Source organism: Callospermophilus lateralis, unplaced genomic scaffold (genome assembly GCF_048772815.1).
Source record: "Callospermophilus lateralis isolate mCalLat2 unplaced genomic scaffold, mCalLat2.hap1 Scaffold_83, whole genome shotgun sequence".
NCBI classification, from domain to species: Eukaryota; Metazoa; Chordata; class Mammalia; order Rodentia; family Sciuridae; genus Callospermophilus; species Callospermophilus lateralis.
The window spans coordinates 3,827,041-4,088,822 of record NW_027516368.1 but is presented as its reverse complement, the minus strand read 5'-3'; the positions used below and the strand labels follow the sequence as shown (position 1 = coordinate 4,088,822).

Here is a 261,782-nt window from a genome sequence, read left to right as displayed (position 1 = left end):
AATTTCCTAGCCTACCTGCTCAGTCCTATAGATTTTGTATGTCCCAGTTCAGCTTCAGTAGGCATAGTAATTTGACAACCTCTTCGTTTCAAATCCAAATTTCTAGAAAATATATTGGTTGACTCATTGGACTAGGAGTTTTTTCCTTGTGCAATAAATAGAAGCCAGTAAGTACAGACTAGTTGTAAATAATCATGGCTGTTGGGAATCTAGTGTTACCACATGCATGAAAGAAAGGGGAACTGAGCCAGGGGGTAGGCACTACATGGACCAATGGAGAAGTGGATAGTACATGGAGGAAATCTCTACATGTGCTGCTTTTTTGCTAGTGTTCAGAAGGAAAAGTGGGAAAGAATTCTTTGCTTTAACTTGGATGTGCAAAAACTATTTCTGTGAATCCCTATCTTTCTTTTTCAAATCTTCCAATCAACCAACCAATCTTTCTGTCAACCAGCCAACTGTGCTCTTGGATTTAACATATTGTGATAGAGACTTTGAAAGCTACCATGAAGATAATGAAGGAAATGATATACTTGGTCTTTTTTCTTTCTTTTTTCATTGCCTATTCATTATCATGGATGGAGAGGTATGAGCCTTCACTCTTCCCACAGTGAATTCTTTTTAACAAAATCTGGCACTCTGGAATCAGTAATAGATTTTTCTACATGTTATTGTTAGAAATCTTTTCTTCATAATAGATTCAACTTTACAAAACACCAAGCTACAGTTGAGTAAGATGCCCTACACTGTCTAATTAAGTTGTGAATCTCTAAGATACTTGGATAATTATATTCAAGTCTGGACTTTTGAAACCTACCTACCTTGGAGGTTTCAACCTCCATTAATAATTGACTGGATTCATTTGTTTACAAGATAACAGAGAACCCAGCTCAGACTAGCTACAACAATAAGAGGAGCTCATCAGTTTATTTAACCAAGAAGTTCCATGATAGGTTAAGACTTCAGGCATAGATTGATCTAGTGGTTTACCAATGTCACTAGGGTGCTTTTTGCTTTTCTCCATCTTATCTTCCATTTAAAGGTTGGAATTCTTCATGACTTCAAAAGGCTGGTGGTAAAACAGAAGCTCCATTTTTTTTCTGTTTCAGCAGATTGGAGAATGTATTCTTTTGGCAGCTTCCACAGAAAAGATAAGATACTTTTTTCCCCAGAATTCCTCCAAAAGGCCATTCACACTGGCTGGGAGAAGGATGTATTGACATAAACCAGTCAAGGCTTATTTCAATAAGTGTTGATTAATAATCCTTGATAATAATCCTACCCTTGGATTCTTGGGATAGTTCAATTCCAGCCAGACCTTTTGACTTAGAAATTTGGGTTCCTGTTAAAAAGGAACAAGGTTGAGAACTTATTCAGGGGAGGCAGCCAATAACTATTCTCCAAAAATGTTTATAATTTAAGATATACTCCTTTTATGTTATTTCTTAAATTTCAATGCAGTATATATTTTTTACCAGTTTTTGGTGAGTGTACCTTGAGTTAGAGGAAAAATCATCCTCCCACTTATTACAGGCTGGCTTAGAAATAAGAAGATGAGCTCTAACTCTTTCTGTTGAAGTCATTCTTCAGAAAAAATGAGATTCATTTTGACGTGTGGAAGAAGTGCCTTTATGGTTAATAAAATACTATAGAGAACTATTTTCATAGTTTGAAAGGAGTCATGCTGAGATATCTTTATTAGAGACTTAAAATAGTTCCAGTCTCACTACCAAGCCCTGTTCCCATCATCCAGATACTAATTATTTAGGCATTGGTAAGTGTCAGTCTCATCTCCTTGTCTCTCAATAGCTAAATTTATGGCAGTGCTTGAATCACTTGATATACTATATAGGAGGGATGTTTCCAAGAAGAAATATAGATCAGGCAAAGAATGGGATAGGGGACAAATCAATTTGGATAAAATATGGAGCCTATTTAAACAATGTGCTTTGTGGACTTCCTTGGTTCCCTTTGGACGAATAAAGCAAATTTGAACATCTGGAAGACTGAGGTTGACTGTCAGAGGAAAACACTGATATGTCAAGATAATTGTTCCCTTTATGTTACTTCTCCCCTAGTGACCTCAGTGTGTACCAGGATCTGATGTGTTAGCCCATTTATCTAGTAGCTTTTTAGATCTTCAATGTCAAATGTGGTTCTTTTTTTTTTTGGCAGGGTACCAGGGATTGGTCTCAGGAGCACTCAACCACAGAGCCATATCCCAAACCCTTTTTGTATTTTATTTAGAGACAGGGTCTCACTGAGTTGCTTACCACCACACTTATGCTGTGATTGGCTTTTAACTTGATTTTTCCCTGCCTCAGCCTCCTGAGCCACTGGGATTACCAGTGTGTGCCACTGCGCCAGGCCCCAGTGTTCAGTGTTTGACTTAAGTCCAGGGAAAGTCTAGTATCAGTCCCGATGAGCTTGAATATTGATATCATTTTAAAAAACTATTGATTGTTATTAATTTAGTAAACTAATGAGGTTAATACCATCACCTGGTCCCAATGTATCCCCTATAGCTTCATTTCCTTTTTCTCATATGAAAGCCCCCCCAAAAAATTTAAAATAAAACAGGCCAATAATTAACACAAGTCACTCTTTAGATTGTGTGATCTTTAAGCATTTTGCTACCAAGGCACTCCTTGCCTGCAGTTCCTAAAACTCTCCAATTTCTTATTAATTCAGAATATGTAGAGTTTGTTGAAATCTGCTCCTGTTTTATTTTCTTTTCTACATTTTCTGTTTTTTTCATGTATTATAATTAAATGTACCAGTATAATAAAGAAAAGAAAGGATTTTAAAGAATTGCATTTCAATTTGTAAAAAGGCACAACCTTAAACTCTCTCATCCTACTTTATATTAAATCTTATTTTGAAAGTATTTTAAGATCCTACAGATAGAATGCAGACTGCACACCCAGGAAGGTGAAGGTTGCCTTGTTACGAATGCACAGGGGAAGGTTTTTTACTCCCTATCTTTGACCAGAACTCTTTTCTTTTGGTTTCTGTCAATACTCTAGATTTATTTCTCCTTGCTTCTTGCACAGAGAGTCTCAACTTTGTGTGGGGATGACCAATGAGCACCCTCTGCAACCCTACAGCTCAGGAGCCCACTCTGAACAGCTGTTTGCCCAAGTTCCAGGTCTCTCATCTCAGAAGACTGTTTCCCAGGAACTTTGCTTTTCTGTTCTTGGCCTCTGGGGAATCCTTCTTTCCCTCCCAGTCAAGTGAAGCACTTAAATAGACAATTTTATGTTTCTAATCCAGCTTTTTTAACTAGTTTTGTTCAGCAGTTTTATTTATCTGGTGTCTGCCCTGCTACAGGAAAGCCCTGAATTGCTTTCTAAAATGGTCTTTTCAAAGACTTGTTTACAAATAATCTGACTCATGGATTCCATAAGGTTATATATTCAACAATAGTTTCAAAATCTGTCTTAAGTCTTTTTATTATAACAAAAACAACAACAACAACAAAAAAGAAAGAGCTTGGGGATGTGGATAAGTGGTAGAGATATTGCTTGGCATGTGTGAGGCCCTGGATTTGATACTCAGCACTGGGGAAAATAAACAAACAAACAAACATACAACACTTCCTATGCAAGTAAATTGAATTTTCTCTAAAGAGAAACTCTCACATTAGTCTACTTTCAAAGTAATTTCAGAAGATTTGCTAACATGGGCACAAATCAGTTATGACAAGTCATTTTTGAAAAGCACGGCACAGCTAATGTTCCTAAAAAGAAGGAGTTGAAAACTTTAGTTGGTTTTCATGTCAGAATTTCTAGACTAGTATTTGTTGAAAATTCTTCAAACTCTTCTTTCAGATTTTTTTTTTTTGACTTTTCATGGGCTTGAAAACATCTAAGGAAGCTGGCTGGTCCTTATAAATATATAGCCAAGAGAAGGATGGATATGACTCTCTGAAATGGATGTAACTCCTGAACATGAATTATATTGTTGATGTTAAGACAAAGAGTTCATGGCTTGATGTACAAAAAGGACATCCCAACATATTGTTTTCCTCCCAAGTTAGCACTTGACTTGTTGATGAGTCACATATGAGGTTCGAAGGAGAAGATGCACAAGTAATCACTGGTTTTGTAAGCATGCAAGTTCCAAGCCCATAGGCCACCATGCATGATTAGACCTGTTGTTATTTACACTTACACGGCCAGAACTGTATCACTGTTTAAAAGTTGCCAAATGAGAGTAGCTTGTTTTCCTCTCCAGCACCTGTATCGAATGACCAGCTTTCAAGTGGACTTCCCTGAGCCTTTTCAGTATCTGATCATGCGAGTCCAAAACACTTTAGTCCAACTACTAAGAAGGATACTCACTGTAACACTGTTTTTCTGACCAAAAATGGACAATAAGATGACCCTGGTGGGCAAAGAACAGGACTCAGTGAAGATGTACTGCCTGCTGGTGCATGACACTTTTCTAGGTTTTACGGGCCATGTGGAGGAATCAGCCCAAACACCTTGAAATAGCACTCAATTCATAGTTTACTTCAGGACACATGTGGCTTAGGGAGAACTTCTTTCCTCTGAAAGTGTTTCTTCAAACGAGATGAGAGTCGAAAAGAAGGTATTGAGAACACTAAGTAAAATGGCTGTGCTTTGTGGAATTGGCAGGATTCATCAATACATGTAACAATGTTTGTCACTGCCTTTGGACCTAACACGTATCAGTGTAGATGAACAGAGGCACAGTAAGAAAGATAGCTGGCATAAAACACCAAGGGGATGGAGCTAAGCTGTCTTACTAGGTTTACTTTTTTCACTCTGGTGGCACTTTCTGTTGTCTGTATGAACAGAGTTTCCAAGTACTTTCCCACTTAGCCGGCCTCTCTGTTATTCATACAGTTGAACTACCAGGGAGAGATGGATCAGTTTACCACCTGTGAGGCCTTTTATTCCACATTTTCTGCCCATTGCATGCTTTTGTTTTTTTTCAGCTCTTCCTACAAGCCCCCCTAATCCTGATCTCTCCTTAGGCCTTATGATTTCTTTAAGTGTCCCCTTTCATGGAGTCATGTGTACAGATAGTATACCTGGTTCTATTGAACTCTACTTAATTCTTTCTCACCTCTGTGCTCCTTTTACCAAGTCACTCCTCAACACTTACTGTAACCCTTTGAATTGTTTGTCCATTGTCCTTTAAAACACTCTTTAAAAATTGAACCATTTCGCATGCAGATACAGTCTTCTTGATCTGCTATTAATCCCCCACTACTGACATTGTAAGTTATTGAAATGTACACTTGCAGACCGTTTTCAGATTTTTGATTTCTGTATATCTATCTGTCTATCTATTTACAAACATAACATGGTATTCTGAAAGTATCGTTCTGCTTTTGGAGCTCTACTTTGTGTTTTTCAGAAGCAGGCCTATTACACAGAGATGAATCCATGTTACCTAGATTGAGTTCAAACCGGTATGTGCACTGTGATTCCCATTATATTGTTCTACCTACTAATGGACAGTTAAGTTATATCCAGACCTCACCCCCTCCCCCACTAAGTAAAACCCCTGTGGAGAGACATGTAGATGCCTTTATGAACATATTGATAATTTTTCATGGCAGTGTTTTCCAAAAACCAGTTAGTAAAATCAATTTATTCCTTCGCAGCCTGAAATTACCTTCATGCCAGTTTACTTATATAAGAACCGCAGTATATCAGCAACTATTCTACAATAGTAGTTCACAGAAGTCATTCTAGATACCAATCAGTGCGGGATCCTCCATGTATTTTACACAGCCCATGGCAGGGGACATCTGTCCACTCGTTTAGAGCAACTGATGTTTTATGCTGGCAATTTAGGTTTATTTAAAGGACTGATTTGAAAACAGGTGAGACAGACTGATTAGATTTATTATGTAGGTTGGCTTTGTTTTTCTAGGTCTGAATTTTTCACATTTCAATTAATTGTAGGTCAAGTATCAGGCAGATTCTTCACTGGGCTTCAAATGTGATAAAGCTGCTTCTTATTTTAAGAAGGCTGTTGCAATCCTGCATTTATTTTACTCCTCAGTGCATGTTTTACACACAAGCACACACACACACACACACACACACACACAAACACATAATTAGAGCACATTTAACACTCAAATAAAGCTTTAACTACTAAATCATAACTAGGGTATTTTTTTAATAAGTATTGTGTATTGGTCTCTACTGGGGAAACATTGTTCAATGTGAGTTTTCTGGTTTGTTGTAGGGCAGTGAATGTTCACTTGTTGGCAATGATATAGAAATGGGGATTAAGAGTTTTAAAGTTTTTATAGTAGGTAGGCAGAGTCAGAGTATGGAATCTAAGAATAAGAAATTGGGGAATTTCCTCTTTGTTTCTTCATTTCAATCTCCTAATAATTCATATATATTTTCCTAAAGTCTCCCAGAAAACAAGGACTAAGTCAATCCACATATCAGTGAACCATAGCAGAATGCAATTCTGAATTTCATATAAGCAGTCATAAAATCAAAAAGACAGGTGCTGGGGATTTGACTGAGCACTAGAGTGCTGGCTTTGCACTTTCAAAGGTCTTGAGTTGGATCCCCAACACCATAGGTGAAAGGAATGAATGAACCAATGCATGAGTGTATGATGAATGAATTAAAGGTATAAGGAGGAGGAGGAAGAGGAGGAGGAGGAGGAGAAATAGAAGAAGATGATGAGTCATTTGACAGAAGGGAAAAAGGGGAGCGGAGTGAGTTTAAAGTGTGGTTTCCAATTCCCAAACGTTAAATTACAGCAGATGGGATAGAGAGAGAAGATGGGAGGGCAGGAGAGGGAGGATAGTAGAGGATAGAAAAGGTAGCAGAATACAATAGTTACTAATATGGCATTTTGTAAAAATGTGGATGTGTAAACAGTGTGATTGTGCAACCTGTATATGGGGTAAAAATGGGAGTTCATAGCTCACTTGAATCTAATGTAGGAAATATGATATCTCAAGAGCTATGTAATGTTTTAAGCAACCAGTATAAAAAAGAGGTCTTCATTTTTCTTTGTAGTTGAGATCTCCTGTTTCCGTGACATGTTTAGTTGTGTTCTCTCCTTTAGTCCTCCCATGCTCTAGTTATTCTGATATGGAAAAACTAGCTGATATGCCCAACCAGTCTGTAAATCAGGGACAATTTGTCATTAAGCCTAAAGTCACTTCACATTTGCTACAGTCATACTAAATACACTTCTTTGTTGGGAGTTTAAAATATATTTCCTTCAGCTAGATTACAAGTACCTAGAACTCCCATTCTTGTTTATGTAATAGTAACTTCATCAGATTAAATGCTGTACTCTGGAATAAAATAAAATAGGAATAATTTACTCATAAGATTCCTACGTCAACCATCTTTATTTACAAAATACTATCTTAAGAATTATAGTTTCATTGAGCTTCAATTGGAGCCAAAGTATAGTCAATTACTGAAGTAAAAGCAGTTACTTAAAAACTAAAAATGGGCTTGGAGAAGATCTATCCTTCATCTTCAGCAAGCATTCACTCAGAGACTCCATGTGATTTTCTGTGTCCCTTAGAACTTGTTCTCCAGCTACTTTAGAGTCCTCTAATGTGATTTTTGCTTTATATTGGACACCTCCTTGTTCCCTCTGTGCTTCAGCTTCTCCTTGTATTGTTGGTCTCTGCATTTGCGGAAGTTGGGATCCTTCATTCAAAACCTCTTTGATTGCCAGCTTCATTTCCTCCTCATTCACTTGAAAGAGTCTCCAGTTTGTTTTAGCTTCAGCTATTTGTGATCTGAGGGATTCAGATTCACCTTGGAGGGACTGTATCCTTCTTGATAGATGCGCCATCGTTTCATCCTGTGGACCATGTTTAGCCTTCTGTGCTTTGAGCTCTTCTTCTAGAAAGAGCATTTCAACGCCATGGCTGGATTCGGACCTATGCAGCTTTTCGTAGGTTGCCTCCAGATGTTGTGCTTCCCTTGAACCCTTCTCAAACCTGCAGTAATTTAAAGATGAGTCTAAGCCTTCATGTTCTCTTTCAACAAGGCTAACTTTTTCAAGAAGTCCACATTTTTTTTCAATAAGTCCAGCAAGATTTAGAGCCAGCTTTTTTTCTCTTCCCACGGAAAGCCTGCTACTAACCGACTGAAAACTTCTCCAGAAAAGTGAGAGAACAGCAAAAAATCCAAGAGCTGTACACATCACCAACTCCCAAGGAAAGCCATAAGGAAGATGGCCTGGCTTCATGTCTTCGGACAATGCTGCCAAAACCCTGGGTGCTTCTTCCAGAACCACCCACTAGTATGACTGAGAGGCAGTCCTAGGCTCCTCCATCACGCCAAGACGGCTTTGGCTCTTGCCACCACAACCACAGCCTGCCCAGGCAGGCCAACACAGGCTATGGACACTCAGGTGTTTGGTCAGGAACTCCAACCTGCACCAGGCAACGGAGCAGACCACTGTGATCCCCTTCAGGGGCTGAGCGTATGGCGGGTGGTGGGCGTATGGCGGTGGGAGCCATGATCAAGGGCTCCCAGGAGCCTTGTTGTGCTCAAGTGCCCATCAGGGGTGTCTTGTCCCCTTCCCTACCCAGTGCATCTTCGAGTGCCACAGGTTTAGGTCCCTCCCACTCCAGCCAGAGAGATTTCCTCTCCATGCCACCCACCCCTTGATTTGGTTTAGGCCAGGCCAAGGCGGGGCTTAGTAGGAAGATTCCATCCAGTCATAATAACATTCAGTTTGATGTCACTCAAATTCTAAAGCTGTCTAAACTGTTCAAACAGCTTTTATGGCCTATATTGGTCTTTGTGTCCCTTGCCTTTTGTTTTAGTGACTCAGTCCATTCCCTGCCCTTGTGCTCTCCCTATTTCCTTCCTTCCTTGCTTCCTTCCTTATTTCCTGCTTTTTCCCCTTTTCTTCTTCCTTCTTTTCTACCTCCCTCCATCCCTCCAACTTTGCCTCCCTCCCTTCCAACTTTCTCTCTCCCTTCCCTCCCTTTTCTTTTCTTGCAAGTGTTTGGGGTGAAAGTTCATGGCAGGCCAGCCCCAAGCTAGGCAAGGTCACTGCCACTGAGCTACAACATCCCCAGTCCTGCTGCCACTTCCTATGCAAGTAATTTGAATTTTCTCTAAAGAGAAACTCTCACATTAGTCTACTTTCAAATAATTTCACAAGAGTTGCTCACATGGGCACAAAACAGTTATGACAAGTCATTTTTGAAAAGCACGGCACAGCTAATGTTCCTAAAAAGAAGTAGTTGAAAAATTTAGTTGGTTTTCATGTCAGCATTTCTAGACTAGTATTTGTTGAAAATTCTTCAAACTCTTCTTTCAGATTTTTTTTTTGGGCTTTTCATGGGCTTGAAAACATCTAAGGATGCTGGCTGGTCCTTATAAATATATAGCCAAGAGAAGGATGGATATGACTCTCTGAAATGGATGTAACTCCTGAACGTGAGTTATATTGTTGATGTTAAGACAAAGAGTTCATGGCTTGATGTACAAAAAGGAAATCCCAAAATATTGTTTTCCTCCCAAGTTAACACTTGACTTGTTGATGAGTCACATATGAGGTTCGATGGAGAAGATGCACAAGTAATCACTGGTTTTGTAAGCATGCAAGTTCCAAGACCATAGGCCACCATGCATGATTCGACCTGTTGTTATTTACATTTACACGGCCAGAGCTGTATCACTGTTTAAAAGTTGCCAAATGAGAGTAGCTTGTTTTCCTCTCCAGCACCGGTATCGAATGACCAGCTTTCAAGTGTTCTTCCCTGAGCCTTTTCAGTGTCTGAACATGCGAGTCCAAAACACTATAGTCCTACTACTAAGAAGGATACTCACTGTAACACTGTTTTTCTGACCATTAAATGGACAATAAGATGACCCTGGTGTGCAAAGAACAGGACTCAGTGAAGATGTACTGCCTGCTGGTGCATGAAACTTTTCTAGGTTTTACGGGCCATGTGGAGGAATCAGCCCAAACACCTTGAAATAGCACTCAATTCATAGTTTACTTAAAGACACATGTGGCTTAGGGATTACTCCTTTCCTCTGAAAGTGTTTCTTCAAACGAGGTGAGAGTCGAAAAGAAGGTATTGAGAACACTAAGTAAAATGGCTGTGCTTTGTGGAATTGGCAGGATTCATCAATACATGTAACAATGTTTGTCACTGCCTTTGGACCTAACACGTATCAGTGTAGATGAACAGAGGCACAGTAAGAAAGATAGCTGGCATAAAACACCAAGAGTATGGGGCTAAGCTGCCTTACTAGGTTTACTTTTTTCACTCTGGTGGCACTTTCTGTTGTCTGTATGAACAGAGTTTCCAAGTACTTTCCCACTTAGCCGGCCTCTCTGTTATTCATACAGTTGAACTACCAGGGAGAGATGGATCAGTTTACCACCTGTGAGGCCGTTTATTCCACATTTTCTGCCCATTGCATGCTTTTGTTTTTTTCAGCTCTTCCTACAAGCCCCCCTAATCCTGATCTCTCCTTAGGCCTTATGATTTCTTTAAGTGTCCCCTTTCATGGAGTCATGTGTACAGATATTATACCTGGTTCTATTGAACTCTACTTAATTCTTTCTCACCTCTGTGCTCCTTTTACCAAGTCACTCCTCAACACTTACTGTAACCCTTTGAATTTTTTGTCCATTGTCCTTTAAAACACTCTTTAAAAATTGAACCATTTCGCATGCAGATACAGTCTTCTTGATCTGCTATTAATCCCCCACTACTGACATTGTAAGTTATTGAAATGTACACTTGCAGACCGTTTTCAGATTTTTGATTTCTGTATATCTATCTGTCTATCTATTTACAAACATAACATGGTATTCTGAAAGTATCGTTCTGCTTTTGGAGCTCTACTTTGTGTTTTTCAGAAGCAGGCCTATTACACAGAGATGAATCCATGTTACCTAGATTGAGTTCAAACCGGTATGTGCACTGTGATTCCCATTATATTGTTCTACCTACTAATGGACAGTTAAGTTATATCCAGACCTCACCCCCTCCCCCATTAAGTAAAACCCCTGTGGAGAGACATGTAGATGCCTTTATGAACATATTGATAATTTTTCATGGCAGTGTTTTCCAAAAACCAGTTAGTAAAATCAATGTTTTCCTTTGCAGCCTGAAATTACCTTCATGCCAGTTTACTGGTATAAGAACCGCAGTATATCAGCAACTATTCTCCAATAGTAGTTCAGGCAGAAGTCATTCTAGATACCAATCAGTGCGGGATCCTCCATGTATTTTACACAGCCCATGGCAGGGGACATCCGTCCACTCGTTTAGAGCAACTGATGTTTTATGCTGGCAATTTAGGTTTATTTAAAGGACTGATTTGAAAACAGGTGAGACAGACTGATTAGATTTATTATGTAGGTTGGCTTTGTTTTTCTAGGCCTGAATTTTTCACATTTCAATTAATTGTAGGTCAAGTATCAGGCAGATTCTTCACTGGGCTTCAAATGTGATAAAGCTGCTTCTTATTTTTAAGAAGGCTGTTGCAATCCTGTATTTATTTTACTCCTCAGTGCATGTTTTACACACAAGCACACACACACACACACACACACAAACACATAATTAGAGCACATTTAACACTCAAATAAAGCTTTAACTACTAAATCATAACTAGGGTATTTTTTTAATAAGTATTGTGTCTTGGTCTCTACTGGGGAAACATTGTTCAATGTGAGTTTTCTGGTTTGTTGTAGGGCAGTGAATGTTCACTTGTTGGCAATGATATAGAAATGGGGATTAAGAGTTTAAAAGTTTTTATAGTAGGTAGGCAGAGTCAGAGTATGGAATCTAAGAATAAGAAATTGGGGAATTTCCTCTTTGTTTCTTCATTTCAATCTCCTAATAATTCATATATATTTTCCTAAAGTCTCCCAGAAAACAAGGACTAAGTCAATCCACATATCAGTGAACCATAGCAGAATGCAATTCTGAATTTCATATAAGCAGTCATAAAATCAAAAAGACAGGTGCTGGGGTTTTGACTGAGCACTAGAGTGCTGGCTTTGCACTTTCAAAGGTCTTGAGTTGGATCCCCAACACCATAGGTGAAAGGAATGAATGAACCAATGCATGAGTGTATGATGAATGAATTAAAGGTATAAGGAGGAGGAGGAAGAGGAGGAGGAGGAGGAGAAATAGAAGAAGATGATGAGTAATTTGGCAGAAGGGAAAAAGGGGAGCAGAGTGAGTTTAAAGTGTGGTTTCCAATTCCCATATGTTAAATTACAGCAGATGGTATAGAGAGAGAAGATGGGAGGGCAGGAGAGGGGGGATAGAAGAGGATAAAAAAGGTAGCAGAATACAAAAGTTACTAATATGGCATTTTGTAAAAATGTGGATGTGTAAACAGTGTGATTGTGCAACCTGTATATGGGGTAAAAATGGGAGTTCATAGCTCACTTGAATCTAATGTAGGAAATATGATATCTCAAGAGCTATGTAATGTTTTAAGCAACCAATATAAAAAAGAGATCTTCATTTTTCTTTGTAGTTGAGATCTCCTGTTTCCGTGACATGTTTAGTTGTGTTCTCTCCTTTAGTCCTCCCATGCTCTAGTTATTCTGATATGGAAAAACTAGGTGATATGCCCAACCAGTCTGTAAATCAGGGACAATTTGTCATTAAGCCTAAAGTCACTTCACATTTGCTACAGTCATACTAAATACACTTCTTTGTTGGGAGTTTAAAATATATTTCCTTCAGCTAGATTACAAGTACCTAGAACTCCCATTCTTGTTTATGTAATAGTAACTTCATCAGATTAAATGCTGTACTCTGGAATAAAATAAAATAGGAATAATTTACTCATAAGATTCCTACGTCAACCATCTTTATTTACAAAATACTATCTTAAGAATTATAGTTTCATTGAGCTTCAATTGGAGCCAAAGTATAGTCAATTACTGAAGTAAAAGCAGTTACTTAAAAACTAAAAATGGGCTTGGAGAAGATCTATCCTTCATCTTCAGCAAGCATTCACTCAGAGACTCCATGTGATTTTCTGTGTCCCTTAGAACTTGTTCTCCAGCTACTTTAGAGTCCTCTAATGTGATTTTTGCTTTATATTGGACACCTCCTTGTTCCCTCCGTGCTTCAGCTTCTCCTTGTATTGTTGGTCTCTGCGTTTGCGGAAGTTGGGATCCTTCATTCAAAACCTCTTTGATTGCCAGCTTCAGTTCCTCCTCATTCACTTGAAAGAGTCTCCAGTTTGTTTTAGCTTCAGCTATTTGTGATCTGAGGGATTCAGATTCACCTTGGAGGGACTGTATCCTTCTTGATAGATGCGCCATCGTTTCATCCTGTTGACCATGTTTAGCCTTCTGTGCTTTGAGCTCTTCTTCTAGAAAGAGCATTTCAACGCCATGGCTGGATTCGGACCTATGCAGCTTTTCGTAGGTTGCCTCCAGATGTTGTGCTTCCCTTGAACCCTTCTCGAACCTGCAGTAATTTAAAGATGAGTCTAAGCCTTCATGTTCTCTTTCAACAAGGCTAACTTTTTCAAGAAGTCCACATTTTTTTTCAATAAGTCCAGCAAGATTTAGAGCCAGCATTTTTTCTCTTCCCACGGAAAGCCTGCTACTAACCGACTGAAAACTTCTCCAGAAAAGTGAGAGAACAGCAAAAAATCCAAGAGCTGTACACATCACCAACTCCCAAGGAAAGCCATAAGGAAGATGGCCTGGCTTCATGTCTTCGGACAATGCTGCCACAACCCTGGGTGCTTCTTCCAGAACCACCCACTAGTATGGCTGAGAGGCAGCCCTAGGCTCCTCCATCACGCCACGACGGCTTTGGCTCTTGCCACCACAACCACAGCCTGCCCAGGCAGGCCAACACAGGCTATGGACACTCAGGTGTTTGGTCAGGAACTCCAACCTGCACCAGGCAACGGAGCAGACCACTGTGATCCCCTTCAGGGGCTGAGCGTATGGCGGGTGGTGGGCGTATGGCGGTGGGAGCCATGATCAAGGGCTCCCAGGAGCCTTATTGTGCTCAAGTGCCCTTCAGGGGTGTCTTGTCCCCTTCCCTACCCAGTGCATCTTCGAGTGCCACAGGTTTAGGTCCCTCCCACTCCAGCCAGAGAGATTTCCTCTCCATGCCACCCACCCCTTGATTTGGTTTAGGCCAGGCCAAGGCGGGGCTTAGTAGGAAGATTCCATCCAGTCATAATAACATTCAGTTTGATGTCACTCAAATTCTAAAGCTGTCTAAACTGTTCAAACAGCTTTTATGGCCTATATTGGTCTTTGTGTCCCTTGCCTTTTGTTTTAGTGACTCAGTCCATTCCCTGCCCTTGAGCTCTCCCTATTTCCTTCAATCCTTGCTTCCTTCCTTATTTCCTGGTTTTTCCCCTTTTCTTCTTCCTTCTTTTCTACCTCCCTCCATCCCTCCAACTTTGCCTCCCTCCCTTCCAACTTTCTCTCTCCCTTCCCTCCCTTTTCTTTTCTTGCAAGTGTTTGGGGTGAAAGTTCATGGCAGGCCAGCCCCAAGCTAGGCAAGGTCACTGCCACTGAGCTACAACATCCCCAGACCTGCTGCCACTTCCTATGCAAGTAATTTGAATTTTCTCTAAAGAGAAACTCTCACATTAGTCTACTTTCAAATAATTTCACAAGAGTTGCTCACATGGGCACAAAACAGTTATGACAAGTCATTTTTGAAAAGCACGGCACAGCTAATGTTCCTAAAAAGAACTAGTTGAAAAATTTAGTTGGTTTTCATGTCAGAATTTCTAGACTAGTATTTGTTGAAAATTCTTCAAACTCTTCTTTCAGATTTTTTTTTTTGGCTTTTCATGGGCTTGAAAACATCTAAGGATGCTGGCTGGTCCTTATAAATATATAGCCAAGAGAAGGATGGATATGACTCTCTGAAATGGATGTAACTCCTGAACGTGAATTGTATTGTTGATGTTAAGACAATGAGTTCATGGCTTGATGTACAAAAAGGAAATCCCAAAATATTGTTTTCCTCCCAAGTTAACACTTGACTTGTTGACGAGTCACATATGAGGTTCGAAGGAGAAGATGCACAAGTAATCACTGGTTTTGTAAGCATGCAAGTTCCAAGCCCATAGGCCACCATGCATGATTCGACCTGTTGTTATTTACACTTACACGGCCAGAGCTGTATCACTGTTTAAAAGTTGCTAAATGAGAGTAGCTTGTTTTCCTCTCCAGCACCTGTATCGAATGACCAGCTTTCAAGTGGACTTCACTGAGCCTTTTCAGTATCTGAACATGCGAGTCCAAAACACTTTAGTCCTACTACTAAGAAGGATACTCACTGTAACACTGTTTTTCTGACCATTAAATGGACAATAAGATGACCCTGGTGTGCAAAGAACAGGACTCAGTGAAGATGTACTGCCTGCTGGTGCATGAAACTTTTCTAGGTTTTACGGGCCATGTGGAGGAATCAGCCCAAACACCTTGAAATAGCACTCAATTCATAGTTTACTTAAGGACACATGTGGCTTAGGGATTACTCCTTTCCTCTGAAAGTGTTTCTTCAAACGAGGTGAGAGTCGAAAAGAAGGTATTGAGAACACTAAGTAAAATGGCTGTGCTTTGTGGAATTGGCAGGATTCATCAATACATGTAACAATGTTTGTCACTGCCTTTGGACCTAACACGTATCAGTGTAGATGAACAGAGGCACAGTAAGAAAGATAGCTGGCATAAAACACCAAGAGTATGGGGCTAAGCTGCCTTACTAGGTTTACTTTTTTCACTCTGGTGGCACTTTCTGTTGTCTGTATGAACAGAGTTTCCAAGTACTTTCCCACTTAGCCGGCCTCTCTGTTATTCATACAGTTGAACTACCAGGGAGAGATGGATCAGTTTACCACCTGTGAGGCCTTTTATTCCACATTTTCTGCCCATTGCATGCTTTTGTTTTTTTCAGCTCTTCCTACAAGCCCCCCTAATCCTGATCTCTCCTTAGGCCTTATGATTTCTTTAAGTGTCCCCTTTCATGGAGTCATGTGTACAGATATTATACCTGGTTCTATTGAACTCTACTTAATTCTTTCTCACCTCTGTGCTCCTTTTACCAAGTCACTCCTCAACACTTACTGTAACCCTTTGAATTGTTTGTCCATTGTCCTTTAAAACACTCTTTAAAAATTGAACCATTTCGCATGCAGATACAGTCTTCTTGATCTGCTATTAATCCCCCACTACTGACATTGTAAGTTATTGAAATGTACACTTGCAGACCGTTTTCAGATTTTTGATTTCTGTATATCTATCTGTCTATCTATTTACAAACATAACATGGTATTCTGAAAGTATCGTTCTGCTTTTGGAGCTCTACTTTGTGTTTTTCAGAAGCAGGCCTATTACACAGAGATGAATCCATGTTACCTAGATTGAGTTCAAACCGGTATGTGCACTGTGATTCCCATTATATTGTTCTACCTACTAATGGACAGTTAAGTTATATCCAGACCTCACCCCCTCCCCCATTAAGTAAAACCCCTGTGGAGAGACATGTAGATGCCTTTATGAACATATTGATAATTTTTCATGGCAGTGTTTTCCAAAAACCAGTTAGTAAAATCAATGTATTCCTTTGCAGCCTGAAATTACCTTCATGCCAGTTTACTGGTATAAGAACCGCAGTATATCAGCAACTATTCTCCAATAGTAGTTCAGGCAGAAGTCATTCTAGATACCAATCAGTGCGGGATCCTCCATGTATTTTACACAGCCCATGGCAGGGGACATCCGTCCACTCGTTTAGAGCAACTGATGTTTTATGCTGGCAATTTAGGTTTATTTAAAGGACTGATTTGAAAACAGGTGAGACAGACTAATTAGATTTACTATGTAGGTTGGCTTTGTTTTTCTAGGCCTGAATTTTTCACATTTCAATTAATTGTAGGTCAAGTATCAGGCAGATTCTTCACTGGGCTTCAAATGTGATAAAGCTGCTTCTTATTTTTAAGAAGGCTGTTGCAATCCTGTATTTATTTTACTCGTCAGTGCATGTTTTACACACAAGCACACACACACACACACACACACACAAACACATAATTAGAGCACATTTAACACTCAAATAAAGCTTTAACTACTAAATCATAACTAGGGTATTTTTTTAATAAGTATTGTGTCTTGGTCTCTACTGGGGAAACATTGTTCAATGTGAGTTTTCTGGTTTGTTGTAGGGCAGTGTATGTTCACTTGTTGGCAATGATATAGAAATGGGGATTAAGAGTTTAAAAGTTTTTATAGTAGGTAGGCAGAGTCAGAGTATGGAATCTAAGAATAAGAAATTGGGGAATTTCCTCTTTGTTTCTTCATTTCAATCTCCTAATAATTCATATATATTTTCCTAAAGTCTCCCAGAAAACAAGGACTAAGTCAATCCACATATCAGTGAACCATAGCAGAATGCAATTCTGAATTTCATATAAGCAGTCATAAAATCAAAAAGACAGGTGCTGGGGTTTTGACTGAGCACTAGAGTGCTGGCTTTGCACTTTCAAAGGTCTTGAGTTGGATCCCCAACACCATAGGTGAAAGGAATGAATGAACCAATGCATGAGTGTATGATGAATGAATTAAAGGTATAAGGAGGAGGAGGAAGAGGAGGAGGAGGAGGAGAAATAGAAGAAGATGATGAGTAATTTGGCAGAAGGGAAAAAGGGGAGCAGAGTGAGTTTAAAGTGTGGTTTCCAATTCCCATATGTTAAATTACAGCAGATGGTCTAGAGAGAGAAGATGGGAGGGCAGGAGAGGGGGGATAGAAGAGGATAAAAAAGGTAGCAGAATACAAAAGTTACTAATATGGCATTTTGTAAAAATGTGGATGTGTAAACAGTGTGATTGTGCAACCTGTATATGGGGTAAAAATGGGAGTTCATAGCTCACTTGAATCTAATGTAGGAAATATGATATCTCAAGAGCTATGTAATGTTTTAAGCAACCAATATAAAAAAGAGATCTTCATTTTTCTTTGTAGTTGAGATCTCCTGTTTCCGTGACATGTTTAGTTGTGTTCTCTCCTTTAGTCCTCCCATGCTCTAGTTATTCTGATATGGAAAAACTAGGTGATATGCCCAACCAGTCTGTAAATCAGGGACAATTTGTCATTAAGCCTAAAGTCACTTCACATTTGCTACAGTCATACTAAATACACTTCTTTGTTGGGAGTTTAAAATATATTTCCTTCAGCTAGATTACAAGTACCTAGAACTCCCATTCTTGTTTATGTAATAGTAACTTCATCAGATTAAATGCTGTACTCTGGAATAAAATAAAATAGGAATAATTTACTCATAAGATTCCTACGTCAACCATCTTTATTTACAAAATACTATCTTAAGAATTATAGTTTCATTGAGCTTCAATTGGAGCCAAAGTATAGTCAATTACTGAAGTAAAAGCAGTTACTTAAAAACTAAAAATGGGCTTGGAGAAGATCTATCCTTCATCTTCAGCAAGCATTCACTCAGAGACTCCATGTGATTTTCTGTGTCCCTTAGAACTTGTTCTCCAGCTACTTTAGAGTCCTCTAATGTGATTTTTGCTTTATATTGGACACCTCCTTGTTCCCTCCGTGCTTCAGCTTCTCCTTGTATTGTTGGTCTCTGCGTTTGCGGAAGTTGGGATCCTTCATTCAAAACCTCTTTGATTGCCAGCTTCAGTTCCTCCTCATTCACTTGAAAGAGTCTCCAGTTTGTTTTAGCTTCAGCTATTTGTGATCTGAGGGATTCAGATTCACCTTGGAGGGACTGTATCCTTCTTGATAGATGCGCCATCGTTTCATCCTGTTGACCATGTTTAGCCTTCTGTGCTTTGAGCTCTTCTTCTAGAAAGAGCATTTCAACGCCATGGCTGGATTCGGACCTATGCAGCTTTTCGTAGGTTGCCTCCAGATGTTGTGCTTCCCTTGAACCCTTCTCAAACCTGCAGTAATTTAAAGATGAGTCTAAGCCTTCATGTTCTCTTTCAACAAGGCTAACTTTTTCAAGAAGTCCACATTTTTTTTCAATAAGTCCAGCAAGATTTAGAGCCAGCATTTTTTCTCTTCCCACGGAAAGCCTGCTACTAACCGACTGAAAACTTCTCCAGAAAAGTGAGAGAACAGCAAAAAATCCAAGAGCTGTACACATCACCAACTCCCAAGGAAAGCCATAAGGAAGATGGCCTGGCTTCATGTCTTCGGACAATGCTGCCACAACCCTGGGTGCTTCTTCCAGAACCACCCACTAGTATGGCTGAGAGGCAGCCCTAGGCTCCTCCATCACGCCACGACGGCTTTGGCTCTTGCCACCACAACCACAGCCTGCCCAGGCAGGCCAACACAGGCTATGGACACTCAGGTGTTTGGTCAGGAACTCCAACCTGCACCAGGCAACGGAGCAGACCACTGTGATCCCCTTCAGGGGCTGAGCGTATGGCGGGTGGTGGGCGTATGGCGGTGGGAGCCATGATCAAGGGCTCCCAGGAGCCTTATTGTGCTCAAGTGCCCTTCAGGGGTGTCTTGTCCCCTTCCCTACCCAGTGCATCTTCGAGTGCCACAGGTTTAGGTCCCTCCCACTCCAGCCAGAGAGATTTCCTCTCCATGCCACCCACCCCTTGATTTGGTTTAGGCCAGGCCAAGGCGGGGCTTAGTAGGAAGATTCCATCCAGTCATAATAACATTCAGTTTGATGTCACTCAAATTCTAAAGCTGTCTAAACTGTTCAAACAGCTTTTATGGCCTATATTGGTCTTTGTGTCCCTTGCCTTTTGTTTTAGTGACTCAGTCCATTCCCTGCCCTTGAGCTCTCCCTATTTCCTTCCTTCCTTGCTTCCTTCCTTATTTCCTGGTTTTTCCCCTTTTCTTCTTCCTTCTTTTCTACCTCCCTCCATCCCTCCAACTTTGCCTCCCTCCCTTCCAACTTTCTCTCTCCCTTCCCTCCCTTTTCTTTTCTTGCAAGTGTTTGGGGTGAAAGTTCATGGCAGGCCAGCCCCAAGCTAGGCAAGGTCACTGCCACTGAGCTACAACATCCCCAGACCTGCTGCCACTTCCTATGCAAGTAATTTGAATTTTCTCTAAAGAGAAACTCTCACATTAGTCTACTTTCAAATAATTTCACAAGAGTTGCTCACATGGGCACAAAACAGTTATGACAAGTCATTTTTGAAAAGCACGGCACAGCTAATGTTCCTAAAAAGAAGTAGTTGAAAAATTTAGTTGGTTTTCATGTCAGCATTTCTAGACTAGTATTTGTTGAAAATTCTTCAAACTCTTCTTTCAGATTTTTTTTTTGGGCTTTTCATGGGCTTGAAAACATCTAAGGATGCTGGCTGGTCCTTATAAATATATAGCCAAGAGAAGGATGGATATGACTCTCTGAAATGGATGTAACTCCTGAACGTGAATTGTATTGTTGATGTTAAGACAATGAGTTCATGGCTTGATGTACAAAAAGGAAATCCCAAAATATTGTTTTCCTCCCAAGTTAACACTTGACTTGTTGACGAGTCACATATGAGGTTCGAAGGAGAAGATGCACAAGTAATCACTGGTTTTGTAAGCATGCAAGTTCCAAGCCCATAGGCCACCATGCATGATTCGACCTGTTGTTATTTACACTTACACGGCCAGAGCTGTATCACTGTTTAAAAGTTGCCAAATGAGAGTAGCTTGTTTTCCTCTCCAGCACCTGTATCGAATGACCAGCTTTCAAGTGGACTTCACTGAGCCTTTTCAGTATCTGAACATGCGAGTCCAAAACACTTTAGTCCTACTACTAAGAAGGATACTCACTGTAACACTGTTTTTCTGACCATTAAATGGACAATAAGATGACCCTGGTGTGCAAAGAACAGGACTCAGTGAAGATGTACTGCCTGCTGGTGCATGAAACTTTTCTAGGTTTTACGGGCCATGTGGAGGAATCAGCCCAAACACCTTGAAATAGCACTCAATTCATAGTTTACTTAAGGACACATGTGGCTTAGGGAGAACTCCTTTCCTCTGAAAGTGTTTCTTCAAACGAGATGAGAGTCGAAAAGAAGGTATTGAGAACACTAAGTAAAATGGCTGTGCTTTGTGGAATTGGCAGGATTCATCAATACATGTAACAATGTTTGTCACTGCCTTTGGACCTAACACGTATCAGTGTAGATGAACAGAGGCACAGTAAGAAAGATAGCTGGCATAAAACACCAAGAGTATGGGGCTAAGCTGCCTTACTAGGTTTACTTTTTTCACTCTGATGGCACTTTCTGTTGTCTGTATGAACAGAGTTTCCAAGTACTTTCCCACTTAGCCGGCCTCTCTGTTATTCATACAGTTGAACTACCAGGGAGAGATGGATCAGTTTACCACCTGTGAGGCCTTTTATTCCACATTTTCTGCCCATTGCATGCTTTTGTTTTTTTCAGCTCTTCCTACAAGCCCCCCTAATCCTGATCTCTCCTTAGGCCTTATGATTTCTTTAAGTGTCCCCTTTCATGGAGTCATGTGTACAGATATTATACCTGGTTCTATTGAACTCTACTTAATTCTTTCTCACCTCTGTGCTCCTTTTACCAAGTCACTCCTCAACACTTACTGTAACCCTTTGAATTGTTTGTCCATTGTCCTTTAAAACACTCTTTAAAAATTGAACCATTTCACATGCAGATACAGTCTTCTTGATCTGCTATTAATCCCCCACTACTGACATTGTAAGTTATTGAAATGTACACTTGCAGACCGTTTTCAGATTTTTGATTTCTGTATATCTATCTGTCTATCTATTTACAAACATAACATGGTATTCTGAAAGTATCGTTCTGCTTTTGGAGCTCTACTTTGTGTTTTTCAGAAGCAGGCCTATTACACAGAGATGAATCCATGTTACCTAGATTGAGTTCAAACCGGTATGTGCACTGTGATTCCCATTATATTGTTCTACCTACTAATGGACAGTTAAGTTATATCCAGACCTCACCCCCTCCCCCATTAAGTAAAACCCCTGTGGAGAGACATGTAGATGCCTTTATGAACATATTGATAATTTTTCTTGGCAGTGTTTTCCAAAAACCAGTTAGTAAAATCAATGTATTCCTTTGCAGCCTGAAATTACCTTCATGCCAGTTTACTGGTATAAGAACCGCAGTATATCAGCAACTATTCTCCAATAGTAGTTCAGGCAGAAGTCATTCTAGATACCAATCAGTGCGGGATCCTCCATGTATTTTACACAGCCCATGGCAGGGGACATCCGTCCACTCGTTTAGAGCAACTGATGTTTTATGCTGGCAATTTAGGTTTATTTAAAGGACTCATTTGAAAACAGGTGAGACAGACTGATTAGATTTACTATGTAGGTTGGCTTTGTTTTTCTAGGCCTGAATTTTTCACATTTCAATTAATTGTAGGTCAAGTATCAGGCAGATTCTTCACTGGGCTTCAAATGTGATAAAGCTGCTTCTTATTTTTAAGAAGGCTGTTGCAATCCTGTATTTATTTTACTCCTCAGTGCATGTTTTACACACAAGCACACACACACACACACACACACACACAAACACATAATTAGAGCACATTTAACACTCAAATAAAGCTTTAACTACTAAATCATAACTAGGGTATTTTTTTAATAAGTATTGTGTCTTGGTCTCTACTGGGGAAACATTGTTCAATGTGAGTTTTCTGGTTTGTTGTAGGGCAGTGAATGTTCACTTGTTGGCAATGATATAGAAATGGGGATTAAGAGTTTAAAAGTTTTTATAGTAGGTAGGCAGAGTCAGAGTATGGAATCTAAGAATAAGAAATTGGGGAATTTCCTCTTTGTTTCTTCATTTCAATCTCCTAATAATTCATATATATTTTCCTAAAGTCTCCCAGAAAACAAGGACTAAGTCAATCCACATATCAGTGAACCATAGCAGAATGCAATTCTGAATTTCATATAAGCAGTCATAAAATCAAAAAGACAGGTGCTGGGGTTTTGACTGAGCACTAGAGTGCTGGCTTTGCACTTTCAAAGGTCTTGAGTTGGATCCCCAACACCATAGGTGAAAGGAATGAATGAACCAATGCATGAGTGTATGATGAATGAATTAAAGGTATAAGGAGGAGGAGGAAGAGGAGGAGGAGGAGGAGAAATAGAAGAAGATGATGAGTAATTTGGCAGAAGGGAAAAAGGGGAGCAGAGTGAGTTTAAAGTGTGGTTTCCAATTCCCATATGTTAAATTACAGCAGATGGTCTAGAGAGAGAAGATGGGAGGGCAGGAGAGGGGGGATAGAAGAGGATAAAAAAGGTAGCAGAATACAAAAGTTACTAATATGGCATTTTGTAAAAATGTGGATGTGTAAACAGTGTGATTGTGCAACCTGTATATGGGGTAAAAATGGGAGTTCATAGCTCACTTGAATCTAATGTAGGAAATATGATATCTCAAGAGCTATGTAATGTTTTAAGCAACCAATATAAAAAAGAGATCTTCATTTTTCTTTGTAGTTGAGATCTCCTGTTTCCGTGACATGTTTAGTTGTGTTCTCTCCTTTAGTCCTCCCATGCTCTAGTTATTCTGATATGGAAAAACTAGGTGATATGCCCAACCAGTCTGTAAATCAGGGACAATTTGTCATTAAGCCTAAAGTCACTTCACATTTGCTACAGTCATACTAAATACACTTCTTTGTTGGGAGTTTAAAATATATTTCCTTCAGCTAGATTACAAGTACCTAGAACTCCCATTCTTGTTTATGTAATAGTAACTTCATCAGATTAAATGCTGTACTCTGGAATAAAATAAAATAGGAATAATTTACTCATAAGATTCCTACATCAACCATCTTTATTTACAAAATACTATCTTAAGAATTATAGTTTCATTGAGCTTCAATTGGAGCCAAAGTATAGTCAATTACTGAAGTAAAAGCAGTTACTTAAAAACTAAAAATGGGCTTGGAGAAGATCTATCCTTCATCTTCAGCAAGCATTCACTCAGAGACTCCATGTGATTTTCTGTGTCCCTTAGAACTTGTTCTCCAGCTACTTTAGAGTCCTCTAATGTGATTTTTGCTTTATATTGGACACCTCCTTGTTCCCTCTGTGCTTCAGCTTCTCCTTGTATTGTTGGTCTCTGCGTTTGCGGAAGTTGAGATCCTTCATTCAAAACCTCTTTGATTGCCAGCTTCAGTTCCTCCTCATTCACTTGAAAGAGTCTCCAGGTTGTTTTAGCTTCAGCTATTTGTGATCTGAGGGATTCAGATTCACCTTGGAGGGACTGTATCCTTCTTGATAGATGCGCCATCGTTTCATCCTGTGGACCATGTTTAGCCTTCTGTGCTTTGAGCTCTTCTTCTAGAAAGAGCATTTCAACGCCATGGCTGGATTCGGACCTATGCAGCTTTTCGTAGGTTGCCTCCAGATGTTGTGCTTCCCTTGAACCCTTCTCAAACCTGCAGTAATTTAAAGATGAGTCTAAGCCTTCATGTTCTCTTTCAACAAGGCTAACTTTTTCAAGAAGTCCACATTTTTTTTCAATAAGTCCAGCAAGATTTAGAGCCAGCATTTTTTCTCTTCCCACGGAAAGCCTGCTACTAACCGACTGAAAACTTCTCCAGAAAAGTGAGAGAACAGCAAAAAATCCAAGAGCTGTACACATCACCAACTCCCAAGGAAAGCCATAAGGAAGATGGCCTGGCTTCATGTCTTCGGACAATGCTGCCAAAACCCTGGGTGCTTCTTCCAGAACCACCCACTAGTATGACTGAGAGGCAGTCCTAGGCTCCTCCATCACGCCAAGACGGCTTTGGCTCTTGCCACCACAACCACAGCCTGCCCAGGCAGGCCAACACAGGCTATGGACACTCAGGTGTTTGGTCAGGAACTCCAACCTGCACCAGGCAACGGAGCAGACCACTGTGATCCCCTTCAGGGGCTGAGCGTATGGCGGGTGGTGGGCGTATGGCGGTGGGAGCCATGATCAAGGGCTCCCAGGAGCCTTGTTTGCTCAAGTGCCCATCAGGGGAGTCTTGTCCCCTTCCCTACCCAGTGCATCCTCGAGTGCCACAGGTTTAGGTCCCTCCCACTCCAGCCAGAGAGATTTCCTCTCCATGCCACCCACCCCTTGATTTGGTTTAGGCCAGGCCAAGGCGGGGCTTAGTAGGAAGATTCCATCCAGTCATAATAACATTCAGTTTGTTGTCACTCAAATTCTAAAGCTGTCTAAACTGTTCAAACAGCTTTTATGGCCTATATTGGTCTTTGTGTCCCTTGCCTTTTGTTTTAGTGACTCAGTCCATTCCCTGCCCTTGTGCTCTCCCTATTTCCTTCCTTCCTTGCTTCCTTCCTTATTTCCTGGTTTTTCCCCTTTTCTTCCTTCTTTTCTACCTCCCTCCATCCCTCCAACTTTGCCGCCCTCCCTTCCAACTTTCTCTCTCCCTTCCCTCCCTTTTCTTTTCTTGCAAGTGTTTGGGGTGAAAGTTCATGGCAGGCCAGCCCCAAGCTAGGCAAGGTCACTGCCACTGAGCTACAACATCCCCAGACCTGCTGCCACTTTCTATGCAAGTAATTTGAATTTTCTCTAAAGAGAAACTCTCACATTAGTCTACTTTCAAATAATTTCACAAGAGTTGCTCACATGGGCACAAATCAGTTATGACAAGTCATTTTTGAAAAGCACGGCACAGCTAATTTTCCTAAAAAGAAGGAGTTGGAAAATTTAGTTGGTTTTCATGTCAGCATTTCTAGACTAGTATTTGTTGAAAATTCTTCAAACTCTTCTTTCAGATTTTTTTTTTTTGGACTTTTCATGGGCTTCAAAACATCTAAGGAAGCTGGCTGGTCCTTATAAATATATAGCCAAGAGAAGGATGCATATGACTCTCTGGAATGGATGTAACTCCTGAACGTGAATTATATTGTTGATGTTAAGACAATGAGTTCATGGCTTGATGTACAAAAAGGACATCCCAACATATTGTTTTCCTCCCAAGTTAACACTTGACTTGTTGATGAGTCACATATGAGGTTCGAAGGAGAAGATGCACAAGTAATCACTGGTTTTGTAAGCATGCAAATTCCAAGCCCATAGGCCACCATGCATGATTCGACCTGTTGTTATTTACACTTACACGGCCAGAGCTGTATCACTGTTTAAAAGTTGCCAAATGAGAGTAGCTTGTTTTCCTCTCCAGCACCTGTATCGAATGACCAGCTTTCAAGTGGACTTCCCTGAGCCTTTTCAGTATCTGAACATGCGAGTCGAAAACACTTTAGTCCTACTACTAAGAAGGATACTCACTGTAACACTGTTTTTCTGACCATTAAGTGGACAATAAGATGACCCTGGTGTGCAAAGAACAGGACTCAGTGAAGATGTACTGCCTGCTGGTGCATGACACTTTTCTAGGTTTTACGGGCCATGTGGAGGAATCAGCCCAAACACCTTGAAATAGCACTCAATTCATAGTTTACTTAAGGACACATGTGGCTTAGGGAGAACTCCTTTCCTCTGAAAGTGTTTCTTCAAACGAGATGAGAGTCGAAAAGAAGGTATTGAGAACACTAAGTAAAATGGCTGTGCTTTGTGGAATTGGCAGGATTCATCAATACATGTAACAATGTTTGTCACTGCCTTTGGACCTAACATGTATCAGTGTAGATGAACAGAGGCACAGTAAGAAAGATAGCTGGCATAAAACACCAAGAGTATGGGGCTAAGCTGCCTTACTAGGTTTACTTTTTTCACTCTGATGGCACTTTCTGTTGTCTGTATGAACAGAGTTTCCAAGTACTTTCCCACTTAGCCGGCCTCTCTGTTATTCATACAGTTGAACTACCAGGGAGAGATGGATCAGTTTACCACCTGTGAGGCCTTTTATTCCACATTTTCTGCCCATTGCATGCTTTTGTTTTTTTCAGCTCTTCCTACAAGCCCCCCTAATCCTGATCTCTCCTTAGGCCTTATGATTTGTTTAAGTGTCCCCTTTCATGGAGTCATGTGTACAGATATTATACCTGGTTCTATTGAACTCTACTTAATTCTTTCTCACCTCTGTGCTCCTTTTACCAAGTCACTCCTCAACACTTACTGTAACCCTTTGAATTGTTTGTCCATTGTCCTTTAAAACACTCTTTAAAAATTGAACCATTTCGCATGCAGATACAGTCTTCTTGATCTGCTATTAATCCCCCACTACTGACATTGTAAGTTATTGAAATGTACACTTGCAGACCGTTTTCAGATTTTTGATTTCTGTATATCTATCTGTCTATCTATTTACAAACATAACATGGTATTCTGAAAGTATCGTTCTGCTTTTGGAGCTCTACTTTGTGTTTTTCAGAAGCAGGCCTATTACACAGAGATGAATCCATGTTACCTAGATTGAGTTCAAACCGGTATGTGCACTGTGATTCCCATTATATTGTTCTACCTACTAATGGACAGTTAAGTTATATCCAGACCTCACCCCCTCCCCCATTAAGTAAAACCCCTGTGGAGAGACATGTAGATGCCTTTATGAACATATTGATAATTTTTCATGGCAGTGTTTTCCAAAAACCAGTTAGTAAAATCAATGTATTCCTTTGCAGCCTGAAATTACCTTCATGCCAGTTTACTGGTATAAGAACCGCAGTATATCAGCAACTATTCTCCAATAGTAGTTCAGGCAGAAGTCATTCTAGATACCAATCAGTGCGGGATCCTCCATGTATTTTACACAGCCCATGGCAGGGGACATCCGTCCACTCGTTTAGAGCAACTGATGTTTTATGCTGGCAATTTAGGTTTATTTAAAGGACTGATTTGAAAACAGGTGAGACAGACTAATTAGATTTACTATGTAGGTTGGCTTTGTTTTTCTAGGCCTGAATTTTTCACATTTCAATTAATTGTAGGTCAAGTATCAGGCAGATTCTTCACTGGGCTTCAAATGTGATAAAGCTGCTTCTTATTTTTAAGAAGGCTGTTGCAATCCTGTATTTATTTTACTCCTCAGTGCATGTTTTACACACAAGCACACACACACACACACACACACAAACACATAATTAGAGCACATTTAACACTCAAATAAAGCTTTAACTACTAAATCATAACTAGGGTATTTTTTTAATAAGTATTGTGTCTTGGTCTCTACTGGGGAAACATTGTTCAATGTGAGTTTTCTGGTTTGTTGTAGGGCAGTGAATGTTCACTTGTTGGCAATGATATAGAAATGGGGATTAAGAGTTTAAAAGTTTTTATAGTAGGTAGGCAGAGTCAGAGTATGGAATCTAAGAATAAGAAATTGGGGAATTTCCTCTTTGTTTCTTCATTTCAATCTCCTAATAATTCATATATATTTTCCTAAAGTCTCCCAGAAAACAAGGACTAAGTCAATCCACATATCAGTGAACCATAGCAGAATGCAATTCTGAATTTCATATAAGCAGTCATAAAATCAAAAAGACAGGTGCTGGGGTTTTGACTGAGCACTAGAGTGCTGGCTTTGCACTTTCAAAGTTCTTGAGTTGGATCCCCAACACCATAGGTGAAAGGAATGAATGAACCAATGCATGAGTGTATGATGAATGAATTAAAGGTATAAGGAGGAGGAGGAAGAGGAGGAGGAGGAGGAGAAATAGAAGAAGATGATGAGTAATTTGGCAGAAGGGAAAAAGGGGAGCAGAGTGAGTTTAAAGTGTGGTTTCCAATTCCCATATGTTAAATTACAGCAGATGGTCTAGAGAGAGAAGATGGGAGGGCAGGAGAGGGGGGATAGAAGAGGATAAAAAAGGTAGCAGAATACAAAAGTTACTAATATGGCATTTTGTAAAAATGTGGATGTGTAAACAGTGTGATTGTGCAACCTGTATATGGGGTAAAAATGGGAGTTCATAGCTCACTTGAATCTAATGTAGGAAATATGATATCTCAAGAGCTATGTAATGTTTTAAGCAACCAATATAAAAAAGAGATCTTCATTTTTCTTTGTAGTTGAGATCTCCTGTTTCCGTGACATGTTTAGTTGTGTTCTCTCCTTTAGTCCTCCCATGCTCTAGTTATTCTGATATGGAAAAACTAGGTGATATGCCCAACCAGTCTGTAAATCAGGGACAATTTGTCATTAAGCCTAAAGTCACTTCACATTTGCTACAGTCATACTAAATACACTTCTTTGTTGGGAGTTTAAAATATATTTCCTTCAGCTAGATTACAAGTACCTAGAACTCCCATTCTTGTTTATGTAATAGTAACTTCATCAGATTAAATGCTGTACTCTGGAATAAAATAAAATAGGAATAATTTACTCATAAGATTCCTACATCAACCATCTTTATTTACAAAATACTATCTTAAGAATTATAGTTTCATTGAGCTTCAATTGGAGCCAAAGTATAGTCAATTACTGAAGTAAAAGCAGTTACTTAAAAACTAAAAATGGGCTTGGAGAAGATCTATCCTTCATCTTCAGCAAGCATTCACTCAGAGACTCCATGTGATTTTCTGTGTCCCTTAGAACTTGTTCTCCAGCTACTTTAGAGTCCTCTAATGTGATTTTTGCTTTATATTGGACACCTCCTTGTTCCCTCTGTGCTTCAGCTTCTCCTTGTATTGTTGGTCTCTGCGTTTGTGGAAGTTGGGATCCTTCTTTCAAAACCTCTTTGATTGCCAGCTTCAGTTCCTCCTCATTCACTTGAAAGAGTCTCCAGTTTGTTTTAGCTTCAGCTATTTGTGATCTGAGGGATTCAGATTCACCTTGGAGGGACTGTATCCTTCTTGATAGATGCGCCATCGTTTCATCCTGTGGACCATGTTTAGCCTTCTGTGCTTTGAGCTCTTCTTCTAGAAAGAGCATTTCAACGCCATGGCTGGATTCGGACCTATGCAGCTTTTCGTAGGTTGCCTCCAGATGTTGTGCTTCCCTTGAACCCTTCTCAAACCTGCAGTAATTTAAAGATGAGTCTAAGCCTTCATGTTCTCTTTCAACAAGGCTAACTTTTTCAAGAAGTCCACATTTTTTTTCAATAAGTCCAGCAAGATTTAGAGCCAGCTTTTTTTCTCTTCCCACGGAAAGCCTGCTACTAACCGACTGAAAACTTCTCCAGAAAAGTGAGAGAACAGCAAAAAATCCAAGAGCTGTACACATCACCAACTCCCAAGGAAAGCCATAAGGAAGATGGCCTGGCTTCATGTCTTCGGACAATGCTGCCACAACCCTGGGTGCTTCTTCCAGAACCACCCACTAGTATGACTGAGAGGCAGTCCTAGGCTCCTCCATCACGCCAAGACGGCTTTGGCTCTTGCCACCACAACCACAGCCTGCCCAGGCAGGCCAACACAGGCTATGGACACTCAGGTGTTTGGTCAGGAACTCCAACCTGCACCAGGCAACGGAGCAGACCACTGTGATCCCCTTCAGGGGCTGAGCGTATGGCGGGTGGTGGGCGTATGGCGGTGGGAGCCATGATCAAGGGCTCCCAGGAGCCTTGTTGTGCTCAAGTGCCCATCAGGGGAGTCTTGTCCCCTTCCCTACCCAGTGCATCCTCGAGTGCCACAGGTTTAGGTCCCTCCCACTCCAGCCAGAGAGATTTCCTCTCCATGCCACCCACCCCTTGATTTGGTTTAGGCCAGGCCAAGGCGGGGCTTAGTAGGAGGATTCCATCCAGTCATAATAACATTCAGTTTGATGTCACTCAAATTCTAAAGCTGTCTAAACTGTTCAAACAGCTTTTATGGCCTATATTGGTCTTTGTGTCCCTTGCCTTTTGTTTTAGTGACTCAGTCCATTCCCTGCCCTTGTGCTCTCCCTATTTCCTTCCTTCCTTGCTTCCTTCCTTATTTCCTGGTTTTTCCCCTTTTCTTCCTTCTTTTCTACCTCCCTCCATCCCTCCAACTTTGCCGCCCTCCCTTCCAACTTTCTCTCTCCCTTCCCTCCCTTTTCTTTTCTTGCAAGTGTTTGGGGTGAAAGTTCATGGCAGGCCAGCCCCAAGCTAGGCAAGGTCACTGCCACTGAGCTACAACATCCCCAGACCTACTGCCACTTCCTATGCAAGTAATTTGAATTTTCTCTAAAGAGAAACTCTCACATTAGTCTACTTTCAAATAATTTCACAAGAGTTGCTCACATGGGCACAAATCAGTTATGACAAGCCATTTTTGAAAAGCACGGCACAGCTAATTTTCCTAAAAAGAAGGAGTTGAAAAATTTAGTTGGTTTTCATGTCAGCATTTCTAGACTAGTATTTGTTGAAAATTCTTCAAACTCTTCTTTCAGATTTTTTTTTTGGACTTTTCAGGGGCTTGAAAACATCTAAGGAAGATGGCTGGTCCTTATAAATATATAGCCAAGAGAAGCATGCATATGACTCTCTGGAATGGATGTAACTCCTGAACGTGAATTATATTGTTGATGTTAAGACAATGAGTTCATGGCTTGATGTACAAAAAGGACATCCCAACATATTGTTTTCCTCCCAAGTTAACACTTGACTTGTTGATGAGTCACATATGAGGTTCGAAGGAGAAGATGCACAAGTAATCACTGGTTTTGTAAGCATGCAAATTCCAAGCCCATAGGCCACCATGCATGATTCGACCTGTTGTTATTTACACTTACACGGCCAGAGCTGTATCACTGTTTAAAAGTTGCCAAATGAGAGTAGCTTGTTTTCCTCTCCAGCACCTGTATCGAATGACCAGCTTTCAAGTGGACTTCCCTGAGCCTTTTCAGTATCTGAACATGCGAGTCCAAAACACTTTAGTCCTACTACTAAGAAGGATACTCACTGTAACACTGTTTTTCTGACCATTAAGTGGACAATAAGATGACCCTGGTGTGCAAAGAACAGGACTCAGTGAAGATGTACTGCCTGCTGGTGCATGACACTTTTCTAGGTTTTACGGGCCATGTGGAGGAATCAGCCCAAACACCTTGAAATAGCACTCAATTCATAGTTTACTTAAGGACACATGTGGCTTAGGGAGAACTCCTTTCCTCTGAAAGTGTTTCTTCAAACGAGATGAGAGTCGAAAAGAAGGTATTGAGAACACTAAGTAAAATGGCTGTGCTTTGTGGAATTGGCAGGATTCATCAATACATGTAACAATGTTTGTCACTGCCTTTGGACCTAACACGTATCAGTGTAGATGAACAGAGGCACAGTAAGAAAGATAGCTGGCATAAAACACCAAGAGTATGGGGCTAAGCTGCCTTACTAGGTTTACTTTTTTCACTCTGATGGCACTTTCTGTTGTCTGTATGAACAGAGTTTCCAAGTACTTTCCCATTTAGCCGGCCTCTCTGTTATTCATACAGTTGAACTACCAGGGAGAGATGGATCAGTTTACCACCTGTGAGGCCTTTTATTCCACATTTTCTGCCCATTGCATGCTTTTGTTTTTTTCAGCTCTTCCTACAAGCCCCCCTAATCCTGATCTCTCCTTAGGCCTTATGATTTCTTTAAGTGTCCCCTTTCATGGAGTCATGTGTACAGATATTATACCTGGTTCTATTGAACTCTACTTAATTCTTTCTCACCTCTGTGCTCCTTTTACCAAGTCACTCCTCAACACTTACTGTAACCCTTTGAATTGTTTGTCCATTGTCCTTTAAAACACTCTTTAAAAATTGAACCATTTCGCATGCAGATACAGTCTTCTTGATCTGCTATTAATCCCCCACTACTGACATTGTAAGTTATTGAAATGTACACTTGCAGACCGTTTTCAGATTTTTGATTTCTGTATATCTATCTGTCTATCTATTTACAAACATAACATGGTATTCTGAAAGTATCGTTCTGCTTTTGGAGCTCTACTTTGTGTTTTTCAGAAGCAGGCCTATTACACAGAGATGAATCCATGTTACCTAGATTGAGTTCAAACCGGTATGTGCACTATGATTCCCATTATATTGTTCTACCTACTAATGGACAGTTAAGTTATATCCAGACCTCACCCCCTCCCCCATTAAGTAAAACCCCTGTGGAGAGACATGTAGATGCCTTTATGAACATATTGATAATTTTTCATGGCAGTGTTTTCCAAAAACCAGTTAGTAAAATCAATGTATTCCTTTGCAGCCTGAAATTACCTTCATGCCAGTTTACTGGTATAAGAACCGCAGTATATCAGCAACTATTCTCCAATAGTAGTTCAGGCAGAAGTCATTCTAGATACCAATCAGTGCGGGATCCTCCATGTATTTTACACAGCCCATGGCAGGGGACATCCGTCCACTCGTTTAGAACAACTGATGTTTTATGCTGGCAATTTAGGTTTATTTAAAGGACTGATTTGAAAACAGGTGAGACAGACTGATTAGATTTATTATGTAGGTTGGCTTTGTTTTTCTAGGCCTGAATTTTTCAAATTTCAATTAATTGTAGGTCAAGTATCAGGCAGATTCTTCACTGGGCTTCAAATGTGATAAAGCTGCTTCTTATTTTTAAGAAGGCTGTTGCAATCCTGTATTTATTTTACTCCTCAGTGCATGTTTTACACACAAGCACACACACACACACACACACACAAACACATAATTAGAGCACATTTAACACTCAAATAAAGCTTTAACTACTAAATCATAACTAGGGTATTTTTTTAATAAGTATTGTGTCTTGGTCTCTACTGGGGAAACATTGTTCAATGTGAGTTTTCTGGTTTGTTGTAGGGCAGTGAATGTTCACTTGTTGGCAATGATATAGAAATGGGGATTAAGAGTTTAAAAGTTTTTATAGTAGGTAGGCAGAGTCAGAGTATGGAATCTAAGAATAAGAAATTGGGGAATTTCCTCTTTGTTTCTTCATTTCAATCTCCTAATAATTCATATATATTTTCCTAAAGTCTCCCAGAAAACAAGGACTAAGTCAATCCACATATCAGTGAACCATAGCAGAATGCAATTCTGAATTTCATATAAGCAGTCATAAAATCAAAAAGACAGGTGCTGGGGTTTTGACTGAGCACTAGAGTGCTGGCTTTGCACTTTCAAAGGTCTTGAGTTGGATCCCCAACACCATAGGTGAAAGGAATGAATGAACCAATGCATGAGTGTATGATGAATGAATTAAAGGTATAAGGAGGAGGAGGAAGAGGAGGAGGAGGAGGAGAAATAGAAGAAGATGATGAGTAATTTGGCAGAAGGGAAAAAGGGGAGCAGAGTGAGTTTAAAGTGTGGTTTCCAATTCCCATATGTTAAATTACAGCAGATGGTCTAGAGAGAGAAGATGGGAGGGCAGGAGAGGGGGGATAGAAGAGGATAAAAAAGGTAGCAGAATACAAAAGTTACTAATATGGCATTTTGTAAAAATGTGGATGTGTAAACAGTGTGATTGTGCAACCTGTATATGGGGTAAAAATGGGAGTTCATAGCTCACTTGAATCTAATGTAGGAAATATGATATCTCAAGAGCTATGTAATGTTTTAAGCAACCAATATAAAAAAGAGATCTTCATTTTTCTTTGTAGTTGAGATCTCCTGTTTCCGTGACATGTTTAGTTGTGTTCTCTCCTTTAGTCCTCCCATGCTCTAGTTATTCTGATATGGAAAAACTAGGTGATATGCCCAACCAGTCTGTAAATCAGGGACAATTTGTCATTAAGCCTAAAGTCACTTCACATTTGCTACAGTCATACTAAATACACTTCTTTGTTGGGAGTTTAAAATATATTTCCTTCAGCTAGATTACAAGTACCTAGAACTCCCATTCTTGTTTATGTAATAGTAACTTCATCAGATTAAATGCTGTACTCTGGAATAAAATAAAATAGGAATAATTTACTCATAAGATTCCTACGTCAACCATCTTTATTTACAAAATACTATCTTAAGAATTATAGTTTCATTGAGCTTCAATTGGAGCCAAAGTATAGTCAATTACTGAAGTAAAAGCAGTTACTTAAAAACTAAAAATGGGCTTGGAGAAGATCTATCCTTCATCTTCAGCAAGCATTCACTCAGAGACTCCATGTGATTTTCTGTGTCCCTTAGAACTTGTTCTCCAGCTACTTTAGAGTCCTCTAATGTGATTTTTGCTTTATATTGGACACCTCCTTGTTCCCTCTGTGCTTCAGCTTCTCCTTGTATTGTTGGTCTCTGCGTTTGTGGAAGTTGGGATCCTTCTTTCAAAACCTCTTTGATTGCCAGCTTCAGTTCCTCCTCATTCACTTGAAAGAGTCTCCAGTTTGTTTTAGCTTCAGCTATTTGTGATCTGAGGGATTCAGATTCACCTTGGAGGGACTGTATCCTTCTTGATAGATGCGCCATCGTTTCATCCTGTGGACCATGTTTAGCCTTCTGTGCTTTGAGCTCTTCTTCTAGAAAGAGCATTTCAACGCCATGGCTGGATTCGGACCTATGCAGCTTTTCGTAGGTTGCCTCCAGATGTTGTGCTTCCCTTGAACCCTTCTCAAACCTGCAGTAATTTAAAGATGAGTCTAAGCCTTCATGTTCTCTTTCAACAAGGCTAACTTTTTCAAGAAGTCCACATTTTTTTTCAATAAGTCCAGCAAGATTTAGAGCCAGCTTTTTTTCTCTTCCCACGGAAAGCCTGCTACTAACCGACTGAAAACTTCTCCAGAAAAGTGAGAGAACAGCAAAAAATCCAAGAGCTGTACACATCACCAACTCCCAAGGAAAGCCATAAGGAAGATGGCCTGGCTTCATGTCTTCGGACAATGCTGCCAAAACCCTGGGTGCTTCTTCCAGAACCACCCACTAGTATGACTGAGAGGCAGTCCTAGGCTCCTCCATCACGCCAAGACGGCTTTGGCTCTTGCCACCACAACCACAGCCTGCCCAGGCAGGCCAACACAGGCTATGGACACTCAGGTGTTTGGTCAGGAACTCCAACCTGCACCAGGCAACGGAGCAGACCACTGTGATCCCCTTCAGGGGCTGAGCGTATGGCGGGTGGTGGGCGTATGGCGGTGGGAGCCATGATCAAGGGCTCCCAGGAGCCTTGTTGTGCTCAAGTGCCCATCAGGGGAGTCTTGTCCCCTTCCCTACCCAGTGCATCCTCGAGTGCCACAGGTTTAGGTCCCTCCCACTCCAGCCAGAGAGATTTCCTCTCCATGCCACCCACCCCTTGATTTGGTTTAGGCCAGGCCAAGGCGGGGCTTAGTAGGAGGATTCCATCCAGTCATAATAACATTCAGTTTGATGTCACTCAAATTCTAAAGCTGTCTAAACTGTTCAAACAGCTTTTATGGCCTATATTGGTCTTTGTGTCCCTTGCCTTTTGTTTTAGTGACTCAGTCCATTCCCTGCCCTTGTGCTCTCCCTATTTCCTTCCTTCCTTGCTTCCTTCCTTATTTCCTGGTTTTTCCCCTTTTCTTCCTTCTTTTCTACCTCCCTCCATCCCTCCAACTTTGCCGCCCTCCCTTCCAACTTTCTCTCTCCCTTCCCTCCCTTTTCTTTTCTTGCAAGTGTTTGGGGTGAAAGTTCATGGCAGGCCAGCCCCAAGCTAGGCAAGGTCACTGCCACTGAGCTACAACATCCCCAGACCTGCTGCCACTTCCTATGCAAGTAATTTGAATTTTCTCTAAAGAGAAACTCTCACATTAGTCTACTTTCAAATAATTTCACAAGAGTTGCTCACATGGGCACAAATCAGTTATGACAAGTCATTTTTGAAAAGCACGGCACAGCTAATTTTCCTAAAAAGAAGGAGTTGAAAAATTTAGTTGGTTTTCATGTCAGCATTTCTAGACTAGTATTTGTTGAAAATTCTTCAAACTCTTCTTTCAGATTTTTTTTTTTTTTTGGACTTTTCATGGGCTTCAAAACATCTAAGGAAGCTGGCTGGTCCTTATAAATATATAGCCAAGAGAAGGATGCATATGACTCTCTGGAATGGATGTAACTCCTGAACGTGAATTATATTGTTGATGTTAAGACAATGAGTTCATGGCTTGATGTACAAAAAGGACATCCCAACATATTGTTTTCCTCCCACGTTAACACTTGACTTGTTGATGAGTCACATATGAGGTTCGAAGGAGAAGATGCACAAGTAATCACTGGTTTTGTAAGCATGCAAATTCCAAGCCCATAGGCCACCATGCATGATTCGACCTGTTGTTATTTACACTTACACGGCCAGAGCTGTATCACTGTTTAAAAGTTGCCAAATGAGAGTAGCTTGTTTTCCTCTCCAGCACCTGTATCGAATGACCAGCTTTCAAGTGGACTTCCCTGAGCCTTTTCAGTATCTGAACATGCGAGTCGAAAACACTTTAGTCCTACTACTAAGAAGGATACTCACTGTAACACTGTTTTTCTGACCATTAAGTGGACAATAAGATGACCCTGGTGTGCCAAGAACAGGACTCAGTGAAGATGTACTGCCTGCTGGTGCATGACACTTTTCTAGGTTTTACGGGCCATGTGGAGGAATCAGCCCAAACACCTTGAAATAGCACTCAATTCATAGTTTACTTAAGGACACATGTGGCTTAGGGAGAACTCCTTTCCTCTGAAAGTGTTTCTTCAAACGAGATGAGAGTCGAAAAGAAGGTATTGAGAACACTAAGTAAAATGGCTGTGCTTTGTGGAATTGGCAGGATTCATCAATACATGTAACAATGTTTGTCACTGCCTTTGGACCTAACACGTATCAGTGTAGATGAACAGAGGCACAGTAAGAAAGATAGCTGGCATAAAACACCAAGAGTATGGGGCTAAGCTGCCTTACTAGGTTTACTTTTTTCACTCTGATGGCACTTTCTGTTGTCTGTATAAACAGAGTTTCCAAGTACTTTCCCACTTAGCCGGCCTCTCTGTTATTCATACAGTTGAACTACCAGGGAGAGATGGATCAGTTTACCACCTGTGAGGCCTTTTATTCCACATTTTCTGCCCATTGCATGCTTTTGTTTTTTTCAGCTCTTCCTACAAGCCCCCCTAATCCTGATCTCTCCTTAGGCCTTATGATTTCTTTAAGTGTCCCCTTTCATGGAGTCATGTGTACAGATATTATACCTGGTTCTATTGAACTCTACTTAATTCTTTCTCACCTCTGTGCTCCTTTTACCAAGTCACTCCTCAACACTTACTGTAACCCTTTGAATTGTTTGTCCATTGTCCTTTAAAACACTCTTTAAAAATTGAACCATTTCGCATGCAGATACAGTCTTCTTGATCTGCTATTAATCCCCCACTACTGACATTGTAAGTTATTGAAATGTACACTTGCAGACCATTTTCAGATTTTTGATTTCTGTATATCTATCTGTCTATCTATTTACAAACATAACATGGTATTCTGAAAGTATCGTTCTGCTTTTGGAGCTCTACTTTGTGTTTTTCAGAAGCAGGCCTATTACACAGAGATGAATCCATGTTACCTAGATTGAGTTCAAACCGGTATGTGCACTGTGATTCCCATTATATTGTTCTACCTACTAATGGACAGTTAAGTTATATCCAGACCTCACCCCCTCCCCCATTAAGTAAAACCCCTGTGGAGAGACATGTAGATGCCTTTATGAACATATTGATAATTTTTCATGGCAGTGTTTTCCAAAAACCAGTTAGTAAAATCAATGTATTCCTTTGCAGCCTGAAATTACCTTCATGCCAGTTTACTGGTATAAGAACCGCAGTATATCAGCAACTATTCTCCAATAGTAGTTCAGGCAGAAGTCATTCTAGATACCAATCAGTGCGGGATCCTCCATGTATTTTACACAGCCCATGGCAGGGGACATCCGTCCACTCGTTTAGAGCAACTGATGTTTTATGCTGGCAATTTAGGTTTATTTAAAGGACTGATTTGAAAACAGGTGAGACAGACTGATTAGATTTATTATGTAGGTTGGCTTTGTTTTTCTAGGCCTGAATTTTTCAAATTTCAATTAATTGTAGGTCAAGTATCAGGCAGATTCTTCACTGGGCTTCAAATGTGATAAAGCTGCTTCTTATTTTTAAGAAGGCTGTTGCAATCCTGTATTTATTTTACTCCTCAGTGCATGTTTTACACACAAGCACACACACACACACACACACACAAACACATAATTAGAGCACATTTAACACTCAAATAAAGCTTTAACTACTAAATCATAACTAGGGTATTTTTTTAATAAGTATTGTGTCTTGGTCTCTACTGGGGAAACATTGTTCAATGTGAGTTTTCTGGTTTGTTGTAGGGCAGTGAATGTTCACTTGTTGGCAATGATATAGAAATGGGGATTAAGAGTTTAAAAGTTTTTATAGTAGGTAGGCAGAGTCAGAGTATGGAATCTAAGAATAAGAAATTGGGGAATTTCCTCTTTGTTTCTTCATTTCAATCTCCTAATAATTCATATATATTTTCCTAAAGTCTCCCAGAAAACAAGGACTAAGTCAATCCACATATCAGTGAACCATAGCAGAATGCAATTCTGAATTTCATATAAGCAGTCATAAAATCAAAAAGACAGGTGCTGGGGTTTTGACTGAGCACTAGAGTGCTGGCTTTGCACTTTCAAAGGTCTTGAGTTGGATCCCCAACACCATAGGTGAAAGGAATGAATGAACCAATGCATGAGTGTATGATGAATGAATTAAAGGTATAAGGAGGAGGAGGAAGAGGAGGAGGAGGAGGAGAAATAGAAGAAGATGATGAGTAATTTGGCAGAAGGGAAAAAGGGGAGCAGAGTGAGTTTAAAGTGTGGTTTCCAATTCCCATATGTTAAATTACAGCAGATGGTCTAGAGAGAGAAGATGGGAGGGCAGGAGAGGGGGGATAGAAGAGGATAAAAAAGGTAGCAGAATACAAAAGTTACTAATATGGCATTTTGTAAAAATGTGGATGTGTAAACAGTGTGATTGTGCAACCTGTATATGGGGTAAAAATGGGAGTTCATAGCTCACTTGAATCTAATGTAGGAAATATGATATCTCAAGAGCTATGTAATGTTTTAAGCAACCAATATAAAAAAGAGATCTTCATTTTTCTTTGTAGTTGAGATCTCCTGTTTCCGTGACATGTTTAGTTGTGTTCTCTCCTTTAGTCCTCCCATGCTCTAGTTATTCTGATATGGAAAAACTAGGTGATATGCCCAACCAGTCTGTAAATCAGGGACAATTTGTCATTAAGCCTAAAGTCACTTCACATTTGCTACAGTCATACTAAATACACTTCTTTGTTGGGAGTTTAAAATATATTTCCTTCAGCTAGATTACAAGTACCTAGAACTCCCATTCTTGTTTATGTAATAGTAACTTCATCAGATTAAATGCTGTACTCTGGAATAAAATAAAATAGGAATGATTTACTCATAAGATTCCTACGTCAACCATCTTTATTTACAAAATACTATCTTAAGAATTATAGTTTCATTGAGCTTCAATTGGAGCCAAAGTATAGTCAATTACTGAAGTAAAAGCAGTTACTTAAAAACTAAAAATGGGCTTGGAGAAGATCTATCCTTCATCTTCAGCAAGCATTCACTCAGAGACTCCATGTGATTTTCTGTGTCCCTTAGAACTTGTTCTCCAGCTACTTTAGAGTCCTCTAATGTGATTTTTGCTTTATATTGGACACCTCCTTGTTCCCTCTGTGCTTCAGCTTCTCCTTGTATTGTTGGTCTCTGCGTTTGTGGAAGTTGGGATCCTTCATTCAAAACCTCTTTGATTGCCAGCTTCAGTTCCTCCTCATTCACTTGAAAGAGTCTCCAGTTTGTTTTAGCTTCAGCTATTTGTGATCTGAGGGATTCAGATTCACCTTGGAGGGACTGTATCCTTCTTGATAGATGCGCCATCGTTTCATCCTGTGGACCATGTTTAGCCTTCTGTGCTTTGAGCTCTTCTTCTAGAAAGAGCATTTCAACGCCATGGCTGGATTCGGACCTATGCAGCTTTTCGTAGGTTGCCTCCAGATGTTGTGCTTCCCTTGAACCCTTCTCAAACCTGCAGTAATTTAAAGATGAGTCTAAGCCTTCATGTTCTCTTTCAACAAGGCTAACTTTTTCAAGAAGTCCACATTTTTTTTCAATAAGTCCAGCAAGATTTAGAGCCAGCTTTTTTTCTCTTCCCACGGAAAGCCTGCTACTAACCGACTGAAAACTTCTCCAGAAAAGTGAGAGAACAGCAAAAAATCCAAGAGCTGTACACATCACCAACTCCCAAGGAAAGCCATAAGGAAGATGGCCTGGCTTCATGTCTTCGGACAATGCTGCCAAAACCCTGGGTGCTTCTTACAGAACCACCCACTAGTATGACTGAGAGGCAGTCCTAGGCTCCTCCATCACGCCAAGATGGCTTTGGCTCTTGCCACCACAACCACAGCCTGCCCAGGCAGGCCAACACAGGCTATGGACACTCAGGTGTTTGGTCAGGAACTCCAACCTGCACCAGGCAACGGAGCAGACGACTGTGATCCCCTTCAGGGGCTGAGCGTATGGCGGGTGGTGGGCGTATGGCGGTGGGAGCCATGATCAAGGGCTCCCAGGAGCCTTGTTGTGCTCAAGTGCCCATCAGGGGAGTCTTGTCCCCTTCCCTACCCAGTGCATCCTCGAGTGCCACAGGTTTAGGTCCCTCCCACTCCAGCCAGAGAGATTTCCTCTCCATGCCACCCACCCCTTGATTTGGTTTAGGCCAGGCCAAGGCGGGGCTTAGTAGGAGGATTCCATCCAGTCATAATAACATTCAGTTTGATGTCACTCAAATTCTAAAGCTGTCTAAACTGTTCAAACAGCTTTTATGGCCTATATTGGTCTTTGTGTCCCTTGCCTTTTGTTTTAGTGACTCAGTCCATTCCCTGCCCTTGTGCTCTCCCTATTTCCTTCCTTCCTTGCTTCCTTCCTTATTTCCTGGTTTTTCCCCTTTTCTTCCTTCTTTTCTACCTCCCTCCATCCCTCCAACTTTGCCGCCCTCCCTTCCAACTTTCTCTCTCCCTTCCCTCCCTTTTCTTTTCTTGCAAGTGTTTGGGGTGAAAGTTCATGGCAGGCCAGCCCCAAGCTAGGCAAGGTCACTGCCACTGAGCTACAACATCCCCAGACCTGCTGCCACTTCCTATGCAAGTAATTTGAATTTTCTCTAAAGAGAAACTCTCACATTAGTCTACTTTCAAATAATTTCACAAGAGTTGCTCACATGGGCACAAATCAGTTATGACAAGTCATTTTTGAAAAGCACGGCACAGCTAATTTTCCTAAAAAGAAGGAGTTGAAAAATTTAGTTGGTTTTCATGTCAGCATTTCTAGACTAGTATTTGTTGAAAATTCTTCAAACTCTTCTTTCAGATTTTTTTTTTTTTGGACTTTTCATGGGCTTCAAAACATCTAAGGAAGCTGGCTGGTCCTTATAAATATATAGCCAAGAGAAGGATGCATATGACTCTCTGGAATGGATGTAACTCCTGAACGTGAATTATATTGTTGATGTTAAGACAATGAGTTCATGGCTTGATGTACAAAAAGGACATCCCAACATATTGTTTTCCTCCCAAGTTAACACTTGACTTGTTGATGAGTCACATATGAGGTTCGAAGGAGAAGATGCACAAGTAATCACTGGTTTTGTAAGCATGCAAATTCCAAGCCCATAGGCCACCATGCATGATTCGACCTGTTGTTATTTACACTTACACGGCCAGAGCTGTATCACTGTTTAAAAGTTGCCAAATGAGAGTAGCTTGTTTTCCTCTCCAGCACCTGTATCGAATGACCAGCTTTCAAGTGGACTTCCCTGAGCCTTTTCAGTATCTGAACATGCGAGTCCAAAACACTTTAGTCCTACTACTAAGAAGGATACTCACTGTAACACTGTTTTTCTGACCATTAAGTGGACAATAAGATGACCCTGGTGTGCAAAGAACAGGACTCAGTGAAGATGTACTGCCTGCTGGTGCATGACACTTTTCTAGGTTTTACGGGCCATGTGGAGGAATCAGCCCAAACACCTTGAAATAGCACTCAATTCATAGTTTACTTAAGGACACATGTGGCTTAGGGAGAACTCCTTTCCTCTGAAAGTGTTTCTTCAAACGAGATGAGAGTCGAAAAGAAGGTATTGAGAACACTAAGTAAAATGGCTGTGCTTTGTGGAATTGGCAGGATTCATCAATACATGTAACAATGTTTGTCACTGCCTTTGGACCTAACACGTATCAGTGTAGATGAACAGAGGCACAGTAAGAAAGATAGCTGGCATAAAACACCAAGAGTATGGGGCTAAGCTGCCTTACTAGGTTTACTTTTTTCACTCTGATGGCACTTTCTGTTGTCTGTATAAACAGAGTTTCCAAGTACTTTCCCACTTAGCCGGCCTCTCTGTTATTCATACAGTTGAACTACCAGGGAGAGATGGATCAGTTTACCACCTGTGAGGCCTTTTATTCCACATTTTCTGCCCATTGCATGCTTTTGTTTTTTTCAGCTCTTCCTACAAGCCCCCCTAATCCTGATCTCTCCTTAGGCCTTATGATTTCTTTAAGTGTCCCCTTTCATGGAGTCATGTGTACAGATATTATACCTGGTTCTATTGAACTCTACTTAATTCTTTCTCACCTCTGTGCTCCTTTTACCAAGTCACTCCTCAACACTTACTGTAACCCTTTGAATTGTTTGTCCATTGTCCTTTAAAACACTCTTTAAAAATTGAACCATTTCGCATGCAGATACAGTCTTCTTGATCTGCTATTAATCCCCCACTACTGACATTGTAAGTTATTGAAATGTACACTTGCAGACCGTTTTCAGATTTTTGATTTCTGTATATCTATCTGTCTATCTATTTACAAACATAACATGGTATTCTGAAAGTATCGTTCTGCTTTTGGAGCTCTACTTTGTGTTTTTCAGAAGCAGGCCTATTACACAGAGATGAATCCATGTTACCTAGATTGAGTTCAAACCGGTATGTGCACTGTGATTCCCATTATATTGTTCTACCTACTAATGGACAGTTAAGTTATATCCAGACCTCACCCCCTCCCCCATTAAGTAAAACCCCTGTGGAGAGACATGTAGATGCCTTTATGAACATATTGATAATTTTTCATGGCAGTGTTTTCCAAAAACCAGTTAGTAAAATCAATGTATTCCTTTGCAGCCTGAAATTACCTTCATGCCAGTTTACTGGTATAAGAACCGCAGTATATCAGCAACTATTCTCCAATAGTAGTTCAGGCAGAAGTCATTCTAGATACCAATCAGTGCGGGATCCTCCATGTATTTTACACAGCCCATGGCAGGGGACATCCGTCCACTCGTTTAGAGCAACTGATGTTTTATGCTGGCAATTTAGGTTTATTTAAAGGACTGATTTGAAAACAGGTGAGACAGACTGATTAGATTTATTATGTAGGTTGGCTTTGTTTTTCTAGGCCTGAATTTTTCAAATTTCAATTAATTGTAGGTCAAGTATCAGGCAGATTCTTCACTGGGCTTCAAATGTGATAAAGCTGCTTCTTATTTTTAAGAAGGCTGTTGCAATCCTGTATTTATTTTACTCCTCAGTGCATGTTTTACACACAAGCACACACACACACACACACACAAACACATAATTAGAGCACATTTAACACTCAAATAAAGCTTTAACTACTAAATCATAACTAGGGTATTTTTTTAATAAGTATTGTGTCTTGGTCTCTACTGGGGAAACATTGTTCAATGTGAGTTTTCTGGTTTGTTGTAGGGCAGTGAATGTTCACTTGTTGGCAATGATATAGAAATGGGGATTAAGAGTTTAAAAGTTTTTATAGTAGGTAGGCAGAGTCAGAGTATGGAATCTAAGAATAAGAAATTGGGGAATTTCCTCTTTGTTTCTTCATTTCAATCTCCTAATAATTCATATATATTTTCCTAAAGTCTCCCAGAAAACAAGGACTAAGTCAATCCACATATCAGTGAACCATAGCAGAATGCAATTCTGAATTTCATATAAGCAGTCATAAAATCAAAAAGACAGGTGCTGGGGTTTTGACTGAGCACTAGAGTGCTGGCTTTGCACTTTCAAAGGTCTTGAGTTGGATCCCCAACACCATAGGTGAAAGGAATGAATGAACCAATGCATGAGTGTATGATGAATGAATTAAAGGTATAAGGAGGAGGAGGAAGAGGAGGAGGAGGAAGAGGAGGAGGAGGAGGAGAAATAGAAGAAGATGATGAGTAATTTGGCAGAAGGGAAAAAGGGGAGCAGAGTGAGTTTAAAGTGTGGTTTCCAATTCCCATATGTTAAATTACAGCAGATGGTCTAGAGAGAGAAGATGGGAGGGCAGGAGAGGGGGGATAGAAGAGGATAAAAAAGGTAGCAGAATACAAAAGTTACTAATATGGCATTTTGTAAAAATGTGGATGTGTAAACAGTGTGATTGTGCAACCTGTATATGGGGTAAAAATGGGAGTTCATAGCTCACTTGAATCTAATGTAGGAAATATGATATCTCAAGAGCTATGTAATGTTTTAAGCAACCAATATAAAAAAGAGATCTTCATTTTTCTTTGTAGTTGAGATCTCCTGTTTCCGTGACATGTTTAGTTGTGTTCTCTCCTTTAGTCCTCCCATGCTCTAGTTATTCTGATATGGAAAAACTAGGTGATATGCCCAACCAGTCTGTAAATCAGGGACAATTTGTCATTAAGCCTAAAGTCACTTCACATTTGCTACAGTCATACTAAATACACTTCTTTGTTGGGAGTTTAAAATATATTTCCTTCAGCTAGATTACAAGTACCTAGAACTCCCATTCTTGTTTATGTAATAGTAACTTCATCAGATTAAATGCTGTACTCTGGAATAAAATAAAATAGGAATAATTTACTCATAAGATTCCTACATCAACCATCTTTATTTACAAAATACTATCTTAAGAATTATAGTTTCATTGAGCTTCAATTGGAGCCAAAGTATAGTCAATTACTGAAGTAAAAGCAGTTACTTAAAAACTAAAAATGGGCTTGGAGAAGATCTATCCTTCATCTTCAGCAAGCATTCACTCAGAGACTCCATGTGATTTTCTGTGTCCCTTAGAACTTGTTCTCCAGCTACTTTAGAGTCCTCTAATGTGATTTTTGCTTTATATTGGACACCTCCTTGTTCCCTCTGTGCTTCAGCTTCTCCTTGTATTGTTGGTCTCTGCGTTTGTGGAAGTTGGGATCCTTCTTTCAAAACCTCTTTGATTGCCAGCTTCAGTTCCTCCTCATTCACTTGAAAGAGTCTCCAGTTTGTTTTAGCTTCAGCTATTTGTGATCTGAGGGATTCAGATTCACCTTGGAGGGACTGTATCCTTCTTGATAGATGCGCCATCGTTTCATCCTGTGGACCATGTTTAGCCTTCTGTGCTTTGAGCTCTTCTTCTAGAAAGAGCATTTCAACGCCATGGCTGGATTCGGACCTATGCAGCTTTTCGTAGGTTGCCTCCAGATGTTGTGCTTCCCTTGAACCCTTCTCAAACCTGCAGTAATTTAAAGATGAGTCTAAGCCTTCATGTTCTCTTTCAACAAGGCTAACTTTTTCAAGAAGTCCACATTTTTTTTCAATAAGTCCAGCAAGATTTAGAGCCAGCTTTTTTTCTCTTCCCACGGAAAGCCTGCTACTAACCGACTGAAAACTTCTCCAGAAAAGTGAGAGAACAGCAAAAAATCCAAGAGCTGTACACATCACCAACTCCCAAGGAAAGCCATAAGGAAGATGGCCTGGCTTCATGTCTTCGGACAATGCTGCCACAACCCTGGGTGCTTCTTCCAGAACCACCCACTAGTATGACTGAGAGGCAGTCCTAGGCTCCTCCATCACGCCAAGACGGCTTTGGCTCTTGCCACCACAACCACAGCCTGCCCAGGCAGGCCAACACAGGCTATGGACACTCAGGTGTTTGGTCAGGAACTCCAACCTGCACCAGGCAACGGAGCAGACCACTGTGATCCCCTTCAGGGGCTGAGCGTATGGCGGGTGGTGGGCGTATGGCGGTGGGAGCCATGATCAAGGGCTCCCAGGAGCCTTGTTGTGCTCAAGTGCCCATCAGGGGAGTCTTGTCCCCTTCCCTACCCAGTGCATCCTCGAGTGCCACAGGTTTAGGTCCCTCCCACTCCAGCCAGAGAGATTTCCTCTCCATGCCACCCACCCCTTGATTTGGTTTAGGCCAGGCCAAGGCGGGGCTTAGTAGGAGGATTCCATCCAGTCATAATAACATTCAGTTTGATGTCACTCAAATTCTAAAGCTGTCTAAACTGTTCAAACAGCTTTTATGGCCTATATTGGTCTTTGTGTCCCTTGCCTTTTGTTTTAGTGACTCAGTCCATTCCCTGCCCTTGTGCTCTCCCTATTTCCTTCCTTCCTTGCTTCCTTCCTTATTTCCTGGTTTTTCCCCTTTTCTTCCTTCTTTTCTACCTCCCTCCATCCCTCCAACTTTGCCGCCCTACCTTCCAACTTTCTCTCTCCCTTCCCTCCCTTTTCTTTTCTTGCAAGAGTTTGGGGTGAAAGTTCATGGCAGGCCAGCCCCAAGCTAGGCAAGGTCACTGCCACTGAGCTACAACATCCCCAGACCTGCTGCCACTTCCTATGCAAGTAATTTGAATTTTCTCTAAAGAGAAACTCTCACATTAGTCTACTTTCAAATAATTTCACAAGAGTTGCTCACATGGGCACAAATCAGTTATGACAAGTCATTTTTGAAAAGCACGGCACAGCTAATTTTCCTAAAAAGAAGGAGTTGAAAAATTTAGTTGGTTTTCATGTCAGCATTTCTAGACTAGTATTTGTTGAAAATTCTTCAAACTCTTCTTTCAGATTTTTTTTTTTTTGGACTTTTCATGGGCTTCAAAACATCTAAGGAAGCTGGCTGGTCCTTATAAATATATAGCCAAGAGAAGGATGCATATGACTCTCTGGAATGGATGTAACTCCTGAACGTGAATTATATTGTTGATGTTAAGACAATGAGTTCATGGCTTGATGTACAAAAAGGACATCCCAACATATTGTTTTCCTCCCAAGTTAACACTTGACTTGTTGATGAGTCACATATGAGGTTCGAAGGAGAAGATGCACAAGTAATCACTGGTTTTGTAAGCATGCAAATTCCAAGCCCATAGGCCACCATGCATGATTCGACCTGTTGTTATTTACACTTACACGGCCAGAGCTGTATCACTGTTTAAAAGTTGCCAAATGAGAGTAGCTTGTTTTCCTCTCCAGCACCTGTATCGAATGACCAGCTTTCAAGTGGACTTCCCTGAGCCTTTTCAGTATCTGAACATGCGAGTCCAAAACACTTTAGTCCTACTACTAAGAAGGATACTCACTGTAACACTGTTTTTCTGACCATTAAGTGGACAATAAGATGACCCTGGTGTGCAAAGAACAGGACTCAGTGAAGATGTACTGCCTGCTGGTGCATGACACTTTTCTAGGTTTTACGGGCCATGTGGAGGAATCAGCCCAAACACCTTGAAATAGCACTCAATTCATAGTTTACTTAAGGACACATGTGGCTTAGGGAGAACTCCTTTCCTCTGAAAGTGTTTCTTCAAACGAGATGAGAGTCGAAAAGAAGGTATTGAGAACACTAAGTAAAATGGCTGTGCTTTGTGGAATTGGCAGGATTCATCAATACATGTAACAATGTTTGTCACTGCCTTTGGACCTAACACGTATCAGTGTAGATGAACAGAGGCACAGTAAGAAAGATAGCTGGCATAAAACACCAAGAGTATGGGGCTAAGCTGCCTTACTAGGTTTACTTTTTTCACTCTGATGGCACTTTCTGTTGTCTGTATGAACAGAGTTTCCAAGTACTTTCCCACTTAGCCGGCCTCTCTGTTATTCATACAGTTGAACTACCAGGGAGAGATGGATCAGTTTACCACCTGTGAGGCCTTTTATTCCACATTTTCTGCCCATTGCATGCTTTTGTTTTTTTCAGCTCTTCCTACAAGCCCCCCTAATCCTGATCTCTCCTTAGGCCTTATGATTTCTTTAAGTGTCCCCTTTCATGGAGTCATGTGTACAGATATTATACCTGGTTCTATTGAACTCTACTTAATTCTTTCTCACCTCTGTGCTCCTTTTACCAAGTCACTCCTCAACACTTACTGTAACCCTTTGAATTGTTTGTCCATTGTCCTTTAAAACACTCTTTAAAAATTGAACCATTTCGCATGCAGATACAGTCTTCTTGATCTGCTATTAATCCCCCACTACTGACATTGTAAGTTATTGAAATGTACACTTGCAGACCGTTTTCAGATTTTTGATTTCTGTATATCTATCTGTCTATCTATTTACAAACATAACATGGTATTCTGAAAGTATCGTTCTGCTTTTGGAGCTCTACTTTGTGTTTTTCAGAAGCAGGCCTATTACACAGAGATGAATCCATGTTACCTAGATTGAGTTCAAACCGGTATGTGCACTGTGATTCCCATTATATTGTTCTACCTACTAATGGACAGTTAAGTTATATCCAGACCTCACCCCCTCCCCCATTAAGTAAAACCCCTGTGGAGAGACATGTAGATGCCTTTATGAACATATTGATAATTTTTCATGGCAGTGTTTTCCAAATCCAGTTAGTAAAATCAATGTATTCCTTTGCAGCCTGAAATTACCTTCATGCCAGTTTACTGGTATAAGAACCGCAGTATATCAGCAACTATTCTCCAATAGTAGTTCAGGCAGAAGTCATTCTAGATACCAATCAGTGCGGGATCCTCCATGTATTTTACACAGCCCATGGCAGGGGACATCCGTCCACTCGTTTAGAGCAACTGATGTTTTATGCTGGCAATTTAGGTTTATTTAAAGGACTCATTTGAAAACAGGTGAGACAGACTGATTAGATTTACTATGTAGGTTGGCTTTGTTTTTCTAGGCCTGAATTTTTCACATTTCAATTAATTGTAGGTCAAGTATCAGGCAGATTCTTCACTGGGCTTCAAATGTGATAAAGCTGCTTCTTATTTTTAAGAAGGCTGTTGCAATCCTGTATTTATTTTACTCCTCAGTGCATGTTTTACACACAAGCACACACACAAACACATAATTAGAGCACATTTAACACTCAAATAAAGCTTTAACTACTAAATCATAACTAGGGTATTTTTTTAATAAGTATTGTGTCTTGGTCTCTACTGGGGAAACATTGTTCAATGTGAGTTTTCTGGTTTGTTGTAGGGCAGTGAATGTTCACTTGTTGGCAATGATATAGAAATGGGGATTAAGAGTTTAAAAGTTTTTATAGTAGGTAGGCAGAGTCAGAGTATGGAATCTAAGAATAAGAAATTGGGGAATTTCCTCTTTGTTTCTTCATTTCAATCTCCTAATAATTCATATATATTTTCCTAAAGTCTCCCAGAAAACAAGGACTAAGTCAATCCACATATCAGTGAACCATAGCAGAATGCAATTCTGAATTTCATATAAGCAGTCATAAAATCAAAAAGACAGGTGCTGGGGTTTTGACTGAGCACTAGAGTGCTGGCTTTGCACTTTCAAAGGTCTTGAGTTGGATCCCCAACACCATAGGTGAAAGGAATGAATGAACCAATGCATGAGTGTATGATGAATGAATTAAAGGTATAAGGAGGAGGAGGAAGAGGAGGAGGAGGAGGAGAAATAGAAGAAGATGATGAGTAATTTGGCAGAAGGGAAAAAGGGGAGCAGAGTGAGTTTAAAGTGTGGTTTCCAATTCCCATATGTTAAATTACAGCAGATGGTCTAGAGAGAGAAGATGGGAGGGCAGGAGAGGGGGGATAGAAGAGGATAAAAAAGGTAGCAGAATACAAAAGTTACTAATATGGCATTTTGTAAAAATGTGGATGTGTAAACAGTGTGATTGTGCAACCTGTATATGGGGTAAAAATGGGAGTTCATAGCTCACTTGAATCTAATGTAGGAAATATGATATCTCAAGAGCTATGTAATGTTTTAAGCAACCAATATAAAAAAGAGATCTTCATTTTTCTTTGTAGTTGAGATCTCCTGTTTCCGTGACATGTTTAGTTGTGTTCTCTCCTTTAGTCCTCCCATGCTCTAGTTATTCTGATATGGAAAAATTAGGTGATATGCCCAACCAGTCTGTAAATCAGGGACAATTTGTCATTAAGCCTAAAGTCACTTCACATTTGCTACAGTCATACTAAATACACTTCTTTGTTGGGAGTTTAAAATATATTTCCTTCAGCTAGATTACAAGTACCTAGAACTCCCATTCTTGTTTATGTAATAGTAACTTCATCAGATTAAATGCTGTACTCTGGAATAAAATAAAATAGGAATAATTTACTCATAAGATTCCTACGTCAACCATCTTTATTTACAAAATACTATCTTAAGAATTATAGTTTCATTGAGCTTCAATTGGAGCCAAAGTATAGTCAATTACTGAAGTAAAAGCAGTTACTTAAAAACTAAAAATGGGCTTGGAGAAGATCTATCCTTCATCTTCAGCAAGCATTCACTCAGAGACTCCATGTGATTTTCTGTGTCCCTTAGAACTTGTTCTCCAGCTACTTTAGAGTCCTCTAATGTGATTTTTGCTTTATATTGGACACCTCCTTGTTCCCTCTGTGCTTCAGCTTCTCCTTGTATTGTTGGTCTCTGCGTTTGTGGAAGTTGGGATCCTTCATTCAAAACCTCTTTGATTGCCAGCTTCAGTTCCTCCTCATTCACTTGAAAGAGTCTCCAGTTTGTTTTAGCTTCAGCTATTTGTGATCTGAGGGATTCAGATTCACCTTGGAGGGACTGTATCCTTCTTGATAGATGCGCCATCGTTTCATCCTGTGGACCATGTTTAGCCTTCTGTGCTTTGAGCTCTTCTTCTAGAAAGAGCATTTCAACGCCATGGCTGGATTCGGACCTATGCAGCTTTTCGTAGGTTGCCTCCAGATGTTGTGCTTCCCTTGAACCCTTCTCAAACCTGCAGTAATTTAAAGATGAGTCTAAGCCTTCATGTTCTCTTTCAACAAGGCTAACTTTTTCAAGAAGTCCACATTTTTTTTCAATAAGTCCAGCAAGATTTAGAGCCTGCTTTTTTTCTCTTCCCACGGAAAGCCTGCTACTAACCGACTGAAAACTTCTCCAGAAAAGTGAGAGAACAGCAAAAAATCCAAGAGCTGTACACATCACCAACTCCCAAGGAAAGCCATAAGGAAGATGGCCTGGCTTCATGTCTTCGGACAATGCTGCCAAAACCCTGGGTGCTTCTTCCAGAACCACCCACTAGTATGACTGAGAGGCAGTCCTAGGCTCCTCCATCACGCCAAGACGGCTTTGGCTCTTGCCACCACAACCACAGCCTGCCCAGGCAGGCCAACACAGGCTATGGACACTCAGGTGTTTGGTCAGGAACTCCAACCTGCACCAGGCAACGGAGCAGACCACTGTGATCCCCTTCAGGGGCTGAGCGTATGGCGGGTGGTGGGCGTATGGCGGTGGGAGCCATGATCAAGGGCTCCCAGGAGCCTTGTTGTGCTCAAGTGCCCATCAGGGGAGTCTTGTCCCCTTCCCTACCCAGTGCATCCTCGAGTGCCACAGGTTTAGGTCCCTCCCACTCCAGCCAGAGAGATTTCCTCTCCATGCCACCCACCCCTTGATTTGGTTTAGGCCAGGCCAAGGCGGGGCTTAGTAGGAGGATTCCATCCAGTCATAATAACATTCAGTTTGTTGTCACTCAAATTCTAAAGCTGTCTAAACTGTTCAAACAGCTTTTATGGCCTATATTGGTCTTTGTGTCCCTTGCCTTTTGTTTTAGTGACTCAGTCCATTCCCTGCCCTTGTGCTCTCCCTATTTCCTTCCTTCCTTGCTTCCTTCCTTATTTCCTGGTTTTTCCCCTTTTCTTCCTTCTTTTCTACCTCCCTCCATCCCTCCAACTTTGCCGCCCTCCCTTCCAACTTTCTCTCTCCCTTCCCTCCCTTTTCTTTTCTTGCAAGTGTTTGGGGTGAAAGTTCATGGCAGGCCAGCCCCAAGCTAGGCAAGGTCACTGCCACTGAGCTACAACATCCCCAGACCTGCTGCCACTTCCTATGCAAGTAATTTGAATTTTCTCTAAAGAGAAACTCTCACATTAGTCTACTTTCAAATAATTTCACAAGAGTTGCTCACATGGGCACAAATCAGTTATGACAAGTCATTTTTGAAAAGCACGGCACAGCTAATTTTCCTAAAAAGAAGGAGTTGAAAAATTTAGTTGGTTTTCATGTCAGCATTTCTAGACTAGTATTTGTTGAAAATTCTTCAAACTCTTCTTTCAGATTTTTTTTTTTTTTTGGACTTTTCATGGGCTTCAAAACATCTAAGGAAGCTGGCTGGTCCTTATAAATATATAGCCAAGAGAAGGATGCATATGACTCTCTGGAATGGATGTAACTCCTGAACGTGAATTATATTGTTGATGTTAAGACAATGAGTTCATGGCTTGATGTACAAAAAGGACATCCCAACATATTGTTTTCCTCCCAAGTTAACACTTGACTTGTTGATGAGTCACATATGAGGTTCGAAGGAGAAGATGCACAAGTAATCACTGGTTTTGTAAGCATGCAAATTCCAAGCCCATAGGCCACCATGCATGATTCGACCTGTTGTTATTTACACTTACACGGCCAGAGCTGTATCACTGTTTAAAAGTTGCCAAATGAGAGTAGCTTGTTTTCCTCTCCAGCACCTGTATCGAATGACCAGCTTTCAAGTGGACTTCCCTGAGCCTTTTCAGTATCTGAACATGCGAGTCCAAAACACTTTAGTCCTACTACTAAGAAGGATACTCACTGTAACACTGTTTTTCTGACCATTAAGTGGACAATAAGATGACCCTGGTGTGCAAAGAACAGGACTCAGTGAAGATGTACTGCCTGCTGGTGCATGACACTTTTCTAGGTTTTACGGGCCATGTGGAGGAATCAGCCCAAACACCTTGAAATAGCACTCAATTCATAGTTTACTTAAGGACACATGTGGCTTAGGGAGAACTCCTTTCCTCTGAAAGTGTTTCTTCAAACGAGATGAGAGTCGAAAAGAAGGTATTGAGAACACTAAGTAAAATGGCTGTGCTTTGTGGAATTGGCAGGATTCATCAATACATGTAACAATGTTTGTCACTGCCTTTGGACCTAACACGTATCAGTGTAGATGAACAGAGGCACAGTAAGAAAGATAGCTGGCATAAAACACCAAGAGTATGGGGCTAAGCTGCCTTACTAGGTTTACTTTTTTCACTCTGATGGCACTTTCTGTTGTCTGTATGAACAGAGTTTCCAAGTACTTTCCCACTTAGCCGGCCTCTCTGTTATTCATACAGTTGAACTACCAGGGAGAGATGGATCAGTTTACCACCTGTGAGGCCTTTTATTCCACATTTTCTGCCCATTGCATGCTTTTGTTTTTTTCAGCTCTTCCTACAAGCCCCCCTAATCCTGATCTCTCCTTAGGCCTTATGATTTCTTTAAGTGTCCCCTTTCATGGAGTCATGTGTACAGATATTATACCTGGTTCTATTGAACTCTACTTAATTCTTTCTCACCTCTGTGCTCCTTTTACCAAGTCACTCCTCAACACTTACTGTAACCCTTTGAATTGTTTGTCCATTGTCCTTTAAAACACTCTTTAAAAATTGAACCATTTCGCATGCAGATACAGTCTTCTTGATCTGCTATTAATCCCCCACTACTGACATTGTAAGTTATTGAAATGTACACTTGCAGACCGTTTTCAGATTTTTGATTTCTGTATATCTATCTGTCTATCTATTTACAAACATAACATGGTATTCTGAAAGTATCGTTCTGCTTTTGGAGCTCTACTTTGTGTTTTTCAGAAGCAGGCCTATTACACAGAGATGAATCCATGTTACCTAGATTGAGTTCAAACCGGTATGTGCACTGTGATTCCCATTATATTGTTCTACCTACTAATGGACAGTTAAGTTATATCCAGACCTCACCCCCTCCCCCATTAAGTAAAACCCCTGTGGAGAGACATGTAGATGCCTTTATGAACATATTGATAATTTTTCATGGCAGTGTTTTCCAAAAACCAGTTAGTAAAATCAATGTATTCCTTTGCAGCCTGAAATTACCTTCATGCCAGTTTACTGGTATAAGAACCGCAGTATATCAGCAACTATTCTCCAATAGTAGTTCAGGCAGAAGTCATTCTAGATACCAATCAGTGCGGGATCCTCCATGTATTTTACACAGCCCATGGCAGGGGACATCCGTCCACTCGTTTAGAGCAACTGATGTTTTATGCTGGCAATTTAGGTTTATTTAAAGGACTGATTTGAAAACAGGTGAGACAGACTGATTAGATTTATTATGTAGGTTGGCTTTGTTTTTCTAGGCCTGAATTTTTCAAATTTCAATTAATTGTAGGTCAAGTATCAGGCAGATTCTTCACTGGGCTTCAAATGTGATAAAGCTGCTTCTTATTTTTAAGAAGGCTGTTGCAATCCTGTATTTATTTTACTCCTCAGTGCATGTTTTACACACAAGCACACACACACACACACACAAACACATAATTAGAGCACATTTAACACTCAAATAAAGCTTTAATTACTAAATCATAACTAGGGTATTTTTTTAATAAGTATTGTGTCTTGGTCTCTACTGGGGAAACATTGTTCAATGTGAGTTTTCTGGTTTGTTGTAGGGCAGTGAATGTTCACTTGTTGGCAATGATATAGAAATGGGGATTAAGAGTTTAAAAGTTTTTATAGTAGGTAGGCAGAGTCAGAGTATGGAATCTAAGAATAAGAAATTGGGGAATTTCCTCTTTGTTTCTTCATTTCAATCTCCTAATAATTCATATATATTTTCCTAAAGTCTCCCAGAAAACAAGGACTAAGTCAATCCACATATCAGTGAACCATAGCAGAATGCAATTCTGAATTTCATATAAGCAGTCATAAAATCAAAAAGACAGGTGCTGGGGTTTTGACTGAGCACTAGAGTGCTGGCTTTGCACTTTCAAAGGTCTTGAGTTGGATCCCCAACACCAGAGGTGAAAGGAATGAATGAACCAATGCATGAGTGTATGATGAATGAATTAAAGGTATAAGGAGGAGGAGGAAGAGGAGGAGGAGGAGGAGAAATAGAAGAAGATGATGAGTAATTTGACAGAAGGGAAAAAGGGGAGCAGAGTGAGTTTAAAGTGCGGTTTCCAATTCCCAAATGTTAAATTACAGCAGATGGGATAGAGAGAGAAGATGGGAGGGCAGGAGAGGGGGGATAGAAGAGGATAGAAAAGGTAGCAGAATACAACAGTTACTAATATGGCATTTTGTAAAAATGTGGATGTGTAAACAGTGTGATTGTGCAACCTGTATATGGGGTAAAAATGGGAGTTCATAGCTCACTTGAATCTAATATAGGAAATATGATATCTCAAGAGCTATGTAATGTTTTAAGCAACCAATATAAAAAGGAGATCTTCATTTTTCTTTGTAGTTGAGATCTCATGTTTCCGTGACATGTTTAGTTGTGTTCTCTCCTTTAGTCCTCCCATGCTCTAGTTATTCTGATATGGAAAAACTAGCTGATATGCCCAACCAGTCTGTAAATCAGGGACAATTTGTCATTAAGCCTAAAGTCACTTCACATTTGCTACAGTCATACTAAATACACTTCTTTGTTGGGAGTTTAAAATATATTTCCTTCAGCTAGATTACAAGTACCTAGAACTCCCATTCTTGTTTATGTAATAGTAACTTCATCAGATTAAATGCTGTACTCTGGAATAAAATAAAATAGGAATGATTTACTCATAAGATTCCTACGTCAACCATCTTTATTTACAAAATACTATCTTAAGAATTATAGTTTCATTGAGCTTCAATTGGAGCCAAAGTATAGTCAATTACTGAAGTAAAAGCAGTTACTTAAAAACTAAAAATGGGCTTGGAGAAGATCTATCCTTCATCTTCAGCAAGCATTCACTCAGAGACTCCATGTGATTTTCTGTGTCCCTTAGAACTTGTTCTCCAGCTACTTTAGAGTCCTCTAATGTGATTTTTGCTTTATATTGGACACCTCCTTGTTCCCTCTGTGCTTCAGCTTCTCCTTGTATTGTTGGTCTCTGCGTTTGTGGAAGTTGGGATCCTTCATTCAAAACCTCTTTGATTGCCAGCTTCAGTTCCTCCTCATTCACTTGAAAGAGTCTCCAGTTTGTTTTAGCTTCAGCTATTTGTGATCTGAGGGATTCAGATTCACCTTGGAGGGACTGTATCCTTCTTGATAGATGCGCCATCGTTTCATCCTGTGGACCATGTTTAGCCTTCTGTGCTTTGAGCTCTTCTTCTAGAAAGAGCATTTCAAAGCCATGGCTGGATTCGGACCTATGCAGCTTTTCGTAGGTTGCCTCCAGATGTTGTGCTTCCCTTGAACCCTTCTCAAACCTGCAGTAATTTAAAGATGAGTCTAAGCCTTCATGTTCTCTTTCAACAAGGCTAACTTTTTCAAGAAGTCCACATTTTTTTTCAATAAGTCCAGCAAGATTTAGAGCCAGCTTTTTTTCTCTTCCCACGGAAAGCCTGCTACTAACCGACTGAAAACTTCTCCAGAAAAGTGAGAGAACAGCAAAAAATCCAAGAGCTGTACACATCACCAACTCCCAAGGAAAGCCATAAGGAAGATGGCCTGGCTTCATGTCTTCGGACAATGCTGCCACACCCCTGGGTGCTTCTTCCAGAACCACCCACTAGTATGGCTGAGAGGCAGCCCTAGGCTCCTCCATCACGCCAAGACGGCTTTGGCTCTTGCCACCACAACCACAGCCTGCCCAGGCAGGCCAACACAGGCTATGGACACTCAGGTGTTTGGTCAGGAACTCCAACCTGCACCAGGCAACGGAGCAGACCACTGTGATCCCCTTCAGGGGCTGAGCGTATGGCGGGTGGTGGGCGTATGGCGGTGGGAGCCATGATCAAGGGCTCCCAGGAGCCTTGTTGTGCTCAAGTGCCCATCAGGGGAGTCTTGTCCCCTTCCCTACCCAGTGCATCCTCGAGTGCCACAGGTTTAGGTCCCTCCCACTCCAGCCAGAGAGATTTCCTCTCCATGCCACCCACCCCTTGATTTGGTTTAGGCCAGGCCAAGGCGGGGCTTAGTAGGAGGATTCCATCCAGTCATAATAACATTCAGTTTGATGTCACTCAAATTCTAAAGCTGTCTAAACTGTTCAAACAGCTTTTATGGCCTATATTGGTCTTTGTGTCCCTTGCCTTTTGTTTTAGTGACTCAGTCCATTCCCTGCCCTTGTGCTCTCCCTATTTCCTTCCTTCCTTGCTTCCTTCCTTATTTCCTGGTTTTTCCCCTTTTCTTCCTTCTTTTCTACCTCCCTCTATCCCTCCAACTTTGCCGCCCTCCCTTCCAACTTTCTCTCTCCCTTCCCTCCCTTTTCTTTTCTTGCAAGTATTTGGGGTGAAAGTTCATGGCAGGCCAGCCCCATGCTAGGCTAGGTCACTGCCACTGAGCTACAACATCCCCAGACCTGCTGCCACTTCCTATGCAAGTAATTTGAATTTTCTCTAAAGAGAAACTCTCACATTAGTCTACTTTCAAATAATTTCACAAGAGTTGCTCACATGGGCACAAAACAGTTATGACAAGTCATTTTTGAAAAGCACGGCACAGCTAATGTTCCTAAAAAGAACTAGTTGAAAAATTTAGTTGGTTTTCATGTCAGCATTTCTAGACTAGTATTTGTTGAAAATTCTTCAAACTCTTCTTTCAGATTTTTTTTTTTTGGGCTTTTCATGGGCTTGAAAACATCTAAGGATGCTGGCTGGTCCTTATAAATATATAGCCAAGAGAAGGATGGATATGACTCTCTGAAATGGATGTAACTCCTGAACGTGAATTATATTGTTGATGTTAAGACAAAGAGTTCATGGCTTGATGTACAAAAAGGAAATCCCAAAATATTGTTTTCCTCCCAAGTTAACACTTGACTTGTTGATGAGTCACATATGAGGTTCGAAGGAGAAGATGCACAAGTAATCACTGGTTTTGTAAGCATGCAAGTTCCAAGCCCATAGGCCACCATGCATGATTCGACCTGTTGTTATTTACACTTACACGGCCAGAGCTGTATCACTGTTTAAAAGTTGCCAAATGAGAGTAGCTTGTTTTCCTCTCCAGCACCTGTATAGAATGACCAGCTTTCAAGTGGACTTCCCTGAGCCTTTTCAGTATCTGAACATGCGAGTCCAAAACACTTTAGTCCTACTACTAAAAAGGATACTCACTGTAACACTGTTTTTCTGACCATTAAATGGACAATAAGATGACCCTGGTGTGCAAAGAACAGGACTCAGTGAAGATGTACTGCCTGCTGGTGCATGAAGCTTTTCTAGGTTTTATGGGCCATGTGGAGGAATCAGCCCAAACACCTTGAAATAGCACTCAATTCATAGTTTACTTAAGGACACATGTGGCTTAGGGATTACTCCTTTCCTCTGAAAGTGTTTCTTCAAACGAGGTGAGAGTCGAAAAGAAGGTATTGAGAACACTAAGTAAAATGGCTGTGCTTTGTGGAATTGGCAGGATTCATCAATACATGTAACAATGTTTGTCACTGCCTTTGGACCTAACACGTATCAGTGTAGATGAACAGAGGCACAGTAAGAAAGATAGCTGGCATAAAACACCAAGAGTATGGGGCTAAGCTGCCTTACTAGGTTTACTTTTTTCACTCTGGTGGCACTTTCTGTTGTCTGTATGAACAGAGTTTCCAAGTACTTTCCCACTTAGCCGGCCTCTCTGTTATTCATACAGTTGAACTACCAGGGAGAGATGGATCAGTTTACCAACTGTGAGGCCTTTTATTCCACATTTTCTGCCCATTGCATGCTTTTGTTTTTTTCAGCTCTTCCTACAAGCCCCCCTAATCCTGATCTCTCCTTAGGCCTTATGATTTCTTTAAGTGTCCCCTTTCATGGAGTCATGTGTACAGATATTATACCTGGTTCTATTGAACTCTACTTAATTCTTTCTCACCTCTGTGCTCCTTTTACCAAGTCACTCCTCAACACTTACTGTAACCCTTTGAATTGTTTGTCCATTGTCCTTTAAAACACTCTTTAAAAATTGAACCATTTCGCATGCAGATACAGTCTTCTTGATCTGCTATTAATCCCCCACTACTGACATTGTAAGTTATTGAAATGTACACTTGCAGACCGTTTTCAGATTTTTGATTTCTGTATATCTATCTGTCTATCTATTTACAAACATAACATGGTATTCTGAAAGTATCGTTCTGCTTTTGGAGCTCTACTTTGTGTTTTTCAGAAGCAGGCCTATTACACAGAGATGAATCCATGTTACCTAGAATGAGTTCAAACCGGTATGTGCACTGTGATTCCCATTATATTGTTCTACCTACTAATGGACAGTTAAGTTATATCCAGACCTCACCCCCTCCCCCATTAAGTAAAACCCCTGTGGAGAGACATGTAGATGCCTTTATGAACATATTGATAATTTTTCATGGCAGTGTTTTCCAAAAACCAGTTAGTAAAATCAATGTATTCCTTTGCAGCCTGAAATTACCTTCATGCCAGTTTACTGGTATAAGAACCGCAGTATATCAGCAACTATTCTCCAATAGTAGTTCAGGCAGAAGTCATTCTAGATACCAATCAGTGCGGGATCCTCCATGTATTTTACACAGCCCATGGCAGGGGACATCCGTCCACTCGTTTAGAGCAACTGATGTTTTATGCTGGCAATTTAGGTTTATTTAAAGGACTGATTTGAAAACAGGTGAGACAGACTGATTAGATTTATTATGTAGGTTGGCTTTGTTTTTCTAGGCCTGAATTTTTCACATTTCAATTAATTGTAGGTCAAGTATCAGGCAGATTCTTCACTGGGCTTCAAATGTGATAAAGCTGCTTCTTATTTTTAAGAAGGCTGTTGCAATCCTGTATTTATTTTACTCCTCAGTGCATGTTTTACACACAAGCACACACACACACACACACAAACACATAATGGGAGCACATTTAACACTCAAATAAAGCTTTAACTACTAAATCATAACTAGGGTATTTTTTTAATAAGTATTGTGTCTTGGTCTCTACTGGGGAAACATTGTTCAATGTGAGTTTTCTGGTTTGTTGTAGGGCAGTGAATGTTCACTTGTTGGCAATGATATAGAAATGGGGATTAAGAGTTTAAAAGTTTTTATAGTAGGTAGGCAGAGTCAGAGTATGGAATCTAAGAATAAGAAATTGGGGAATTTCCTCTTTGTTTCTTCATTTCAATCTCCTAATAATTCATATATATTTTCCTAAAGTCTCCCAGAAAACAAGGACTAAGTCAATCCACATATCAGTGAACCATAGCAGAATGCAATTCTGAATTTCATATAAGCAGTCATAAAATCAAAAAGACAGGTGCTGGGGTTTTGACTGAGCACTAGAGTGCTGGCTTTGCACTTTCAAAGTTCTTGAGTTGGATCCCCAACACCATAGGTGAAAGGAATGAATGAACCAATGCATGAGTGTATGATGAATGAATTAAAGGTATAAGGAGGAGGAGGAAGAGGAGGAGGAGGAGGAGAAATAGAAGAAGATGATGAGTAATTTGGCAGAAGGGAAAAAGGGGAGCAGAGTGAGTTTAAAGTGTGGTTTCCAATTCCCATATGTTAAATTACAGCAGATGGTCTAGAGAGAGAAGATGGGAGGGCAGGAGAGGGGGGATAGAAGAGGATAAAAAAGGTAGCAGAATACAAAAGTTACTAATATGGCATTTTGTAAAAATGTGGATGTGTAAACAGTGTGATTGTGCAACCTGTATATGGGGTAAAAATGGGAGTTCATAGCTCACTTGAATCTAATGTAGGAAATATGATATCTCAAGAGCTATGTAATGTTTTAAGCAACCAATATAAAAAAGAGATCTTCATTTTTCTTTGTAGTTGAGATCTCCTGTTTCCGTGACATGTTTAGTTGTGTTCTCTCCTTTAGTCCTCCCATGCTCTAGTTATTCTGATATGGAAAAACTAGGTGATATGCCCAACCAGTCTGTAAATCAGGGACAATTTGTCATTAAGCCTAAAGTCACTTCACATTTGCTACAGTCATACTAAATACACTTCTTTGTTGGGAGTTTAAAATATATTTCCTTCAGCTAGATTACAAGTACCTAGAACTCCCATTCTTGTTTATGTAATAGTAACTTCATCAGATTAAATGCTGTACTCTGGAATAAAATAAAATAGGAATAATTTACTCATAAGATTCCTACATCAACCATCTTTATTTACAAAATACTATCTTAAGAATTATAGTTTCATTGAGCTTCAATTGGAGCCAAAGTATAGTCAATTACTGAAGTAAAAGCAGTTACTTAAAAACTAAAAATGGGCTTGGAGAAGATCTATCCTTCATCTTCAGCAAGCATTCACTCAGAGACTCCATGTGATTTTCTGTGTCCCTTAGAACTTGTTCTCCAGCTACTTTAGAGTCCTCTAATGTGATTTTTGCTTTATATTGGACACCTCCTTGTTCCCTCTGTGCTTCAGCTTCTCCTTGTATTGTTGGTCTCTGCGTTTGTGGAAGTTGGGATCCTTCTTTCAAAACCTCTTTGATTGCCAGCTTCAGTTCCTCCTCATTCACTTGAAAGAGTCTCCAGTTTGTTTTAGCTTCAGCTATTTGTGATCTGAGGGATTCAGATTCACCTTGGAGGGACTGTATCCTTCTTGATAGATGCGCCATCGTTTCATCCTGTGGACCATGTTTAGCCTTCTGTGCTTTGAGCTCTTCTTCTAGAAAGAGCATTTCAACGCCATGGCTGGATTCGGACCTATGCAGCTTTTCGTAGGTTGCCTCCAGATGTTGTGCTTCCCTTGAACCCTTCTCAAACCTGCAGTAATTTAAAGATGAGTCTAAGCCTTCATGTTCTCTTTCAACAAGGTTAACTTTTTCAAGAAGTCCACATTTTTTTTCAATAAGTCCAGCAAGATTTAGAGCCAGCTTTTTTTCTCTTCCCACGGAAAGCCTGCTACTAACCGACTGAAAACTTCTCCAGAAAAGTGAGAGAACAGCAAAAAATCCAAGAGCTGTACACATCACCAACTCCCAAGGAAAGCCATAAGGAAGATGGCCTGGCTTCATGTCTTCGGACAATGCTGCCACACCCCTGGGTGCTTCTTCCAGAACCACCCACTAGTATGGCTGAGAGGCAGCCCTAGGCTCCTCCATCACGCCAAGACGGCTTTGGCTCTTGCCACCACAACCACAGCCTGCCCAGGCAGGCCAACACAGGCTATGGACACTCAGGTGTTTGGTCAGGAACTCCAACCTGCACCAGGCAACGGAGCAGACCACTGTGATCCCCTTCAGGGGCTGAGCGTATGGCGGGTGGTGGGCGTATGGCGGTGGGAGCCATGATCAAGGGCTCCCAGGAGCCTTGTTGTGCTCAAGTGCCCATCAGGGGAGTCTTGTCCCCTTCCCTACCCAGTGCATCCTCGAGTGCCACAGGTTTAGGTCCCTCCCACTCCAGCCAGAGAGATTTCCTCTCCATGCCACCCACCCCTTGATTTGGTTTAGGCCAGGCCAAGGCGGGGCTTAGTAGGAGGATTCCATCCAGTCATAATAACATTCAGTTTGATGTCACTCAAATTCTAAAGCTGTCTAAACTGTTCAAACAGCTTTTATGGCCTATATTGGTCTTTGTGTCCCTTGCCTTTTGTTTTAGTGACTCAGTCCATTCCCTGCCCTTGTGCTCTCCCTATTTCCTTCCTTCCTTGCTTCCTTCCTTATTTCCTGGTTTTTCCCCTTTTCTTCCTTCTTTTCTACCTCCCTCCATCCCTCCAACTTTGCCGCCCTCCCTTCCAACTTTCTCTCTCCCTTCCCTCCCTTTTCTTTTCTTGCAAGTGTTTGGGGTGAAAGTTCATGGCAGGCCAGCCCCAAGCTAGGCAAGGTCACTGCCACTAAGCTACAACATCCCCAGACCTGCTGCCACTTCCTATGCAAGTAATTTGAATTTTCTCTAAAGAGAAACTCTCACATTAGTCTACTTTCAAATAATTTCACAAGAGTTGCTCACATGGGCACAAATCAGTTATGACAAGCCATTTTTGAAAAGCACGGCACAGCTAATTTTCCTAAAAAGAAGGAGTTGAAAAATTTAGTTGGTTTTCATGTCAGCATTTCTAGACTAGTATTTGTTGAAAATTCTTCAAACTCTTCTTTCAGATTTTTTTTTTGGACTTTTCAGGGGCTTGAAAACATCTAAGGAAGATGGCTGGTCCTTATAAATATATAGCCAAGAGAAGCATGCATATGACTCTCTGGAATGGATGTAACTCCTGAACGTGAATTATATTGTTGATGTTAAGACAATGAGTTCATGGCTTGATGTACAAAAAGGACATCCCAACATATTGTTTTCCTCCCAAGTTAACACTTGACTTGTTGATGAGTCACATATGAGGTTCGAAGGAGAAGATGCACAAGTAATCACTGGTTTTGTAAGCATGCAAGTTCCAAGCCCATAGGCCACCATGCATGATTAGACCTGTTGTTATTTACACTTACACGGCCAGAGCTGTATCACTGTTTAAAAGTTGCCAAATGAGAGTAGCTTGTTTTCCTCTCCAGCACCTGTATCGAATGACCAGCTTTCAAGTGGACTTCCCTGAGCCTTTTCAGTATCTGAACATGCGAGTCCAAAACACTTTAGTCCTACTACTAAGAAGGATACTCACTGTAACACTGTTTTTCTGACCATTAAATGGACAATAAGATGACCCTGGTGTGCAAAGAACAGGACTCAGTGAAGATGTACTGCCTGCTGGTGCATGACACTTTTCTAGGTTTTACGGGCCATGTGGAGGAATCAGCCCAAACACCTTGAAATAGCACTCAATTCATAGTTTACTTAAGGACACATGTGGCTTAGGGAGAACTCCTTTCCTCTGAAAGTGTTTCTTCAAAGGAGATGAGAGGCGAAAAGAAGGTATTGAGAACACTAAGTAAAATGGCTGTGCTTTGTGGAATTGGCAGGATTCATCAATACATGTAACAATGTTTGTCACTGCCTTTGGACCTAACACGTATCAGTGTAGATGAACAGAGGCACAGTAAGAAAGATAGCTGGCATAAAACTCCAAGAGTATGGGGCTAAGCTGCCTTACTAGGTTTACTTTTTTCACTCTGGTGGCACTTTCTGTTGTCTGTATGAACAGAGTTTCCAAGTACTTTCCCACTTAGCCGGCCTCTCTGTTATTCATACAGTTGAACTACCAGGGAGAGATGGATCAGTTTACCACCTGTGAGGCCTTTTATTCCACATTTTCTGCCCATTGCATGCTTTTGTTTTTTTCAGCTCTTCCTACAAGCCCCCCTAATCCTGATCTCTCCTTAGGCCTTATGATTTCTTTAAGTGTCCCCTTTCATGGAGTCATGTGTACAGATATTATACCTGGTTCTATTGAACTCTACTTAATTCTTTCTCACCTCTGTGCTCCTTTTACCAAGTCACTCCTCAACACTTACTGTAACCCTTTGAATTGTTTGTCCATTGTCCTTTAAAACACTCTTTAAAAATTGAACCATTTCGCATGCAGATACAGTCTTCTTGATCTGCTATTAATCCCCCACTACTGACATTGTAAGTTATTGAAATGTACACTTGCAGACCGTTTTCAGATTTTTGATTTCTGTATATCTATCTGTCTATCTATTTAGAAACATAACATGGTATTCTGAAAGTATCGTTCTGCTTTTGGAGCTCTACTTTGTGTTTTTCAGAAGCAGGCCTATTACACAGAGATGAATCCATGTTACCTAGATTGAGTTCAAACCGGTATGTGCACTGTGATTCCCATTATATTGTTCTACCTACTAATGGACAGTTAAGTTATATCCAGACCTCACCCCCTCCCCCATTAAGTAAAACCCCTGTGGAGAGACATGTAGATGCCTTTATGAACATATTGATAACTTTTCATGGCAGTGTTTTCCAAAAACCAGTTAGTAAAATCAATGTATTCCTTTGCAGCCTGAAATTACCTTCATGCCAGTTTACTGGTATAAGAACCGCAGTATATCAGCAACTATTCTCCAATAGTAGTTCAGGCAGAAGTCATTCTAGATACCAATCAGTGCGGGATCCTCCATGTATTTTACACAGCCCATGGCAGGGGACATCCGTCCACTCGTTTAGAGCAACTGATGTTTTATGCTGGCAATTTAGGTTTATTTAAAGGACTGATTTGAAAACAGGTGAGACAGACTGATTAGATTTATTATGTAGGTTGGCTTTGTTTTTCTAGGCCTGAATTTTTCACATTTCAATTAATTGTAGGTCAAGTATCAGGCAGATTCTTCACTGGGCTTCAAATGTGATAAAGCTGCTTCTTATTTTTAAGAAGGCTGTTGCAATCCTGCATTTATTTTACTTCTCAGTGCATGTTTTACACACAAGCACACACACACACACACACACACACACACACACAAACACATAATTAGAGCACATTTAACACTCAAATAAAGCTTTAACTACTAAGTCATAACTAGGGTATTTTTTTAATAAGTATTGTGTCTTGGTCTCTACTGGGGAAACATTGTTCAATGTGAGTTTTCTGGTTTGTTGTAGGGCAGTGAATGTTCACTTGTTGGCAATGATATAGAAATGGGGATTAAGAGTTTAAAAGTTTTTATAGTAGGTAGGCAGAGTCAGAGTATGGAATCTAAGAATAAGAAATTGGGGAATTTCCTCTTTGTTTCTTCATTTCAATCTCCTAATAATTCATATATATTTTCCTAAAGTCTCCCAGAAAACAAGGACTAAGTCAATCCACATATCAGTGAACCATAGCAGAATGCAATTCTGAATTTCATATAAGCAGTCATAAAATCAAAAAGACAGGTGCTGGGGTTTTGAATGAGCACTAGAGTGCTGGCTTTGCACTTTCAAAGGTCTTGAGTTGGATCCCCAACACCAGAGGTGAAAGGAATGAATGAACCAATGCATGAGTGTATGATGAATGAATTAAAGGTATAAGGAGGAGGAGGAAGAGGAGGAGGAGGAGGAGAAATAGAAGAAGATGATGAGTAATTTGACAGAAGGGAAAAAGGGGAGCAGAGTGAGTTTAAAGTGCGGTTTCCAATTCCCAAATGTTAAATTACAGCAGATGGGATAGAGAGAGAAGATGGGAGGGCAGGAGAGGGGGGATAGAAGAGGATAGAAAAGGTAGCAGAATACAACAGTTACTAATATGGCATTTTGTAAAAATGTGGATGTGTAAACAGTGTGATTGTGCAACCTGTATATGGGGTAAAAATGGGAGTTCATAGCTCACTTGAATCTAATATAGGAAATATGATATCTCAAGAGCTATGTAATGTTTTAAGCAACCAATATAAAAAGGAGATCTTCATTTTTCTTTGTAGTTGAGATCTCCTGTTTCCGTGACATGTTTAGTTGTGTTCTCTCCTTTAGTCCTCCCATGCTCTAGTTATTCTGATATGGAAAAACTAGCTGATATGCCCAACCAGTCTGTAAATCAGGGACAATTTGTCATTAAGCCTAAAGTCACTTCACATTTGCTACAGTCATACTAAATACACTTCTTTGTTGGGAGTTTAAAATATATTTCCTTCAGCTAGATTACAAGTACCTAGAACTCCCATTCTTGTTTATGTAATAGTAACTTCATCAGATTAAATGCTGTACTCTGGAATAAAATAAAATAGGAATAATTTACTCATAAGATTCCTACGTCAACCATCTTTATTTACAAAATACTATCTTAAGAATTATAGTTTCATTGAGCTTCAATTGGAGCCAAAGTATAGTCAATTACTGAAGTAAAAGCAGTTACTTAAAAACTAAAAATGAGAGATAAATCAAATTACATTTGAAGAGAGAGCAACAGCATGAGGTTTTTTGTTTGGTTCTGGATGTTGAGTAACAGGCTTATTTGCAGGTGGAAGGAACCCTTCATGGAACTCACTTGTACTTTCAGAATGCGGGTGTAGAGGGCTGAATTCCAGCTCTTGGGGGAAGATTGTGAGGAAAATCCCCTCCCTGCATAGACATTCCGCATTGGAAATGGAGTGGGTGGTGGGCCAGGTGGAAAATAATCTCCAGGTTCCCATACAAGTTTCCTGCGAGAGGTGGAGGAAAAAAAAGGTCCTCTTCTCATGAACTGACTCCTTGGGTCAACTGGAAACAAGGCACCTCTGACTGGAGGGAAAGGTGCCAACACAGAGCCAGAGCCAGTTGCTTGGTTTTCAGCATGGAGAGGTGAATCAAGCACATCAGAGTCCCTGAGATCGACTATGGTCTCCTTTCTACTGGATTGCCTTTGTAAGGACATAGGTCCATCCCATTTATCCAAAGGAGGCATATTAGGAATTCTGTGTTCTGCTGGTCCCGATGGTCTACCACAATTTGAATAAAACCTATCTTGCCTTTGTAGAGGAAGACGTGGATCAGAAGAATATGGTTGGCCTGGCAGAGGGATCATCAGCCTGCTGGCCTGTTCCCCTGGAGGAGAGAGGGGCCCAGTCTGAGAAGGTGCTCTCTGAAAATCAGTGAACTTATGACAGCTTGATTCTCTTCCTTTACTGCTAGTCTCATGGTCCAGAGGATTCTCCAGCGCCCCTTGACCCTCTTCCTCCTCCCACTGGAGTGAAAGGTGAGAGTGTGAGTGGACCTGCATGGTATGGGCATGCACACCTGGAATCCAAGTACTCCAGAGGCTGAAGCAAGAAGACTTAAAGTTCAAGGCCAGTCTGGATCTTAGTGAGAACTTAAGTAACTAAATTAGAGCATGTCTAAAAATTTTAAAATAGAATTAAAAGAACTGGGGAAAGGCTCAGTGCCAAACTGCCTCTAGGTTCAATATTAAAAACAACAACAATAGCAAGAACAACAACACAATAACACTTCTTTGTTTCAGGATGGAAAGTAAACATGTTCAGTAAGGCTAATTAATATTCCTTTGCAAGTCTCAAAACCATACTCCATAAATTAGATTCATTTGGCAAGCTGATTACTCAACAGTTGGCTTGTAGAACATTGAATTTTGTTGAGATGATTTGATATCACTTGACCATTCACTGAATTTGTATTTGGTCCACCTACTCGTTAGCTGCTTGCCTCATTCTCCCACCTCACAGTATTTAGTTCTCTTAACCATAATAATGCTAAGAAAAAATAGCTAATATTTATTAGTAGAGACTTTCTTCCACCTCTAACCTCTTCAGGGATACATAAAAACCAGTAGTCTTTAGGACAAAATGGAGTAGATACTTCAATTATCAACAAAATTAATCATCATTACTTAATGTTTTTTTTTTTCTTTATTTATTTTTTAGTACTTGTACTTGATCCAAAGGTCACTTTGCCACTAAGCTTCATTCCTAATAATTTTATTTTATTTTTTTATTCTGAAACAGGGTCCCCCTAAACTGCTGTGACTGGCCTAGAGATAGAAACTCTGTTATAGTCTCACATGTCTTTGAAATTCTAGGTAAAATTTGAAGATTTTAGTCAGAAAATTCACCCCTGGTATCCCCTTTGCCCCACAAAGTCTCCACACTTACTATCCTTCCTCTTTTTTCATTAGTTAATCAGTGTCCTGAGGACATTCCTGGTCACAATCCCTGAATGCAGAATCTCACAGGATCAATGCAAAATAGTGAAAATTGTCCCTATTAAATCCCTATGATTGATTTTCGTGTGAGGTGAACTACACTGTACCAACCCGAGAGGCCCCGGCTACATTTACTTTCTTTGCTGTTGTACTTCTGGGACCATGCATTACCCCTGGCACTAAACAGACCCTCAGAAATAATTCTTCCAGTGGGGCAATGATTACTGTGGCACACTTAAACTAAATAACTGGTAATTATTGAAGCAGGACATTAAAATTTGTTTGTCATGGCAGGTGAGAAGGGTAGCAAGCAAATCCCCCTCTGCAATCTTTGACATTGTGCATCAGGTAGGGTACATTTTTATAGCAAAAAACACAATCTACCAGTAAGTTAAAACCACAGTAATGTAGGAGTGGGTCAGAATCACCCAGTTCAGGGTAGAGTACACATGCAAGAAACATGGTGACAAAATGGAAAACATCTTACATTGTACAAAAGAAACATTTTTCAAAGGCTATGTGTTGCTGACCTAGCTGTGCTAAGCAGAATGGCAGAAACAGGGTCTTCTCATGGGAGAAGTATTTTTATATAAAATGGAGTCTCAGGGTAAAATTAAGGTTGTTTGGTCAAGGCAAATTTAGTTTGGCTCATAACATCTCCCAATTCTCTAGAAATAATGAAACTTTGATTTCTCTTGAATTAGGTAAGCATTTCTCATGGCCATGTATATGCATTAATGTGACTGGTGAAATGTGGTTTTCCTACCAGCTTGGGCCTTACCACATAGTCCTAGCAAGATAAAAACTATGATGACCCTTTTTTTTTTCAGTCTTATCTTTAGTGGGTGGCTGGGATCCCTGAGGAGTTTCCATTTTTTTTTAGGACACATATTTGCTTTTGACTCAGGTGTGAAGAATAAGGTCCCTCCAGATGAGTGTCAGTTCTTCTTTTTAGAAATTTAATCATAGTCTCTGGGCTGTAATGGGTCTTGGAAGTCAGCAGTCTCAAAGGACTGGTTGTGTCAAAGAAATGAATGAGGTTTAAATAGAATGTGTTGAAGATACTTAGCAACTTAGCCTTAAAGTAGAAGCAGTTTATCCTGGTGAGGGTGGATTTAGGGTTCTGGGTGCATTATCTTTTTAATCCACCACCGGTGATCTTCCAATTTCTGGATCCAGCTGGCTTCCATTTCTCTGATCCAACTGAATCTGATAGTAAACCTGTTTTATCTGGTCTCTTGGATAGTGCTACCAATATTTGAGCCAGGCAACTACACTGACTCTCTTTAATTGTTTTTTCATTCCCCACCCCCTCTAATTTTAGAGATGCCTACTAGTGTAAGAAAAAGGGAATTGAAATGACAAGGCTGGGCAAGCACTTTGGAAATTTAAATATACCTGTTGGGATTTTTAACTCTTCGTACAATTCTTTTTGGTGTGGACAGACAGCAATTTTAAACATTTTTTTTTAATTTTCAAAACACATATAGACATGCAAACACATGGTGTACATACCTTCACAAAACCAACCAACAAAAAATGGCTTTGTAGCTTTTTCAAAACATTTTACATTGAGAGCTAACCCTTGTTAATTGGTCTCTGAACAAAACAATGTGTAAAAAGAAACCTCTATTGTTGGATAAAATAAGATTGATCAGAAAAACACATTATCCTCTGCAGGTCAGATCAAAATTTTAAGGTCAAAAATAAATGTATAATGATAGAATCCTTCTTAGCCTCTGGCCTGATATATTCCTCAAATGTAAAAAGCATTCAATAAGAGAATTGAGGGCTTCTGGGCACTCAGAGAAAGAAGGATTTTGATTTTTTTAATTGTAAGGGAATATAAACAAAGGCTGTGTCCACGCCCCTTTATGAAAGGATTTCCCAAAGAAGCAGCAAGGGAACATGCTTCCATCAGTCTAACGGGTAAACTTTTGAAAGAGACTTTTCTCCTTTAAAATTGTATCCTGTTTGGCCTTCTATGGTGGCGTTTTCCTTGGAGTCTGTGGGACTTATTAGAGAATTAAGGACAGAGTATTCTGCTCTGGTATCCTCTAGAATGTTGACACATTGGCCCCATATCTTGGCTATTACCATATATTCTTGGGGGCTGAGAGGTATCTCTGTGTCTTGATCTGGTTCTAAACCGGTTTTTCTGGTCTCTTGGATAGTAGTACCAATAGTTTAGCCTGGCACTTTGCAGCTTTATCAGCTGGGCTGCTATGGTTCTAAAACCCTTCTGGGCCACCTCCAATAGTTGGGATGTATTTATGGTGCACATTTTACTAAAGCAACACGAGAGAACTACAAAGAGAGAGGGAGGGAGCCATAAAATCATTTTGACTATTTCTGGGTCTCAGCAAAGGAGAAGTTAAATAGACTTTTAAAAAATCTCTATTTTCACATTAGTTCTTTACTGAGCCTTTTTGCAGCCATGTATATTCCAGTGCAAGCCTTAGTGAGGTACCTAGGACTTTTTAACCATTTCCCCACCACCCAGTGGTTGGTAATCAGGCCAGGTTAGGATTTGGGTATCTCATGACAAAGCTAAATTAAACAATAGGTAGAAATAAAAGCAAGGTGAAAGTCACCAATTTGACAGGGTGTTGAGCATGACTCAATCAGGTGATGGTGGTTTATTGGGTCCCTGATGAGTCCAATCTGCCAAAATGAAAAGAAAGGAATTGCTGGGGTGAACAGTCAAAGGACATTGTCAGTAACAGAGACATAAATGAGAAATCAAGAGACAGACATGGACAAGACACTCTCTCCTCCAATACCCGGGGATCAGACCATCCCGAAGGTCTGTTTACTGGCTCAATGTGTTAAACATCCTGTCAAAAAGTGCTAAGGTTCAAGGACTGAGCCACACCAGATACTCTTTCACAGGTGGGCTTGAATCCATGAACACAGGGTGTCCAGACCATGCAACCCAGAGAGCTCCCACAACTTCAGAGGAATGTCAACCCACTCTGTGAAACAAGGATTAAGAATCCCTCATGCCACAGAGCCACATTCCTGAAATCTGGCTGAAGCCTCCAAATATTGTGGCATATTGGAAATAAATGACTGGGTCAGTCTTGAAGCAGGATATAAAACTTTATTCACCATGGCAGGGGAAGAAGGGCAGCAAGCAATCTTTGACCATTTGCAGAAAGTAGGGTACATTTTAATAGATAAAAACTGCAAGCAACCAGTAACTCAAACCCATACCAACATAAAAACTTGGTCAAAGTGACCTAGCTAAAGGAGCAGTACATGCTCCCCCAAATACATGGGGACTAAAAGAAGAACATATTCCATTGTATAAGAATTAAAGAAAAAAAAAACACCTTTTCAGCTGCTATGCATTGCTTAACCGTGTGTGCTAAGAAGGATGGAAGAGGTGAGTTTTCTTTTGTGAGAGCTATTTTTTTACATGAAATGGACTCTCACTGTAAAATAGAGTTTGTCTGCTCAAGGCACACATTGTTTAACCCATAACATGATGATATCTTAACTCCATTACAATCATAGAGATCTTTCTCAATCATTCATTTTACCTGCTTCCAACTTCACCTCCATGCAATATACACCAGACATTTTCAATTCCATAATGGAAAATAAACAAATGAAAAAGCCTTCACTAACTTGTCTTGGCTGAAGGATCACAACATGTTGATACCCTTCAGGATCAGGACCCTTCCTGTTTTCCAGCCTCATTTTCCTCCACTCACTTGAACAATCATTTATGCATGCCAAATAAAAAATTGAAAAATAAATAAATTAAACCAACTGTTCCTGATTCTCTGGATGTACAATGGTTGATGTATATTTTAAAAAATTTGTTCATATTGCCCTTTCTCCATTATGTTTCTGAAAAATAAAGTGTGGAAGAAGGGGCTGGCTGCATCTTGGCACATGCCCATTCTACTCTATAGCCATTATATTAGAATACCCCTGTGGATACTCTTCATCTGGGAACCCTGTGATACATTGAGAATATGTTTTGAGGGATGAGAGCAAAGTTTAAAATTATTTTCTCCCAGAAGATTACTAGGTCAGCCATGTTGGGTGAATGCCTGTAATACCTGCAACTCAGTAAGCTGAGGCAGAAGGGTCACAAGTTCTAGACCATCATGGATAACTTAGTGACACTCCGTGTCAAGATAAAAAGTACTGGTTTAGAAATGTAGGTCAACAACAGAGACCTTGCCTACCAAGTACAATGCCCTAAGTTTAATCCCCAGAATCATTAAAAAGAGAAGAAAGTAAAAACGAAAGAAAAGAAAAAAAGAACAAATTCTCAAATAAAATTTAATAAACACATGAGAAAAAGCTATATAAACACGGACACTTTTAGCAGAAACATTGGCATTTAAAAGGGAAACAGATCTTCACTGAGCAATATGCAACAGGAAGAAATACCTGCAAACTTGTTTTCTGAGGTCAGAATTACACAGATTTCAGAGCCCAAGATAGTACACGAAAAATATAAACAAACAAATTCTCACAAATGTTGTGAAAAAAAATTACCAAATTCTAACAAACTGAATTCAATAACACATTTAACAAATGATAGGACTAAGAATATAACTATTGGAGAGATTATTTATCTAATGCTCACAAGGTTCTGGGTGTGATTCTCAATAACACACACACATACACACAAATGAAAAACAAATAAAACCTTTCCACACCATGATCAAATGGGATTTATTCCTGAAATGTAAGGATAATTTAATATGTGGAAAATCAATGCAATCTACTACATTCATGAAAGGAAGTACAGAAACCACATGATTATTTCAGCTGATGCAGGGCAAAATGTACTTGACAAAGTTGAACACACATTTATGATAAAAACAATTAATAAACCAAGAGTAGAAGGTATCAGTCTCAGCATCATAAAAACTACATAAGAAAAGCCCACAGCTGACACCAAACTTTACAGAAAAGACTGGAAGCCTCTCCTCTAAGATCAGGAAAGAAGCAAGGATGCCCAATCTTGCCACTTCTATTCAACAGAGTCCTAGAAACTCTATGAGCAAGTAGGCCACAAAAAGAAATAACAGACCTCCAAATTAGAAAGAAGAGGTAAAATTATCTGTTCATGGATGACAGAAAAAAACTGCCTAAAGGTTCCACACAAAACTTTCAGAACTAATTTAAAAATTCATCCAATTGTAGGATAAAAATAACTTGTGTTCCTACATGCTACCAATGAACAGTCCAAAAAAATTAAAGAAACAAATTGCATTAGACAAGCAACAACAAGAATGAAATAGAGACTGGGGTTGTGGCTCAGTGGTAGAGTGCTTGCCTAGGATGTGTAAGACCACGGATTTGACCATCAGGACCATATAAAAATAAATATACTAAAGGTATTGTGTACAGCCACAACTAAAATATTGAAAAAGAATAAAATATGAGACAAACTTACCAGAAAGGCAAAAGACTCAATTTTTCAAAGCTTCAGAGCATCAATGAAAGAAATGGAATGAAAATAAATAAGTAAAAGGTTTTGTGGAAAGCCACATTGAGTGACCACACCTTCCAGTCCTGATGCACCATAGAGATGTGAAAGATCACTGTAGTCTGGCACAGTGGCACCATAACTTGTGACTGGGTCTTTTCCCCTACTCAGAGAGCAAGGAGGTCCTCTTTGTGGGGTGTGCCCCTAGGTGGGAGCTACACTCACCTGTTCCCTTGTAGTCTTGCCCCTTCTGGTCTTTTTGAATAGAACTTTCAAAGAACAAGTGTCCCCTCAAAAAACGCTCACTTCTGAATATGTTCCCAATCCCTTGTCAGCCACTTGTGGCTTTCTCATGCTCTCCATTTTAGAGAGCCTGAGGCCAGAAGCCAGGGAAGCCTCCCTGAAGCTTGTGTAAAGGTAAATTGTGTCTGTGTTTTATTTTGTGTCCCTGCAAATTCACAAAAGTGGTCCTAGATCAGCTGCCCTGGATGGTCAGGGGCAGCAAGGTATCTTATGTTCAGGGGCTGAAAGACTTCATATTGATAATATTTCCATATAACCTATGCTGTTGTAAAGATTCAATGCAGTCCTTAGCAAAATCTCAATGGCATTTTATATATATATATATATATATATATATATATATATATATATATATATATATATGAAAAAACAACTTAAATTTACATGGAATCTCAAGAGATTCTGAATTGCCCAAGAAATCTAAAAATGGAAAAACTGAGAGATCTCACAAATTCTAACTTCAACACTTCACAATTCTACAGTAAAAAACTCTGGTACTAGCATGAAGAGCAACAGTTTCATTGGTCATGAAGACCAATGAAACACAACAGTGAGACAGAAAGAAACTGATGGGTATATGGAAACATGGTCTTCCACAATGGTGTCCAACTCCACTATGGGAAAAGGACAGGATCTTCAAAATATAGTATAAATAAAATTGATGTTCATATGCAAAGTATGAAGTGAGATTCTTATTTTACACCATATGTATAAAATAACACGAAATACAAGAAAGATTTAAATGAAGGCCTGAAGCTGCAAAAATTCTAAAGGAAATGGTAGCTTAATGACAGGAAGTGTATTCATGGCCTCTTGGATTCACATTAAAAGCACAGGCAAGAAAATCAAAAGAAGACAAATATGGCCACATGAAACATGTAAAAGTAAGGCTAAGGATGTAGCCCAGTGGTTAGTATGTGCTTAGCATGTATAAGAGCCTGGGTTTAAGCTCCAGAAAATACAAACACACACACACACACACACAAACTACTGATTCTATTTCTTTAGTTGAATTGTGATTTGTACATATATTGCTCCCCCTTTTAGGCCAAAGATTTTGGGTTTGACACAGGATAGTTACACAACATCAGGTGGAAGTGTCACTTCGCTATTGTTCTTATTTGAAGAACATCAGAAGATTTGTATGTGTGCCAGATTGACATACCTGTCACTCCTTTGGTTTAAAATAATGAGGTTGTTCTAAAACCTCTTCTGAGAAATAATTTCAGTTTCCTATATTATTACAAAGTAAACAATGTGTAATTTTTATAAAACTTCTAAGTTTTAGATATTTAAGATGACAGAGAATATTAGACAATATATTGGGGGATGGCTAATGCAATCTAGGAGCTAAACACAATTAGCTACATTAATTAGCCCTTCTGAGTGTGTTACAGGTGTCTGTGTTTGGTCCATGTGTGTTAGTACCTGGAGAAAAAACAAAGAGTGAACTAAAAGAGACAACATTTTGAGTAAAGAAATGATACTCTCTCTGGACTCATAGAATTTTAACCAGATGACAAAATAGCAAGAGAACCATGACCTCTAATATCCCAACAAATGAGACCATTAAAAGTAAGGGAAAAATGAGGACCTAAACTTGGTGCCTCATTCAGGGAGCAGAAATTAACCTAATCAGGTGAAAACACATCTGAAGCAAAAAGATGCTCAACTTATATCCAGGAACATCTTGGTATTATATTTGCTGTATCTTACATTTTCTTTGGTGTCATAAATGATAATGTTTATTTTAGTGGCCTACATCCTGTTTCTTCTACATAATGCTAGTGTGTTTTACTGATGATTTTATTTTTTGATATCTACTAGGAAGGGGAATTTGTATAAATCTGCCATAAGCTTAAAAAGTGTTATAGAAATTTAAGCCCAAACTATTTAGAAAGTCTTTTCTACTCTTCCAGACAAAGAAGCAGAAGATTATTTCTTGTACTTAAGAGACTGCCATAGTTTGGACTTGAGAGTCCCCTAAAGCCTGAGATGTTTTAGGATTTGTCCCCAGCATGGTGCTTTTGGGAAATGATGAATATTCAGAGTTAGAGCCTAGAGGAAAGTTGTTGGGTCATTGGGGGTGTGGTCTCAAAGGCAAGTGATTTTTGGTTTTATTTCATTCATTTATTTATATGAAGTACTGAGATTCCAACCAGTGACTCTTGCACACAGGCTAGGCAAGTGCTACCACAGATCCACAATCCAGGACAAAGGTGAGCGGGTTTTTTTCAAAACATGCTCTCACCATGAAGTGCAGCCTTTCTCCAGGCTGAAAAGCAGTGTGCCAAATTGACTGTGGAGTAAAATCTCCAAAACGGAGAGCCAATCTTTATAACTTGATTATCTCAGGTATTTGCTATACTGACAGAAAGCTGACAGACACAAGAATGAAAACTAATAATCCTGATTGAATAGTTGAACCATGATCTCTCTTATGAGGACAAAATATTCTTTACATATCTTTATTGGACCAGCCTGGCAAGGCTATGTCTTTTTAGAATAGTTGACTTCAGATTCAATTTAGTCTTGTGACTTTCATCAACCAATGAAACATATGTAGATTGTAATGTGTGTAATAATGAGAAAGATTTATCATCTATTAGGCATATTTCTTTTCTTTTTTAATTTAAATACAATTTTATTTTATTTATGAATCTAATGTAATGTTTGGAGTTATTTAAACCATGGCACTATTTAGACAAAGATGACCAATCAAGAAAACTTGTGTTGTATTTTAAAACCATATCATACAATTGAGTCTTTGAAAATATTTATTGAATTTCCAGAAATACACTTATTATAATTGCATCTGAGAATCCTTTTTTCAATTGAAATATACTTTCTGTATAACTTAGAGGAAAACACATTTCCTTATTGAAATGTTTCAAGAGGCTTGTTCTCTTCTCAGGCTCAAAAATGAAGAGTAAATCCTAGGGTCCACACCACATCCAGAATCATGGGAAGGCATTTGCTCTGGTGCTTGCATCATGTGCAGAAATGGATTTAGGGATTGTAAAATAAAACATGTGGGAAGCTGTTGGTTTTCCCTAGGCTCCAAAATAGAATAAACAGACCAAATCAACATGAAGTTCCATCCCAGTAGCTGAGCGATATGGATCTCAAATAGTTCTTAAGGCCATATGCTGCAGGCTGGATTGCCAGCCTGTGGTACCACTGGGAGGTAGTAGAAACATCAGAAGGCAACTTCAGGTAGAAACACTTTGGAGGGAATTAGGTCATTGGGATCAGGTACTTGAAGAGGATGTTGGGATTTTGATCTTTCTTCTCTGGTCTCTTTTCCTTCCTAGAGCCCATGATGTGGGAAGTTTTGTTACATCACATGCTCTCCACCATGATGTTCAGCTTTACCACAGGGCCAAAAAGATGAGACCAAGGGATCATAGACTGAAACCTCAAAAACTCCTTTGAAGTTGCTTAACTCAGGTATTTTGTCACAGCAATGGGAAGCTAACATTTAGTTTGGTTCATGTGGAAACTTTTAAATCACTTTAGCTGTAAACAAATTCTCTCTGTACATCACTTCTCTTTTCTGTCAATGCTGCATAATTATACTCTTGCCCACATTTCTTTGTATTTGTTCTGATTTTGAAGGCTAGCTGATTTACAAGTCATTCTTTTTAGTTTCTCAAATAAACTTATTTTGAATTAATCTCATCTAAGACATCTTCCAGCTTATTCAGGCATCAATTTATGGAAAGGGCCATGTCACAAGGAATTTTACTTCATGAAGTAGAGGAGGGCAGGGACTCACAATCCACTAGTCAACAATAATGAACTAGAGTGCTCTTGCACACACACCAAGGGAGGAGTGGCAGCCCCTGATCATTAGGGAGGCTTCACTAAACCCAAGGCAAAGACATTGTGCAGCACCAAAGATAGTACATGATCTAGTAGGGTTCATCCCAGGGATGCAAGGTTGATTCAACATATGGAAAACAATAAATGTAATTCATCACATCAACAGATCCAGAGATTAAATAAAACATATGATCATCTCAATAGATTCAGAGAAAGCATTTGGTAAAATACAGCATTCTTTCATGTTCAAAACACTAGAAAAATAGGGATATCAGGAACATACCTCAACATTGTAAAGGCTATCTATGCTAAGCCGCAGGCTAATATCATTCTAAATGTAGAAAAATTGTAAGTATTCCCTCTAAAAACTGGAACAATACAGGGATGTCCTGTTTCATCACATCAATTTAATATAGTTTTTGAACTCTAGCCACAGCAATCAGATAAACAAAAGAAATTAAAGGGATACAGATGGGAAAAGAAGAACTCAAAGTATCACTATTTGCAGACAATATGACTCTATTCCTAGAAGACCCAAAACATTCCACCAGAAATCTTCTAGAACAAACAAATAAATTCAGTAAAGTAGCTGGATATAAAATCAACACCTATATCAAAGGCATTTCTGTACATCGGTGACAAATACTCAGAAAGAGAAACTAGGAAAACCACCCCATTTACAATAGCCTCCAAGAAAATAAAATGTTTGGGAATAAACTTAATGAAAGAGGTGAAAGACCTACAGTAAAAAACTACAGCATGCTAAAATAAATAATTAGGTAAATAAATAGGTAGATAGATAGATAAAAATAACAAAAATCAAGAAGACTTTAGAAGATGGAAAAGATGCACCTTGTTCTTGGATAAGCAGAATTAATATTGTCAAAGTGACTGTACTACCAAAAGCACTATACAGATTCAATGCAATCCCAATCAAAATCCCAATGATATTTCTCATAGAAATAGAAAGGGCAATTGTAAAATTTATCAGGAAAAAAAAAGGAGACCCAGAATAGCCAAAGTAATTCTTAGCAAGAAGAGTGAAGCCAGTGGCTTTACTTTTCAAGACCTTAATCTATACTAAAGAGCAATTTTAACAAAAACAGCATGTTATTGGCAGCAATACAGACCTGTACACCATGGTACAGAATACAGGAAACAGAGACTTTCTCAGGTAACTACAGTTATCTAGTATTAGACAAAGGTGGCAATAAATGTACATTGGAGAAAAGATAGCCTCTTCAACAAATGGTCTTGGAAAAGTGGAAATCCACATGTAGCAAAATGAAATTAAACCTCTATCTCTCACCATGCACAAAAATCTACTCAAAGTGGATCAAGGACCTAGGAATTAAGCCTGAGACCTTGCACCCAAATCTCCATCATGCCGGATTAGGCCCCAACTTCATTAATTAGACTTCTATAGTGCAACAATTAAAACCAAGAATCAATAAATGGGATGGAATCAAACTCAAATGTGCTCCCTTATAAGTGGATGCTGACCCATAATGGGGGTGGGGGATGAGAAGAATGGAAGAACTTTGATTAGGCAAAATGGAGGGAGGGAAGGGGAAGAGGCTTGGGGGCAGGAAAAATGATAAAATGAGAAGCAGATCATTACCATAGGTACATGTATGACTGCACATATGGTGCAATGCTACTTAGTGTATGACAAGGGAAATGAAAAATTGTGTTCCATTTCTGTGCGGTAAATCAAAATGCATTCTTCTATCATATATACCTAATTGGAATAAGTAATTAAATAAATAATTAAAACTTCAAAGAACCCCATTTACCAAAAATAAATAAATAAAATAAAATAAACCAGAATTTACATGCAGCAACTGCAAACTGATGGGAATACCTGTGAAATTTTATATGGAAATTTGTTTTGAACACACCTTATGTGACCCAAACAATGACACACTTTGAAGACTGAACCCTTTATTCACCTGAAAATTCTACATATAACCGCTTGGGATCCTCTTACACAGGGGAGATCTTGGAATGGTCCCTGCCACCTTGAGCACACAAAGACCTTTCAGTAGAGGTCTGGGGTGACCAGGAAATAGCAGAGTGCCCTTGTCAGGAACCTGATGTATCAGGTCTGCCTGGTCTCATGGCTTCCTTATCCCTGTGAACCTTCTTTCCCTGGTACAGCTGGATGGAGCCCCTCAGAGACATCAGGCAGTGTAAGAATCTTTTGTTTGTTACCAGACACAAACTCCTGACTCCTGTCCTGTGTGGAGTGTCCACTGCCCTGCTAGGGATTCAGTCCCCAACTCCAGCCAGAAACCCTACTTGGCCTTTGCCTGGCAGTGGGGAAATCCCACCTGAAAGTTGTCAAGGTATATCCCATTGCACCTCACTAGGTTGAAGCCCAATTTCTCCTCCAGAAGCAGAACAGTGCCAGCTTCTACCAATTAAGGCTTCCTCCCTGATTTAGTAGGAGGTCACCAGAGAGTGCCTGGCATCCAAAACAACAAACAAACAAACAACACAGTACAGGACTTGACAGGCAAGAAATGCAACCTGGTACTGGGCACTTCAGCATCTCAGTTTTCAGCCTCAAGAGGTGGCAGGGAACCAGGGGTCACCAAGTTAATCCCCACTGCAAGTGGATGACTTTGCAGAGGCCATGAAACCCAGCTCTCCACCCCAGCCTCTCACTGGCCAGAAACGTTTTCCAGGTTGGACACTGAAGGCAGAGTCCAGAGAGGTCCCCCTGTGAGCTTGCAGATGCCTTTTGACAAAACTCTACCTGGACTCACAGAGATCTGCTGATGGAAACCAGGCCTTTGCTTATCACTGCCCCCAACACATAAACCCCACCCTGGCAGACACTGGCCTGCAAAACCCACCTGTGCAATAGAACATACACATTACTGACATAACAGGAAAATAGTGTATGACGAGGGAAATGAAAATTTGTGTTTCATTTCTGTACAGTAAATCAAAATGCATTCTGCTGTCGTATATACCTAATTGGAATAAATAAATAAATAAATTTAAAAAAACTACAAAGAACCCCATTTACCAAAAATAAATAAATAAAATTAAATAAACCAAAATTTACATGGAGTAACTGCAAATTGATGGGAATACCTGTGAAATTTTACACTTGCTCTATCCTTGAAAGTTCCCAGGCATTTTTGAACAAATCTATGGCAGTACATTTGATACATTTCATAAATATATTATTGAAAAAATTTCAACTTCCCAAAAATGACTCAAGGAGAAACACTGGGATTTATTGACAAATATAGAATCAGTCATAAAAAAAAAATCTTCCTCTAAAGGACAGGTCAGACTCAGTTACTAAAAAATGCAAACATTTTATAAAGGTATACATGTAAATCTGCATGAGATTTTAGAGAATAGCAAGAGAGATGACATACCTAATTCATACTAAAGTTATATTATGACCCAACCTCTTGAAGATAGTTTTTGCAAAAACCTGAATATGAGGAAATTTCTGAAAATAGCTGCAAAAATTATAATTGAAGTATTAGGGACCTTATTGTAGAAAAACATAAATACGATACATGTATGATGCCCTATAGGCTTTCTTTGAGAACAACCTAGGCAGATCACTATATGACTGGGTTATAATCTTGCAATCAATGAAAACAGCATTTGAAAGTTCAAAAACTACAGAAAGAAAAGGCATAAATAAATTCAGTTAATGACTAGGGTTGAGGTTCAGTGGGAGAGTGCTTGCCTAACATGGAAGAGGCACTGTGTTTGATTCTCAGAACTGCATATAAATCACTAAAATAAAGGTCCATTGACAACTAAAAAACATTTAAAATAAATAAATAAATAAGTTAGCTAGTTATTTAAACAAAAACCCAGTTGAATTTTATCCTAATATTGGAGAAAAAATCCTTTTGTCCAAGTCTAAATGCAACTTTCAAAAATTTAGGGCAGGGGCTGGGGTTGTGGCTCAGAGGTAGAGTGCTCACATACCATAAGTGAGAAACTGGGTTCTATCCTCAGCAACACATACAAATAAAATAAAAACATTACATCCAATTATAACTACAAAAATAAATATTTAAAAATATTTAGGGCATATAAATCTAGTCCATTTTTTGTGTTTTTTTTTTACTGGGTGAATGCATTGTGTAAATTCAAGAATAATTAATATCATTTAAGTATTCTTTCATTTTCAGAATTATCATATTATAAAGCTAATTTTGAAAATTGATATTCCACTGTACAGTAAATCCTAGAAGATTCTCAAAATAACAGCACTAGTCTGTCGTTTTTAACTGTGCTGTGCTGATACCTTAGATATTAAACATCCCTTAAAGCTACAAGTGGTAAAGTTTTAGTTCCCACTGTGATGCTGCTGGGACATATTGGGTCATTTAAGAGGTGAATCTTATGGGGAGAATTTTGGGTCATTGGAGGCAGATCTTCAAGGGGATTATGGGACCCTGGCCCCTCCCTCTTTCTCCCTATGTGTTCCTGGTCGTATACAGTTTTACTCTACCCTGATGAATTGTCTCCCTTCAGGCCCAACTGACCATGAACTGAAACCTCCAAAACCATGAACCAAGCCTGGCCTGGTCAACCACACCCATAATCCCAGCAACTCACAAGGCTGAGGCAGGAATACCACAAGTTCAAGGTCAGCCTTAGCAACTTAGTGAGAACATGTCTCAAAGAATAAAAATACCTAGGAAAGTAGCTCAGTGCCAAAAATCGCTGGATTTAATCCCCAGAAAACTTTTCTTTAAAAAGTCGAAATATGGCTTGTCAGAGGTATTAATTATAGTGGTGGAGAGCTAACACAGCTGGCTGGATTACTTTATATTAAACTTCTTATCTGGGTGTTCTGTGTTCTGTAAGAAATGATCATCATTTTCCTATGGAAACATCGAGTAGCAGAGTTGATATACATCTGCAACTTCAATAAACATTCCACGTGACTACCTACAGTGATTGTGTAAATAACAAATTTCCCCTGTTGGAGAGTTGCTATTTCCCCACCTGTTCGCAATCTCAGTATAAGAAGGAAGATATTTTCAAAATGAGATTTTTATGTTACACAACTTGGAAATTCATATAAAATATGCTTTATTGTGTAATTTAATAAATATAGTATTTTGAACTTGCAAAATCTAATAAATATGAGACTCATGACAAACATAGCATATCAGATTATTCACAATGGTTATGATGGGGTGGGCAAAGTACAATAAACACAAGTACAAGCTTTTTCTAAAAGTCCTAGTGTTACTAAATGATCATAACCAGTATACACCGTTTTGTAATTAAATATTGTTAAAATAAAATGGGAAGTGCTACCAAAGAGAACTCTAGCCTTGGCCTGCTTCCACAAAAAACACCCCAGGAGTCAACTGGAAATACAAAAGTTGCAGTTCCTCTCTTCCATTGGCACTGTGTGCATTGTGCCCCCTAGTGGTTTGAGAGATATAGCCTGCAGAGCTGTTTTTGCAGGAGCTGTGGAAGAAACAGGAAACTCTCTGGAATACTTTAAATTGTTTTGAGTCTTAAAGACCAAAATTATGAGAATGGTTCTAAGTGGGAGGTTCCCAGGTACCCCAAACTTTGAAGATTTGTCTCAAAAACTCAGATCGGCAATATCTAAATGCTCACCTGGGCATGCTCAGATATCATTGACCCACATGCCAGGTGACTGTCAAAATACAATGGAATCCCAACAAGGACTCTTATCCAAGTGAAGAAGCCTTTAGGGGTTCTTGAGATTTCAGTAGTTGGAGCTGCAGCTTCAGTGGAAGCACTGCCTTTGGTGGGGAAAACTCAGGTAGTGCTGTGCCTTTTAGGTGGATGGTGGTGTCTATTTAAATAGTAGAGAAAGATGCTTCCAAGAATATGAATTGGAAATGGAATGACACTGTAATAGGCATATGCCTGCCACAGTATAGTAGGAAGGCATATTCCTGCCACATATGCCTGAGTATACTCACTATGAGCCCTAAGTGGAATAGCTTACTGCTGGGGAAGATTTTTAAAGGCAAAATTAAAAAGAAGAACAAAAGAAACTTCAAAACAATATGTCTTGGCAACAATGGTTAATCACAAGGATTATGGGAGTTCAAAGCTAATTAGACAGTTGATGGACAGACCTCCTTGCAGAAGTCTGTTCCTAGAAGGCTGCATTCTGGCAGAATGTTGTGAACTTTTGTCAGGCAATCCTGGATGAGATGCCTGTCTTCATAATGTCCTAGCTTGTCTATTTGCTGTGCTTTGTTGTTGTTGTTGTTGTTGTTGTTAGATTTGTCATAGAAACAAATCATTGATATCAATGATGCTGAAAACTTTTTGAGAGTCCAGGCTGTCCTGCAAAGCTATTCTGTGTCCTGAAGATACTGTGATGGTCCGTGGATGAGAACAGCAGCCTGAAGAACCCTCCATACACTGGCACCTTAAAGGATATTACCTCCAAGTGGAAAAAAAAATATTTGAGGCAGGGCTATGCAAGAAGTGTCTACTAAAAGCACATGTTCGTTTAGATTTGGCAAGTGCTCTCTTTGTGTCTGTTTCTGTCAAGGGCCTACATAAGTCCAACCTTCTCCAGAGTACTAGAAGATGCACAGTAATGGATTGACTACTGGTGGGTACTGCTGCCCCACCAGAAGACACTGACAGATCAGTAAGCTGTGTGTGTGTGTGTGTGTGTGTGTGTGTGTGTGTGTGTTCACTGAACTGGTATTGGGGTTGTAAAAAGGATTCAGGTTTTGTTTTGTTTTCTTTTAAGTTTTTTTTTACCTGTGGTGGTTGTTGTTTTTTTCAGAGTTCCTGAACTCAACATGTTTCTATGAAGATTTGAGATAGTCCTTTGCCCTGAGCCAGTATGGATGATTACAGAAAAATTATGACTATAGCTATCTAAATTTTAATGGTATGTTCTCCAATTATAATTTTGGCCCAGTCAAAGCCCTCTTCAGACCACTCATCTCGAAGATTCTGGTTTGGGGATCTGGGCTGCTCTTTATCACCTTGCTTTCCATCTTGCCCTAAAGGCGCTGGCACAGAACTGGCCTCCATTTGTGGAGAAGATACACTACATCTGAGCAATTAAATCCTCTCCATTTGTTTGACAACCTGCATCTTGTTCTTGTAGAAGGGAGGGTACCTGCTGCCCTAAGTCCTCATGCTGCTGGTAGATTAGTAATTGGTCCTGAATTATCAGCTTCTCTTGGTAGTTTTGGGACTGTTGCCACTGTAAAATAGAATATCTCTAGTCATTCATCTGGTGTCCTTCAGAGAGACCATAGAGCTCCTGGTCCTGCTGCTGCTGTGTCATTCCCTGCACACTATCAACAAAGGGCAAAGGCAAAAGCCTACTCTGCTGGCTATCTTCTGTTGTGAATGTGGCCTTAGAGATGGCTGTGCTGATGCTAGAAGAAGGTCCACTTTCTGTGGCCCCTTGACCCAGAGAAGCACAACTTGGTTCCTTTCTCATGCTTGGGAATACCCAGTCACATGAGCCATCCACTTCACTAGGACCTCCCCATGTCTTCATAGCAAGGTAGCCAGGTCTGTATAGTGGAGCCTGCTGGGGGTGAGAGAGCTGTGCAGTGGTGCTGTTGTCAAATTGCCTCTGGGCATCCAGGTGGTGGAAAACCTGATGACATTGGACAAGGGACTCCTGTTGTTTCCTGGCATCAAATAATCTCTTTTTCTCTCTAGCTGGTAGTCTGGAACTTTTGTTTTGATACCAATTCTAAAAAGAAAGACAAATTATTTTCAATCAAATATTTTATAGGTAACCTTAGTTTCAGTAATACCATTGATTTGCTTCTTGATCTGCAGTAGACACAAAAAAGAAAATCCTTCCTGGACTCTCCATATATTGGAGGTTGTGAATGGTGCCCAATTCCAAATTCCAAACTGACCCCATAGTGTGTAGCATCCCTTCTGTTCTTTCCAGAGAAGCAGCTCACCTGCCTTTTGCCAGGTCGCCATCATTTCGAATCATGTCTAAAATTTTTTGCATCCAGGTTGTACCTGAAAAACATCAGAAATATTCTCTAATTGTTAGGAAACTGGCTTTTCATCTGAAATAAATGTATATTCTGGAGAAAGGCAGTAACATGAGAATACTTTGAGATTAGATTAATGCTGCAGAGACAGAAAGGGAGCTTTTCTCCCTTCCCTGAGATAGGAGGTGGTCACAGAATCGCCTGTCGTATGATCTAGAGCACCTATTCCAAACTTTTTATGAAAAATTTTAATCATACAGAAAACTTGGTAAAATAATATAAAAAAAAACATACAAATACTTCAAGTTTTAAAAACATTTTGCTCTGTTGGCTTTGCCTATTTCTATCATCTTTATAATCTGTCTCAAATCAATCACTTACCTATCTAATCTAATCTAATCTATCATCCGTCATCGGACAAACTGATCTGCTTCAGAGTAAGCCTCTGATAATGCTTCATGTCTAAGGACACAACATGCATCTCTCAAAATGACATTCTTCTACCAGTTTCCTACATGTTTCTCATCGCATCTATTTTACAATGATTCCTTAACATCATAAAGAACTCTGTCTACATTAAATTCTTTCCAGTTACCTCCTAATACCATTTATAGCTTTTTTTCCAATTAAATTTCATGGACTACCTTAGTTTTGTCTCTCAGTCTCTAATCAACCTCTCATTTCTTCATGATGTAGATTTTTAATCAGTTAGCTAGCTATCTTGTAGTTAGCCCTTTATAATACAGAACTGTCTGATCATTTTCTCATAATATGTTTAACCTATTCCTCACTTCCCTTGGTCTTCTGTAAACTGGAATTTAAGTCTTCATTTGGTTAAGTTAAAACATTTTTTGGCAAGAAGACAGGAGATGCTTTATACTTTCTTTCATTATGCCAAGAGGTACCTTATGTCAAATTTGCTCACTCTTAGGATACTACTTTTGATCATTCCGTTAAGTATGTGGCCACCAGATATTGCTTGTAAAAAGACATATTTTCATTTGCTATTAGAAATTAAATAGTATAGTGACATTTTGGTACCACATGACTAGCCAGATTTCCTCTGATTTTATCTAATCATTGTAGGATGCATTGATGATCCTGCCTGAAATAATTTCCATTATGGGTTTCAAATTGTTAATATTCTAATCTCATCATCTCTTCTTCTTTTTTTTCCTTATTTATTTATTTATTTTATATTTAATTGATTTTATTTTTTTAAGTACATGACAGTGGAATGCATTACAATTCTTATTACAAATATAGAACACATTTTTTCATATCTTTGTATATATAGTATGTTCATGCCAATTCATTACTTTATACATATACTTTGTTTATTTTTTTTGCATTACAATTCTTGTTACACAAATATACTACAATTTTTCATATCTCTGTTTGTATATAAAGTAGGTTGACACCCAATTTGTGTCTTCATACATGTAGTTTGAATAATGATCTCATCATTTCATCTGTGAAGTAGATCTTATATAAAGAAAAATGAGCCAATACTGTAACTACAGGGGATTTAATTCCATGAGACTAACAATTATAAACCAGGTAAAATGACAATATCTATCATAACAATAATTATTATCAGAGATAAAGATAAATATTTTTATCCATTTCAATTATTTAAACAATCCCAAATATGTATGTTCCGAATAACAGAAGTTCCAAATACATAAGACAAAAATTATAAAAAATAAAGAAGTGGAGAAATCCACAATATTAATTAAATTTTTCAACAACTTTCACTCAGTAATTGATAGGACCAGTAGATCAAAAATCAGTAAGGACAAAAAAGATCTTAACAATTTGTCAACCAATGTGAATTAATAACAGTTTCAGAGAACTATACCCACTATCACCAAAATCTGCATTGTTTTCAGTGTACATGAAATATTTTGGGGGGTACCAGGGATTGAACTCAGGGGCACTTTACCACTGAGACACATCCCCAGCCCTTTTTTGTATTTCATTTAGAGACAGGGTTTCACTGAGTTGCTTAGTGCCTTGCTTTTGCTGAGGCTGGCTTTGAACTCACAATCTACCTCCCCAGCTGCTGGTATTACAGGCATGTGCCACTGAACCCAGTTAAACATTTGCAAAAACAAAGATGATAAGATAGATTCTAAAACGAATCCTCAAATAAATATAAAATGATTGAAATTATACAAAACATGTTTTTTGGCCTTGCAGTTGCAGTGTTGAGTTACCTACTTTTTGATATTTGCCTCTCTTCATTTTTAAGCCAATAATCTGCATCAAACCTTTATTATGCTTCATATCTTTCTGAATTTTTGATCTATTCCATCTCTCTGACTTTCTCTTCTGTTTGTAAGAGCTCCAGTAATTTCATTAGGCCCACTCAGCTAGTCCAAGATAATCACCCTACCTCAAGGTAAGCCAATCAGTAACTTTTATTATAGCTGTGCAAACTTTGGCTCTTGAACTTAGTGACTGAGTTCCTTGACATGACTTCCTTAAATTCCCTGTTACTACACCAACTTCAGAAAATGTCTTAATACTGAAGACTTGGGCAAATGTTGCCCAATATTGCCAAACAGTGGTTTTTATTTTATTTCTTTCAGTTTCCTAGTTGATTGTGATTGGAGTACAAATCCAATCCAATCCCTCATCATATTCTACTAATTAGGGACATTATTCTTTTGAATATTCAAGATTCTTCTGATGTGATCCCATTAATTTTGAGTATTTATTTGCTTTCTAATATACACAGTGTCCTAGATTTGCCCTGTATAGTCTCTCTCCAGGACAGGGAGTCACACTGGGGACTGGGATTATAATTCCCCAAAGAGCCCTGACACTTTTTGGTAAATTACAGTGTTAGAAACCAAGATCAAGGCACTAGTTTCTCTTCATTTCAAGGTGGAAAGTAATTTTTTTCCCTCTGCAAATATGGTATGTGCAATGTGTCCTCCTAATGGAAGCAGGACAAAGTGTCAGTTTTTCTTTGACACATGCCAGGCTCATTAAAACCTATACATTTCAGGATATGTGATGTGTTTCAATAAATTGTATTTGTACACATTGGTACTCAAAGTATCCCATCTTTAGCAGTAGGAATCTGTTAAGTTGGCTCTGAGTGCTTTAGTCCTGATCTGAATTGTTAACAGCTTCCTTGTTGTGTGTTATGACAAGAGGTTTTAGGATCTTTTTCACTTTGAAATCTGTCACACCTCCAAATTGCCCTAGCTTCTTTTTGTGGAGAATGAATACGAATATGGAGCCTCGTCTGTGTAACAGTCATTCTAATTGAACATGGCCTGGTCATTGGTTTCCAGACCTTTTCACTGGTCATGTTAAGAATATGCAGATTTTTGAGGAGAGAATACTTAATGAGTTCACATATGAGATTTCCATTTTAAATTTAGATCTCCAGGGGCTGGGGATGTTGCTCAAGTGGTATCACGTTTGCCTAAAACGTGTGAGGCACTGGGTTCAATTCTCAGCACCACGTAAAAATTAAAAAAAAAAAATAAATATATTGTGTCTACCTAAAACTAATAAATATATAAATAAATATTTTAAAAATAAATAAATAAATTTAGGTCTCCAGGCTTTCACTTAATCACTTAAACTTTTATTTGTATTATCTTACCTTCATGCCAAAAGCCCTGAATCTGGAAAACTTTATTTAAAAATCAGTGTAATTTTGCTTAAAGACAGTCATGAAAATCCTAGATAAGATTCATGTAGTAATGGTTTAATATCTGAAAAACCTTTCAAAATAATTAATGCTAATTATAAATTAAATAAATCTATATGATGAAAATTAATATCCTCACTTAATATCTCTTTATTAGCATGACAGTACCAAAAACAATAATAGCAAAACTTATCAAAAACTACATAATAATTAGTATTTAAGAACTTGCTGATAAATTCCAAGTTATAATAGCCCATAAATCTACTGAGAGTGGGATTTTATAAATGTTATGTTTTCGTCTATCACCAGATAACATACATTTTTGTTAAATATTTGAATGGCACTGGGCCTCTGCCACTTGAAGATTATAGTTTTTGTTTACAGCCAGCCAGATCTGGATTAAAATATCAGGTTGACTTCATTTAGCTCTTCATCTGTAAGCTTACTTCTCCCATTTCCTTTTGAATCTTTTTTAGTCTCATCTCTCTTCATGCAAGCAGATGCTCATCTGTTATTGCATGCTCTCTACCTTTTTATTAAAACTCTTAGCTTATTAATCATAGTTTTTTTTTTAATTTCTAGTCTGATAACACCAAACTTTTGTATATCTGAGTCTTGTTCAGTTTTTTAGCATGCATGTAATTTTTTTGAAATATGTGTTGATGTTTTAAGCATGAAGAACTGAATAGGCTTGTATTATTAAGTGTTATCTTTATCTGGCTAGACGGTAGACTGTGTTTCTAGATTGCTGTGCCTCTGAGTATCAACGTCTACAATTTTCTGTAGTGTTTTTATTTATGTCTTCCTTTTTGTCTTTGAGTTTCCCTATAAATGTCTCTAAAAACACATTTTGAATTAGCATACAACGTGGGACAAAAGGAGAGACATAAAAAATAATTCACAGACATTATATTGAGAGCATGGAAGTCAACAGGAAACTTTTGAAATATCATATGCAAAGTGATTGAGAGAAAATATCAAGAAACCAGAGAAATTGAAGATACAACAAAAAATGTGTAGAGCCTGCTGTCTTCTTGCAATTGCAAATATTTTTTCTAGCTCCTCCTTTTACTGAGGATGTAAATCTCTTGAGAGTGCTGGCAAAATGTAGGGGTTTTAGTTACCACCCCTAGATTACTTAGCATAAGGTCTCTTCTTTTGTGTCCATGTAGTCAACAAAACCCAAATCTTCATCTTTGCTAATTAAAAGAAGTCTGCAGGAGGTTGTTGGGAAATATACTAATAAATGCTTCTTTATTAATATATTAAATAAGGAGATTTAGTGGCAGATCTATGAAATCTGATTCACATTGACCCTAACAGAACCTGACTTTTAACTGTCTCCCCAGGATCTGCGTTAAAACTGGAGAAGCACCTCTGTACATGACCCAGACAAGCAGCAACTTTGAGTCCCCACCTATCCCCCATACCCATCCACCTCCAAGGCAGGGTCAGAAGCAGCCAAAAACATCTTAGATTTCAATTCTTTCTTTGTTACCAATAATAAGGGATTTCCATTTCTTTTTCCTATTGAGCTTAGCCATTCATTTAAAGAGATACTTATTAGATATTTCCAGAATTTCTGGGTGTTGCAGTGGAAACTTGTGTAGATCACTTAGATTGCCAAATAAGGGAAGCCAGAGCTCCACCTTTCTTTTTCTTGAGGATTTATTTCCTATCATTTTCTACCTACTTACTGAGCATCTATACTTTGCCAGTACTGTGTTAAAGTCTGAGAATAAACTGTATCAGTTCCTTTAGAACTAGAAAAGGAAAGGGTTGCTGCAAGAATGGAACAATAAAGAAGGAAGTGGAAGCCGAAGATCTGCTCTTACTGTGTATGTTACCCTTTCTCAAGGTAAGAGGATAAAGGTACTGGAGAATTCTTAAAAAAAAAAAAAAGTGTCATACTGCCACCTAGGGGCCTTTTGGGGAAAGAGCGAAGGCCACAAACTGCAATGCATGAAGAGAGTGTGAGGCTGGCAAATTTGACTTTGCGTTTCTCTACTTTAACCCAACAAGTTAGTGATCAGGACATCATATGCCAACAATATTTGCTCTGTCAAAGTAGCTTAAGGAGACAGGACACTCCAAACCCTGACCCTTGAAAACTGGTTAAAATATATGCACCAGCATTCTACCAGTGCTCCCACAGCTCTGGAGTAAGTCAAGTTGGCTTAGAACCAAAAATATTTAGACAGAATGCTTCTCCTTGGGAGAGGAGTAAAAGCAGTACTGCTCTTAAGTACTGTATTAATAGCAAGACTGCTGTTAAGTACAATCTTTGGTCAGAAATAAAGATTAAAGAATGTGTTTGATCTCTCCTTGGTGTCAAAAAACTTCATGTCATTCAATGAAAATAATTAAAACAAGAACTATCTTAGAAAAGGGTCTTAATTCTACTGCTTTGGGTGCTCGAGATGGAACACAGAGCTTTATGAATGTTAAGCATGAGCACTAACACTGAGCTACACTCAATCCTGATTGTAATTCTGGAAATTTCTAAGACAAAGGTTCTTCATTTTTTTTGTATGCCATGGAACCCATTTTTAGTGTAGAGTCTAAGTTTACTTTATCAAATTAATATTTTAAATGCATAATGTAAAACATATGAAATCTCCAAGAAAGGTTAACTGAAATATAATTATTAAAGTATTACAAAAACAAATGTGAACCTAATACTCTTAAATGCTTCTTTATTAGTATATTAAATAAGAAGATTTAGTGGCAGATCTATGAAAACTACCATAATTTAGAAGCAGTCATGAACCTACATGGTATTTTATAACTGTCACAGGAGAAGATGCGTGCATGCTTTCTTTGGGAGACTAAGTAAAGAAGTAATTTTTTCCTGTCCATTCTTATACATTGCACTGAGTTTTATTCTTGGTCCTCTAAGACGAATAAGGAGTATAAATTTTTTTAAAAGAGAGCACTAAAATTATATATATATATATATATATATATATATATATATATATATATACACACACACACACACACACATACACATACATATATATATATCAAAAGAGTATATATATGTATACATATGTATACATACACATATATGTATATATCATGTCAGAAATAAATGTTGAGAGGCAATTAAAGCCAATTTGAGGGCACATCTACTGCAGGTGGCAATTCTTGAGCTAGTAAAAGGGAGCAGGAGCTACCAGGTCTCAAAAGGGGAGGAAGTCCTAATTAACCTTTTCTTTCTGTGTCTCAATTCCCAGTTAGCAGTTTTAAGATGTCCAGTGCTCTGGTATCCACTGGTACATTAAGAGAGCTCCAGAATTGCAGCTGAGGCAGTGGCCCTTGATGGAAACTCTGCATTATCCTGATAACTGAAAATCTGGAGTGTGCCACCAATTTCATTGGAGATATGCTGTTGGGATGATTGTGGCACATAGGGATTTTCTGACACAGAGAAGTTGTTTCCTTCGTGACCCCAGGAACTTACCTCTTTCCTGTATCAACTATGTATGTGAGCAGCTGTCAACTCATTAGGCAAAAAGAAAAAAGAAGAAAAAACTGGCTAGAAAATTTGATGAATCGGTGTGTCAAGTAGACAGCTGTGGCTTATATTTACTTTACTGTAAGTACTTGGTTCTATTAAAAGGACTCCAATAAAATATTTTAAAGAAAAGTAATGGTAGCGAACCTTTCAAGCAAATGTGAGTACAAGATTAGGGTAGTACAGGGGACATGACAAAACTGTTTTGGAAGGCCTTTGATGCAGGGGCCAGCAGGACAAGCTGACAGGCAAGGGGCATTCCTGGATGATAGGAAGGTGTCTTGCTCTGCGGAGAGTGACTGGGAGTCCTAGGCCTAAAGGGGAAGCTATTGGAGTTGCAGTGAAAGTTCCTTAGGAATCAGCAATAAATAAATAAATAAATAAATAAATAAATAAATAAATAAATAAATAAATAAAAGGCTTAAGGAAAGAGAGAGGAGTTGCTAGAGGAGAGAGATGGATGAATGGTGGAGATCAGCAGCAAGAGGTGAGGATTAACTTTATTTCCCTCTAGGAATAGAAGGATGCCAACATGCCTAAGCCACCTCTTCAGATTGAGGTGAGGACTTGGTGAGGTCCAGGTGGAGATGCATCTACCGGTACGCACGACCTGTAGGTACAGGACCCAAATGGATCTGGGACATCCTGTGTTTAGAAGGTGTCATAATAATCACCATGCTTCATACTTTGCATTTATGCCTTATTCCGTTTGGACTTCAAAAGAGTAATTAGCATTAGTTCATTGATTTAAAAATAAACTTAGTTTCAGAGTAAGTGACCGATCAAAGTTGGGATTTAGAATTAGATACTGGTTTCGGAGGTTTACATATTGCCATCTGGGGGAGATCTTGTAATTCCAAGCTTGCCTCTGGCCCTTTTCCTGATATGGGTCAGATCTACCCGTCCCCAGGCCCAAACTCGGCCTAGAATAGAGCTCACCCACACTCTGGTGCTGTCCCTGAGGTGCTCAGAGGCTCAGAGAATGGTAAGGCAGGATGGGCAAACCCAGCGGATCCAGCCTTGATTTCCAAGGTAGAGGTCTTATGCAAGAGCAAAACTATGCTGAAAGAGCTTGCCTCACCATGTTGTTTCCTGGTACTTGTCCAGAGTTACTCTGAGGATGCCACACTTCTTGGCCTGTCTCAAACCAGAACAAAGGATCTGCACTCAAGGTTGACACCCAGGAAGATTTAATACAAAACAGAAACAAAGGTTTGTTATTTGTTTTAATAAGTGCAAAGCATGTGACATTGGATTTGCTCTTAAATTCTGAAAGACCTATTCAGAACAATTACACTGAAAATATAATATGCAGGTCTGATTGTCGGGCATTTTCCCTATCTGGTCTTTCTTTGGGGAATTTTCTGCAGAGGGAACATGGTGATGCATGGTTGCCTCATGGGAGGTAGGAAGACCTCCAGAAGTTTCTGCTGAAAGCTCACTCTCTACTGTTGTCCCAACTACTCTGATGCTAACTATGACTTTGTAATTGAATTGTAGCACTAAGCAATGGAAATTTCTTCAGTGGTAAGTGGGAAAAGAGAGGCACAGAAATATGGCATAATCTAAATTATATGTAGAATCCAAAGTTGAACTTTGAATCAGAGAAAAGAATGATGGTTACTAGGGCAAGGAAGGTCTGAGAGACAGTTTCCAAAAGATACAGAATTTCAGAAAGGCAAGAGGAAAGCTTTGGAGACCTTTTTATAATTAATGATATATTTTATCTTGGAATCACCAAATGGGTAGATTTTAAGTGTTCTCACAACAAAAATCATACGTATGTGTGGTAATATGTTAATTTGTTTGATTTGGCCATTCCAAAGTGTATGCATATTTCAAGACATGTTGGAAACCATATAGATTATATAATTTATCAATTTTTTAAAAAAAATGAAAATTTCTTAAAATACCTAATTGTTGATGTTAACAACATAATTGCTATCATTGAATAAAGGGTTAATCTGTGATAAACTGTTTGCAGAAGTTTTTATTTTAATTCCTACAATAAGTGCAAAATGTAGGTACCTCTTTACAGATAACAAATCTAAGAGTTAAAGGGCCTACATCATTCACCAATAAGTCACAAAGCTGAGATTTGAACCTTGGCCTCTCTTCCTCAGATTAAGCTCCAAACCGCTACACAGGTTCCCCTGTAAAGAGGAAAGGACTCTTTCTTGCAGGCTGAAACTCTAGCCTGTTGCCATAGCAAAATGGAATTGTAAAGCACAAACGTTCCTTAAACATCTCTTTTCACTATTTCAGCACATTAAGTAAAAAGAGGGTCAAGTTTCTTCTTCACAACTCTTTTCTCAGTGGTGAGAACCAAACATCTTCTGAAGGTGTATGAAACATTCGGTATATGAAATATTTAGAGGAAGCCTTACCTGAGTCTACTCTATGCAAAATAAATGTTCTATTTTTCTTGATCTCCCTTGTCTGAAGAGCACAAACATTAAGGTATTTTATATGATTAATAAGTATTGAATGGCTCCATTCTTTCTTACCTCCCATGGTGGACAGGCCATAGAATGAGACTTCCGAAATCTGGCAAACCTTACCTGGTAGATCAGGAACCAGACAGAGGTAGCTGCACCCTGACTTCAAACAAAACCAGTTGATGAAAACCCACAGCTAAGACCTGGGGACAATGAGCAAGCCAGAATCCAGCAGGTGAAGATGTTCCTGATTGTCCAGAGCTTTTAAATCCAAGTTTATCAAGTTGGCTTACAGCCTTGAAGTACGTGTCTCCCAGAAGGAGGATTTGCACCACCTGGATTTGTTCTGCCTCCATCAATACTGATGCTCTTCCCCAGTTTCAAATGTAGTTTCAGCACTACTCTCTGTGGTAAGCAAAATGTTGAGCGATATTTTCTCCCTCTTCTGCAAAAGCCAGGTGGGTTGTGAATGAGCAAGTGAATCTGGACTAATAAAAGCCAAAATCCTTTCCTTAGTGGGGTGGCGACCTCTGAAGGGGGATTTCACACATCTACCCAAGAGCTTGCAAGTCCAGCTCCCAGGATGGAACATTGCACAATTATTCCAGCCTGTTCCCTTTGATTCCTGTGGAATATGCATCCTATTGTTTCTTCCCAAAACTCATTGTTAGAATTATTTGAAAGTCCATTTTGAATTGGAGAAACTCCATTTTAGGAGTCACAAAGCCTGTGGCTAAACCACAAATGCTCATGTATCAATGTGCATGTGACATGCATTTGTGAGAGAGCATGTGCATGCATATTTACAGGCAAAAAAATATTAGAGACAGTGGGACACATGACAAAAATCTGTGCTTGTCAATAAGCATGAGGAGGGGAGAACATAGTCTTTAGAACTTTTGGCCTTGCACTTCTCAGCTGGTTCTTAACACAATTTTCAATTACTTAGCTTGTTCAGTTAATGATTTTACTCTTCTTTTTATACACAGTACTACTTCATATCCTATATTTTAAAAAATTATGCAGAATTCATTATAAAAGTTCTGTGATTGCATCCTTCAGTCTTCCATAATACAAGACCCTCAGGTACCATTTCCAACTGACAATTTGAATTATACTTTGGGACAAAGTCATGTTTTTATCTTTTTCTAAAATCCCATTCCTAATTAATAAGCAGTAGAACATAGCCCATCAGAGCCTGTCCTCTGAAGTCAAGTGGCTTGGTTCACAACCACTCCTTCATGTACTGGCTAAAACCTTGGGAGGAGTCTTCATTTTTTTGGGGGGGTTGGTCTTTTCTGAAGTGCAATATTAATAACAATCATATTCCTCTTGCATTTTTGGCTATTGTTAGGTTTAAACTATTCTTTGGCAAGTTGGTTGTAAGGATTCAGTGACTTAGTATGCATACAACACTTTGAACAGGGCCCAGAGCAAATTAAGCAATGTATATGCTTGTTAATGTCACCTGTACTTTGGGTTGCTGGGTGGATGGCCTTGGCTAAATCAGCTGTGTGAGAAACTGACAGAAGGAGGATGACCAAGATGTTCTCCTAATACGTGCACTTTTATTTACAAGATCTTTCCAGTTCTGGCCACATAGGTAGCCATTCCTCCTAAAAGTCTTTTCACAAGATGAGCATATCAAAACAGGGAAAATGTGAGTGTAAAATGAGATGCAGTTAATGACATCACCTACCAAGGAAAAGAACTACTTGGGCTAATAGAACAGCCCTGGTCTGCTATGACGTATGGTCACTCTGTCATGACAGAACTGATGCCCAGAGGAATTTTGATAATTGCTTCTGAAAGTGTTCTTGGACAGAGCTTCTTTGGCTCCAAGGATATCTGAAATTGTCACAAACGGGATCTCCACATGCACCAATGTTGTGTTGTGTGGCTTCCTACTTCAGAGAGGACCGCTTAGTCCACCTGCTTCTCTTTGTCCCTCCTGCAATTTCCTTTTACTACTCATAGTTGGTAATTGCACTCAATGTTTGTGTGCACCCTTTTGTTTTGTTTTATTCAATTTTAGCACTTTTCTACTCGAAATTTCAAAAGGCTTAGAGTAGTCTCTGAGATTCTCCACATTTTTAACACTTCTCATTTGTGACCCATTTTATCTTTATGTCCATGTAATTAAGAGCCTGTAGCACTCTACCTTGTCTTGGAAAAATGGTTATTTACTCAATGCATCCAGATCCTGAATTTCAGGCCTTCTTTGTCTTGCTTCTGAACCTCAAGGTTCATCTAGAGTTTTTATATGTGATGTTTGCTGTTAGATTTTTATTTAGACCCATTATTAGGTAAACTTAAACCAAATTAGAACTGAAAACCAATGTAAATTTTTAAAAACTGTAGAGCATAACATAGGAAAATGTCTTTATTACCATAAAACATGGAAAAATTTATTAAACAAAATGTAAATTCCATGTGTAATAAAGGAAGTTTTATATGTTCTATAATAAATAGTTCTGATAATTTAAAAAGTGTTTTTGTGACATACATGGTTCATTCCTTGTGACATACAATTTTTTTTATAAACAAAACAAGAAAAAATTAGTAAAATTTGTGAATAATCAGTTCACAGAAAGAGAAAATCTGATTTCAAAATAACATAAGGGGAAATGTCCAGCTTAATTTAATAATCAAAGATCTGGAATTTTTAAATTATTAATATTATTTTAATTGGAAAAATCAGAATGTTCATATAATTTTGAGTATTTATGAGGTTCTGGGGATATTTCTGTAATAGAGAATAAGATGGGATGTTCTGTTTGTTCTCAAGTTAGTTTTAACATGGATATTTTCTTGGAATTTGCCAAATTTGCATACATTTTCAAGTAAATGGATATAACTTCCTTCATCTTATAATGTTCTTGAATTTTGTTTTACTCTTGGTAGGAGCTGCATGAGACTCTATTCCATTCCTGATGTTTTTATTTAATCAAACAATCCTATAAAATCTTTCTCAACTTCACTGATAATGCCAAGGAATCAGATTCTGAGGAAAATAGGGACTTCAACCATGTCAGTGATATGTCATCTATTTTAATATTTATTTACTTTCAAAGGGTTTTAAGCAATTTGATAAAAATTATGTTCTGGTCTTGGTCATGTTAATATTATATCAACTTCTGAACTTGGTTTTCAAAAATTTTCCTAATCTTGTTGGAATAATCTGTGACAGTGAATAGATTTTCATGTCTAGTAAATCATATTTTTGCCTTCTTTAATATTTGATTCCACTTTAATTTGTTGAAATATTACTTTGCTTTCAGAATTCCCTTTTCGATTGCATAGATATCTTACATGCAAACTCTGCTTCTCAATCTTGGTCCTTGGTGAGCTGAGTGGCACATTTGGAAACTCTAGTGTGGGTGGCCTTTCTAGTCCACAGGGGAGGCCCAGGTTACTGCCTTACCCCTCTTCTATCAACAGGGCAGTGTTTGGCATGACTCCAAGCTATAATCCACCTGGTGGGCCTTCCAGACATTATCCTTAGCACTCTCTGGATCTGGACTTCTGGGATCACTGGCTGTCTTCTGTAGAACACTCATGAGGTTGTGAGTCAGAAAACTCTATTTGGAGTTGCTATGACTTCTGAGGGCACAGATCCATGTTCAGTGTTTCCTTAAGTCCTCGGTGCTTGAGAAGTGATATTTGACTCATCAGACCATAATCACCCATCTAGGATCCTCAGAATTGCTGTGCTCTGCACATCCTGTTTTAAGGAAATCCAATTAAAATATGTTCTAGGGACATGGAAAACTTTCAATAGTCAGTCTGTTAAGAGGTAGCCTTAGTTAACTCTATTATCTCAGGATTTTCCTAGCCATCCTATTGACTTTACAAATGCTGACCTAGCTGTTTACTTATTACAGAGAAAAGGAAAAGATTATGCAAATGTTACAATACACGTTAAGCTCTATTTTTATCTTGTATTTTGCTATTATAATGTTGAGTCTCTGTCAAGGTCTCTTAGGTAAGGAGAATCAATGATTTAGTTAATGATTTGCAAAAGGGCTTAAATTATAATGAACTGTAGAAAACAGGAATTTAATCTTCTCCAGAAGATAGTGGAAATAGGGCCTTAAAAGCTTGACTGTATTAGTTGGCTTTTGAGAACTACTAATTTACAGCATATATAAAACAACTTTACTTTTGAACACTTGTTTATTCTTCACATTTATGTCATACTTTGGAGAATAACTTACAAAGTCTAAGTTTGTTGAGACCTTTGTTTATGGATTTGGCAATTTGAGATTTACTTGCAGTTTGTTAAGTACACTTAATGATTATAGGTTTCAGAAATCTATAAATGATTAGGAAATAGTCCATTTCAAATAGACTTTCCTGGTATTTCCAAAGGTATAATGTCATATGCAAGATTTTCATTGCTAAGTGTATTTTCTGACAACATTACATGCAAGACTGTCTCTGGTGAGGACAATGTTACCTGATGTATTATTCAGTCATTATAAGTTCACTGAAGGACAACAGAACAGTTACATAGCTTCAAACTTTTCTTAGTTGAACATCAATAATATTTTATATGCTAATCATGTCAAGTAATAAATATAGTTAACTATTTTTTGTCAAATACACAGCAGAACATTTTTTTCCATATCAGTGACTTTCTTGTATGTAATGAGAAACATTTTATAGTTCAATTGAGTTTTAAGAAAAATATCTATATCTGTAGTGATTCCCCCCATGGAATACATTTATGGGAAAAAAATATACAGTATATATTTTGGAAATCAATGATATGCCTCAAATGAGTGTATTATTTGACATGCTTTTATTTTTAACAGCTTTATTGAGATATAATTTTCATACAAATCACCCATTTAAATTGTACAATCCAGTGTCTTTTAGTATATATTCATAGTTATGCAATCCTCGTCATAATCAATTTTAAACATTTTATTGATCAAAGAGAGAAACTCCATAAACATCAGCACAATTCCCCCTTTCTCTAAACTCCTGACATTCTTGAGACAGTGAGGTATTTGACATTCTGTTATTGTTTTCCACAATGTCAGCTTCAAATACACTTCTTATTCATGCCCTCTACTAATCATTATTTTTAATTAACTGGAAACTGATTTAAAACATTCAAAAGTAGATATAACGTTGGAATTATTATTTTTATCTTTTTAACTTTTCAATAAGCTTAAGGACATGGCAACTTTTGTATAAACTGTGGGGAAAGAAAATGTAGAGATCCAGTGTCACAAGGAAGAGCATGTATTCTGGGTGACAATCACATTTACCTATTCATGATATTCAAAGCCACCTTTTACTTTCTAACTTCTAAATTAAAAAATTAAAACCTTATTAAATGTAAGAATATTTATAATTTTAATTATTTTTAAAAATTTGGGTTGAGTTCACAGAACATAAAGTTAACCACTCTAAGGTGTACAGTTTGTTGGCATTTAGTATATTCTATTGTGGTGCATCACCCTTCATCCAATTCTGAAGCATTTTTATCACCCCCTCCCCCCCAAAAAATACCATGATCGTAAAGCTGCCACTTCCTGTTCCCTCCAACTAGCAGCTCTGGGGTAACCACTCATTTTCTTTATCCCTCTATGGAATTTAATTTTCTTCATACTTTGTATAAATGAAAACATAAAATATATGTATGACCTTTTGAGTTGTCAATAAATCATTGCTTTTTAGCCTAAAAAGTATTTCTTTGTATGCACATACCACATTTTGTTTATTCACTAATCCATTAGCAGAAATGTGAGTTGTTTACATATTTTGGCTATTAGGAATTGCATTGTTATGAACATTTCTGTATAAATACTTATTTGAGAACCTGTATTATTTTGGGTGGTGGTGGTGGTGGGTAGGTACCAGGGGCACTTAAGCACTGAACCCCATCCCCAGCCCTTTTTATATATTTTACTGAGAGACAGGGTCTTGCTGAGTTGTTTAGGGCCTTAAGTAATTTGTGAGGTTGCTTAATATTTAAGTCTTTTTCCTGCCCTTTTCCTCGTCCTCTCCTGGGGCTCCTATTGTGTCCATTTTAGTATGGTTGATGTATCTCACAAGTCTCTTTGGTTCTGTTAGTTTTTTTCATTCTTTTCTCTTTCCACTTCTTGGTCTGGCTACTTTTAATTCATTTATCTTCTATTTCTCTGATTTTTTCATTGTCCTTATCCATTGTTGAAACTCTCAGATAAAAATTTTAATTTAGTGATTGAACTTTTTAGTGTAAAAATTTCTATTTGTATCCTGTAAATTGTTTTCTTTATAGATGTTTCTATTAATTGGTCTCTGTGTTATTCTTATTTCCTTTAGTTCTTTTTCTCCATAAGCCAGTTTATTTAAGTCTTTGCCTAAACAGTGTCCAATATTTATAATCATTGTTCTGATATTTACTCAATCATTTTAATGCAGTGATTCAGATTACATTTAATTTCAATTTCTATAAGGATGAAAAAATAAAATTAAAACAATGCATTTGTTTCACAGATTGGTTTGTCATAAAATCCTCTAAACGTTTGTTTGTTCAGAAATAATCACATACCATCTTTTCTATTTCTTAATTTCTTTCTCTGATCATACATTATGCTCTATTCCCCAATGAGAAAGTAATTGCCTTACTTCAAAGAAAACTCCCTCAATCTCAAATTTCACCTCCTCCACAGAGCATTTCAGAAACAACTGGATGTCCAAATATATATGTGATCTTACTTATAAAACAAAATTATCTAACACAAATTTTTATACAAGCTTACATGTTCAAGAAATTCTGGGAGGGATTAAAAGTGTGATTGGTTGGGGTTTTCAGTGTGTTTATTAATTTTTCCCTGTGGTGGCTTGTTCTGCTCCAAAACTTATCAAAATATTTGCTATTTATTTCTTTAACTTTGAAAGAAGAGTAAAACTATTTAAAAACTCTAAAAAACAACAACAAAGGATGTTGCGTAGAATGTTCAATGCTTGTGTCTCTTCTGAGGCAGATTTTAATCTATTTTATGAATGGCCATACTTTCTCATTCTTTTGCAGGCTTTGTAATTTTTTGTTTTAAAAATGGATTTTTGTGAGCACTCTGAGAAGGAGAAGGAGATTCTTCCCCTTATCAAGGTTTGCTTTGTTCCTTTCCAGGTGTTTTAGTTTTGGTTAGTGAATTTCTAAGCTGTTTTTTTTAAGACATTATTTCTTGGGTATGATCTCTGAAGTCTGTTCTGGTAGCTAGCAGTCAGCCAGTGATTTGGCCAAGCTCTGTTGATCAGGTAAAGCCAGAAAGAAATTAAGGAGGAAAGTTCTCTTAGCATTTGCTTAGTCAGGTTATTTTCGAGTTTGCCTTTGGCTTTGCTTCTTGTTTGTAACAAGACTGAAGGTCAATCAGTGGGGAACATTGGCATCTTCTCTGATGTCTTCCAAGCACCCATCTTACCCTGGGAGTGCGCGTGGCCCTCTAAGCTCCCTGGAATACATTCCCTAATTGCCCCCTGAAATTTCTCTTCCCAGATTTTCCTCCCCGAATCTCAGTATGTCTATCGTTTGTCTCAGCTGTAACCCTGCCCTCTACACAGTGGCAGGTTGTTCACTTGAATTGCAGTGTTTTCGAGAAATGCAGTATGTGGCTACTTTTCTGTCCTATGAAGGATCTGAATTAGGTGAAACGACATCAGCCTCAAAGGAGGCAAACAATCATTTAAGAATCAGATCTGTTCTGCTGCTTCTGGAACTGGGTGTCTGGGTCCCAAACTGGAATGTGGGCTGCCATCTTCAAGACCACTGTCACAGGCATTTCCCCAATGAATCTTTTACACCCTAAACCCATTTTGGTGCCAGCTTCTTAGAGGACTGGAAATCATAAAGTGGTACCAGAGTCTGTCTGATAAAACAATTGGAAAGATAGGGTGTGAGGACTATCCCATGCTCCACCTGGAGAGTAAAGAGCATCTCAAGTGCAATGCAGGGCAGAGATAATACCTAATCAAGCTAGTAGCTAGGGTGACTCTCACTTGTTCTGGTTTGGTTGGAGTCTCCCTGTTTTAAAATTTTAAGACCCACTTCTTGGGAAAAACCTCAGTTCTGGACAAACACATGGTTGTTAACCATATTGGTGATCATATTGCAAAATATTTCACATATGTTGACCTGGAAAAATGTATTGGTCATGGAAGAGGAGGGGAACTCCTTTGGTGTGATGATTCAGTTGTTAAAAGGTATGGAGGGACTAACTTACAAGATACAGAGAAGTCAGCTGATGACTTCTGTGATGTGCTCATGCAGCCTCTGATATCAGGAGCTGATCTCACACCCATGGTGAGGCCTCAGATTGTTAGAAGACTGGCTGGTGCTCACAAGGTGACTCTTGTTTTCTCATTGCATATAAACCATCTCCCAGAATGACATCATCAGACATGGTCACTTTGAGACAGTGATAAAGTGAGAAAAAGTAAATAAAACCTTAGCTGCTATGCAACTCATAAAAGGCCAACTGTTTATCTCTCCTGTCTAATAGAAGCAACTATTGCTTTTTTACTAACCATAGTTTTATCTTTGCTATAGACTACAGGGGCCCTTATCTTTTGCAGTGGAAGAATAGACACAGAGAGGGGTCAGACCTAGGATCTAATAAAGTTGAAAGAGCTCCAGAGACATGTAATCCAGCTAAGGCCTGCTTGTTGTGCCCAAGTCAGAGCATTTGTTAGGAACACCTGGGATCCTGAACTATGTGAGGGGACATCTCAGTGGATCCTCCTGAGGAGTTTGATTCTGTAGAACTAAAGCTTTAAAGTTAATTCTGAACTCAGAACTGTTGGATGTTGAGGTGGCCTACTCTTCTAAGAGCCATCCCTTTGCCCGTGTTGTAAGGCACAGCAAGGTTCTTGTTCCCATCAAGCAACATGTACTACCGAAGAGCCACTCTAACAAGGAGGCTAGCCGTGCTAAAAACTTGGTTTAAATCCCAGTGTAAGTCTAATCTGAAAAGAAAAAAGATCACTCTCCAAAGTAATCACAAGAATTTGACAGCAAGCACTGGATTGGATTTTGAGGGCACTTGACCAAGGAAGAAATAATATAAGACTTTAAAAAAAGAATTCATTGAGTGGGCAATTTTTTTTGGAGAAGGTATTTTAATTCTGCTATGCTTTAGATTTGAGGGTGGTTTGTCCCTGAAAGTTTCATGCATTTGAAGCTTGCTCCCCAGTGATATTAAAATATTGTGGGGCCTTTAAAAGATGAGGTCTAGTTGGAGGTCATTATTAGCACAGCCCCACTCTCTGGCTTCCTGTCTTTTGTCTTTTCTACATGGTCTCTCTCACATGTGCTTGTGCTATGATGGCATGCATCAAGAGGTCCTCACCAGACCTAAACTGATTCCAATGCCATGTCCTTGAACCTCCAAAACTGTTGGCTAAATATTTTTTAAAATCAAGTACTCAGCTGTTATGGTTTGGATCTTAAATGTTGCCTCAAAACTCATTGGTTGAAAGCGTGGATGCCAGCCTATCTCATGAGAGGTGGTACAAATGCTAGGAAGTGTAGCCTAGTGGAAGGAAGGCAGGTCTTTTGGGTGAGCCCTTGAAGTGGATATTGGGATTCCAGCCCCTCCTTTCTTTCTTTGCTTCTAGGAAACCATGAGATGAGCAGTTTCCTCTGCCACGTACTCCCCACCATGATGTACTGTCTCGCCACAGGCCAAAGGCAACAGGGCCAAAAAGCCGTGGATGGAAACCCCTCAAACCAAGAGCCAAAATAAATATTTCCTAATAAGCTGAACATCTGTTTTGTCCTAGCAATGTAAAGCTGACTAACACCCTAACCTCAGCTTTTTCAGTATGTTATCAGAAATATACAAACATGATATCTGTCAAGAACCCAAGGGACAGTATAAATTCACTGCTAGAATGGATTCAGATGGCTGATGGCTAGACACCAATTGCCCATACTGAGTGAACTGCCTGAGGTTCTCTGGCAGATGAAACAGGAAAAAAATAAAGAAAGTAGGTATGTAGAATTGTGATATTAGGGGAGGCCAGAATACCACCAGAAGATATCCTGTTTACCAAGGCAGTCAGGAATTCATGGGGAAAGGGGCACTAGCACCACTGAGGAGTGGGAGGAGAGACCCCAGAGGTGAACTTGACATTGCATTCCACACTGACCAGCAAGGTTGGTGCTGTATTGACAGAAGCTTGATCTCCAAGGAGTTATGGAAATATTTTAAAAGACAATAGCTTCTCTAGAAGCAAAAACAATAGGTGCCTAAGAGAAATGCTATTAACATCTACATCCAGAAGGAAAAATTGGGAAGGAGGGGACTAAGAGGATTCCCACATAAACAGGTCATGAACCCATGCTCAATACTCATACCAGAGGAAGTATTTATCTCCAGAAAATAGTAACTGAAGGAAGAAGCATTTGGGTTTCTAGGAGGAAGGACCTTTCTAACCCTGAAATATTCTGGAATATACTATACATACCTAGTTTTTCAAAGAGAACAGAGGGCCATTTCCTTGATTGACTCTACACTGGGGAAAAGAAAATACCCAAAACAGAAGTCAGTAAACTAAAACCTGTGGGCCAAACTGAGCTGGTCACACGTTTTTATACATAAAACTTTATTGGAACACTGCCACATCATTCACTTACTTCCATCTTGTAAGTGGAAGATGGAATTTACATATGTATGAATTCACATGCAACTAGATCTGTTTATGGAACATCTGCATGTATAACATATAAATATGAAAATATACAAATTTGCCAAGTTCATAGTTATAATTGCCAAGTTCATAGTTATAATTAAGAATTTAGGATTTGTAAAGCTTAAAGTATTTACAATCTATCTGGTTGCAATAGCACCGGCCTGTAATCCCAGCGACTTGGGAAGCTGAGCCAGCAGAATTGCAAGTTTGAGGCCAACTTCAGCACCTTAGCAAGACCCTGACACAGAATTAAAAGCAAAAAGGACTGGGGATGTAGCTCAGTGCTAAAGTGCCTATGGGTCCAATTCTCAATTCCAGTACATATGTGGGTTAAAGTTCTGACCTCCAAACCTAGACATCTGAGGACTATTGACAGGTCTAAAGTGACATTAATATCTTTAAAGACTCAAAACATCAAGAAATGAGAGTTTAAGAAGTTATGTAATAACTGGAGTTCTGGCTAAATTCCAGCAAATTTTTCAGATTCACTACTCCTTAATGGAGCTGATGCCCTTCTCCCCATAAATTTCTGATGGTCTTGGTAAACAGGGTATCCTCTGGTGAGTCTTCTAGTCTCACATAATATTATAATTCCACATGCCTACATTCCTCAGGCTCTTTATTTCCTCCTCTATCATCCACCAGAGCACCTCATGCTGTTCACTCAATAGCTATCTTCAGCTATCTAAAGATCATTCTAGCTGTGAGTTTGACCTGTCCCTATAGATCCTTGATAAGTATTATGCTTGCCATTTCCATTAATATAATGAAACACCCGAGACTCATTCCCTGAATGCAAAGTTGAATCGATATACTTAGCCATTGGAATAGTCCCCATATTGGGCTGTTGGACCATGAAGTAAGAAATCTATAAGGAAGCTTCTGAAACTGCCCTCCAACATCTGGATAGGAATCACCAACAATATTGTATGTTTGCCAGAGTAGGTCTAGAGCAGAATGACAAAGATTAGTGATACTTTCCAAGATCTTAAGCTTACTGTGGGATGTGTGATGTTGGTGCATACCATGTTTTCTTACATGTCTTCAGTGTGATCTCTTTACAAGCAGAATGGATCTTTTGTGTGTGGGCGGGAACTCTAGACCAAAAGCCCAACAAGTACTCAGCTTCATGGAAATGGTTGCACTGGATAAACTGTTGTTGGAGTAGATTAACACTTTCTTGGACACATGGTGTACAATGCTGAATTGGAGAATGTATATATTTTTAGTAGAATAGACATATTATTTGCATTCTCGTGGGAAGAACCATATTCAAGAACAGTTTCCCACAGGATTATGTTGGTTTATCTTGCCTTTAGCACGTAATTGCTCAAAGACATCCAGTCTATCTGTAAATAGTGCTGACATCATGCTGATCCATTCTCCTGAGACATCATGTTGAAGAGACAGGGTAAGAAAGTGGCCATGGAGTGTTGGGAAGACACATGAACTGCAGAGGGTAAGTAAAGGAGATAAGACCTAGGAGATTCAGAGATCTACATCTTCAACGAGGTTTTTAGGCATCCACATGTCAGGAGAATGGTAGAATGTTCCCTACATAGTCAAAGGCACATTATTGGTGCATCCTGCCTCTCTTACCACAGTGAAGGATTTTGAGCACTTGGATGACACAGTCTGCTCTTGAGGGCTTGGAACATAGCCATCTGGAAGTTTGTCTTGGGGCAAGGAAAGGTTCTATAATAGGTCGATGCTGTAAGGGACACTGTCCTATCACTTGGTCTTTAAAATTTGGACCCCTATGGTGCTGTATCAGCCATGGGAACAGTTGCAGAGGAAGAATCCCAACACAAGTTTTGGCATTTGCAATGGGACCTCACCGTTGGCAGTGGGGAATTAACCTCCTTGGAAAATAGTTCCGTTCATGCAAATGTGCTCTGTAATGATGGAGCACCTGGACATAAGGCATACGTGATCACATGTATGAGATTGAACACTGTGAGTCAGGTCTACCACATTCAAACATAACAATAAGATGTGTCCTTTATATGTTGAAAATGGAATACTCAACGTGGGGCTGTGCAAAGTCAGAGTGAACTATTTAAAAAGCGTCAGGGTCTAAGTAAGATGGACCTCTGCTCATCACTGGAAAGTGACAGCACTTGGGTTGTGTTTGACAAAGAGGAATCTGTCTCTCCTTGTGCTTGCCATGAGATGATGGCTCTCTAGAACTAGCACTAAAAGGACTTCTCAGGCCTTTTCAGCTCCTATAAGTGTTAGTAAAGAGAGCAGGCCTAATGGGTCTGGGCATAAGTGGCTAAGGTATCTGTATCACATATGGAGTGCCTCCACAGGTGATATTGACATTTATTTGTATATATTACATATTTGAATTTATTTATTCATTTGGTTTCGAATATTTATAGATTTATAAGTCTATGTTTTTATAAGGTAACTATATGTATTCTTTAAAAACATGTATTTGCATTTGCATTTGTGTATGTCTGTATTCATTAAAGAAATTGTATTAATGACTTTTCTTTTAATTTTCATGGTAAGGCTCCCCAGACCATCACAGAGATTCTAAGATTTGTATATTTTCATATTTATATGTTATACATGTAGATGTCCCATAAACAGATCTAGTTGCATGTGAATTCATACATATGTAAATATCTATTAAGCAAGGCTATTTTTCATGAGGAGGCCCACAGGTTTCAGCCTCGCATAGATGAACTAAAAGGTCAGAAATTCTCCCAGGACTGTTACTCCTGGGTCCTGCCATGCTGCCTCGCTTTGCCCTTTGTGCAGAAGCAGTTCAAAGGCTCATCATATCCCACAGCTGGACAAGACCGTTCTCTGTGGACAAGCAGAAATCCTAAGTTAGCTGTATTATTCATCCATCTACCTGAGAAGTCAAGTCCAACAGGCCTCTGACATGGTAGCAGCCTGTCACATGTTCTCTAGGTGAGAAGAGCTTGTCACGTGGCCTCAGTTCTGACGTGTTCCTCCCAAAATGGAAAAGCCTCAGGCACCTCATTCCTCAGGTGCCTTCAGTCAAGGTGATCCTCAGTCCTACCACCTGCTGGAGATGATCTAGATCTAGCTAGGGGAAGCCAGAACCAGATATATAAGGAATGTGGGAAATTTGCCTGGCCCTCAGATGTACCCACTTAAGCCCAGTGCAATCCCACCCTGGCAGTACTGCCCCACACCAGGTGCCATTCTACCTCAGGCATATCTGCCCTGCTTTCATGGCAATGTGAGGGCTGAGGATGAGCTGAGATTCCCACCAGGGAAGAGTCCCTGCTTAACTCACTCTTACACATAAACCACACTGTGTGACACTTTGGGCGTACAAAAGATGGGTTTTCAAAAGCTTTAGGAAGAGAGGCCATTTGCCCTTACAGAGTGATACATTTGATTGGGTCAGGTTAAAAGAAACCACCCATGAACTTGCCATAAGTCCAGGGCCACCTGGACTGGCAGTGGAGAGAATCAGTGTTGGATTAAGGCACCTATTGCTACCAGTAAAGGACAAAGGGTCAAAGGGTCTCTGGCATGAATGCATGAGGGGTATATATCAAATAGGATGTTTTCTGAATACATGTTAATCTTTTTATACAGATTGTATATTAATATTAAATTATTGATAAATTTCAGACATTATAAATGCATCTTAAAACTGATATAGATTCATAGAGTAGCTATACATATTTATTAAAATATTTACAAATGAATATATTCATATAAAAGCCTATTAATGCCTTTTCTTATTTCTCTCAGGATCTGGGTACTTCAACATAATAAGCTATTTTTGCTGAGGAAGCCAAAGAGTTCTCAGCCTAGCATTAATGACCTAAGGCAGGTAGAATTCTCACAGGTTTGGTGGTGGCCCAGGGTTCCTTGTCTGGCCTTGGGTGTGAGGCTCTAACTAGGTCTTCAGCTCTGCTGCAGAATTGGCATCACTATTTTGACATCCCATGCCCCCAGCAAGACTTCAAATTAGATCTATTCTTCAACCTTTTGTCTTTGGATGCAAACCTCCACTCAGCTTCTGATGTCTTAACCGTGGTATGTCAAATGCTTTGGTAGTTAGAAGGAATTGGAAATTTTCAGAGCTCTGAAAAGCTCTTTGCAAAAAGTTAGAAATCACAGGCACTGGGCTCCGCTCCGTATCTGTGTCTGATCAAGGCAATGGTCAGGTCAGTCAACCAGGGGGAGTCTCTTGATCCAGAAAGGGGAAGCCAGACCTGACTAGATCAGGAGTGTGTAACATTTAACATCTAAACAGTGCAGTCCAACCTGGGCGACACTCTCCTTCCAGCCATGAGATGTCTCACCTCATGCATATTCACAATGCCTCCATGGCAACCTGAGGGTTCTGTTAGCTGAAATTCTTCCCAGAGGGAGCATTATTCCTCCATTTACTTTCTTTGGCATGGCTGCTATATGATCCTCTTTGGGGTATTTAAAGAATTTTTTTTTTAATCCTCATGGACAGTTTTGGGAAGAGAGGCTACCTCTATGCAGAATGATGTTCCTTTGGCTGGATGTGGTTTAAGGAAAACTGCTCAGATACTTGCTATCAATGGAGGGCCTCCTGGAATTGTCAGTAAAGGAACTACAATTGCTTTGGTTTTGGTTCTCCATTGTTCTCAGTAGAGGAAGAGGAGGCTCAATTGGCCCTGGCAGTAATGGATGAGTGTGCATGTTTCAGATAATACGTGTTTATTTAGGTAACAATGATATTATTCATCCAATATATCTTCATATTTAATTATGAATTTTTGTTTCTGGGTACCTATTAATGTACTTAGAAATAGATATGTTTTATATGGCAGGTACATTAATAGATACGTATTTGTGTATATACTTTTCATATAAAAAGCCATGCTAATGGATTTTTGTACTTGCTCTATTGAAGCATCCCAGACTCTGATACATACATAGGTATGTAAATTAAGTTCGAATTTTACATATGCAAATATGTTTATACTTATATTTATAATTAATTATGTTCCCTCAACAGATATATTAACATTTGTGTGAAGATATAAGTATCAAAGTATATTTGCTGAGTAGTTCCTAAAGGTTTCAGCTTAGTATTGAGGTCTAAGAGATAGCTGGAATTCTCTCAGGGTTGGTAGCCTAAAGTCCCAGGTTAGGCCTTAGGCCTGGGGTTCTTTCTAGCTTTTCGCCTCCTGCATGGGCATTTCATATCCCAACCCCAACCTACAGCTGGGTTGGGCCTTTCTCCCCCAACAAGAGACAAGAAAGAACCTCAAAGTAGCTGCATGTATGAGGATACATCTTCCTTTGTGTACAGGTTCTACATTCTGTGTGATCTGGTAACACTGGTGTTGCCCATGTCTGTTGGCTTGAAGGTCTTGTCAACCAGTTTAATCTCTGAGTGCTCTTCCCAGATCTGGGAGGGCCTCAGGTAACTGGATCCCTAGCTTTCCCCAATCAAGGTAATTGTCAGAACTTCCAACCAGCTGGAAGTCCCTAGCTCCAACTAGAACCTGACAAAGAAGAATAGATTGGGAATTATATAGCCATTGGCATCTGGAACAATCTTCCTGCCTTGAGCAGTCCTCAAATATACACAGTGCAATCTTACTCTGTCACTCGTGTCCCTCCAGCCAGGTGCTATCATATCTCAGGCATATTCACAATACGATCAGGGCTATCTGACTGCTCCAGTACCTGAGAGTTACCTGTGGAGAGTTACCCCTTTACCACTTGCATCAGCACCACAGTCTATGAGTCTTCTTTGGCATTCCAAGAGTGGCTTTTATCCTGATGGCCAGTTTGTGGAGAGTGATGTCATTTTGACCAGATGTGCCTAAAGGGAACTTCCCAGGTGCTTCCCTCAGCCAAGGGTCACATACAAGCCAGTGAATGAACTTCAGGGTTTTGGGCCACCATTTTAGAAGAGAAAAAAAAGAATCAGTGGATCTTGACAAGAATGTATGGGAGTGCATAAATCAAATACTGCATCTCTTTAGGTTTGGGTTTGGATGATATATATGTATATATTTATGTATTGATGTGTTTATGTTTGGATATTTAAAAATGTGCTTGTGACTTGATATAACTATAAGGATTTCTTAATAAGATGCATTTGGGGGCTGGGGATGTGGCTCAAGCTGTAGCGCGCTGGCCTGGCATGCGTGTGGCTGGGGTTCGATCCTCAGCACCACATACAAACAAACATGTTGTGTCCACCGAAAACTAAAAAATAAATATTAAAATTCTCTCTCTCTCTTTAAAAAAAATGAAGCTAGGGATGGAGGTATATTTCAGATTGAGGAAAGGATAAATATCACCTTTTAAGAAAAATAAAATAAAAATAACATGCATTTGTAAAGATGTACTTTTTCCTTATGCAAAACTCTCTAAAATTTTTGTTGGTATATTACATTATTATACAGAATAGATTCATCAAACCACATTCATATATGCACATAACATAATATGAAAATAGTTTATTGGCTTTTCTTGTGCTTCATTTAGTGAAGCACATGACTCAGAGATATACATGTAAAGGAATAAAATTCAATTTTTTATGTATGTACATATTTATATGGTTGTGTGTATGTTTAATAATGTTCCATCTATAGATTTATATTGATGCCTGGGTATAGATAAATAATTATTAAACAGGTTTCTTTAATTTGATGCAGTCCCACTTACTGATTCTTGGTTTTATTTCTCATGCTTTATGGGTCTTTTTAAGGATGTTGGCACCTGTGCCAATATATTAGTGTTGAGCATGTTTTCTTCTAGAAGTTGAAAAGTTTCTGGTGTAATTCCTAGGTATTTAATTCACTTTGACTTGACCTCTGTGCAGGGTGAAAGATAGGGTTTTAGTTCTATTCCTCTGTGCTAGATTTTCAGTTTTCTCTACCGTCTGTCAAAAAGGCTATCTTTTCTTCAATGTATATTTTATCACCATCATCATGTATCAGTTGGATATTTCTATGTGAGTTTATCTCTGTCTCCTATTCCATTGGTCTTCATGTTGTTTTGATGCCAATACCAGATTTTTTTCATTACAGCTCTGCAGCATAAATAGAGGCCTGGCTTCTTCTCAAACAAAAGTATAAAGAGAGCCAACATAATGGGAGAAGATCTTTTCCAGCTGCTTCTCTGATGGGGATTAATATACAGAATATATAAAGAACTCAAAAAAACTTAACACCAGAGAAACAATAACCCATTTAATAAATGGGTAAAAGAACTGAAGTGTAATAAGTACAAATGACCAACAAATACATATTTTAAATTGTTCACCATCCCTAGCAATCAGGGAAACATAAATAAAAATTACATTGAGATTTCATCTCATGCCAGTTTGAGTGGCAATCAAGAATAGTACTAATAATCAAAGCAGTATGCTCATACCTTGTTGATGGGATTGCAAATTACTCAACCAATTTGGAAAGCAGCATGAAGATTTCTCAAATGCTTAGAAACAGAACTGCCACATGACCCAGCTATCCCAGTATTCATCCTCAGTATTTATCCAAAATAACTAAAATCAGCACAGGCACATCAATGTTTACAGCAGTACAGACAACAGCCAAGTTATTGAACTAGCACAGATGCCCATCAACAGATACATGGATAAAGACAATGTAGTATATATACACAATGGAGATGTAGTTAGCCATAATGAAGAATGAAAATATAGCATACGAGGGAAAATGGATGGAACTGGAGGAAAATTATGCTAAGTGAAAAGAGCCAGACTCATAAAGTTAAGGGTCAAATGTTTTTTCGCCTATGCAGAAGCTAGGTTGGGCCTCGGGTTCTTTCTAGCTTTTTTTTTTTTTTGCCTCCTGCATATGCATTTCATATCCCAACCCCAACCTACAGCTGAGTTGTGCCTTTCTCCCCCAACAAGTGGCAAGAAAGAACCTCAAAGTAGCTACATGTATGAGGATACATCTGCTTATGTGTACAGAAGACTCATAGACTAGGGTGCTGATGAGAGTGGGTAAAGGGGTAACTCTACACAGGGAATTATTTCAGATATAAGTATGTCTTAATAACTTCCCCAAAAGGGGACAAAGTTGGGGAAATCTACTTTCAAAACAGCCAAAGATTGAAAGCATTCCCTCTAAAAATTGAAACAAGGATGCCCTCTTTCACCACTATTATTCAATATCATCCTTGAAACTCTAGCCAGAGAAATTAGAAGCAATAACTTAAAGGGATACAAGTAAGTAAAGAAGAAAACTATCACTATTTACTGATTTCATAATTCTGTATCTAGAAGATCCAAAAAAATCCACCAGAAAACTTCTAGAACTAATAAATGAATTCAGCAAAGTAGCAGGATATAAAATCAACACCCATAAATCAAATGTGCTTCTATATATCAATGATGAATTCACTGAAAGAGAAATTAGGAAAACTGTCATTCACAATAGACTCAAAAATTTTTTTGAGAATCAATCTAACAAAAGAGGTAAAAACCCTTACAATGAAAACTATAGAATATTATGCTAAGTGAAAAGAGCCAGACTCATATAAAGTTAAGGGTCAAATGTTAAAGTACTTGAAGAAGACCATAGAAGATAAAAGATCTCCCATGCTCCTGGATAGGCAGAATTAATATTGTCAAAATGGCCATGCTACCAAAAGCACTACACAGATTTAATGCAATTCCCATTAAAATCCCAATGACATTCTTCATAGAAATAGAAAAGGCAATCATAAAATTTATTTGGAAAAATAAGAAAACCAGAATAGCCAAAGCAATCCTTAGCAAGAAGAGTGAAGCAGGAGGCATCACAATACCAGACCTTAAACTATACTATAGAGCTAAAGGACAAAAATGGCATGGTTTTGGCACCAAACAGACACATAGACCAAGAGCACAGCATAGAAGAAACAAAGACAAACCCACATGACTAGAGTTATCTCATTTTAGATAAAGGTGCCAAAAAACATTCACTGGAGAAAAGATAGCCTATTCAACAAATGGTGCTGGGGAAAATGGAGAACCACATGTAACAAAATAAAATTAAACCTCTATCTCTCCCCTTGCATGAAACTCAAGTAGATCAAAGACTTAGGCCCTATAACAGAAACCCTGAGCCTAATAGAAGAAAAAGTAGGCCCAAATCTTCACCATGTCAGCATAGGATCTGGCTTTCTTAACAAGAATCCTCAATTGCAAAAAGTAAAATCAAGAATCAATAAATGGGATGAATCCAAACTATAAAGCTTCTTCTGAGCAAAAGAAACAATAATGTGAATAGAGAGCCTACAGATTGGGAGAAAATCTTTACCACATGCATCTTAGATAAAGCATTAACCTGTAGGATATATAAAGAACTCAAAGAAGTTGACACCAAAAAAAAAAAAAAAAAAAACCCTCAAATAACCCAATCAATAAATGGGCTAAGGAACTGAACAGACATTTTACAAAAGAAAAAAATAAAATGAATCAACAAATATATTAAAAATGTTCAACATCTCTAGCAATTAGAGAAATGCAAGTCAAATCTACTATAAGATTTTCTCTCTTTCCAGTCAGAATGGCAACCATCAAGAGTACACGCAACAATAAATGTTGGTGAGAATGTGGTGAAAAAGGTACACTCAGACATTGCTGGTGGGACTGCAAATTGGTGTGACTACTATGGAAAGCAGTATGGAGATTCCTCAGAAAACTGGGAATGGAACCACCATTTGGCCCAGATATACCACTCCTTGTTTTATACCCAAAGGACTTAAAATCAGCAAACTGTAGTGACACAGCTATATCAATGTTTATAGCAGCTCAATTCACAATAGCTAGACCATGGAACCAACCTAGGTGTCCCTCAGTAGATGAATGGGTAAAGAAAATGTGGTATATATATTCAATGGAATATTACACAGCCTTAAGGAAGAATAAAATTATGGAATTTGATAGTGAATGAATGGAGTTGAAGAATATCATGCTAAGCTAAATAAGCCAATCCCAAAAAACCAAAGGCCAAATGTTTTTTCTGATATGTTGATGCTAATTCACAAAAAGGGTGGCACTAGGGAAGAGTAGAGTTACCTTATATTAGATAGAGGCAAGTAATAAGAGAGGACGGCATACAGTCATAGGAAAGATAATAGAATAAACTAGACATGATTACCTTATATTTATATATCACTGCATGACAAATGTGATTCTACAACATGTACAACCAGAAAAAAATGAGAAATTACACTTCATTTGTGTATGATATATCAAAGTGCATAAATGCATTTTACTGTCATGTATAACTAATTAAAACAAATTTAAAAAATACAATTACATAGGAAGGATTAATTCTAATGTTCCATAGAACAGCAGGGTGACTATGGTCCACCAAAATTTATTGCACATTTCAAAATAATTGGAAGAGATGGATCTAAAGTTTCTCAACACAAAGAAATGATAAATATTTGATCATGGATGTATTTATTATCTTGATTTGATATTGCAAAAGTATGCATTATCAGATTATCATATCCCACAAATGTGTACAATTATTGTGTCATTACAAATAAAAAATAAATATTGTTTAAAAAAATTAAGCTTCAGATTTGAAGATGAGATAAGAAACCTTCCATGAAAAACAAAAGTTTAAAAATTCACAACTAAAAAGTCAGCAATACAAACATAATAAAATATTTTATTAAGAAGAAATAGAGATTACAAATGAAAACCAGCAGAGGGCGAAAGTGCACTACAATAACAGTATATCAAAGGAGAATGTAATTCAACTTAAAAACTAGAAATAAACTAAATGACAGGAATTAACATCTCTAAATAATAACATAATATATAGTATATAGCAATATACTATATGTAATTACAATAACATTGTTATATAATATTATATATAACTATATAATGACATATAATGATATTAAATAACTATATAATAATATATAACAAATTATATAATTATATAATAATATGTTATAATATATAATAATAAAAATGTTAATGGATTCAACTCATTAATCAAAAGACATAGGCTGACAGATTGGATTAAAAAACAAAACCCAAGAATATACCGTCTCTAAGACTCTCACATTATAGGTAAAGACATCCACAGAGAGAAGTTGAAAAGGACAGGCAAAAATGTATCCTTCACATGAGTCTCATAAACAAGCAGAGGTTTCTACTCTCATATTCAATAAAATAGACTGTAAGCCAAAGTTAACAGAAGAGACAAAGAAGGCCATTTTATACTGTTTAGGGGAGCCATAAAACAGCAAGAAATAACAGTCATAAATATTTATGCCCTAAACAACGGAGTATCTATTCACATCAAACAAACCCTTCTTTAATATCAAGAATCAAATAGACCACAACACAAATTCTGGGTGACTTTAGCACACCTCTCATCACTGGATATATTATTCAAATAAAAACTAAAAATGCTATAGAACTAAAACATACAATTAATAAGTTAGATGTAATGGACATAGAATATTTCATCCATCAGTGACTGAGTAAACTTCTCAGGTACACATGGAGCATTTTCTAAAATAAACAATATTTTAGGACACAAAACAACTCTTAGCAAATACAAAAAAATGGACATATACCCTGCATAATATCAGATTATAATGTAATAAAATTATAAATCAATGAATAGATAAAAATAGAAAGTAATATATCACCTGGAGACTAAATAAATCACCATTGAATAATAAATGAATAAGAAAAGACATCAGGGATGAAATTTAAAAATATATAGAGGTAAATGAGAATAATGATACAATATCAAAATCTCTGATACAATATGAAGGTGGTTCTAAGAGGAAAGTTCACAACATTGAGCTCATAGAACAACAGAATAGAAAGATACCAAATAAATAATCTAACATTACAACTCAAGGCCCTACAAAAAGAAGAACAAATCAACACCCAAATCAGTAGAAGACAAGAAGTAATTGAAATCAAAGCCAAAATTAATAAAATTGATACTTTAAAAATTTTAAAAAGTTAATAAATCAAAAAATTGGTTCTTTGAAAATTGATAAGCCCTTAGGGAAAAAGATATGATAAAAATGGAAATATCACTACAGACACTACTGTAATACAGTAATACACTATTGTAATAAGATCATAATCGGAAGCTATTTTGAAAGTCTTTAATAAACTAGAAAATCTTGAAGATCTTGATAAGTTCCTGATATGACCTACCCAAATTGAACAAGGAGGATATAGAAAATTTATATAGATCAATTTCAAGTAATGAGATTGAAAAAGTCATCAAGCGCCTACCAACAAAGAGAAGCCCAGGACCAGATGGATTCTCAGCTGAGTTCTACCAGACCTTTAAAGAAGAACTAATATAAATATGTCTCAAATCATTCCACAAAATAAAAAAAGAAGTCTTTCAAATGCATTTATGAAGCCAATATTGATACAAAAACCAAAGACACATAATGAAAACTTGAGACCAATATACTTGATGCACATGGATGCAAAAATCTATGGCAAAGCACATACAAAAACACAAGGTCAGAATCGTCCCAGAAACAAATCCACTTCTTGTTACCAATTTCTGTTTTAGCCAGATTTTTGTCACTATGACCAAAAGACCCAAAAAGAACAATGTAGAGAAGGAAACTTTTATTGTGACTCATGGTTTTAGAGGTTCAGTTCATGATTGGCTGATTTCGTAGCTCTTGACCTGAGGTGAGGCAGGACATCATGGTGGCTGGGCATGGCAGTGGAAAGAACTCAGGACATGGAAACCAGGTAATAGGGTTTGCTCTCCAAGGACAAAACATAAGCCTCTGACACCTCCCTAGTGACCTGCTTCCTTAGTTACATCCTACCGACATACATTTATCACCCAGTAAATATGTATTAGTGGATTAATTCACTTATTAGGTTCAAGTTTTCATGATCTAATCATTTCACATCTGAACATTCTTGTCTCACACAAGAGCTTTTGGGGGAAACACCATCTCTAAACTATAACTCTTATTTTTTGTATTGTTTCATTTTAAAAAATTTTTAGTGTTTTAATTAGCTATACATTACAGTAGAATGCATTTATGCACTATGATATCTCATACATAGATATAATATCTCATACATAGGTATAATACCTCATTTTTCTGATTGTACATGTTGTAGAATGAGATTGGTCATGTATTCACATATATACATACAGTAATAATGTCTGTTTCATTCTACTATTTTTCCTATCCCCACATCCCCTACCCCCATCCCATCACTTCCTTCTACCTAATCCAAGGTAACTATTCTTCCCTAGGGCCTCCCACCTTATTGTGAATTAGCATCCACATATTAGAGAAAATATTTGGCCTTTGCTAGTGGAATTGGTTTATTTTGCTTAGCATGATAGTCTCCAAAACCACTTTCTTATTAGTTTATATGCTGATATACCCCAGAGATGTACATATACAGGAATAAGTACCAATATTTTATATATGTAAATATTTATATGATTTACTATGTACTTAGATGTGTTCAATCAACAGCTATATTGACATCTGTGTGTAGATGTAATTAATTAGCTTATAATTGTAGCTGAGTTTGCCCCAGTGGTTTCTGGATGGCCTTTAGAAACTCTCCAGTTGCATCTGATCAAAGTAATTGTCCAACCAGTCAACCATGAGAAATATTCTAGGTCAATTACGAGTGGCCAGAGCTGGCTAGACCAGCAAAGTGTAGCCTTTAGCATCTGAGGCAATTTGCCTGATGCAAAGGTTTCCTCATATATCTGCAGAGCATCACGTCTCTCCAGCCTCTCAACTATAAAATGTGATGGCACAAAGGAGCCAAATCCCCAGCCTGTGTGAGTCAGCTTTCTGTCAGTGTGACACAACATCTAACAACTTATAAGAAGTGAAGGTTTATTTTTTTCTCACAGTTTCAGAGGTTTCAGTCTCGGTTGGGTTGGCTCCATTGATTTTGGGCCTTTGGCAAAGTAGAACGTCATGGTGTGGAATGTGTCATGCAGAAAAGCTGTTCACCTCATGGTGGCTGGGAAACAGGGAGAAAAGGGCTGAGATACCAATGTCCCCTTCAAGGGCATTCCCTCATTGACCTAACTTCCTCCCACTAGACCCCACCTCCTAAAGGTCCCACCACCCCTAACTGCACTAACCTGGGGACCAAGACATCAACACATGGGCCTTTCGGGAACAGGCAAACTATAGCACAGCCTAACTCTCAGAGGCTTTTCATCATTGGTAATAGAGGCAAATGTGTCCTTAGGATCCACAGCTCTGAAGAGTGCCATGATCCACCGTCATCACCCAGGCTGAGAACCAGAATTACGGCCTCACCGATCTCAACCACAAAACACTGTGGCAAAGGGAGCCAAATCCCAGTGCAGGGCACAAAGGAGAACAGGCAAAACTGAGGGTGGTGTTAGGTGTTGCCCTGACTGAGGGCCTGGGGAGAGTTTCTCATTTCAGGAAAACTTAAGAATTGATGGTAAAAAAAGACATGTTTCATGCTCCATCTGAATTATCCATGTTGCATCAGCCTTAGGTAAATTTCTTTCTGTGATAATAGAGTTTTCTGTGTGGCTTTTCATAACTTGCTTAACAGTTGCTAATAAGTATAGAGTAGAATATCTTGTGGGGGAAAAAACTAATCTGAAGTTGACACCAACCCAGAGGAATCCAGAGAGAGATGGCGTACAGAGAGATGCTGTTCAGAGGGCGGGTGGGCCACTCAAGCCAATTAGAGACACATAGATAGATGGCTTCCTGTTTTTCTCTGCCTCATCTCTGGTATCTTAAAAACTCTTGATTTGCTCATTTTGCCTAATTTCAGGGGATTTGTTTTGGGATTTGTTCAAGAGGTACAGTAAACCTGGTCTTTGTTACTCGGTCATCACCAGAAGCACAGGGCCCCAACCTGAACATAAAATCCCAGGTAATGTGGGGTGGTGAATGTTGTGATTGTTCTCAAATGCTTTATACTACTGGTCTTCGGCCAATTTTATATACTTCTTAATATGCATGCAGAACTGTTGGCTCCATTCATTACTTACATTCTTGCAGAGAGTTTGTATACACACAGACACACACACACACACACACACACACACAAACACACACATACGTACCTTTTTAAAGGATCTGTTTATAAAAGTCCTTGAACTTGTTTCTCTTTGTGGCCTTTTACTTGCAGAACCATGGTTACTCCAAGCCAGGTTTCTCCAGGATGCCAAGGAGACCACAAGATTGGGGTTCCAGTGCTCAAGAGTGATGGCCAGGAGGCATAAGCCGGACATGTTGTCTGTCTGCCAGTATGAACAACTTTCCCATGTGAGGGTCCATCCCACTGGTCACAGGACTGACAACTAGGTGTTAGGTTTTTCACCAGGTTAAAGAAGTATTTTGTGGAAGGTACACTGTAAATACCCACAGGCAACCCCTTCACTTCCTGTTAGGTAGCAACTAAAGAAATCACAAGTGATTGTGCTCTTTGAGCCATCCACAGAGGTTTACAGAGAGTGATGTGGGACCAACAAAGGGCATTTAAAGCAGCTGTGAAGGCAGACTAGCCAGAGGCATTTTGGCTAAGACTTAAGAGAAAGAGGAGGATAAGCCCAGGGTGGAGGAGGGAGACAGAGGACAATAAGAAGCACCAGAATGGGAGACGGGGTCAAACTCCCACACACAGAGACAGTGGAGTCCTTTAGGGCATAAAGAGTGTGAGTGGCCTATCAGGGAAAATGAAAGGAGAAGTTTGCAGTAGAATCCCTGTGCTTTGGTGAATCACAAGTATTTCAATGGTATCTGAAGTCACAGAGTCAGATAAAATCACTTAGGTTTCAGAGAGCAGGCACAGACATAGGGCTTACGGAGGAGCAGGTGTAAGAACCAAGACCCAGCCAATCGTTCACAATGGAGGATTTCAGAGAGAATTATGTCTGAACATCCTGAAGAGATAATATTTTATATTGAACATGCATTCAAATCACCTGCACGGCCTGTTAAAACAGAGGTTCCTGGGCCCCACAACCATAACTCCTGACCCACAGCATCCAGGTCTTCCTGAGAATGTGCACGTCTAACATTGTTAACATTTTCCTAGGTGATGTCTATGCTGCTGGTATAGGGACCCATTTTGAGAAATAACCCTTATGATATCCATTTTGTGCCATGAAGTGACTTCTATTCTCTGTAGCAGAGAAGGTACTAGTTATGTGCCATCCTGAGAATTTTGTGAGATAGACTCTCAAATCCTTCATTATCTCTGCTCTGAGGCTCAGATAAAGGAGCTCAACAGGGAAGGGACTATGTGAAGAGGACAAAGGGCAGGAGGAGAATCAGGGTGGATCAGTGAAGGTCAACACTGAAGGCATTCAAGGAGGAGAGGACCTTAGAGGACACAGAATGCCAGAAGTAAGTAGAAAAGAATAATTGTTTATTTTTATTTAAGCAAATTAGGAGAATTATGCCAGTCTCATGCATCTTCCAGGGTTTTTGCAAGAGCTCAGTGAGATAATCATTAAATATAAAGTATTAGGTAACCACCCATAGGCAAATATAGATTATGATTATCTCTCTGCATTGGTAACTGTCTCATCATTTGTGCTGCTTTTCATTCACAATGAATCTCCATGGCATCAGATAATGATGCATGCCAATCTTCTAATGCCCCTCATTAATTTTCAAATCACTCTCTGTAACCTCTGTCCATTACTCAATAACACTTCATGAGAAAATGTAATTTCTTATTTTTGTAGTAACTAACAGCACAAATAAAGCATTTTCATGGTTATCCCTTGAATTGATATTAAAAAATAATCCCTAATTCAAGGAGTGGACTTATTTTCTGGCCTGGGGATTTCTGAGAATTGGGTATCTTTTTCCAGAGTGCACCCTTTGCTACCTGTGGCTTCTCTGTAACCTCAGGAAAGTTAACTTTGAAATAACTAACTGTGGTAGAACAAACTGGAAATTTTAGCAGCTTAAGAGCTGACTGGCTGTGGTTTCACACATTGCATTTAGCCATAGAGACTTGCAGAGACTGACAGGTAGCTGTGACAAGATGGCCACAGTAGCAGAAGCAGAAAACAAAATAACTGGGATAAAAGACGCTTAATGACATAAAATTCCCCAAGCTGTATGAGCTGAAAGCCCCTATGCTGTTGATATATAAGGAATGTAAGATGCACTCTCCAGTAGAATTGCACCAATGCCCTTGCTGCAGTGTACTCCAAACTTGCTTACTTATAAAAGTAAAAGCCCTTCTGTGCTTGGGGCTCAGACTTTGGGAATCATGCCTTTGGGCTGTGTCCACTAACAAAGTGTTGCTTCCAGATCTCAGTGTCCTGACCTTGATTTCTTATTTCAAGTCTGCCTGAGTGCTTAGTAGCCAGGCGGCTTCAGCTGCCTAAGACTACAGAAGAGTAGTCGCTTGTTGAAGGAGGAGCTTCCTGTGGTTGCCTGGCCTGCTGGGCTCCTGGACAGGCCTGCTCTGTGAACTGGTGAAAGGGTCTGCTGCAGTGGTAACACTCACCTTGGAGAACATAACCCAGTAATTCACTTCTGCCCTCCTGGCTGACCAGGGCTCAGCAACCTTCCCCAAGCTGAGCTTGTGGGCTGATTTTATCCAGTCTAGAAGCTGCTGTTTGTTCTTCTATTCTACATACAAAGTGCTCAGCCTTCTAAACTGGGCTCCTGGTAGTCTCAAATCACACACTGATGTGCTTCATAGGGGTCTTTCCAGAGTTTCATCAGGAAAGAGGGTTATCTTTCCAACTCCATCTTCTGCCACGGCTCATCTGAGACCTGCCTATGCAGAGTCTTACGATTCCTACAGAATCTCCTCCTGGCCCTGAATCTTATCCTTCAGGAGTTTGGAGCTGGACCTCTTCTGAAATAAATAAAAAGTTTTTCCTCAGTTCAAAACTGGTCTAATTTTTATTCTTCATGACATTATTTTTAATGATGAAGTACACATTTATGGAAATGCTTAATCTAGTATATTTCATTACATACAAAATCATGCTTGATGCAACAGCCCTATAAAGCAATTATATCATTACTCTGTGTCTCAGATGAAAACGCTGTGGCTTGGAAAGATGAAGAGACACTCAGTATCACAGTGATGAACAGTCTGAATCTCAGTTTTGGACAGCCAGGCTGAGCTGAGCTTTCAAGAGCATGTTTTCTTTCCTTTCTCCTAGCTCCACTGCTCAGATCAGAAGCGCAAAGACCTGACAAATCTCCTGTCCTGATTGATTTCAGCCAATCAGTTCCATGTCTCATTCAGGATGGAGTGTTACTCTACTCTCGGGAAAGCTCTGACCTCCAACCTTGGCCAAAGCCTACTTGAAAAAAGTTTTATCTGTAAATCTCAAATAAAATGAGCATGTATATTTGACAAATTGTTATCCCTGCAGATGTCCATATCCTAATCCCAGAGCCCAAGAATATGTAAATTTGCATGGCAAAAGAGACTCTGAAGATGTAATTAGATTAAAAATTTTGAAGTGGAGTGATTTTCCCAGATCCTACATGGGACCTATGTAATCACAGATCCCTATTTGAAGAGAGGCAGAGGATTCAGAGAAGGGAATGTACTTATAGAAACAGGTCAGAGAGAGATAAAGGGATCTGATGATGCAGTGCTGTTGGTTTTGAAGACAGAAGAATGAGGCCACAAGCCAAGGAATGCAGGCAGTTCCCAGAAGCCAAACAGGTAAGGAACAGATATTTCCCTATAGCCTCCAGAATTGACACAACCCTGCCAACACCTTGATCTGAGTGTTTCTGACCCCCAGAACTGCAAGATAATAAATTTAGTCTTAAGCACTAATTTTTAGTAACTTGTTACAGCAGCCATAGAAAACTAACACAGGCCCAGGGCAGGTCTCAAGATCCTTTGAGGAGCTGACAATAATCTGTCTGTCATGACCAAAGGGCATAAATATTATGTCCTAAATGTCCAAATTTACTTTTCCCCCTAATCTCCCAAACTTGCACTTTTAGGGTGGATAAAGCTGAATTTTTGAAAGCAGGAAGGAGCAGGAACCTGCCTGCTAAATCCTGGTGGATGGTCCTGGTCAAAATATGAATGAGAACCTGATTGTCACATGCTGAGGATGCCCTGTGCAAAAAACAGGTTCAAAGTCTAATGTAGGCCAGGGCAAGAACTAGAATCTGGTTTCTTGGGAGCAGCAGCCAGTAGATGTGCAGGAACAAGAAGGAATGTCCTTGATCCATCATCGTACCCTGTGGTACTACAGAGCCAGACAAGGCATCCCCAGAATGCTAGCCTCTGCTTCAAAGACTTCCCAGGTTCTGAAGCCGTGAGTCCTCCTCCTGTCCTCCTCCTAACAGATTTAGGTCGGTCTCTTTTGTAAACATGAGCTCAGATTTCTTTTTTTCTCAATATGCTGCTTGGCTTCTGTTTTTTTTTTTCCATTAAAAAGTGTGATTACAACTGTTTAAAACTGAATTGTACAAACCTTAATTTATCTCTCAATGTCTGACTTGGCTGAGTCTCTTGGATTGTACTAAAAGTTGCTATTTAAAAAAATCCAACTTTTGATATTGAACTCTTGAATAATTAGTTCTGTCTCTGTGTGGCACTGGCTCACCTGAACATATCCTGTGTCTAGAATGTGCTTAATGTAAAATATGTTTTAGGCAGCCATGATGTTGAAAACAAAGGCCATGGTTTTCTGCCATTTCTTATTTTGTAATCAGCACAAGAATGTCGGAGACATTTGCATTGCAGTACAAATGCTCATGGTGGTATATGGTAATGCACAAACCCTTTGGTTGAATGTAATCATAATATTTAAATGAGCTTTCAGTCCATCACTTCCTCATTGGACTGTATGTGATTTCATGTCTTCTCTAAGAGGAACCCATATTGCTTCTTGGTTATTTTATTGTCAGCTTAGTTTATTATTATTATAAGAGTAAGATTTTAAAAATAACTGATATGTGGAGAAACTTCATTGTTATTTTAAAGACTATAATAATAAATGATCGTTTTTTAGCTTTTATTCAATTCCACAAACATTTATTGAACAACTGTCAGCACCAGATATTTTCTAAGTTCTTAAATCTTATAAGTGGGGAAAAAAATATAGTAAAAGTCCCTGCCAAAGAACTGCACGTTAAGCCATGGTTCAAGGCTAGGATTGTAATTAAGTCACTTTATTTTTAAAAAAATACATTTGCAAATAATTTCCATGTTGTGTCTCTGTGCTGATAATAGAGTTCTCACAGTCAACCCTGAGAAACTCTTAAGGAGCAATCTAAAACTAGCTCCTGAAAAATCAGGCATTTAATTTGTAACTTGAAAAGTCTGGCCATAATGTATGGCTGCTAAGGTGAAATTGGTGTGCCTATTGCCTAAGAGGTTAAAGGTCATATTATTGTCCTTAGAGACTCCCTCAAGAACCACACATTCAATTGACTATGGTGAAAAAGTTTGTTTGTTGGCCACTCCGCCCTTCCAAGGCACACTCCTCCTGAAGGGCTCCACTTCAGATTCACCCATGACCTAGGCATCCAGCACAAGCCTCCAGGGCAGTAGGATTCTGAGATTAGGTCCACTGGCTGCACAGGGGATGACTTGAATGCTGTCTTTACTCACCATCTCCAGACCCAGACCTGTGACTCCTGGGCACTGGGCAGAGGGTGAGAAGGTGCTTCCTGGAGCCTACACTGCAGGAGGCCAGGTAATCCTACTGAGTCACCTACAGAGTGAGTTAGAAGAGGGTATGTATGATGGAAAAACTAGAGCGGAATAAGGGGAATGAGTGGGATAAAAAGTCCATAAGTAGACTGGTTGAGGAGACCACAGTGACGTGAGGTTTCCAGCCAAGACTTGAAGATGGTGAGGAGTGAGTCCTGAGGCATAGAGAAGAGCCAGGGCAGATCTCTAAGGCAGGAGCATGCTGGCTGAATTCAAGGAGTGTAGAGAATCTACAGGGTCTTAAGAGGAGAGAGCAGTGGGGCGGAGATTGTCCAGATAGGGACCCCAGCAGCAGATGGAGTAGGACCTTGGAGCCATCAGACAGTTTGGCTTTTATTCTTACAGGGAAGATGAGCACCTGCAGACTTCCAGTCCGCAGGGTGATGGGTTCTGCTGTGAGGGGATCCATTAAGAATGATCATGTAGTGGCTGGACTGAGCAAAACCAGGAGGACTAGTCAAAAGTGAAAGGAGGGGGATGAGGATGCTCTTGCAATTCTCCAGGAAGGGATGTCAGTGGCTCAGATGAAGGAGCCAACAGCAGTATTGGTGAAAAGCATTTAAATCCTGGTATATGTTGAAGGCAGACCCAAATGGATTTCTTATGATTGGAGTGTGGTGTACCAGAGACAGGAATAAGATGATTCAATAGTTTTGTCTGAGTGACTGAAAAGATAGAATTGCCATAAACTGAAGTGAGGAAGGCCACGGGAGATCAAATTTGGGGGTCCAATCCTCTATTAAAGTCTCAATTTTTTTTCCTTTTTTTTATTGGTTGTTCAAAACATTACAAAGCTCTTGACATATCAGTTTTTTGGTTAGAAGTGTATATTTGACATGCAGATAGATGAAGTCAAAGTTGGGCTGACAACTGAAGAACTCAGGGTTAAGATCTGAGATGGTGATTTGAGTCCAGGTGATGGAATCATGTAGAAGGAATTTGAATCCATGAAATAAAATGAGATATGGTCCAAGGAGCCAAGGGTGGGCTAGAAAACAAGAGAAAGAAGAGATATAAAACATGGAACTTTGATATTTTCACCTACATTTTAATGTGCTTTTATGAGGACCATTTTTTAAAAGTTTTTTTGTTACATTCTTTTTTCTTTCATTTTTAAAACACATTAGAATTTTTCAGTATCTTCTACCACTCTATCTCCCAGCTTTTAAAAAGTACCCTTGACCGTCAAAAGAAATGTTCTTTTCTTGCTTTTTAAAAAGGAAAAGCTTAAAGAAACTTGGAGCTAGTAGGGAAACAAATATTTGGCTTATATTTGGAAATAATAAAATACTTTAAATAATCACAAAAGTATCTATGAAGGGCGTTGGATGCTTTCACAAACATTTGCCCTACATTCAAAATTCTAAATGGTATTTGAGAATATGCAAATACCTCAATTATTTTAAATTTCAGCCAATTATTAATTTTATAAAAATATAATCAAATCTATATGAAACATTAAGGAAGTATCACAAATAAAAGCTTATTCAGTATTTTAATATATGCATTCTGTGTTCAACAAGGAGAGAGAAATCATACTGATTTGAGCAGGGAAAATTTACTATAAAAAATTATTAACTCGGGGCTGGGGATGTGGCTCAAGCAGTAGTGGGCTTGCCTGGCATGCGTGTGGCTCAGGTTCAATCCTCAGCACCACATACAAACAAAGATTTTGTGTCCGCTGAAAACTAAAAAATAAATATTAAAAAATTCTCTCTCTCTCTCTCTCTCTCTCTCTCTCTCTCTCTCTCTCTCTCTTTAAAAAAATTAAAAAAATTATTAAGTCTAACAAGTGTTTGGAGTAATGAGGGCTTGGCTATTAAAATTAAATAAACTCTGAAGAATATAGGAATAGCTGACTAAAGGAGATTTACTACCCCAGAGGCTGAAATGAATTCTGGAGCCTTACCAGAACTAGGACTGAGATCCTGCTCATATAGGAGAGGGCATGGCTGTGTCTCCAGGGATAACAGAAATTTGGTGTAGCTCTGGAAGAACTTGCTGCTCTACCCCTTGGAATGTGCAAGAAATCTCCCTCTAGTGAGCAGGGGAAGCTTTTCACAAAGATGTGTCTCCCTGGAGGCACTCCAGCAAGACCACTCTGGGAGGAAGCTGCTGGATGCCCACGCAGCAGGGGCTGGATACCAGGAAAGCCAGGAGTGCTTCAGGAGCCAGACCTGGAGATGCTGCCCACAGTGGCAAAGGACAGCAGCAGGCTGGACAGTGAACACAATTAGCCTGGAAGCAGAAGGCTTCCTCCTGCAATGTCTCTCCAGTGCCCTCTACTGGCAGCATTAACATGATATCATTTACAATGAGATCATTTATTTTTTATAATATTATCGGAGCCCATAGAGAACGAATTTTAAAAGACATATACGGTTAAATAACAGAGCATTTCAATTACTGTCCAATATTTCTTTACATTTATATGTTCCAACAAACACACAATTATTGCCATGGTTGTATTAAAATACAGTATTTTGCAGGAGCAAACATAAAACCCAAGAGAGCAAAACATTATACTTTTTTGGAAGTGCATATATGTTTTTGTATTCTTCAATAGCAGTAAAAAACCACAAATATTACATATGTTGTAAAAATTGTAGAAAAAATATTCATAAGATTTATTATTCTAACCATTTTAAATATGCAATTGATTCATTAAATACATTTGCAATGTGATGTAATCATTATCACTATCCATTTTCAGAATGTTTTTCTTATCCCAAACAGAAATCCTGTACTTATTACAAAATAGCTCCCTATTATCCCTATTCCATTGGCTGGTAACCTTAATTCTATTTTCTGGTACTAAACATTTGAATACCCTGTAATTAACAGGATTGCAATCTTGTAATATTCATGATTTTATGCCTGGCTTATTTAATATAGCATATCATTTTCTACATTTGTACACATAATAGCATCCATCAGAATTTCCTTCTTTATTATGGCTGAACAATATTTTATGGCATATATAGTGTACATTTATCTACCCATTTGTATGTTGATGAACCCTTGGGTTTTTCCAACCTTTTGGCTATCATGAACAACACTGCTAGGAATATCAGTTTACAAGTATGTGTTTGAATCTCTGTTTTCAAGTCTTTGGGGTACACAAGTAAGACTGGGATTTCTAGATCATATGGTAATTATGTATTTAACTTTCTGAGGAATTACCAAACTTCCTTCCACAGCAGCTGTACCGTTTTACATTCCTACCAAACCAGCCATGTACAAGTCTTTCAATTTCTCTACATCCTTGCCAATACTTGTTGTTTTCAATTTTTTAATGATGACCTTCCTAATGCATATGAAGTAATATCTCATTGTGGTTTTTATTTGCATTTCCTTAACAACTAATAATATTACATTAGTCAGCCTCTCATCACTGTGACAAAATACCTGACATAAACAACTTATGAAGAGGAAAGATTTATTTTTGCTCACAATTTCAGAAGTTTCAGTTCACTGACACAGTTATTTGATTTAGTTGCTTTGTACTTGTGGTGGTAAGTACATTATGAACTTTAAAAATTAAAAATATTATTTTTAAAAAATCTATTTTAGTACATATAATCTCTAATAAGTATCTGTTTAATTTAGATCAATATGTGCATAAGAAGAGGGGTAAAATGTCATTAGACTTATCTCAGAGTGTTAGTCACCTTTAGTTTTACATCTCTGGGACGAAAAGACAAGAGAAGAACAACTTTGGAGAGGAAAAGTTCACTTTGAGCTCATGGTTTCAGAGGTTCGGTCTGTGGTTGGCCTTCTCCATAGCTCTGGCCCACATGAGGCAGAACTTGAGGCAGACACTCACGGCAGAGGAATCTGCTCAGTTCATGACATCCAGGAAGCAGAGAGAGCTCTGCTTGCCAAGGACAAAATGTACCCATAAAGGACTCCTCAGTGACCTTCTTCCCTGGCCATGCCATACCTGCGTGTAGTTACTGCCGATTAATCTATTCAAATTATTAATCCATCAAATAGATTCAGCTACTGATGAGGTCATAGCTCTCATGATCTAATCATATCATCTCTGAACATTCCTGAATTGTCTCCCACATGAGATTTTGGAAGCCACCTTGTATGCAAACCATGACAATCAATATATACATGACCTCCTGTAGCTGTATTTTAAAAACATCTCTGTATTAATCTAAAAAGATAGGAATGATAGAAATTCAGATAATCTACAGAAGGAAATTCCCTGGAGAGCATCTCCTAAAGTGATTATTAGAAATTGCCAAAGGCAAACGATGCCAGCTAGTAAAATAAGAATAAGCAACTGTTCATTGCTGGCACAGTGGTGCACACCTGTGATCCCAGAGGCTGGGGAGGCTGAGGCAGAAGGATTGTGAGTTCAAAGCCAGCCTCAGCAAAAGCGAGGCACTAAACAACTCAGTGAGACCCTGTCTCTAATAAAATACAAAATAGGGCTGGGGATGTGGCTCACTGGTTGAGTGCCTCTGAGTTCAATCCCAGGTACCCACTAAACCCACAAAAATAGAAAAAGAGACAGTTTGTTGATTGTGCTCAAACTCATTCCAGTAAAGTACCAGTAAAAATTTTGTAACTGTATGTGTTTACTTAATGTTTTACTGGATTTCATCTCAAAACTCTAATATATGTGTATGTATATTCCTACATAATTTTACCCATTTATCTTAAGTAATTACAAGGGAGTTGGAATATTCATTATAAACAAATGACTGATACCACTAAAAAATAGCTGATACTTGAAAAAAAATGTGTAACAAAATATTGATGAGATGCATTTAGAGATGGTCACATTAAAACAATTGATCATGGGAGGCCAAATTGGTGTAATTATTTTATAAATAATTGAGCATTGGAGACTTGATAAATTTAAGCTCATTGACCCAGTAATCACATACATACAGATGTAGTTTTGCATTGTTACATAAAACCATCAAAATTGAAAAACTATCTCATTGTGAGGCACTGTTAAATGAATCAGCCCATGTTTATGATGAAACATTAATCAGTCACTAAAAATTATATGTACAAACAATTATTGATAAAAATGTAATAACTAATAAGTTAGTATTGAGTATTTTTATGTTTTGTCACTGGATAAACATTTTACATGGGTTATTGCCAAAAAGCCTATTAAGAAATTTATCATACTGATGCTATTATAGTATATTTATAGATGAGGAAACACAGGTATAATGCTATCAAGTAATTTGCAGCTGATAGGATTGAGACAATGGTGCCTGGACTCAACCTCTGTATTTAGTTTCTCCCTCATTCAGAGACCCTAGATGTTTTAGCAACAGGGCTATTAATTAATTAACCAGGTGCTGTGTCCCAAACAATATGAGCACAGATCTTCTATGTGAAGAAGAATAATATAGAAGATGGAGTAGACGGGCTCTAGTAACTATAAAGAGTAAAATTACTATGTGTATATTGATGTGCGCATTAGTATATGTAACTCATATTTAACTGAATTTCAACAAATTGCATGCAATTTAGAAAAGTTAAAAATTAGAACTATTTAGCTGTTAGGCAAAAAAAGTCATAAAAGAAGTATAATGAAAACATTTTTACCAGAAGCAAAAAGTCTTCTCAAGGTATTTTACTAGGAATTTTGGCACTGATAGTCTATTTTTAAAATTCTAGGCACAAATGCCAGAATTTGTCCTTAAAATTATATCCCACACATAAATATTAGAAACATTATTTGTAAAGCACTTGGCATTCTTAGTGGTAACTTTAAAGGTAAATTGGTTATATTGTTAAACACACATGTATATATAAGTATGTGTAACTCTCATAATTAAATATTAATTATAAACATATGAAAACAAAAATAAATAATTATGTACCTATTAGTAATAGACAGTGTCCCTTACAGGGGTTGGCAGACTATAGTCTCTTTATGGTCCATGTATTAAGAATGGTTTTGATATTTTCAATGGGTTAAAATAAAGCAAAAATAAATAATAGAGAAACAAAGGAAAATAAGTAACAAAGTAATAAAAATTTGCACCATCTGCCCTCTACAGAAAACATTTTCCAACCCCTGCCTTACAGTAAACTATTTGATATCATACAACTTCTTAGCATATTTTTTTTTCTCTAGAAGATTAAGCAATACTGTGTTCTCCAATTTTGCTTGTCTATTCAGTATCCAAAAGAATTGTAAAGTTGTAGTTTGGAGACTAGAGGGAGACTTTAAATTTCTCTTTTTCTTTCTGATTTTCAGAAGGTGGCAGAAATGTTCAAATGAATACACCTGTACTAAACTTGCTAAAGCCATTGTATGAAACTCCTCTTCTCCTCCCCACACCTACTTAGCCTCCCCACCCTCCCATTCTGGCTCTGGGCTCTGCTGGCCTGTCTGAAGATGTCACTAAGGTGTCCTGCCCTCCCTGCGCACTTCAGGCTCCTGTTCTCAGAACTTCTCAGGCACTCCCAGTGCACACAGCCCACCTACGTGGTCCCCTTCACCTTCTCTGAGGAACAGTCCTGGCTGTTCCTATGCGTTTTTTGGGTGTATTTTCAAGATTGAGCAAGAACTCCCTTTCCTCATTTAGCAAGGACAATGTTTCCCTACTGATTCTTCTACTCTCCCCTGACATTACACCTCACTTCTGCGGCACGGAGTGATAACAGTTCATAAGATCTCCATGTTAGAAAACCAGGGTGAGAGAGTTGATACAGAGAAGATGAGAGTCAGCTTTGTTATTCTGGAATACATCTGTTTCCCTGGGCTAAAATATACGAATTTGTTCGTATGCTACATGCCTGGGAACACTGTACCATGGTGAACTTGGAATATTCTGCATAGTCTTCGTGTAATTGCTTAGGTCATTACATTATACAACCCTAGTTACATAGCTTTGTAATAGATCTTAGTATCTGGTACAGGTACTTTTGTTTTTGTTTTTAATCAGTGGGGATCCAACCCAGGGTCTCAAGCATGCTTTTAGTACCCCCAGGTTTTTTATGTACTGATTGCTGTATGGCACAAAATGTCCACCATCTCATCTCTCAGCAAATCTTTAATGAAAGTCTTAGAGCCCATTAACTCAATACAGAATTGGATCGATTATATTTTTTAAAATTTATTTTAAGGTAGGTTATCAAGTGCTGGGCATAGACTCATAATAGGTTTTGAGTCAAGGTGAATATATATATAACAGACAAGTTTTCATATATGACTCATTCAAAGTTTTCAGTTAGCAAAAGAACCCTTAAAACCATGACATGGTTATAATTATTTCAAGTTTTGCTTTCCCATTTAAAATTCCTTTTAAGAATCAGATGCAGTCTTTGTTAGGATAATACTGTTAATCTTAACAGTACAAAGTTTTAGTATTGCCATACTTATATATCCAATCCATGTTCACAAATGTGAGTTAAACAATAAAACACTGTAAGGCAGTTTTAATCACTCTCTAGATTTGAGGAGTTTAACTCATTTAATGTTTCAGAAAGAACAAATTATTACTTACATAAAGTTACCATAATAACTACTCCTTTAATGATAAGTTGCATTATAAATATAATGTTAAAACTTGTGACATAAAATAACACTATAAAATATTTTTAAAAACATTATTTTATTTTCAGAGTCATGTAAAATTAAACATTTTCTATTATTATTTTTAAAAGTACATTAATTCCTTGAATATAAAGTCATTGGTCTGTGCAATAGTCTGAATGTTTATGTCCTTCCCTAATTCAAATGCTGAAATCTTAACACCAATGATGATATTAAGAGGTAGGGACTGTGTGAGGTGAGTAGGTTCATGAGGGCAAATCCCTCATTAATGAGATTAATGTGATCATTATTATACTGGGAATTAAACCCAGAGGGGCTTAACCACTGAGCCACCTCCTCCATCTTTTTTTAAAATATATTATTTAAAGACAGAGTCTTTCTGAGCTGTTTTGGGCCTCACTAAGATGTTGAGGCTGGCTTTGTACTCTTAATCTTCCTTCCTCACCCTCTTGAGCCTCTGGGATTGCAGGCTTGAGCCACGACACCTGGTCTTGATTAGTGCCATTATTAAGGGCCATCAGAGAGCATGCTTGTCCTTCTATCAGGTCAGTTTTCAGAGAAAAGAATGCCATCTCTAATAAAAGCTGGCTCTCATTAAATCCCCCAGTGCCTTGATCTTGGACTTTCCCATCTCCAGAAGGATGGGAAAGGATCAAGTTTTTATTGTTTAGAAGCCACTAAGACTAGGATAATTTGCTATAGCAGCCTGAACAGACTAAGAAAGGCTCATTTGATAGAGAGAGAAAAAAACATGAAAGGTGAGGCAATTCTGGATTTCTAGACATTAAAATAAACATAATTTTAGTATTAGCTTCAGTCCTTAGGTCAGTTGCTGCTCCTGTATCATTGTTCTTCCTGTATCTGTACAGGTGATAAGAAACAGAAACCTGAGAAATCTATCCAGTAAATTTGATCCAGAGTTTGTCTAGAGAAACAAACATCATTGAAATTATTATCTTTTACTGGGTTCTTCTCCTTCTATTTTTTTTAGAGAGAGAGAGAGAGAGAGAGAGAGAGAGAGAGAGAGAGAGAGAGAGAGAACTTTTTAATATTTATTTTTTAGTTATCGGCGGACACAACATCTTTGTTTGTATGTGGTGCTGACGATCGAACCCGGGCCGCACGCATGCCAGGCGAGCGCGCTACCGCTTGAGCCACATCCCCAGCCCCTTCTTCTATTTTTTAAAGAAGATGTTCTATGGGAGGTCAAGCTGGCAACTCACTCTGATCCTTACTTGGTAGCAGTCTGTGGATGAAGGAAACTTGGACCAGAGCCTGATTCTCAGCTCTGAAGGTTCACAATCTCAATCTGGAGGGAGTTCATTCTCACCAAATCTGCAAGAGTCTTATTATAGTAGAGTGCAAATTTATTAGTTGGACCTACTTGAACAATCATCTTCAAGATGTCTAGAATATTGAACTGTGAGTATTTTCTCTTGATAATAATGATGGTGACTTACATTTTTGAGTTCTTAACAGGTGTTTGATTTTATTGTGAGCATTTTGCTTGAATTGAACTGTGTGTTCTTCACATCCACCTTTTGCATCAAGTTTTTAATTATTCTTATCTTACTTAGGAACAGACTAAGGCAGACATAAGTAAAGTGGTGAAGGCTGTAAGTGATAGAGCTAATATTCAGTCTTTGGCAGTCGCACTCAAAGCCTGTACTCTCGGCCAGAGTGTTGAATTGCATACAGAAATTGATTCAGCACATAATTTCAAACCATCAGTGGACAAAATACTGGATGTGAATGTCTTTAGTTTGGAAGTGCTTCTGGATGGTTCTCTTTCAAGGCATGTTCTCTGGGGTATGGTCTTATATTATATAGTTCACTATTTCTGGATTAATTCCATCTTTTCTTAATAATCATTGTTGAAAAAGGGATGCACATAAGAGAAAAAAATGAGAGATTTTCCAGGAGATTGTCCAAAATTTAGTTATATAACTTCATCATTATTAAAGGGGAGGCTGGGAAATGTGTTTGAGTACATGCTGAAGGATAATATACATCGTATGTAATGTATATCCTAGTGCAGAGGCTTTATCTCCCAATGGAATTCAAATATTTGTGACTATTTCAAAAAGGCATCACAATTCATGATCCTATATCTTATCTGTGAACCTTTCAGTACTTTGCAACTTTTCTACTATAAACTATGATGCTACAACCACACTACTAATAAGCACAATTATGAATGTTATCATGTAGAAGAGGAAACAGATGAACAGAGAAGTAACTTATCCAAGTCTGCACAAAGTAAATGGAAAATCTAAGAACTGAATCCAGGCAGTCTGGCTCTAGGTCCATGACCCTAATGCACATTATTCCCTTTATGACTAGAAACACCACAATAAACAGCCAAGCCCCAGTAGTTTAATCTTTTCTTTTTTCCCAACTTAATACATATATTTTCAAAATTGATCCATATGGACCACATGCCCTTCCCACTGTTGTCATCCTGGTCCAACTCATTTTTATGCCTCATCTAGATTAACAGAAGTACTTTCTAACTAGCCTCCCTGCCTCTGCCCTCAAGATTCTTCAGTGTGTTTTCAGCACAATAGCAAGAGTGAACTATTCCTGGGATGAAAACCTTTCAATGGTCTATGAACTCATTGTTAAATCCCAATTCTTAACTAAAGTCTACAATGCCCTTGTAGAGTCTATTTCCAGCACATTATTACTTCTAACAAATACTGATATTGCTCAATTTACACTGGGGTTATGTCCATCAGGAAATACCCATCCTTATCATGGGATAAATTAATCATAAATTGAAAATATTGTGAGTAAAAATGCATTCAGTACACCAAACCCACCAAACACCCTAAGCTTGTCAACCCGGTGCCCTTTAGAGCATCTGTTGTTTCCCCTCCTGATCATGAGGCTTATTGGGAGCGGTGGCTCACTGCCTCTGCCCAGATTGCACATCACTAGCTTGTAAAAAAGATCCAGATTCAAAACTCAAAGAGCAGTTCCCACTGAATGAGTATTGCTTTTGCATAGTCCTAAAGTTGACAAATCATAAATTAAACCTTTTTAAGTTGGATGCTGTGTGTAATTGCCTCCACCACATCCCCTTGCCTTCTCTACTTCAACCACACAGTCTCTTTGCTGCTCCCAAGTGCACCTCATGCCAAGGAGGCATATGATGTTGAAAAATTAAAATATGCACTTTCAAAACACTCCATATAAATGTATAATCCTATGAAAAGGGTAAATAAATGCGATTTGAAGAGTTACTTAAACACTTTGTTATCGTTTGGGTATGCGGTGTACCCCAAAAGCTCATGTGTAAGACAATGTAGGGATGCTCAGAAATGAAATAATCAGATTATAAGAGCTATAACCTAGTCAGTGGATTAATCCACTTAAATGGATTAACTGTGGGTGACTGTAGACAGGTAGGGTGTGGCTGGATGAGGAGTGTCAGTGAGGGCATGCCTTTGGGGTTACTATTTTGTTCCTGATGAGCAGAGCTCTCTCTGTGCTTCTTGGTTGTCATGTCTTATGTTGCTTTCCTCTTTCACACCTTTCTGCCATGATGTTCTTCCTTGCTCAGGGCCAAAGCCACGGATTTTGCCAACCAGGGACTGAAACACTGACTGTGGGACAAAGTAAACTTTTTCTGTTCTAAGTTGTTGGGTCTTTTGGTCACAGCAACAAACTCAGTAAAAAAGAAATTGGCATTGAGAGTGAGGTTTTGTCTGTGAGCAACCTGACCACGTGGTTTGGAGGCATTCGGAACTAGTTTCCAGGAGGAGCTTGAATAATCTGGAGGTGCAGGTGGAACGCTGGGAACAGAGCTCAATGGGCAATTCTCATCTGAGTGCAAAGACCAGAATACCCATGGAACTCTGAGCTCATTTGGTTTCAGAGGAGGAGGACTTTATTGGAAATTTGACTGGTCATCATTCATGTTAAATTCTTATAAAGAAGTTATTTACATTTTGACCATGTCTTGAGATTTTCTGTGAGGCTAAATTTAAGTGTGACAGAATAATTAATCTGGTGGAGAAAATTTCAAGGCAGTACAGCATTTGGGCAGTGGAATGGGTATTGCTCTTAGCCAGTTTTACTGTGATAATGAGGAGCAGAAAATAGAGAAGAAAGATTTGAAAATCTTCCCGCTTGGCCAGAAAAGTAGGAGTAATACTGGGGCTAAGGATGTTGTGGTTATTAAAGACATTTGCAGCAACTAAAGAGATATCAAGTACTTTTCACAGAGATGATAGGAAAAATGGCTTGAAAGTATCTCAGGAATGGACAAGATCACATTAATTGGATCCTCAAAAGTGTAAACATAGAAATTCCTTTGAGAAGAGAGCAAGGCTGGAGAGACCTTTCATGAACAGGAAGGACTAGGAAGTCGTTTCACTGTGCGTAGCCATCTAGGCCCTGAGAGTCTGCTTCAACTCTAGTCCCAGGAGGATTGGATACGCTCCAGATGGTGGTGGAGCTGGGCATCAACCACCTGGGGCTGGCTCTGCAGGAAAAATAGAATGTAGGGATGGAGAATGTTGGAGTTAGGGGATCATGGAGACTTCCATCAAGACTTAAAGACAAGCCTGGTAGGTCAGGAAAAGTGCAGTAGGGTTGACATCCCTCAGGTAACACCTGAGAGGGGCAATGTATAAAGGTTTAAGAAACCTCTGAAATTGCAGTGTAGATGCCTGAGTTCAGGAGATGCCTGTACCATGACACCTGCCAAGGAAAGCTATAGTAATTGAGTAAATACAAGCCAAGAGAGAAGCCGTGTGGGCAGCAATCACCAAGGCCATAAGTGCAGAACTAATCAAGCCCTTTGGAGAGAACCTTCTGATGCCATGTGTCTCAAATGTTGGAGCTGCAAAACTCGTTTGCCCAGTTGGGGCAGAACTCTACTCTCTGGCTGTCATGTTCTGAGCTGCTTTCTTCTGTCAGGATATTTAGTCTCACCTTGGGTCCAGAGCTATAGTGTACACTGACCATGGACTGAACCTGTGAAAATATGAGCCCAAATAAACTTCTTCCTCTAAATTGTTCTTGTCAGATCTTTTGGTCACAGCAATGCGAAACTGACTGCTGGCTAAAGGATTCTTCATTGAGTCAGATGGCCTTTTTAAAGGACTCTGGAGCTACCACTGCTGAGAAAGATTTTACAGTTGGCAATGGGTTGAATTCAGCTGTTGATGGGTTGGGGGGTGGTTGGGGACTGACAGATTTCTGATAACTCATTCAGAATACTATAAATCAAAAAAGTCCTATTTTATTTGTTGGTGAAAGTAAAATGATTTTTTTTTATGTTGAGCAATTTAAGAGTGAAGGCATTCTTCAGCATTTCGAATGCAAATGATCCATGAAGCATATACAATATCTTTGATCTTCTGATGGCTTATTTATCATTGTTCATTTTGCCACACATGTAGGAATGGGATAAATGCCAAGCTTGGGTCTGCATTGGGGGCAGAGGATGGTTTCTCAAAGGAAGGCATCTCTCCTTCAAGTCCCGTTCCAGGGACCAACCTGGACTACCACCACATGATTCCAGGTTTTTCCTTTTCCCCATTAGCTGCCATGGGTTTGATTCTGACATGCATTCATGGTTTCTGAGTTTTGAAGCTTCCCAGATTTCAGCACACATCTCTTGTGTACGTAGCCTTGGTCATAAGATTTGGGACTTTTTTCTCATCCTTGACTTGATGTGGCACTTAACCTTTGTCCTCCTAGCTCAGAGCACATGCTACATTCAGTGGATTTCTACTTTCACCCTTCTACTGTCTTCCTTCACCTATTCCTTGTTGGACCCTCCATCCTGGGTTACATCTACAATTTTATACTGTAGATTAGAAAATTTAAACTGTGATCATGGTTAAGGGTCCTTCATTTGGAATTATACTAGATATATTTTGCCTCTCGGTTCTTTTTTGTTCCATGTATGAGAGGGTATGTTGGAATTTTATTCTGAGTATATTTTTTTATCACCTAACATAGCCTTATAATAATGAATACCTTATGAGATTACAGGATTAAATTATGATGTATATAAAAGCCTTATTAGAGTGTGTTAAAAGGTTTTGTCCCCACACTGTGGTACTATTTTGAGAGGTGAGACCTAGTGGAAAAATGTTAGTTCATTGGGTGGGTGCATGCCCTCAAGAGGAATTGTGAGGTGTCTTCCTCTCTGTACTTCCTGGCCACCAATATGAGGTGAGTAGCTTTGCTCTACTACACACTCTCACTGACCCAACTGACCTTGGACTAAACCCCCTGTCATGAATCAAAAGAAACCTGTCCTTATGAATTGATCATTTTGGGTGTTTTGTTGTAGTAACAGAGATATGATTAAATGATTAACATGACTATTGAGAAATTGGAGATTAAATATCATGCCTAGGGTCATACAGGATGGTAAAGATAAGAATACTGGTTCTTTGATTCCTAGTAAAATTCTGTATCACTCAAAGTCTGGTCCCTGAACCAGTAGTATCAACTTCAACAGCTTCAACTGGAATTTTGAAATACAAAGACCTAGTTTCATCCTAGACCTACCAAATAAGGGAGAATTCAGGGACCCTCTTCAATCAGTTCTTTTGGAACTGGGCCCAGAAATCTGTCAACACAAGCTCCAGGTGGTTTTGATGCATGACAAACTTTGAGAATCACTGTTTTTCATTATATTGGCTCTATCATTTTTCTAAACTGATTAGTTTACATGTTTGCAAGAAAAGGCAGGGATATAAGAAATATATGAACATAACAAAACATTCAGAAGGAAACAAAACACAGAAATGTTGATAATATTTAATATACACATGTGTACACATACACACATATTTTCCACTCAGAAGATAAGAGTCTATTTATTTTTACCACCTTTAGGTCTCACACCAAAAGGGCTGCTCTATTTCTGTGATTTATTACTAAGATGCATGTACATCCTCAGTTTCAGTACTATTGGTTGGATGCAGTAATGGGTAACAGGCTCTTCCAAGCAGGTAAACATAAATAGACTACAGAAGACAGGAAGTGTGTGTGCATGAGACTTATTATTGTCATTCTGACTACTTTGTTATTTTTCTCCAAAAATATGACAACATAAAAAACTTACATGAACCTGATAAGAAATTTACATTTCATTGAAAAGCCAACAGTTTCTGGAATGCTTAAATCATGCCACATAGAGTTGTCAATTTCTTTTTTGCCATACTATCTTTAGGTGGTCTATGAAAGCAATCAAGTGTGATATAATAATGATTTTTCACCCATCTGTCTGGATGGATCTTTCTTGCCCACCATCAAACCTTATAAACATTGCCTGGTGATGTTTTAGTTCCTGGAGTGTTTTGATTTTTTAGGAGAGATGTTTATAACAAAATCATTGAATGGGTTTCCAACAATTTCACAATAAAATACCAAAAATAATTGGGTTAGTTTTGGAAAAGTTTGAGATGGGCTGCTTTAAGGAATTGATATGCTCTGGAAAAATGCAAATGAGTCAGATTTTTTATTTAAATCCTAACACCACTGGACTTCCATATGAATGTCCTCACAATTTGGGTAGGGCTTCCATTTTAGCTTACATTGGAGTCCAGATCTTGAAGAGGGTGACAGGTATGGATCATTGATAATGGAAAGAGTTGCACATGTTTGGAAGATTTATTATGTTATTGCCACTTCATACAATAGCTATTATTCTTGGTATTGTTCACAATCATCATTATCATCATTATTATCATCACAACTGACATGTATTCAACATTAACATATACTTTTATGAGTTCTCAAGAGTCTACTCATCTAATCCTCACTGGAACCTTAACTGTAAGTAATCAAATTGCTCATTTTACAGATGAAGGAACTTCAACAGTAGATTAAATAATCTTCCCAGGATCAGACAGCTAGTAAGAAAGAGTCAGGGTTGAAGTCCGGGGAGTTCGTCTCCAGAGCCACCATATCAGAACTTTCCAATTCCAATTAATCCTAACAGCAATGCTAAATTACACCTGTGTATTTCCCCTTCCCATATAGATGAGGAAAATGAAGCTCCAGAGAAAATAAACTTTCTAAGTTCCCAGGTCTAGCAAGTGACTGGATGGATTTTTCGGCACCACCTGCACCCACACCTCTGTAGAGCCTCACATGCTTTTGGTGCCTTGTGCTTTTCTGTGTCTTGCCCTTGGCTCCAGTGGACCATGGTTTTCACATGTGTCCAAGAACCTAATGGGCTTCAGATATTTTGGCTTTGCCAGGGAAGAAACAGAGACTGTGGTTGAATACTGAGACTACTAAGTGAGACAGTAAATACAAAGCTTGTGACTTCATCAAGGATTATTCTGTGAACTGATTCATATACAAGAAGAAATAGAAGGCTCTATTCCAATTTGGATCTCTGCTGTGAATCCCTGATCATTAAATAAAAAAAAATGTATTGAACAATGTAATGGCATCAGAACATTCACTTAAATATTTGAGCCTCAGTTTCTGAATTCGCTCAGTAAGGGGCTCATTGAGGATTACAGATGTTCTCTTAAAGGGCCAAACTCATGGCTTGGTAACTAAAGGAACTTTGAAAATGGCTTCTATTCTTTGCTATAGGGAAGTGATTGCACCAGACTGAGGGTCCTTCAGTACCTTTCTCTTTAGAAACAAAGACTGAATGTTTTTGTTTATGCACATAAATTCTCACACCCACTTGACAATCTGCCATTACTTCCCATGAAGAAGATAACTCTGAGAAAGTGGAATTATCTCTGTTTTTGAAATGCAACTCTGATGTTCAGTTGATGATTCACTGAACATTTTATCTACATTTGATTGAACTGAATTTGTGTTAAGAAGAAGCAAGGAAGAAGCTAGGAGGGAAATCTGAACTCTATTTTGTTCTCTAAACTCTGAGTGACCGGATAAGACATAGGATGATTGAGAGAAAAAAATTTATTACCCAGGTTCATCATGGCTCCTGTACCTTCCCCAAGAAACTTGTAAATGGGACTCATTTCTGTTTATTTTTTCTAGGCTCTCATGAACTATCTACCATGGTTAGCCTTCTGTAATAAGTCAGTCATTAAAGTGGGGCAGGTGGCATTCCAAGGCATGTCAGATGATCCTCTAGGGTCAAGGAAGAATATATTGGAATTTTTATTTCCTTTTCTTTTTGCTTAACCAAAAATAAATTAGCCACTATTAACCTTCAGTGCTGGCACTTCCCCTCAAACCTGTTTGCTGGAAGGTTTGCCACAACTGTCATTCCCTTTGGGCAAACAGTGCCTAGGGCAGTTTTATGGCACTAATCAAATGCATTTGCCAGTTCTATTAACTACTTTTACCTAAATTCTCCCTCAAAAAATAGATTTTGAAAAAAATCTTGCAAATAACTATAGTGAAAGTTAATACAAATAATTAAAACACAAGCAAAAGATAAAAAAGTTGTTAAGTTGACCCTTCTCCTCTTGGTATAAAGTACATGTAAGCCATGTTGTGTGATAAAATTAATGACAGTTTGGTTAATTCTGATAAGATGTTATTCCAATAAGTTAGAAATGATCAGGATGACTATTTATTCTCATTATTGCTGACACTCCCTGCCCTAAGTATATACCCTTGAGATTTTAGATAATGATAGTAGCATACGTGTAGTATTCGCCAAATAACAAGACATTATTTAAGCTCTTCTATCACGTCTTCTTTTTCTTTCTCAGGTAGTGCCTCTAATCTTTCCAATTTTGTCTTCTAATTTTTTCCTTGTAGCCAGATTTCATTGCTTACTGTCATACAACAAATAACATCAGTGTCCCTCCCCCTACTTTCAGCTTTAAAAGTCTTAAAATCACTTAGAATCAAATTCACACTCTTACCTGTGACCTGTGAGGTCTGGGATCTGTTCCTACCTTCAGCCTCATCTCCTGCTGACCTTCCTTCCTGTTACCACTTTGTGGTCACCCTGTCTTCCTCTCCATTTATAAGACATCAAGTTTTTTCTGCATCAAGGTAGTTTCACCTAATAGATAGGGCAGAGGGGTGGCGGGGGTGGGGGGAAGGTTGGGGACAGAGAGAAAGGATGGTGGAAGGTGATGGACATCATCATCCAAAGTACATATATGAAGCCACGAATTGGTGTAAATATACTTTATATACAGCAAGATATATGAAAAATTGTGCTCTATATGTGTAAAATAAATTGAAATGCATTCCGTAGTCATATATAAAAAATCAATGAAAAAAATATTTCACTCCTGAGAATAGCTGTCATTTATTCTCCTTGAGTGTTTTTTGGAGTGTGTGTGTATATGTGTGTGTGTGTGTGTGTGTGTGTGTGTGTGTGTGTTTTATATATCCTGAAGTCAGTGCTAAGTGAAACACTTTCACTTTAGATGTTATAACGTATGGTACCAAGACCACTGCTTCCATCCATAGAAACCTCACCAATGAGTCACATTTCTGTATTTCATGAGTTTTATATTATTCTTACACTAAAGTAACTGGGCTATTTGGTATCTTCTGTTGTTATTATACAATTTAATTAACATCCTAGATCAGTTGTCTAAAGTCTCTGCCAACTTTATAGGGCAGAGGAAAATACTCTTAGCCAATGGCTTTGGGTAGCCAATAAGGATGGACTGCAGTTCTAAGTGAAATGGAAAAAATATATATATTACAAGTCAGTATTAGCATGCCAGATATAGGAAGTGTGATGATTTCTCAATAAGTACTTTCATATATTAGCTTAGGTTTATAATTATTCATAGTTGTTCTTCAAGTGACATTGCCTTTACCATTCTTTGGTCTTTAAAGTTTTTTCTGATAGCAATAAACTCTGCAATTTTTCCAAAAAGTGTAGTATTGCTTTTGATTTACCATTTTCCCCAGAGGTGAAGCAGGCAGCTCCTGATGCTCCTACTTGGCTCTTGCTACCATGATAGTCCCTAATTATAGGTCAGGAGATCTATGTGGGAATTACGCCATTTCAAAGTATACTTAATTCATTTATGCCTGCAGAAATCAAGGGAACGACTGCAAAATGGGTCTGTGAGCCTACAAAACCCATAGTGACACAAATCTAGATCCACAATTGAGTGTCTTTCTGTAAACCCCCATTCTGTTCATTCAGCCATTGAGTCCCTGGAGTTGGTTCTAATTCAGAGATACCCTCTGAAGGCCTAGACAGCTCTTGTTCATAAAACAACCTTCTTAAGGGCTACAGTTTACTCGGGGAAATAATTGGGAAGTATTTGCAACATATCCCTGAGGTCATGCCTTAAGAGTCTTTCTCCACTTGTTTCCTGACAATCTCCTTGTTTTAGGGGCTCAGGATCGATGAATTGACTTAGGCTTAGTATCTGGCTGTGGAATCAGACCAGCACCGCATTCAGATTTTAATGCCTTTTTCATCATACTAGTGATTTTAGATATGTTAACCAAATACTTAATTGGTAGCCCATCTAATTTATTCATAGAAATACAGGAATTAGCTTGGTGTGGTTGTGCATGCCTGTAATCCCAGCAGCATGAGAGGCTAAGGCAGGAGGATCATGAATTCAAAGCCAGCCTCAGCAAATTCACAAGGTCCTAAGCAACTCAGTGAGACCTTGTCTCTAAATAAAATATAAAAAGAAAGAAAAGGGCTGGGGATGTGGCTGAATGGTTAAGTGCCCCTGGGTTCAATTCCTGGTACTAAATAAATAAATAAACAAACAAATAAATAAATAAAATTAGAAAGTAAATAAATAAATACAGGAATAAGGCACAGATTTCTGAACGCCAGGGCACCTTGAGTGCCCCTGCACATGTGTGTCATGGTCAATGGGCAAACCTAAGCCTTACAGAGGGGTCTCTGCCACTTTGTGCTCTCATTCTTCCTACTGACATAAGGACATTCAAGTCAATGGGAACATCTCTCAGGGTCATCTCAAGGCATTGTAGGACAGTGATGCCGAGCTCTTCAGGGTGCTGGGACAGTCACCCATACATTTCTTTTTGGTTCACGGTGGGTTAAATTTAGGGGTTAGCTAAGCATGCTGCACATGAGTGATCCAGTTTCCTTTGTTATTACACAGGAAAGTTTCCATCTAAACTCTTTGTTGAAGGCCACCAACTGGATTCAGGTTTCAACAATTCAAGCTATTAGAATCACTCCTAGCTCTGTCGAATAAGTCCCAAGTCCTGGAGTAGTACACCCAATCAATCTCTCTGTTCGCCTGTCTCTCTCTAAATATATTCATTTTTCTTATTCAAACTTATGTAGAGAAATATATTCTACAATTATTTTTAAGTTAATATAATATGTAAGATTTAGGAAAGATATTAATATAAATAATATGTTTTATAGATATATGTATAGATAGAGAGATATATGTCATGCTTGAGTATATATAAAATAATATAATATATACATATTTACTATTATATATCTATATGCCTAAATATAGATGTGTGTGTGTGTGTGTGTGTGTGTGTGTGTGTGTATATATATATATATATATATATATATATATATATATATATATATATATAGTGATGACTGAAGTAAATTAGCAAGAACATCACTCCCTGGAGGGTAATTAGATATGCAGAATCTTGTCCTAGAATAAACCTGACCTATTGACGACCCCATAGCAGAGGGTAGGGGATGACTGTGAGAGCTGATACCCTGGGGAAGGGGCCACACAGAGGCAGCTTTAGTTGTGTAAGGACAGGGTCACTCCCAGAGACTTAGTACAGGAGGGGCAGCAGATTGACACCCCGACCTCTCTCCTCTGTCTTACAGTCTTTAGGTGACACTGTTTCTGGCTGAAACCAAAAGGGAGGCTGATTGATGCCCCCATGTGGATCAACTTCCTAGGTCACATAGTGAGACAGAAAAGGTTGGAGAATGTTCAAAAAGGGAGAACACAAATGGGCAATAATAAGTAATCCAGTTTAAAAAAAATCACTTAATGTTCAACACCCTGAGTTTAAATTTCAGAGGCTCAGGAATTATAATTCTCAGAGATGATACTGTGATTAGTGAAACATGACATTTCGGGATTTAAGAATTGTAAAGCTGCTCTCTGATGAGAAAGAATGTTATTCCTTCAGCTCCATCACGAAGGTAGGAAGCTGTTCCCACAGCACTGAACTATCCAATTTACCCTCCTCCTCTTGATGTACTGGGGAAACATTAATCCAGGCATTTCCCCTCATTTCCACTTCCGACATACTCACTGGTATGGAGAAGTAAAGATAAAAGCTTTGAAGGAATTTCCATCTCCATGATTTGTTTCTTTTTTCTCTCTCTTCATACTCCTGAATGTGTCCAGTGTTCCCTCTTAATCCAACTATGATTAAGAAATGTAAACTTGGTGACTGACAGTGTGGATCTATCTGTGCACTGTAATGTTCATAAACACTCCTGCATGATGCTATTGAAGTATTGCAGGCCCCCTTCCCTATCTGTTCTGTAACCCCAGGCAGACCTCTGCTGACACTTCATCTATATGAGGGCTTGAGTCCATGGCCTGCCAGAGCTCAGGCTACCTGGGCATGAAATACACATTGCTATAATAAGCAATATGCTGAGATTCAGTATTTCTTCAGCCTAAACAGGGATGTCAATCCCCTAAAAACAGAGGCTTATATTGACATAATGGTGGCCTGCAAGACTTCAATATTATATTATATGTTGGGCTGAGAGTGCAGCTCAGTGGTAGAAAGCTCACCTAGCACATGTGAGGCTTTGGGTTTCTTTCCCAATACCACAAAACAAAATCAGCAACACAAAAAAGCATTACATTCTAAAATAAATATTTTGGGAAAATATAGAAATCTGTAGGGAAACAAAAATCCACAATTACACTATTAGACATTCACTATGAACATTTTTGTATGTATTATTAAATAGTGATTTTCCTCAATGTACCTATATTTACATTTCCACCTATATATATCTGTATGTTACTAAATTTATAAATCTTACCTACATTAATATATATAAATGTGATATAAAATTGATATCAATTTGGAAATCTTTTTCTCATAAAATTATCTATATATTTTAGAGGGGGTTTTGTTTGTGTTGATTGGTTGGTTGGTTGGTTGGTTGGTTTTCTTTTGTGGTAGTGCTGAGGATCAAACTCAAGGCCCTGCACATGACAGATAAGTGCTCTATCACTGTGCTGAACTTCCAGTACTATATGTTTTAAATAATCTTCTAAAGTGTGATGTTTAATGATTTTGTGATTTTGCATTATTATATTTTTCTAAATAATTCTTTTTTAAAAATTGTAAACCACACTCTAAGAAGCCCATTACTTATTTATATCTTGAAGTAATTTATAAAAATATAATTACTGAGCTAAAATGGTTATAAGGATTACTTTCTTAAGTTTCCTTTTTTTCAATTAATCATAAACTAACTAATTTTCTATTTTAAAAAAAATTTAAAAAGTACTATATCAGGGGCTGGAGTTGTGGCTCAGTGGTAGAGCACTTGCCTGGCATGTGTGAGTCCCTCGGTTTGATCCTCGGCACTACATATAAGTAAGTAAATTAATTAAATTAAATATCCATTGAGAACTAAAAAAATTTAAAAGTACTCTATCAAAACTTGTAATTTTATTCTATGTATTTAGAATACCTAGAACTGCTATTGAGAAGTGTAATTATTGGGTTAAAAGGACTGCATGGGTAATTCATTTTTAAAATCCTGTGTATTATATGTAAAGGAAGCACTCTCACTTGTTTTGTCTGCATTCATAGCAGATACTTTGGTATGCACTGGTTATGAAAAGTGTCAGAATATTTGAAAACTTGACAGATTATTCTGGGCAGAACATTTTCTTTCTTGACAGAATGCTTGCTCCTAGCCCTATCTCTGCTTCACTGGGCAGGAGTGCCTGTTCTGTTTGACTTCATCCATTTTGAAGTTTCAAATGGTCACAACCTATAAGACAGAGTGACAAAAGGCCATCAATCAACGTAAATCGGTGCTCAGCCCATGGGTCTGGGCCTGGGTTGGGAGATGGTCAGTGGTGGTTCTTTGGATGTAAATCTGCCTCTCATATAGCTGTGGCTAATGCAAAGGCAGGTCACAGTGCATGATGAGGATTCTAATATTAAGTGCATTTTAAAAACTTGAAATGCATGTATATAAATAGAGTTTTGAGCAGATTTTGTTTTCTCCCAGCAATACTATTCATTAGTTACCAGATGGATATCATTTTTGAAAGTATTGATTTTCAATGGCCATAGAAACATCTTTGTGTGTCTGCCGAGCTTGGTTATTAATTTTGTTGTTATTCTTTTGAAAATTATCACTTGTGAGCAGCTGAAGTTTGAGCTGGGAATCAGGATTAAAATCAATGCAAAAAAAATGTTTCTAGCATGACCTTAAAATTGGGAATATTGTAAGAATCTGAATAGCTTTTTATCCTGAATGAGTATAAATACATACATGCACACAAAATCTTTATTACATGTAATACTGCCACTGCTTCTGGGGACAATATCTTTAGTGTGAAATAAAAGAAGGGATGCACAGACATGTAAGAGCATTATAGGCTTTCCTAGAATTCTTCTCCAAGCTGTCTGAGAGGACGGGGGACTTTGTGACTAAGACTAAAGTCCTTTTGTGAAGAGGTAGCTTTGCGATAGTGGTTCCCACTCCTCCTTCTTATCCTCCTCTCCCACCCCCTCCTTTTTCCTCTTTCTGTTTCTACCTCCCTTCTCTCTTACTTTTTCTTCTATTCCTTTCTTTCCTTTTTTCTTCTATAACATCTTTAAATATTTTATTTCCCAGAGTAATGCATGTTAATTGTAAAAAAAAAACTTAGAAAAAATAAACAATCATGAAAATAAAAATGATCAGAATCACTTGTAATTCTGTTTCACAGAATGAATGCTCAATATTTGGAGTGGAAAATAGAGAAAGAGAGAGAGAGAGAGAGAGAGAGAGAGAGAGAGAGAGAGAGAGAGAGAGAGAGAGAGAGAGAAAGCATGCACACACACACACACACACACAGGTATACATGTATAATTAACTAAGATGGCCAGTGTTAAATTCTTTTGATTAATAAGAATAATCAGGTTATTTTGATTAGTAAATGGCTCTTAAGATATAATCAATTAAAAAGTGCTCCTTAAAAAATAAGTTAGGCATAGGAAGATAAGTACTGCATCACTTATGTATTTGTAGAGACTAAAATAAATTAATATTATGAAAATTAAATACAATTGTGATTACTAGAGACTAGAATAGGGAGGAGAGAGAGGAGCTGGAGGGAAGACAGATAATGGATCCAAAATAACAAAAAGCTGGAATAAATTCTAGTGTTCTTCAGCATAGTGGAGTGGCCACAGTTCATAACAACTTATTCTATGTTTTATAAAGAATTAGAAGAGAGGAATTCAAGGGCTCCAAACAAAGAAAAAGGCAAATTCTTAAGGAGATGGAGATGCTAATTGCCATGATTTGACCATTATACGTTGTATATATGTATTGAATTATCACACTGTACTCCATAAAAATGTACCATTATTGTATATCAATTAAAAATGAATTTTAAAAAGCTGATGCAATTTCTGAGAATATGTTTCCATAGAGTGACATAGACTATCTCCTCTGTTTCTAGTGTCATTCTGAATACGATTTGAGGAGGAGGACAGGTAGTCTTTGAAGCTTCTCCATCAGAGGAAGGCGTTTGTCTCTTTGAACTCCCTCCTCCATGTCCCCCAGCTCTGCAGCAGTGGGTGCAGCCAGCATGGCACTGGGAAAAGGCTCCAAAAGACCCTTGAGGAATTGGGTCGAGGTTGAGGATGTTTAAAATATGTTCAAGAGAAAGATTTCTCTAGAGATTTCGCCTGGAAGCATTTAAAATATTCTCAGTGGTAGAGGCAGGCTCTAAGTCTTGCCACGCTTCAAAGTAGGATCAATGAGCAAGGAGAACGCTCCACGAATCACCAGCTTCCCTACAGGAGATGTTCATCTCTACCTATGTCCCCCTCCCTCTCCACTGGGCCCGCTCAGATGTCTGGGCCCGGGCTATCATGCTCTGTGTGCTGTCCAATGCTGATCAACACAAAGAGGCAGGGAAGGAAGGCTGTTGTGTGCAAAAAGTCACCAGACGTTGAAAGACAGAAGCTCTGATTACGCTCTTACTATGGATCCACTAAATTTTTGTTGAATTGTTCATATGAGCTGGAAAGGGACTCCTGTGCCATGAAAAACAGTGAGATTACTTTCGAAGCTATTATGATATTTTCTCAGTAGATGGCGATGTTTTGAACGAAGAGGCTTTGGGTGAGCTCATTTAGAAACGTGAAATTGAATAAGGTTTCTTTAAATAAAAAGAATCCCATTGTCACAACCTACAAAACTTTGACACAAAGAAGTGTGTAGTAATAAGAGCATGTTCCCTAGTTCCCAAATCAGCACTATCCTATAAAAATATAACAGGAGCCATGTTGCACTTTTAAAGTTTTTGGAAACAACATTGAGACAATGTTGACGTAAATAAAATAGGTGAAATTCATTTCAGCAAAGTATTTAATTTCATTAAATATACAAAATTTAAGGTTTCAACATGTAATCAATATCAAAATTACCAGGGAAATATTTTACATTCAGATAATCTGTATTTAAGTCTTCAATAGCCAGTAATTGATAGCTACCATGCTACACCAACTGATATGTTTTCCTTCTTTTATTTCTTCATAAAAGGGTAAATTTTCAGAACCACTGATTTTATCAGGGATCATGTTTTTATTTTTTAGAGTATTTTGTGTTGAATTTGATCCTTGCCAAAGTAGTGTCTTTGGCTAAGCAAAGACGTGTGTGTGTGTGTGTGTGTGTGTGTGTGTGTGTGTGTGTGAACACAAGTTTTGGTCCTCCATAGAGAAATCAATGCACATATCAGTATCCAGGAAGAATGTCAGAAAGTTTTTTGTTATCTACTAAAGCAGTGAATCTCTCCTATGTACCAGGAACTGTTCTAACAAATAAAGCTTATCTTTTCATTTCTAAACAAGACCTGTATTAAATAAATGTTGATAGAGACTCCCTATGACTTGGAACTTCTCTACCCATTTCTCGCCATTCAGTCCATTAATGAACTTTTATGGGGTTCCTCACACTTACTGAAGGTGCACAATGTAGTAATAAAGCGGCTACCCCAAAGATCCCAGGTTAGTGGGGGAGTGGACCTAGCTGACAATTACATAAAATCGTATGAATGCTGCTAATTCATACTTAAGGGGCCATGAGAGTAAAGAAGAGGCACACTCATTCAGATTGCGGCTGCTCATGATGGAGGGGAGGGACTGAGGGGGTTTCTTTAAAGGTTTGCTGTCTGAGCTGGGTCATGAAGGAATGAACAGGGTTAGAAGAGTTGGGAGATTGCATCTTCAGTGGTAGGGGTGGGGGAGGGGTGAAGATGCATCCAGCAGGGGCCAGAGGCATGAGAAAAGGCGGCAAGTTTGAAGAACTGCAGGTAACTGAGGCTTTCTGTTATGTAGGAATGAAGAGTTCAGTGTTTCAAGAGGTGAACAATGCTCAGATTATTAGAACCTTTATGTTTCAAGCTATTGAGCTCAATCTTGAAAATCAAAAGAAGAATTAAAGGATACTTATCAGGAGAATGATGTGGTTGGATTTCTGTTTTGGGAAACTCATTTTAGCTTCAGTATGGAGAATGGATTTGAGGGCTGTAAGACGAGGCAGAAAAACTCAGTTTTGAAGTTTTTTCAATGACTGTGAGAGGAACAGGAAGAGAGTGACCTGCAACAGAGGCCAGAGCTATGAATTAGCATTGGGTTTGAAAGAGATTTGGGAAGAGGATTAATAGGAATGGGTGTGCAGTTGTGAGGGAAAAAGACATAGACATCAGGAGAGATCAGACTTTTAGACCTGGATGGTTTTAGAACTGTGGAAGTTTTATACAAAATTATGAATTCACAAGTGCCTGGTTGCTTCTCAGGGCCTTAGAAGTCCCAAATTTGGGGGACAGGCCTTGGAACATAAGCTTCCAAATTAAACTGAATTTTTCCTGCTCCCAGATTTATTTTGATGACAGAGATGCAATAGGGAAGGAGAGGATCTGTGGGGGAAGATGATTCTAATTTGAACTATTTTTGAGAGGCAGATGGTGCATTTACATGGTGATGCTGGACACTGACACAGAGCTCATGATGGCTGTGGATTGCAGAGGTTTCTGGAAGTCAGAACTTGAATGAAGTCACAGGAATCGATGGCACCATCCTGTGTAGAAGATAAGGTGTGCCCTGTCTCTGGGAAAGACCAACATTCTGCAGTGGGAAGAAAATTGTCTGAGAGGGAGTGAGCAGGAAGCTCTTGGGGAGTCAAGTAAAACAAGGTACCAGGAATGAGTTTTCAGGACTGCTCAGAGATACAGTTTGCAGATCTGTCACTATTCATGACAGACAACCCACACGCTCTAGTGGTCCCAAGAGTGCTGAAGATTTAATTTGCAAGTACCTTGAGAGATGAAAAGTCTCTCCACTCCATATTGTATTACTAGTGACTGATGGTTCTTCACTTTAGAAGGTGTTCTTTCTCTGATTTGCCACGAACCACAACCTCAGGAAAGGGCTGAGTATTATTCTCTTCTCTATTGATTCTTCCAAATTGTCATTTTGTTCACTCCTTTGTAACACATCTCATTTGGACATGCAACCTTCTACCTCTTTCTTTCTAGGTACCATTTCCATACTCTTGGTCAGTGTCCTCATTCATAAATAATGTTAGCACCTTCCTTAGGGTAACCAGCCTGAATACCTGGACAACCTTTGTACTATTCCCATACTGTTACTACTTTCTGCTCGTGACCTCACTTCTTCTCTGCAGCTGACATTAAACCCTCTCTTTTTGTATCTGTGGCTCCTTAATTTTCTAATAGAAAATCCAGAAATTGATCAGACACATGGAGTCTAAGCTCATTTTTTAAGTCTAATCTGCATAGCATGTCTCTTACTTCTCTATCTAATTGGTCTGTACAGTTAGTCACTCTCTGTGACACTGTCTTATTCTCTTCTCAATTCCCACATCATTAAAGTTGGGTAAGTAACTCCTTCATTGCTTAGAGAGAACTTGTGTCTTCTCTGAAGGCCTCATTTCCCATAAGAAAATAACTCTGTGCAGTGCCCAGAAGGCAATTCATGTGAAGATACACACAGGAACCAAACAAGAAATGAATAGTAGCAGTGGAGAATGGGCTTAAATGGAAAGCTATATCCTATCCATATTCATTCAAATTTGAACCTTTTAAAAAGACCATTTTGATCAAACAAAACTACTATGAGTCCTTCTTCTAGTCTTTGTATCCTCAGCATCTGCAAATAAAAATGTAAATCAGGTAAATATTATTAAGCACTTGGAACATTGTCTGGTAAGGCTATACAGGGGTTGGAGGCACATAAAAAAATCTGGTACACAGATTTCACTTAAAAGTTTGGAAAATATGCTCTTGGCCCCTGGCCCTCTGATTTAAGGAACCAACATTATATCAGAATATCTGGAAACATAGTAACTAGAATCATAGTGATCAGGATCCAATATCCAGCCCAACTTCCTCCATGTTACAGATGAAGAAACAAGTCCAGAGAAGTTTGGCCACTACTGCACAAGGGTTCACTGCCCCCCACACATAAAAGCCAACACCACGGTACCAAAGTCTTTGCAAAAAGAGTTTTATTGAAGGTCAATGGACAAAGAGACTGGAGGAGTTCTCAAATCTGTCTTTCCATAGGCTGATAGTAAAGAAATGTAAGTAGTTTGGAGAAGGGGAGCCAGGATTGATTGGTTGTGACCAGGAGTCTTGGTGGAATAGTCTGTAGCTGGTATGCAGATCCAGGTGGAACTTGTGAATAATTCTGGTCTTTTTGCAGCTGTTGACAGAAACCCTCACCTATAATCTAGGTCCATAAGGTCGTCTTATCACTCCTGAGATTCCACTTTTTGGAGATTTTTGGTTCTACCAGACTCTCATAATCATTTTAGGTCAGGTCCTAGAGTTTTGCCCCTGTATCTTAGGAAAAAGTTTGGATGGTTTTTTATGAAAGTTGCCATTCTGTGGCCCGATTTTACTACCAATCACACCTTGTCTTGGCCCCTCAAGAAACAGCTAGTACTCTAGATGTTAGGTCTAAAGCTGCTAGAGGTAGCTAGCTATTCATCCAGCACTTATTTAAAGAGAATATAATTCTGATGGCTCTGCTGTACGTCTACCATTAAGGATTTTATTCTTTTGGAAATGCTCTAGGATATGGCTGAGGCAGGTATCAACCAAGAAGAGGCTGAGACAGAATTCTTAAATCCAAGATGTCATGATGCTGCTGTCCTTGTAGCATGAGTGATGTTGATAAGCAAAGACAACAAGAATTATCAAACCTGCTCATTCAGAAATGGTCCCCCACCCCGGAACCTACCTATGCTCCTGTCACTAATGAAGCTGGTCACAGGTAGCCAAGCCAGCATGCATTGGCTGTTGGGTGAAATAAACTGTTTTCAGTGAGGCTGTAACTTACTGGCTGTCTATGTTGCTGCACCCAGAAGGAAGCATAAAGTGGCTGTGTTTGGAACATGGGAAATTATAGAGGGGTGCTCATTGAGAGGCAGTAGAGGTAGCAGGAGGGGAAAGCTACCCCACTACTGACTTTTCTGTATGGGATATTGTTGGGTCCCAGCCCCTAGTATAACCAGAGAGGGGTTGAATGAGCACTTATTGTCTTTGGGTGTCAAAAAGTAATGCTTATTTCATGTTTTCATATTTATATTTAATATTTATACTTAAGAACTCCTTGAGAAATATGAACACTTTTCCCATTATTCTTTCATAGCTCTCTTCTTTACTCATCTAAAGATAATTGTATTGTTGATGATAGAATGACAACTTCTCTTTCTGGATAGAGAACTAGAATATTCTATATATTTTTTGTTACCGTCTGTTAACAAAGCCAATGGCTTCTTGAAAAATAAAATGACCTCCTCTATGTCTCCTAAATTTCCCATCTTGTTCTCTTTAAATCTAGGGCATAAATAAAAGGATTAAGGATTTGTAAGAAATTAAAAAAAAATTATTCCTGCTTCCCTTTCCAATTAAAAAAAATCAAATAACTTCCTTAAAACCCTAAAAGCTAGAAACCAGTCATGATTTCTTTTAGCCAGTGTAGGTTGCACATTTAATCTACCAGGGTGTTGAATTATTGATGCTATATTTCTTTTTTCTTAATTTTGTAATACTTCTTGTAAACTTGGCTTCACCCTGGGCTTTCATCCTGATTTCACATTTTTATTTTAGCCCATGACAAGTATTAATAATTTAAAGTCTGGAGTTACATCTTATCAATCTCCTTTGGAGAGTTTGCAAGGCAAAATTGATTGAAATAAAATCCTGTGTTCAGGATGTTTACTATGGAAAGACACAGCTGCACTGTTTGATGAGTAAGGCCATATCAATATGTTAACCAGCATGCACATATGTTAAGGTAGAGATTCAGCACAGGTTTGTTTTATTTTTTATTTTTTTAATAACTCATTAGGTTTAGTAAAGTTGTTGAAATAAAATGGCCAAAGTAATTCATAAGAAGGCATGGTGCTTGGAGACTTCAGGCCAGGATAAACACCCTCTCTAATTTAAACAAAATTGACTTAAGATGGAACTGTATGCATGGTCATCTCAAGAGCTGGGAATGGCTGACAGGGGTAATTGAACATTAGTTGTTTTTTTTTTTAACGGCTAGAGTAGGTGACAGGTAGTGGAAATGTGGAAATGAGAAATTGGAAGTTTGATTTTTTTTCCTTCAGTTTAGTAGACTTCAGGAAAAATATATATATTTTTTTAATTTTGGAAAGGGAATTGAGATTTCTAAATTTGATGTGGCTCAATCTGATAGTTCTGTAAGAAAAAAATTAAATTATTAACATTTCTTATTTTAAATTTATAGATGCCAAAGATTTACAAATAATTATTTTCTCCTTTTCAGCATCTACTCAAATGGCCCCCATGCAGTTCTGAAAATAAATAAAAGACTCATAAGTTTCTGTGGTTGCATTATAGTGAAAAATGTGCCTACTGGAAGATTCTAGTGCTAGAAAGCTACGCTTCCAGAAGTAGGAGGTTTGCTCTGTGTGGGAAACTTGGTAGGCTTACTCAATGAATCCGACTCAGTTAGAACTGATCACTCTGCAGTAATAGTCTTTGTCTTTCTGTCCTTAAAGTGGAACCAAGTACAAGGCTCAAAACAGGGAAGAAAGCGCCCTTCTATTCATTATGCCTATTATCTGTGATCAGTCACATGGCGTTTATATGGGTTTCAGCCAGGAAAAGCCCCCAGTGTCGTGAACCACAGCATTTTGATAAGAGATTCTCACCAAGTGAGAGGAAGGATCTCATTAGGGACCATGTGAGGTAAAGTGCCTATGTGTCTTCCCACTTCATGTTCCAGGACCACTGAGCCATGCCAGGAGCTGCATACATTAAGTCATTTGTTAGATGCATAAATAAATACTAGAAGCTTCCAATTCCACACAATGACTTGATCTAAATCTAATATCACAGCAGTTTCTCCCTTTACAATAGGAGTATCATCTCCAGTTCAGTCTCTTAGATTTCACAGGACTTCTAATTGCTTGCTTTTCTCCCGGTTTCGCTAGCTTCATCCTCTTCAAATGCCACCTCTAACCCCGCTACAGTATCATATCTTTATTTTGGAATGGTTATACCAGCTTGTGTTTTAGATTCCCTCGGCTCTTATTCTCTGCCTCCAATTCAAGATCTTTTCCTCTTATCTGGAATGGTAAAGCCTCAGATTTTATTTGGTTCTAGGTAGTCTCCACTCCCCATCTGTCTCTGAAATTTACAAATCTTATTGGTCTTAGAGGCTTCAGACCTTGAGATGTTAGAACTGGAAGATGCCTTTGAAATGTTCCTATTAAATCTCTCCAGTTTTCAGAAGGAAAAACTAAGGACTAAAGTCACCCAGAATGCCGCAGTCTCTGGCTGGGCACAAATCATGAGCCTCCACACAGCTTGTAGATTCAAACAGCAATTCTTTATTCCCGAACTCACACCAGCTGTCTACAAACACGTTCTGGGGGAATCCACGTTCTATGCCCAAATCCACACTCTGCCCAAATCCACTACTCTGCCCAAATCCACCACTCTGCCCAAATCCCCTCCACATGGGCTTCTGTCTCCCAAAATATACTGTCTGACCCTAAGAACTCAAGAGGAACTCAGCAGCAGGATACGCCCTATTCTAAAGGGGGAACACCCTAATCTCCTATTATGCTAAACTGCCCTATTCTAAAGGGGGAACACCCTAATCTCCTATTATGCTAAACCTCCCTGGTCCTTGAGCAAGGTCACCTTTCAGAAGTCCTTCCACTAGACAGCATGGAAGTAAGCTGGCAAGGAGATTGTCATACCTACTTGGCTGATGGCTCCCAGCACCAGAAGGCCAAGAACAGGAGGAAAAGAAATTCTCTGCTTCTCAGGCACTGCCTTGAGAGTCTGTGGAAGAACTGTGTCAGCAGGGGCATCTTCAGCACCAGCATCTGCAGGTCAGAATGGAAGGAGAAAGAGATGGGAAGGCCCTGAAAGAAAAGAAAAACACATAAATACACAACTATCCATCAGATTGCTGGTGTTTCTCGTTTGCACATGGGGTGATGCTGTGATAGTGATGGCAAGGTACCAGGTAACAGCCATCTGCAATACTATTTAGAATCAGCTTCCAAGTAAATTTGGGTCACCGTTCCATATGGCATACTATCTAAACCCTTATTTTTATCCTTCCTACGTTAATCATCTTTGTGTGATTGTAACAAAACACCTGAGATGATCAACTTATAAGAATGAAAGATTTATTCTACTTCACAGTTTTGGAGACTTAGTTGGTCCATTGAGATTAGGCCTGTACACATCATGGCAGGAGTGAATGGTAAAAGAGACCACCCACCTCATGGTACCCAAAGGGAGAGAAGGTCCCCACCACCCTTACAAGGGCATTTCCTCGATGACCTGACTCGATTCCATTAGGCCCCACATCCTAAAGTTTTTTCCACCTTCTGAAGTACCACAGACTGGGGACCAAGTCTTTAACACATGGATTTTGGGGCGGGGGGAGATATTCAAGACCCAAACTACTGCACTTCCTGTTTTTAATTTAAAAGAAAAGTTTTAACAGAAGTTATCACTTCCACTGAGTGATACTACAAGTATTTTGGAACACACCAAAAAGATTTCTGAAACTAGAAGATTTACACTTTGCTCCTTTAGGGATTTGGAGTCAATGGAACACTTGAGATGAAGAAATGGCTGTGCAATTGTGCTCCTGAGATTTTCTAAGCATTAAAAAATAAACTGACCAAAAATAAAGTACCTAAAATTGAGTGTACTTTTAACACCTTAGTCCTGAAAGATTCTACCAGTCAATAATTCTGTTTGCCTAAAACTTTATATTCTGATATTTGTCTTAATCAAAAAGAATCTTTAAAATTTTATTGGTTCTTTTTTAGGTATACACAACAATAAAATGCATTTTGATGTAATATGTAGGCATGAAATATATCTTATTCTAGTTAGGACCCCATTCTTGTGGATGTACATGCTGGTGGGATTCACTGTGATATTTTAATATATGTACATAGGACAAATATGTCAGATTCATTCCATAGTCTTTCATTTTTCTATATTTCCTCCCTTTCCTTCATTCCCTATTGTCCAATCTACTGAAATTATATTTTCTCCCACTCCCCTTCTTATTGTAGTATAGGTTCCATGTATCAGAGAAAACATTCCACCTTTGTCTTTTGGGGACTGGCTTAGTTCATTTAGCATGATGGTGTCCAGACTCATTCATTCACTGCCAAATGTCGGAAGTCATTCTTCTTTATCCATTTATCAGTTGAAGGGGACTTACGTTGGTTCCATAGTTTAGCTATTATAAATTGAGCAGCTATAAACATTGATTTTAAGTCCTTTGGATATATACTGAAGAGAGGAATAACTGGGTCAAATTGTTGTTCCATTCATAATTTTCTAAGGAATTCCATACTGCTTTCCTGAGTTGTTGCACCAATTTTCAGTCCCACCAACAATATATGAGTGTAACTTTTCCTCCACATCCTCACCAGCATTTATTGTTACTTGTATTCTTGATAATTGTCATTCTGACTGGAGTGAGATAAAATGTCAGTGTAGTTTTAATTTTCATTTCTTTAATTGCTAGAGATGTTGAACATTTTCAAAAAGCATTTTTAAACAGGTTTCCATGTTTTGTTTTTCCAACCTAGGTATTCAGTGTGTGTTTAAATCTGTTTGTTAAGATCTTTCTTAGGAGTTTAATTATGCTTTTATGAGAAGAAATCATAAATATTTTGCATAAATTGAGATACACTATGTAATGCACCATGCATTTTTAAAGCTCAGTCTGGACCCTTGTTTCCATTCATTTTCAGGTCTCATATGTCAGATGGTTTCATTTCTCTGGTATTGAGCAGATGTTGACACTCAAAGAAAAAGTACTGTGTATGTAAAATAATTATCCTCTGGATACCTTAAAGTACTTTAACTGGATATAAGAATCTGGCCCTCAGAGCTCAAAAGAACATACACTGGTCTTGCCATAAATTTAAAACTTTACAGAATAAAAAGTGTTAACATTTTTACTTAACAAGAGGATTTTTAGTACTCATCCCTACCAGGTTCCTGGTATCTGATGTACTTTAGAATATGTCGGACATTCTTCTTCATCTAAGGCAGACAAATGTCTTTAACCTTAAAGACAAATGAAGCTCTATCCACATCCATGTTTCACTCAATGGCATTGGATATTTTTGTCTTCAGTTAAGAAACAAATGGACATTTAAAAGAAGAAGTAGCCTAGACAAAGTAACGCTCACTGAGGTTAGATGAGCAAGTTCAAGATTCTTCTCTGCTACTTACCATCAATGTCATCTTGAAGAAGTCACAGTGTTTGTCATAGTTCAAGCTTGTTCACTATTCTCCAGAGTCCTTTGCTGAATTGAAAATAGGGTGGATTGTTTGATGTATATATTGAAAGAGTTCTGGAAAATAACCTACTAAGGTTATCTGAGTACTATAATCCTTCTGTTCAACAGTGAAAGCTTTAAATATAATATCCTGGGAGTTGCTGTAAACTGCTAAGTTTTTCTTTACTTGTTTTGTAGTAACAGAAGACTAATACAGTGTTCATGAAAGTTTATGTCCTAAGGATTGGGTTAAAATGTAATTGGCAGTAGGATGTACACATTAAATGAAATTTGGATTGAATGGGAGATGCAATTTTGCTTTTAAACCCATGGCCCTAGTTCTGTTTATTTAAAAAAAATCAGGATTGTAGGTTTAAGGTCTAGAAAAATTGTGTAATACTAGAAAAGTTTACACTATATGCTAGGAATGGGTTCTTGTCTGTTAAAATAATTTCAAGTGACAAATGAAGACATTTTTAATGACTCTTAGAGGGTAAGAGAAGTCCAAAATAATTTCTGATCCTGTGTCAAGGCAAAGTCCTTCAGAATTTGAGTATAGTTAGACATAAAAATATGCATGAATAATTATTAAAAGCAAAGTTTGGGGTATACATGGTGGCTTTATCTGGTACTGTTGAAATCCACTGGATTGAGGTATGATGAATAAAGCAAATTATGGTGGGGAATCAAAACTACAGTGGTAGTTGATACTGAATGTTGTTCTGTTCCAGGCTTTGCTATTTTATCACATGCTGCTCTTATTTCTGAAAACATATTACTTCATCATTACTCAAAAAGTTGCTCTCCTCTCCATGAAAGTGCCATTATGCTGACTATTTGGATGTCATATATTAAATTTATAGTGCAAAGTTTAAATATGAATTTGGAGTACAAATAAGATGAATAATTTATACCCAAAGAACAAAGAAGTGTTCTTTGATAATTGTGGTTTCTGAGTATTCAAGTCTTTGATGAAATTTGACTTAGAATTTGTCAACTCTGCACATACATAAGCATAGATTGAATTTTAATTCAGTTTTGATATGCTTTTTAATATCAAAGTTGTAGCATTATAATTGGATTATAACAAACTCAATTTATATGTTGCCAAAGTAGTTGATTCTAGAATTCTAGTTATGATTATTACTATTATAATTACTCTTGAAAGACCTGGCAATCACTAAATATTAAAAGTGCTAATAAGGGAAATTAAATTCTAGAAAGTTTAAGCCTACATTTTGAATGAAATATGTCTTTCATGCCTTGTGATCACCTCACACTTGTAAATTCCATGTGTTTTCGTATTTCTTTTCATCCTCCACAATTCCAATTGTTAATCCTTTTAAAAATGCTTCCTGGAGCTTTTCTGAGGCAGACATGGTTGTGGGTGCTGTGGAGCTACATTTTGTCAGCTTCTGTTCCTAATTCACCCCTGTTCCCTCCTGCCCAGGAGCAAGTGGTTCAGGAAGCCACACTACAGCAATGGCTTTGAAAGATAATGGAAAGACACCCATAAAACCAGAGGTGGTGGATCTCCAAAATAGAATCACTCTTGCCAGCATGAAATCCCCAGAGAAGGTGTGGCTGACTTGATCATAGGTATGGATGCCTATAAAGACCTTGAGAATTACTACAAGAAACGTTCCTTGTGTAAAAGATTCTAACACCTGATATCATTTCCAAATGGGATTTGGGCTCCTGGACTTGCAAAATCTTTTTAGGGTTGTTGAACAGATCACTACCATTAGCACTGAGCTGGATGGAGGTTAAAGTCAACATTGCAGATGCCAAAGACAACTATTTTAATGAATTAATTATCTGTTGTTTAAAGCAAAAAGGAAATGCTTCATTCATTATGCAAATCATTGACACTCTCTCTGTCTCTGTATCTCTGCACACACACCGAAATACATTTATTTCTTAACCATTTGGGGATGATTTATATATCTGTGTCCCTCCCCCCAAGTACTTTGAGGTGCATTTTCTAAGAAAAAAATATCATCTTATTTTAAAGTAGTGCAGTTATCAACTTCAGTAAATTTTACACTAACGCCTTTTATCTAACCTGCCACTTCTATTCCAATTTCATCAGTTGATCCATTAACATCCTTGAAAAGCATTTACTGTCCTGTACAGGTTCCAGTCTGGAATTGGGTATTGCACTGAGTACCTTTGATTTTCTTTACTCTGAAACATTTCCACTGACATTCTTTGCTTTTGCATTAACATTTTTGAAGAATACCAAACCATCACCTGTCATCTTTATAAAAAATAGTATTATTATTCTTATCTTGGGTTTCTCTGATGTTTCTTTGGGATGGGATACAACTTTTGCATTGTCATTTTGTATCTTTAGAGTATCATGCCTGGAATCACATGGCATCTATGCATCCACTTCTAGATAACATTGATTTGGCTAGGCCACAGTGCCTGGTTATTCAATCAAATGCTAATCTAGGTCTTACTTTGAAGATATTCTATGAATGTTATCAAAATCTGTAATCTTTTGATTTTTAAGAGAGATTATCCCAAATAATTTTGATGGGCTTGTTTCAATTAGTTGAAAGCCTGGGTTTCCTTGTAGAAGAGAAATTCTTTGTATTTATGTGGCTGGAAACTTCTTCTCATGTGTTAAAATTTCCTCCCATCCTTCTTGATGGCCTTCCCTATGAATATCAGACTTGCTTATTCAACCACAATTGTGTAAACCAACTTCTTGCAATAAATCTGTTAATATATGTCCCCATTGATTGGGATTTTTTCTAATGGAACCATATCTGACAAATTTAAATTCATATTAGTTTCCTATTGCTGCTATAACATATTAACATAAATTTAAACAATAATGTTTATCGTTTAGATTTCTAGGAATCAGAAGTCAAAAATATGTTGCAGGGCTGTATTCCTTCCAAAGCTCTATTTCCTTTCTCTTTACAGCTTGTACAGACTGCCTGTGTTCCTTGGCTTCTGGACCCTCCATAATTCTGATCTCTACTTATTTTGAAAGTCTTCTTTTCTAATTTTTTAACACAGTTGGCTCCCTCTTTCCCTTATAAAGATTCTTGTATATATATTGAGTCCATCTAAATTATCCAGCAAAATTTCTCCATCAAAATGTCCTTAATTTAATCTTGTCAGCAAAGTCCCTTTAGGTCTGTAAATTAACATATTCACAGGAGTTGAAGATTAAGAAGTCATTTTTGAGAAGAGGTCAATTTTATGTGCATCTGGGTTCAATATATTGGAGAAGCTACTAAATATTCCAAGATTATGACCACTCCCTTTAGCCAGAGGTGTGAACAATTTCTATGAACATCACTTATGCCAATTTTGATCTCAGATCTAATAGCACAATTGGTTTTAGGATTAGTGTGTATAATGATCATGTAAAAAATGTTTAAAATGAGAGATCATAACTTATTATTAATAAAAAGTGTATCTTGTGTGAGTCTTTCCTTTCTCATCATCTAAGTGAGAACATATGATTGAAGCTTTATCCCAACTTTGAAAATCCTGAGCCCTTTTCACAACCTCTCTTATTAAATTTTATGTGTGTGTGTGTGTGTGTGTGTGTGTGTGTGGTGAAAATAAATCTATTTCAAATTTAATTGAACTATGAAGCTTATCTAGAATGTCTAAGCCAATGTTTGGGTACCTTTAAATTAAATAATAAATTAGAATTAATATAGCTGGCTTAATGCTATGTTAAGAGGAAAGCAAGTTAACAGCATTGCAGGAAATAAGATTTAAACGTAACTGGCAACTAAACGCATAAAATCCAATAGGCTTTGTTCTAATATGGCACATCCTTAGCCTTGCGGAAGCATACAACAGTAAACTTATTATCCACAGTACCTTGTCTCCTTGAATGGTACCAGTCCCTAGGTTTGTTAATTTCTTTGCACTTATGGAGCATGTGCACCTATTGCAGATGAAAGTCAAAGTGTGTTTGTCATCTTTACAGAGAGAAGCTAGGTCTTGCACCATTTTTGTGTCATTCAATAAGACAGACCGAAGACTTACCTGCTAACTCACACCTTTGCAAGTTCAAGCGCATCACACAGAAAAAAAAAAATATTCAAGGCTACCCAACATGCCATATTTTTCTTACCTCTGTTTTCAAGTGTTGCTGTACAACGACAGGTCAGTCCAGGTTGGATATTAACCCTTTTTCAATAATTATATTGTTTTTTGTTTCCAGAAAGATTAGACCAGATTTTAATCTGAAGACTGCTCCAAATTCTGCGCCCCCTCCCCAAATTAAGCTCCACGCACCTTGCCCTACCTGTTTCTAGTTGTAACCCTATGAATGGGGATCTGGGGCTGCTACCAGGATGAGTGAAGGCATTACCATTTTGGGACAATTCCTGCTTAAGTTCCAGACCTCTAAGCATAGCTCATTATTTACAATTGGATGAATTTAGAATGGGTCACATGTCAGTGACAGGAACTTAAGATGACTTTGCTTCTGAATAAGATGAAGTCTACTTGTAATAGAGTTTTACTTTTTTTTTTTTTTGTTTTTAGCCCTTCACCAAACAAAAGCAACATTAAAAAAACAAAAACAAAAAAAAACCTGCTTGGCTCTTTCATATCACATACAACTGATGAAATAATCAGAAGAAATGTTCTGGAGCTGCCTGTGTCCTGGTTCTTTGCCACACGCCTGACTGGGCTGATCTCTCATTAGTGTTGATGAGCCCAGGGTGGAAAGGTACTTCTTTTTTTGTTCCTGAGAGCATTTATTCTCAGTCATCTTGCACTTTCAATCACCACTAATAGCTATTTTGGCACAAATTCAAAGCAGGCTCAGTTAGGGGCAGAAGAAATATTTTGCATTAACTGGATTATTTTAAGTTTTCAGCCCCGTGATGTGGCTTCAGGACAAAATAGATGGCGCAGAGAAAGAAAGTTTGCCTCACTGAGAGCCTGCAAGGACATGGTTGCTGCAATGCTATGCCATAGTGGGTCCCATCAGGCATCACAGGCCACTGTGCTTCTGAGGTCTTTCCTTGAGTCACTGGAAATGGTGACAGTGATTGTGATGTGTTTGCTGTGTGGCTGATATAATGATCTGGTGTTTGATTACAGTGACTGGAAAAAGAATTTAAAAAGAAAAAGATGTAACATATTAAATTTGGGTGTTTGCGTACTGGGTCCCTGTAGATTCTCTGTTAGTACATTGACAAACATTTATGTTGCCAGTAAATATCGAAATGTCTGAGAATAATGGATTGGGTTTCAACTTTCCTGTATAACTTGAGTACCTCCTCCCAGGGACAGGCATATAGCTGAAATGGACATATCTGGGATTGGCAGAGATCTGGAGTCAGGCTGGTTCTTACTGGTTTGAGGGCACTGAGCATAATAGAACCCCTGAAACATCCTACAGAAGGGCCCTGTGCCTGGATGCAGTCCAGCATAATAATTCAAAGGATGACTTTTGGAAACCTGGTTTTTAATGTTGAATCCACTAGTTATGAGTATTTGAATGCTTCATTCAATAATTTGAGGTTTAGTTTTATCAGTCAACTGAATGGGGGGAATAATATTAATTACTTTAAGTGTTAAATATGACGTGTGTGTGTGTGTGTGTGTGTGTGTGTGTGTGTGTGTGTGTGAAGCATGGTGACTGTGATGGACCAACATGCTCAATAAATGGAAGCTGATGTTATTTTCAGATTCAGACACTTTCCAAAGTATCTCAATTTCATCCAGGAGTCCTTCAGATTCTTAATGGATTCTTGTCTTTTCTTACTGACAAAATCCTTGATAAAAGTCAAGTTCCCCCAGAAAAGGACATCCTTGATGAAGGCCATGGGTCATCTCAGATTTATAAGGACTTTGGCTCTGGCTTCCAGTGTGTCCTTTCCTATTTATTAGTTGAGTCATTGTCTTTTGTGACTCACCAGGCAGGGACAGCAGAGGTAGTATGAGGACCTTGAGACCTGAATATAAAACTAATTGATCCTTAAATCCTTTCTCTGAGACATGTGCAAGTGGAATATAAGAAAATAAATTTTGAAGGGGTAACAGGATGTCACTTAATGTTACTCTTTAGGTTTGAGCATGGAAGAGCCGATTGACAGAAGCTGGTATTTCCCTGCTGTGTGTGATGCCTGGAAACGTTACAGCTCCCACCAATTGGGTGCTAGCTCCATGTTAGTCTCTGTGTGCCTGACAGTAGAATTCCAAACATACAAAAATGTCCAGCTTTCTCCTGACACTTTGTCTTTCTTGTATCAGGAATTATTAGGTTTATGCATTTGAATTTCCATGACTCCCTGTCCATCCTACTGCCTCTGCTCTCACTTTCCACCACCATTTTGGTCTTTATCTTACTCTCAGCTCTTTAGAGTAAGATAAAGTATTAAGTATTCAGAAATACTTAATCTGCTAACAGTTTTGATTCCTCCTTATTTGGTGATTGTACACCTTTTCCCAAAGACCTGAACCTTCTCCTGCAGGTCTAAGTTTTGTTCATCTATCTGGCTACAGGTGTCTTCTGTCTTGACCAGTAATGCTCCATCCCAACCCATCAGAACCAACCCTGGCTCTAACCCCTGGCCAGTCAGACCAGACCTGATACTGAAGAAAAGCTGAGAATAAAATGCAAAAACAGCCCAAAATTAGTTGATGGGGCATAAATAACAACCAACATGGTATATTTTAATGGAAACATTGTACTTTACTGTTTTTCTATGGCATTCAAATAAAAACTAATGGTTCAAGAATTAAGGAAAAGTAGAGTCTTTGGTAAGAACTATTCATCATTACTAAACTAAATAACTCAATGTCTGATGTGTTAAGTGTTGACTTGCCTTTGGGTTTTAGCAAATGTTTTAATATCCTTCCCCTTGGAGTGAATGCAGTACTGTGGCAGTAAGCATATTCATGTTGTCGGATAGCCATCACTTACGTCCATCTCCGAAAGTCATGTGGGCCTACTCCTATCATCAATACTGAATCTTGCTCCCCTCCCAAGGCCCAGGAAAGAACATTGTATTTTATGTTTTGATAAATCTGATTATTGGGAATCTGAGATATGTGAAATCCTACAAAATTGTCTTTCTCTGGACACCATCATTTTCAATAGGTGCAGTTCACCCCTAATCCTGGGTGTACTAGGTCCACTGCCAATTCTGCCGATGTCTCAACTGGACTGTGAGTGACAGTCAGTGGTGACGGTGCACAGGAGCTGTCTTTCCATGTCAGTGGGCATCTCTAGTCCCAGGATCTAGGATCTTGGGTTCCACCCAGCCTATAGGTTCCCCCCTCCTTCAGGTCCTTGCAGGCCAGTGTGTACCAAGGCCCTGTGCCTGGTGGTTTCTGTAGCAGTTTGGAGGATGTGTCCTGAGGAGGGGGCAGGGGCCATCTGAGTAGCACAGAGGACTCTGGATTTGTGTGGCCAGGTGTTGTGGTCATGGGTCACGATGGACTACTAGTACACTGTGCACTTCAAAAATAGTTCAATTACAAAATGGATGTTTGGTGTACATTACTACAATTTAGCAATTGGGGAGATTGCTGATTTACTCCAGTTCAGATTGTTCATGTTGTGATAGAAGAATACAAGAGACTGGGTAATTTATAAAACAGATTTTATTTTTCAAATTCTGGAGGCTAGAAGTCTAAGATCAGGGGCCAACTTCTGAGGACATTCTTGCTGTGTCCTCCTGGGGATGAAGGTAAAATAGGGACAAAGCCTGCTAACACATCATCTGGAACAGATAAAATAGAATGATATCCTGTGCCCCCCACAACATCCAAACTTCTTGGGATGACTCAATTTCTTCAAGATTTCCAGTTCTAGAAAGGCCTCTTTGTGACATAGGACAAGTCTCTGTGCCTCAGTTTCCTCATCTGGGCATCCTTACAGCATCTCCTTTATAGGGTTTTGTTTATATGAAATGAGATGGTTTAAAAAGCTTAAAACAGTACCTGATAGTGTTGTTTATTTTTATCAAAATTAAAAACTTATTTCCTTAAGTTGGAATTAAAATTCCCAGAAACTCCACCATTGAGCTCCATCAGGAGATTCACATTTGGCCTCTGTGGCCACTCGGCCAAGAGGGTGTGGGGCTGCTGTGGTAATCCATGTCTTCTCTGTTTGAGTTCACAAAAGGAAGAGGGCAGAGAAGGGAACATTTTCGATGTCTCAGCATTGGCATCTATCAACTCTTATAACTTCAAGCAACCCAGTGAAGTTGTGCCTTAAGTTCCTAATTTTATAAGTTAGATAACCAAAGTGAATTTAGTCTTTGATCCCAGCTCTTTTTGATCCCCAAACTCAATCTTTATGTATGACTTTTTGCTAGCATTTTGACTAGTGGCCAAAATAGAATAAATGAGACAAATTTACCATTGGCTTGCATATTTGGTAGTGTTTCCCTTTAAATTAGAGATTTCCTACCAGCCTGAGTACTATTGTAGGCATTTCTAGTTTATCTTAGTATAAATTAACAATTCATCCCTTTTTTTGATTTATCACTACTTTTAAGTGATATTTTGAATTAAATTCAACATCTCAGTCATTTTTAGAGCTTTCTTAAACCCTTTCCCATTGAATACTTTTTCTTAAAGAGACAAAATCATATATTAGGCATTTCCCTGTGGAAGGAAATAAAAATAGACCTAGGTGAGATGCCCCAGTGCAAGTTAGGAGCCTCACCATAATTGATGAAGGAAAATTAAACATTATATTTATTTTAAAAATTGATTCTAAATTTAATTATACTAATAATGAACACATTTTAATTTGGAAGGCAATTTATATAAATTGATGATATAGCTTGAGAATCCATCCGAATCTGAAACTTGTTAAGCTTTTGCATGAGACTACAAGTGGAAAATTCTACACTATGAAACTTTGTTTCATCTACAAAATTATTAATAATTAAGTGAATAAAGTTACACTCAGGCTGTGCATGTAAAGTGTGTGTGATACAGATATTAATTTTGTGTTTAGACCTGAGTCCCATCCCCAAGATATCTCGTTACTAATATGCAAATATTCTACAATTTTAACAAAAGCCAAAATCTGAAACTCATCTGCTCTCAATTATTTTGGATAAGGGATGCTCCACAGGAAATTGACAGACATATAAGTTTATAACTGTGAATTGAAAGACCCTTTGTTTTTCCAGGATTACACCTCTAATTTTTAATATTTTGTGTATGTGTGTGTTGTGTGTGTATGTTTTCAAGCCACCAAGGATGAGATCCACTGCCATGAGCTTCCTATATTCACCATTTGTAACTCACTTTTATCTTAAATGCCTTTCTTTCCCACTTGGAAGAGTGGAAGGAGCTTGTAATGTGGGAAACTGAGTGCTTTTAGAAGGCAGAGGCATAGAGATAAGAGAATTGAAAGATCTGGAAACTAGGTTTGTCCTAATACATAACATTGCTTCTGGTCAATCTAATGAACAGGACCTATAGTTCCCAGAAAATGGCACACAATAATTGGTGGTGGGATGACTTATTGGATATTCCTATGCACCTATTTAGTAGAAATACAAATACCTATCACTGCTATTAAATCATGAGCAGTCACTGGCCTGAAAGTATCTCACCACTGTACTTACCTTGTTGCATGGGAAAAAAAAAGAAGACGGCTTAGGCACATGACTTCTTATAATAAAATTCTTACTTGACAAACTTTTCCTATTGTGAAAGTTTGGATTGAGTAGCTTTAAAGATGACTGTAGATTTGTAAGAACAAAATAACAAAGTACCTCATTATGTTTGCAATATTTATTCCCAATGGTAAAATAAAGAACATCTTATACCAAAACCTTAAGAGGAGTTTTGCTTCATTATATACATACACAGAGAAATGTTCTATTTTGATCCTAAAATGAATTCTCATATTTGTTCCTCATGAAAAATGTGACATTTTTCAAGAAGGCAACCCTTCAATCAAAAATTTCAGCCTACTGTATACTTAGGCCCTGCTGAGGGAGGGTTGGGTAACTTGTTAGTTATTTCTATGTGGGTCTAACTTGGAACCTGTGTAATAAGCTCAAGTCTGCAAAAAGGGATGTTTTTGTTGTTGTTGTTTGTTTGTTGTTGTTGTTATTTTTTACTTAGGATAAAATTATATATATCATTTAAGATACACCTGGGTTCAGGATTGAACCCAGGTTTCATGAAAGCTAGGTAAATACCTTAACACTCTACCACTGAGTTACAATCCTAACCCTCAATAATTATATTCTTATATCTCCATGTGTTTAATATTAAAAGTAAAGAAGCAATAAATAGTAAAATTGAGAGCCAATACTTTTTCATAGTTAATAAGCTCGTAGGCTTTATTTTATCAATAAGACCATATTTAGTGTGTATGTGTTATTTCAAATGATGCCCAATATCAATGGGAGCTGTGGCCAGAGTGACTAAATTGCCTGTGAGTTCCAAGCCACTGAAGCAAGGCTCTTTTAACAAGATGATCTGTCATCCAACTGGTGTTTGTTTTGACAGCTACAGACAATGTTAATGTCAAGTATAACACTGAAATGTTCTATTTTGATCCTAAAATGAATTCTCATATTTGTTCCTCATGAAAAATGAGACATACAAGAAGGCAGCCCTTCAATCAAAAATTTCAGTGTGCTGCATACTTAGGCCCTGCTGAGGGAGGGTGGGGTAACTCTTTAGTTATTTCTATGTGAGTCTAGCTTGGAACCTGTGTAATACGCTAAAGTCTGCAAAAAGGTTTTTTTTGTTATTTGTTTGTTTTTAGCTGAGGATAAAATAAAAAATGCCACACATATTTTTCCCCTTTTATAATAATTTTAAGTTATATTTCATACAATGGAAACGAGTTTATTTTATTCTGGTTTGAGAAAATTTCTTTGAGAAAACGTCATCATGATGGCTAAGAATGCCAACCCTACCATATTTAGTAAATGGAAAGTACTTTTAAATATTGAAATGGATGTGTTGGCAATAAATACTCTTTTAATTTATTTAACTCTGCCTCTACATTGGTTCAGTTAAGATCCATTTATCACAAATATATTCTGCTCTGGGACTCAGATCAAAAGCTTTGGGGAAATTAAAAAAAAGGAAGACAATCATACAAAAAATGGGTGGGTCACAAACTTTCGGACCAGGCAGTAACATTCCCAGAATTCCAGATCAGATTAAAGAGATTCCCACAGGGCCCTGCACGACTGCCATTAGTCTGTGTAAGAACATGTATTCAGTCACCATCCAAAGTCCTTTCTGCTCAAGGGGGGATGGATGGAAGTTCTGAGGATGCATGCACCCTGAAATTTTTAATTCTTTATTTTATTGTGCCCAATCAAGAACAGACAAAAGCAGTAGTTGCATACTTAGGACTTCCTAATTTATTCAGGATTTAGAATATAACTATCAATTTTTCAGGCAATAGCAAACTCCTGGCTTTCTCTAATACAGATTTGATCACTAGAAAATTACTTGTTGGATAACAGAATCATTTTTTTAAGAGAGAGTGAGAGAGGAGAGAGAGAGAGAATTTTTTAATATTTATTTTTTAGTTATCGGCGGACACAACATCTTTGTACGTGGTGCTGAGAATCGAACCCAGGGCCGCACGCATGCCAGGCGAGTGCGCTACCACTTGAGCCACATCCCCAGCCCCATAACAGAATCATTTTAATCTTGCATTTTAATTTATTTCAAATATTCGTGTAAGTCTACACCAAAAATAAGTCATACCTTATTTACTTTAAGAATGAGGCTGTAGACTTCCACATAAGATGCTCTTTTAAAAATTTTGCTTTTCTTGAGAACTTTGTGTTTTCCACTTTTCATTAAGGAGAAATGTATAACTGGTTGCTTATGTGTGGGCTCAGGTTAACAGGAAATACATAGAAAAGTTAAAAGTAGATGACTTAAGTGATTTAAAAGACACATTTAGCAGTTTTTACCTTTAGATACATTTTATGTTATAATACTATTTCATCATGTGCATTTTTTTACAAACAGGCTATATATGTAGTTTCTGATAACTTTATATACATGAGTATGTTTTCATATGAATTAACTCTGAAACTTAGAAATAGATAAGATGCAAATATAAATATTCCAACAAAAGTAAAGTCTAACGTAGGAAAAATTCAGTGCTGAGCAGGGCATTGGACCAGAAAGCAACTGGAGGCTTCTATACTGTACATCTAAGTGTGTATAAATTACAAATCAAGCTGATAAGCATATGTATGTGCATGTGTAGATATGCATATATAGGCACATATCTAATCTTCTACCTGTACAGATATACATTCATATCAGTAAAACACAGGTCTGTTGTATCTTTCTCTCTTTTTTTGCCTCTCTCCAGGGCAGGGATTTTCTCTTTCTGTGTAGTTGTGGCCCTGCCTTCAAGAACATCATTCTCTATGGTGGCCCAGCTTTGCCTGCTCTTGCTCAGATATGATGAAATGGTCCTTTCCTCATAGCTTGAGCTCAGTAAATTCCAGCCTCCCTGGCCCATTTCACAGCTTTGTACCTAGGACAAGGCAGTCTTTGCATTTATAAGACTTCAGAGAAATGAACTGTTCTGATTCCTTTTGTCTCCAGTCTCAAGGTGCTTCTAGAACTGAGAGAAGCAGACAGTGTTGTTCTCATTATTGAACAGAATTAAAAGCAATACATCTATGTAGACTTTGCATATATAAAACTCTCTCAAAGCACTTAACTGCTCATGCCCCAAGTATGTTCTAAATGAGTGGAAAATAAGGCCCAATATCTGTAAACATACACTAGGAATACAGGTTTTGGGTTGATGAATAATCTGACTCCTTACGTTTCAGCAAAGGCACATATCCCACCAAAGCAGACATATAAAATGAGGTTTGGAAGATATTTTCTTCTGGATAAACCCTACTAAACAAAACTCCTTTGTTTCATTCCTTTAAGAACACAAAAGACAGCCTGTCCTTGATTAATGTAGAGAGTGTCTGTTTGGTTAAGGCATAACAAAATCTCTTTCCATCAAAATAAATGTTGTTTGGAGCAAGCTGTCCACCAGATCTATCATCCATACCCAAGGGAAATGACCATTTCCAATAAAATACTCCTTTCAGAATGAAATCTACACTCACGAAACCACGTGAGCACCCAGCAGCTGCTGCCCAGTGCTATTGTCTCCTGCAGCAGCCTGGCCAGACCAGGCAAATCACACACATTCTAATTACTTTGGTCATCATTTCTAGAATTTCATTCATTAAAGTTATATTTACAAAGTAGAAAAAACTAACCACCCTGGTGCTGTGAGACCAGGATGCATTCTCTGTGAGGACAAACCTGTACTCCAAAATACTCTGCTGACAGGAGCCTGAGATGCATAATTTTGATCCATCTCCATTAAATACCTCTCCACTTAGTGCCATAATGTAATTAACATTGCAGGTCTCATGGCTCTTTTTAAGAGAATTTGAAGCCATGAGTCATTTGGGCATCATCGGAACAAGCTCTCCTAATGTAAAATGACTCAATCTCAGAGATTGCTATCTGGCAGCATTCCGAGGTACACAGATCTGAAAGTCAGCACTTAATCTGATTTAGGACCTCTTAAAATATTCTTCAAACTTGACTAACATTGTTCTGGTAAAAAAGATTGGGAATTATTTTAGGAACCAATCCAGTTCTGAGCTGTCATCGCTTTGTTATTGATTCCTTTTAAGTAATTTCATTTAATTTGGAAACCTATGGACAAAGAAGCCCCGGAAGAATTATGACTATGTCAAGTAAAATAAGACTTAGTACGTGGAACAAAGATAATATAAAAATAGAAATCTTTATTGAATAGATATGCTGTTTTTCTATTCCAGAGTTCTTAATGTCAGAATTTAGTCTATTAATCTATATAGGATATTTGCAGGGCTTAGTTTTTATTGGTGTATTATAATTAAGCATAGTAGTGAGATGACTTATTACATATTTGTATGTGCACAGAATATAACAGTAGGATTTGGTGAATTTTATTCCTCAGTACCTAATTCTTCTGTCCCTTTTTCCCTTCCGGTGCTACTATTCCTGTGCTCTATATGTAGTCCTTCTATTTTCATGAGATTCCCTCCTTTTTTTCCTTTATTCTCTCTAGCTTCCATATATGAGAGAAAGCATACAACCGTTGACTTTCTGGGTTTGGCTTATTTTGACTAATATAACGCTGTCAAGTGACACTCATTTTCCTTCAAATGACAATTTCATTATTCCTTATGGCTGAATAAAACTCCATTATGTTTATATTCCACATTTTCCTTATGCATCCATTCCTTGATGGACTCCTAGGCTGGTTCCATAGCTTGGCTATTGTGAATTGTGCTGCTACAAACACAGGTATGCATGTGTCACTATAGTATGGCAACTTTAATTATTTAAGAATAAATACCAAGGTGTAGTATAGCTGGGTTGTTTTGGGGCTCCATTCCTAGGCTTTTCAGTAATCTCCATACCAATTTCCATAGTGATTGTATTAATTTAAAATTTACCACCAGCGTCAAAGTTTTCCTTTTTCTTCAACCTTTATCATTCTTTGTGTTATTGATGGCTGCCACTCTAACCAGAGATGAAATTTCAGTGTAGTTTTTATTTATATTTTCTCAAGCACTAAAAATGTTGATTATTTTCATGTATTTATTAACCATTAGTGTTTCTTCTTAAAAATTATCCGATTTTATATGCCCATTTATTTTTGAGTTGTTTTTGTGGCATGAAAGGTTTTTTAATTATTTATATAGTCTGGATATTATTCTTCTGTCAGAAGAGTAGCTGGAAATAATTCCCCCTCATTCTACAGGTTTTCTTTTCACATTCCTAATTGTTTCCTGTTGTACAGAAGTTTTAATGTGATTTCATCCCATTTATTAATTCTTAATATTATTTCCTAAGTTTTAGAAGTCCTGTTGAGAAAGTCCTTGCCTATACCTAAATATTGAAATGTTGACCCTACATTTTCTTTTACAAGTTGCAAAGCATCTGGTCTAATTCTCAGGTCTTTCATCCATTTTTGAGTTTACTTTTGTGCAATGTAAAAGGGGTCTAGTCTCATTCTTCCACATGTGATATCCATTTTTCTCAGCACCATTTGCTAAAAAGGCTATCATTTTTCTATTGTATGTTTTTAGTCTCTTTTTTAAAAAAATCAGATGACTATATCTATGTGAATTTGTCTCTTTATGTCTTCTACTCTTTTCCACTGGTCTATGCACCTTGTTGTGCCAGTGCCATAAAGTTTTTGTAGTATAATTTGAAGTCAGGTTTTGGAATACCTTCAACATTGCTTTTTATTTTGCCTAGTATTGCTTTGATTATTCAGGATTTTTTATTCTTCCATATGAATATAAGGATTTTTTTTCTAATTCTGGGAAGAATGTCATTAGTGTTTTAATGGAGATTGCACTGAATCTGTAAATTGCTTTTGGTGATATGGCCATATAACAATTTTAATTCTTACCTGTGCACACACAGGTCTTTCCTTGTTTTTGTATCTTCTTAAATTTGTTTCTTCTGTCTTCTGTAATTTTCATTGTAGAAGTCTTTCTTCTTGGTTAGATTTATTCCTATGCACTTTAATTTTTGAGGTTATTGTGAATGGAATTGTTTTCCTGATTTTTTAAAAGAAAATTTTTCATATAAAAGGAAGATATTAGTTTTTGACATTGATTTTTGTTTCCTACTTTATTGCTGAAATTGTATATTAGCTTTAGAAGTCTTCTGTTGGAGTTTTTTGACTCTTCTCAATATAGAATCATATATCTGAAAGTAGTGGTAATTTGAATTCTTCATTTTCTGTTTGTATTCCTTTCATTTTCTTCTCTTGCTTAATTGCTCTGGCTAAAATTTCAATTATTACAGTGAATAGGAATGATGAGAGTGGATATCTTGTATTCTTTCTAGTTTCACAAAAAGCAATTTCAGCTTTTTCATTATATGTGAGAGATAGAACATTTTCAATGGTGGTTTATCAACACAGAATATAAAATTTTAACAGGTGTAATAATAGTGTTTTAAGAGCTTAGTAAAGTCATCCCGACAATAGTGTAAACTGTCAATGTAAAAAGTAAGTGTAAGATATAAGGAATTTCTTTTAACACTTAAATGTTGACAGTTTGTTAATGTGTCTTTTTGCTTTGGGTCACATCATCTCCTTTAACTTCTCTCCAAACTGAGGAAACAACGTGGCCACAGGGTGGCTAAAAATTAATTTTGTTATATCAGGGCATGGGCTAAAATTTATAAAACACTCAATCAGGGGCCCAGGATACTCACAATGACCAAATATCCAAGTTCCATTAGGAAATGTTGAAGGAACTCTAGATTTTTCTATTGGCATTAACAGTCCCTTTATTTCTCATTAAACATCTTAGTATAAATTTATAAATGGATTTCTTTGCATATAAACTTGTGTTTTTATGTTTACAAGATTTTTATAATTTTAGAACCAATTCTTTAGGACCCCCTCATATAGATTTACCTCCTGGATTCCATGGACTCAGTTTTGACACCCTCTGGTTTTCCACATGGGAGACTTTTGTCACCAGGCTGTAGAAAGAACTTGTGTCACAGAAAAACTCTATTTACTAGATATTCATAAGATAGAGGTACCATAGCAACTGTCCCCAAATGTCTTCTTTCATTACATTTAGAAATGTATTGAGAAAATAGAAACAGTTTACCATTCCAAACTAATAAGTACTATTGCACTGGCTTGTGGGAAATGACCTCAAATACCTGAGTCAATATCAAAAGAAATAGATTTTGGGGGAAAGTGAATACCTTTGTAAAATGTAGTAGACATTTTTGTTTTGGTGAATTTTCTGAATAATTATGTCTGGTTGTCAAAATTTGTTTGATTGCTTAATCCTTAAGTTGAACAACAAAAATTGTCATTTTTTGCTTTCTGTTTATAGACATTATTAACTGGGACTAGATATTCAACATATGAAATGGAACTATATACATTAAAAATTGTCACAATGATAATTCACATTAAAACTGAACACTGATATGGTGCTAATTTCCAGTTTGTGGTGGAATCATTTAAAATCACAAGTGAAATTATTTTTAAGATGATTTATTTGGCCACTATAAATTACAAACACATGCATGCACACACACACACACACACACACACACACACACACACACATCAACTTTTAGGAACTTATAAGGTTAATATAAAACACTCTACTTTAAGATATTGAGATTAGAGACTTAAGTGACTTGACCAGATCACTTTGTGTACCAGCTCTTAGAAAAAACTCAGAACTTCCTGACTTATTTTTATGGCTCCTTATTCTTTATCTGGCTTTTTATATTTTCTTTAACAGATAATAATATATAAAACCAACAATCCTGTTTGGAATTAACATTAATGTAAAGGCATAACAAGTCACTGGTAGAGTGGAGATTTTCAAAAGGTCTTTAGTACTTCTAGAAACATACTTGACACTTAGGAGTCAATCTTCAAGTTCTGGCTCAAGATAGTCTAGGATGATACCACAGAATCTCTATTTTTAATCAGTGGCCAGAGCACGCAAAGTTGCTAGTGTTCCATTCATTAGGAAAATTGAGTGTATATATAGAGGGTATATGTAAACATTTCTGTATAAAAATCAAGTTCGGTTACTAATGAGGTCATGGATACAATTCAATTATATTGCAAATAATGTGTTGCACTTTAAAAGTGTTGATTAAACAAATAAACATGATTTATTAAATAGGTTCACAACTGTCTCACACTACTTCTAAGTGTTGTCTGAATATATAACCTGTATAATGATCTCTGAAGGTATTCAAGGTTAAATGATTCTTAAACAATGCTCAAGCTAGCTGTCTGCAGTGCTGAAAATGACTCTATAGGGATGTATTGTCTTCTCTTATGCCCTACTCCTTCTCCTTCTTTGATTTCAAAGCAAAAGTCCAGAATTTAGCTATAGACTAGATTACTGCTAAATATAATAAAATTGAAGCTAGACAAAATAATAAAATTGCGTCTTGGATCTCGGTTACTGGGTACTTGATCATTGTCTAGTAATAGTGTTGACTGTGTGTAAGAAAAGGAGGTTGGATGTATAAATTTGTCTCCCTGCAGGGTGGATTTAGATTTCAATATAGCAAGACCCTGAGAGGAGCCATGAGAAAGAGTCCTGGAAATCTTGAGAAACAGCCAGAATGTGATCAGAAACTGTGCATTTCTTAGCAGAATATTTCAAGAATCCTTAGGGGTTTTATGATGGGAGCAATGACATTTCTAAAAAACTCACAGTTATAAAACTAGGATGGTAGATCTATGGTCTAGAACATTTTTATTCTGCATAAATGCTTTGCTCTCTCTCTTCTTTCTCATTTTCTCAACCACACCCCATCTTCTCACCACCATTATCAAAGCCTTGCAGATTAAGTATATTTTAACGACTTCCCAATAGTGCCTCCTCTCTGCCCTTTAGTGATCAGGACTCATAATCATGTGCATTTCTCATGCAGGACTCATGATACTGTGGCCTTTCCCCTATATCATGGCCAGATAGATGTAAAAGCCGACCATGAAATATCACTTTGATGTGTGCATGGTGAGATCACGTCATCAGGAAGGCATAACATAACTGTAAGAATGAGCTCAGCTCAGGCCTAGTGGGAACATATTCTCCTTTTTGGATCATTGCAACCATCCAAATATCAAAAAGATTTCAAATAAAAGGTGATTTTCAACTTGGTGAAGAATAATAAAATTTGATTGCTCACCTGTTGCTCCTGGGCTCTGCCACTATTGGGTGGCTGCCTCCCTTCCTGGTAACAGATGCTTTTCTGAGCTATTTGAAGCAGGCTAGTTACTGCTTTTTCTTTTTTAAAATAATTGTCAGTGGGACTTCAGGATGTTCAATGGCTATAATATTAAACCCAAAGGAAAGACAGGGACTCCAAGATCAGCATGAAATAGCAGTTGCAATAAGCGGTGTCTTGAGGAGTTGTAAATTTATTTACCAGAAGATATATTTAATCAGATCAAGCAAGTAAACCTTTGGAGTTACATAAATTCTCTCTTGTTCATTAACAAAAGGAAAAAGAACAGCAATATTTTACTTGTAACATGCTATAATGTCATCGGATAATATCAATTTTTATTTATTGGATTGCTAGTCACTCTAATCCACTTGAATTTGACTCCCTTATTTAGGAGTGGCTGAGTGACAGTTGAAGAGCTATTGTTTGAATGTGGAATGTGCCCCAGATTCTCATGTGTTAACGACTTGATCCCCAGCTTGGCACCATTGGGAGGTGAAGGGACCTTGAAGTGACGGAGCCTATTAGGAGTTCTTATGTAATGGAAAGCATGACCCCATCCCTTCTTCTTTCTCTATTTTGATTGCAATTCATGAAATAAACAGCTTTGCCATTCTGCCACCATGATGTGCTGCCTCGCCATAGGCCCTATAGCAACAGGCTAACTGATCATGGTCTGCAACCCAAAAAACTGTGAGACAATAAACTTTTCTCTTTATAAGTTAATTATTTCAGGCATTAATTTAGGAATGGAAATCTTATTAACATATAAAGTTTAAGAATTAGGGCATCTTAAAAACATTGTAGTAAAATGTAGAAAATCACTATCACAGAGAGTTCTGTGCCTGAGGTTTTGTTGACATCTCCCGATACGTATATTAAGGGTAAGACTAAAATTGCTTTCCAAAAAAAATATAATCAAAAAGGGTACTTTTAGTTTTAAAAATTATATTCATTGACTTATTTGGAATAAATAATATATTCACATATAAAATCTTACAACCCATCTTTGTTTAGTTTTGGTCTAAGGATACTGCTGACCAAAATATAGTAAGTTCCTCTTTTGTTTTTGGAACAATTTATATGAAATTGGCATTATTTTATCCTTTACTATTGGTAAAGTTTTTCATTGAAGATGTCTGGGGCAGGGGTTTTCTTTTATTGAATGCTTTTCAGAGCATTTCCAATGTGTTTAAAGGTTATAGGGTTGTTCAGGTTATTATTTTCTTCTTGAGCAAACTTGGTCATGTGTTTTTTTAAGGAATAAGTTAATTGCATTTTAGTTGTTAATAAAGACATAAAATTATAACATTTTCTTATCTTTAATATTTACAGAATCTAATATTGGTAAATTGTCTTGTCTCTCCCTCCCCAATATTCTTTATCAAAACTGTAAGTTTTATTGCTCCTCTCAAGATTTTATTGATATTTTCCTGTTTCTCTGATGTTTAGTTCATTGATTTCCATTTTGAACTTTATTATTCCCTTTCATCTGCTAACTCTGAATTTTATTTGCTGTTTTTCTAGTTTCTCATGGTAGGAGTTTGAGGTCTTTGATTTAGATCTTCCTTCTTTTTCATAAAGATATATAGTGCTATGACATTCCCTTTAAGGATTGCTTTAGTTAGCACCTCACACATTTCTATATACCATGTGTTCCTTCTTTCTGTTATTGATTTATAATTTTATTCCATGTGGAGAAAAGCATGACTTTGTATGACTTGAATCATTTTTAATGTATTCAAAATTTATGGTGCAGTATGAGGTCTATCTTGTTAAATATTCTGTATACAATTGAATGTATATTCTACATTTGATGAATCAGGTGTTTTGTAAATGCCAGTCATGAATTGTTGTGCAGATGAGGCAATTAGTGAATTTAGTCTACTTCCTGCCTTTTGGGGTCTATTTTCCTTGTGATTTTTATAATGTCTGGACAGGTAACGTACACTGCTATACTAATCCCTAATCTTCATTTTTGTTTCAGTCTTAATGGTCATGAGCAGGACTGTTACCACAGTTGATTTAGTCAGTTTTACTTTAGTTAAAGTCAACCCTTGTAGAAGTTTTTCAAACATAGTTTATGGGAACATTAGTGTCTCTATTGTTATTGTGTTTGTGACCTTTTTACTTTAACAGGTTAAATGTGTATAAAGTCATTGTATTTGACTTCCTTTTCTTGAGGATCTTAGTAGAACTAAGAGGTAGTTTTCCTGTTCTTTGGAATTGAATGATTAAAACTACAAGGCAAGTCCAGTATTTTTCATTATAAATGATTTAATCTATTTGCCTGGCCACTCAAAGATTATTCTTTATCTCTGAAATTCAAAAGCTAGATTTTATCTCCTAATGTTTTTTCCCAAGGATGCATGTCCCTGGTATGCTATGGGCCAACTCAACATGTACATTCAATTTTTATTTCAGTATGCTTTTTGAATAAAGAATTACATTTTTAATTTGTTATATTTTCTTACATTGAAATATATGTCTTTAAGTTTACTTTGAACAACCAACTAATTGGGATGGTAAAGGGAAAAATAATGTGGAATCTCAGCATGATAACTTCAGTGGAATTCCATTTTCAGAAAATAACTTTTATCATCAAATACAAAATCTTGTTTAGTTTTTAAAAGAGAAGCAGAAAAAATAATTACTATTTATGCAGATTAGACACAAGAAGCAAAAGTTAAGATAATCAAAATGTTTAAAAGTTAGGTTCTTCTCATTGGTGCTTAGTCACTGTGTATTTCTATTTCTCTTTCCTCATTTTTTTATTGATGCATTGTAGTTGTAGATTATGATGGAATTTGTTGTAACATATTTGTTATTGCACAGGATATAACAATATAATTTGGCCAGTTATCACTGCCCGGCTCCTCAGGCCTCTCACAACCTTGTCCCTTTTCTCTATTGTCTCCCCCTTGATTTTTATTGATCCCCTTCCCTAACTCTTTTCTTTTTCCTTTTTTATTCTAGCTCCCACAGATGAGAGAAAACATACAACCTTGGACATTTTGAATTTGGCTTATTTTGCTTAACCTAATGGTCTTAATTCCATCTATTTTTTTCCTGCAAATTATACATTTTATTCTTCTTTATGGCTGAATAAATCTCCTCTGTGAAAACATACCACATTTTATTTATCCATTTACCTGTTGATGAACAGCCAGCTGACTCCATAGTTTGGCTATTATGAATTGTACTGCCTATAAATGTTGGTATACATGGATCATATATTAAAGCTTTAATGACTTTAATTCTTTGAGAAAAAGTGCTGATGAGAATTGTACAACTGGGTCATACAGTGTTTCCATGCCTAGATTTTGTGGCACCATCATACTGATTCCCATAGTGGTTTTACTAATCTGCAATCACAACAACAATGTAAAAGTTTCTTCTTTTCTCGACATCATCTCCAGCATTTATTGTCGTTTGTATTTTGATTTTTTTTCTTGTTGGGTTTTTTTGTTTTGTTTTGTTTTGTTTTTTATTTTGTTTTTGGAATTGAATCCAAGGACACTTACCACTGAGGCTGTAACCCCAATCATTTTTATATTTTGAGGTGGGATTTCAATAAACTAGTGAGACTGACCAAGAAATTGTGAATTTCTTGTCTCAGCCTCTGGAGTCAGTTGGGTTACAAGCATTCTATACTGTACCTGCCCATAACTGCCATGAGATCAAGTCTCAGTGTAGTTTTGTATTGCATTCCCTAGTTTTTAAAGGTGTTCAAAAAAATTTTTTTTCATGCACTTTTTAGCCATTTGTACTTTTTCTTTTGAGAAGTATCTATTTACATATTAGGGGGATTATTTGGGGTTATTTTGTTAAGTTTTTGGAGTTCTTATTTTAGCTATTAACACTATTTCAGGAGAATAGCAGTGATTCTCTATCAGGTGTGTACTTTCTCTCATTACATTCCTAATTGTTGCCTTTGCTGATCAGAAGCTTTTTAATTTGATATTGTTCCATTTATTAACTCTTTGTACTATTTCCTAAGGCTTTTGGGTTCTACTGAGAAAGTTATTGACTGTGTCTAAAAGCTGGAGTGTTGACACTGTATTTTCTTCTAGGAGTTGCAGTTTCTGGTCTAATTCTTAGGATTTTGATCCATTTTGAGTTGGTTTTTGGCAGGATGAGACATAGGTCTAGTTTCATTCTTTCCACCACCAAGTGTTAAAAAGGTTATCATTTCTCTAATATATGCTTTATACCTATTTGAAGTATCATATGCCCATGGGTTTGTCTCTGTGTCTTCTATTCTGAACCATTGATCTATGTCTCTTTTTATGCCAGTACAATGCAGTTTTTGTTACTGTACTTCTGTAGTACAATTTGAAGTCTTTATAAAGCATTGCTTTATTGGCTAAGCATTGCTTTACCTATTCTGGGTCTTCTATTTTTCCAAATAAATTTTAGGAATTTTTTTCTAGTTCTATAAGTAATGTTATTGGTATTTTGATGGGGGTTGTATTGAACCTATATTCTGCTTGTTGGAGTAGGTTCATTTTAATAATATTTTGTCTATCCATGAACATGGGAGGTCTTTCCATCTTCTGAGGTCTTCAATTTCTTCAATATTCCATAATTTTCATTGTAGAGGTTAGATTTATTCCTAGGTTGGTCAGTTGGTGGTTTTCTTTTTTTGTTGTTGTTGTTTCTTGTTTTACAGTCTATTGTGAGTGAGATTGTTTTATGATTTTTTTCTGTGTGGATTCTTTTTTGGTATATAGGAAAGCCATTGATTTTTGTATGTAGGATTTGTATCCTGCTAATTTGTTAAATTTGTTTGTTAGCTCTAACAATCTTTTGATGGAATTTTAGGATTTTCTAATTATTGACACTGTATAATTCTTGGAATATTGTGGATGCTATACACCATTGGTACTTGAGCTTATCAAGCAAATTCTAACCTCAAGGTTTTTATATTTTTTGTATCTCTGCTTAGGCCTCCTTTCTCCTAAACATTGATATCATTTTCTTATTCATACAGTTCATCAAATGGATACATGGGGCTTGGTAAGCAATCGACCCTATCCATTCTAACATTTTAGCAATATTTTCTTGTTTTGTATTTTTGAGCATGTATTTGTATCCTTATTGACTAGTAATCCGTAGGTGATGCAATCAGAGCACTAAAAGAAAGGTTTTGGCCCACAGAGAGAGCGTAGATGGGGCTAGATGGCAAAATCTCCCAGAAAGTAGGATGAGGGTCCTTTGGGTTCACTTCTTTGACACAAAGTAACTTCTTTATATATACTTCTCTGTCTTGGTTTCCTTAATCATTCTATGTTTCTTTTTTTTATTAGAAATGATTCTTCTGATTTTAATTTATATTATGAATATGAAAACATTTATCTTCATTATAAAGTCTTGTAATTCAGATGACATATGAAAAACACATTGCTTCATGTATAATGTTTTCTTCAAGGTCAGGTAATATTTTAGAGATCAATGAAGTCTAAGAATAATATTGCCCTTATTTTATATGATTTGCTAGTGGTCAGCAAATATAGTACCATTCCTATTTTGAGTAAAGGAAGTTAATAATACTATGTTTTCAAAATTTTATGAATCACAGTTATTTCTTATTTACAGTGTTTATTAGAATATTTTTTTTCTCTTTTTTCATCATTCCTATCTCCTGTATCATGTAGCAGAAGCCTGAGTTTTGGTGAAAATTTGAACCTTTGAATCATGATCTGTTATACATCTCAGCAGTCTTAATTGACTTTTGAGATTCTCCCTGTCATCTTTTGGAGAAGATTTATATACCTGAAATAGTATTCACAAACTTAATAGAAATCTATCTTTTGATTCTGTCCTTTTACCCTTGCTGCTAGCTTAGCACTTCAAAATTGTAACTTATTATGAAAAAAATAAATACCCAACTGCTGTCTTGAAGAGTTGATGCTAGTCAAATAGCAGCTGCAATAATATTTTTTCCTTGGGTTAAAAATTTTGCCATGGGGTGGGGTTGTGGCTCAGCAATATAGCATTTCAGAGAGGTTACCAACTTGCCCATTGTCACATAAGTACACTTTGGTTTTTCTATTCTATGGTTATGCCTCCAATTTAAACATTCTTTTTCTGTTGAACATATAGATTGTCTCCATTTTTGCTAATGTACATACAATTTAACATGTTTAGTCATAGATTATTTTACTTTTGGCCAACACATATTTTACTGTTCTCAATGTCATAATGCAGTGATCACAATAGTAAATATTTTTGCCTGTATTACTAATCACTAAGTTCTCTGGAGCTTTGAAAATGCACCCCAGCCCTCCATCCCCATCTCCCCTTCAAAATGGATGCAGTTTATCAGAGTGTCATCAAAAAGATGCTAGTGAATTTACTTAGTTAATTGAGAAGATATATTAAAGACAAAACACACTTAATATTTCCTAAGTGGTAGTTTTTAATCTTGATTTTTGTATACTATTTTATGCCTGTTGGAATATTGCTTAATTGGCACCAGAATACTTTTTAGCTCAGTTTACAAACCCTGTTGAAGTAAAGTGATGTTCATGAGCCTAACAATAGTTATACTTTGAAGAACTGAGAACTGAGAAGATTGCTGCTTTTCTGCGTTATAGTTGACTAGATTTATAGTATATACTCATGAGATTTTTTTTACTGTCAATGACTAATTTTTATAAATGTAGAAAGTACAACTGTACCAATTTATCATTTTTATGTAACTTCCCTCAGCAAGAGGGAAAGAAACTAATGAATAAATTAAAGAAGATTATGAAGCATAGTGACTGTCCTCTTAAGTTTCAAGGCTTAATTTATCCTGTCAACTTAATGTATGCTATCATCCATTTATGCAAGCATTATAAACATCAAAAAGAAAGTTTATCATACAACAGTTTTTTTAAAAAATGATCAAACCAAAATGAAAGAAATGGACAAATACTAGAAGGTTCTGAAAATTGAAAGCCCACAAGTATTTGTCACTAAAAACACAAGTGTGACCTAGAGACCAGACAATCATTTCTCTGTCTTCTAACATTGGAAAAGAAAATTTAAAAGTAAAGGCAACATCTGGCATTTTAACCTACCCTATGTAATAATGTCATGGCAACAGTTATATCAAAGAAACTTTTTTCTTATAAATGTTATTTGGTAAGTTTAATTTTATTTGAATCTTTTATGATAGTAGATGTCATTATATCCATCTATGTAGCTCATGTGTATTCTCATACTGACAATAAAACTAGAACATGCCTAGAAAATAAAGCACTATTTTAATGTACTTATTAGTGGCTAATATGTTCTTAAGCAGGATTTGCTTAGATTTCATTAATGTATATGTACTTGTGTATGGTGCTCAGAAAGTTATTGATCTTGGAGCACTTCAGATTTTCACATTAGAGATGCCCAATCTGTGTAACTTCTTTTCACAAGTTGGTTCTAAAGATTAAGTTGTTAAAAGATGACAATAATTTTCAATAGGATACTTAACAAAGTATAGCTGCATATTTGATTATTTTTCTTATACAATTTCCTTGGTTCTAGAAGATAAGAATCTTGTAATCCAGTGGATAGCATGTGACAGTAAAGAGGTTCATTTTATATTTTCAGGCAACCTGTCTCATTTATATCATCTTGGTCTGAGATACAATAGACTGTCTGCAATACCCAGGTCACTAGCAAACTGCAGTGCACTTGAAGACTTAAATTTGGAGAACAATAATATTTCTGCTTTACCAGAGGTAAGAATTGGATGAGAGAAAACATGACTGGATTGAAATAAGCTTTCAAGATAATTTAGGAAAAACTAACCAATCTTTATAGCTGGGGACATAATTTGGTAACTGAAATTGTTTAAATAACAAGCATCCTATATAGATACCACTAAAATAGAATTCAAAAGAGGAAAGAAAGGATACAGGGAAGCTTTTTTAATATAAAGAAGGTAAAAATCAGAAGGAAAATTAGCATGCTATAGTTCCCTGTAGCACTGTGTAAATCATTTTTATGTCATTTTGGGCAATGGCAGTAAAAATATTAAGAAAAAGTTGTATGGCTAGTTTTAAATCTCATCTGTCCTTCACAGTTCCTTATAAGAACTACCTTGATAGAACATACTACTTGTTTTTAAAATTAATGTTAGCTGTAACTCTAATGTGACACAAATTATTACCCTTATCAGTGCAGTAATATTAAAAGTATTTAGTATATTAGAATCACCAAAATCTCTCATTTTTAAACATTACTTTTTAATTTTTGAAAAAAAATTTAAATTAGTTATCCATGACAGTAGTATGCATTTGTGCACTTTTATATACATAGGTAGGTATAATTTATTTATTTTTCTGATTTTCCATGTGACAGACACAGTACTTTTATTTTTATTTATTTATTTTCTGTGGTGCTGAGGATTGAACCCAGTGCCTCACATGTGCCAGGCAAGTGCTCTGCCACTGATCTACAGACAAGGCCTTGATTTTACATGTTATAGAATCACATTAGTAATACAGACATATATGTACATAAGGCAATAATGTTTGTGTCATCCTTCCTATCTCCCTAACCCCACCCCTCCCCTCTCTTTACTCCCATCTACCTAATCTAAGGTAATCTAAAGTATTTTTTCCTAGTGCCCCCTCCTTATTTTGAATTACCATCAACATATCAGAGAAAACATTTGGCCTTTGGTGTTTGGGGATTGGCTTATTTTGCTTATCATGATGTTCTAAAGCTCCATTTATTTACTGGAAAATGCCATAATTTCATTCTCCTTTTTTTAAAAACTTTTTAAAAAATTTTTTAATATTTATTTTTTAGTTTTTTGGTGGACACAACATTTTTGTTTGTATGTGGTGCTGAGCATCGAACCCGGGCCGCATGCACGCCAGGCGAGCACGCTACCGCTTGAGCCACATCCCCAACCCCATTTCATTCTCCTTTAGGGCTGAGTAATATTCCATTGTGCATTTGATTTAGCCATTCATCTATTGAAAGACACCTAGATTGGTTCCACAGTTTAGCTATTGTGAATTAAACTGCTATAAACATTGACATGGCTGTGTCACTGTAGTATGCTAATTTCAGATCCTTTGAATATAAACCAAAGAGTTGGATAGCTGGGTGAAATGGTGGTTCTATTTCAAGTTTTCTTAGGAATTTCCATCTGCTTTCCATAGTAGTTTCATCAATTTACAGTCACACCAGCAATGTATGAGTGTTCCTTTTTCACTATCTTTTTGCCGTATCTTCTTGCCTTTATTCTTGATCATTGTCAGTCTGACTGGAATGAGATGAAATCTTACAGTAGTTTTGATTTGCCTTTCTATAATTTCTAGAGATGTTGAACATTTTGTCATATATTTGTTGATTGTATTTCTTCTGAGAAGTGTCTGTTCAGTACCTAAGACCATTTATTGATTGGGTTATTTTTGTGTAAGTTTTTTGACATTAATGCTTTATTGTATGTACATGCAGTAAAGATATTCTCCCAATCTCTAGGGTCTCTCTTTATATTATTAATTTTTTCTTTTGCTGAGAAGACATGTTTTAGTTGGAGTCTATCCCATTTATTGATTCTTGCTTTTACTCCTTGCACTTTAGGGGTCTTTTTAAGGAAGTCAGATTCTTGGTCAACTTGGTGAAGACTAGGGCCTACTTTTTCTTCTAGTAAGCAGAGGGTCTCTTTTCTAATGCCTAAGTTTTTGATCCACTTTGATTTGAGTTTTGTACAGAGGAGGAGAGAGAGATTTAATTTCATTTTGTACAGAGGGAGACAGGTTTAATTTCATTTTGTTACATATATGTTACTTTTAACTTGGCTTGTGTTGTATATATTAAATAATTTTTTATTTATTTTGTGTTGGTAGTAATTGGGTAAAATGTAACACTCTTTTAGACTGTGTGTCTCGACAATGAAAGGGAATTTTACCCATAAATATTTGCTTATGTTTACTCAAGCATAATATTCTAAAAAAAGAATGGAATGTTGACTTAAGGATCCATAGATCTTTTGCAAATTTTTTTTCTTCCCTAATGATTAAAACTGTAGATACACACACACACACACACACACAGAGTAAATTAGTGTATCTGAATTTTCATGAAACAGCTTGGCCAGGGTTGAAAGTTGAATTTCAACCAGGCAAAGTGGTGCTTGTTTTTAACTACTCCAGAGACTGAGGCAGGAAGATTGCATGCCTAAGGCCAGCATAGGCAATTTAATGATACCTTATCTCAAAATTTAAAAAAAAAAACAAAAAGGGCTGAGGTTTTAGCTCAGTAGTAAGAGTGCCCCTGACTTCAATCTGTAGTATTGGTGGGTGGAAGGAAATGAATTTCCCACAATTGCAGTTTCTAGACTAGTTATTCTAGTATTTCTTCTTTACTTTGGAATTAAATAGGGGTTCTTCATTTCCTTATCAGTTCATTAAGACTACTATGACATGATCTTACCTATGACAAAAGAGTACTTCTGTTGACAAGAGGTTGAATGGGATAAGGAGTAAATCCACAGATACCAGATACATCTCTGAGAACCAGAATATTTGGGTTTTTGTCTTTGATCATAGTAATTTACACATGATCAAAGTATATGAGGTTTTTTGTTTAATGTCACCCCTCTTGATAATGAATGACTTGTATCCATAAGAGTGTAAGTAATTAGCACATTGACTAGTTCTTTTTGAGATTATATTTGGATGTGGTTTGTGAGCTTAATTAAGAGTGACTGGTTTTAATATATATCCATATACATAAGTATAAAGACTGGGTCTATATCAAAATTCAAAAAGTGGAAATTCAATTTAAATATGTGTGTATATATTGCCCCAGTTTTATTGTCAGTGAGGGGAAGCTTATATTTATATGTGTGTGTATTTTTTAATTTTTGAAAAAAAATTTAAATTAGTTATCCATGACAGTAGTATGCATTTGTGCACTTTTATATACATAGGTAGGTATAATTTATTTATTTTTCTGATTTTCCATGTGACAGACACAGTACTTTTATTTTTATTTATTTATTTTCTGTGGTGCTGAGGATTGAACCCAGTGCCTCACATGTGCCAGGCAAGTGCTCTGCCACTGATCTACAGACAAGGCCTTGATTTTACATGTTATAGAATCACATTAGTAATACAGACATATATGTACATAAGGCATAATGTTTGTGTCATCCTTCCTATCTCCCTAACCCCACCCCTCCCCTCTCTTTACTCCCATCTACCTAATCTGGTTTTAATATATATCCATATACATAAGTATAAAGACTGGGTCTATATCAAAATTCAAAAAGTGGAAATTCAATTTAAATATGTGTGTATATATTGCCCCAGTTTTATTGTCAGTGAGGGGAAGCTTATATTTATGTGTGTGTGTGTGTGTGTGTGTGTGTGCGCGCGCGCGCGCATTACCCCATTACAATTATATGCTGTACTTGAGTTACTTTTGACAAACTCATACATGCATGCAACTCGATTTTAGTTCAGGCTCCTCCTGTTTACTTCCCAGGCCCCTTCCCTCATTTTCCTTCCTGTATGATAGTGATTTTCCTTTTGCTCGTGTACTTGTTCACTTTTGAGTGGTTCTTTCTACTTATACATAAAGTTGAAATAGCCTATGTTATGTTTATGTATGTATATAGCATGACTTTAAAATTGCTTTGCATACCCCCTTTCCCTTCCCTCCATTCTCCCTCTCAATCTCCTTCTAGTCCACTGACCTTTCCTTTATTTTATGAAACCAATCTTCTCTTCCTTCATTTCCTTATTTTGCTTTAGCTTCCTCATATGAGAGAGAAAACATTAGACCCTTTAATTTTTTTTTTGCAATGGAATTCAATTTACTATTTTATTAATAGCCAATATTAACTATCCTTGCTGCCTATAGTACAACAATAAAGACTATATTTGCAAATATACAATAATGTTTCTAGCTATTTGGCCATGCTTCACTGAATTTTCTATAACAGCTTCTCTGTAAACTTCTGCAAGCACATGGTAGTTTTAAAAAAAACAAAACAAAAGTTAAACCCAGGGGGCAGTTTCATATCTAAGACACACATAAACACATATCTATAAATCTTATTTTAAAAAAACCATTAAATATACAAAGTATTCTTAATATAAAAAGTTCTAGACATTTAATTTTTATCTGCAAAAGGAATGTCATCCCTACTTATTCTCCACTTAATAATTCTCTCATTAGTTATTTACAGATTAAATGTAGGAAACTATAGTCACATATGAATATACATTTAAAAAACACATGATGGAAAAAGGCCACTATTTTGGATGGAAGCCAGGAAGTTCTCCCCTTGAAACTAAGTATTCTCAAATAAAGTAGCGCAATGTAACAAAATCCCTCATAAAGAATAATATTTTAAAAACTAAACTGTTAAATGAAATGTTTTTCTTCTGAGGGCTTTAATATACTATAATTTCTAAGTAGTTCAGATTATATTCATTTATTTTAGTATCTGGTAATGGTAACTGTTAAAATATTAACAGTTACTTATCTATTAACAGTTACTAACATTTAATATTAAACATATGTGACAGGATTAGTATCTGTAACTGTTAAAAATATTAGAAGTTAAATTAAAATATTAAAAGTATTAATAGATATCAGATACTAATCTGGTCATATGTTTAATATTAAGCATTTAGAAAGCAGTCTGAAAGTGTCTATACGCTGTCTATACACAACTAGTAAGATATTTTGAATTAAATTAATATTATTCCTATAATTCAGCCTAATTTGACAATTCACTCTTATCCACTAAACTCTGTGGAACTGTTTATTAAGATCTACAGGGACATTGCTATGACAAGCACTGTGTCAGAGTGATCCATGTATTTCCTGCATGTAAAAAAAATGGAAAAAACAAACTTAAACTGTTACCTCAAATTCTTAGTACTTCAACTTGACATGTTATAGGAACTAAAAATGATGAGGTATTCTATATTCTACATATTGAAACATGAGTGCTACTAAGACTTTCATGAAAAAATCAAGATTAAGCAAGTGGGGTGTTTTTGCATAAATTTCAAAGCAATAAAATCATATTTCTAAAGACATACTATCAGTATGATTATTTTCTAGAAATCCACTACTTAAAGTGTGAATCAATAAATATATCAGAAGACGATATGATGGGATATGAAATAGGCCATATAAAAAAATCCTCCAGGGGATTAAAGTAAATAGAACTTTTCTTAAAAGTGAAAGATTTTTTTTAAAAAGTCAATTTATTTCTAAGTGATATAATGTGAAAATGTTTATATATTCATTGCTTTTTCCATATTTGTGTATATGTTTTGAAGTTCTCATCACACTGTTTCTGATTATTTTCTGATTTTAATAGTAATTAGTATAATATTATTGGAAATAAAATTGTTTTCAGTAATTATTAGTAATAAATTAAGTTCTTACTAGAACTGAGTATATGAAATTTCAAACTGTTCTCGATTTGAAAGTTTGATAAATTAAAGATGCAAAACTATATATGTATATATTAAAAGATACACTGTAGAATAAACAACATAATAATTTAATAATCCACATATCACTGAGATATATTAATGAGTTAAGAGATATGCCTATTGATAGTGCAAGAGGCATGCCTTTTAAAAATGAATAATTTCCTTTTTTCCTTTTTAATTCTTCAGTCATCTGCATCCAGAATCAACCACCGAATTTATGTAGAACATCCATTTAAGTAAAGTTCTTTTTTGGACTTTTGCACCAAAATTTGTTTTTAAGCACTTAATACAGAAAATATTTTTATTATAATTTTAAAGAAAACTCTGAAACCATACAATTAAAAGTTGCCCTCTGTTCCATTTAGATGTCAAGAAGATGATTATCCTAATGTATACTATAAATACACTTGATAGCTGACAAAGATGGCAGCTCAATGGCGAGCGAGGGGAGAGGGAGAAAGAAGACAGCAGGACTGACAGATTAGCTGGGGAGGTCAGAGCTCCCCCAGCACCTCCATTCCATTTATCAGAATCAAGGCTTTTGAGAATATGGGTGATTCTTAAATAGTTGTGCTGGGACTCATTCAGATGATGAAATCTTTCCTGCCAGTTAACAGCCCGAGCAACATTCCCATTTTTATCAATCAGTTTTATTCCAAAAAATTCTAGCATCATTTTATAAGCCAGGAGGAATCTTCTAACTGCTTCTTTTGTTTTTTTGAATTCCTCAATTTCATATGTAGTTAGTTCTTTGGCATAAAAGTTCAAGCCTTGTTCTCTCAGGGGAAAAAGCCATTGAATGTAAGTGTGGTTGTGCTCCAGCTTTTCATAATCTCCTTTCCATTTATTTAAAACTTCTTCAATGTAAACACCATCTGGCTTAAATGGAATTTTTTTCTTATAGAAACGAAGATTGCTCAAGTCATTTTGATATCGGATATCTTTGAAGTTCTGTGGGTACTGATGTCGGTATTTGTACAAATCCCTTGCATAAAAACTTCTCTTTGGTTTGGCAGTTGCTTCAGAGGAATCACTACCCTGCTGGGCGCCTGCCGCCTCGGCGTCCTCGTCTGGCGCAGGGCTGGCGCGGGGCGGCCCCCCCAAGCTCGCTCCGGAGGCTGCACGGGCTCCTCGGGTTCCTGCCCCGGGCCCTTGCCGCCGCCGCCCTGCCCTGGCTCCTCCGGCTCCGGCTCCGAGTCCGTCTGCCAGGTGGAGTCGCAGTCCTCCACGGTGGTGGGCTCGCGGAAGCTGACCCAGCCTAGCAGGTTGCCCATTGAAGAGGCGGCGGCGGGCGCCAGGCTGCTGGGCGAGGGGCTGCTGGGCGCACGGAGCGGGCTGCGAAGGCACACTAGGTCCCGGGTACGGCCGCGGCCAGTGCGCTGGGCGGCAGCCTCGGCGCGCCCGCCAGGGCACTCAGACCCTTTAATTTTTGAGACTGGCATATTTCACTTAGCAAGATTAAATACTCATAAGGAAATGGAACTATAACTAAGCACATATGCTCAAGACATGAAGCTAGGAGCTCTACATGTATTATTTTATATTCAGTATCTTCCTACGATTTTTTGGGAATATTCTTATTGAATAGATAGGGGGAAAAGACAGTTTTATTTTAGTCAAATTTGTTACCATAAACATTTTTTTGAAAATATGGGAGAGACATTATCTAATAAATTTACCAAAGTTGGCAAAATTGATGAGTAGAAGACCTAAGATAGGAATCCAGATATATGTGACCGTAAAGGAAAGATAAACATCTATGTTTCACAGTGTGATATAAGTAATGCATGGAAGAGGGTTGGGGCTGTAGCTCAGTGGCAGAGCACTTGCCTCCTAGCATGTGTGAGGCATTGGGTTTGATCCTAAGTACCATATAAAAATAAAAAAAATAAATAAAATAAAGGCATTCTTTCCATTTACAACTACAAAATTTTTTTAAAAAAATGTGTTGAAGAGAAGTCTTCTTGTACTCTTAGTATAATCAAATATCAATATTTTCTCATACAAGAATATCAGTTCAGCAGTTTAAGTCAGTTTTAAGAATAACATTTTTGCAATGAATCTCAATAAAACTTGTTTCTGATAAAGCAGATTAAAGACATTTTTCTTGAAATGTCATGTAAGGTTTTCTTAAGCACTGTTCTTGTGCTCACATTTTGTCTGTGTGCAAAAATAGATGATAAGGTTAGATTTTTAATGTTTAGTGTGAAAATCAAATATTTATTAAATAGATAATTCACTTTCAAGTCTATAGTTATTTTCTTCCTTCATTTTATGTTGCCATAACTGACATCTCAGGTACCAAGCCTTCATGGAGGTCAGACAGCTGAATTTTGAATGGTATTTTAAACCCACATTCTCAGTGGGCTTTGTTTCTTTTTGCTTACATTTTTATTTAATCTAGATTGGTTTTTATCCTGTTGTGAATTCTTATTTCTTTTTTGATCTTTCAAAATTTCATTGCAGTCTATTTTCTCAATTTCTAGTTATTCTAGTATTTCTTTATTACTTTGGAATTAAATAGGAGTTCTAAAATTCTAGCAGTTATTATATGTTAGATATGGTAAAACTGTTTGTGTATTTTGTCTCCATTATCTTCACTACAACCCATAAAGTAAGGCATTATAATTTCAAAAGTGAATAAACTAAGTATTAATACATCAGTTTACCCAAACAGGAATAGTGGTGCCTACCTTCAATCTCAGCTGCTCAGAAGGCTGAAGTAGAATCACAAGTTCAAGGCTAGCCTAGACAACTTAGTGAAACTCTAAGATAATTTCAAAGAAAAATGCCAAGGATATAGCTCATAGGTGGAGGAACCCTGGGTTCAATCCCCAGTCCCAGAAAATGAAGAGAGAAAAAAAGAAAGAAAAATAGTTTACTCCAAATCACAAGCTATTAAATGATAAGGCAATATTGATGCAAAACTATTTGAATAACCAATAACAAACAGTATTTCTTAAATATTGGTATGCAAGTCAACAGAAAAGTTTGTTTTAATGCATATTAATTCTGTGGGAGTCAGCCCAGAGTCTCCATTTCTAACAGCCTTTCAGGGGCTACTAATGTTGCTCTTCCTTGATCAAGCCTAAATAATGAGCACCTATTCTGTGTAATTTATTATTGATGACATACCAATTGTGCATTATTTTCTAAGTGCTTCCTATCTGTGCTTTATATCTCTAAAAATGTTTAATGTTTTTAAGGGAGATATTTATTTATATTTACACACTTAGCAGTTTCTTTATGTAGTGGGAAACTAAAGTAGGGATATATGAGTTTATGTGTTTAGTAAATACTTGCTTAATAGGTACTTGTATTCCTTCAAATTTTACCATATAAAAAGGAATGTGTTATACTATATCAAGAAGTATAATCAGCTTCTGAATTTAGTATTCCTAAAGAACCATTAAATTATTGAATAATGATTTATACTGTGACAGGAATTATGTTAATTTTTTTACTATTTATTTTTATTTATTTACTTTTACATGCTGCTGAGAATCAAACTCAGGGTCTCACTTGTACAAGGCAAGTATTCTACTACTGAGCTACAACTCCAGCTTAATCTTAGTACTAATGTTAATCTTAATACTAATTTAGATAGTTATATAACTAAAACTTATATAGGATTTGTTACAGCACTCTCAAACTAGCCACCTTGAGATACTTCTCAGTCACCAATTTGTACTTTTTGTTATAGAGTGATTTAAATAAACTAAAGCCAAACAATTCAAAAAAAGGGAAAAAAATTCCTGTTTTCTTGTGAAATCTGAAAAATCTGAGTGCACTGACTTCACAATTTCCACAAGGTAAGACAATAGCTTGCTGGAATTGAGTATTGACTATCCTGGAAAAAGTGTCACAGAATCAGCCTAACCTGTTTCTGTAGATCCTTACTTGCAAGGTCTTGAGGCATTTGTGTTTGGAATTTGCTGTTCTATTCAAATGAAGTTTTTTTTTTTTCTCAGTTCTAATTTAGATTTATGCTTGTTTTTTTTTTTAACAGAGCCTTTTATGCAGTCTTGTGAAACTGAACAGTTTGAACTTGGTTAGAAATTACATCCAGTCATATCCAGTGGGTGGTCCAGCTCAGTTTTTCACCATCTGTTCCCTCAACATGGAATATAATCAAATCAATGAAATCCCATGTGGAATTTTCTCTAGAGTAAAAGCATTAAGGGAGCTAAATATGAAGGTAAACTTTTTGTATCAGGAGGAAAGGAGGAATTACTAATGCATTGATATTCTCTCTAATGATGTGGGTTATGTTTCATTTTACTTTGTTGATGAAGTCTACTTAGGGGAAATATATATATATATATATATATATATATATATATATATATATATATATATATATTGCTGATAATCAAACTCAGTGACTCACATATGCTAGGAAATCACTTTACAACTGAGCCACAACCCCAGCCCCTTGGGGGCAGTTTTTATCAGATAAAAAGTGTTCTATAATTGTGTATAATACCCTAGGAATTTGTCCTCAAGAATTAATAATGAGGATTTATTAAATTATATTTGTAGGTATGCTTATTGCAAAACAGTTTTAAAGGTACCAAATTATTATTACACTTAGGGATTTAAATTTTTAAAGTGGAATACTGCAGCGCCACCAAAATTGATGCTCAGATATAGAAGAATATTAAATACCAGTTACAATATTCTTAGTTTATTAAGAATTAGGAGGCAATAGCATATTAAAAATTCTTTGCATACATACAGTTTAAAGCTGTTTGGAGTATGATTAAATATAGTAACTACATAGGTATTTAAGTGTACATATATAGTCAGTGTTTTCTAAAATGTATCTCTTTAAAGACCACCCACAAGTAATTCTGATCTCCAGTTCTTTTCATTTTTTATTTCTATACTGTCCAGTGAAAGTGAAAGGATCTCACATTTGTAATAGTTTATTGTGAAAGATGTGAAGAAATGGTGATTTATCTAGTCCAATGATTTAATTTTCAGTAAATTTTCTAATCAGAGAAAACAGTCTATTTGGCCATACAGCTATTTCTTGGCTGAGGCAGGAATTTAGCTTCCTAGATTTTTTGAATCGAGGTATTCAATATATTTTTGTCTTTGATGAGCCAGTCACACAATTATTGTTCTGTATAATTTAAATTTACAATTTCTTGACTCTGTCTATACTTTGTCATAAATATAGTATGTATCTTTTTGGTAATTTGGAAGCACATAATTACTGAAGTAGTATAAATTCAAAATCCTATTACAAACAGAATTTTTATTATAGTTACATAATTAATATATGCAGTAACAGTAATGTAGTGGTAAATAACATTAATTCTGTATATTCATTTTGTAATAATAGATTTAGAACACAGAGGTCACAATATTAATTAGTTTTTTTATTTGAATATACACTTTTATGAATTTGACATTATTACAATATGTTAGCTTGGAAAGGATTGTTGTTATTAGTAAAACAACAAAACACTTTATAGCACTTTTCCTAAATTTCTATTCAGACTTGATAAAGGTTACACAAAACTTTCTCTTGAAAAAAAATCAAAATGAAGCTTGTTGTATTCTTCCTCATGTAAGCACCTATAGTAAATATTTCTTAATGAAAATATTTTATCATACTGTACCTATTGGTAGTCTGGGGATAGATAGATAATGTTAAATATTTTTTAATAAATAATAAATTTCAATTTAGAAAATATAAACAGGATTTTTAAATATATATTCACTGATTGGTATTTCTTATATTGATGATTTTGTGTAAAAAGCCACAAGGATCCATGAGTGTTGCAGAAAAAAATAGAAATATACATTAACAAAAGAACATAATAGATGGAACTGAGTTTGTGGCCCAATGTTAGAGTGCTTGCCTAATGTGGGAGGCACTGGGTTTGGTTCTCAGCACCATGTATAAATAAATTAAATAACAAAGGTCCACAAACAATTAAAATATTTTTTTAAAAAGAATGTAAAAGAAATCCATGACCAATTGGTTAATATATTGGCACATTGATACCCAACTGGGACAAGGGGGATATCACCCTTTTCCATTACCATTATAATAGTTTATTTAGGGTTGAATTTGATGGGCATGGTAGCACACATGTGTAATTCTAGCAGGTTGGGGGGGAGTGATATAGGAATATTGAACAACTTACTGAGGCCCTAAGCAATGCAGTGAGATCTGTCTCTAAATAAAATTCAAAACAATAGCTGGGGATGTGGATTAGTAGTTAAGTGCCCCTGGATTCAATCCAAAATATAAAAAAGTGAACATGTAAGAGCAGGAAAAAAGGCAATTTAAAATGCTTAATTAATATCATAGCACTCCATTATGTTTTTATTATTTAGTGATGAATGTATTCTGTCTTCCTCTTTTTTGGGGGGGTATGTGCTAGGGATCAAACCCAGGGGCTTGTGCATGGGAGGCAAGCAATCTACCAACTGAGCTATATTTCCATCCCTTTCCTCTTTTTTTTTTTTCTGCTCAGCATCTCTTCCATTCCAGAGCTCACCTGGGTTTCCTTTTCGGCCATGTATTTTCTTTCATGGTGTTTATATCTCAATTTGACCAGTCACATTTTCTCCAATGGTTCCTAAAAATTATTATAAAATAAAACATCAAATTTATGACTATTATCTTTGAACTCTGAAGTCGTTTCTCTGTGTAGTATTTTTATATTTCCATTACTCATATTCACATAGGAAACAAACTTCCTTTTTAAATTCAAAGCAAAAGCTCGGTACTATGCAAAAATCTTGGAAAATCGATGCTTTTGTTGCTGGTTGTAAATCCCTGATTTAGATATCGAAAAGTGGAATAAGGTTTAAGATTTTTTTTTCCAAAAGACTGTACACATGGAGCTTTGTGTTAATGGTTCCACATGAAATGCTGCATTTTGTATTTGCCAGGACAATCAGTTAACATTACTTCCATTGGACTTTAGAACTTGGACCATCATGATAGAATTGAATTTAGCCAATAATCAGCTAAGAATGATCTCTGAGGATTTATCTGGTCTTGTTTCTCTTCAGGTGAGTGAGTACTAATGAGCATTTTAAACTTGTCATTCTCTTTCTCAGTTATCTACTAATATAAAATAAGTGATTTCTCTTTGAAGGTCAAAATTAAAAGTGATGATAATGAGAACTCTCTTAAACAGATGACCCTGTTAGGATGATGCAGTATTGGATCAATTAGTCTAGGCTCAATACTACTGAATACTAATCATTAATATTTAATACTAATGAATATGAGTTAATCTAGGTTCAATATTACTGTTGCCCACTAAAAGGTGGCAGGTTTGAATGCTCTAATATAACTTTGAAGGAAGGGGCATTTAAATTCAGCATCTTTAGGCCATTTTTCTAAATTATTTTAAAAAACCATATCTTGTTTACCATAATAATTATGGATACCTGAGCCAGGCATTTAGAACCTTTTACTGTATGATGTTGACCTAATTTCCATCCTAAATCACTCACCTGCTATTTGTTGGAAATCTAGCGTGTTTCCAGGTCTGTATGTTTATTCCAGTTGTTACCAGCATCTAACTCTTGTCATCCTCTTTTTTTCTTTAAAAATTCATTCACATGAATAAAGATCCATCTTATTTTCACCTTCTTAGTCAGGGATAATCACTTCTGCCTGAGTCCCTAAAGTTTTCATCTTTTTGATGAGTAAAGCTTACTAATAGTACTTCAACTTTTTAAAAATTTTCCTATATCTTGTTTTTTAAAAATCTTGTTTATTTAATTTGCTAAGATGAAATAGTATTGTGTGGTTGAAAGCATGGGTGAAATAAGAAGATATAAAATTAGCTAGAAGTATCTGAACACCTTTCTTCTTAATGCTTGTTTCAAAACCCCACTGCATTACTGACTCCTACTCCTATGGTAGTTTATAATTTATTAGAAAACAAGGACATCTTCCTTCCTCCCCTAATTTTATTTTTTTAGAATGCTTAAAATGTAGTAAATACCATAAATTATAAATACTGTGGATTGTTAGTTGTGACCTTCCTTATGTGATTGTTTACAACAGGTGGTTTCATAGACATTTGCAACTTTTCAGTATCAGATAGATTAACTAACTATAGGACATTCATGAAAAAATTTATGCTCTTAATTTTATTTATCATTTAGTTATAGTCAAATTTTTACTTTAATTTTGACATTAAATGATTATTTTCAATAACTCTCCTGGGTTTGAAAGTTTTTAGAGTACTAAATTAAATATTTTATGTAATTTAATTGAATGTTTCCTATCCTAATACTCACTGTTTGAAAAATTATCATTTCTAATAAATTTTTAAGGCCCACAATTGTCATATATATGGCTAATATAAAAATGAAATTAATATATATAAAATTCCATATCATGTTTTATTAAACTGTAAATTATTTCTCTGTAGGTTCTAATATTATCAAACAATCTTCTAAACAAACTTCCCCAAGGTCTGGGAAACCTTAAGAAGTTAAGGGAGTTGTACATAGAGGAGAATAAATTAGAATCCTTGCCAAATGAAATTTGTTATATTAAAGATTTACAGGTAAATCGTGTCAGGGGCTTTATAAGCATATGATTGGAGTTTTTGGAATTCATCTTTCTAATTCTTCACCATTTTTAAATTCTTGGACCAGATACATTTTTCTATTATAGGATTAGGGCTGAGTTTTAAGTTCACATAATCTCCTTTTATATTTCTAGAAAATGATAATTTTTGAAAGAAGATCCTGTAACTTATTAAGTCTTATCTGATTTAATTTTCCTGTTATTTTATTCTTTTGTGGAAGTATTATTTTAAATTTATATAGTTGTAGGAAATGTGCATATAACTTTTATTGTTAATTTTTTTTAGAATTTAGTCTTGACAAACAACCAGTTGACCACTCTTCCCAGAAGCATTGGTTACCTTACCAATCTCACACATCTAAGCCCTGGAGATAACCTGCTTAATCATCTTCCTAAGGAAATTAGTAGGAACCTTATGTATTATTAACTCTACAAGTAGTTAACTGTTGATTTTCACACAGTATTTCAGATAAATCTGTTTTTGTAATCTGAGGTTATATTAGCATTCTGAGTTTTTTATGGAGTACTGATACTTAATGTTAGTGGGTGCTTTGATTGTTTCCCCATGGGATATTATGATTAACATTGTATTTTTGAACATAGTATGGTATATTTATATTTCCAATAAATTTTCTGAAATCTTAATTTAAAAGAATTATTTTCGGTTCTGCTAAATTTGAAAAATCACACAGACTTGAAACAAATTATTATTGTGGGGATTTAGGCTCAATAATAATATTTGATTAATATTTATATTTGGGATCATTTTAGAATTTTGCCAAATCTTTTTATATCCATTATCTCATATAATTATGAGCACCTTTAATTTTATAAGTGAAGGTTGTAATACTGTTTTACACAGAGTTAGTTAAGGTCATATACTAAATAACTGTGAGTTCTTAAGTTAATAATTCTATGTATACTGTCCTGCCATCTATAATGTGCTTAATACAATGTTGGATTAGTAATTAAGAATAGTTTGGGGGAGCTGGGATTGTGGCTCAGTGGCAGAGCACTTGCCTAGCATGTGCTGGGTTTGATCCTCAGAACTACATATAAATATATAAAAGTGTGCTACCGATTGAGCCACATCCCCAGAAATACAAATAAATATATAAAAAACAAAGGTTTAACAACAACAACAAAAAAAAACAATGGTTTTGGAGATTCTTAGCTATTTAAAATCTGAATCTCTCACTTCTTAGTTTTATGTCTTTAAATAATCTACACAAACTCTTTCTCGAAGACTGGAACTTCTTAAGTGTAAATTAAGAATAATAATGTAAGAAAACTTTTTGAAAGACTACATGAATTTATTTTGGTTTGCCTACCAAATATGTGGTAACTTTCTTCATGAAAGATCTATATCAAACACACACACACATACTGACACACACATGAATGCCAAACTCTATCAAAAAGATCTCTAGAGTTGGAGCATTTTCAAAAAACTAAACTTAAAAACCAAGCATAAGATAGGAGGTTCTGAATAAATGGTTGTGGAGGGTGACCTGGTCATCAGGGTTTTAGAAAATCTTCCCATATAAGTTATATATGTAGTGAAGTTTGAGATTGATGGTTCTAAGAGTTTTAAAATGGAGAGAAGAGTGGGAAATATGTATTATGTATTAATTCCTACTTGCACCTTTGTATAGTAACTAATTATTTTTTAAAAATTATTGACTTAAAAAAATAAAACAGGTACACTGGAAAACCTTGAAGAACTGTATTTGAATGAAAACCCTAACCTACATCGCCTTCCTTTTGAGCTGGCTCTCTGCAGCAAGCTTACAATCATGAATTTTTGGAACTGTCCACTCAGTCACTTTCCACCTCAGATTGTTGCTAGGGGACCTTCTTTCATCATTCAGTTCTTTAAAATGCAGGGTACATATCATGCCATGGTCTGATAAAGCTCTGATGATCCCATACATTTTTCAAATCATTTGCCATTAATGTGCCACATCTACATCTGTATATATTTATGTAGATATTGATATACATGGCAGATTTATAAAGATTCATTATGTGTTTCTGAAAATAGAGGAATTTAGATCTTTATAAGTCTTTTATAATTTTTCTTTGCTGAAATTGATTCATATTTTTTTTCTGTTTTGCATTCTGATGTGTCAGTTTCCTTAAAAAATTGCCAAAAAATTATAAATTTATTAAATTCAAGTGACAGAATAGTTATATATATTTCTCTTAGGAAAAAATAATTGGTAAACTATTTTTGTGAATTATTAATACATTTTTCTATTACTAATTGTCATATCAGGTAGAATATTTCTTTAACTTCTTTTGCAATTTGAGATTTAATTTTTTATACATTGTTTACAGTCCTGAAAGAGCAATAGGACTCATGTGCATGTACACAAACTCCATTGAAGAAATTATGTTTAGTCTCTGCTGCTTAGTATATGAGATTGTCAGAGAATTGTAAAACTGTTGATCTCAATGTTGCTCATTGTTAATCTGTAGCAGTAAAGCAGAAATAGTGATATCAAATAGCCCTCCTTTGTGTGAAGTTTGTACTTTTTAAATCCCAGATTTTTATTTCATGCATAAAGAAGGGGGAGATATTAAATAATTTACAGACTTCATGAATACTCATGAAAACATTAGATGATAGAAAGTGCCAGAGGTGGAGCTGGGGATGTAGCTCAGGTGGTAGCGTGCTCACCTGGCATGTGCAGGGCACTAGGTTCAATCCTCAGCATCTCATAAAAATAAAAAATAAAGATGTTGTGTCCACCAAAAACTAAAAAATTAATATTAAAAAATTCTCTCTCTTTCTCTCTCTCTTTTTTAAAAAAGAAAGTGCCGGAGGTGAAAAATGCACCAAATGTTAATTTGTTACATATGCCTTCCCTTATTCAGAGTTTTCACTATTTTTTTCTTTGTACATTACTGAGAAATATTTTATGTAATCAAAAAATCAAAATATTTTGCCAATAGTGATGGTAATACATAATTATTAATGGAAATAAATAGTTTAATTATTTATTAAAACAATAATTTTACAGTTTTTAAAGCACTGAAAAAGAACAATGTCAATTTTCACAATGATGTCTTCCTTTAGCATCTTCTGCTCCCTCTTATTTCTTGGCAATGTTTAACATTTTTAATGTTTTGACTTTTCCAGAATGTCACAATACTGGATATCAAAGCACATGATGAGCAGCAGAATGGTGTGAGTGGCTCTTTTTTCTGGGGAGCTTCATGGAGAAAATCTGGAGCTTTGTGGAAACATGATTTTTGTTTAAGTCTATGAAAGAGAATTATTATGTATCTGCTTGAAAGAACCATACAGTATCAAAACTAGAGATCACTGAATATCATCAGTGCAAGGAAGAGGCTCCAGTGCTTGTATCTCATGAGCAGGAAAGAACAGTGGTCAGTGAGAAATCAAAAACCAGGCTAAATTTTATTTTGTCTGGCCACAGGATAAAAAAGTGTGTTTGTATAGGTGGACATGATGAGGATCATTAAGAAAACAGTTAGCCACAGGATGATCTTTGTGGTTTGTAATTTGAGGAAGGCCAACTAGGAGCCCTTGAGGCTAATGGTTATGGCCTAAAACACACCCATCATGTGGGTGCTGCAGGTGGAGGGTCCCCTTATAACCTTGGCCAGGAAGACAATCATTTTGCATTTAAACTCACATGCACTGTCTTACACTTCCCAACAGTCTGTTGATACCAAAAGTCCCATGGTGAGGGTCATGAGAATGTGTGTTAGAGCCACATGGTGATGGCGAGGTCAGTTAATCTGGACTTGGCTTTACAAATATAGTGGCAATGTAAAGAAAAAGCAGAAATCTGTCTGCTGAGATTCCAATGCCAGCTTGAGGATAGAAGGTATTTCTTATGGAAATAAAACTGAAATATTTGTTCATCTTTATGGGAATTCTTGGAAGAAAAATAGGAGCATTTGATCACAAGAGGATTTTTATTTAAATGCTTTCAGTCAATCTATTATCCTCCATAATCTCTATAATTATCATTTACCAAAACAACAGAAAAATTTGTATATAAAATGGAGTCTTATTATTGATCTTAATTTCAAGTCAAGAGCTGGTGTGGGGCTCTTTCTTCACTGACCTACCATAAAGAAAGCCCTTGCTGCATCCCAAAAAGTGAAAGAAAAAAAGTAAATAAAAAGTAAGTAAAAAATGAATTTTAACTCAAACGTATCTCATTCTTCAGAGGAATATTTTTGTTTACTCCAGTTAATCTCATGAAATTGCTCAGATCTTATATATATTATGTTTTCCTTTGTATCGTAAGTTATATTTAATGGTCAGTGTGTGTTTGATTTTCAATCTTCCCTGTAGGTTTCTTAAAATTAAAGATGGTGTCTTATTTTGCTTCGATCTACAGTATCTGAAATACTTTGCAAATGTGCCTAAGAAATACTAGTTGTTTTCATGACTAGTTTGAAGTTAAGGTCACACTTTGTTTGCCCTGACAGTGATTTATAATTTTCAAAAATAGCTTTTAAAACATTTACTTATTCTGTTGAAAAATAATTTTTATTCATTGTATAAAGTTTGAAAATATAAAAATTATAGAGGTGAAAATAAAAATCTCCAAAATTCAAACCACCCCCAAAATAATGACTATTTACATTTGGCACCTGCAGCCTTCATTCTACCAAATAATTTGCACTAAGCACACCTCCTGCATCTACACAGCCAGTGTGTAGTTAGTTACCTTTGGAGAAAAGACTACGTAGTAGCCAGTGCCCTTGGCTCTGCAGGTCAGTTTGCACATGTCTGCTGGAAGGACGCCTGCATATTTGGGAACCCATTCTACGAATGTTTTGACTCCTTTTGCATCAGACTGATAGCCTTTTTTGGCCTCACATTGCTCATGACGAAAAGATTTACCTAGGAAACAAAACATGTTACTTTAACACTTGACCTGTTCTGAGCCTTACATATAATCTTGTGCATTTGAATAATTAATTTTAAGGAGATGATGCTAACTTTATCACAGAGCTTCTTTATGCATCCACGCTGAAAGATTTTATATCATTGTCTTCCACTTCTGTCTGCAGGATCATTATCTTCCAGTTCCCTGAATACACCAATTTGTTTATAAAAATAATTTAAAATCACTCACATATTTGTTATTGATTTGCATACTTGTGGAACTGTGCAGCCTAATATAAATGTTATTTCCCTAGCTTCTCCTATTTATTTCTGTTAGAGTTCAAACACTTGTGGCACAGGGTAGTTACTGACGCAGAGTAACATACCATTGGGTGGGCAGGGCATCACACTGCAGGAGCGGTAGATGGCTCTCTTCCCTGTGCAGTAGCGGCCACTGTTTCTGGGCGCAGGATTATTGCAGTGGCGATAGGCAAACTCTACTACTCCCCCACATGAGCGAGACAACTGGCCCCAGGGTCTCCAGGACCCCCAGTTGCCATGGCTTGATGTCTGGAATAAAAAAGAGAAGCTTTTCTTTCTTTTCTTTTCTTCTCTTTTTTTTTTAACTCAGAAGGAAAACATTCAAAAGGTACCTTTAGAAATCACTTGCATATAATGAGACAGTGGAAACCTCATGACAGTTACATTTTCATCAGATTGAACATGATCGTGCTCTGGAATTGCAACACATTTCCAATTCCAAGCAATTCATCTTTCCCAGCCTTTACGGCCAGTGCCAGAGGATCTAATGCATCCTACTAAATACTAAGATACCACAAAGAACGTCTTCTGTTTTCTATGAGACATTTTAAATTATGCTTTCTGATATTGTACAACTCTGTTGGTAACCACTGGACCATGTTCTCTTTCTGTACACGCTGATCTCAGGTCTTTGATAAAGTGTACAATGTTGATAGCTTTGCAGGAGGCCCGGCATTGTTCAATTGTGATTGCAAGTCCCTGTCTTTCTCCGTCTTTAGCCCTGAAGCTCTAGGGTCCTTCTGATGATATCATGTATTCTGTCTGTGACAGACTCTGATCCATACATAAATGTATTTCAATGGCTTGGATGATTCCTAATTAGTTGTGACAGAAACTGAAGGACACCTGCACCCTACATGCATGTACCCCATAGGGAAGGAAGAGCTCTGTACTGACAACCTAGGTCTAGTCCCCTGGAAACATTGTGGGATGAAGCTGAAAGATTCAGAAAGGAAACATATTTCCCACAATTTTGTCCAGGGAATGTGTGCAGAACTACCTCTGGCTGCCTGTGTTGGGGTATCTGACAGCATTAAAGACTAGGAACCCATTCTACAAATGTTTTCTATGTGACAGCCTGTAGAAACACAGGTGATAAATACAAAGCAGCATTCTTCTGGGACGTGGCAAAATCTTCCAAGTGAGAGAGAACACTCAGCATGATCTGGCCTTGAAGATTAAGGAGGCAATTTGTGACCTGAAGCTGGGACTGTGCATTTAGTGCAAACCTATTTCCCCAGAGCAGCCAGAGGTTACTGCAATCCCTAAAGTTAGATGAACTTGCTATCAACGGAAGCAAAATGACCGTTTGGAGCTTGCCAAATACATATAAGGACCATGGCATTGGCTCTGCTACTATTTACTTACTAAATTTAAATAAATGTATCTGGAATCTTAGCAAGAGGAGTTTAAAAGTGAGCTTCCAAAAGATGAGTTCTGGGGCCCTACTTGGGGTCTCAATTAGACAGATTCTTGGTCATTTATTTACATGTGAAAGGCTATAATTCCTAAAGAAATACCTAATGTCAGATATTCTCCAGTGTTTGATTACTGACACAAAAAATTGAAACTTATATAGATTAGAAAGGAAGAATCTTTTAACTAAGAAGCCCTCCATGACAGTACCCACACACATCCCATGCGAGGTCTCAGGGATTTGGGTGGCCACTTACTGAGTAGTATTTTTTCTTGGTTTTGTCCACACACTTGCCCTGCAGGCAGATTCTCCCCTTCCCACAGGGTGTCCCTTCCACAGCCAGCAGCTTCTTGGTCAGACACACCATCTGGCCCTGGCGCACCACGGCACACCACAGGCGGGCACAGATGTCCATGCCAGGACACACTGAGTACTCGGGGCCGAATGTCAGGTTGCACTGCTGGGTGGCATCGTAGGTCTGTCCTGGGAGTTCCTCAGGGCCCTGGATTTGCTTGCGTGGTATGTCTAGCAAACAGTTACCTAAAAGAACAACGGAAATTGACCTCCGTAATAAGTTTAGGTTTCACATCGCTAAAAGGGGAGATCTAACAATTAAAGGCTCCAGATAAGGCCGAAGCACTGTGCACCCACAATCTCCATGGAAAAGGGACTCTGCAAGCGGCAAGGGTGGGACTCAGCAGTGCCCTCTATCACCCTTCGTGGGTGATGCTTGTAACGGAATGCCTGTAATGTAGGTGTGGCTGGCAGCATATAAGTACACAAAATTATTTGAAATAGTTTGAAAATATCCATTATGCTGAAACACCAAAACAAGAGAAAATTAGGAGGGACCTTGAGGAAATCTGATAGCATACTTAATAGCAACAATAAATCCTCTTCAACTTGGAGAAACAGAATTCACCCTTGGCATTCTATTTACATCCCATATCTACTTCTCACTTACCTTATCCCTATGTGTTTATCCCATGTCTCCTTTCCACTAGTTCCATAACAGTCAAGTTCGTACCTCATTTATTATAGCACTCACTGAACAAGCATTTGCTTAGTATCTAGAATGTTCTAGAAAGCATACTTAGTATCAAGAATATGGGAAAAAAATGACCCACATCTACCCCTTAAGTTCTCCCAATAAAATGAAAGAGATAGACTAAAAAAGTAGTGTTCCTTTCACACTGATGAAATTTGAGTGAAATTCTTTCAAGATTCATAGAATAAAGGAGTGATGAGAGAAGAAAAGAAACATTTTTGACAATTTAGGACTAGGCCAGCCTTCTGACTCTTCTTTTTCTTTCCTTGGTATCTATTCTTTTGAGAACAGGTATCTGTTGGGTGTTTGGAGTATATCTGTCAAAACCAAATTAGTGTCTTACTGCAAATATTAAGGATCAGGGTGGCCACAGGCAAACAGGGGTGAGATGAGAGGTCTACAAAAGGTGGGACACAGATGAAGCAGATCCACAGGTGACACAGGGCTTTCTCCCCTGAAAATGCTTCCCTGAGAATCCCTGCCAAGTGAGCTTTACTCTATTTATCTTCTTTTGTCACATATGCATGCATATTGCCCATCTATTTCTATATTTTTTGTTTACTTAATTTTAGATTTATACACTGATGATAAAGCTAATAAAAACAATAACAAACATTTGTTCCACACATTATCTACATGTAATAACTTATTTAATCCTCACAAGAACCGTATGAGGCAGTTTCATTTATTTTGCTCACTTTATAGACAAGAGAACTGAGGCATATCATAAGAGGCAGATAATTTACCACATGCCACAAAGCTTAAATTAGGGTCTTATGTCTAGAATCTGCCCTCCTCATTGCATGCCACTTCGTCTTCTGCAAGCATGGGGAGGGCTGTCTAATGTTGCTGCTGAAGGGCAGCTAGGCTAATGGGACAAACACCTGGTCTACCCTCTAAGGCTGGTGAAACACTAACAAGGTGAGTGCTGTTGGCCAAGGCAGTTAACTTCTCCATAATTCACTATAAAGAAATGTGTCTCTCCTCACTTTAACAGTCTAAAGGTAAAATTGGCAAACAAAGATACAAAGGTAGACCAGAAAAATAGGAAACGAAGATAGACAGTTCTCTGTCCAACGTATCTGCCAACCTTTTAGATGTATTATTCTTTTGATTCAACAAATTCAAATCCTTATTTTTTATTGAGAATAACCCCTCTTAAGTGTTCTGCAAATGTTTTTACAGTGACACTCAGGTTTCTTCAAAGTGAATACCTTAGAATTTGTCCATCTGTGATGGAGGCATTATATGAAAATGAATAAAGAGCGAAGTTCCCATTTAACTTCTGAGCCAGGGTGTTTGAAGAGGTAAAGCTTCTGAAGAGAACCCAGAAAAAGCATTAAAAGTAAGAGGCCTGCCAAAGAGAATGTGTGGGAAAAACATCAAGCTGAAAGGAAAACATCCACATCAAGTCAATAGGAAAGAATGACAGGAAAACCTCACTAAGCTCTGTTTACAGGACCAAGATGAGGCACTTCAGAACTCTGTGGAGAGCGTTATCTTCATTGCTAGATGGAAAAAGCATGCTGTGGAAACCAGAATGGCTTAGCAGACTGCTGATGTTAGAAGACTGTCAATAAATCTGAATCAGCAAGAATGCTTTCCAATTCCTGAAAAGTGCTGTCTTAAGAAACTTTTAAAAAATTTTACTCAAAATCACAGATCTTCGGACTGGGTAACTAAATATTATCTGGGAAGTCTTTACCAGGTGTGAATGCATGTGGCATGGGTCTACTTTACTTATCTGGAGGCAAAATGAGTCGCAAACTCACTATGGTTGCAAAGTCACTGACAGTGACTCTATCTCATCAGCTTACGATGAGTGAAGAGACGGATAGAGGGAAAACTATTTGAAATCAGCCAACAACAAGGAGACTTCAAGATGTGGGTTCTCTTCATGACAGAAATTATAAAATTTGAAAACCAAGAACATATTTGCTTTGCTATTAAGAAATAGGTATATCAGTTCTTTTTTTTTTCCTTAGAGGTTGTGTGGAGATAACCTTTAAAAATAAAATGATTTCTTTTTATCAAGTGATCGACATAACTAACTTATTACCATCATGTTCTCAGTCTTAGAATATGTTACTGTACTATTTCTGCATACTCTGAGTCATACAGTCTATAGATGTCCTTTTTAAAAGTTGATGTGTGTCCTTCTGCAATAAAATAGTATGGACATCTCTACTAAACGGCAGACCCACTCCAGGGAACAAAAAATGTTTTTGGAAAACCAGATCTCTGAATCCTTTGCCAATTTTACAGCTTATCTGTTTATATAATTTAGCATAAGAGCTCAACATTCAGTTTTTAAGGTGGTATTAGTAAAATTCAAAGTCACTATGGTTGTACCTTGATAGACACAGAAAGAATGTGGTTGTTTCCATCTGGCCACTGAGGTCCACCAATGGGGTGGAAGATAGTCCTTTCCTCCAGGTGATCTCTGGTTTTACATACCTAACTTCTAGCACTATTCATCTTTCATATAAATGTTGCATGGAAATTATCAGATGAACGTTGCTGTTCTTTATATTTTCATTTTCCTTCTGTAATTCTAGCACTTCAGTTATTTCAATCTTTCCATCCTTTCAATACTCAGGCATAAAATTCAGAATTGACCCCCAAATAGCCATGGCATAGAAGAAATCATTGTCCCCACTGAAGCATCCAAAGAGGCCCAACAGGACTTCATATGCTGTCTCGTTGCTTCCTACTTCATCTCTCTGCCTTTGTGCTTCTTCTTTTGGGTCTTAACTGAAATGTCTGACATTAAAAGAGAAATGAGTGCATTTGCCTGCTATTCGATGAGTTATTTGGGAGATAGAGGCAGATAATAGAACAAGGGCATTGAGAAAAGAACAAAGGGCACTGACCTAAAGTAACTCTAAAGTCTGTTTGAGAAACTGTTAGAGGCATAAGGTGCACACTCAGCAGATGAAATGGCAAGGAAATAAGATTGAAAACTCCCCATCCTAAAAGGGGAAGCAAAGCTTTTGAAAAATATAGGTCACCATTGCCTTAGATGTCTTATTTGCATTTCCTTTAAAAGAACATTTATTGTGAAAATCAAGATACAACCATAGTGACTTTGAATTTTACTAATACCACCTTAAAAACTGAATGTTGAGCTCTTATGCTAAATTATATAATCAGATAAGCTGTAAAATTGGCAAAGGATTCAGAGATCTGGTTTTCCAAAACCATTTTTTCTAACTAAAGTTCAATGTTCAGTGAGGGACTGTAAACTTTGCTTTTGAAATAAGCTACATGTTAATATTTTAAGTATGTCTGTAGATTCTTCTTAGCAGCCTTTGTTGTGGGTGATCTTGAACTGTCCCTACCTGGGTGGTGGCCTTTCGCATCATCCGGCACTGTGGACTCAGAGATACAGCAAACACAGCTATCTTTTTTGGCCTCAAGGTTATTAAGTATTGGAGAGAAGAAATTCAATAACCTGCTTTCACTGCACAATTTCTCTGGCAGTGCTTACCTTTATTTTAGAAGAGCACACTCCCAGCCAGCTTGCCTAGAACTAATGGGTATAAACACTCAGGACTTCTGCAAGTCTCTTGGCCAGGCATAGAGGAGTCCCAGGGGACATGGCTACTCCTTTCTGAATTACGAATCTCCAGACACAGCTACTTTTGAGTGTGCACATTGGCTTCTCAACCATAAATTAATTGCTGCATATTTCTTGTTGGATCTAAATCAGGAAACACTCAGTGCTAATGAATTTAAGTTTGGCAGTGGTTGAGTGCTACAAATGTCCAGCCACTTATAGCTAATAATTTTAAAATAAATCAAGTCTTCGAATTTAGTTTCTTAGGTCTCCAGCTCTTTTGGAGGTGGGAAGGGAAGGATAAGATGTTATATAGGATGGATGTTCCAGATAAAGTAATCTTTAGATACTAAGATACCATCAAAAATTATGTACATTTTGGGTCTGGAGATGTGGCTCAGTGATAAAGTTTTAACCTCACATATATGAGGTCCTTGGTTCAATCCTCAGCAACACACATATAAACACACACAGACACAATTACACACATTTTGTATAACTGAGAATACTTACTTAAAAAAATAACAATTGCTTTTCAGTCTTTATACTAGTTTTACCATTTAGCCTTCCTCAATAACTGAAAAATCATTCTTTTTCTGAATTTATTGCATCATGCCAAAATATAGAGGTAACTTTAGGGATAATACTAATGTGATAGCACTTTTGACCATTTGTAAAATGGGATCAGACCACTGGACATTTTATGGTTTGGGGCTATATTTCACTGTTTTTGTTTCATCTTTATTGTTAAACAATGCCACTTCTTGCCCTCAGTTTACCTATCTGAAATCTTCCCCATCCCCTACAACTATTTTATTGCTTAACATTGTTAATGTCCTAGAAAATTAGAGCAGAAAAATAGTAAAAGTGTAAAATATTAATAACAGGCATCTGACTGGAACCCTGCATAGCTCTCTAGGAGTAAAGTGAAAGGTTTTGTGACAAGGATCCTAAAATCTTTTGATACCTAGACAAAATATATGTTCATTTTTCTTCCTTTCTTGAGCTTCAACATTCTCCTTGGTTTGCTCCTAGGTTCCTTAGTTCAAATGTCAGAACCTCAATCATCTAGAAATTGAGTTTCCTAATTCCTGTGGCTGGTTTTGCACTTCAAATGATTTAAGTCAGTTTGGAGGGTCCCAATTAAAAAGTTAATTAAGCTAATTTGAATTCACAATTAAATAACAGTACTATAGTGTACGTGCTTCAATTCTGTGTATGCTATTTTTAGAAGAAATGAGACATAATTTAGCTTTGCCACTCTTCCACACTACTCTCTTTTATATTTCATTGTTCTGAAATTACTTTAATCATTATATGTGATTCATAAAATAGAATTCTTTGTTTTGGCTAGAATAAAACACTGCCTAACCAAACCAATGTATTCAAAAATAAGAGAATCTAAATTTGATGAAAAAAGTCAATACATAAACTGAGAATTTTCTGTTCAAAGAATTCTAATAACTAAATATGTTTATTTAATATACATCTGGAAAATTCAGAAATTTTAATCAGTGCAATTGAAAAAGATCTATGTCTACTAAAATTATGTTTTTGTTTTCTATCATGATTCTTTTTGAACAGAAACAGAGATTTAAAAAATGTAAATTTGTTGTACAACTGTTAAAATTCAGAGTATAAACTTCTTTAAATACAGAAATAATGTTAAAAGTTGAAGACAGTGCTGAAAGCCTATTTACTGCACAGAAAATAAGATCATGATTTTCAGAATATGAAATACATAAATCATTCCAAAATTATGGCATTAAGGAACAAAATTCTGCACAGCATTGTAATTAGTTGACCTAATACTTGTTCAGGAAAAAAAATTGGTCCCATTTTAGCCATAAGTATTTGCTGCCTTAGCAACTAAATCCATTCATTTAATGAGTCAAGGTTTAGCTCAATCTTTTGGAATGTACAAAGTGTGATTTTGAAATTAGATATTAATGTTATTTCATTCTCAGAAAAAAATAAAACAGCAAAAGTAATATTAGGGGTGAAGTGTTAAGGTTCCACTGAAGACAGACTTTATCAGATATTGACTTGATATATGTAGATAAAAGAATTAGGTAAACATTTATTTTAGGACTTTATCATCATCTAACCATCATTGTTAATGAATAAAACATAAATGCTCATTTTATTATTAGTCTAAAGGAAAAGCCTAATATATTGCTTTCTAGTCTATTCTGAAGTTTTTCAGTTATCAGGCTGACCTTTCACTAACAAACAACATTTATTTTGTATTGAGAGGAATATTACACCAAGCTGGACTCAGGTTAGTTTTAGGGATAGATAATGTAAACAGCAGCAAGTAGCAAAAGGCTTTAGAGTTCATCAATGATGTAACAAGAAGGAATAAATGAGCAAATTCTGGCTACATAATATCAAAGAACTGTGTGGCTGAAGTTCTTTCTGTCTGAAATGACTTTTATTATCCTCATTTTGACACTGTGTGGCTAAAGTTCAAGATGCCTAACACTCTTAAGAAATTACAAATATAATAAGTTATAAACTTTGTGGATTGGGAAAGGCCATCATCACAGATGCTGAACCATACACCATAAGGTAACTTAATGAAAAATTATTATGGTATTTGATTTAAGCACCAATTTTAGAAAAAGATGAATTTTAAAAGAGCAAAAATGAAGAATATGTTCTTTTTAGTAGATGATGTGAAGTGAATTATATGATATCTGAAGATCTCTCCTCGATGCTCATGTGTCCACCCTCCTAATTTCCTATTATTTTTAAGTAATAAAGGATGTGAGAAAATTTGCAACAGCTTGTTTCAGAGATTACTTCGGGGCTAGGATTTATTATTTCTAAAAATTATAACTTCCTCTATTTCTATAAAATTTACAGCTCTAATCCTAGTCTTAAAGATTTAATAAAGTGTACTATGTTCTTGAACTGTCTCTAAAGGATAAAGTCAAAGACTTTCTTTGAAGTTCTTAAAGTGCTTTTCCATCATTTAGATTTCTTTTCTGTTTCTGTTTTGCAGTTTTTATTCTGCTTTCAGGGGAATCTGCTATCAGAATGAAATCAAATTCTTCCAGTCAATGAAAATCTAGAGCGAAAGCTTCCTTTGCGGGTTTTATGTTGCCATGAAGAGAATCCAGTAGAACTGTCACCTACACCTAAACCACACCCCTGTAATAGGCATGTAACAAATAATTCTGAGAGTTGTATTAATAGCAGGCAAACCAAGATGTCTGCCAAAGTTCTCACAGGAAGCCAGTGGTGAGAGAGGGAATAAAAGCCAGGCTTTCAGGGCACCCACTAGGCATTCTGTGTGGTCTCCCACACGGTTTCTCTTTTGGACTTTACAATTCAAAAGCAAAAATACCATAGCTATAAAGCCACCAGGGATGCTGGCATTACACACCAACAGACAATCAATTTCCTTGCTCCTATTTTGACACTGTCTAAACAACCAAAATGAACATTATGGGAAAGCAATAAAGTAAAGTGCCTAAGAATCCCAGCTTTCTTCCATTGAGCCTCTGTTGTCCTGAAGGATACATACCATGGCCGTCATCCAGGAATTCTGTGATGGTGACTGAGGTACATTTGGACCAGGGCTTGAATGCATCAATGCTGGTTAGGATGGAAGACATTAAGCGTTTATCTTCTGTGGAACCAAAGTTCTCTTCACAGAATTTGGAATCATCATGGGAGAGGCCAAGTAGATGTCCTAAGGGAGAGAACAGAGAAGGCACAAATGTGGGAGCGAATAAAGGAAGTGCCAATGACGAGTGGTTTTGCATTTCTATTTTTTCCTGACAATTATGCTGACACTTGATTTTTTTGTTCCCCAATTGTAAATGAGTTCATTTTAATTTCTTTCTCACCCAAAGACTGCATTCTAGAGAAATAAAAGCTGCGTATAGTTAGTGGAACCATTAGTTGGGGTGAACATTTGGAAGAACACTGAAAAATTTGAGAATGGATAGTCCCATAATTCATCTGGCTCACATATGCTCAAAGACACATAGAAACAAAGCCTTATTTAGAATCTAGAATTTGCGAGGCAACTGTGGGATTATGTCATAACCCTCACCACATATTATTTTGATTGTCTAATTTTCTGCCTTCTCTGATCAACCCTAAGCCCCATGAGATCAAAGTGCATCTGTCCCCAATTCTCTGTTGAAACCTTTGCATTTAACTTAATGCCATGCAAGTTGCAAACACTTGAGAGAGGGTTCTTGAATTTCAGAGATTTATTTTCTTGGTCAAGTACTTAAGTATTTATGTGAGATGTACTAGAGAGGCAAAGACAGAGAGGGAAAATGAGTAGCTTTTAGGTTCCATGCAAATGTAAGCTTACTTCATGTCTTCATTTCTTTTTGTTATTTAGGGAGCTGTGACTGATTACTAGTCTCACAAATAAATAGCTTATTTTGAAAGTATATTCATCTCCATAAAGAAATGTTGGAAAGATCAAGATGCCCTTGATGGAGTGTTCGAGACTGCAAAGCAAATAGATACTGGGATGTGATTGATCAGCCAGGTGGTACTTGTTCTTAAATCTCCCAACCAGGCTCTCTGTATCCCAGCCCACACTATTGCCATTCTGTTAGTCAGATACCATTACACACAGTACATCACCACATTCCTATAATCTGAGTAAATTGCTTTTTATTACATAATACCAATTTTCAAGCAGTTTAAGGATAAATTGACATTCCCCAATATATCTAAAAGGCTACTTTAAAAAAACTCAGGTAAGCAGTTCGAGCAGTTTGCAGAAACTCTAAAAAGTAGACAACAAATTACCCTATCAGTGTTTTTAGCAAAGCTTTGTAGAATCATATAAAATCCACTGAAAAGCATGCAGAATATAATAGAGCAAATTGATTCCTTCATTTTCCTTTGGTTCCTGAGTGCCAAGTACAGAAACTTGGGCCATTCTATCAGGAGTCCAGCATACACAGTCAAACTCAACAGAGAGGAAATCTTTCATGTTGCATTCCGACTACTTTTGGCCAACTTGTTAAATCACTGACACCTCATAATAAAATTGTTCACTGAGCAGCTGACTGCTGTTGTGGCTGAAATTAAGTGACTAGGGCTCGGTGACCTTCCAAGTCACCACATATTTATGCTATTTATTTGGTAATTGACTTCAACAGTATTTATGAGGCTAGCAAGTTCTCTCTGGAAAACCCTCCCACTGTTATGCTCAGTTTGTTTGGACAGAAGCATGAATGTGCATCAGACATTATAAAGTATGTCCTGGATAACGTGCAAAGGCAGATTAGGAGGGACCTTCTAATTTTTGAGTAGTGTGTTAAGATTTTTAGGATCACAGACCACGGAAAAACAGAATCGTCCTTAAAATTACTGGAAGTCATTTTGTCAAACAAACACTCACTGAGAATCCATTGCACAGATCCTGAACTTTTTCAAGGTAGAAGCCTTATCAGCTTGCACTGTGGGAGTTGTGTGGAAAAATTTTATATTTAAGTTTTTGATCTGGTACATAAGAGAAAAAAGGAAAAGTGGCCCAAAGTAACCTCTGTAATACAATATATATTTGAATCCAGATTTTCTATTTTGAAAAATGTGATTATTGCATTCTATTTCATAAGATATTCATATGCATTAAATGCAGTAACAGCCTTTTCCTTCAAATTGATATAAATAGCACTTTCCATATGCAGTTTTATTACTGTATCAAGGGATTTTCACTTCATTTGGAGGCTAGATTTTAGATTTCTGATTTAAAATACAGGCTGTATGGCCAACATCAAATTCACTTTGAGGGGCTGGGAAAGTACCTTGTTTTTTTCTTTCATATAGAGGGGCAAGGCATATAAATGTAAAACATTTTAACTATTTCAGCAAGGCATCTTACTTTTAAGATGGCATAATTTAATGGATCATTTGACATGCTATGTGGCATCATATTGTGATATTTTCTTTTTGCTACCCAAATTTACTAGTTAATCCATGGAATCTTTTTATTTATTAATTTTTAATGCATCATAGTTATACATAAGAATGGAGTTCATTCTGTCATATTCATGAATGCATATAACATAGTTTTCTCCATTTCAATTCCCAGTAACTCAATTGCCACTGAAGTTACATCTAAGAAATTGTACCACAGAAGATTGCCATGCTGATCATGAACAAATCTTAGCTCCACCTCCTCTAAAGCTGAAAAGAGATGTGAATTTTCTAAGATCCCCAGAGTCAGGCAGAAATGGATTGGACTGCCTGGGGTTTAATTGAAAGAGCAAATGAGCCTTCTGCTCTCCAAGGGGTAAGCCCATGAGCTGGCTGGGAGAAGCAGACTCTCTCTAGAGCAGGGAGAGTTACAGGCAATGGGATGAACCTGTGAGCACCCCTGAAACAGGCAGTGAGTTCCAGAGTGGCTGGAACCAGGTCACAGTGAGAGACCATGTGACTTCCCCTCAGGAGCTGGATGGAAATTGAAAAGGAAGATCAATGTGAGGAATGCTTGGATGCTCTTCAGGAAAGATGTGACACACATACTAAAGGATGTGAACAGCAAAAGGAATAGAGTTTTAAAAATATGAGTGCTCAATCAGTTTTGCTAAGATGTCTAATGTCAGTCTTAAATTTTCCAATATCCTTGAACCCTGAAATGACAAGGTCATATACCAGCATGAAGATACTTTAAAAGGAAGCTTACATGAGAGCTCACACTATGACCCTGATGCTTACTAACACAGGAAATCTGGACTCTAGGAAATTAAAATATAACATCATAGCTGACAACTGTGTATTTCAAACAGTTGCAAAGGTGAATCAAAATTTAGACTTATCATCCAGGATGGACTTAAGCTTCTCAGACATCTACCTTTTCAGGGAGAAATTTGCTCATAAATCATTTACGGGAATGTTCAGAATGAATGGTGTGGACTAGAGATGAAGGATTTCTGAAACAGGCAGGCCTCAGCAGCATCACCCACAGATCAGACTTAGACATTCATGCCCAGAAGCTGAAACAGCTCCTGGAGCATCTGAAGAAGTGTTGGAGAAAGCGTTTACAACACTAAAGGAGTTTGTTGTTTTCATTACGTTGTATTTCACAATGAGCTTTTAGAGAAATACACAGCAGCAAGGTTGGTGGAAGGGACATAGGAATGGAATCAAGAAACACAAAGAAAGGCAATTCATGCCCTTGAAGAGATGAAGTTATTTCCTTCTCCAGAGTCACAAAGTAGGAACAGAAGAGTGGGGAAAATTGGGAGCTAAAAAAGATCTTTGAGAAAGCTCCTTCAGTAAAACAGGGAGTGAAAACTAGTGAGAGAAAAGGTGGAGGCAGACTTAGGGGCAGCCATTCACTGTTGGGGCTTCAGCTAAATATCACAAAGTCTTGTTTGGGGGAAGAAACAGTATTTGTATTTACAGCCATTTGTAACTAGCAGACATGCAAAACACCGAAAAGAAATTTGCTTGGGTAATTCTGTTTACAATGCTATCTTTTATAGAGAATCCTTATTTTTTATGTAATTGTAAACTTCTCACCTGAAATTCTGAGGTAATGAAAGGCTAAACAGTCTAATATAGTGTATTCACTTGATAATAGTCTCAAAATAAATTGTGGAGTGGGTGACATATCGAAGCCAGAGTGAAATTTCCAGAATCATGCAACTATCTAATCCATGAGTATTTTCTGAGAGACTCAAGAGATGTGTTGGGGGAAAATGTGAGGTGTTCCCACAGTTCAAAATAAATTTTGATGTTTGAAGTCACCAGCAAAAGTCAAGGTATAATTTGTTAGGGAATATCCATCTCTTCTTAATACATACAAAAGCCATGCTAATAAGTACCCATCCCACAAAATAAGATCAAGAAAGAGTTTTTTTTTCTCCTGAATTATACTAATGAAATTAGTTTAATGATGCATTATGTCAAAGCAAAGCCCCTAGTAACAATTCTCAGTTATATTGTTCTTGCAGAAATAGCAAACAATTGGTCATTTGAATATTCTTCCAGTGTGACAATCTTCTTTTTAAATTGGTACATAGGTTATGTTTTGTTAAATAAATTTCATCTTTGAATTCCCAAGAGAGATTTAAAGAACATCGAGTCTCTTTAATCAATGAATTCACTGTTGGAAAATCAGTGATAACAAGTGGAGGAGTCAGGACACATTAAGGGAAACTGGTAGGCAGGCTTCCTAGTCAACTCAGGTATTGCTGTACAGTTATGGCTGACTTACACTATTAACCTCAGGAAGGAAACTGCTTGTTTTTCTGAACTTTGGTCTGCGAATTAAACTAAATTTCAAACTCCTGTCTCCTGATCCTAAACTGACCAATGGTCAAGGGGACACAGCACCACATCCTATAAAAAGTTACCAGAAGCTCTGTAATGTGTTTACTTGGGAAACAAGTGCTCAGATGAAGAATCTGTTTCTTAAGGAGGTCATGTTTTTATTTTACCTAATTTTCCAGCTGGGATTATGGAGGTACAAGAAGGTTTAGCCAGGGATTAAAATGTGAGTCAACAGTTCAAACAGGATCGGAATCTAGAACTGAAGAAAGCATCCATGAGCTCTAACAATTGGATGATCCCTGTTGAAACACAGATCCTTATATAGAAGTGATGAAATTCTCAAATGACCATTTGAAAAATTAAATATAAAAGGTAAACATGATATCAGTTACACAATTTGGTTGGAAGAAAATAATCCCCTCCACTATATACCTAACTGTGTCAATGTCCTTTTGAATTAAATTTGAGATTATTTCCTTTAAACTAAATACTATTTAAGAAAACATTCATTTTAGGATAGTATAAAAATTTGGGGCTCTGGAGCCAGGGGAGTTGAGTTTGAATCTTACCCTAGCAGTAATAGTTCTTAGGCTTAGCTTTAGAAAATTCTCTGTGTGTCAGTTTCTTCCTCACTTGAGTGAAATGTAACTACTTCCCCGAGCATTTTGTAAAGATTAAGTAGCATAAAAGATGTAAACTGTTTAGAACAGGTGCTTGATATATACCAAGGGACCAGCTGACTTTACTGTCCTCATTGATCATTGTGCTCTCACTATGGGTATATGCTAGTCTTTGGTGATTTTAATATTGCTAAACACCTTGATTTGGGAGGGGAAGAGAAATATTCCTAGTTACTAGAGGAGAAACCAATTACACAGTAAGTGCAATTTTCCATTTTCTGCCAACTTCAACTTGATTTCCACACATGCAGCAGAAAATCAAGAGGCCTCCCCTAGAGAAACACGAATCGGGATTTGATGTTTTAAAAATTTAACAAGCACTAAATCATTCAATACTGTTAGACATATAGCAAAGACCTATTCCTACCTTTCATCTGAGGCCAAAAAAGACAGTGTGGCACTGCTCCAAGCTAGATAGAAAAAAAATGTTCCGTTCACATTGATTAAAGCGATGGGTTTGGGGATAAATAGCAAGTTAAATCCCAGCTTCCTTCTCACCTCACATCTCACAGCCAGTTTGGACATCTGATGCTGTGCACTTAGCTTTGGTCTATGGTGTGTCAAGGGCTTCCACAGCTTTTCAAAACATGGCCTTGTTTAATCTAATCATCGATGGGAGTAGTCACAGGCTGATCAGCACAACCAGAGAACACCCTCTAACCACAACAAAACACAGGCAACCATGCTGTTGTGTCTCGGCTATTTCCCAAGTCTTCACTGAATATTTGCTCTTGACTTTTTAAAATTGCCTGGCTTTATCTTAGGAAGCACATTGGAGTCTTTCATGGTGCAGAGATTCACTTAACACATTTTATAATTAATACTATAAAGCAAACCTGTGGCATGTTTGCAAATTATGGATTTCATTAATCTAAATAAAATCAGATTGTTCTCCCTAGTGTATTAGAAGCTGGCTTGACATCAATAAAACTATTGTTTTTAACAACCATGTGTGTGCAGCACGTGAAATCTTTATTATTACAAGTCTATAATAAAAGTTTGACAAGTTAAAAATATAAACTCAAATTGTAAACTTATATCAACTTGAAAACTTTCTGCAGTTCACATTTGGATTGTAAAATGGCTGTAAACACATTCCTACCTTCAGCTGCACAATCCTGAAGGATGACTTCTGATGCATAAGTGACTGCCAATAGACATTCACAACTCTTGAGAGGGTGGATCCTACTAGAGAGATTAAAATAACTATGAGGAGAATAGAAGCCATGGTTAAAAAAATTGCCTGGAGCTAAGTTCCCAAGAGCATGGATTCATTTATTTATTTAATAAAACTATAGAAGAAATCTTACCTATCTGGTGAAATATTTGCATCACATATTTTAGATCTTTTAAATTTTGGGTAACAATTCCGGTAAATTGATATAGAAAAAGTTTATTTTTTCCATTTTGTTGCACAATTAAGGTATTAAAAACTCTCTTGCTTTGAGGTAATATTGAAGCATAATTGTTCACTTCAGGTTACATTGCATAAAGGGGAGTTGAGACATCGAAGTGAATAGCTGGAGCAAATTATAAATAGTTTTGGAGTCTACTGTGATTTTTCTGAATTCTATATTATGTCATTCATTTTTGGATCACACAACTTGGGAAAGGGCAGTTCGGTTTTTAGCCAAATCAGAAGAATAAAGGATCCAATACAGTTTATATGTAAATAAAAAGACCTTAAAGACAATAAAAAATAGTGAGAAGGTAGTCACCTATGAGGAAGAAGACCTTAACCAGGTACTAAATCTTCTAGCACTTTGCCTTGGACATCCAGTCTCCAGAACTGTGAGAAATAAATTGCTCTTTGTTTTTAAATGCCCAGTCTATGATATTTTGTTTCCAAAGCCTGAACTGAATAAGAAAAATACTAAATGAGGAGAAATGGATTCTATAAAGCACAATAAGCAGATATGGACACAGGAAAGACAGAAAGCCTTATTGAGGTAAGTGATAGAAAACAATGGTCCTTCACAATATCTGATTGTCCTTTCGTTCATGGGAATATGGGAAACTACACCTGTCACTAGGCCCATATGATTAGCCATGAACAATGAAAAGTGAAAGAAAATGGCAATTCACTTCTGCGATGCAGCAATGGAAATTCAAGGTGCGCTTCTCCTGTTTCTCGTTGTACAAGGTACTGAAAGTGGAGACCCTAGTGAAGGAAGCAGTGTCAAAAGGAGAGGCCACCTACTATACTAAGCCAATACCTGGAGGACAGAGTCAACCACACCTGAGGCTGACTTTACAGCCTTCAGAAATAAATTGTGTTCAGCCACTGAGGCTATGAGTTTGTTGCATAGACTGATTTGTCTTAATTAATATGGGAAATGATTAAATGATAAAAAACATGCACTAAAGTCTTAATAATATTTATGAAGTATCAATTTGCTAACAGCATAACATCGTAGGGGAAAACCTAAGTTCAAACTCTGAAGTGGGCAACATATTGAAATGGGAAATCAAATTATGTCACCATAACCATATTTATATAGATACTATTGGAAATGGTCAGATTCTGTCCACTGACTGCCTAGGCAGAAATCCTGCCAAATGGAAGCAGGATATGGGATCATATTGGCCTTATTCAAGAATTGTTTAGCAGGAAGTTGCAAGCAGTAGATCTATTCAGGCCACATGAAAGCTGGTTCTGGGAGGTAAACAGGGATGATTCCTGCATTCTCAAATTAGTGGCAGAGGGAGAAATAAATGTCTCTCTTATTCTGATGTTGTTGTCATTTTGTTGAAGGTTTCTAAAACCGTGATTCCGAATGAAGTCAGCTCAATAGACAAACCAGACAGATACAAAGAGTACAGGAGGCTTCTGTTCAGCAATAGATTGCCTATTGTAATATGTAAATTGACTCTTCTTACAGCCTATATCCTTTTGATTATTACACCATGATCCACGTCACCAGTGCATAGTATTATAGGGAAAAAAATACTTATTTCCGTAACTATGGCAGATTTTTGGAAGCATGGAATATTAGGAAATAAATAATTATTAATGGGTTCGGGGTGAGGTTGGGTGGGTAGGAAGAATAACTTCTACAGTTCTATAGCACAGGTTGACAAAAACTAACTATATTTCCAAACAGGGAATAGAAAAGATTTTGTATGTCCCCAACACAGAGAAATTATAAATGCTTGACACCATGGATATGCCAGTTACTCTGATCTGATGATTATACATAATAATCACATTTGACAATGTCATCCTGTATCCCATTAATATGTATAACTATTATGAGTTGATTGAAATATTGGGTAATTTTACTGATACTATTGAAAACACTGGGATTTTTTTTTGATTAAGCACTAGTACAACAAACTTCTTCATTTTTATCCCATTCTTCCATGAACACATTTATTTAATTTGTAAAAAAATTTCCCTCACTGCAGGTCTTCCATAGTAATCACCAAATAATTCTCAACTTCTGGAAAGAAGATTGGTTTGCAAATCCTTTGCTTGTGCATGCTTATCTAATGATTAAACCATGTTTTGCTCAGCCCTAAGATGCTCTAACTAGGTGGATAAAACATGATATATGTTGTCTTTATTCCCAGTAGAAAGAATTGCACACTGTGAAGAAATGAAAGATAATTTGAAATGAAAATTATTTTAAAAATCTCTCAAACTCTATATTTAAATGTCACTTAAGTAATAAACTGATTAATTTTTATCAACTATGGCACATTGTCTATGCTGTTATTACATTTTTATTATCTGTTTATTATCTTTTTGGTGTCCATAGTTCACCATCAATGGTTAATTCTGGAATCATGCATAGTAATTGTTTTTCCTAATTTTCTTAAGTTCAAGCTATAAAACCTAGATTAATATTTCATCTTTAAAATTACATAAAATACTTGTCTTTGTCTTACATTCATGGCCAAGAATACTCTTCATAAGAGCAGCAAAGAAAGATGAACTCATGCAGAGGGAAATTGTCTAGTCTTAGGACTGGCATGTATGTGTAATTGGCAACAGACGGATACGACATGCTGTTATATTTTGCAATGTTGTCACAATTCAAAACAGGACATACATACAATTCAAAACAGCCCCTACAGTCTGTATGAAATATGCTTTTTTCAGCCTTTCTTGATTCTGATTGATTATGTAGAGTTCTTAGAGAGTGACAGTACAAGTATAAACTCTCAACTTGCCACTCCAATAAAGCTTCACCTTCAACCCCAAACGTAGATTGCAATAGCTCAGCAGCAGACAGAAAGATCCAGGCTCAGGCAGTGATGTGCCAATAAATTGAATATATGAAACAAGATGCCATGACTTACAGCATTAATAGGTAAATTCCGTATTGTAAATGTACATACAGTGGCCAGTCTCAAACTATCAACTAACTTGTAAAATTATTGATATTTATGAATCAACACTTATAAAACCAAATGGGAAGGTTAATAGCATACCACTTCCCTGAGCAGGGATCTTAAGAGAGGAACCAGGATGCTGTCGCAATGCAAGCTTTTTCTGATCCCACTTTGGGAAGTCCTTAGAGGTTATCTACCATCTAAATCTTGACTACCTCCTCTTTGTCTATATTTTATGATTATATTTGGGGAAAAAGAGCTGTATAAGATTTTCTTTGGGTGGAAGTATGTATAGATTCTAACTGATAGACCCACTTTCTTCCTGAAACATGGTAGAATCAAAAGTATAAAGCTACCAAAATTTGGAGACCTCCTACTACATTCTGCCTTTGGATTTATTAACAAATCCTGTAACCAAGACTGGATGAAGTTTAGAATCTGGGAAAGAATTTGATGTTACTCTAGGGGCACTAAACAACTACCCTATTTAGTCTCTGGATTAGTGAGCAATAGAAAAGTTTATTTCCATTCCCAAAGAGAGACCTGGATTGTAAAATACTTTGCAAACTACAAAGTGGAGGAGCACCATCAATTTTTATTGCTTTTTCCCCCTCTAATCACGATTGTCTCTCTGATTCCTCCTGTGTTCTTGTCCTTATTTTATTCTTTTCTTTGCTAACATCAAGCACTCATCAGAGGTTGTTGAAATCCCAACTGGTGCATTTCAGTTTCATTTACTTCCACAGATTGCATATTTGGAGAAAATATGTTGAATCATTCATGTCCCTAGTTAACAGCTTTTAAATGGGAATTATAATAGCTATTGTTCACATGAGCTGAGAATTATAAAATAGTTGGACTTATTTAAGCTCCATGCTAAAATCACTGTCTTTGTGCTTAATTAAATTCAGTTGTTTTCCAACTTTCTAGCTAACTATACTAAAAATGAGGTTAAAATCTGCTTTATTTGTATTTGATGCCAAGAGAACAAGAGATCAACATAGTTATATCTAAAGGGAAATATATCTATCAATACATACATGTGATTTTGCAGAATGTCCCAAATGTGCACATTTCTCAAGAGGAGAGAAAAGAGGATCTGCAGTAATGACTTTTGTTGCAAGAAGAACATAAACAAGTTGAAATCCTTTCATGATAACAAAAGTCACACCAAGAAGGGTTGGACTTGGTCCATGCTTTAGGAATTTGCAGATATAAAGGGTTAGTTATCTTCTACTCTGGCTCCATCAGGTATAGTTTGAAAATATTTTCTGTCAGAGAGACAAAAAAAATGGAATGCATAGATTTTTCCCTAATACAGAGAGCCCTGGAAACTCTTTGCTTTTTCTCTTTATATTTCAGACTTTAATTCAATGCTTGCAATATGACCAAGACATTGATTTTTAATTCAGCAGTCCTCCACAACCACCAACTTTGCTTGAATTCTGCAAGTGTTTTATTTCCTTGGCATGAAACTTGCTATTAAGACATATTGTGAGGGTTCTGCATGCCTAGATTCATAACACTAAGCAGTTTGATATAACATAGCTGATAGGCTACTCTTTTCTTTTTTTTTTTCCTCCGAAAATGTCATCAAGTTTTAGGCAGAGAAGCATATGAGGTAATACAATGCAAATGCCAATAGGATATTAATTTCTAAAAAATGCATCCCGACCATTTGAGTGTTACAAGAAGTCTTTCTCAGTTAACTCCCCAAAGGGTGTAACAAAAACTAAATGTGTCTGTAAAAAGTAGTTTATAAAACATGTATTACATTATGTTCGGGTGAATGTGGTTTTAGGAGTGTTTCTGAGCACACCATGTGGATCCAGCTCAATCTCTGTATTTGTCATGAAAGTTCACTCCTCAAAAGAAAACATTTCAAACACTCAGAGTCATATCATTTAGGTAGACAGATAATTGGGCTTTTAAGGTCTTTATGTCAACAGAGAAAATGTCCGCCCCATTCCTTAGCTCTAACCGACACTGTTTCTCGATGTTCTTATTAATTCGTGCTATAAAGACACAGGGGCTTAAGTAAAACTTACATGCAGAAGCAGTTGGAAAATGTTCACATTAATAGACAAAGCAATTTGACAACAATTATGTGCCTGGTAGCTTCTTAGCTTTTCTCAATAGCGCACACTTATTTGAGACTTATAATGGTGAAACTTGCAGGTGTTTTCGAGTGAGGATAAAAAATATATGGGGTGGTAATGGTGAGGGTGAGGATGAGTAGAAAGGGAACTTATATTACTATTTCTCTCTGCACAGTTGAGCAATCAGGAGAAGTTCAATAATGATTTCTAAGAATTAAACATTCTGTGTTTCAATAAAGTTGTGGTGAGAACCAGTAAGTACAGTATGTATGGAGAGCATTATAGGGTTGCTTATGCTTACTGAAAGTTAAATCCTTAAAAAGCTCAAGTGAAGAAAGAATATTGGAAATCACATATGAACAGATGGATAATAATAAATGGATAAATGATATTTTGTAACTGCAAGAATACTGAAAGAAAAAAGTGATAAATAAATAAATAAATAAAAAGTAAAAGGAGAGAAAAAAAAATCTTATGTCATGGGTTGGCCACTGCCATTGCTAGATCCAAGTATAAACAGTGGTTGCTTCAAGCTTCTGGGACATCTCAACTGTCTTTCATGTTGAAGACTAATTATATGTCCTGCAATGTCATTACAAGAAGATTTTCCTATATCTGAATTTACTGAGTGCCTCTATCAAAGCAGGGCACACTGTCAACTTTTCTGTCTATCAGCAATGATAAATACAGCCTTTCTACATTTCTAACTTGTATTTTGCTTAGATTTTATTCTGAAGGTATTTATCCAATAGTTCAAGGAGTTGAAGAGAATTCCATGAATTAAAGTGCAATTCTGTCACAGGTAGTAACTGTTTAATGGACCAAAGTCTTAAGGCTGTGCTTTTTCTTGTGGATCATAATTCTCTAAAAGAAAAATCCTGTTCCATTTCTGGAGTTCTAAAAGAATTCTGTTTTGTAGAAATACTTTATGACTATTGCTTCACTTGGGAGCCAGGAAACTTAGAACTGAAGATGCAGTTATTTTAAAAGCTTAGCTGGAAGTTAAATATTAAATGCACTTAAGGACTTTTGCTGGTTTCTGAAGTGGTTGACAAAGTGAGGTCATTTAACATCCAATTTAATAGAATTCTGATGGAATATTGGGAAATAAGTACTGTTCTGCCTTAATACTCCTCTCACGTTAAGAACTGATTTAACCTGAACCTTAAACACTGTATTTGAAATGACAGCTGTTTAAATAGGAAGAATATGCATTTTCTTTCAGAGTGAGAATGCTTTCCTTCTTAATAATCGTGTCCTAATAAATCACAATTATTATACTCACATGACGATGTTCAATCAGACAGTAGAGACAATATATTTCAGGTTTTCCAAGATTTTTTCATGTAAAAAAGAAAAAAAAAGTTGAGAGGATTAACTAATGGTTAATCCACATGCAGAAGGCAGCATAAGGAAGCCAAAGGAAGGCACACAGGGAAAAAAAACAGACTAACAGATGCATCCCTGTCCAGTTGTGTGACAAAGGCTAAAAATTAGGGAGAAAAGGGAAAGGTCTAATTTTTCAACAACAAAAAATATGAAAATGGGCATTGGCTCTACTTGTTCTTTATATTGACCTCATGGTAGAAATATAATCCTTTCAGTTAACAGGTGCTATGGTTTAAATGTGATTGGAATGTGTCCCTCAAAGTTTCATATGCTGCCACACTGGTCCCCAGGTTGGCAGCAGAGGAACCATGAAGACACATCCCTAGTGAAAGGTAATTATGGGACTCCACCCTTATGAAGGGATTAGTGTTGGTCTTCAAAAACAGGTTGGATCTTGCGGAATAGCTAGCTACCATGAGAATGGGTAATTATAAAAAGAGCAGGCCTGACTCCTAGCCTCCCAAATCTCTCTTGCTTCCTGTTTTTCCATGTGATCTCTCCTTCTTGCACTGGATTTCTCTGACTCACAATGATGCTTTCCATCATGCTGTAATGGACCCAGAAGGCCCTTACCAGAGTCAAGCAGATGATGGCACTCTGCTCTCGGATTTCATAAGCTATGAGCTAAATAAACCACTTTTCTTTATAGGTTACTCAGCCTTGGACATTTTATTAAAATTTCATTAAATGAACTAATGAAACATATTAGAATACACTGATATTACTTAATGCCTCACAATGAACCAACAAGAATCTCTGGTGTAAATTATGATTAGTATTCCATCTAAAATGTTGTAAATAATTCCATGACAGTAGAGTTATTCTTTGAAAATATCATATTTAGTTTTAACTTTTCTAAATGCCACATTAAACAAGCCAAAGGACATAAGTAAGCTTGTTTTTAATAGGATATGTTCATTTACCTAATGTGACCCAAAAAATCAACGTATAGTCAATAAGCATAAAATTGTGAATGAAAATGCGGTGCACTTTTCATTGTTCTTCAAAGTTTTCACAACCTGATGTGTATTTCCTATTTATAACACATGCCATTTTAAAATAACTGCATTTAAAGTGCTTATTAGCCAAATGTGCCTAAAGGTTACTCCATTGTCCATGGCAATAGACATCGAATACATCTCTAGGTTTCCTAGAGGTAATTTAATTTTAATTATGAATAGATAAAATGGAAAACTTTTCAAATATTTTAAATACTTCAGCAATAGGAAAACCAAAATAGAGCAAACAAGATCAACAGGGTAGTATTCAAAGGAGTGAAAAACAGGGATCATCTGAGTAAAAAAAAAAAAGAAGTTTGGAAAATAGTTAATGACAATGGATGTCTTTTATAAGTTATAACAGCACATAATTATGTGGGTATGATAATAACTTTAGAGCCACAATTAACATATTGCCCATTCATTACATAAAATAATCTTAATAAATAAATAATAAGTGAATAAGATTTAAGGTTTGATAATGACAACAAAATGGTGAAGAAGCAGTGTTTTTTCCTTGTAGGGAACATAACACCAAGTAGACATTGAAGGCACTATGCTAGTGACAAAAGCATATAGTATTTCTGTGATGGATTAAACTTATTTTGTAAATGAATGGGCAATAGATCAAGGTAAACCATGTGGAAATTAAGAAAGAAGCATATTTTATTAAGAAATCTATTCTACAAGTAGAATTGTTCAAAATTAGATTTTATAAACCTACAATTATAACAAAACTCTTCTTGGCTGGAATATTGAGAGAAACTTGAATGATCTTATATTGGAGAGGACATAAAATAGATTCTTAAGTGGAGTGGGAAGGTTGTTGGCATGGTTACTAAAATTCTTTCCAACCACATGACACTATAACTCTAAAAATATTGTGAGAAGATGCATATGCTTTATTTTTACATTGTAAGTAGATGAGGGTTTTAAGTTATTTGAATGCAATTAAAGATACATAGCATTAATTGGTCCTTTGATTTTTAAATAACATATTCTTATGTATTATATTTTCATTGAAAATTTGAATATGTATTAGTAAAGCTGGTTAATATAAAGTTCATAAAATCCTTTGTTTTCTTTAAAATACTTTCCACCTTGTTTCTGTCCATTGGATTATGTTTTCATCTATAAATAATCATCTTATTACTTTTATACCAATCCCAAGTTTAGCCGAATGAACAATAAGAGGGTAGTAAAGTACCAGAGACTTTTAAACAAACATATTTTAAGTATTTTTTTAATAATTTGTTTAAAACATTCTTTAAATTCAGAATATTAGACATCTGATACATTAGTATAAGTTCAACCATGAGTCCTTAAATCAAAAAATTACAATATTTTACATAAATTTCTGTTTGATTTCTCACACCAGGATTCCCATTAAAATAGATTATCTATAGCATTCCTTGGAATATTTCCTCAGGGATTTTTTTTTTCTTTTTTTTTCATGACTGAGGATTTTGCTTCCTTTTTCTTGTACAAAATAAGGTCTGCATATAGTTGGCAGTAGGCTTAAGAAAGGGGAAAAAAAATAAAATAAAATAAAAAAGATAGGTAGTGAAGATTCAGCCAATACGGGGAAGGGAGGAAAACCCAAATGTAGACAAGGTCGTTGCACCAAGAAAAGTAAAAAAGGTATCGCGCACCAGGCGGGCAACTGGTGCGCACCCCCTCCCGTCCCCTGGCTGCTCCGGACCGGCTGGCTACGGAGTTTCCAAGCTTCGGGGCCACTTCCTTTCTTATTTTGTGGGTTTCCTCGGCTCTGCTGAAACCGGGAGGAAGGGAAGAAAGAGACGGAAAAAAAGCCATAAAAATCAAAACAAAAATGCGGGGGGCAGACTGAGGAGAGCCGGTGAAGCAGCGCGTCCGAGTCCCTTTGGATGCGGTGTCTTCCTGCCCGCCGTCATCCCCAGTCGGCTGTAGAGAGCGCGGAGAGCAGCGCGAGCGCTGTGAAGATGCGAGGAGGTGGAACAATGAATTTATAGCGGCATTCCATCCTGCAATGGCAATTTCAACAATTCGTCACTGCACGCTGCCTCTTAAAGGGAGAGCTTCCCCCACCACTCCCACCCTTCCCCATCTGCGCCTAATCAGATGGGGGAGGGAGAGAGCAAGGGCGGGGGAGGGTGATCGAGGACAGGGAGAGGAGAAGGAGGAAGGGACCAGGACCTGAAGGAGAGGAAGGAGGGACAAAGGAGGGAGCAAGGGCGGGCGGGGTGGGGGGGTGGGGGTATTTGGGGAGAAAAACATAAAATTTACTTGGTCTCATTTAAAGTCACAGCGACTCCGGGTCGTTCTGGTATTTCACAACAAAGAGGGGTGGGTTAGCCTCGGCTTACCTCATCTTCTGGAGGGATGTTTTGGGGTGTTTTAAAAGTTATTGAGACACTTCAAGTCTCTCCCTGCCTTTCTCGCTTGCCTTTCTTGCTTTGGGTAGGAAGTTTCTGCCGCAATTTTTCCCCTTTGCAGGCCGGTGCGCTCAGGCTTTGCAGACGGTACCTCACCATCCACCAGCCAGGGCTCTCAGCTTCCCAAGCGACCCCCCGCCCCGGCGCTCCTTTGCTTCCTTCCAGCGGTCCGGGGGTACTGGGTTTCCTGCCTCCTCATTCCCTAGCCTATTCGAGCTCCGACGCTAGCTCGGTTCGGCCGCGGGATGACTAACTTCTCCCAGCCACCAGCAGCGCGTCAGGGTTGCCGAGAGCAGTCGCCGGCGCTTCCTGGCCGGTCCCTGAGCTTGGAGCGCGACGGTGCCCTAGGGCAGGGCTGCCTGCAGCATGGGAACTCCGCGGCTTTGTGTGCGAAGGATGGGCTCCCCGCTTTCTCCAGCGCGCCTCTAGTCAGTGCCCACAATCTGTCACTTAATCCCAGCCACTGGAACGCCATTGCTTTCGAAAGGCAAGGAGGGAAATAGGTAGCTACTGAAATGAATTCTCCTCAATCCCCTCCCCCCCACCACCAAGATTTGTAAATTTTGTATTCTCAATTTCTCTTTTTATTTTTGAAGATTACATTTTTAGAATAAGGCTTATGTTTTTTTGGAGCAAATTAATATGTGCTTCTGGGAAATTTACAGAAAAGAGCAAAAGTAAGTGTTCCACTTGTTTCTTTTTCTTAATCACTGTCTCGAACAAATTTGGCTTTTAAATCTGTTTTCTCTGAAGTTCAGAGTTCATTCTTCAAAAGTTTAAATCTTTCTTCATCATCTTTTCTTCTGTTTACATCAACTAGGCTTTACGTTTGAGTGGAAAAATACTGGATTTTCTTTGTAGGCAGTGTCTGTTTATGGGGTCCATCACCCTCTTATCTCTTTGATTTTCCACTTATGAGCAGAATTATGATAAAATATAAGAACCTTCTAGATTTTTATTCCTGATAATTCTGATACAAACACACACACACACACACACACACACACACACACACACGTATGTGTAGTTTGACTAATAACAGGAAAGAAAAATAAGACAACATTGCATGCAAATTATTTATTACTTTCAATAATCACAACATAATATTCTTTTTGTTTGTTTGTTTTTGGTACCAGGGATTGAACTCAGGGGCACTTGAGCAGTGAGTCATATCCCCAGCCCTATTTTGTATTTTATTTAGAGACAGGATCTCACTGAGTTGCTTAGTGCCTCGCTTTTGCTGAGGCTGGCTTTGAGACAACATAATATTCTTCAACTATCATCTACAGGAAATTGCCTTGTTCCATTCAGTTTATTACTCTTTCTAATTGGAACCATGGACTTGTTGTAGATAGAAGTTTGGGAGAACTTTTCTTTACCTAGACTGTTGAAAAATAAATTGATCCAAATATATTGATGGCTTTTTGATAAATATAATCAAAAGCACATTTCTTATTAAGGCCCTTGTTTTGCCTTCCCCCCAAACATTGGATTGACAGAAAAGAGAACTGCTAATAAATGAAAATGTGAAACCCACATACAAAAAAGAAAAAATAAAATGTGTTTGCAGAAGATGCAAGGCAATCTAGTCTTTTATTTTTATGGACAATTGATTGTGGGTATTCTACAGTAATGCGTGATTTAGATTGCAGAAATAATTGTTCTGACAAAGAATACAATTAGGAGAGAAAATACAGCCTCAAAATTATTTTATTTCTCACTTCTGCTATCCATCAAATACCATTTAAGGGATTCGGATTGTTATAAATGTTGTTGACCTTTCCCACATTCTTTGGAAATTCATGAAAATTGCTGTTCTCACTTGCAATTTTATTACTTGGCATTCTATTCCATACAGAATTTGCATTTTCCCTTTTCTTTTCTGACTCCTGCACATGAACATTTGTGCTACCATCCAATGCTGAGGAGATTACTTGCTTGCCCATTTCTCAGGCCTTGGCTCTCTGCAGTGCCCAAGTTCTATGGCATGTGCTCCCAGATGTGCTTCTGTATCATTAGGCTCACTGAAGGATTCTATTATAGCCATCCAGTTCTTTTTCTGACTGCCTTCATAGACCCACTGACTACTAGGCTGTAACACCTTCCTCAGGTAGATAACAAATCCAGGAAAACTGTTGCTAAAAGGATACAGAAGTATTGCAGGAGGAGCAGCAGTAAGATGATATAATAGCATTCTTCCCTTTGCAGGAACATCAATTTGAACAACTATTCACAAATGAAAATACTTTCATGAGAGCTAAAAAGTCCAGGTGAGAGATGACAGCACCTGGGTAGAACACAGAAACAAAATAAAATAAGATGCATTGAAGAGGGTAGGAAGACTATTCTACGTTAACCACAAGACCTCTCTGGAAGTACAACATAGAAGGAGATGCACTGCACCACATGTGGAGGAAGAAGTGTATTCATCACCTGGGTTTGTGAAAACCTCAGTTCCATGCTCTGCCAAATGAGTCCCAGCACCAGGCTGGCCTGCAGACCCCAGTTCCAGGCTTCCCTTAATACCAGGACAACCTCTGTTGTCTCCAGGTCCAGCTCTCCACTTGCATCCCTGGACACCAGGCCACACAGTGTGGACCCAAGCTCCAGGCCTGCCACTCTGAAACCTGCTCCAATACCAGACCAGACACTGCAGCCTACACCAGTACCAGGCTAGCACCTGGTACCAGGCTTCAGATTGGTCCTCTTAGTCTTGGTACCAGGGCAGTTCTTGCAGACCCAAGATCCAGCCCTACTCAAGTACAAAGCCAGCCTCTTTGGGCTTCAGTAGACTCATGGACTAAGCACATCTGAGTGAACACCAGAATCAAGCTGGTCCCTGCAGACCCAGGGCCACGCTCAAATTCCTTGACCCAAATTAGACGTACTATGATGTCAAACTAGTACATAAGACTCAGTACAAATCCTGTCACAGCCCAAGTCATCCTCCATGATACCCAGGCTTCAGAGTGGCCCTTGTAAGTTGTAGCTCTCAAATCTTCCCCTCACGAACCAGGGAATAGGCCTGGTAACCTTCTGACTTAGGTAACCATCTAGCCCACCCCAGGCTTCCAGCAGCCTGCACTGTGGGCACAACCAGAAAACATACCCTTTGAATAGTGAAAGGTTTCTTGGGATAAAGGTAGTCTGTAGGGATTGGAACAAGCCAACTTGTTAAAATGTGCATATATCAGGACAAGTCCACAAGAATCATGGAATCTCAGGGAAACAGGACCCCACCAAAGGAATAAAATAAAGCACCAATAACCAAGCATAAAGCAAAAGGGAGATCTACAAACAGTCTGCCACAAAATTCAAAATAATTGTCTCACAAAAGCTGAGTGATCTACAAAGGAACAGAGACAATACAATGATATCAGAATAACAATATAGTAACACAATAGAAGTTCAATAAAGAAATAGAAAAGAAAGAACTAAACATAAATTCTAAAGCTGAAGAAGACACTGTCTGAATTATTTAATGATCTTCAAAACCAGATGTGAAGGCTGGGGATGTGACTCAAGTGGTAGCATGCTTGCGCTGGGTTCTATCCTCATCACCACATAAAAATAAAATAAAGATGTTATGTCCACCGAAAACTAAAAAATAAATATTAAAAAATTCTCTCTCTCTCTCTCTCTCTCTCTCTCTCTCTCTCTCTTTAAAAAAAAGCAGATGTGAGTAAGCAGAAGAAACAGGTTTTAAGTCAAATGTGAAATTATCCAGTCAGAAAAAGAATAAGAAAAAAAAATAGTATGAAAAGGTATTGAAAAAAATTAAAGGTAAAGTATATATATAATGGAAGTAACAGAGACACAATACACATACATATGTGTGTGTGTGTGTGTATATATATATATATATATAGAGAGAGAGAGAGAGAGAGAAACAGAGACAGAGCGACAGAGAGAGAGAGAGAGAGAGAGAGAGAGAGAGAGAGAGAGTGTCACTGAAAATTGGAGGTTTTAGTCTATGACCGATTTGCCCTATAGCTTTGAGCCTATGGTGGCATAGTAAATCGGGGTGAGAGCATGCAACGGAGACATCCTGTTCACTTCATAGCCAGAAAGGAAAGAGAACAAGAGATCAGAATCCCAAAGTCCTCGTTGAGGGCATGCCCCAGTGACCTAAGAGCTCACACTAGGTCCCATCTCTTAAAGTCTCCACCAACTCCCAGTAGCACCATGGGCTGAAGATCAAACCTTCAAAACTTAGCAACTGGAAAAACTGACATTGTTAAACTGTCCATTCTACCCAAACCAACCTACAGATGTGATCAGATTGCCATCAAAATTCTTGTGCCATTTTTCACAGAAAGAGAAAAAAAGTTTCTAAAATTCATACTGGAACCAAAAAGAACCTGAATAATCAAAACTCTCTTCAGCAAAAATAAGAAGTCTGGGAACTTCATACTACCTTATTTATTATTATAGCAGGAAACTATTTTGTCAAAGCAATATGGTACTGACCAGGAGTGAATTCATGCTTTATATAGTCAATCTGTCTTTTACAAAAGTGTGAAAATCACACAATGGGGAAAGGACAATCTCTTCAATAAGTGTTGCTGAGAAATCTGAATGAGGAAAAATGAAATTTGACCTTTATTTCATACCGCATTAAAAAAAAAAACATGACTCAAAATTAATTAAAGACTTTAAAAGGAGACTAGATGTAAGACTACTAGAAAAACAAACAAACAAAAAAGGGAACAAGATTCTGACACTGATTTAGACATGAATATTTGGAGATGACCCCCAAAGCACAAGCAATTAAAAAAAAAAAGACAAATGGATTTCATGAAACTAAAATGCTTCTTTACAGCAGAGTAAACAATAGAGAAGAGAAGACCTACAGAATGGGAGAAAATATTTGTAAACCATAAGTCTTATAAGAGTTTAGTATCCAAAATAAATAATCAGAACAAATAAATAGTAAGAAGTTATAAGATGTAAAAATGGATAAAATTTCTGAATAGACATTTCATAAATAAATAAAATATAAAAAATATAGTAAAAGATATGTAGAAAAGAGAACCCTAGTACACTTTTGGTAAGAATTTAAATTAACACATCTATTATGCAAAAAAAGCATGGAGTTTCCTTAAAAAACTAAAAATAAAACTTCCATATGATGCAGCAGAATAAATTTTTGGATATAAATATTCAAAGGAAATTAAATCAGTATCTTAAAGTGATATCTACATTCCATGTTCAGTGCAGAATTTTTCAAAATAGGCATGTTATAGAATCCCCCTAAGTATCTGTTGATAGATCACTGGATGGACAAAATATGATGTAGACATGTCTCTCCATCTGTCTATAAATCTACAATGAAATATTAACCAGCCTAAGAAGAAGGAAGTTCTGTGATTTATGACAATAGGAATGAACATAGAGGACACAATGCTAAGAAAAATAATGCAGGTACATTAAGACAAATACTGCATAATCTCATTTATATGTGAATCTAAAATTTTTGAACTCAGAAGCAGAGAACAGAGTGGTAGTTGTCAGGACTGACTGGAACCAGAAAATCGGGAGAGGTTTGTCAAAGGGTACACAGTTTCAGTTAGGCAGGATGAGTAACTCATGGAGAAGTAAACTACTTTATAGTACTTATTAACAATACTGTATTAAATACTTGAAATTTGCTAAGTCAGTACATCTAAAATGCATTCACCAAAACTAAAGTTGACTTTATTGGCGGGATGGATGTTTATTAGCTTGGTTGTGCTAATAATTTAACAGTATAAATATGTCACACATCACACTACACACCATAAATATACGGTATACAATTTTTATTTCTCAATAAAGCTGGGGAAGAAAACCTTACCAAAAAAAGATGAGAAAGAATTGTATTCAGAGTCAGATAACTTGGCAAAGTCCCTAACCTGCCACCACAAACTAGTTACATCAGTTTCCTCACCTTTAAATAAATAAAAGCTCTCATTCATATGGTTGTGAGGAATAAATGAAATAATGTCTTCAAGTGCTTAGTACAGCCTTTATGTCATCATGGAGAATGAATATCTGTTTGCTCTTTTACTCAGAGTGATTGCCGTTTACAAGCTGGAGGGCACATCTTGTATCTGAAGGGATTTTGTATAGGGATGTTTAGCCAAGAGGCATTGGCTTCACCAGTCACCTTTGCACAGAACTGCCTGTAACAGGGGAATTCAGACAAAATAGAGTGCAATGTGTGCAGATAAAAAGGAGAAAGAGAAATAAGACTGCATTTTGTATTTCCAGTTGGCTAGAACAAATGAATATGCATTCTTTACACTCACAACTGTTGCAAAAATAAATTAGAATTGTATGAGACTGAAGAGAGAAGGGTTAAACACTTCTTGAATTTTTCGAATTTTATTTTACAGGGGGAAAGAGGAAAAAATAATTATAGAGCTCTTGTCCATAGGGCTTAGCTGCATGGTTTCTGGAGAGAAAATGGTGGTGGGAACCTGGAGAGAAGAGACTGTATCACTAAATGGCATGTAATAAGTAGCTGACACCATTAAGAAGACATTTGTTTATCCTAGTTGGTATTTGCTGAGATTCTTGGACATGTGGGTTGATAGTTTTTATTGTTTAGAAGAGTGTTGGACAATAATTCTTTATTTTTCTGGCTCCTGAACCTTTCGAGATTCAGAACAATGTTAGACTTTAATGTTCTTCTAGAACCCACTGAGACTCTATTCGTTGAATTACACTTTTCCGAGTATTTCATTTTGTATAGGTGCTATTATTATTCTAATTTTTTGAAAAATCTGATGTTCTCTCTTTTCTTCTTCTCATGATGTTCATGTTTTCCTTTAAATTTTGGAGTATTTAAATATAGTTCTAAAAGCTATTTTGACATGCCTGACAGCTACTTACGTCATCTCTGACAGTGTTTTAAAATGTAAGTTTATTACTCAGCATAGAAAGGTCAACAGATGAATAGAGGACTTCAAATGAAGAGATAGCTTGCTACACTCACAGATCCTTAGAGGAGAATCAGGGTCTGCCATGGCATAGAGCAGAGGGAGCAGGGGGAGGGGGGCGAGAGACTTTATTGTGTTTGCTACAGGAATGACTGGGAAACAGGGGTAGCATTGGTTTATTTGAATAATTACAGTAGGCTGTGGTGCATAGGGTTGTCCCTAGTTGTATTTTACTTGGTCTTGGTGTAATTATGGCAGAGGAGTAATGGCCCAGAGAGAAAGCCTTCAGAAAACTTGATGAAGGAGGTCACTGGGATGTGAGATTCAGACTGGCTAGTTTGCATATGAATGGTGTCCATCCAGGCAAGTTCTTCCACTATCTCTATGAATCAGCTAACCCTGGGAGCAGCTATCCCTACAGAGTCAGCAAGGGCCCAGTAATTTGAAGCACCAAACACAAAATTCAGAACATGTGCTTAATAAAACCCATACGTTTATGTTGATTGCTTTTTCTCTTTTTCTTAAGTAGCACTTCCCTTTAGTTGGAATGGTTACTAGATTTAATTAGATAGTAAACATTTGATTGTCAAGTATCTGAATTCTGTTTGTTTGATTTTTTTCAAGTATCTGAATTCTGCCATTTTTTTTTCTAGAGTCTTTGGGGTTTTTGGCAAGCAGGGAAGTTATTAGCAGATTAGTTTGATCCCTTTGATGTGCGATTTTAAGTTTTGATAAAGTGGATCTAGAATAGACTTCATTGCAGGGAGATTTGAGCCTGACAACCAGGGTACAAATTTCCTTTTTTTATATGGGAATTTGTTTTCTTATTAAAGGATGTTATGAATGCTTACAATTTACTAAGGAAGAACTGTGCTAAAATTTCAATAAAACATGAAAAAGGTATAACCTACACCAATTCTTCATAAATCTGTTAAGAAGGGTTAGGCATATAAACTAAATTCTTGGCTGACTATGGCAATTAAAAGTGAGTATGTACCAAATTTTGATCAACAGCAAAATTTGTAAATGCAATAATATTTAAAATATAATGAATTCAGATTATCAGAGCCTAGAAATGTCTGTTAGAACTTCACAAACAACTACGTGCTTTAGTATTTTACTATACTAGTCTAATTTTGTGCTAAGTTGTAGACGTCCTTGGCTACAAGGTGTTTATCTTCTTTTGAGTTCCAAGGTAAGTAAATAGTACTACTAGAAAAACAGGTCTTTTGTGCTGTTGCAATCATTGATATTAAACAAAACAAAACAAAAACAGTCTTAGACATCAAAGAAACCTCTCAAGAAAACATTATTTTAGTTTGAACAAAATAATTATTAGAATTTTATGGTGGGCATGATGTCACACTCCTATAATTCCAGTAAGACAGGAGGATTGCTAGTTCAAAGCTAGTCTCAGCAAAAGTGAATTTCTAAGCAACTCAGTGAGACCCTGTCTCTAAATAAAATACAAAATAGGGCTGGGGAACTGGGGATATGGCTCAGTGGTTGAGTGCCCCTGAGTTCAATTTCCAGTAACCCCCCTTAAAAAATTTATTAGACAAAGAAGCAACATGATTGGAAGAAAGGTTATAAGTGGTTTATAGTAGAGGAAAAGCATGTGTAAAATCTTGGTAGCACAATAATAATAAATATTTTAAAAATTATAGTGGTTTGTAAATTCCCAACATGGTGGGCAGAAAAAAATGGAATGTCATGAAAAGATTGAATAGGCAGGCATTGGCCAGAGGAATAAGTGTTTACCATGGGGTCTCTCAACTGTTTTTCCACTCTGAAGATTTATGAACATGAAACTCAGAAAAGAGATCTGAAACCTGCAGGATAAGCAAAGGATTCATCAATGTATATTAGTTTCCTAAAGCTGTAACAACAAAAGTAACACAAACTAAATGGTTTAGACAATGGAAACAGTTCTGAAGGTTTATGGATTAACTCTGACAAAGTTGTGAAGCAGAAAAACAATTGTACTGAAGCATCCTCCCCTGTTATGTTAGAAACTCATGGATTTAAAAAAAAATTCTCCATCAATTTGGATTTACAGATTCTCTAATTAAAAATACATTCTGCTCTCAACCCAAGGGAGTGGTTACTAGGATATAGAATTACTTATAATTTTTGTCATCTTGTTACCCAACAAGTACAATGATCATTTTAATCTATTTCTTCCAGTCATTGGGGCAGGGTATGATTGAACAAAATTCCACAAATAACTTGGTCACTATGAAATGAAATCTGCCTCACAATGTTAGTTGGTTAGATCAGATCCTGTTTCAGAAGTCTTTTCTCAACAACAATAAAACACATAGTCTTGATATTCCCATTGAGAATAGATCTAATTCTTTTGACCTAAAAACTAGGATTAATGGGAAAATTGTATAAAAATCACACCCATGTCAAAATAGATACATTGCTCTTCCATCTGAAAGAACCAATGCTGGAAGCATTAAAAGATGAAATAATGTTTGAATGTTTTTCAGGTCAAAAATTAGGTGCTAATTTATTTCTTTCCTGAATTTGTTGAAAACTTTTTATTGCTTGAGGTACTCCTCAGGACATGGTGATTCTGGGATTTCATGCAGAATTACTACATTTTGTGTATTTTCTAGGTCTTTGGTTTCATTATGCTTTCTCACAGCTGACCAGCTTGCTGTAGAAAACAGGGCAATTGACCTATCTAGAGCCTCAAGTGAACTTTCACCGCAGAAGTGAGACAGACTCCTTGTTTTTGGTACTGTTACTAAATACTTTAGCTTAGGGCCAATATCCACCCTTGACAGGTCATCCATGTCCAGTTGTGGGATTTTGAAGGGAAAAACTGTCCCTCCTTGGTTAAATGATGATGACTAGACAAATCCATTACTATGAGGGTAACAGGAATAGTCAAGCGTGTCCAAGATCCCATGCCTGGGTACAAGGCATGGGGAGCAATGCGGAGGATAGAAATAATTCCTAGAAAAAGAAATTGCTGAGTAGTTATTCTCCCAGCAAGTTGTCATATAATTTTGTTTCTCTAAATCTTGCTAAAATTTTTACTGAATACTGAGTTCATGTACTCACTGCTTTAGTATTTGGAACTAAGACAGTGAACAAAGTAATGAGGCTCGCTTTCTGGTGTGGTTTTGGATGTAGATGGTAAACAAATAAAGAAATTATTAAATACCTAATCCCATGATGAAGACAGTTACAGGAAAAAGTAAAACCAGTAAAGAGGGAGAGAGGACAGGCGGTAAAGTGTGAATGCATGGTAAGTGGGTGATGAGCAAGGCCTCACTCATAAGGCAACATCTGAATAAAGACCAGAAGGATTCCAGGGATCTCTGAAGAGCTAACATTCCAATAGAGGAAATGGTTGACCAAAATTACCTACAATGAAGGAAAGCTGGCTTTGTTCTCTCATGGCAGGGAGATTAGCAAGCGCTAAGCATTACTTTTCTTTAAATAATACTTGAATATAAAATTAAAAGGGGTTTTGCTAACATTAGTCATACCACAGCAGTTTTCAAATGAAATCATGTGCCCTATTGTCCTTAGACTGACAGGGTGCCCAGAAGAATATAAATAGTTCAATGCAGTTAACATTTGAAAAGAAAACCTAAAAATTAATGATTAAGGAAACAATAATATTCATACAATAGGGGATTTATTTACAATTTCTAACAGAGGCACCAAAAAAGTAAGAAAAAAAAAGTTACATATCCATCCTCCAAATTTCTCTTGATTTGCATCAGATCTCCCTTAATGATTCCTTTATCAGGTGCTAGTTTGTCTTATAAATGAATTAATTGGTTGCAATGGATCCATCATTTTCATGGTTTTGCCATAGCGATTACTAATATTAATATGGTTCAGTGAATTTCAGGAACATCTTTCCACTTTACCCTCATTTCCCCCATTCCCAGTGATGGACAATGTCATCCTGGTCTTGGTTTTTAAGAATGGAAAATGCAAATATCACTTATGGGAGCATGGATATCTGTAGCCATCACCCTTGTTTTGTGTTTTTTTGGCTGAATGGCTTACCAGGACAAGCAGAAAGGATGTTTGTGTTTCCCTCGAGGTTTCCCCAAGGCTACCATGGACACAGACTCTCAGCATCATAGTGAGTAAATATGGATTGTAAAACACTGACAACAAAATGCACCAATCATTAAAGACAGTCTGATTTAGATATCTTAGCAGCAATGTTTTTGTTACTGTTTTCTTTTCTTTTCTTTCTTTCTTTCTTTTTTTTTTTTTTTTTTTGGAAAGAAAGAGATGTCAGTGTACCTGACAGATTCCTCTGATTGTTGCTCAGGCAATGATGTAAACTGGTGGAGACAGACTTTCAAAGATTGTCTTTTCTTTCATTCTCATTAATTCTCCCCACCTTTGTCTCCTTTGATGGAATTTTCCAGAACAACATTTTAATTTTTTTTTTAAGTTGAAAGGTCTGTTGTCCATTTCTGTTAGTTCTAGAGAACTTTGATCAAGCTCAAAACACAATTATAATACTTACTAAGGTTAAATTCATGTTTGTGTATCATAAAATGAATTTTTTCCTGTTCTTTGAGTATAGATAAGTATTTGTTTCACCATATGTAACGCTGTCTTATAGCTTTATTTTTTCAGCAAACATGAGTTGTAAAAGGTATTTGAATTCCTTTAATATAAAATAATATCTTCAAATTATAATTTAATTATCACTATTTATTAATTATTGTTTAAAATCATTGAGTGACATATGATTAGAATTTATCAAGAATGTGACATAAATTGAAGATTAGACTAATTTTTAATTAAGTGTTCTTACATCAGATACAATCTGATATATTGTAGAGCAAGCAATTAGTTTTTAAATAATGTAACAACTCTATTTATGGTTAAGCTATATCATGCCAAATAATTTCTGGTTCATAACTTCCTGATTTTCTTAGAGAATAAATACAGGGGTTTAATGCCAAAATAATAAGCCATATGTATTAATGGGTATTAAACAGTCAAGTAGCATACAACTACCAATCCATGGAAGATTAGTGAAGAAAGTAGAATAAATCCTGACTTTTATGAGTAGCTAAAGAAAGAGCTGTCATAGGAGAGGAGCTAGGTCTGACTCTCCCTGAGCAGAACAGCAGGACAAGAATCCTGTCCTTCAAAACAGAATTACCCCCATCTCAAGTACAACCACCTGGCCCAGGGCCAAGTTGAAGAGGGACTGAGGGTAGATATGATATTCATCCATTTCAAGTTCTTCATTTATTTATTGTGCATTTGAAGGTTATACTTCTCCATCTCTCCCTTTTGGCAGGTGGGACTGAAGGAATTGTCACTTCCAGGAAGAGCCATTTAATTGCTTTGTGTGAGACTCTAGCAATGCCTTGGAAATTGTGAAGGCGGGTCAAATTATTATGAAGATACACTAAGACTGAAACAGCCTTGATTTCTGGGTCACCAAATGGAGACATGTTGTCCTAGATAGTCACTGTGACACAGTAAAATTTCTGTGAGCAAGAAATAAACTATTGAAGTATTAGATCATCTAGATTGTATAGAGTTTTGCTACTGCAGCATTATTTGACTTATCCTGATTAATTCAGATCTTGATACTAGACTAAGTATAGTACAAAAGAAGTCGTAAGTCATAAGACACAGATTGAGTTTGGGGCAGTGTTCAACTTCCAGAAATACAGCATCACAGGCTACAGTTATTACCTATGGCATAGCAAGTAGCAGGAACTTCTTGTTTATATTGCTTCTCTTTATACTCCAAGTCCCAGAGAGTTCATAAGGAGAGGTCCATGTGGATGCTGCATACAGAATCAGTTTTCTTTGTACTTGAAAAGCCCCCAAGTTTAGAAACCCAAATATTTTCTGATAGGCTGCAAGCAAATCTACCTGATCTTTACCCTGGAAGGAAACATGATGTTCATTTTAACGGAAAGCAAACAAACTTGCCTTCTGCTTCACAGGGAGATATTTCCCAAAGCTCTGTTCATGCTGTTATTCTAGAAAAACACAGTAGATGACACCAGCACCTCTTTTCAAAAGACATGCAGAGAAACACGAGAAACCCAAGGAGGTCCTCTCCCAATGCACCATTTCTGTTCACTGGTTCAGTCTTCTTGAATACTCACCAGATTCTACTCCTTCATTAATGTTTTTCAGGACTGTACTAATTAAGCCCACTTTCTTTCTTTTAACTCTACTGATTATGTATAGGTTTTTGACTGATTTATATGACTTGATAATTTTTGTATTTCTTTTTTTTTTCACCCTCTAAGGATTGAAAGTTCCTTGGAAGAAGGGACTGTTTCACTCACACTTATATCTCTTAAGAGGAGATAATATAATTTTACCCAACTGTTGTCCTTTTTTCCTCCTTGAAAATATCCTGTAACATAATATCACATGGAATTCTTCCTTATGAATTAGATAAGCAACAATTCTTTAGTGAGATATGGTCAATAGATCAGAACAACACACAACTCCTAAAGTTAAAGTGAAATTTGCTTCAATCAAATGACATCCTGAAATGGCCAATAACAGGAGGCATTTTTGATACATTGGAACTCTGAAGAAAATCCCTATTAATCTATAATCATATTATAAATTACAATTAGTGGTATGACATTTTTTTCTATTGCTTCCTTTGCTGTTGCCTGATAAACTTCTCAGTTTTTACTGCTACTATCTTAAGTCTGCTACTCTTCTACAGTATGCTAAAACCTACCTTAACTACTTTATAACTTTAGTTTTCAGAATCCCATCACAGATACATTTTTATCATTCATGTTTTTGGATGAAGAAGTGTATACTTCTAAAGTCACTTCTTTGAATTCATGCAGCAACTAAGGTTCTAGTGTTAAGATTCAAGACCTCTTTTGTATAATGCTAATGAGTTCTTAATCATTATCTTATTATAATGATTTGCCTATAAATTTAAAGATATTCACCAGTAAGTCTTCAATCAACCAGAGAGAGAGTTTTCTCTCCTATTGATTATATTTTGAAACAACTATCCAATTTAGTTCAACCATTTGCAGTAACATCTTCTGTCCTCATTCACTGAGGAGGAAACTGGTCATATGTGACTAGAGATTATTTTCACTCTTCTGCTTCTTCCAGTAGTTTATGCAGAATGTTAATTTATAAATTAACTCTAAAATCAAAGAGGAGAAAGAAAATCAGTCCCTGATTTCTGGAACAAATTCCCATCTTATGATAATAAAGTGGAGGGCCTTGGGGATAGTTTTGTACAAATGACATTAATATATAGATAATGTTAGGGATTTTGGTAGTTGAAGCCAGACCTTAGGATGCAAAATCAACATCAACACAATGTCTAGATTCTTCCCTATTGCTCATAGCCAAGGTGATGGAAGAGCTGATTAGAGACCTTTTCCTGTCCTGTTTGTACAGTTATTCTTCTGCATGCTAAACCAAGGTTTCTGGGTACATTGACATTCACTGAACCACTGTAAATGAAGACAATGTGTTCTATCTAAATGGAAGAAACTGTATTCCTTTCATGTCAAGGTATGCTACTGAATCCTGGAGGACTTTTAAAGTGTGAGACAGTCCTCCCTCTTCCCCCTCCCCCTGGTAGAATTTGGCTTTGGTTGCATTTTTCCTTCATTGGTGTCTCACCCTGCCAAGTTTTGAAGTTTGCATGTTTAGGTTATTGGGGGTTTTGTTTTTCTGAGTGCAAATAGAGTTCAAGATTCTTAAAATAGGAAAAAAATTATTTCTCCCTTCCCCCTTTCACTTTGAAAACATGCTTATGGTTCAACATTATTTAATTTAGGTTAAAACTAAAAATAAATTCTTCCAAGTTTGTGACTAAACAAGGAAAAGTTCTCAAAAGCACTTTTTTAAAAAAGTCATAATTGCGTATAAAGGAGGTAGAGGAAGAATGGCTTTTGCTTTCAAGATTTAACTCTGATAAAGTACTGTCTTGTGGAAAATAGCTTCACGTCCAAACTAACAGTGCTTTGTGGCTTATGGGCTTCCATTTGAACTAGATTATTCAATGTATCTGATTTTTAACTTTCCAGTCTCCAGAATAGCATGTGGGTTTGCACAGATTCTGAAGAAAGGAAATTACCAAGAGATATTGGTCAAGGAATACAAAATATTATTTATCTAGGAGGAATACGTTTAAGAGATTTATTATACAACACAATGAGTATAGTTAATGACAGTGTACTGTGTTCATGCAAATGGGCAAGAAAGTTAATTTTGAGTGTCCCTCAGAAGATAATAATCTGAGGTAAAGCATATAATAATCTGAGGTAAAGCATATTAGCTCTATTTAGCTATTCCAGCAAGCATGTATATTTCACAGCATCATGTTGAGCACCATATATGCAATTGTTATTTGTAAATAAAAAGTAATAAATAAATTATCAAAATGAAAAGAAATTATCCATACTCTTAGAATGATAGAATGTTTTGAGAATTCTTTCTCATGAGCATGTCTGCAATATAGTAAGACAAGCCCAAGGAAACATTCTGGTGAAGATAAAATGTCTCTGTTCTCTTTTCAGATGCTACTTCTGTGTGAAGCTCCTATCATTTGCCTGCTGCCCTCTTTCTATGTCTGGGCCATTTTTAGGGAGATGCTCACTAGATCCTCTCCCCTTTAACAGTGTAGCCTCAGGACATACAGTCTCCCCATCCCAGTTTTTCTTTCCGTAATGTACTTTCTCCCATCTCGCTTCACTAACTGTCCTTCAAATGTACTCAAATATCCTTTCTGCATTGCACTCAGCATTCCCTTATCACTTACCAATACATAGACAGTGTCCACTCTGAGTTAGACAGGACTGTAGGGATCACGGCTCTGGGGATATACAAGACAGTAAGGCCCTGCTTTAGAGGAGATTTTATTCTTGATAAATAAATTTTAAAAAAATAAAAATGAAACAGGATCACTCATGGTGATGATTGCTTGAAGGAGGTAACCATGGTGATGATGGATCATTACTGGATTTGGTGCACGTAGTGGGGAGAAGCTATAAGATAGGTAGGTCAGGGAAGCCCTCTATGAAATATTTGTCTGCTTACACTTGAAGGACCAACAAAAGCCAATTGGATGAAGAATTAGAGGCAATCAAAGCTCAGCCCATTTCAGGAAGTGTATCCAGAGAATGATCCACAAGAAATTAAAGTCACTCAGAAAAGGTATTGATTTTTTCATCAGTGACTTTTTTTTGGTATCCATGATGGTCTGAAAAAAGTTTGTATCAACTTCTGAAAATGTTATTCATCAATTTGGAAGATTTGGTTACCAAATGTTCTACTCAACAGAGGGTTATATAAGTTAATATCAATTATACCACAGAAAACACTAATAGGAAGGTTTCTGTCCTTATAAAATTTTCAACCTAAGGAAGTCTGTTCTTAAACATGAATAAAAGCAAGTTATTGAAAGTGTTATGTGTGTTTCATGCTCATTTCTATTTCTGAAATCTTTCTTGAAGTTTTAACCAACTGTATCCTATATCCCACAGTATAAAATATTTCTACCTTTGTTACTCTTCCCTCAACTTTTCCATAGATTTTACCAATCCATTCTTAGGTAGGACAGATGAATGGGACCTGTTGGATGTGAAGGAGAGACTGTTACACCTGGGGCTGGCTTCATAGGTGTGCATCAGTCCCTGGGCTCAGAAAGTCCATACTCTGTTGTCACCATGATGAAATTCTTAATAATTATTTGCTTGAACTGAAGTTTTATAGGAGAGATTTGATTAGACAGTGGGGAATGAGCTCCTCATTTTCATCTCCATTCACCTCTAAAATGTGTGTAGCCTGTCCTGATTGAATCAATCACATCACATGCCCATGGTCATTGACCTCTTAGTGCCATGATTTTCTCCATGTCTTTGTGATCATTGGACCATGCAACCAGTTCAAGGGTCAATTGAAAATTAATGAATAAAAATTTAGAGCAATGAGCTAGACCTTGAGGGGGAAGAAGAACAAGCTACAAGCACAATAGATTTTTTTTCCTTGAAAAATTGCAGTAAGCCTGTCTTAAAAGTATAAATTCTTTATAAAATTATGCTGTTAAACAGTCATGCCTTTAGCATTGGAGTTTCAAACTAAGGGTCAGTGGGTCAAATTCAGCTCAGAGGTATGATTTGTTCCACTTGCATAGAGATTTACAAAATTTGAATGTCCTTTTAACTGGGGCCTGCCGTTCCAGAGAACCACTGTCTTGACCATAAAATTGTCTTTGCCAAGAGAATCTGTTTACCCTTCCTGGCCTTGAGGCTGTTTGAATTTGCAATCCTGAGCTCTAAAGTTAAATGTCTAAAACAGTGCTTTCCAAACTTTAGCAGGGATCCAAGTCGCCTGGAGAGACTGTTCCACCACAGATTGCCCACTCCAGCCCCCTAGTTCCTGATACAGGTCTGGGATGGGTCCTGGTAATATCCAACAAGTTTCCAGGTTGGTGTCACTTGCTCCGGGAACCAAACTTGGAAAACCAGTGATCTAAAACAGTAACTGCCATTTTTGTTATTGGCTATTACCTACAGTAAACTCTTACCCATTCCATTGTGAATGAGATAATGTAAATAAAACCTATGTACTTTAATTAGTGAACTGAGCTGCCTAGGGAATTCAGCTGTAATAGCATCGGTGAACTGAAGCAATTAAGGAGTCCAACACGTTTTTCTCTCCCAAAGGGGGAAATAAAACTATCTTGCTTTTCACTGATGTTAGTTCTATTTTAGTATTCTGTAATTTTTTTAAAGATTAATATGCTTAGATTATTTTCCAAAAATAGTAAAACAAGTTCAAAATGATTCAATTTGAAATGTTGTAAAGTTGTCTTGCTTTCAGTAAATATCAAAAGCAATGAGGTAATGGAACCAGACAGTTGGGGCTCTTGATAACGGATTCACTTTGGAAGGCCTCTTATCCTTCTGTCAAGGAATTGTTAGTGCCTTAAGCCTGTGATGCCAAGATTTCCCTAGATAATTTAGAGCCCAGCAATGCCTATCAGATATGTGCAGCATTTATGCTAGAAAATGTGGCTTGAAAGTTTCCAGTGGAATACACAGTTCAATCTAGAGTCGATTCTCAGCTCAGCCTCTTCTTTAAGGCTTGGAGTGTCCAGTCAATCAGAGAGAACTGTAGTCATCAGCCATCAGAGTCTCACAGCCACACCTTTTAAAGGAGGACATGTGATACTGCTACCTAGTGTCAAAGATGGTTTCTCTGAGGTAAATGTGTTCTCAAATCCCTCTTTATGACCTCTTTTCCATTTATTTAATATCTTTGTCTGGGAGATGGCTTTGAAAGACAGGAGCATTTTAATTTTACTTTTTCCCCCCTATCTTGGTGTGTAAGTAGTAGAGGGAAATTATTAACACGCTTGGATGGAAGCACTAGTGGAATTTTCTCTGAAGCTTGTCTTTAATGGGTTCATTAATTTTATTTATTCCTTTGACCATCATCAGAATTAATCACAGTTCATTTACTTTTTATATTCAGACCATCCATTTTCCATAATAACAGGAGATTATGAGAATGTGAACAGCTCTCTAACCCTCTAGACTGCAAACTATGTGAGCTGGGGTCCGTCTCGTTTCTTTGTCTCATAGCATATATATACATAGTTGCTATGTATATAGTTGATATCTAATAAAGGTAGATCACATTGAAATGACCTCTTATCCCTCTCCACCAAAAAAAAAATTTAAAAAAATCTTCTCAAGAAGGGTGATAGTCTCTATCTCACAGGTCCCTCAAAGAGACAGAGTAAACAAATACATGCCAAGTGTTCCCCATGCTAGGTAGTAATTCAGTCCCTATTGGTGTCTTATTATGAGTGGCTATTTTTACTTTTATTTAGATATGAGTTTTTTCTTTTATTATCATTATTTATATAATGGTTTCAAACTCTCCCATGGTGAAGACTTTAATGAAAGTTTCATTTACTGAGCAAATATAACTGTGCTCCCTCCTGTATTCCTTCCCTTTTTTAATTCTTTTATATCCCTACAGTTTGAATGGATGTTAAATCCTGATATCAAGGAAACACTCTATAATCTGTAGCACAGCTCAAGGCTCAGGGAATATAAAATGTTAATAAAGCATAGTTGAAAAACACTGGACGTTTTATTCTTTTTGTATTTTTATATGGTGATAAAGATCAAACCCAGTGCCTCACACATGCTCATTTTTTTTTTTTTTGCACTGGGGATTGAATCCAGAGGCACTATACCACTAAGCCACAACCGCAGCCCCTGAACATTGTCTTTTTAAAAGACACTTTCCCCTCCCAGTCGAGGCTGAGACTGAACTCAGCCTGTAGTATAGCCTGAAAGAAGATTATTTTATGTACAAAGTCATATTTTTGTAATTTGCCGCAGTCTCTGGCTGGGCACAAATCACGAGTCTCCACACAGCTTGTAGATTCAAACAGCAATTCTTTATTCCTGATCTCACACCGGCCATCTACAAACACGTTCTGGGGGAATCCACGTTCTCTTCCCAAATCCACTCTCTGCCCAAATCCACTACTCTGCCCAAATCCACTACTCTGCCCAAATCCACTCCACATGGGCTTCTGTCTCCCAAAATATACTGTCTGACCCTAAGAACTCAAGAGGAACTCAGCAGCAGGATACGCCCTATTCTAAAGGGGGAACACCCTAATCTCCTATTATGCTAAACTGCCTTATTCTAAAGGGGGAACACCCTAATCTCCTATTATGCTAAACCGCCCTGGTCCTTGAGCAAGGTCACCTTTTAGAAGTCCTTCCACTAGACAGCATGGGAGTAAGCTGGTAAGGAGATTGTCATACCTACTTGGCTGATGGCCCCCAGCAGTAATTTAAAAACAACAACAACCAAAAAAATAAACAAGAACAATAATGTTGCACTTATGAACTTATGCTAACCCTTATTGCATGTTTTGATAATACTTCAATAAATTTCCTTTACTCTGAAGGTTTAGTCACAAAGTAATACCAGAGTAAGAATGAGAAGAACTGGGCTCTTCTCTATTCTCTGCCTGTTAGTTGAACAGTTATTCAGTTTTTTTGGATATGAATTCCCTCAGTTGCAACTCAGTAATATCTGTTTTAGAATTATTTTAGAAATACATTCTATTTTATAAATATTTTAGAAATAAAAGAGACTTGTACAATTTCTTCTAAGATTGCCCCAAGGGTTGTCCAGGTTGTACACTGCACAACTCAGAAGTGGGATTCACATAGATGAATACCAGAGCTAACTTTCTTCTGTTTCTTTTCATCCATAAGGACATGGATCATACAACTGGGTGTGGGATTCTTTGGTAGTCTTGTGCTGCCCCTTCCTTGACATGAAGAAGCATGGCCTATTACAGAAATGATTTGTGCATATTACCAAAAACAACTGAGAGAACAAGAGGGCATTAACCGTATTTTATAGATTTAGTTCTGTTTTTACCACTTAATCCTTAAATGGAAAGGCTTTGGGGGCCTCCCCAGAACTGAGGATAGAGACTGTTTAGAGTAGAATTATAAAACCAAAAACATATGAAATATCTCATTAATCTAAAACACCTTTTTTTTTCTTTTTTCAGGAAGGAGTGCAATTGCTCACCTTACCTCACAAAATATATCTAATACCAGAAAGTCATATCTACAGGTTAGCAGCTGATAGGCTGTACATACAGGAGAATGGGGAGCTGCACTGTGAACCCAAACCTGCACATCTGTTAGCAATAAATGGCTGTCTATGAAATTCAGGATCGAGGCCAGATTTGCCTCTGCAGCACATCTTTTTTTTTTTTTTTTTAAGCACGTGATTCCACATTTCACTTCTCCACTTGATTTCCTGGAACTCAGAGATTGCTACAGAAAAAAAAAGAAGAAGAAAAAGAAGGAGCATAATCAACTCTTTAAATGCATAATCAACTCTTTATATTCACTGGAATGTTGCCAATGGAAAATTAATGAACTTTTCTGTAATTATTGAGCAGTCTCAGTTGATGAATTATTGAGCACTCTGGGATTTCATCTGATGAGATCCATATGGTCACAGAATCTTGAAACTGGTAAAAACTTGAGATGTCATCTCTTCTGTATCTGGTCCTGTTTAAGCACGCGTGACCCTAGCCTGTTGGCTCTTATTCTTGCCCCTCAGTAGGGTCTGCCCTATGCCTGCTTAAGCAGAGGCTATACTACCTTGGACACCCTAATTTGACCCAACAGCATCCACATTGGCTCTCCTTTTATCTACTTCTGAACTCAGAAGAGTCACCTTGAAGTGTCAGGCCTCTCTTTTCTAGTGGAAATCATAGAATCTGGGATAGAAAAGCTGAAGGTGTGGATTACCTTCACACAGCTGTGTTGTCCCCCCTTCTCTACCTGATAAGACTCTTCTGAAATCTAGAGATTGTAATGTGCTGTTCCAGAGACAATCTTCATGTCAAGGCAGCAGACTGATTTTTCTTTTTAAAATATGGCCAGTTTGATAATTTACCACTTTTTATGTGCTTAGCTTCTCTTCCTCTCTGGCTTTCTTTTGGTGCTGCATTCTGTTTTCCTGAGACTGTACTTTCCACTTCCCCTGAAATATTAACGTGTAAGTTTCACATTGGAAACTTGAAGAAGACTTTTACCAATAAAAGAGGAAACTGAGACTCAGAGCAATTAAATTACTTTTCCATGGTCCCGGATTGCAAAGCATACTTTTTAATGTTTATTTCCTTTGCTCTCCTTATCAAGTATCTATGATAAAGCTTCTATCTTTTCAAAGTCTGACTTAAGCAGCCCCTATAGACTTTCCTCCCTTTGTAACTCACGCGGATTGCTCTCTCTGTTGAATAAAACATATATTTTTTGATTTTGTGTTCCTTTGCGCATTATATTCTCATAATTTCAGGTGGACTATGCCTTATCTCCATGTGAATTAAATTCCCTGAGAAAAAAATCAGCTCATTCTGATGTTTTCACTCCCCAGCATTCTGAACGCAATGAAGTCTGCCATGATGGTTTCCTGGGAATCTGCTCCTAGAAACAACAAATGACAAATGTTTCTTATATTCCAGTCCTCTGACAAGTTGCAATGTTTTTCTTGGACGTACTTTTGCACGTACTCCATTGCTTTTTAATCTTGCACTAATTATTTCATAAGAGCAGTCTGCCCTCTCTAAAAGCCAAACCCTAGAACAGAACCTGCTCTTTCTGCAATACCTTTCCTAAAATTTGCAAAACCTGGTGTGTCCTTAAGCACTTTAAAGTGAGTATGTGTTACAATCAGGACTTATTATGCACTTTCGATAATTAGAGGGGAATCGTTAAAGATTATATACAAAAGATAACGATAGTAGAAAAAGTGATGAATTCAGAATAAGAAACTTGACATTGAGATCTTAAAGTTGCTCTGGATTAGCATTGTAAATTTTATTTTCCTCTTCTGTAAAATGAGGAAGGTATGTATTGGACACTGGAAGTAAAATCAGAAATAGATACAAAAATGTGACCACAGACTTGCCAAAAGCAAAAAGGACATGATGCTTTCAAGGCAGCATGGCTCTTTGAAGTGGAAAAGTATGGTGGTGCTGAGTTGTGAGATGATTTTGAGGTATTTGATGAGATGAGGTATTGAGATGATTTTGAGGTATTTGATTTCCATCTCTTGAAATTTGTTACTGTGTTGTAGATAGTGATTTTGTGTCAAGGCTATGGGGGAAGTTGCTGGGAATCCAACGAAAATACCCCCAACACTTTGGGATATAAGATGTATTAAAAAAATGCATAAAGGGAAGGTTCATTGACCATAGGCTGGATAGAGAGCACCTTTGTCTCTCTCTGGACATCACCAAATAGCACATATGTCCCTCACAAGGAACCTGGGTACCTGGTACCTCAGCATACCAGTCCAGTGGCAACACCTGGTCCTACAGGATCAGGGGGTTTAGAACTTAAATTCCAGAAGCAGTGGCATCATTAGTTTAACTTGCTTTGTACTGTTGTATGAGCAGAATTCCAAGGAACTTGGCTTGTAGGGAAGAAAGCAACTTTCTGCAGGTAATTTCTACTTGATATAATTCCCAGCATACATAAGAGCAAGCTAAATCATATTTACCAAGCCTTTCCTGCCCAGAAGCTCTCTGTTTCCTTAATATGGCTAGCTTCTTGGGAGTGGAGATGGACTCTGCAGTAAATGGTGTTTTACCACCTTCCTTTTGCCCAAGGATGACAATTGCTTTGACCAACAGGACATTAGTCTCCTTCTTATTTTTCCTTCTCCTTCTGGAGGGTTTTCTGGTATCCTCTAGCCATGTATCATGGACTCATTATTTTTCTTTCTCAAGAAAATCTGCTTTAAGGGAAAAATAATCATTTATATATAGGTGCAATAAAGGTAATGTCAGGAAGCAAAGCTCACCATTTTCGTCAATTCTGTGACTTATTCCAGGTGCTGATAATTGTTTCAGTCTTTGGTAAGATGTAGAATTCTGTTGTTTATGAACAAAGAAATCAAAAGAAAGTCAACAGTACAAATGCTCTGTGAGATAGCTAGAAAACAGGTCACTGTGCAAAAAGGGGAATTTGAAATGGAGTTTTGGAGGCTTAGAATTCACCCGTTTCTACTTCCTGTGTAATAGATCCTGAGAATCTCTACTTCTTATGCCATTACTCGCTAGTTTGGATTATTATTGCCTCTCAGTTGGATTATAGTAATAATGTCTAGGGCTGGGGATGTGGCTCAAGTGGTAGTGCGCTTGCCTGGCATGCGTGCGGCCCAGGTTTGATCCTCAGCACCATATACAAAGATGTTGTGTCTGCCGAAAACTAAAAAAAATAAAAATAAAAAAAATTTTCTCTCTCTCTCTCTCTCTCTCTCTCTCTCTCTCTCTCTCTCTCTCTTAAAAAAAGAAAAAGAAAGAAAGAAATAGTGTCTGCCCTGCTTCTTGTATCTCCTATTTCCAAGGGCAGCTTCTCTGGATTGATGGTCTTGCTCACTACTTGTCTTTGTAGGACATCCTTCCTAAGTGCTATCATTAGCACTTCATAGCCTGTCCCAGCCAGAACCAGACATTTCCAATTCATTCTTGTATAGAAATTTTCCATAGCAGCAAATTTCAAAGACACTGGTTTTTGGATGCTGCCCATTGATGCATGCTTATTCCAAACAGAGACCTTTAGTTTACTAAAACATTTAGACCTAATGGTTTAGTAACATTACCTGATGTAAACCTTTGGTGCCTCTCAGAAGTCTTTTTCTCTAATTTGTACCCAGAAGAGAACAGTATGAGTGATCCTCCTTAGGTCTGATTTTTCCCATCTAGGTAAAAAACATATTGAAATTGAATTTCGCATTACACTTTACAATCAATTTTGAATACATCTAGAACTTACTTGGTGGTGTACTTAGGTAAAGTGAGCATCAAGAGATACATCATGTAACATTGTCAAACACAATTAAAATGTCTCTATAAGGGCCTAGAAGACTAAGTATAAATTGTTGCATGTAGGAGAGTAAATATTATAGCTAAATTTGTTGCACTTTACATGGAACAAGATTAAATTCTAACTTCCTCTATTTTATTACTTTCTTAAAGATCATAGTAGTATAAATTTTGAAAAGGTATATTGTTAATCAAGCAGATTACTATATACAGCTAGAATTTCAAATTCTCGTATTCCAAGAAATACAGGTACATTAATGACAGAATTCAGTGATTCTCTTTTCAATTATTTGTTCAAAATTACCATTTTGGCCTGCCTGGGTATGGTGGCACATGCCTGTAATCTCAGAGACTGGGAGGCTAAGGCAGGAGAATCACAAGCTCAAAGCCATCCCCAGCAATTAAACAAGGCCCTAAGCAACTTAGCCAGGCCCTGCCTCTAAATATAATAGGACTGAGAATGTGGTTCAGTGGTTAAGCACTCTGGGGTTCAATATCTGGTACAAAAAAATTTCAAAATATTTTGGTTATATATCACTGTCAAAATTTTTATAATTATCTTAATAAGCTCATGTCTAGTACATTTCATTATTTTTTATTTATTTGGTACAAGGATTAATTTTTTCAACACACAATAACATACTTTCTTATTTAATGTTTTACTCCCTTTTCTCCACCAAAATTATTTGACTAAATTTATTGTTGATTTTCATTATTTTTTCACACGTAAAACTTTAGTGATGTAGTTGGGAATAGCAAGGCTTTTAAAATAGCTTCAACATTTCAATATTTTTAATCTTGGTTTTTCATATGAAAGAGTAGTAACAGTGGAAATCATTTCTATGCAAGTTTATGTCCTGCTTTGGGGAGTGAAGTTGTATTCTCCCATCCACATTTTGACTTTCTTCAAGCATTTCAACACCATTTTCTTCTTTGGAATGCAGGAAGATTTCAATGTGTTCATCCTGTTTAAATCCCTAAGTTATAGTTACAAAGCACGTTCATTTTCCTTTCTCAAATTTACCTTTCCTGATTGACTGCAGTCATCCGTTCATGTAAGCAAATGACCTAAGAAGCAAAACACTGACAGCCCTTGATCTCTGTGCAAAGAGACTAAAAGTATATCAAATCACTTCAGGGCGTATGCAGAGAATCACCTGCTCATCTGATCTATACTCTTTAGAGATCATCTTGTGAGTTATTCAAATTGGACTTTCCTGATTGAATAAAGAAATGCATGATAATTGAATTATGAAATAAACATTTCGTATGGCTGAATATCATGTGCCTGGGCGGATATTAAATAGTTTCCAGAGGAGAATGCCTAGTGTTCACTCTTATAATTTAGGGACAAGGAAAAATAGAAAGAGAAAAAAATGTAGCACTGGTATTAAGAAATTAGTTAGATATTTATGTGTATATCTGTTCACATTTGAAACAACTTGTAACATTTTACCAAAGAATTCCTTAGGGTTCTTTATTTTACCCTTGATGCTAATGTTATTTGATTCTGAACATACCTGAATAGTTTAACTGATCAATGATGAATGAGAAAAAGATATCACTGACTATTGTTTTATCCCAGTTTGAAGTATCGGCCACATGTGATTAAATAACTTCAACACACATCTTGATTATGTTAGAGTGAACATTACTGGTTTTTAATAATTAGTTCTACAGGTAATTTTATATTATTAACATAAATGTCTGAAATTTGACCCTTTAAAAAAAGAAGTGTCTCTTCCATTGTATATGTTTGTCATCTAAACATGCTTTATGAAGGTCATTGGATGACTAGCAACCCTGATGTCGTATGGTATTTTCCATAATTTTTCACACAATAGTGAAATGCCCACTTCTAAAAATTCATTCCTTTTTAAAATATCTTTGTTATTTATTTTTATGTGATGCTGAGGATTGAACCCAGTGCCTCAAGCATGTGAGGCAAGCTCTCTACCACTGAGCTACAACACCGCCTTAAAAAGTCATTCTTATCAATTCTTAAATGTACATGGCAATACTAAACAGTTCTATAATATTTCTTCATTCTGAGTGAATGTTTTATGACAGAATTGCATTTTAAAATTAGATTTCAGGCTTCCCTAAGTGAAAGAGATGGAATAAAGTAGAGATGTGGGCAGTGGAAACAAAATGAACTTCATCCAACTGTTAAGAACTCATATTTTAGCCCAGCACAGTGGTGCACACCTATACTCCCAGCAGCTCAGACAGGAGGATCGTGAGTTCAAAGTCAGCCTCAGCAAAAGCAAGGCACTAAGCAACTCAGTGAGACCCTATCTCTAAATAAAATACAAAAATAGGCTAGAGATTTGGCTCAGTGATTGAGTGCCCTCAGTTCAATTCCTGGTAGCAAAAAAAGGTCATATTTTGTGGCAAATGGGCATCTGAAGAAGTTTTATCAACACCATTTATTCATTCAGAATTTCCAATCATTTACCATTCATACTATACTACACTATACATTATTCATATATATTAAGTGATTATTATCAGCACCTATTTGTGATTAGAAGGTAAATAAGACCTTAGATTAGAAGATAAATAAGCCAAAGCATCTCATAGTCAAAAGGTGTACCTCTTAGCAGGGGGCAGTGGTACACGCCTGTATTTCCAGGAGGTCAGGAGGCTGAGACAGGAGGATC

The 261,782-nt window shown here is 37.4% G+C and overlaps 2 protein-coding genes and 1 pseudogene across 2 annotated transcripts; 1 reads left to right on the top strand and 2 right to left on the bottom strand.

The window, feature by feature from the left end:
* Positions 1-86,317: 86,317 nt before the first annotated feature.
* Positions 86,318-196,075, bottom strand: LOC143641042 (opioid growth factor receptor-like protein 1 pseudogene; annotated as a pseudogene).
* Positions 196,076-198,921: 2,846 nt separating this feature from the next.
* LOC143641057 (leucine-rich repeat protein soc-2 homolog) lies at positions 198,922-205,289 on the top strand. Its single transcript, XM_077108487.1, has 5 exons — positions 198,922-198,999; positions 201,717-201,839; positions 203,219-203,356; positions 203,666-203,783; positions 205,081-205,289. The coding sequence occupies exons 1-5, from the start codon at positions 198,922-198,924 to the stop codon at positions 205,287-205,289; spliced, it is 666 nt and encodes a 221-aa protein (XP_076964602.1).
* Positions 205,290-208,067: 2,778 nt separating this feature from the next.
* LOC143641041 (A disintegrin and metalloproteinase with thrombospondin motifs 5) lies at positions 208,068-234,879 on the bottom strand. Its single transcript, XM_077108479.1, has 6 exons — positions 234,779-234,879; positions 234,019-234,137; positions 218,133-218,300; positions 210,250-210,533; positions 208,642-208,825; positions 208,068-208,270 (listed from the first exon to the last, which is right to left on the bottom strand). Exons 1-6 carry the CDS (start codon positions 234,877-234,879, stop codon positions 208,068-208,070), a joined length of 1,059 nt encoding a protein of 352 aa, XP_076964594.1.
* Between the last annotated feature and the right edge of the window lie 26,903 nt (positions 234,880-261,782).

Excerpts from the sequence above, each read along its gene's own strand:
- LOC143641057 (XM_077108487.1), top strand. The coding sequence starts at position 198,922 with ATGGAATATAATCAAATCAATGAAATCCCATGTGGAATTTTCTCTAGA. Across the intron at positions 199,000-201,716 it reads TAAGGGAGCTAAATATGAAG|GACAATCAGTTAACATTACT; the intron begins GTAAACTTTTTG and ends TGTATTTGCCAG. Across the intron at positions 203,357-203,665 it reads GTTATATTAAAGATTTACAG|AATTTAGTCTTGACAAACAA; the intron begins GTAAATCGTGTC and ends AATTTTTTTTAG.
- LOC143641041 (XM_077108479.1), bottom strand. The coding sequence starts at position 234,879 with ATGGTGAGGTACCGTCTGCAAAGCCTGAGCGCACCGGCCTGCAAAGGG. Across the intron at positions 234,138-234,778 it reads AAGAAAGGCAAGCGAGAAAG|CAGAGCCGAGGAAACCCACA; the intron begins GCAGGGAGAGAC and ends TCCCGGTTTCAG. Across the intron at positions 208,271-208,641 it reads GATGCCCTGCCCACCCAATG|GTAAATCTTTTCGTCATGAG; the intron begins GTATGTTACTCT and ends TTTGTTTCCTAG.